This window comes from Petromyzon marinus, chromosome 40, assembly GCF_048934315.1.
Source record: "Petromyzon marinus isolate PM22_M1 ecotype Great Lakes invasive population chromosome 40, UKy_Petmar_22M1.pri1.0, whole genome shotgun sequence".
NCBI classification, from domain to species: Eukaryota; Metazoa; Chordata; class Hyperoartia; order Petromyzontiformes; family Petromyzontidae; genus Petromyzon; species Petromyzon marinus.
In genome coordinates, this window is record NC_133706.1 from 7,802,084 (window position 1) to 8,090,441 (window position 288,358).

A 288,358-nucleotide genomic window follows, 5' to 3' on the forward strand; every position below is an offset into this window, starting at 1 on the left:
CTGAAAATTAATATTGATACCCAAGTGAGGCATTCCTGGAAAAAGATAACGTATTATTCAGCATCTTGAGAGTTCAATCAAGAGACCATATTTGTTTCATGGACATTTTGGTTTGTAAGGGTATGTAACAATGGGTTTAATTTGAAATGGTTGGTTAGATCGTGTAAATGTATGAATGTAAATGTGTCGTTAAACTCGCTACCACCCGACAAAGCCAATTAGTAAGGTTTGTCACGTAAACAGAACATGCCAATTCGTTACTAGTACATAATGCCTTTTGTTTATCCAGGACAGCCTCACTGAATCCCAACAATCTTTTTCAAGAGGGCACTTCTGCATTTCAAGATCCGGACAGTTCCAAAATATATTTGGTTAATTCATCCAGGCATGCGCTGAAAAAATTATGTAATCAATGTTAGGACATTGGACCGATTGGTTAAAACGAGTCGTTGGCCACACTCCACCACCACCCCTCCTGTGAAGGTTTCCTGGCTTATTTGGGAATTTGGGAATGTGGTCTGGGATGTGAAGTAGACCTCGTAGACTCATTTCGCTGTTGTAAAAACGTGTTTGTTGTTTGTGCTTTAAGTTTTAATGGAATTTATTTGTTTGATTATTAATTTGCATTTGTTGTTTTACTTGGTAGTGGTTGCATTTGGGATTTGGTCATTATATAGATGATTCATTTACAGCGTTGTGGGATGCGTTATGGGATGCATTATGTTATTCACCTCCGATTAGCATGGTTGGCTACATACTCTACAGTGCGAAGTTCAACATGTATACATGCTATTGGCATGAATGATGCTATATAAAATGAAAGTATCATTCTTGCGCATTTAGCATATTGGATGAACCAAGAGACCACTAACAAAACCCACCCGCACGAGAGGATACCGCTCAAGCCGCCTGCTCTAATTGCCATCTACCGACCAGGTCACAGTCCAGCTGGTCGGGGAGCGTTTTTTCTCACAAATTTGCGTGAACCACTGGACCCCTTTTGCCATCAAAGTCCAGCATCAGAGGCATTCACCTCTACCTCCTTGATCTTCGCTTGACCGACCAGCTCCATCACAGCTCCATCACAGCTCCATCACAGCTCCATCGTAGCTCCATCATATCTCCATCACAGCTCCATCACAGCTCCATCACATCTCCATCACATTTACATCACAGCTCCATCATAGCTCCATCACATCTCCATCACATCTCCATCACAGCTCCATCACAGCTCCTGCACAGCTCCATTACAGCTCCTTGATAAGTTCATCACTGCTCCATCACATCTCCATCACATTTACATCACAGCTCCATCACAGCACCATCACTGCTCCATCACAGCTCCATCACTGCTCCATCACATCTCCATCACATTTACATCACATCTCCATCACATTTACATCACAGCTCCATCACATTTACATCACAGCTCCATCACAGCACCATCACAGCTCCATCACAGCTCCATCACTGCTCCATCGTAGCTCCATCACATCTCCGTAGCAGCTCCATCACGGCTCCATCACAGCTCCATCACAGCTCCATCACAGCTCCATTACAGCTCCATCACAGCTCCATCACATTTACATCACAGCTCCATCACAGCTCCATCACTGCTCTATCACAGCTCCATCACAGCTCCATCGCAGCTCCATCACAGCTCCATCACTGCTCTATCACAGCTCCATCACAGCTCCATAACATCTCCATCACAGCTCCATCACAGCTCCTAGCAGCGGCGAAGGACCCTCCTCAAAAAGAGCCAGCCAACTCACCTTTTTGTAAAAAAAAAAATAACTTGGAGAACACTGCATTTTTATTATAAAAATCTGGGAATGCCGTTGCTTACATGCCGCCTTTGAAATACTAACATACTTTCTGAAGCACATTTCTGGCTAAAAGGATTTTTTTTGGTTGAAAGCATAAAATTTGTTAAACGCTTTGTTTAAAACAGCTTAGAGCTCTCTGTACCGTGTTAACACTCGTTGCCATTGTAAACATGCAACTCAATCCCACGAAAACACTCTTTGGAATATCATATTTAAGAGCCAGCTTATGCACCGGTGGCCACCGCAAAATTCAACATTCGCAACGTCACTTTGAAGGAAACAAATAAATACACCTTTCCACACTGCATTTGCTTCGTTGATGAGTGCTTTTTGGTGCACACCGCAGGTGTACGCGTACGTGTTGGGCTCACAATGACAGTCTTGGATTGTCCATTTTTGCCCCCTTTTAAGTCAAAAGCTTTTCGTGCGCTCCACTACAGAGAGAGACGGCGCTAATTGCGTTGCGATGGGTCTGTTTAAAGTCTGCGGGATTCGCTGGATTTCTCTGCAAGCCGCCTTCCTATTCAGCCTCGTGCCATTGTTTATCTGCAGTTCTATTGGCCGCTTTGAAGAGAAACTCTACCAAAAATAAGTAGCACATTTATATAGTTGTATTTATTTTGTCAGAGGTGAAAAAAAAACAATGGTGAAACGCAAATAGCAAGTTCACAGCATTTTCTTTTTAAACGATGACGACGTCAACGACGAGGAAGACCACCATCATGGTCTCGGGGGGGGGGGGGGGGGGGACCAGAAAAACGCATGAGTGGCGGTCGTCTGACACCACAGCAGTGTGAACTATTCACCCCACTGAGAGCATAACTCACGCACGCTGTACAGAAATCTCGAATGAACGAGCACGGCATTTGGGAAGTGGAGCAAATGAACCTCATGGCGGAACCCCGGGGTCCCGAATAAACGAAAGTCAAAATCGTAATTAATAAAAAAATATATTTTTTTTTTGGCGACTCCGTCCCACCGCGCACATTAACGCCGCGACCCACCGGGCGCGGATCGTTCTGTTGTCGTGTCGTCCCAAGCGCAGCAGCGAGGACGAATGTGCAGCAGAAACAAAACGTTGATTAGCGCATCGCGTAGAGCTCGTCGAGAGGAATCGATTGCCGTATCGTCCGCCTTCGGCAGACATTAAATGACGTCGTAACGCAGTTCATGAGAGAACGGGGGGCTTATGTGACCTCGGGGTCCCGCCATAAGGTCCATTAATGCAAAATGATCCATCTCTCACCTGACGTTTTTTTTTTATCGCCCTCCCGCATTTTTTGCGACGTTCATCTTCAATCATTGCATTTCACGAGGAAATGAATGCGCCACAATTGGCCGTGATTTAAATTGGTTAATAATTAATTAGCGTGCATTCACTAGCGCCTCCATTGGCAGTGCGCTCGCAGCTTTCCGTGTAGTCGCGATGTGTGAATGTCACCGATTGAGGAGTCAAATGCAGGAACAGCTCTTTGGAGAGCTAGCCGCATACCTCCCACGTAGAATATCGGGATGTTGAGAGGTGTGAGCCGCTCAGCACCGTGCCTCGATCTCAAAGTTGTCTCATCATTATTATTATTGAGTGTTTCTGCTGCTTGAGTGCGGCTTGCAAGATCGGTCCTTAATATAACTGAGGTCAGCAGGTAGCAGGTGACCGGGTAGCTCAAAGATCAAGAGTGCTGAGCTCACCGCTGGGAATCCTACATTATTAACGGGGTTCCCAAGTGTATTGAGTTTCACCAAGTTCCTCAACTCAGACACCGGTGCAATTTGGTTCTGCATATAATTAGTAAAAAATTCCAACGATGAGAATTAAGAAAACAGCTTGATTTAACAAGTTGGGGGAAAACTGCTCCACCTTACTCCGAGGACCAGAAGGCCATTTAAAGGGATCTCAGAAAAAGTTATGTGATATCTGATTCTGTGGGCAATTTCATAACATAAAGGGTTTGCATTGGATTATTTGGAATCGTGACCATGGCACCGATGAAGCAATAAGTTGAACATTTGGTGAAAAAAATATATATATGACTGAGAATCTTTGAGGCCAGATGAAACTAGAAAAATTAAGATGCCCTTCCCATGAAAAAATAGAAACCATGTTTTAGATGCCTCCATAGTTTGACTTGGCTTTGATACGAGCTAAAAATCAAAGCCAGGCTTTGAAGCAAGCACTGCCAAACAGTACGAGTTTTAAAGGCAGCCCATCTGATGTCGATGAAAGGAAATTAAGAGTTATCCAATGTTTGTTGAAATGTTTCATATCACGCAAAGTACAAAGATGAGAATGGGACTCTATAATAAAATAAAAATATGCCGTGGGTGGCTTAAGATGTTTAAAGTTCTTCACGACACCATACATTTCATATGCTGGATGTTGTAATGTTGAGCTCATAGCTTGCAACGCAGAGGTCACTGATTTCGACCTCCTGGCAGGCCAGTTGAAACAGCGAAGAGCTTCTTAAAATCCCCTCGCCTCTGTCCACCCAGCAGTGTAGATGAGGACACCATAGTAAGTCAACCGATGATAGGTCGCACGTGGAGAGGTAAAGCGTCATTACTTTCATTTCTTTCCAACACATCTGGCCAGTATGGACGACTCGGCTAAAATACGCTGTACAGGGATTGAGAGCTCCTTCTCGTGGAGGCCCTTCCACCAGCAGTGGCATGAGCAATGCAATTCAGCGCTGCGCCTTTATCTTTGCACTGAATAGTAAATCAACATTTCTCATTCTCGCCATGTGAAGTGACAAGAATTACATCCAGGGGGTCTACAATGATGTGACCAGAGCACACACGTGCCACGTTATTGGTGTGTGATACAATGGGCAGGAAAAGGTGCACGCGTGTGTGTGTGTAAGTAATGCACACGCTTCCATTTCAAGGTTTCGTATTCGTCATCGGTGCAGCAGGGCAGCCTCACCTGGTATGGGTCTTCAACAGGTGAACTCTGTCTGAAATAGACCCCCATATTGGTGTGTCTGACTGGAATCGACTAGGACTCTGAGTTGTGGCTTTGGCAATCCAAGCAGTTGAACAAGTGTCACAAGAAAACCAACTGAAAGTCCAGTATTTGAAAAGTATTTTCAATAGAGAGGGGGGGGGGGTGGGGGGTGGGGGAGGGGGTGCTGGTGCGGTGGCTTGCATACCCCGCTATTAACCCTGTGACCAGAGTTAAATGTGCAGCCACATCACGATCGTCCGTGGCAAGTGATATCTGAACCGATCCGGGGTCATCCCCATTCACGCACACACACTGACCAGGAGAGCGAAGCATGATGATCAAACACCGCCCCCCCAACCCCCCGCCGCCTCTAGAAACCAATATGGCGTGGGACTTGCCTTCATCCAGCAAAAATAAAAGAGGCCTGTAAATTATTATTTTCCAAAACAACGAAAATTTGTAGATAGAAGCCATTGCTGCAACTAAAAGGGTCGGTAATTGCGGTGCGAATTATCGCACCTTCGGCAATCATCTTTTCATTTCAACAACATTTTCTAATCCAAAGAGTTTCAGCAATCTTTGGCGGCTACTTTCCCAAAGCGGCCGCCGTTACTCGGATTGTGAATTATTCACGGCGGCATCTGCCGTATCTTTCCGCGGTTACATTATTCAAATTGTGAGTCCACCTAATCGTTCAACGCTACAGCAGGCCACCACACATCATCGCGGTGTGTAATACGCACCGCACTCTTGCCCGGCGTAAATTCTGCTGAACAACCGAAAGCCTGGGTAGATGGTAAATATTTGAAGAGAGAAATAATGAGCCGATGTACGGGATTATATTTTACATTCTCATTTAGGAACAGCTTACGGGCACGGAACGGTGAACAGGGTCTCATTTATCAGTCACCGTGATTTAAATCTCTCCACAAAGAACGGTATTTGTTAAAGACTCAAAAACAATATTGCGCAGAATTGAACTATACATCACCAGGGCAGTCTCGGCCCAGATACGGCACGGTTGAGATATCCGCACCGTTCGCCTGGGAATCTAAAAAAAAAAATTGCCTTCCTAATCCGCACAATAAAACGCCACAAAAACACTCATAAATCTACTTTGACCTTGCCATGTCCTCTAATCTTGGAGCCTTGCACAAACGTAATGAGTTCACTCACCGGTATTATTTTCCATGCTATTATTTAAAAAAATAAGTTTAATGCCACAAAATCCGTTCACTTGTGCGCGCGCGTGAGAATCGAGCAAGAGCGGTAGATCACGATTAGTGGTGATGAAGGCTCACCGATCATTGTTTTCATTATCACCGCCGTGACAGCCGCCATGTAAATACGATCGATAATTTATCATCAACCCCTTTGCCAAAAATAACGGGCACGCACTTGAACAACATCATAATCGCGCCGCCGCTGTCGTCGCAATTATCGTGAATTATAATGAGGATTAAAACCATACTTCACAGAACCTTTGTCGATCCACAGCTATACGAAGGCCTTTGCAGGATGTGCCGGTCGTGGATTTTGTCCGAAGATACCGCACCAAGTTGTTCAGCGTGGGCTGGTGAATTGACAGAGACCAGGACCGGGTTCGGGTGTTACTTGCCTGCGATGTTAGAAGTGTCCGGGAATCGAACTACGGTCCATGCGGGTTCGTAGTGCAGTGTGTAAACCGCTGAGCCACCATTCGATTGCAACAATCACAATTATTTGCATGCAACATAATTGCCTGTATCATCATCATCTTCAAAGTGATAATAATGTTCATAATTACATTTTTGAAGCAATGGAAATAGCTTTAATGTTATATCCTGTCCACTCCAATCAACGTGATTGTGACTTCATCATTACCATCGTAGTCATCGTAGACGGCTGATAGAATTAACAATGGAGCAGCGGCTTCATTGTTGACAAGGAAAGAGAACCAAAACAATAATATTCTGTAGTCACTAATTATATGTCGGCAATGTATGCAGACAAATGCCGCAATTATTCAAAGGAAAGGCCTAGATAATGGGGAACACGGTTAAGACACGTTATATTGGACTACAAAGTATTTTATCCAACTTCAAAGCGTACAAATATTTTTGTATTTTTTTTCCGAGCTCTTATCACCATAAATCATCATCAACATGGTCATCATTCATCCTCATCTGAAACATCAACATCATCAGTTCTCATCAGTGTTATTATTAACCTAAATTAGCATCAATCGGTAATGATTTCACGAGCACTGAAGCAAAGAATGATCCAATATCCTCGCCATATTAAGAGTGGCAATTGCCTTCGGTTTAATTAATGTTCGAAATTAATTAAGCGGGAGTGGGGGGGGGTGAATTCAATTGGGCAGACATACAACGAGGCAAGCGATCGCTGATTTTCAAACTTTATTTTGACGACAACTCTTATAACACTTTTCGAATTAACGTGTGCTTTACAAGTGCGGGCAGTCGTAATATATTCAAAACTTCTGTTATTGTAGGAAAGTACTGCATACGGGACTGTATACAGAAGATTTGTTTTAAATACACAAAAGAGTCAATCATTTAATATTCTCTCATATATATACCGTATAATCTCGCACTACAAAGAGTCCAACAATCCGGATTTTTTTCCACAAAAAAACAGATGTCATCCGCATCCAGGGGGGGGAAAAAAAATCGTCGTTGGCCAGTCCAGCGGCATCCATCCTGCACCTACCCAGCCACCCATCCAGCCAACCACCCACCTCACCCCCTCCACCCCCTCGGCATCTCTTCTAAAACATTTTCATAAAAATCCGCTGGTGCGGCTGTGCCCCGGCCTGCGGCGTCGCGCTGCCCGCCTGCCTCTTGGGCACGTACGTGATGTGGACGCTCTGTCTGTGCTTGCCCTTCCCGCGGCTCCACGTGAACACGACGAGGAGGCAGAGCAGCACCACGCCGAGGAAGGTGAGGCAGCCGATCGCGATCGCCACCAGCACCGTCTTGATGTCGCCGTGCGACATCCCGAGGCCCCACACGTCTTCCTCCTCGCCCGCCGACCCGTTGTTGTTGTTGTTGTTGCCGCTGGCGGCGGCGGCGGCCGCGGCCGCGGCGGCGGCGCCGGCGCCGCCTCCCCCCGCGCCCGCCGCCGTCTCGTTGATGTAGAGGGGCTGCGGCGAGAAGCCGCGCACCGACAGCAGCGTGCGTGCGCTATCGTTGCCGCCCGCGTTGCTCGCCACGCACACGTAGGGGCCCCCGTCCGACACCTGCGCGCGGCGGATCAGCAGCGTGCCGTCGTGCAGCACCGCCAGGCGGCCCGTCGACCGCCGCGGCGTCACCCGCTGCTTCCACGGCGCCAGCCACGCCACGTCGGGCGCCGGGTCGCCGTCGGCTCGGCACATCAGGTGCACCGCCTGGCCCTCGACGGCCGTCAGCTGCTGGGTCCGGCGAGGGGAGATGCGCGGCCGCCGGCAAGCCAGGTAGCCCTTGGGCAGCGGCTCGGGGAGGTCGGCGAACTCGGCGCCGCTCACGGACTCGGGGGCGTCGCACGACGGCTCCCTGCCGTCGAAGCTCAGCCCACCCCGCCGGTTGAGCGCCACCACCCAGAGCAGGCGGCAGTCGCACGCCAGCGGGTTGCCGTCCAGCCGCAGCACCTCGAGGAGGCCGGGCGAGTCGAGCGCGCCCTCCTCCAGCGTGCGCAGGCCGTTGCCGGACAGGTTGAGCAGGCCCAGCTGCTCGACGCCCTGCAGCGCGCGCGGCTCGACGACCAGCAGACCCGTGCGCTCCATGCGCAGCTCGCGCAGCCGCGTCAGGGTCGCGAAGGCGCCCGCCTCGACGCTGGCGATGGCGTTGAACGACAGGTCGAGCGTGCGCAGGTGCACGAGCGTCTGCAGCGCGAGGCGCGGCACGCGCGTGATGTTCGTGTTGGTGACCGAGAGCGAGGTGAGGTTGAGCGACGAGAAGCTGCCGGCGCCGAGCGTCTCCAGCAGGGGCCAGTGGTCGATCTCGAGCGAGCGGAGGCGCGGCAGGCGCTGGAAGGCGTGCGGCTTGACGGCGGCGATGCCCAGGTGGCGCAGCCGCAGCGAGGAAAGCCCGTGCAGCTGCGCGAGCGCCTCGGTCGGCACCGCCGTCAGGTTGCAGCGCTCGAGCGCCAGCTCGCGGAGGGCCGCGAGGCCGGCGAAGGCGTGCCGCGTCACGTACACCAGCTCGTTGTCGCCGACGCGCAGCTCGAGCAGCCGCCGGAGGTCGCGGAAGGCGAAGTCCAGCAGCACCACGATTTTGTTCTCGCTCACGTCGAGACGCGTCAGGTTTCCGAGCCCCGCGAACACGCCGGGCGGGATGAGCTTGATGCGGTTGCCGCGCATGCCGAGGGCGCGCAGGTGCGGCAACCCGCCGAAGGCGCCCGGCTCGACGCCGGCGATGACGTTCTCGTTGAGCTGCAGCTCCTCCAGCTGGCCGTGGCTCGCGAAGTCGCCGGCCGAGAGGGCGCGCAGGCGGTTCTTGCTCAGGTCGAGCAGGCGCGTCTCGGTGGGGATGCCCTCGGGGATGGACACCAGTTTGCGCCGGTGGCACACGACGGAGCGCAGCGGCGCGGAGCAGTCGCAACGCGCGGGGCAGCCCATGGCGCTGCTCTCCAGCACGGGCAGCACAACCGTGATGAGCGCCAGCAGCACCTGCGAGCATACCGGCAGCATGGCCGCCCGCATCGCCATAGCTCGCCCTCGTCGCCTGCGGGAGCAAGCAGAGCGATGGCGTCAATCCCCTTTCACGTTTCCGAGACGTCCGCAGGTTTTGCAGGGCGCGGGTCCCGTTCACCGCCGAACCCGGGAACGCGCAAGCGACTCGGCAATAATTGTGTTCAGAGAGGTGCAGCGCCGTTGTAGCGGAAAAACGAGCGCAAGCTATGATGGCTGACGCAAAACTCGGCCGCAACGTCCATCCCCGCGTGGCCCTGCGGGAGACTCGGTACCGATAAAGTTACTTTATTTTTAAGCCCGGTGTCGTTTTGTTGACGCACACATACGTCATCGGAATGGGAAAAGGTTGAAGGGGCGTTCTCCAGATAGTTTTGTTACACATAAATACGCGTGTGTGTGTATATATATCAATGTTGGTCTTTACACCAGCAGTGCACAACGCACAACTTGCAGGCCTTATCTGGCCTGTCACGTACTCCCACGTGGCCACATGAGGCCCCGTCTTCTTCTGAGTCCACGGGGGATTGCTACTGAGAATTCTTTGTCTCCACGCACTCCTAGTCTGTGCCCATTCTCTGGTGACACCCACTGCCCTGACGAGAGATATCCACAGACTTACACAAAGACGCACGGACTCGCATACGATTAGATTATATGCAGCATTGCATGGGTATCCACGTACTTGTGCAGAGATCCATAGACTTTCATTGACTTGCGTGACGACCCATACACATGTTCCGAGCCCAAAGTTCCCATCATTGCATGATGTCAGCTGTGTTGATTTTCTTGTTCCACGAACTTCTTTCTCCTCTGTGCCTTTTCTATCCGGCCCTCAGGAAGCAGAGGGTTCTCCGGCTCTGCTTTAAAATCTAAATGCAGCATGAGGCAGCGCTTGCAAGATTAGCACCTGCTGCTTCTGCAGGGCTGGTTTACTATGCGCGACAAACATGAACGCTTTTGGTTTCCCACTTCATCTCACACCAGCGCTTGTCCACGCGTGTGAGTTTTAGAGCAGCCGAAAGGGCGATCTGGAAAACGCCCTATTAACGGTCGGTGTTGATAAAACATCAAAGAGCCGTGGCAAACAGCATAAGCTCAGCCCCCCAGCTGCTCATCCCAGTTGATTTCAGAATCCGAATCTTAATTTATTCTGGACGAATCCGATGAGCTATAAAGCTCATTTTCACAGATGTCCAGTAGGGGCAGGTCAAAAAGTTACAACAAATAATACGAAAATGTATGTGTGTTGAACTGTGTTCACACCGTACGTAGCCAACCATGCTAATTGGAAGCGGGGAAAATACAACAGGAGTGCAAAGTATAGGAAAGGTCAGCAAATCACGATTTTTTTTGTACTGAGCTATTTTCTTATTTTTCCAAAGCGACCTGGCCACAAGTGATAGCTCAACGAAGTGGCTTATCACGTGGAATTTCCTAGCAGCCCAGCAATGGAAATAACCTGGCCCACCTCCCAGTCCAGCAATATTAAACCGATGCCGTGTATTTTAATCGCCATCGGTTTAAGTAAGCCGGTCCTTAATTGCTTAGTACAATTCGATAGGACCTCCGATGTGTTTTCTCGCGGCGCTGCGTGTTGTCCCGTCCTATGCTTCGCCGCACACTCTGAGAGCTGCTACGTCAGGGAAGGGAATTCGTTTCAGAGAGCTATGCCAACCTACGCGGCATCACGGCGTGATCGAATTCGATTTTTTTTGTTTCTTCAAATTGTGGAAAAATCTAAAGACTGGTGGGAAATCTAAAGAGGTTGAAGAGATGTCTACGGAATGGAGGTGGTGGATAGAATTCTACAAAAGTGAGTGGATATTGAAAAGGCATTAAGACAACAGTTACGTTTTAAGAGTTTGATTGGTACTCGGTATCTGCTCCATGGAAAGCTCGTGTGTCACGACAAAACTGCAGACGTGTCAAATTTTTCTTGTCTCATCAACGGCCCCGCACTATCACCTCTTTTGCCATCTGTCGAATCTGAAGATGTGCCGCCACCAAAAAAAAAAGCAGATTCGTCAACATCATCGTCGTCGTCTTTCCACTGATGGATGAAGATCTTCCGCACGCCATCACCATCCCTCGTGGTCCTATGACGCCGCCACAATCCATCTCGCTCGTGCACAACGAGCGGCTCCCGTCACGCTGCCATCTCCGACACAGGTCCTGTGAAGCCCACTCACTTTCCCGAATGCGCGCGCACGTATGCTGAACTTCTTTCACACCGCACGTGGCCAACCGTGCCTATCGGAGGTGCGGGGGAAGGACAACAAATAGGTGACGTTTTGGGTAATGGTCCTTCTTCATAGGATATGTCCTTTTAATGGCAGTGTTATTGACGAATGTGTCCGAGTTTTCTTCTTGGCAATTGTGCTTATACAGCAATTGCCAATGCAGCGCAACCAAATAATTAGTTTCAATATATTTTCCACCGCGGGGCAGGGTTTGAAGCAGTGACAAATGTACCGTGTTATTTTATATCAATAATAACCTCGCTTGGCTGATGAGATCTCACTGTTTAAGGGAACTATGGGGAGGAGGAGATGGGGCGAGGCGATTTAAATCTCAAAATAGAGGTGATGATCTGGCGATGTGTCATCGCAAGTCACAACGTGCAAACGTGAGCGGCAACATATGGGGACAGTCTGGAAAATGAATAAGTCGATATGGGAGGTAGGCAATGGCCAGCCGAGCGACAGGAATCAGCTGTGACGTGTTTCCCTCCCAGGCCCTGCTGCTGATGATGATAGTTGCACTTCAGGAGACCTAAATGATTGCATAAAATGTTGTGTATACAGGTACAAATAAAAGTGCAGCCCTTCAATTGCCGTACTATTTGCAGTCCCTCCCCGCATCTGCAACAAGCACGGTTGGCTACGTACGGTGCGAAAGAAGTTCAACATGCATACTTCACGCGACTTCTGACAGGGCTTCCACTTGGGGGCCGTCCATAAATGACGTCACGCGGCGTCACAAAAAGTTAGACTCCCCCTCAAACATGACGTCACAAAGCTCTGCCCCCCCCCAAAAAAAATAACATGCTTCAAATCGATTTAAACTATTGTAATAAATAATGGAAACTCAGATGAATCGTTCCACAACCCAAAAATACTGTATTCATATAAAAATGATGAATAGAAAATACCTTTTTATATTTTTATTATTTCAATTTAATATAAAGTAATAAAATTTATTAATTACATTTAATCGTGGCTGGTGTGAGGGAGACGAGAGAGAGGAAGACGGTTATTGTGTAGGGCGACTTTCACTTGCAGTACAGTTACTAAAGAAGTCTCTACACTTGGACACAAAATACACACACACGTGGCCACAACACTATAGTACTATAGTAAACAGTATACACGTGGTCACAACACTATAGTACTGTAGTAAACAGTATACACGTGGTCACAACACTATAGTACTATAGTAAACAGTATACACGTGGTCACAACACTATAGTACTGTAGTAAACAGTATACACGTGGTCACACTATACTGTAGTAAACAGTACACACGTGGTCACAACACTACACTGTAGTAGACAGTATACACGTGGTCACAACACTATACTGTAGTAAACAGTATACACGTGGTCACAACACTACACTGTAGTAAACAGTATACACGTGGTCACAACACTATAGTACTATAATAAACAGTATACACGTGGTCACAACACTATACTGTAGTAAACAGTATACACGTGGTCACAACACTGTAGTAAACAGTATACACGTGGTCACAACACTATTGTAGTAAACGGTATACACGTGGTCACAACACTATACTACTATAGTAAGCAGTATACACGTGGTCACAACACTATAGTACTATAGTAAACAGTATACGCTCGCACGGATGTTGACTATACGAGTGAGGCACGCCGACTGAGACCGAGCATGGGAGACGATTACCCACAATCCCACAGCGATAGAGATTGAAGAACCATTGGCTCAGTTGTGATCACGTGACGCTCGGCAGACAAAGCGTGTCCTGTACGTACTGCTCGTATTGCAAGACATCCCTCGTTTATCAAAATTATTATTCATTTAAATTTTTGCTCGTCTTGCAAAACACTCGCGGACCAAGTTACTCGCAATCCAAGGTTTCACTGGACAACGTGTTGTCTATATTTATTTAAAGTTGCGCATTTTTATGTGACGTCACATTTCTCAAACCCCCTCCCCGCCCCTCGTCACACATCGTCACAAATGTCTGACCACCCCCCCCCCCTTAGGTACGTGACGTCATTTATGACCGACCCCTTGCAGCACTTAAGGGCCTGGCCAAACCCTACCCTTCCACGTCTTTGAAGAGGAGGGAGTACGCACACCTTGCCACGCGACACGCAATCTCGTTATAATATTACTGGCCAAGACTAGTGAGAGAATCAATCTACATTGAGAAGAATTCAAATAATTTCAACCGCTGTGATAGCTACAGACTTAGTGCAGCCTTGAAGCGTATTATTAAGTAATACACAACACATTGTTATTACTTATAGAGGAGTCACATGCAAAGTGGCTGATGACTGATCTATTTTATAATTGCAATACCCCCCGCCTCTGATCTCGAATCCTGATGGGGTTCAACGATGATGACGTCATCCTGCACTATTAAACACCGGAAGCACGTGGATGGCTTCACTATTTTGGCAAATCGCCCGTGGATGCTGGATGTAATTACCAGCGAAACGTCGTACTCAACTTGTAAATGTTGTGGATTCACTCTTCAACGCACCGGTGGGCTGAAGTAGTAAACTATTTGTCTTTTTGTCAACGTGACACATTTTTTTTTACTGATTGACCGTGTCGGGTGGTGGAGGGTTGCTGAGACACATTTATAAATAACGCGATCTAACCCAAAAAACATTTATTATGAATAATATTGGTCGCGAAAGCCTACGTGTTAAACTACACACAATCTGCTGATCGACTAACCGTGAACAGAGGCAGGTGGGATTTTCTTCTCGGACTTCCTGCCTATGCCTTCAACTCCTCTCCAACAGATACAACATTCCTCAGCCCATATTTTTCACCTTCCTCACAATTCCCGCACTTCTGCTCCACCTTCCCAACTCCACTGGCTCCATGTCTACTATCACTGCCTTTTTAAAATTCTCACTACTAGCCTACAGATCCCTCCATGGTCTTGCCCCACCATATTTTGTTTCTCTCACCTCTTACTGCTCTGTACCACCCCATCCATCCACCTACGCTCCCAGTCTCTGCTGCCCCTCTCTGCGCCTCCATCGCTCCTGCGCCGAGTCTCGCTTCCATGCCCTTGTTGCTCCCCTTCACTGGAACCAACTCCCACTGCACTTAAAATAATCATCTTCACTATAACCTGCTTCCATTCTTCCCTTATAACAACCCCCATCTCTTCTCCCTAGCCCATCCTGCTGCTGCTACTCCCTGTCCCAGCCCCCCCAGCTAGGACCAGGCCTAACCCAACCTCTATCACTACCCCAACCCCTATCACTACCCCAACCCCTATCATTACCCCAACCCCCTATCTCTATCCCTATCCCAACCCCTCCTTAACCACTACAACCTATTATCCTCACCGTCACCATAGCTACATAACCATCCTCAAGAACCCCACTCTTTATTTTAACCACTAACATCTAATGCACAATATCATTGTACATTGTGCCTTGGACCCGGGCGCCGTATACATCGATGCAAGATAAGAGTCACGACTCTTGTCCCGTTGTTTCGACTTGCCGCGACGGGAGATCAAACTGACGACCTCTGGATTGCAGACCATTACACCACGACAGCATCTTTTATGGGGGCGCCATTGCGGCGAGATGTCAACTCCCTCGCCTGGTGTGCAGGATGTCGTGTGGGTTATAGTCCCACCCGTGACACCTGCTGTATGCTTGGAGGTTCTTCCGGTGGTTGCGTGGATTTTTTTCCCTAGTCCCCCAGTTATTCCCTACACATTTAAAAACATGTGTTTAAGAGTATTTTGCTGCTATATCTGTCCACGTGATAATAAGACAATTCGTTGAGCTATCATTTGTGGTCAAGTGGCTTCACAGTGGGCATTACCTGATAAAATAAAATATTTTTTTACATCTCGAAACAGGTATTGAGATGTATCGATTTGCTTACTGGCATGCCTTCCCTATATATTCAAAGGGCTATGGAAAATAATATATAATCTATATCGACACTGAACAAAAAACTAAATGTTTCCTTGTAAAAAAAAATCTAACATGACAGCGTTACAATGATAGAGTGCACGATAATGTAGACCTGCCAAAATAAAGAAACCGTTTAACAAAAAAAACAAAGACTGACAGGCAGTATTTATTTAACTGCTGATGACAAAGTGATTTAAAAAAAAAAATCAAAACGTCTTTAAACAGCCATGCTGAGACGTTACACGTTGTTGAATTATGAAGGCTGTTCAGAAAAAGAAAAAAAAAAGACGGCGTACATATCGGGAGGTCCCGGTTCAAGATTCACCTCGGCAACAGCCCGTGAGAGTGCAGCCTGATGATGTGATCCATTCACGGCCACGCGGGGCCTTTCCCATTGCATCCCACGACGCAGCACAGACGCAGGCTGAGCCCTCTGGCCTCTCGCGCCCTCTGCGGCCTCGCCCGCTCTGCCCTCCTCTCGAGGAGTGGGAAGCCTCTTCACAATTACTCTACTTTACGCCGTGATTAAAGCCAACATCGATAATAATCATCTTAATAATCGCGTAATTACCGCAACACGTACATTTCCACGGAACCGTGAAATTATTGTTGCAGAGGCGGCGGAGCAAAAAAAAATGCACAAATACGTAAATAACCATAATCAGATTATTGCCATAGCTTTATTAATAGTAATGGGTTATAGATTACCGTGCGCAATCTGATTTGCAGCAATGCGTCAGCGCAAAACGACGAGACCCCCCCCCCCCCAAGTGTGACGACCACCCCCCCCCTCCCCGCTGCCCAGAATTTCCCAGCGCGTTGGCCGATTCCTCGCGAGCCGAGCGTGGCAGCTGCGCGGGGTGATGAAGACGTTCGATGCGGACTGCACAACTGCAAAAAAAAATTCGAATTCATTTTCGCGCGTGCGCCGATGTGTGTATAGGGGGGGGGGGGGCGGGGGAGATACTACGGTGAGGATGTTCAATGCGCCGTGCGGTTACAGCAGAGCCCGCTCGTGTGTGCGAATTAAATGCAGCACGTGCCTTTTGGGGATGTCCTGAACAGTATTGTTCATCGACATTGCTTAAGCAAGCAAACTCTGGACCGGGTTTCAGCTGACTGGATCTCGCCAGCAGCCACCAGGTTTGTTCAAGAAATGCTGCCAGGCTATCTCAGATTCCATTGGCAAGAGTAGTCCATCTAACCTATGGGGCGCTGTTTAACAAATTAAAGCGGCATTTCCTGCACAAAGCCATTATGCGTTTGCCGGTGAAGCATCGTGGGCAAACGCCTATATATATACATAGAAGATGCAGTGGCGAGCTCACTGTGCTATGGACCCGGTGGCCTACGTTCAATTCACTGCCTTGGCGAACACCGATTTTGATATTTTGACCGGTTCCGCTTCCCACCATTCACCAACCAATGCGGACAATTCCCATGGCTGCCGACAACAGCATAAAGAAGCCCTTCATCCAGCAGTGGATTGACAAATGGGATGACTATGAGTGTGCAGGACCGTAAGCAATATTGAAAGCCAAGTTAATTTACGCGAAAACATATCTGCAAATGCATTCCTCTGTAAAATAAAACAATTGTAAGAATAATGCGCAGATCCAACAATCATGCTAAAGCAAAGTGCCAACAATGGCTGCTATGAAATCCAAAAGCAGTCCCAATAATGGGCTTAGCATAGCAATATCCAACCTGATTGGCTGGCAAAATGACTGAAAAGCCTTAAAAATTGACAAAACGATAATGGCATGCCATTACCAACATCCATTCCTATCCCTAAATATGCCAGTGACTTTCATTACCTCTCCAATAGCCCCCAGTGACCCTTGCTTTGACAACGACTCGCCATTTCTTGAGTGTAATCACAATTGGTGCTTCAAGAGCCTTTAGGGTAATAAAAGATAAAATAAGGCAAAGGTGCAGCCCTGCAATTGCCTGCCCACGTCACCCCTGGTGGACGGAAGGGCATCCACTAGATGGGAGCTCCAGAGAGTCCCATCCTAGAGTATGTTTTGGTCTACTCTTCCACCACCGTTGTTTCAACTGTCGCCGCTGGCAGATTGAACCGGTGACCTCTGGATTACGAGTCCAGTGTGTGCTAAGACACTGGACCACGGCGGCATCCACCTGCCTTTCGAGGACATCGCGAGGATTTACGTCGCTCGAGTCACTCACAATATGTGAATCGTTGGCTGGGAGAGATGCCGTGGTGTTACGGAACAGCTCGTTAAATTCCATCTTCTTACGCAGCTGGTGAAACAACGGCGCACGTTTATTTTAATCTCCGCTACCACCTCTGCTCACCCAGCAGTATAAATGGGTACCGCCACAGTTAGTCGATCGGCAGGTCAGGTGCGGTGGGTTTAAGTGTGGGGAGCTCGCCACCTCTTCCAACGCGTCTGGTCAACGTGGAAGAGGAGACCAAATACACTGTAGAGCTCGCTCTAGTGGAGGCCCTTTCATCAGCAGGTGGGCGTGGGGATGTAACCACAGGGCTGAACCACATTACTGGGATGCCACGGTGGCTAGGAGATGTTAACTACCTCGCCTGGTATACAGGAGGTTGTAGGTTCGATGCCGAGCCTGACGCCTGCTATATTTGGAATTTGTATGTTCTCCCCGTGGTCGCGTGGATATTTCTTCGGATCCTCCGCTTTTTCCCTTCACATTTAGAAACATGCGTTTAGAGTATCTTTCTTCTATAAATTTACACGCGATTAGCCACTTCGGTGAGCTATCATTTGTGATGAGGTTGCTTCTGAAAAAGAGCTATATAGCCCAGATGGGCCTTACCTGGTAAAATAAAAAAAATAGCTCAACAGTGCTGGGAAATCAGAATTGGTCGTAGAAAGGACAAGACTGGCTCCAGCGCCAGCATCAAGACACACAAGCCGAATGAGCACCGCTGAGCACTCATTAGCGTAATGGGAGCACCGTGACCTTCATCAAAACTGTCTAATTACGTGTCTGCCCTGTCGGAATGCTAAAACTAAATCTCCGCCATCGCAACAATTTATTCTAAAGCAAACCCTGTACCGGTTGAATGAATACAAAAAAAATAGATAACACCTAACTCAAGTTGATGGTCGTTTAGTATTTAGGCTGTGATGCGCAACCCAATCCCATTTTGGATGAACACTTCAGATGCCGAGTGCCAGTCCTCCGCACGTCAATCGCTGTGAGCAATGCAGACAATGACACTTAAGGTGCCTCGTGGCCGACTACCAGCGGTGACGCTACCAACGTGTGTGTAGTGAACCCGGCGCTCCGGTAGTGGCACGGCCAACACGGAAAAGTGGCTCCGCGGGCTCTCACCCCAATGCGTGCGACCAAGCCATCGCGAATGCAGCAGATTTCGTGGGACCTTGACAAGCCAAGCAGGTGTGAATCTGCTTAGCTTCTAAAGCAGGTGTGAACCTGCTGGTGTGAACTTGCTTAGCTTCTAAAGCAGGTGTGAACCTGCTTAGCTTCTAAAGCAGGTGTGAACCTGCAGGTGTGAACCTGCTTAGCTTCTAAAACAGGTGTGAACCTGCTGGTGCGAACTTGCTTAGCTTCTAAAGCAGGTGTGAACCTGCTTAGCTTCTAAAGCAGGTGTGAACCTGCTGGTGTGAACTTGCTTAGCTTCTAAAGCAGGTGTGAACCTGCTTAGCTTCTAAAGCAGGTGTGAACCTGCAGGTGTGAACCTGCTTAGCTTCTAAAGCAGGTGTGAACCTGCAGGTGTGAACATGCTTAGCTTCTAATGCAGGTGTGAAGCTGCTTAGCTTCTAAAGCAGGTGTGAATCCGCTTAGCTTCCAAAGCAGGTGTGAACCTGCTTAGCTTCTAAAGCAGGTGTCACCCTGCAGGTGTGAACCTGCTTAGCTTCCAAAGCAGGTGTGAACCTGCTTAGCTTCTAAAGCATGTGTCACCCTGCAGGTGTGAACCTGCTTAGCTTCTAAAGCAGGTGTGAACCTGCAGGTGTGAACCTGCTTAGCGCTCGGACACGAAACTGCTTGGCATTACCTGGTGTTGATTAGGCTTGGGCTCTGCGAGGTGGCCAGGAGATGGCCGTGCAGCATTGTATTCCTGAGTCAATCTCCCTGTGGAGATTACAGTATTATTGCTCCCTCACGTGCGTGGATGCCAAACGCTCATAAATGGAATTGGCCAAACATCCAAATGCGGGCGTCATTTGGGCTTGGGCTGCAACGTGACCAGGCGATGAAAGTACATCGGGTGCATTATAGCGGATGCGTGTTGAACTTATTTCGCACCGTACGTAGCCGATCCCGTGCTAATCGGAGGTGCTGGGGAAGGACGACAAACTAAACACAGCCTGTGTATGCAGAGCTCTGAGTTGTTTCCCGAGGTGCTCTGGTTTTCGCCCCAACCGCGGCTAAAATACTGCCGGAATAGAACGAGCCTAACATTACCCCCCTGAAAGTGGAGTCTCGAGACTCGGTGAGGGCACTGTAACGCGTTCCGCGAGTTTGTGGCGTTCTCTCGCAATTCGTTTTGAGGAGGGCCTTACGGATGCGCAATTTCGCGATTTCCAACGCGCCGGGTCATCACTAAACTGAACAGAATTCGTCAAAAGCACAACTTGGATAAGCGTCCCACCACAATGAGGCGATGCGCAGGAACTCTAACATTTGATCCGCACAAATGCAAAAACACAAAATCGGCAATTTTTGGGGGTTTCTTTCTTTAATTTCTTCCACTGCCGCTGCTGATTTCGTAACTGCCTCAAGGAAGCGCAATGATTGCGTTCGCTATTTTACATCAATCCTTTGAAAATGCCGGCATTTAGGCTGAAGGGAAAGACACAACCTCGCGCCATGCGAAGGCTCCTTTGAACGCGGTATTTGAAAAAAATGTAAGTAGAGCTCTGGGAAAAGTCTCGCCCATGGAGTTTTTAATCCAACGGCGTTCCACCGTGCTCAGCTCACTTCATCGTTTCAGTTGCAATATCGTGAACACAGACCTGAAATGATTACATTACGCCCAATGTAATATAGGTTTAGCACCACGGCAGCTTTGAATCCTGGAGCTCTAAGACAGCACACTGCGCTCTGTGTTTGGTGCGAAGACAATTACGATTCCAACATCGGCTTTCAGTAATTTCAGTCGCGCGATGGATTCTTGACTGCAGGGTTGGGTGGGGAGAGTGGGGAGGGTGGGGAGAGTGGGGAGGGTGGGGAGGGGCTTGGTGGGAAGGGTGGGGAGGGGCTGGGTGGGGAGGGTGGGGAGGGGCTGGGTGGGGAGGGGCTGGGTGGGGAGGGTGGGGAGGGGCTGGGTGGGGAGGGGAGGGTGGAGAGGGGCTGAGTGGGGGGTGGGAGGGATGTGGCTGGGTGGGGAGGGGCTGGTCACCCCGTGGTGCCCTGAAAAAACTCAACGTTTCACCTACTCACGCCGGCTTGTGCCCGCACTCACAGTCGGGCATATTTGCGGAATACACCATTGACCGAGCAACCCAACGTTCCTACCAGCTCCCTCCGCAGGAATGTGTTCCACAGCTAACATCAGTTGCAAGTGATATCAAAACCAGTCCGGGGCCTTCCCCCAATGCCTTCACTAACCAGCACTGGCCAGTGTGGTGGGGCGCCGCGGTGGTGAGATGTTAACTACCTTGCCTGGTACACAGGAGGTCATGGGTTCAATCCCGACCCTGAAGCCTGCTGCATATTTGGAGTTTGCATGCCTCTCTCCCCGTGGTAGTGTTGATTTTTTTCTTCGGGTCCTCCATGTCTTTTCCTCTACATTCAGAAACATGAAATTCGACTATTTGGCTGCTATACATTTCCACATGATAAGCCACTTCATTGGGCTATTACTTGTGGCCAGGTCACTTCTTGTGGCTAGCTTACTTCTGGACCCTCCCTGGTAAAATACAAATTGCTGAATAGTTTAATATGTTTTTTTTACTAACGCAACGACTGAAGCCCCTCATTGGGCGTTCGATTGACAGAGAGCTGTAAATTATTGTTGTTGTGACATAATACACGGAGCCTAGCTGGACCGAGTAACAGACGCAAGCTCCAATTACATTCAAGATGGGGTGGAAAGCTGATGGAAAGTCGAATGGCGGTCAAGCTGAAATGATCTGGCACAAATATAGCAGCATCTTGCTTCTAAACGATAACAATCGAAAAAACAACATTTACATTTTTTTGCCCCTACAGAAATGACAGCAAAAACTTGAGTTTGTTTAACTCACGCGGAGGGACGACCTCAATGCTTCGAGTCTCGTGCATGATTCCCATCATCAGCACACCAAGTAATTTCACCTCTGGGGGAATGTGAGAGTGCGGCTGTAAATTGGGCAAAGCCTGCTTCCAGTTACCGGTAAACTATTGCAATTCATGGGGGGGGAGGGCGGGATGGGCTTTGTTGAGAATTGAGTTTTGTCATCTACACAGTGGAACTGCTTCCACTTATCTGAGTCCCCCCCCCGCCTCCTCCTCCTCCCCCCAGAGGCTCTGACAGCACCGCTTCGAGGAGGGAGTGAAAGCAGGTGGCAGACTCAGCACCGCATCTGCCCCGTGTGATCAACCAAGCCGGTTTCATCACCACCGCCCACCACCCCTCGCGACCACCGTCTCTCGGTTGTACGCACTGGACGCATCCGAAGAAAATCCCGCCGCAGTGATGATACAATCTACATTGACGGTGAATTATTCTGCGCGGAGAGGTGTAGCAGCTCACTCATAATCACAATATCCGAGCACTGAGCCAGCACTGCTGAGATTCCGTGTTGAAATCTGAGTTGCAGCCAGCCGTGCTTAAAACAGGTTCTTGCGGATGGCCATTTCATTTGGAATGGACCAGATCTCATCAGACACCGTGAACTACGTAGTGCTGAGCCTGGTTAGGACTATAATGGAAGGCTACCGACGCATGCTGTACCATTCGTTGAAGGCATAGGCTGTGAGGTGGCCAGCAGAGAGCAGTACGACAATGGATTATTAACTCAATCTGTGTGGGAATTTGAAGTGTTTTTTTTGTATGGATTTTCTCGGCATACTCCGGTTTTCTCACACATGCCAAAAAGGTATTAATTAAATTGGCCAAACATCCATATACAAGATTGTCATTTTTTTTTTCAAACGAGTCTTAAGTTTCACTGAATCTGTCCAGGTATAATACAAATAAAAATTATTATTCGTGCCCATTTGTCTGAAATGTTATCCATTTATATGACTAACTTCTGACACATTACTATACACAAACGAGCATCGTTTAATGAGAGAAGCCAACTTGAAAGAAGTGACCCCAGAAGTAGTTCTGTAGTGTCACCTTCGTGGGCTGTTATCGGACACAGAGTCACGTGAGGTGAGCCTCTGCTGATTGGAGGAACACGTCTTGGACATTTCACACTGAAAGACGACACGAGCGGGTCATTGTTGGTGTTCCCATGTTGCCTTGCGGCCTACATCTTTAGCTTTCATAATCTCTGAGGCAAGACTTAATCTCAACCATCGCAATTTTGTTATTGTGACGTTCCGAGTTGTTGTAACGTTCTGACCCCCTGCCCCTGTTGGACATCTTTGAAAAAGAGCTTTATAGCTCATCGGATTTCTCTAATATAAATACGTATTATTACATTTTAAAGCTATTGAGAACTCTCAATATATGGACAATACTCATAACTTGTGGAGGGTTTTGCCTGCTTTGAATTGGATTCAGTGTCAGTCTTTCTAAGAGCACCTCAAATTTTGACTGAATTCATATTCTTTGGTTCTTTCGGTAAAGTCACGTAGATAGAAAAATAATAATACAAATAAGGTTAATACAAATAATAATAATAAAAACACTAATGTAGACTGTAGCCTGGTTCTAAATCGGAGTGAGTGTACTGGCATTCTATAATGTGTACTGTAGCCTGGTGATTAAGTTTGGTGAGTGTACTGGCAGTCTATAATGTAGACTGTAGCAATGGTTATTAAACTGAGTGAGCGTACTGGCAGTCTATAATGTAGACTGTAGCCTGGTTCTTAACCTCGATGAGTGTACTGGTAGTCTATAATGTAGACTGTAGCGTAGTTTTTAAGCTGGTGAGCGTATTGGAAGTCTATGATGAAAACTGTAGCAATGGTTATTAAACTAAGTGAGCGTACTGGCAGTCTATAATGTAGACGATGGTACTTTGCAAGCCTACTGTCTATTAACAAAGATTAATTCATGAAGCCATCCATATATACAGACACAATTTCAACTGAGAGGATGGTTATAAACTCAGAAATCATTGGAAAGATGTCATCAGCCACTTTGAGTCATGACTTGATTTGTGTTTTCTTGTCAACCTCCACCGTCAGCAGGTTGGGTGTGTGGAGCAAGGTGCAATGATTGCGTGGAGGCCCTTTTGGTGGAGAACCACGAACTGCTTAGTTGTTTCCTACATTAACATTAGCTGCCCAGCCCATGCTGCTGACACACTTGGGCTACGCCCATCTCTAAACCTTTATAAACAGTTTGCCTTTAGAGGCAAACCCCCCCCCGTTTTCCTGATGACAACCGCTTGTGTTGCGATCAAAACGTCGTGGTTTTTGGTTTTTATTTTATTCAAGTTAGAACCAGGATACAGTCTACATTATAGACTGCCAGTACACTCACCGAGGTTAAGAACCAGGATACAGTCTACATTATAGACTGCCAGTACACTCACCGAGGTTAAGAACCAGGATAGAGTCTACATTATAGACTGCCAGTATACTCACCCAGCTTAATAACCATTGCTACAGTCTACATTATAGACTGCCAGTACACTCACTCCGATTTAGAACCAGGCTACAGTCTACATTTGTGTTTTTTTAATTTTATTATTGTATTATTCACTTTATTATCATTAGTTTTCTATCTACGTGATTTTACCAAAAGAACCAAAGCATAAGAGTACCTCAAATTTGTTGTTATTAAATATGATATTTGGACTCAACACCACTGAAATCCTCCAGATTAAAACCATTATAGGCTTAGGTTTAATATTTTTTAAGTTCAACATATGCATTGCAAAATCAAACATTTTGGGGTTTTTGGATTTGAAATTGTAAGCGGAGACCCGGCTACATTTGTGCCAAATTTCTGCTTTCTCGCCCTTCTGGTTGAGCAGCCTAAGCGAAACACATCTCCATAAATGCAGTACTTTGCAGTCGCTGGAGAATCCTGCTTAGCACGATGTGCAATTTTAATGACTGCTTTTCAAAGCCACCAGTAAGCAGCCCATCCCATATGGGCACGGGGGGAGCCGGCGAGAAAGACCCACGACGGCCGTTGCCTCGCGACTACAGTTCAACAGAAGTATTGGGCGTTTGACCGAAATGGAATCGGACTTGTCAACAGTTCACAATACGAGGCACGGAGATGTCCGGGAAGCCATCTAGAAATGCAAAGCGGCGTCGTGCGCCGTGGGCATGCGGGTCCTCCCGAGAGATGAATAGCAATGCATCGCAAATCCACGCGAGCGCATCCACGGGTGCTTTGAGCCCCAGCGCACGAGAAAGGAGAAATAAGGGGCATCGCAAATCCACGGCGACGGCGATGGCGGAGACTGCAGCACCATCATCATCATCGCAAACACGCGGCGCTTTGCATTCAAATTCGTCACCCGCTCTCCGGCTGCCAATCACCCGACGATTTAAGCAGAGCATGGTCTGTGATGAAAGCAAAAAAAAATTCCAAGGCTTAGCAAAAAAAAAACAGCCAAGAACTGCAATTATCCAGCCATTTCAAATAATGGTTTCAGATAAATTGTACACCGCTGGATTATTTGTAACTAGGGCATTTGTATTGTCATTCCATCAACCTTTTGTTACTGTAAGAGCCCAAGCCACCGTAGGTTCATCCCTACTCCACTACACACCGAAATTAGGGTGTAAATTGAATGTAATTCAGCATAATGAAACGTCCAGCTATGCTGCAGAAACACAATGGCTTTAAAGCATTTGAAAGCCTTATCTTTGGGAACGTCTTTTTTGTCGGCAATCGCCGGAGTGAGCCAACATAAATTCTCAAAGAAAATGTAACAAACAGTTGTGATGGAAAAATAGTGGCAACTGAATTATGCTATTGGTTTAATTTTACCGGTCTTTTTACATACAAAGGAGAGAGAGCACTGTGTATTTAAGAGCAGAAAAACGACTTTTAACACCACATCCCAGTAAGTGAAAATTTTCCAAGTGAACGCTACTTAGCAAAGTGAGTCAGATTACGAAGACAGGCAAATTATCAAGAAAGCTTTCTTAACACTGGTGGTAAATACTGTGTGTGTGTGTGTGAAATGCTAATGCTTTATCCTGCAGTTAAGCTGTTTAGCGAGCTTAGCAGTTTAGAAGCAGCGTCATCTCTTAAATTAAGGTTCTCTCGGCTCAAAACCACAGCATCTGCAGCCCTAAGAGAGGTTGAGGTCACACCGTGGAGAGAATCTTTCAGAGAAAATAATTACACAATGGACCTCGTGTGGAGAACTTATCAGCGCGTGGCAGCGATTACGCGAAGTACCTGCTTTGTCAAATCCGCGTCCTAAAAATATCCCCTTTTAAGAAATTACATTTGAACCCTTCACAAGGGGTGCTTACGGTTCAAAAGCAGGGTCATTAACAACAACGACGACGACGAAGACGACGACGGAAACTGAAAAAGTGCACAAGGAAGCATGGAGAGATGCACACTCGAACCCGCATTGCGAGAAAGACAGAGGGGCACGTGGATTGGAAAACATGTTTTAGGTTACTTGACATCATTAAACCTTTGAAGGCAAACTTGAGAGGGCTTGGCCCGGACATATCGCTGAAAGGGATGACGGTCAAGAATGTATGTTAGAGCGGCGGACGAGGAACGGCAAGCCGGTGGAGAGAGCTCGTCCATCGAAGGAGATGGAGCGATTAAATCAGCTCGTGCCGCAGGCACTGTGGATAATAACATCGCCGGATCACGAGAGAGGTGGCAGCAGATTTCGGGAGGCTGTCATCCAGCAGTGGATTGACCGTTGCCGATTTAACGGAGCGCAGTGATGTTATGGTGTCAGTGTGAAAAAGGATTTGAGGATATTTACAACAGATTTGGACTCGTGGTATTGGTTGATCATGCCGAGAACCAAGGGGATGGTGGTGAATGCCGGCGATCCAGAACTTTGGAGGCAAGGGCTGGTGGATCGCAACAACATATTCGTGCAAATATAAAACCGGGCTGCACTGTGAGATGGACAGATGATGGCAGTACCGCAAATTGCTTGAATTATTTTGTTCTGCTGCGCTATCCTCTGGCATGCGTGGGTTTTTTTTTTACTTCTCTCCGGGCACTCCGGTTTCCTCCGACATGCCAAATACGTATTGTTGGAATTGATAAGACCTCCCAATGCAGGGCCCTCCGACAAAAGGAATCTTGGAACTTATAGAGAAACGAAGGGCATTATCGTTTATTAGAGTGCGTGACAAACTACCGGCAGGGACAGTCATGTGCCTGTAAGAGGCTGGACAGCAACTCGTATCTTTACCTACACATCGGATTTAAGTGTTCTCCTTGCGTATGCATAATATCAAAAGTAGCACATTAAATCAACTTTTAGATGCCCTTTGGCTATTTATATTATGCAACGACATTTAAAAACGAGCCACTTCACGGAGAAGAAAAAAGGGCTTAGGAGTAAACCCGAAGAAGCGAACCAATAGCGACAACCTTCATGGAGGAGCTGCTTCACTGAGTCTTGGGGCTCACTTTCAGGAGGTTTCTGCAATAGGAAGTTCCGCCAATTCCATATTAATGTGCGTTTGTCATCTGGGAGGAACCGAAACCAACAAAAACCTCAGCTCTTAGCCACATCGCAGCCAAAGCCTAGAACACGTGATATTTTCAAGCAATCCAATCGCGAACCGGGCATGATCCCGCTTAGCATCTGAGGTCTGGTGAGATCGGGCACATTCAGGGTGATCTAGCCATAGAGAATGCAATACGTCGCCTGCTGTGAATGTGCATGCGTGTAATAAGTCATAACATGGCGAAAATAACTTTAAATCACAGTCGTGAGGCAGTGTCAATTATATAAGCAATCTTTTGCATTGCATAAGCAATATTTTGCATTATATAAGCGTCATCTCTTGCATTTCTCCCAAATTGTATAATACTTCTTCCGTGATTGCCAATAACACCTCTGTAACCCTCGCTTAGCAGTGCCTCGCTCCCCGTGTGGTGGAGAGCGGCCTGCGTAAGGTACGAGGGGGTATCACAGAATTGCTTCCAAGACAACGTGGCGACAAGTTAACTACCTCGCCCGGTATGCAGGAGGTCGCGGTGGGTTCGATCCCGGCCCTGACGCCTGCTGTATATTGGGAATTTGAATGTCTCACTTTATGCACGTGTTTGCGTAAAATTTTTCTCCGGGTCCTCCGGTTTTTCCCTCTGCGTTTAGTACCAACGTGCGTTTTGGAGTCATTTGGCTCCTATATACATTTTCGCGTGATGAGTCACTTCGTTGAGCTATCATTTGTGGCAAGGTCGCTTCTGAAAAAGAGCCGTACAGCTCGGTGGGTCCTACGCAACACAAAACAAAGTTTTGTGTTTCAAGTCGGGTCAGTGACGTGGCCCAGTGGCAGGTAGCGTGCGTTGCCGAGGTTTAATAACCGTAAATAAATGCACACCTTCGACTGCACGGTGGACGTTAAAAGATACCCTGACGTCATTCCAAACGAGTAGGCCACAGCGCGCCGGTGTTAGGCTCTCAACCGGGATTGAATTGCTAAAAATTGGGGTTACACAAAAAAAGCATCGCCCCACCCCTACTGGTACCACTCATGCCCGCTTGCAGGCCAGGTGCCGAGACACCTTGTGACCACGGGGACAGCTGGCTCACTGGGTGCACACTTGCAGGGGGTGTCGTACAGTCATTGGCGCTCTTCTCGAGAACCTCCTTTCATTCCTGGTGGCTGATACCTGGATTTGGACCCACGTTCTCAGGCGCCCTGCTCACCTCGATATGAGCACGTGGCGAGATGAAGTCCCGAATGCTCGCATCTCTTCCGAGACTTCTCTGGCCGGCGGTGAACAGAAGGCCAATACCCTGTAGAGGGGTATTTACCCTCTCAATGCCCAGGTAATTGTCCTTCGCCACACCTCCGACTAGCACAGTTGGCTACGTACGCTGTGAAAGAAGTCCAGCATACATAAATACAGAGGGGTTCTCCAGAGCTGTCCTGCCAACAATGGCGTGAGCAGGCAATTGCAGGGCTGCTCCTTTACAATTTTAACTATTTTTTTACGGTACGGTGGTTTGTGAAAGCAATAATTTTACGTGTTTTTATTTGGCACAGGCTGTCGTGACGATGGATATACATTAATACACCAAATTAATGTTTAAACACGAGAGGAGTGGGAGCACGATCTGCGATGCAACTCAGTTATATATATATATTTTTGTGGTTTCCCACTTCATACGAACACCTACGCACAAAGCGGAGGCGTCACAAAAGCACTGGACGACGTGCAAGAGACGAGGCCGTGTTTGGCCCACGAGGGAGTTTCGTTCTCGTCCACCAGCAGCTCGCACAACTTTTGAAGTCAAACGCACAAAGCGCCTTGGTCGTGGGGAACTACAGCGAAGTGGCTTGCGAACGGGGTGAATAATGGGGAAACAAATTGTGGAGGGACCTGCCTCCCCTCCCCTTCTCGGCTTGTATCGCTGAAGCTTGATGGGCTTGACGACAAATCAAGAATGAGCGGGCCGCAGCGCAGTTGTGTTTCGTGAGCAACACGTGGTGCTCGGGCCCTGGGGGGCTGGGGGGGGGTTGCGTGACCACTACGCCGCGGGAATTCAGCTACCGAAGTCCACCGCCGTAATGGGCGAACATTAAAGAGGGCGAAGGGCAAATGAACGAATCAAGGTACGGGGCAAAAGGCAAAAGGATGACGTTTAAGGAAATTTACTGCGCTTGCGGCTTCGCGTGCTGCTATGGCGTGGCGCTGCCGCAAAGTGTGGAAGAGCGATGCGTTATTGCCAACGCGTTGCCTGCGCGTGCCGGGAGATGCACGTGCGACCCACGACGAGCACGTGAAGATTTAAAGGGAGGAAGCAATTAGGGCTTCCTAATAGCGTCGTCAAGAAGTTAAAGAAACATTAATTTGGCATAGAGGAAATGCCATTTGTCCTTATTCGATGGTAATAATAGGTGTTGGATTTCGTTTAAACTCTAAATTATAGGCTTGTTCACACTATTAGCCAATTACACATTCAGTTCACTTTTAACCTAAGCATATGTATGCAAGCGTATTGAACTTATTTTGCACCGTACGTAGGCAACCGTGCTGATGTTCAATAGGCGAAGGGGGACTTGTGATGAAATCACACTTCCGACATTAGAGCACTTGGCTCCTACTCCAAAGGGTTAGGATTGCCATCTTTTCCACAGAGCAATCCTAGATATACAGTCCTGTATTTGTCAGCCAAAAAAAATGGCCTATTATTATCAAAAACCGCTGCAGTTCACTGCCATTAAGTTCAGCACAACGCCGGTACAAGATCTTGGTACCAATCGATTCCCACCACCCGAGTAAACATGCCAATTCCTGGACTCAACCGGGTCAATCGTAGACAGGTGGCAAACAAAACAAACAAACTAATAACCCAAGGGGTGAACTTACAACCAGCTACTCGCGTATCACGTATGGGTTTTTCCCTCCACGATTTTTCCCACTCATTTGACGCGGTGATGTTTTGTATATTCTGGTTTCGCGTAATGCAAGAGACCCATCCTTGTATTTCTCAGAAACCTTTCACAGAGAACTAAATACAGGGAGAGAAAAAAAAAACATCTAAAACCGAACACCGCCGCTACTTTCTTCCACAATGTAACGTGAAATCTTCACCAATTCGTAATTTCTGACAGTTAGTAATCTCTGATTACAGTTCCGTAGTGAATTTGATGCATCGCATCGCATCGCAGGCCTCCGCACATTTAATTTCGCCGACGAGACATATACAATGGTAATGTGACCTTTTACTTCACAGCCTATAGGCTCCGTAAGTAGATACGATCATCTCCCGAAGATCATATTTCTATACGCTTGAAAGAAAGTCATCACATTAAAAATGTGGTCCGTTAGCCTAATAGAAGTTGATGTAGTAATGAAACCCACAAACCCATGTACGGGGGTGCGCAGTGTTGATCCGAGGTGAATGAGGTCATGACAGTCAATGCCGTTGATGCCACCACACCTCGATATCGCTTCCTTCATTCTGCTAGATCCATCAGCTGTTGTGGACGATTGACACCCGACTTCCGATGTCTGCCCTCACAGTCTCATTATCACCGCCGTCTGTCTGGCTTGTGGTCAACAACTTCTGTGTGCCAACCCAATGCCCGTCGTTTTGGCAACCTTCCCTTCCTTCATCCTGCAACACGTGTGTCCCACCCATCACAACTTCCTCTTCCAGAGTACATCTACAGAATCAACATCTTTATTTATACTGGACGAATCCGATGAGCTATGAAGCTCTTTTTCAGAGATGGCAAGCACAATCTACAACACATTCTTGCCATGTGCTATTCCGAATTGCCAAATTGCATAACGTATCATGCCATTAATTTTGTGTGCTCATCCACCATACACTTGTAATCGTGCACCTTCTATGCTTTTAGTTTCACAAAGCAGTGTCGGATAAACACAGAATTTGTTCAATGTATTCATGCAATTTCACGTTTAAATAGTGTTTTTTTATATATGTGAGAGTAGAGAATAATAATAATTATAATAATAATAATTATGCGTTGGAAGGCTGCCAGGCAGTGACTGGCACCAACAACTCCGCAATCTCTGCAGTCCTCTCTTCTATATATTACTATGTTCTCAGCTCAATCAATGTCCCAATAAGAGCAGAAGTCTCTTTCAAAGGAGATGTGGTTGAAAATAAATATCATACATATCGGGATAGCACAGCAAAGGCTGTAATGCAACACAATTAAAAGGCAAGAGTTAAACATAATAGCAGGGACCCCCCCACCCCCAGCACCTCCCCCCCCCCCCACACCCATGTTTCCCTTTAATCACGTGTCCTTTTTCCTCGCCTTTCCTTCCCCATATTAAATTACACAAAAAAAATGAAAAACTGGCCGAAACTCGCTCGCAAGCCCCTACGTGAAGTGGGGCAGTGAGCCCCCAACCTCTTCTCCGTTGCAGAACCCAGGACTTCTGACTTCGGTCGTCTACGGAATTTCTGTACCCCCCCCCCCCCATTCCCTTATTACAGTTCGCGCCTTTTACAATGAAACAACCAAAGTAATAAATAAATAAATACAACCATCACAGCGGGAATCGTAAGCTTGGAAAACAAAATTGTGGACAGCTACAAATGAAAATTAATAATTGAACATCACAAACAATAACATCATGACAGAAAGCAGAAAAGCGCAACACGAATCTTTGAAAACAACACGCATTGAAATAATTAATCACCCCGTACATGATGAAACCGCCATTACTTTTGATAACTTTTCTGTCGTATTTGTATAAACTAATAACAAGAAGCATAAATCAGCTCAGACATCAAATCAAGCAAGGTTGTGCGTGAGTATATATGTGCAGTATTTATAAGAATAATAAAAAAAACTGCTTCTACATTAGCACAATCGTAAATTAGGCTTACTCCACGAGTATTACACTCCCAGGGGAAAAAAAATGTACGTGGCAATATCGAGAGCTTGCGAAGAGATGAAACAGATTGGTGCTCACAATGCTTCGACTGGCAGCGAACACGAAGTCGAATGGAGGTTCGTAGCCAGCACCGCGCCACACTACGCCTTCCTCCGAAATAGCTCACCAATTCGTTTGACGGCGAGCACGACCCTGGATATGCCCTCCCGAGGGGAGGCTCATTTGAGTCCGAGTTGACCCTGGCGTGTCCCGCAGGCGATGCTGGTAGCCGGTGCTCGCAACGCTTCGACTGGCAGCGAACATTCAGTCGAATGGAAGTTGCTAGCCAGGCACCGCGCCACGCTCCGCCTTCCTCCGCAATTGCTCAGCCATGCGTTTGACGGCGAGCACGACCCTGGATATGCCCCCGCGAGGGGAGCTCATTCCAGGACCGAGTTGACCCCGACGCAGCCCGTGGGCGATGCTGGTATCGCGGCGGGCAGGGTCGCGACAATCGCGCGACCGTCACCCGCGTGGCGCCCATCGTTCTTCGCACGGACGCAATCTTCTCGCCGCTGGGTTACGAGATGGGATGCGAGAGATAAGCGAGGGACGGATTGCGCCGGGCGGTAGCTTGAGACAATGGGGCCAGAGTGGGAGGGGAGGAGATGTTGTCTCGCCACGAGAGACAAGCGCTCCGCGGTGGAGATAGCGTCAGCTCCAATGCCAAGCTCGACCACGACCACAGCGTGAACCGTCGCGCAAACTCCGGCGGGCCTTTTGGCGAAGCAATGAATCAAAGACGGCGGTCACCGCATGGCGCGGCGCTTTCGGACGCGCTTCTGCGGCCGTGCTGGAATGCTCTTCCTTCCGAAGTTAGGAAGCCACGGAAGCTATGTGCTTTTAAATAATCTCGATTGGAAACTCACTTATTTGGAACTGCTTTTTTGTGTTCGGTGCGTTGTCTTTCCCCCGAAAGTCCGATTAGCACGGTAGGCTACGTACGGTGCGAAAGAAGTTCAACGTACATTCATACATTGCTCTGCTTAACAGACAACACAGGCGCTTATGAATACGCGTATAAAACAAGAAAATAAAGGAGCGGTCCTGCAATTGCCCGCTGACCCCACTGATGACGGAAGGACCTCGACAAGAGGAAGCTCAAGAGAGCCCCTCTAGAGAGTGTTTGGTCTGCTCCTCCACGGTGGCCAGACATCTTGCAAGAAATGGGTGTTGCCCACACTTTACCCCACCGAAAGCTACCTGCGGTGTACCCATCCATACTGCCGTGTGGACAGAGAGGGAGGGATTTAAGAAACGACCACCTTGCCTGTGGAACAGCCTGCCACGGTATCTGAGGGCTTCACAATCATTAAGCAGTTTTAAGTAAAATCTAAAAACTTACTTTTTTTTTACTTGCTTTTACTTAAGATTATTTTATAGTGTTATTTAATTTTTAATATGCCTTTGCTAGCAATTTATTATAATGCGATTTTGTTTTGTCTGGGAATTGCTTTTATTGTTCTTGCGATTAAGTCTTTTTACAAATGTTTTTATTTTACCTGTACAGCACTTTGAATTTAATCGTTTGCATGAAACAGATCTATAGAAATAAAGTCTTGATTTATTGATTGACCTCTGAATTGCAAGGCCTGACCATTGCCACCAAAAGGGGCCGTAACATTTAATTATATTATCATGCACCGTTGCAGTGGTACGTTCTCGGAGGACATTCTAACCACGTTAATAATTAAAATAAATCATATTAAATTCACATTTGTTAAGTATAGCAGATACCCATTAGTCGAATACATTTTAGGTAATGTCCTGCATTACAAGGTAACATATGGTCTAAAAATGGTGCACATTTCCAAAAATGTGCAAAATGCAAAATTTGCATTCTAGCGCAGCCAAACATATCCCAAACGTTGCTCTTACAAAGGCATGCCATTAGTAAGGCAAATTAGTGAGACAAATCACCTGGAATGTGACCGATCGTGCCGGAGCTTGGAAGCTAAGCTGGGTTGACCTTTGTTAATGCTACGACACGTAGGTTTCCATAGCCAAAAACAATAATCCACGTTTTTTTCGGGAGTTAGGCCACGTGGTAGTAGTTGTATGCCCAATTGTGGTCATTAACCCTTCACCGGCCGACAAGACTGTCACGTTTACAAATATATCATTATTATTATTATTTATACTTGGCCAATGTATCGGTCAAATTGTGATCGATGAAGCTCCTTCTCACCAGCGGCTTGAGACTTTGCACTACTGAGTTCAAAGTCAACGCACAGCAATGACGTTTGGCTCAGACCCGCTCTGAGCTTCAGCGGGTGGCGATACCCCGGGAATTGAGTTGGAAGACCGTCTGGAAAAGGGGTCAGGAGGTAGCAGTACGCCATCGGATTCTTGATAATCATCTGCGCGGAGCTATCAGTGTCGGACCCCTCGCGTGCGCCGGATTCACAGTGGATGCCGCCCCTGGTTTCCTCCTCCCACGTGAAGCAAAAGAAAAATGAATTGGCCAAACGTTGTAGTGCAGCATCCTCCTCGAAAGGAGTCTTGAGGCTCAGCGAAGCAGTGATAAATACATGAAGGGCATTATGTTTTTTTTTATGGAGATTGTTTACTACACAGCTAGAATTCTAATACCTGTACTGCACATTAAATTCCTAAAATGATTCACTATGCATGGCAATTAAAAGGATTTCAGGCCATATCATCAGTGCTCAGAATGCCAAACTACACTCGTCCATATTACGTCATCATTTGTTACAATGTTATGGGTTTGCTTTTTTACTTTCGTAATAAACGTTTTTGGGTTAGATCGCGTTATTTATAAATGTGTCGTAACCCTCCACCACCCGACACGGCCAATCAGCAAAAAAGTGTCACGTTGACAAAGACAAATAGTTAACTATATTCTTAGTTTTTTCGGTAAAGTCACGTTGAAGAGAAACAACAAAATAACAAAATATATATAAAACAATAAAAAAAATTCTCACGACGTTTCGACCATAACTCAAACGGTCATCATCAGGTGTGTCGGTTTGCATAAATTTATGCAACGTTGAAGAGAAACAACAAAATAACAAAATATATATAAAACAATAAAAAAAATTCTCACGACGTTTCGACCATAACTCAAACGGTCATCATCAGGTGTGTCGGTTTGCATAAATTTATGCAAACCGACACACCTGATGATGACCGTTTGAGTTATGGTCGAAACGTCGTGAGAATTTTTTTATTGTTTTATATATATTTTGTTATTTTGTTGTTTCTCTTCAACGTGACTTTACCGAAAAAACTAAGAATATGAATTACTGCAGTCACGAAAGCTTTAAATCAAAATTTAAATAGTTAACTACTTTAGCCCTCCGGCGTGTTGAAGAGTGAATCCACAACATTTACAGTTTTTGAGTAAATAACGCGATCTAACCCAAAAACGTTATTATGAATTCTATTGGTCGCGAAAGCCTACTACGTGTTAAACTGTTTTACTTTCCTCAACTTTTCAGGCGTTCAGCTCGTAAATGAATAGGATACGCACCCGTGACTAAACATTCGGTAAACCATGCTTCTAGATTCAAGTGATTAATCTCCAAAATCAATACCGTGTGCGCAAAAAAAAATGTCTGGTAACAAAAAGCATGCGTTTCTGATTACAAATCAGTTGCCAAATCTCACTTCCTGGGCCCAACTTTAGTTTTTGATTCGATTCCTAAAAAAAAAGACGAGCTTTTTCGGAAACAATTTTGATGGAGTTGTTCATCGGGTACATTGGCCACATCAACAGCATTGACGACAACGCCAATTATTTATCCAGGGAAGCGTCACTGAGTCTCAAGAGTGGTTGGCATTTGGATGTAGATGATAAATATCGTTAATGAGCGTTCGGCGCGTGGAAGAAAGCCAGAGAACCTGGAAAAACGTCATACTTTTGAGGGAGGTAACTTCCAAAACATATGAATATGCTGTTTGCTAGAAATTCCCACGTGATAAGCCACTTCGTTGAGCTCTCATTTGTGGCCAGTTTGCTTCTGAAAAATAACTAATAGCTCAATGGGCTTTACTTGGTAAAGTAAAATATGAAAGTTTTCGCTTTATTTATTTATTTACTTTAGTGATCTGCATACCTTTCCTATGCGTTGTTTTTGTATTGTTTGTTGTTGTAACTTTCTGACCCCCCCCCCCCCACCTTCCGGACATCTGTGAAAAAGAGCTTCATAGCCCATCAGATTTATCCAGGATGAATAAAGACTGATTCTGACACCGGCCACTGCGAATTAGGGAGCTTCATGAATCTGCATGACGCACCAACCCTAGCCTTCAAAGTGTTTAAATCGTACGTGTGCACCACCACAAAAGGAATTCTCACCGTACGAGGCGTCCATCTATATACCTCTGGGGACTTTCTCCCAACTGTATTCCCGTTGCGCTACGGAAATCATGCCACGAGACGAAAGAATCCGTGTGGAAATCTCAAAGCGTGGTCTGACCACCGTCCCACCTGTGTCCAAGCGTAGTTTTGCAAGAGGTTGTCATCGGACATCTTTTGAAAATCCCTCCAAGCAGCCATGTTGCGCCTACAATAACAACAGTGGACGCATCTTTCCCGCACACTCCGTCACGTGACGGTCGAACTGATATGAAATTCGCCGAGCTGATGTTTCTACAAATTAACGGGGGTAGGTTGGGGGGGGGGGGGTGAAAGCCGGCACAAGTTTATGCAATTGGGGTTTTTGTGCAGTCGTTGGTGACTGGGTTGAAACACAACCAACTCACTGCACTTGAGAGACCAGTTCGATCACAGGCGGTGAAACCCAGCTTTAAACTCAGGAGCTCCTCAGCATTGGCGGCTCGGGGCTGTGAACCCAGCCACCTCCGTGGTTTCAGTATGGATTTGATCGTGACGGCTGGGTCTTCCCTCCCACTCTGGCTCCGTGTCTCAATCTTCTTCATCTCGGCCAGAAGTGCCACTATTACTTGAGGTCGGTTCCTCAGATTTCCTTTTTGTTTTTGTTGCATGCACTTCTAATTCTGTACCTCTGTGCTCGTCACATTCACCACGAAAGATGAAACAACAACAACAACAACAAAACGTGATAAATCGCGGGTTAAATATGCTGATTTAAAGATTGACAAAAGGGTTTTGACGGAAAGAAATACATCAGCGGGATAAGCGTGAGCTGTAACACTGAAGGCTGCACGCAAGTTTTCTGCGAAGGCACGCTGCACACAAAAGACACCCATGAGCCGGCATTTAGCAAAGACGATCTCCTGTTGTGCACTATTAGGGTCCCGCCATTCAGCCTCCCCCAGAAATCCTGAATTTGCACTGAATTTTCTAAAGAACTGCAAGAGAAAGAATCCCGTGGAGTTTTTTTTTGAGTGAAAAAACATCACTGGATGACACTTCTGAAGGTATAATTCACCAGCATCACCCCATTGCAATACAGCAAAAGTTATTTCTGGCTTTCGGCGCTTTAGTACATTCAGTGCACAAGTGAAATACATCTTCGACAAAAACTAAAATCATAATAATAGTCCACTGCACCCGAGAACAATTGACTTTTTGGCCAAACACATGTATATAAAAAAAAAACATCTATATTTCTCCCAAAAGATCGTACGGGTCAACTGCTCGCGAGCGCATATTTGGCTGCAACATTGCACAGGGGGATTGAAGGTGGTGTAGGTAGTATAGCTTCTGTCTGGTGTTACTGGGTTTATTTTTGGGTAGATATAGCTCAAACTCTCATGCACAGTGCATCTGCTCTTGTGCTTGACCAGGAATTAAACCTAGATTAGTGAGATTGTGTGACAAAGCACTGATCGCCATGCCACCAATTTCCAATTTCAACACGCAAAGACAAAGATCCCCTTTATAGCCTCAACAGGCTGCCGGGGCAAGTGCTGTTAGCGAGCACCTATGAACGCCGGCATGGGGCACGAGGGTGGTGGGTGGCCAGCACCACGCCCGGCCGCCTTTGTATTCCTCTTGGCGATGTTTACACCTCACAAGGTACTTATTTGAGGCTGAGTCGACCTCGGAGAGGCCCAGGACCAGCTCAGATAATCATCACTGTTGTTCACTGCGAGTGGAAATCAAATTCGGGTTGTCGGATTCGTATCACAGGGACACTAAGCGTTGTGCCACCGCTCCTTACGTTTAAACGCACACCCACACACGCGCAGACACAGGTCCACTTTTTAACTACACAGACTTGAGTGCACAAATGCTCCTATTACTCGCGGTATAACGATGCATATTAAACATACTCTATATTTTGTATGTGGGAATGAGGTATAATGCCTGAATATGTATTGGGCACATTTTCGGAGTCGTGTATATATGTGCTAGCAAGTGTGTATTATATATATATCATGATAATAAGTGCTTGCGAACAAATACATTTAAAGGAGAACAACTGAAAAAGTCATCGTCGCACCACACTTGGAACCGCGGCAACCAAAGTTAAACTTCTGGTCACGGCTAACATCAGCGGCGAGCGTTATCCGAACAAGTCCTGGCTTCCTAATTCCCTCGAGGCCGGCTCGGCCTTCGACGAGTGCCTGGCACTCGGCGGTGTGAAGTCACCAGCTCTGGGGAGACAAATGCGTTGGTGTGTCTTTCTCCTGGCCTTAATAGGAGCTTGCTAACATCGCCCACACCACCCCCAAGGCAGCAGTAGGTGAGCGAGGCAGGGGCGATCTTTGCATACAACGGGGGTATCCAATTGTGCGCATGACAACAGCGCCAAGTCATTGATTAATTGTACAACCTGTGCGCTGGCATGAGAAATGTTCTGCAGCTGCATTTAAATGGATTGCACGAGTCAAGCATTATATTCTCATTCGACTATAACCGTCATAATGGGTCCAGTGTACACGCTGTTCTCCTTCATCAAACCAATTTGATCAAACCTTTCATTGGAAAATCCTTTAATGAAATCCGTCATGCTTAGACCGGGAGTTGGCATTCATTCGTGGCTTCCCAGCAGCCAACGTTTTCATTCCACCCCCCCCCCCCGTCACGTGACTGTGGTGGGAAGTGTACACATGCTCATTTCTCGTAGTTTCATTGTGAGGTAAATTTCACAAATATATATCACACGTAGCTTCATGCATTGCACGATTCCCACCAATCTCTCCCCATCGCTGCCCGATGATTCCAAGCGTGGACCGCCGCACCAAGCGAGCATTCTGATCCAAACTGAAATGCCTACGAGCAAATCACCCGCTGGACGAAATGGAAACCCTCTGGGTTGAAAAGACGCGGCGATGGTCGGAGACAAACGAGTTGAGAGACCACGGCAAGGAGATGTCGCCCGTGAATGACCTAAATGGGCAAGGCCCAACAGCTCAACAGGCCACGACGGAAGAAGAATCCGGTGACAGGACCTCCCTTGCCGGTATCAGAATACAGGGTGCTTCAAGGAAAAAAAGTTTAACACTTCTGAGAATTTGCAACAACACCACAAGAAATGTGCTGTCTCCGGGCTCTTCAGACCACCTGGAAAATATTCCAGGCCACGTGTTGACAATGACGGCGAACAAGTGGAGACTCTTTGACCTGTTGAAGCTATTAACATCACATTTTGATTTTAAGCTTTCGTGACTGCAGGAACCCATACTCTTTGGCTCTTTCGGTAAAGTCACGTAGGTAGAAGAAAATAATAGACCACGACGTTTCGATCGCCGCAAAAAACTATCGTCTTCAGGTGGGAAAGAGAAACAGGCTGCTGAAACAAGTCCTCATATATATAGAGCCCCCTGTCGGCCAAAAGGCGAACAGCCTCTCGTCTAACACTGTTTGAGGCTCGGCTCGAAAGAAAGCTGTCTCTGGTGTGAACCAATCAGTTTCAAAGACAATGCGTATTTTATCAGAGCATGTGTTGTTTGCATGTTCACCACAAGTACTGTGTGTGGTTAATGCAGACATGATTCCTTGCAAAAGGTTTCAGTTTAGTGTTTCAACATCTTAACACAAACTGTTTTATTGCCAGCATGGGTAAAACCTATTCTTACAAGAAGCCAGCGTTGCTACAAAGCAACTTCTGTTGAGCTTACCAACCCAAGATGCATGATATAAGTCAAGTTACAATGCAACATTTGAACTTAACGACATTCCAATGACAAGCCAGGCTCTCTATCTATCTATCTATCCGTTGCGTAACCGTAACCAGAAGGTAAAGAGTCTACGGGCAAAATTTAAATTGTCTGGCAATCAGCAAAACGTATGTTGGACCAAATCACCCTGAATGTGCCTGAACCTGTGGGGGGTTATTGGACGCGAAACAGGAGTTGAATCTGGTTAGTGGTTGGATGGGTGACCCCTGGTACTTTGCAGGTGTTGTTAGCGGGGCGAATGTGGGTGCCGGGTGTTATCCCTCTGGGACGCACGGTGTCGGGATAATTTGCTGTAATTGCGCAACACTCACAGGTTCACTACGTTCGTAAACAACGATGCCGTGTCTTGTTTTTGGACGTCAATGGTGCGTTATAATTACACTTTTAATTGTTTCCCTTTAAAACTATTCATGGCTCGGGCGAGTCAATCAGTTTATCATTTCATTATCGGCTGCTAATTTATGCAAATTGCACATGTACGCACAAACGGAATGGACAATTTTAGAATCGTAAATTTAATTTGCTCTGGCCCCATGTCAGGTTGCATTGCCCGGCCGTTGACAATAAAACAAAACCCAGACTGCTTTGAACAAATATCAACACAGGTCCTGCAAAGGTATTGTAGATCTATTTGTTTAAAATCCTTAGCTTATTCATTCCCACGCTGACATGCTCTTTTATGAACAATTCACAGCCCCTTTTTTGCAAATCCACTACTGCTAATCAGATACATTGAAATGCATGCAGCCCAAAACAACACACGTGGTTACACAAACCATGAAGAGCCAATGAAGACGTGACTCCGATGTAGCAGCCTATGACTAAATCACCTTGAATTTTCATGATATCACGAGTTGGCAGAATCCTCGTTTGTACTTGCATGGGATGATCGCCAGAAGAATAGAAAAAAACATATTTCAGACTTGGTCTACGGAGGAGGCCAGGTGATGCATAGATGCATTCTTGAATTCATCTGTATGGGGCGTGTAGTGTTATCTCATTGTACGTGTGGGTTTTCTCTGGATATTCCAGTTTCTTCCCATCCAATTTTATTGGAAAAGTCTGAAAACTCAACGAGGGCTGCTTCCCCGTATAAATGATGGAGGAAAAGCCTTAAAACACCTCACAGCCGAGGTCAAGTAATCTGCTTCGAGTAAAATTAAATGTGATACTCTGAAACAAAAAATAATTACTCCAATATAAATTAATAAACGCGCTAATAAATAAAAAAAATCCATGTAAAAATAGAAAGACATGGTGCTCAGCTCTTGTTTACAGGCCTTAGCTGGTGGTGGAAATTCCACATTCCCATAGCATGGGTCAGTCTACAGTACAACCACTCTTAAGTTACCATAAGCTGGAAATAATGTGTTTATTTCCCAGGGGCGATGATAACAGAATGTCAACCCACAACCGGAGTTTTAACTTGCAAACATCACGTTGCAAGCCGCTTGCTGTAGCTAAAATCAGCATGAATATAAATCAGGCAGACTTTAAAGATACGTTTTCTCTTTTTAAAGTAACAGAGAATAAAATCGACAGCTGTGATGGTCATAGGAAGTTCATTGAAAAATTGTCACACAGAGCCAATAATGACCCTCAATAGAAAATGTTTTAGACAGATTCTTGGCACCGCTAGCCTGACCAGCTGTTTCATACACATTATTTCCGCAATCGCTATTCTTCTACCAACCTCGTAACCCTTCTGTAGGGAGACAATATAATCAATAAATAAAGTGTACAGAAAAAGAGTGAGCGATACAACCGGTGCTGTTCCAATTGTACACAGGCGTGGGTACTGTTCTCAGGAAGAAATGAGAGAGTGCATGAAAGGACAGGGCTAATAATGCTGACATCGCTGTTGGGGACATCTCTAAGGGAAAGGAGGTGGAGTGAAGAAGAAGAAGTTGAAGCCTTAGCTGGGGTTCGTAATATTCTTGAGTTCAGCGATGGGTTGGGCTTATGGTGAGACAAAGAAGATACCATTAGAGCGGCTTGGAGATGTCAGAGCAGGGCAGGAGGAGTAGAGGGAGACCGTGGGTGAGAGAGATCGCATGAATATAAATGTGTCGTTAAACCCGCCACCACCCGGCACGTACACAAAACACGCCAATTAGTTACCAGCTCAGCACACCGGTGTGTTGGAGAGTCAACCCACGGCCTTGACAAGTCGAGTACCGTGAGTTTCGCGTTCTAATTATAAATGAGAAGAAGTACAGTATACAGGAGAAGTTGATGGGGGAGGAGAGAGAAAATAGAAGCAGCCGACTTCATGCAACAATGTGACTTCTCCCTTTGAAGAAGTTGAAGGTATAATGACTGGGCGACTTCCCAGACACACGCTATCACAACCTTGGCTCGCTCTGGCTGTCGATGTCACAGGATGTTTGAATGCTTCAAAGTGACAGTGGGGGTGGTCTGGTGGGGGTGGGGGGCACTTAGCCCCAAGGCACGGGCTACCTCTTCGGTCACGTTGAAGGAAAATCGCGCTCGAGAAATGCCCTAATAACCAAGACACTCTTTTTTTGTTAACAAAAATTTGTGCCGTAGTTTGATTTAATTTTCTCAGCAGAGCTAAATCTACTCCCCTGAAGGCTCGCTCATATAATCAGGGGTTAAATTGCAGTGCGGGGAACTGCTTTTGAGAAATACCCAAGTCTACAGTGAGGGAAAAAAGTATTTGATCCCCTGCTGATTTTGTACGTTTGCCCACTGACAAAGAAATGATCAGTCTATCATTTTAATGGTAGGTTTATTTGAACAGTGAGAGACAGAATAACAACAACATCCAGAAAAACACGTCAAAAATGTTATGAATTGATTTCCATTTTAATGAGGGAAATAAGTATTTGACCCCTCTGCAAAACATGACTTAGTACCTGGTGGCAAAACCTTTGTTGGCAATCACAGAGGTCAGACGTTTCTTGTAGTTGGCCACCAGGTTTGCACACATCTCAGGAGGGATTTTGTCCCACTCCTCTTTGCAGATCTTCTCCAAGTCATTAAGGTTTCGAGGCTGACGTTTGGAAACTGGAACCTTCAGCTCGCTCCACAGATTTTCTATGGGATTAAGGTCTGGAGACTGGCTAGGCCACTCCAGGACCTTCATGTGCTTCTTCTTGAGCCACTCCTTTGTTGCCTTGGCCGTGTGTTTTTGGTCATTGTCATGCTGGAATACCCATCCACGACCCATTTTCAATGCCCTGGCTGAGGGAAGGAGGTTCTCACCCAAGATTTGACGGTACATGGCCCGGCCCATCATCCCTCTGATGCGGTGAAGTTGGCCTGTCAGCTTAGCAGAAAAACACCCCCAAAGCATAATGTTTCCACCTCCATGTTTGACGGTGGGGATGGTGTTCTTGGGGTCATAGGCAGCATTCCTCCTCCTCCAAACACGGCGAGTTGAGTTGATGCCAAAGAGCTCCATTTTGGTCTCATCTGACCACAACACTTTCACCCAGTTGTCCTCTGAATCATTCAGATGTTCATTGGCAAACTTCAGACGGGCATGTATATGTGCTTTCTTGAGCAGGGGGACCTTGCGGGCGCTGCAGTATTTCAGTCTTTCACGGCGTAGTGTGTTACCAATTGTTTTCTTGGTGACTATGGTCCCAGCTGCCTTGAGATAATTGACAAGATCCTCCCGTGTAGTTCTGGGCTGATTCCTCATCTTTCTCATGATCATTGCAACTCCACGAGGTGAGATCTTGCATGGAGCCCCAGGCCGAGGGAGATTGACAGTTCTTTTGTGTTTCTTCCATTTGCGAATAATCGTACCAACTGTTGTCACCTTCTCACCAAGCTGCTTGGCAATGGTCTTGTAGCCCATTCCAGCCTTGTGTAGGTCTACAAATCTTGTACCTGACATCCTTGGAGAGCTCTTTGGTCTTGGCCATGGTGGAAAGTTTGGAATCTGATTGATTGCTTCTATACAGGTAACAAGCTGAGATTAGGAGCACTCCCTTTAAGAGTGTGCTCCTAATCTCAGCTCGTTACCTATATAAAAGACACCTGGGATCCAGAAATCTTTCTGATTGAGAGGGGGTCAAATACTTATTTCCCTCATTAAAATGCAAATCAATTTATAAAAATTTTGACATGCGTTTTTCCGGATTTTGTTGTTGTTATTCTGTCTCTCACTGTTCAAATAAACCTACCATTAAAATTATAGACTGATCATTTCTTTGTCAGTGGGCAAACGTACAAAATCAGCAGGGGATAAAATACTTTTTACCCTCACTGTATTTTGAATAACCCAATCCGAACGCATTAAAACAGGAGGCGGCCCAAGCATACTTCTTGGGCACGATTCACCGCGCTTCAGGTCTGATGAATCCCAAAATGTGCCTCGATGGGACTAAACTGGCAACGTCCGGGTATCGTGGGAGGCAGCAGGTTTGAAAAAAACACGCCGTGTGCACATTATTGCATGGCGAGGACGTTCACAGAATAATAGTTTTACCAGGGTTGTGTAATGTTGCGTCTGTGTGTGTATGTGTGTTCAGTCGTAGTGTAGCGGTTAGCCCGCTAGGAGCCTGCGATCCGAGTTCGATTCCCCCTCACGGCAAAGGTCGGTGACGATTATTTGAACCGGCCCTGGGCCTCCCCTAGGTCGACTCACCCTCAGTTGAGTAACTGGTGCCATATGTAAAAACATTGTCACGAGGGAGACAAAGGCGGCCGGGCGTGGTGCTGGCCACCAACCCCCTCATCTGCCGTGCCGGCCTTCATAGTTGCTCGCTATCAGCACTTGCCCCAACAGTTTGTCAAGGCTACACTGGGGGGGGGGGATCTTTTTTATATACACACTGTATACATCACTATTTTACTTTCAATTCAATGCAAAGTACTTCCATTTTCTAATTAGGTGTAGGTTCACTATGGCTCGACAGGTCTTTTGGGAAGAAAAAAGCACCCAGGTAAATAAAGATAAATCAGCGTTGTGATTTTAATAATAATACATTAATAAATAGCAATACAGTCGTCCATCGGTTAACGTGTTTTATCCGTTCCACGAAATTTACTGTTACCCGAAATAGCTGTTAATCGAACATAGGAATTACATGTTAAAAGCATTACTCCGTTCCATGCTCAGCCGGCTTATGAGCACTCGGATTGGCCAAAATTGGCGCCCGAGTGCATAACGTAAACTTACCGCCAATCAAAATGTTAACGTCATTCGAAACCATGGGGTCCTATGGGAGGCGAAACGTTAACCGAAAAAACCATTAACCGATGTCACTGTTAACCGAGGGAGTACTGCGCAGTAATGAATGTTACAGCCCTAGGTCAATCCACTGCTGGATGAGGCCCTTCGCCGCGCCATGCCCAGTCACGGGGTCCATTTGAACATTGTTCACCGCTCTGGCAGTCTTAGTTGTCAGGGCCCGAGGCACCCGAGGCCAAGCCGAGTGACGGCTGGGAGCTGGCCAGGCTGAGAAGAGTGTCAAACACCAGCCCACGGCATGCGGTGGGGGAGCCACTTGCAAGGCGTCCAATGTCATCGCATTGGTCGGTAAAGTCGAAATCCTTGAGGCATCCGGATTTAATCGTCAAGTTAAGGGGCAAACCCTTCGATGAACGTGGCCTGTGTTTTTTGTTGTTGTTGTTGTTGTGTTTGTCTTGCGGTATTTCACAGAGGGCAACGCAATTTTACACGGAAGCTCCGTGCGTACCGCATCACCTTCACGACAGCTACCGTGGTCCACTCCCCCTTACATTAACGCTTCCAGCCCCTAGTTGCGCGTGAGAATTTTGAAAACCCACCGAGCACTTGAAGTCCCCGGAGACGACGAACGCCCGGGGCTAGGGATCCCCCGAGGGCGAGGTCAAGGGAGAATGTTCTCAAGAGGGCCGTGAGGCAGATGCGTCGAGAGGACCCAACACTGCACGCTGGCCAGGCAAGAGCCGTTGCCAGGCATCTTGATGCCCGGGTCAAGGTGCCATCCCCACGTGCCCCCCTCCCCCCAATCCCAATCCCACCACCCCTGCCCCACTCACCCACGAAATATGTGACATAGCACCCGCCGCTGCACCTCCGATTAGCACGGTTGGTTACGTACGGTACGGAAAAAGTTCAACGTGCATGCGTACTGCACGCTTCGCTTCCATGAATCCTCGAATTGGGCTACACATTTGGGTGCCTGCCCCCCAACCCTACCCAGCCCCCCCCCCCCCCCCGGGAGGGACGCCCGCAATGGCCTTGCTGGCCAGCGTGAGCCGGTGGAGCGGGCGAGTTGGATACGATCGCTGCTTCGACTCACCGCCGCCCCAACCCCACGGCACTCACAGCTTAGTCCCTCGGTGTGGGAAGGATGGAAATGAAGTGCCATCGTTGTTTTCACACCACTACATTTGATGTCTAATCACAATGTGATGCCATTACGATGGGTCCCCGGAGCCTAACTTGCCTCTGAAGAGAGAGGTTTTTTTTTTACGAATGTTTGGAAAATTACTTTCCTGAATACCGCAAAGTCGTTTTGCAAGTTGGCAAGCACCCATTTTTTTTTTTTGCGGAGCCAGCCGTTACTGTTGGTCTGGGTGTCCGTGATATTTTCCAGTGCATTGCAATTTATAATTATTATAAAAACTAGCAGCTTGCAAGTCGTTTGGAGGCGACCGTCTGTCCATCTCTCCTGCCCAGGCAGCCAGCCAGTGAGCAAAACTTTTTTTAGAAAATAATACGATTATAATCACACAGCAGTTTGAGCTCGATCAGCATATCTACACACACACACACCTACACATTTGGTAGGACCATTTCCCACAAACAAAGCCAAGACAAAGATCCCCGTATAGTCGTTAACAGACTGTAGGGGCCAGTGCTGTATGCGAGCCCATGTGAAGGCAGCACGACACACGAGGGGGTGGGTAGCCAATATTACTGTGTAGACATCGCACCAAGTAGTCATTTGAGGCTGAGTCGACCTACGGGAGGCCCAGGACCGGTTCAGATAATCGTCATTGGTGTTGGCCGTGAGCGGCAATCGAACTCGGGTCGCCGGGTTTCTAGCGCAGCGGCGCTAACCACTACACTACCGCTCCCCACCATTTCCCACATCCACACTCACGCACACAATTCACTGCAAAGCCCTTTTTCCATCAATCTGCCCTTCCAAACCCTAAAACCCATCGCTCATAACACTAAAAAAATAACCGTAAAAAACTGAAATTAATTTTTATAGCTCACGTTAGACTGACAATTCGGCCGCATAAAGTACTTAATATATATATTTTTTTTAACTTAGACAGCCGAAGGCATGCTGCGGCGGTGTCATGGTCAGCACAACTGGACTTGGAATCAAAAAGCCACCGGTTCGATCTTCCGACGAGGCAGCGTGAGCTTCTCGGTGGATGTTTCACTTCCACGTGAAAACGAGGATGTCGCTATTGATTGATGTATTTCCCGTTGCTCATTGTCACGAAGGTTATCATCAAACCAGAGGGACGGCCCAGGTCGCAAAAAACGCAGATTGTTTAAATGCATTACATTTACAACACTTTGTCAATCCATTGATTCATGTAGTCCTCTCTGTGCCTTATCGGTCATCGGGATTGTTTGACCATACTTCACCACACTAGTCCGATGCAGTATGGTAGAGGTGTGTGGGGGAAGGGCGGGTGGGTGGTGGAGGGGGGGGGGGGCAGGACCGGTTCAGATATGACTCACCACTGATGTTAGTCGCGACTGGGAATCGAACTTCAACGGCCGGGTTCGGAGCCTCGTGCGCTCACCACCGCGCCATCGTTGCTAATTTGATGTGCTTCCATGAAAATAGCTCATACATGGGGATGTCTTAAACCCATTCTGCTAGGTTAACTTAGGCTCTGTGGGGACGTTTAAAATAAAGAAAGAAAAAAACATGTTTGGCTGTGTCCTCGTGCAATCGCCATCACAGGCTTCGATACAACCTCCAAGTCAGCAGATGGGACATTCCCTCCGAAGAATAGTGCGTTCAGTTGATGGGGTCTCCTGCCGTGCATTGGCATTGGCTGAGACTGGTTGCTGTAAATGTGATTTCAACCTCCCCGTATCCCTGCGGGAGACATTCGCCACGGTGACAAAAATCCTTTCAGGACAAGATGCACTCTGGGAGTGGTGCCCGACCTTCCGTTCGTCATGTAACCTCCTACCAGTCGTGTCCACTGTCGGCGTACATCGACCAACTTGCTCAGAGGTGGCCGGGTGGCTCAGAGGTCGGACTTTGAGCAAGCGACCGCTGAGATCCTGGGTTTAAGTCACGGGATGCCACCCGTGATTAAACTGAGTGCTCAAGCGCAGTGAGTTGATGGTCACCAATCACTCTCCAAAACAAAAAAACCATCACGATGAATGTGGTCTTTTTCCGAATAGGGATATGTTCAGTGATGACATTTAAACAATGTTGGTGCAATGTAACGCGATAAAAGCTGAATTAAATAAAAACGGCGCTTTGTCAATCAAAAAATGGGAAAAGGATGGCTTCCATCCCGAACCTGATGCCTGTATATTTGGGGTTTGCATGTTCTCGCCGTGGTCGCGTGGATTTTTCTCCGGGTCCTCCGGTTTTTCCCTCCACGTTTAGTAACATGCATTTAAGAATGTTTGGCTGCGATAAATCTCCATGTGATAAGCCACTTCGTCGAGCGATAAGTTGTGGCCTAGGTGGCCTCTGAAAAAGAGCCAAATTGTTCATTGGGCCTAAAAGTAAAACAATAGTGTTATTTTAATATATATAAAAAAGCTTTCCTTAGTTTAAAGACATGTTTGGGATGACTGTATGAAAAGTAGTTGTACGCTTAGGGTGTGAAGATTAATATCCTCTGCAACAGCGACATTGGTGCCCTTTTGATCGCTACGTCCTAGAATCACAACTGGCGCTGTCCCGTACTCATAAGACAAAGGTGCAGTCCTGCAATCACTCTACTTGCTCGCAACCACTCCTAGCCAAAGGGCCTCCACGAGAGAGCTCCTCTCGAGATGGTATCTGGCATACTCCTTCACACCGGCCAGTCTCGGAACAGGTAGGAGTACTCTTACTTTACCCCACCGCGTATGACCTCTCGTTCCACCGAGTGTAATCTAATCCACTTGTACAGCCGCACAGACAGAGTTAAGTTGGAATCGAACCGGCTACCTCTGAATCGTATGTCCGGTGTGCGGAGCATTATGTTGCGGCGGTGGCTGTGGCACCGGCCTGCGTTTAGAGCGGACGATGAACCGCCGCTAATAAAAAAAAAAGAAATAGCATTAGCCAGGGGTCACAGGGTCCGGTGCTACCTGCCCTGGTTGCTCGCCTCGGCGTGATTGCGTGAACAGTACCGCGCAGCGGTGGAATGTACGTGTACGTGTGTACGTTCTTTCGCACCGTACGTAGCCAACCGCGCTAATCGGAGGTGCAAGGGGGGGGGGAAGGACAACAAACGAAACACAACAAGGAGTTCTAAATAAACGAGTGTTCAATTGGGATTTAAAAGTGCATGGCTCCCAGGCGGCTTCCTAACATCGGAAGGAAGAGCGTTCCAGACGGCCGCGGAAGCGCATCTGAAAGCGCGCGACGCGGTGACCGCCGTCTTTGTCCGATGGCTGAGCCGGAAGCCGCTGCTGCGAGGATGAACCGGAGTTCGCTTGATGGTGGTTTATGCTCGCGCCTAAGCCCCACCGTGCGTGCGTGCCCCCCTTGCCGACTCGCCTGTGACAGTGATTGCCCCGGCGGTTGAGATGCCAAAATTGCGACGGCATTCGCATCGCGAGCAAAACCCGGGCGGCAGCGATCACACACACGTGCGCGCGATGTTACATTGCGCCGCGCTTGCCGTGGGGCTGTTGTTTAAAAAATCAGCGGGCTTGAATTCGGAGTGATTGACTGAATGCGCTCCGTTTTAAAATCACGCGAAATATTCTTCCCCGCGATTCCGTTCGAAGGGCGCTGCTGTTATGCACAGCTGTAGCATTCTTTAGAACCCCATGTCGTGCCCGTGACCGTATCACCCTAAATGCACCCGGTTGAGTCGGATCATGGATGCTGAGAGTCAGTTGAGGTTGGTTAGCATTTGGATTGGTGACCACTACCAATGATGGCTTGCCCGCTGTTGTTCATTTTGATTTGCGAGGTGGCCAGGGGATGGCAGTGCAGTGTGCCGCCCACTCGTATGCGTGGCTCTTTCTCTGGACGCTCCGCTTCTGTCCCACAAAACAAACGCTCATTTGTGGAATTGGCCAAGCGTCCAAGCAGCAAGACCTCTCAGAAAAAAAAAATTGGCTTAAAGAGGCTTTTCTGTTGTTTTTTTTTTATAAAATATGTGTTATTCCACATCCTCTCTCATATCATACATTGCGACAACCTGAAGTTATGGACGGTATTACCAGAGGCATCAACGGTATCAGGCAAATTGGGCTCATCAAAGCAGACAGGGCGGGGCGTGTGGGGGCGGTTGGCCAGGTCATTGCCGTTCTGGGCTCAGGTGCCTAAGATTGTTCTCAGGTTTAAGAATGGACCCCATGTACGTGTGTATTCTTCTTCCGATAGAGGCTTTTTTTAATAACACATTTTCGTTATAATTCAATATTGTGTTATCACATTCGAGCCACTGCCATTAACTAAATTGCAATAGGAATCAAGTTTCACCATTTGCATTGCAAGGGAGACCTGAGAATGGAAATTGCAATTGAATAGCCATTATTATTGTGTTGTTAGCATCATCATAATCGTAAATAAATTACTTAAATTAGTCCAATTTTACATGTTTTAATCTTGGAATGTGTGTCCTTCGTAGTATTATACTTCTGCACGATTTCCCAGCGATGTATATGGAGCATCTAATAGAGTAAGACTTTGGCCAGGTGACTCAGAGGGTATGGCACTGAACTTGCACGACTAAGATCATGGTTTTTAATCTGGGTTTGAGCCACCCGTGATTAAACTGAGTCCTCAAGTGTGGTGAGCTGATGATCTCAGCCTGGTAGCCAATCACTATAGAAACCAAACCATCATGTTAAATTTCGTTTGTTGTTTCACTTAATTTGCCTAAATTCTGGCTCTGAGAATCAAAATATGAGTCTGCCTTCTGTGCAACAAACATTTCTCTTTGTAGCAGGGCATGTGAGAAAAACGATACACTTCCATTGCACAGATAAACATGTTCAAAGGGACCTCAGACTCAGAAGAGGTCTTGTGAAATCTACTTCCGCAGGCTATTTCTCGAACACATGGGCCAACGCACTGCTGGGCAAGAGATCTGAAATGACGCCGATGGCACAGTTGGAATAGTATTGATAAAAGAAAACATATATATAAAGGAGCGTATTCATCTCAGCGAAGGGTAACTTCACTCCATGGTTTGACCCGTATCTACCTGCAACACCGCATCTCCCTCCACTCCTCAGGCGCATACAACACACTCCGTTCCACGAGGGCTACGAGAGACTTTGCCCAGGCCACGATTGTTCACCCGACGCTAAGGAGGGGGGGGGGGGGGGGACGGAGCCTTCTCGAGAGCGGCCACGAACATCTGGAACACCCTCACCCTGCCTGCCTGCCTGCGACCGGACGCCCAAAACACGCCGGGCGTCTCTCAATCCCGTGGTGTGTGCCAGACTCGCCTCTCCGCAAACTTGCCTTCCCGTAGCATCAGCGAAGAAAAAATAAGAAAAAAAAAACCGGTCTCTTTATACTTTTGATTTATTTGTATTTGCTAGTCACCATTCTCACGCCAATTCCTTTGCGCAAGCGTTGCAGTTTATCTTTTCGCGCGCTGTTTGCAATTTACTCTGCTCGGTTGGTGTTAGCCACCGAGGTCGTGACGTGTTTATTTTTTCGTCATTCCTGTTGACCACGATGCCCGCTTGTACCGCTGCCCGTTCTGCCACACTGTGCGCACTGATGCCCACTTTATTTGAGGGCGATATTGGCACGAAAAATAAAGATCGCTTTGACGATGCCTGCAACGGAACGCAATCGTACACTGTGGACGTATTCTTTGCTACATGCTGCCAGGAGACACAGGTGAGAGAGAGGGAGAGAGACAAAGAGAGAACGTTACCACGGGGGACGCGCGCTTGTGGTCGCGTGTACCGACGAGTCTCTGCCGTATTGTCAATACCTGCACTATATTTAGAAGGCATTTGTCTTTCAGACACGGTTAATCTATCAGCTGATCGGATGGGGGGGGGGGAAGGGGAACAACCCTGTTAACACGATGTTTACAGCAAGAGTAACATTGTAAGGGCAGGTCGTTAAAACATTTTACGTGATTAAACAGTTAATTATGGGTGGAGTAGCGGTTGCTGATGGTTCATGCACTGCTCGATGAACCGTCTATTAGTATTATTCTGCTCGTTTATCCAAAAAAGCCTCCATGAGCCTCAAGACTCTTTTCAGGAGGGTCCTGCCAATGGGGGGGATGTTAGTCTATGTGATTCCAACTGGGGAATTGGCAGGGATGTTTAGTCAAATACCAGTTACATTGTACGCGTTGTTGTTGTTGTTGCTATGGGAGGAATCCGGAGAATCTGGAGGAAACGCATGCAGAGCAAGGGCAGAACACACACAAACGCCACGTGGAACGGTACCCATGTTGGGAATGGAACCCACGTCCTTCTTGCTGTGAGGTACACCTCCGATTAGAACGGTTGGCTCCGTACGGCGCGAAAGAAGTTCAACAGACATGCATGCACGTGTTACCACTGCACCACTCTGGTTCCCTTTGAGACAATTGTGGCATCTCAAAGGGCATGATATAACAAGACCACGAACCCCTGCAAACCTGAGTTTGATCCCCGCCACGAATAGCACAAGTGGCGTATCATATCTGATCCAGTCTGGCTGCCCGCCCCACTTGCTCAGCCCCACTTACTCACCAGATCGTGTCTGGAAATATTAGCATCATAACCCTTGAGCTACACCCATTTAAAACCTTTTAAAACAGTCTGCCTCAGCAGCAGACCATGCTTTCCCACCTGATGATGGACGCTTGTGTTGCGCCCGAAACGTCGTGATTTATTTTATTTTATACCTACGTGACTTTACCGAAAGAAACAAAGAGTATGGATTCCTGCAGTCACGAAAGCATCAAATCAAGATTCAGTGTATATGCCAAGGGCTCCAGCAGCCAAGGTAAAGAGACTATCTTATCGAAGATCCTGCGAGTAACGGGAGAAACGTCCCAAGCCATCTGCGGCATGGCAACGGTGGAGTGAATATCTTGATGGGGCACGAGCGGAATTGGAAAAATATGTTGGCTAAGCAAATGCCACTGCTTCGCTTAGAGTGAACGCCTTTCATTTTGCCCTTGCAATTTATTTAATTTCAAGATGAGACTGATCGTATTACATTGTTGGCGTTTTGAGCGGCACTTTTTGTTAATGCTCTGAAAACGTTAAATAATTTCATTTGACCATTATTGCCATCATCACGAGCTCGAAAGGACTGCGCAAAAATTAGCATGGTTATTGAGCACATGTCCATTTGCCAGCATGAGAGGGTGGTGGAAATTCCTCATTCCTATGGAGGGGGGGGGGAGTGCCTCAGTAGGAATGTTTATTCAAAGAACAACAAACACAGCCATTGTCTGTGCTTGCGACAATTTGATTTAGCTGGAACAATGGGCAAACGAAATCACCCACTATCACTCATTTTTCGCAGCGCGAAATAATACAAAAAAAAACATTTCGGAATGTCCCCGCAGCTGCCACCTCACAATAACGTATAGGCCTGACCTCTGAGCCCATTCGAAAAAAATGAAATGATCGCTATCGTGATATTCTTTTGAGTGACAAAGAGGCCTGTCCATGGCTTTGGCAATGAATGAGTTGCTGCGCCCGTGCGCGGCTCTCCCCCGCCCATCGAGAGCAGGACGCAGCGTTCAGTTGTGCTTTTATCTGTCATTTACTGACGTTCACAATCTTCAAGGATGCTGCCGCCCCAGTGGCTGCGGGTGGTCGGCGCGCTGCACTTTGCGACCCACCGATTGCCGGGTTCGATTCGTTTTAAAGGGGGCGCGGCAGTCGGAACAACGGTGCAAGTTTATTAAACCCTCCGCCTCTGTCGCCCCTGTGAGTGCAAGTGATGGGCGCATCACGGTTGGTTGACCAGCAGCTCGCGCGTCGTTGGGTTAGCATCGGCCTGGGTGATCTCGCCGCTACCACGACGTCCGGCCAGCGTGGAGGAGTAGGCCAATCATCCTGTAGATGGAGTCCAATTAATACATTTCGACATTTCTGACTCCTGACTCTATCGAGGCTCGCTCTGTTGGAGGTCCTTCCATCAGCGGTGGCGTGAACAAGTAATTGCAGGCCTGCGCCTTTACCTTTTTACACGGATGTCCCTGGTAAAACCGGAGCGGGCCAGAGCATTCAGCATGGCTGTATTTCTCATCATGCAGGGTTCGATCCCGACCCCCGACGCCTGCGCGTTTGAAAGTGTGCACGTCCTCTCGGTGGCCGCGTGGATTTTTCTCCTGGAAAAAAACAAAGCCGCTTCGTCGAGCTCCCGTTTGTGATCGCCAAGGTCGCTACTGAGAAAGAGCTGCATAGCTCAGTTGGGCCCTTGCCTGGTTAAAAAAAAAAAAAACCTGTTTTACTTTAATGGTAGATGGCAGCCGTACAACTGGGGATGGAGAGCGGCTCAGGGCAGCCGCTCTCCGTGGCCGTAATTGCGGTCATGCGCTTAACCGCAGCGGCCGCCCCTCGAACGGAACGCAGCATCGGACGCGGCACAGAGGGGGACCGGGCGGGCGGGCGGGTAGCAGCCACGCGGCAGCCACCGAGGTGAATGCCACGGGCAAAAAAAACGAAGAGCGCAGCCGTAAACCCCGCGGCGGTTGACAAAAACCCCGATCCTGTCCCCGATTCATGAGCCACTGCTGGACGATGATTATCTCCGCCTTCCCTCCCTCCACCCCCCATGCCGTTGGAGATTGTGGAGATCGCTTGACCATACTTCACTGCGCTGGTGCAAAGGTATAGAGCCTTTGCGGGGTACCCAATCGATATGATTTAATTATTCATTCTGTTATCGGAGAATATCTGCCAACAATACGCGACCACTGCCACAATGCATTGCCCAATACTTTACAGCCCTTTGTCAATCCACTGCTGGATAAGGCTCCCTGCCCATGTCATATCAGTCAAGGGGGCTGAATGTCCATACTGCACCATGCTGGTCAATGCGGGTTGGTGAACTGGGGGGGGGGGAGGGTGGAGGGGAATCAGGACCGGTTCAAAAATCTCCTGCTGGTCACGATAAAGACGGCCAATATTAATGAGCAAAGGGAGACGCCACAGTAAAACAAAAAAATATGCGTGTGTATATTGCAAAAGCTGCTAATTTTTTTATGATTTCAACTCTCCGCTCGCGCGCACTGTGGCCAGGAATCGAACCCCACATCGCCAAGTGTTTTAAATCACAGCGACGCTAACCCACCGTACAACTGCTCCACCCACCCAAACAAAAAAAGAACCATGATAAATTACACGTATTAAAATTGCATACTCTGCAGCTAATAAATACGCATATCTCCGAATGAGCTACACGAGAAAATCACGCATGTCTAATTGTGCTTTTTGAACCCCGGCAACTTCACGTTATGTTGCCGAACATTAATTAAGGCCAGTCATTTTGCCAGCACAAGTCCAACGTCCAGGTCCGTGGCATCCTCGTGATTATAAATGGCCCGTGCTGCTGTAAACAATAATAACGTTAATTAATCAACTCCGATGCACACACACAGAGAGAGAGAGAGAGACGTGGTGAACAGTGCTGCACACCACCGCTCGCATTCCACAACAATTAATTGGATTTTTCATTGTTCTATGACAAGTCTACGATCTAAAACTATCAATGTTTTGTGTACATACACACAAAGACAAAGATCCCCCCCGAATAGCCTTAACAGACTGTTTGGGCAAGTGCTGTTAGCGAGCACCCACGAAGGCCAGCACGGCACACGATGGGGTGGGAGGCCAGCACCACGCCCGGCCGCCTTTGTCTCCCCCAGTGGCGATGATTACACACCGCACCAGGTACTAAATTGAGGCTGAGTCGACCTAGCGGGAGGCCAAGGACTGGTTCAGATAATTATCGTCGCTGGTGGTGTCTTGTCAGCGGAAATCCAACTCGGGTCGCCGAGTTCATAGCGCAGCACGCTAACCCGCTGCACTACTGATCCCTACGTATATACACACATAAAAATAAACACACACATATGTGTGTTTATATGTACAGTACATATATGCGTGTATATATATCACTATCTACAACATAAAACATTGAAAAAATGACATGCTGGTATGTCTGTCCTTTGGAAGTTTCACCTTCCAGTGGTGATTTGCAAAGCTCCTAAACCAGTCACATTTGAATTGTATTTGAGCGATTTGAAATTGCTGAATCCTGAGCGAACCCGATTATTTAAGTGCCTTCCCTCTGCGATTTTGTGACACGTATTAATAGGTGTCCCTGGTTTATTTGGGCGGGGGCAGAACATCTCATGAATTACCAATCATGTGGTGATAATAATTGAGCTTCAATCAGGTGACACCAACACATTCAAATGACAGAGTTGAATATCATTCTGTTTTTTCATATATGTAATGGATAAACGTGTCCCTGCCATAGGAACGTGGAATTTCCCAAACTGGCTGAGAGCCACCCAGCAGAGATGGACATCAGTGCTCATCTGTGCAAAGAGAAGCTGCGACTTTGCTTTGACTACTTTGTCTCACGGTAATAGTGTGAATCAATTCAAATCAGCATAAATCCATAAATATACAGGCGACATGATCCAAAAGCCAATTACACTATGTAACACGATTTTTGTTCCTGGGTAGTAAGTGTTATTTTGTATTGCTTATGCCTAAAAAGTATAGAAAATGGCTATTATTCCCCACAAACTTTGCTTTTGTGACCAGGTCTTTACGTGAAGGAATGACACAAATGCACACCACGTTTTCTCATTGAAAATTTTGAAATGGGTACATTTAAAAATATCACTGTCCCGGTCACAAAAGCAAAGTTTGTGGGATAATAATAGCCATTTTCTGTACTTTTGAGGCATGAGCAATTAGGAAATAACACTTACTACTCTTGCTGGCTAGTGACACTTTTGGACTCGAGAGATGAGTCGCAGATCGTCAAAGTGTTAAATAAATCACAAAGCAATACAATTAATGCGGACACCCTATTATCCCTTGGTGCGCGTACAAGTGCTCCACGTAAGTTAAAGTGCGCACGAAAATAAACCGTCAAATCATTTAAATTCCTTCATCGCCAAGGCTCATCAAGCCCCGCACTGCGATAGCGGTGGCTCGTTATAAGTAGGGCGCTCTAGCTGTTCCATTGGGGTCTTACTTTTGCCATTCCTACGTTGTTAACATCTGCGCTACGGTGGCCCTATATTTGCTGATGCGGCGGTACAGGGAGCCGATGGCGAGGCGATGGCTCAGCTCCGCAATTTGCTCGTTCGCGTCACACTGCCGGCGCGAAGAGCCTCCCGTGGAAAGTGAACTCCAGCGAAAGGGCACGTGGGAATGCGTGGGCGTACTCACGGCTTAGCCCCCCCCCCCACCTACACACCACACGTGACCTGACGCATGACCACACCACACATGACCTGACACATGACCATACCGCAGGTGACCTGATAAATAACCACATCACACGTGAACTGACACATGACCACACCACACGTGACCTGACAAATGACCACACCACACGTGACCTGACACATGACCACACCACACGTGACCTGACACATGACCACACCACACGTGACCTGACAAATGACCACACCACACGTGATCTGACACATGACCACACCACACGTGAACTGACACATGACCACACCACACGTGACCTGACAAATGACCACACCACACGTGACCTGACACATGACCACACCACACGTGACCTGACAAATGGCCACACCACACGTGACCTGACAAATGGCCACACCACACGTGACCTGACACATGACCACACCGCAGGTGACCTGACACATGACGACACCACACATGCCCTGACACATGACCACACCACACGTGACCTGACACATGACCACACCACACGTGACCTGACACATGACCACAACACACATGACCTGATACATGACCATCTCATCCCATTGGCATCGAGGTGCCATGCCCTGCCCTGCCAGGAGAAAGCGCAACAGCAGCGAGTGTCGAGTCCAGGGGCTTCTCCGGGTGCTCCAATTTAATCCCAAATATTAATGCTCATTAACTTACCAATACCACCTCGCTATGTAGAGGACCACAGAGCTTACCTGTAGTTCCACCTCCATCGTGCTTCCGAGTCGTTCTCTCTCGGTCTTCGAGAGTGAACGAACAAAATCAGCAGGGGATCAAATACTTTTTTCCCTCACTGTTTATGATTCTCTCTCGGTCTTCGAGAGTGAACGAACACCGAGCGGCGCATCGCGAGTCGAAATCATTCATATGGGCAGATTTTTTGCAATATATACACACACACACACGCATATTCATTACTGCAGCGTCTCCCTTCAGCTAATGCACATTTGGCTGCCTTTATCGTGACCAGCAGGAAGTGTGCCGTTAATGAAAGGGGCCTGAGTGACAAAACAAAGGGGGGAGAGACGCAGCTGTTGTACGCGGCGCATTTTCCATTCTCCACGAAAGCGAATGTCTACAAAAAAGGATTTTTTTTTATTTTTTTTAAACGCCAATAACAGAGGCGGCGCGATCAAAGAACAGCGCCACGGGGATGAGAGTTGACAAAATGATGAAACATTTTTTTTTACATTGGCGATCTTCGCGAGATTCATTACTATGCGGCCCCTAAAAAAAAGAGCTTCATGCAGCGCCACACTGAACACAAAAGCACGTCGAGACACAGCGTGAGTAGAAACCAATGTTGTAATAATAATTTCATCTTGTATAGCGTCGTTCATGCGAAAAGCATCCCATAACGCTGCAAATTAATCATAAAGAGTGAGGGAAAAAAGTATTTGATCCCCTGCTGATTTTGTACGTTTGCCCACTGACGAAGAAATGATCAGTCTATAATTTTAATGGTAGGTTTATTTGAACAGTGAGAGACAGAATAACAACAAACAAATCCAGAAAAACGCATGTCAAAATCCTATAAATTGATTTGCATTTTAATGAGGGAAATAAGTATTTGACCCCCTCTCAATCAAAAAGATTTCTGACTCCCAGGTGTCTTTTATACAGGTAACGAGCTGAGATTAGGAGCACACTCTTTGAGGGCGTGATCCTAATCTCAGCTTGTTACCTGTATAAAAGGCACCTGTCCACAGAAGCAATCAATCAATCAGATTCCAAACTCTCCACCATGGCCAAGACCAAAAAGCCCTCCAAGGATGTCAGGGACAAGATTGTAGACCTACACAAGGCTGGAATGGGCTACAAGACCATTGCCAAGCAGCTTGGTGAGAAGGTGACAACAGTTGGTGCAATTATTCGCAAATGGAAGAAACACAAAAGAACTGTCAATCTCCCTCAGCCTGGGGCTCCATGCAAGATCTCACCTCGTGGAGTTGCAATGATCATGAGAAAGATGAGGAATCAGCCCAGAACTACACGGGAGGATCTTGTCAATTATCTCAAGGCAGCTGGGACCATAGTCACCAAGAAAACAATTGGTAACACACTACGCCGTGAAGGACTGAACTATTGCAGTGCCCGCAAGGTCCCCCTGCTCAAGAAAGCACATATACATGCCCGTCTGAAGTTTGCCAATGAACATCTGAATGATTCAGAGGACAACTGGGTGAAAGTGTTGTGGTCAGATGAGACCAAAATGGAGCTCTTTGGCATCAACTCAACTCGCCGTGTTTGGAGGAGGAATGCTGCCTATGACCCCAAGAACACCATCCCCACCGTCAAACATGGAGGTGGAAACATTATGCTTTGGGGGTGTTTTTTTGCAAAGGGGACAGGACAACTTCACCGCATCAAAGGGACGATGGACAGGGCCATGTACCGTCAAATCTTGGGTGAGAACCTCCTTCCCTCAGCCTGGGCATTGAAATGGGTCGTGGATGGGTATTCCAGCATGACAATGACCCAAAACACACGGCCAAGGCAACAAAGGAGTGGCTCAAGAAGAAGCACATGATGGTCCTGGAGTGGCCTAACCAGTCTCCAGACCTTAATCCCATAGAAAATCTGTGGAGGGAGCTGAAGGTTCAACTTGCCAAACGTCAGCCTCGAAACCTTAATGACTTGGAGAAGATCTGCAAAGAGGAGTAGGACAAAATCCCTCCTGAGATGTGTGCAAACCTGGTGGCCAACTACAAGAAACGTCTGACCTCTGTGATTGCCAACAAGGGTTTTGCCACCAAGTACTAAGTCATGTTTTGCAGAGGGGTCAAATACTTATTTCCTTCGTTAAAATGCAAATCAATTTATAACATTTTTGACATGCGTTTTTCTGGATTTTGTTGTTGTTATTGTCTCTCACTGTTGAAATAAACCTACCATTAAAATTATAGACTGATCATTTCTTTGTCAGTGGGCAAACGTACAAAATCAGTAGGGGATCAAATACTTTATTTCCTCACTGTATATGAGGGCCAAATTCCATATAAAGCCACCACCAATAAAATGAAAGCCCTACGACTATCAAGAAAAATCTAAAATGAATGAACAAATGAAGAAATGGCACCAAAACAAAGAGCACAAACAACAACAGTCATCGCAACTCTATTGCCCCCCCCCCCCCCTTGAGCGGACATAGAGTAAATGGTATTCAATATTTTCCATATCGCATGAACACGACACAAACGGCCTCTTAACTCGTTCATAAAAGCCAGACCATGTGTCCTTCAAAGGGGCAAGGGACAGCCTTTGAGAGTGCAGTGTAATCAATGAGTCACCAGGATGCCATATCTTGGGCTGCAGCAGTTTGGCGAAGATATTTAAACTGTTCAAGGTCATAAAGTCCCAAAAAAGTGTTAACTAGGATGACTCCCGCAAGATAGTGAAGAGTACAACATCGCATAATCCGTCACATATCCTCCCTCAATAATGAACCACCCACACGCAATGCAGTATTTGTGCATGCCATAACTGCCATGTTCACAAATTTAAACTTTTCAAACATCATAATCAAAATGTTTATTTATACCGGAATAAATCCGATGAACTATGAAGCTCTTTTCCACAGATGTCTAGATAAGTGAATCCTCAACACCTCGGATGTGCTATATTGTTTTTTTCAAATAAAAAATCCCAGACAATATTTGTTTCAGTCTACTGCCTATGTATTGGCCTTACAAACGCATGATAACCAACAGCATGTGTTTAAACATACAAACACTGCATCGGTTTCACCACTTCTGGGCTAATTAACGGGAATCAGGCAACTGTCACAAAAAAAACTTCCGGTTTAACCGCTCAATCAATTCAGTCACGTCTCATCTGTGATCTTCCACAGGACAGCACCACTGACATCCTCTGTCTCACAGAGGCTGGACCTACCTACTGACTTTTAACACTACAGACCACTCCGTCTTCCTTGAGCATATCTCACACTCGTCTTCCTGGTTCCACTCTTACCTCTCAAACGGCTCCTCCAATATGTTCCTTCATGGAGACGCCTGTGCTATCGTTAGCCTCCACCCCTCTTAATGTGTCTCCTCTTGCTTGGCACACCCATCCAGTTTTCACGTCGATCACTACTTCTACCCTAATGACGCCCATCTCCGGCATCGCCACGAAGCCCCGTGAAGCCAACCACCCCGTGTCAACTCTCATACCCTGCCTGCCTTCACACCGTCTCGTCTTGGATTGGTTCTAACTCCCTCGAGATAAATGTTGCCAAGACCTAAGCACTCCTCAGCGGCAAAAAAAGTCCACCCTCATTAAAGCCTCCAGTCTGAGCATGCACCTCCTAAACTGGACCATTTCGCTGTTAAAGTGTGTTAAACACCTCGGAGCTGCCATTGATCATGAGCTCTCACTTGTTTCCCCACATATCTCGACTCTGCAGGACCTAATTTCTCCATCCCTGCACGATCCTCCACATCTGCAATTCCCTTTGCCCAGCCGACGCTGAGACTCTCATTGACGCCATCATCAAATCCTAAGTCGACTATTGTTACTTTCTCCCCTACAGCCTTCCAACATCCCTCACCTAACAATTCCAGATGATCAAACATCCCGCTGTCAGACATCTCACGCGCACGTGCAAATGAGACCACCACACCCCAACGCTCTCAAATGCCTCCACCAGTTCCCAATCCAATCCCAGACCAATTTCAAGAACCTCTGCGGACTCGCCCCCGCCTACCTCTCCCTTCACATCTCATTCTACTCCCCTCCATTCACACTCTTCGCTCCGGCAACCAAGGCTTTCTGTCAATGCCCCCAATGAAACTTTTGCTCAGTGGGAGGTCACTCATTCTGCTCTGCTGTCTCCATTGCCTGGAAGTCCCTTCCCCCAGCCATCCGGGCTTTCAACTCCCTGTCCCTGGTCAAGTCCAGGATCAATACCTTTACTTAGTTTTTGCTCTGCCTATGAATGACTTCTGCTTTGAGTTTTTCCCTCTCAGTAAAATACATGTTCACTGTTTCTTGAGATGCAGTTTGCATGACGTAACAAAAAAAATGTAAATAACCTTTATGCATGAACCGTCAGCGAAAAACAAACAACATTCTAGAAAGTAACTCACGACGCACTATGGTGGAACATTTCTGGATCATACATTTATAGTCTTCTCTCGTTTATAACATGTACAGTAGTTAAAAATTACAGACTTGTTCGACCATACTTTCCCATACTGGTTAGCAGAGGTTGGTATAGGAAGACCCAAGACTGGTTCAGATATAACTCACCCCTGATTTTGGCCATGGCCAGAAATCAAATTAAGGTGTCCGAGTTCATAATTCAGTGCGGCCATCACTGCGCTACCGCTCAACTCGAACAGAACGTTTTAATATGTCGCCTCAATGTGTTCTCTGTACAATGTCTGTATTGAAGTGCACACTCGTGTAAAATGTGCATCATTGTCATCACCAGTCTTGGCCAATCCACTGCTGGATGAAGGTTACCCCAAGCTGCATCCATCTCCCATGATACCACGATGTAATAATCCGCCCTGCACCTATGCACAAAATGCTTTTTAACGCTCCAACTCCTCGGAGAAAAAACAAAAAACTTTTGAAGAAATACCAAATGTTTTATGCATGCACAGATGCCAGCGGGAAAAAAAACCCCAAAACCATTCCATTAATTAATCTTTAAGTGGAACATTTTTTTTTTACTTGGGAAGCATGTCGCATTATGTATGTCCAATGGCAGCTTCCCACTCAATCTGGACAAGATTTGCTTTTTCGTGCGCTCTGATTTTTATGAGCCTGCACCTATTTAATGTTTAAGCACATCTAAGAAAACGTTGGGCAGCTTAGGGCTGGAATGGTCTCCTACATTTCCATTCGTTTTCATCTAAAAAAAGAGCCTTACATATTCCCTTCAGCAGCAAACGAAGGCGTCTCGCGCGTTTGGCGAGACGATTCGGTTCGACAAAGGTCCCAGCTCTTGCACGATGGCAGCCGCCCCCTAAGTAGGGTCGGTCGCCTTCCACAGACGGCGAATGTAAACGCGGCTCAACTTCCATCGCCGAGGCATCCGGGCCAATCCTGTCACCGGGAACCCATGGGTCGGAAGCACCGCCCAGGGCCGACATGTGGCGAGACAGGAAAGCAGCATAAGCACACATTGCCTGCAGGACACGGCGGAATATGTCTGTCCATCTCTATCTCAAGTCTGCGCCATTTCCCTGGTATGCAGGAGGTCGTGGGTTTGATCCCGACCCTGACGCCTGTGTGTATGAAGTGTGCATGCTCTCTCTCTCTCTCTCCCTGTCATCGTGTGGGTTTTTCTCCGGTTCCTCCGGTTGTTTTTTTTATTTCTCTACATTTAGAATCAACGTGCGTGTCGAGTGTGTTTGGCTGCTATACATTTCCATGCAATAAGCCACTTCCTTGAGCTATTATTTGTGGCCAGGTCACTTGTTGAAACATAACTACATAGCTCAGTGGGCCTTACCTGGCAAAGTAAAATAGTAATAGTGGAAGATTTATTCAAGGGTCCATCTCTTTAAATATAAAAACTCACGACCAGTGGTGCACGGCAGTCAACGTTAAATTACATTTAAATAAACAATGCGAGTAATCAAGATGCTCTCCATTTGCTTATCATGCATTCTGCTCTCACCCCTCTCTGGGTACGTGGAAAGGCCGGCAGAAAAAAATCCACTGGTGTTAAACATCGGACCAACATTTTTTTTTTAACTTGACTGTAAAGAAATTATAAACTACCTGAATATGTAAGTCTCCAAGATGTTCAATGACAACGCAGCACCTTGGCGAACCGTACGGAATATGCCGCTCGCCACGGCGTTAATACGCTGCGGGAATCATCCACGGCAAGCTGTGAAATGAGCTCTGGGTTTAGGGAAAGATTGCGAATGTGGCTCGGTGGCTTACAGGGTTAATGACCATATCGTGGTGCACAGCCAGCATCTTTGAGATACTCCACGAGGTGGCAAATTGATAGGACGAGCTGCCGATTGGTGGTGAAAGGGCTCGCAAATGAAATGGGCTCGATGATCTCGACCGATGCGAATCAAGACGATGCATCTAGCCGTCTGATTGGGCTATGAAACAGCAGCCCTCAGTCTGCCCCCCCCCCCCCCCAATCCCCGCTATGGGGGGTGGTGTCAGACTGAAAAAATGCAGTTGGCCAAACCGGGACCAGATGTGAACTCTGCTCCTCGCAGTGGGGACAAAGGATGGCGGCATCCAATCGAATTGCCGGCAGAGGTCACATGGCCCACCCGAGGTTGTGTGATCTGTAGACCCAATGGCTGGGCAGAACTCTGTCACTCGACACCATTGATGGTGCAAGTTGCCATCGTTCATCATCATCATCAGCTATGATCAATTCACTGCTGGACGAAGACATCCCCATATCACCCGTTCCTCGGTCTGCCTCTCAGTGTAATTCCGAACGTGCATCTCTCCACGCTTATTGGCTCACTTTTCATACTTTTGTTCCATTAATTGTCACGAAGACTCCACAACGGCTCATTGGCCAATAACTTCCCGGCATTAACAATCGCCCTCGATTTGCCACAGGGTTGTGCCACTTCCTTTAAAAACGTCAGCGAATGTAGTGTTTCACGACAGAGATTGTGAGCTGTGGGGGAGGGGGGGGGGTAGACTGGTGCGTTGGGGGTGGGCTGACTGAACGGCAAATCGATTGAATTTTTTTATGGAGCTCTTTGAGAAAACTGGAATTTGAGCTCCATCTGATTGCGCTGACCAATGTGCCATTCTACATCATTTCTGATATAGAATGGGCGGGGTGGGGAGGGTGTCAACGGTCCATCCTCCCGGTGGCAACCTCTCGGGATCCATACATGAAACTGAGGCGCTGTCATGAAAATACCTTTAGATAGCTGTGATATTATTGCACACACGTGGAAACTTGCAGTCCGTCAACACTTGCACATTCACTTGAAAGAGTCTGCATGCGCTACTCTGGGAATTTCTACAAAAGGTTGATTCATTTCTCCTCTATTTTTTTTACATCTTTGTCTTGTCTCCAGAGGCTCTCAGAATGTTTAAAGGCTTGTTACATGTACAGAATTAAATAGGCTGGTGAGATGAACAGTGGACGCTAACATCATTAATTTGTCGAGCCAAGAAAGGCGAATCGTGTCTCGCTGCCAAAGTTGGGTGGTTCTCTCTTCCCTGTTTGCGTTGCTGAGCCAAGGGTGGAAATTCCACATTTCTATGGTGGAATGTGATACATTTGATTTCCATAGCACAAACACTGTTGTCTTCCCGCAAAGCGATGCTCATTTACTTCCGTGAGTAATAATAACACTACAACTGTCTAGTGCCCTACGAGCCAAGCAACCTGAGTTCGATTTCTGGTTACAGTTAACGTCAATGATAATATCTGAACCAGTCTTGGGCACCAAACCAAAATCCATTAACCGGCAATGACCAGTGTGGTGAAGTATGGCCAAGCAATCCCCATGCCTGACATAGCGCTCAGGAGGCCTTCATTCAGCAGTGGGTTGAAAAATGGATATATATATTTTTACGACAAAGACAAAGATCCCCCGTATAAACAAAGCAGACTGTTGGGGCAAGTGCTATTAGCGAGCACCTATGTAGGCCCGCACGGTACACGAGGGAGTGAGTGGCCAACACCACGCCCGGCCGCCTTTGTCTCCCCAGAGGTGATGTATTTTATTTACACACCGCACGAGGCACGTATTTGAGGCTGAGTGGACCTAGGGGAAGCCCAGGACCGATTCGTAGCACAGCGCGCTAACCGCCACGCTCGCCACACTACACTACCGCTCCGCAAAGGCAACCACACAAACTCATGCACACACGTACATTTGTTAAACTCACAAACCTGCTGGGGTCGTGGCGTGGTGGCCAGGAAGATGGCAGTACAGCAAACGGGATGGGATCATGAACTCTTCTGTAAATTTTGACCTTTGAGGGTTATGCTCCCATAGGCCAGGTGGGTTTTCTCCAAGTATGTTTGCTTCATCCCCACACGAAATAAACGAATATATATAACAGCATCAAATATTGCAACGCAGCAACCTCCTGAAAACGAGTCTTGAGACTCGGCGAGATTTGCCTGCATAAAAAGCGTCAGTATGATTAATAGAAAGTTGTTTTAATAACGTTAAAATGAAGATTGCTAAGGTTACAGTGATTTGCGAACACGATTAGACTTGCCCAAAAATTTAATATAAATTAAATGTATTCAAGTACGGTCGTTTAAAATTACTTCAGAATTAAACAATTCAATTCTAAACGATTAAATGCAGGATTAGAAAGTAATACACTTCTTAACGATTGAATAAAAAGGGTTGAAAATAAAATATTAAACTTGTATGATTTGGATGTCCAACGACTAAAGTGACAAATTTGTAAAATGAATAAATTGGTAACATTTCATAATACATTCTTACGTTTCAAATTAGTATAATGTCATCATTCAGATTATTGAGACTAGGTAAAGATTGTTTTTTTCTGGATAAACAAATGGCATTAAAGTATTACCGTGCTTTGATCATTTAAATTCATATGGTTTCACTGGTGCACATTATTTTTCCAAACTCACACTGAGGGAAATCATATAATTTAAGGAAGCTCATGTCAATGAACATCCTATATCTGCCAGATGTAACTGTTCACTCAAGGAAGAAGTCTGTTAGTGTACAGGTGCTGTGTGGATTGTTGCATCACAGAATCGTGAGAGGTCGCAGCGGCTTTGGAGAAGACTTCATTCAGCAGTGGATTGACCAAGTCCGATGAAAATGATGATGATGATGATTGAAGGAAACTGAAATAAAACCCAGATGGCTATGATGATGATGGCGTAGGTGGCGCGTAATCAAGATGCATCGCATGAAGTGTGACAGCGCCGAACGCGAAACATAATTTTAAGATAAATGATCCATTACTAGGCGAGGAATACTTTCAGGTCACTTAGGAAACATTATTAAAAATGTGGAAACGACATGTCTTCTAATTAAGGCGTGTTTTTTTTTTTTAAACCATGACTCATATGATTCCTGAGACTAAACGAAAATGCCCGAGGCACTGAAAAGGCGAGGCGTGTGCCTAATGAGACAGAACAACATGCGCGCGATACAAGACGCATTTGTCACGGCATGGAAATGAGACATGTGCCTGCTTTCTGTTCCAGCTCACCTTCAAGTTCGCCGGACCCGCTACGTGGCAGTTGGCAACGTTTGCTCAAACTCAGCCACTGTCTATGTGGGAGTAGCAAATACCAAAGACGAAGATCCCCCATACAGCTTTAACATACTGTCGGGGCAAGTGCTGTTACCAAGCACCTACTTTTATGCCGGGACGGTACGCGAGGTGGGTGTTTGGTGAGCACCACGCCCGGCCGTCTTTGTCTACCCCAGTGATGTTTGTTTACATACAGCACCAGCTACTCATGTAAGGCTGAGTCGACTTCGGGGAAGCCCAGAACTGGTTCAAATATTCCCCACTGTTATTGGCCGAGAGTGGGAATCGAACTCGGCTCAATGGGTTCGGAGCACGGTGCGCTAACCTCTGAGCCACCACGCCTCAAAAATAAGAAAGACGAAGACAAACAAATATCCGTACAGCCTTAACGGACTGTAGGGGCAAGTGCTGTTAGCGAGCACCTATGAAGGCCGCCAGGGCACACGAAGGGGTGGGTGGGCAGCACCACGCCCGGCCGCCTTACAAAGGGCACCAACCGTCTGTCGTGTATCGACAAAAATGCAACGTTTTCAGGCACGTGATAGCAAAATTAAGAGTGCATCCCGAGCCGTGAAGCGCTGCATCCGTGCTCGCATGCTCGCAATAAATAAACCCGCGTCTTGGGGGTGGGGGGGGGGGGCGAGAAACAATTATTTTTTTTATTTCGCACCCAAGAAAATAAATAAGCTAAGGTGCATGGGGCGAACGGATGTGTTCACGTTTTGATCGTTTATTTGCTTTATCTGTGGCTGTATCACAATGGAAAAAAAAACACATTCATTCTTTGGTAATCCGTATTGTAGCTCGCCTATCCATCCGTCAATCCATCTGTTCGTACGTCTTCATGTTGTAATCCACTGAAGAGCGGCCGCATTGAGCAAACCGGCGTATTTTATTTCTTCCTTAGCATGAATACAGAGAGACACCGTTCGATCCGACGCCGCGGAATGCGGTCACTGATGGGAGAGCTTGTGACATTTATTGCTCGGGATTTGTGGCATTCACAGAGCCGTTGGCCATCGACAACGCAGCCCGGGACAATGCCTCTCTGTGTTAACCTGCCGACTCGGCGAGCCGATGAACGCCCCGAGGAAACGCATTGGACGCAGGCACAAGCAGGAACGCGAGCTCCAAGGACTTTGCCGCAAGAAAGCGGCTGCTGACACTGGCGATTGCGTCTCCCGGCCAGCTTGGGTGACTTCTTGGGAGCAGTGCCCCGAGACTGCGGCGGACATTCCGCGCTGCTCTAAAAGGGCACCAGCGACCACACCGCTGTGTTCACACAAATGCATTATTTTAAATTCGCACGCGTTCTACGGAACCTGCCGCGGTGTCATGTGCATTGCAAGCCGGACTTGCAATACGGAGGTCAGCCGGTTCGATTCATTCACCCCGATGCGGCAGTTGACACAATGGTCAGGACCGGATTAAGATTGTGTATGCCCCTGGGCTACAGCTTCTGTGAGGCCCCCAATAATATTTTCAAAATGAAAACCAAGTTAAAGAGAAATACAAATTTATTTTTACAAGGCTAACAACAAATACAATTCAGCATTCACAAATGAAATAACTTTTCACTTCATCTCTAGAGGCCCTCCAGCTGGTGGAGGCCCCTGGGCTGCAGCCACTAAAGCCCCCGTGTCCTTAATCCGGCCCGCACAACGGTGCACGTTTCTTAAATCCCTCAAGCCTGTGGCCACCCAAGCAGTATGAATGGGTGCACCCAGAGTTAGTCGTTTCAGCAAGTCGAGTGTGGTGGGATAAAAGTGTGGGCACTTCCACCCGTTCCAAAAACATCTGGGCAAATACCCTCAGGAGTCCGCTCTAGTGGAGTCCCGTCCGCCAGCAGTAGCGTAGGCAAGCGATTGCAGTGCTGCACCTTTACCATATTCTGCGCCATGGGTCATTTCACTTCTGCGGCTAGGTAGAGACGCTGCCATTCACTGCCTTGTTACAAAAATTTAAAGAATCTTGAATCAGAAAATAAGTCATCGATGTTGCTGATGGGGAGTGAATCATGCCCTACAATCCACTCGATCTCGCAAGGCAACCGACAAATGACCTTCATTAACCAGTGGAGAGATGCTTCCCATGCTTGGAGCGTCTTCAGGAGATAAATTAAATTCCTGCAGAAGCTGTCAGAGCTATGAGTTTTGCGGGCATAATGTTACACATCACTGCCAGGAACTGAAAAAAAAACATTATTTATTCATCAGGAATACCTCATTGAGTCTCGAGACTCATTTTCAACATGGTGGTAACAAATGCTGTGTATTTCGCAAGTAAGTTGTTTTTCATGTTCATTATATTTTGAAAATTTGGCCAATGATGCCGGCACAGAAGGGGCGACTCTTCTTCGAGTGACATCACGGGATATCGAAAGTCACCCGTGAAGCAGACGTCCCGTAGTCTTTTGCGGTTAATACACCCAGGAAGTGTAAGAAAATGATGCCCTGCTCGATTCGACACCGCAAACCTCTACGGAGAGCGGGAAACGCGCTCCCGCTGGGCCACGTGGCCGCTTTGCGGTGGGTAATCTAGGTGGCACTCACTTATTTGTATGTTTTTATTATAGCTCTTTTTCAGAAGCGACCTGGCCACAAATGGTAGCTCAATGAAGTTGCTTATCACGTGGAAATGTAGAGCAGCCAAATACCCTAAGTGCATGTTTCTAAACGTGGAGGGAAAACCATTAGGACCCGGAGAAAAAAATCCACGCGACCACGGCGAGAGAGAAACGCAAACTCCAAATATACAGCAGACGTGAGGTGGTGATCGAATCCACGACCTCCTGTATACCAGGCGAGAGAGTTAACATATCGCCATCGTTGCGCTTCCGGGGACGATACTCCGCCATTCAAGAGGGCACTGCAGCATTACTCCAGAAGCGTTGCGACGGGCGCAACTGTGAATAAGTGCCACGGCGCAGCGCAAGACTGCAAAGGAGCGCATGCGCTTACAAGGGGAGCAAACATGATCCCGCGGCCCTGAACGTCAACCCGCTCAGCCAGCCTCCCCACAGTCTCGTTACAAAACGACGTGCGACACCAGACGTGGATTTCAGCGGCCGCGAGATAACACGGCCACTTGTGTGCCGAGATCACACAAAGCGCGATCGGGAAGCGAATCTATTTGCGTACGTATGGAAGCCCCAAACGCACACATGTTTTTATATAGACGCGCTGCACAGTGGAGTGAAAATGGATCCGCATTGGTGTGTGTGGGGGGGTCATATTTATCTACACCTGCCCAGAGAAATAATTTCCAAATATCCGTGCAGTTGTCCACGGATAAATGCGGATAATTATATTAATTTACTGCCACTCCTTTTAACTGTCCCCCCCCCCCTCCGAGTAGGTAGGACTCTTTTGCCAGTCTTCATCCTGTTTGGCTAACGAGATCTCATTAGTTTGGTTCCGTCGTGGGAGATTTGGTCATAGGCGTAGACACGGATAATGGGATGAAGTTGGGACCTTCGGAAGCCCATTTCTGCGTGAGTCTTATTCATGGAAAACATGCGTATACATTTGCCACTCGATTCATCTAAAGCATGCCTCTTAGGAGTGGTATAATGACAGGAACACTGGACTTGAATTCCGGGTGTTGACTGGTTTGATTCCATATTCCAGCACAGCAAATTGAAACAATCGTGGTACTTTATACTCTTTGGTTCTTTCGGTAAAGTCATGTAGTCACCTACGGTGACTTTACATAAAAAACCAAAGAGTATGGATTCCTGCAGCAGTCACGAAAGCTTCAAATCAAAATCGTGGTACTTTAATACATCCTACCTCAGTTAGTCAATCGGCTGGTCGTGTATGGCGAAGTAAAGTGTGGGTACTGGAACGAGTTTGGAGTTTATAAACAGTCGGGTAAATGCCCTCTCTAGATCGCTCCTCATAGTAAAGGCCCTGTCCACCAGATGTCGCTTGAACAAACCATAATAGAGGCTGAACCTTTAGCTTTATTCTTATTGTAGAGAAGGAAGCATGGATAAGAGTGAGATTGTAGCTTTTCTAGGAGGCCACTTTTGGCTGAATTCTCTCATCCGTGTATACAAATGTACCACAAAAATTCAATCAAAGATAACAGAAGTTCCTGTAGATCGACTAGGGGTGTGGATAACATGTATATAGCACATAATAGGGTCACCAAAAAGAATAGTTTCACTCGGGATACATGCAAATGGTCCCGTGGTATTAGAGAGCTTCAAATTGTGTTATTGCTTGTAAAATTAGACAGCAGCTGACAACATGACGTTCCACCAAAGATATCTTAATCATTGAAACACAGGCCTTAATGTGACTCTGTGGACTTGGCGTCGCGTCTGTCACGCAGCGGTAAATGAGAACAGAGTGAGGCCGTGTTCGCACTTCGTGACGTCGAAAATGTGATGCCTGTTTTTTTTTCGAACGAAATCCCAGATTTATTTCGAGACCCACATAAACTCTGCGCTGAGATGTGGCTTGAGCTGATAATAATAATAAAACGGCGCTGAGCAGTTACTTGGGCTTCAGTTGGGGAAATTAAACAAAAATGACACTCGAAAAAAAAAGAGCGATAAAAAATGAAAAGCTCACGCGAAGATTCCATTTGTCTCGAGAAACCCAACATCGTTTATCAATCAATTCGTTTTGAACTATCACAACTATTGCCTTTATTAATTTGCAACTGCCTTAGGGCGATCTACTATCAGTCTCGGCTCAATTACCGAATCTAAATTCAGCAAGGCAAAATGCTGGGTCGTTTAATTTTTAGTATCACGTTCATAATAGGCGTTTAGGCTCTCGGAAGCAGAAACCCGCGCTAGTGGCAATGCGTCCGCCATTCCAGAATCGCATTTGTGCCACACACATATTTGTTGTTACAAACGCTCAGCAAGTGTATAAATAAAATCGGCATTGAGGCATGAGGCATTGCTGATGTTTGTTCCCCTGAGCCAGTGGTGGAGAATGTCGCTATTCTCTGATGGGAACGGGGAAAACCACTTGAACCACGTAGACTTTCGCGACCAATATTATCCATAACAGAGGGTTTTTTTTTGTTTTTGTTTTTAGGTCGCGTGAATATAATTGTGGCCGTCGCACTGATGATGCTAGTTGTATTTACGGGCGAAATGTCGTACTCAAATTTTAAATGGTGTGGCTTCTCCAACACACCGGTGTGCTGAACTAATATCTTATTGGCATGTTTCATATCTGGTTCTTTCGGTAAAGTCACGTGGGTATAAAATATAAAATAAAACAAATATAAATATATATTTTATACCTTTGTGACTTTCCCGAAAGAACCAGAGAGTATGGATTCCTGCAGTCACGAAAGCTTCAAATCTAGATTGGCATGTTTAGTTTATGTAACAAACCTTGGCTGTATTAGGTGGTGGCGGGTTTAACGACACATTTATATTCATGCGATTTAGCCCCCCCCCCCCAAAAAAAAAAACCCCTCTATTTGTGATAACCACTGTTGACTTTCCCACAAAGCGATACTCATTTCATTAACCCAGAAGGGATAAATGGCACTATCCTAAATAGGAAACAATCGACATTTTGTGAATGGCTCTTCTTCTTCATAGCATCTATCTGCTATCGGGCAATGGCTTATTTTCACAAAATCTCTCTGCTGTGAAAAAGAGTCATGGCCAGAAACGTCGTCTGTAATATATATTTTTCCTCTTCAGGAAAGTGTTATCGATACAAAAAAAAGTGTTCAGCGTAAGCTGTAAGGCTATACGCACAATCTTGAAACACAATGTAAAAAGAAAACCTTCACAGATAAGCGCCGCATGTTCTGTAATCCTATATAGTGCTCCAATTCAGCTAAAAGCCTCGTTGTCACTCATAAGTGAAGGCTGGGCATGGTTTCATTCGTAACAATGAGCGTGATATGTGAAACTGTTATTTTGTTCAATGACCATCTGTCCGTGCACACTGCCAACATCCGGATGCCAGGCCACACTCACATTTCATGAGTCTGGCAAAACACAATAACTTAATTACTCCCTGGCAACAACCAATTGATGCCCGCGCTACACTTCGATGGTTGTTTGCGACAATTACTGGAAACCTTTGTACGGCAACGCATTTCTATTTTATTTTCTCGATTCCCTTTCCTTCCGGGGAGTCGGGTGGTGGTTAGCGCACCATGCTTCGAACCCTTGGTCAGCTCCCTTTGGTTTCACCGGCCACGGCTAACATCGCTGGGGAATGAACGACAAGCGCAGCGGCGAGCTTGTAGCAACGCAACTGAAGCTACAGACCGCAGAGCAAACCCACGGTGGTCCGCAACACTTCAACGGAGGCAGAGCAGCATAACCACGCGAAATCTCTCCAGTGAAGCCCTCTCGTCGTGGCAAAACAGAAATAAACATTGGCATTCAGCTCCGGCACAAACTGCCACCATATGCAAGAACAGAATAGTGGCGAGTGATATCTGAATCAGTCCTTAACAAACCTGCATTAACCAGCGTGGTGAAGTATGGATAGACAACACCTTCGACCAACGCGTCATGTGAAAGCCTGATAAAGCGATGTGAAGCATAATTATTTAAATTATTTAATATTTCTAATAATTTTCTATTTATTGTTTTTTTTTCACTGCAGGTTTATTTTTTTATCGTCTCATTCAGAGATACAAATCGGAGCTGCTCTTCCCACTTGACAGGTAGAAAACAAGTGGCAATTATATAACCGTATTTAGTTATGTAGAGTATTATGCAAAGGGATCTCTAACCAATACGGCAGTCTGGCGAACTCTATTTCATGATGGAGGAAATATATGTATTTAGTTGAACTTAAATGTGCAGGGAATAGCAAAGAGCCATTCTACAAGTTAAAATCAATAGCTACGTATCTCTCATCCACATTTCAAAAATAATCAAGATCGTATCAGAGAAGTGACCTGAAATGTGATATATAATGAAATAAAATACAAACTGCTATATATGTATGGAATAAACAAGGGCTTCCATTGTACATTTCATTTCAGATTTCTTGAGGAATTTTATTGGAGTCATTTTTTGGAGTGCACAGGCCAAATAGCTGTGTATACAAAATTAATGAATGCGCATTATACTGCATTTTTTTGGCGTAATTCAGAATTCACTTTAGTCTCCGAAGAAGCTGTAATCTTATAGAAGCACATTATTGCACAGCTAACAATGTATTGGGGGAAAAATACGCCTTTGAAACAGAAACACTTTTCTGATTACCATACTTTGATTTGGATAAGGTGTCATGGATCCTGTTCCTGTAAATAATTATAAACGACATCATTGCTACAATCTAACCCAGCAAAAAATATAATAGCATGCACGTAACTATCCCGTGCCTAAATACAGTATAAACCATTGTTTGTCAGCCTATTGGCTTTCCAGACCATTCATATCGAGCAGCATTAGTTTAAGCAAGCAACATCTGGGCTGGTATTGCCATTTCTCTGCCTCATCCGCGCAAAATTAGGCTTTGTGAACGAAAGGCTGCTAGATGTTCAGGTGTTATTGGCAAGAGCACTCCATATATAATCTATGGGAACTCCATCAAATGCAAAAAATGCAGTTCAATACACCAACTTTTTATGTCATTGCCCTGGAGCATTGCGGATAACTGCAAATAAAACCAGAGCTCCCTTCTGCGCCTCCAGAAAGAAAATGGGTATGTGTTATACATTTTTCAGTACTTGGCCAAAAGTTAATGTGTTTAAAATTAAATAACTTACCTCTAAATCATCAGCAGACACAGTGCCAAACCCATCTACTGCACTCTCAAGGGGTGAGTTTTCCTTCGTTTGCTCACAGCATTGCTATGTTATGGACGCTTTTTATGACTTAAATATTGATATTCTTTCTGTTATTTACGTATTTAAATTGGAAACGAGGCTATTAAAGGGTGCTGACGAAGAGGCACGCTTTTTTATATTTTCTTCCGCAACGCCCTTGACAAAAATACATTCTCGGAATAGATGTCCGTACACTTCTGTCTGTACGTTAAAAAGCCAAAGATCCCCCATATATAGCCTTAACAAGGTTTTGGGGCAAGGGCTGTTAGCGAGCACCTTTGAAGGCCGGGATGGTACAGGAGGGGGTGGAATGGCCAGCACCACGCCCCACCGCTTTTGTCTCCCCAGTGGCGATGTTTAAACAAAGCACCAGGTACTCATTTGAGGTTGCATAGACCTAAGGGAGGCCCAGAAGTTGGATTCGATAATTTTCTTCACTGATGTTGGCCGTGAGCGGGGAATCAAACTCGGGTCATTGGGTTCGTAACGCAGCACGCCAACCACTGCGCCACCACTCCCCCATGTCCGGTGCATCTAGCACACACACGCACAACTATTACTTTGCAATGAATAATGCATTGTACATTTTTCATTAAATAAATATGTACTTCTACGAAAGCTGCCAATGTAAATATGCATCTCTACATGTTACACATTCCACATTTACACTATTAGATTGCACACTAAATACATACTGCGTTGCACCATTTTGAATGTTTGTGCAGGTGTGGACATACAGTGAGGGGAAAAAGTATTTGATCCCCTGGACGTTTGCCCACTGATAAGGAAATGATCAGTCTATAATTTTAATGGTAGGTTTATTTGAACAGTGAGAGACAGAATAACAACAACAAAAATATCCGGAAAAACGCATGTCAAAAATGTTATAAATTGATTTGCATTTTAATGAGGGAAATAAGTATTTGACCCCCTCTCAATCAGAAAGATTTCTGGCTCCCAGATGTCTTTTATACAGGTAACGAGCTGAAATTAGGAGCACACTCTTAAAGGGAGTGCTCCTAATCTCAGCTTGTTACCTGTATAAAAGACACCTGTCCACAGAAGCAATCAATCAAATAGATTCCAAACTCTCCACCATGGCCAAGACCAAAGAGCTCTCCAAGGATGTCAGGGACAAGATTGTAGACCTACACAAGGCTGGAATGGGCTACAAGACCATTGCCAAGCAACTTAGTGAGAAGGTGACAACAGTTGGTGCGATTATTCGCAAATGGAAGAAACACAACAGAACTGTCAATCTCCCTCGGCCTGGGGCTCCATGCAAGATCTCACCTCGTGGAGTTGCAATGATCATGAGAACGGTGAGGAATCAGCCCAGAACTACACGGGAGGATCTTGTCAATGATCTCAAGGCAGCTGGGACCATAGTCACCAAGAAAACAATTGGTAACACACTACACCGTGAAGGACTGAAATCCTGCAGCGCCCGCAAGGTCCCCCTGCTCAAGAAAGCACATATACATGCCCGTCTGAAGTTTGTCAATGAACATCTGAATGATTCAGAGGACAACTGGGTGAAAGTGTTGTGGTCAGATGAGACCAAAATGGAGCTCTTTGGCATCAACTCAACTCGCCGTGTTTGGAGGAGGAGGAATGCTGCCTATGACCCCAAGAACACCATCCCACCGTCAAACATGGAGGTGGAAACATTATGCTTTGGGGGTGTTTTTCTGCTAAGGGGATAGGACAATTTTACCGCATCAAAGGGACGATGGACTGGGCCATGTACATACAAATATTGGGTGAGAACCTCCTTCCCTCAGCTAGGGCATTGATAATGGGTCGTGGATGGGTATGCCAGCATGACAATGACCCAAAACACACGGCCAAGGCAACAAAGGAGTGGCTCAAGAAGAAGCACATTAAGGTCCTGGAGTGGCCTAGCCAGTCTCCAGACCTTAATCCCATAGAAAGTCTGTGGAGGGAGCTGAAGGTTCGAGTTGCCAAACGTCAGCCTCGAAACCTTAATTACTTGGAGAAGATCTGCAAAGAGGAGTGGGACAAAATCCCCCCTGAGATGTGTGCAAACGTGATGTCCAACTACAAGAAACGTCTGACCTCTGTGATTGCCAACAATGGTTTTGCCACCAAGTACTAAGTCATGTTTTGCAGAGGGGTCAAGTACTTAATTCCCTCATTAAAATGCAAATCAATTTCTAACATTTTTGACATGCGTTTTTCTGGATTTTGTTGTTGTTATTCTGTCTCTCACTGTTCAAATAAACCTACCATTAAAATTATAGACTGATCATTTCTTTGTCAGTGGGCAAACTTACAAAATCAGCAGGGGATCAAATACTTTTTTCCCTCACTGCACTGTAGAGCGTGGGGAGCGGTGGTGCAGCGGTTAGCGCCACGCTGCGCTAGGTGACCCACGTTCTATTCCCACTCACAACCAACACCAGTGAAGATTATCTGAACCGGTCCTGGGCCTCCTCGAAGTCGACTTAGCCTCAAATGAGAACCTGGTGCGGTGTGTAAATATCGCCACGAGGGAGACAAAGGCGGTCGGGCGTGGTGCTGGCCACTCACCTCCTAATGTACCGTCCCGGCCGTCATAGGTGTTTGCAAACAGCACTTGCCCCAACAGTCTGTTAAGGTTATATTGGGGGACCTTTGTCTTTGTTTTCCTTTATAGCGGTAACACGTATTCCTTTGTTCCCGGATTGACTAACGAGGCAATGTATATTTGCAAGCGTCTAATAAGGCCGGCCCTGTACACGAAAGATAGCCATGCTCTGGCAGGTAAATGTCTCCACAGCCCCTACCGTGAACACAAATAATCATCATAGTTTACAGCCCTCTGTAAGTACACGCACTTCCGATTTAAGACATCCTGACCCCGTGGCGGTCAAGGGATTTACGCGTCAATACTCTTCAACCACACTCGCCAGCGTGGGTTGGTAAAGCGGTGGTGGGCAGGCCAGGATAAGTTCAGATATCACTCGCCACCGATATTAGCAGCGGCCGGGAATCAATCCGAGGTTGGACGGGCTCGTAGCGCAGTGCGCGAGAACTCCCGCTGAACCCCCCCCCCCCCACTTCCGCCCAAATGAAATTAAAACCGAGAAGAATATCGTTGACGTTGTTCTACAATGAGACTCTCAACGCTGTTGTTTAGATCTTCCGAAACCCGACACCTCTCTCAAATGACACCAACCTGCCGCGCAGTGTCAAGAAGAGTCACCAAATTGGCAGTTTCCATCATCATCATCATTATTATTATTCCGTAATCATCGATGGGTGAGGAGAGCCACTCCCAAGACGCTTGCATCGGTATCCTCCTCCCCCCTTGAACGGACGAGCCACGGGACCATAATCAACGGCGGTGGCGCGGTGTGACTAAAATGTGAATATAATTAACGAACGGCGACAAAGTCCCGTGGCTGCCCACCCTGGAGGAGTACAATTCCACCGGCAGGTTGGCATTGCCAAGTGTGGCCAGGCACAAGGCCCGGTGGAGCCATGGGGTCAATCCGCCAGGCTACCAATGTTGTCGAGCGCGCGAACCGGGGGAAACAATGAACCACACGGCCGAGATGGCTTTGCCCATTATTTTATTGTACCCCCCCCCCACCTAACCCCCCCACCTACCCCCCCCCCCCCGGGGACAGCTGCCCAACTGTTTCGGTAAAAAATAAATAGGTGGAAATGCGAGCTGGCGAACCCCAATTCTCTGCGAGTTTAACTAAACTGTACTCGAGATGTTACGTGTCCGATAAATTATTAATTCTGCCATTCCTGTTGCAACGCAACCCAGCAAAGCAAATGATGTGTTTGCTGTACCGTGGGCATGTTTTATAAATTTTGCAGGACTTGGTCAAACGTTAATGCCTCGCAAGTTAAGCAACGAAACTCGACATCATACGCCAGATACCGTTGCAACCACAACTGTCTGCTAAGGGTGAGTCGCGTATTTGTGTACAATGTTGCCACTTTCTGTTAAATCATCGCGGGTTGTACTTTGCTATTTAGTTATATTGGATATCCGATTACTCAACAGGTTGATGTCATTTGAGAGAGGTGTCGGGTTTCGGAAGATCTAAACAACAGCGGGAGAGTCTCATTGTAGAACAACGTCAACAATATTCTTCTCGATTTTAATTTCATTTGGGCGGAAGGGGGGGGGGGGTCTCGCGCACTGCGCTACGAGCCCGTCCAACCTCGGTTTGATTCCCGGCCGCTGCTAATATCGGTGGCGAGTAATATCTGAACTTATCCTGGCCTGCCCACCACCGCTTTACCAACCCACGGTGGCGAGTTTGGTTGAAGAGGATTGACGCGTAAATCCAACATGAAAATCGGGTGTCTCAAAAAAAAGCCACATTTCTGTTCCCCATGTGTGCTACTGAACGGCACGTGACGGGCAGAACTTGGTGATATCATCAGACGCGTCACGCTGGGTGTGACTCATCGGGGGTTTCCTGCCTTCGGGAGAATTTCCAGGCACCTACCCATACCCACTTCCCCACCCCCAAATTTCATATAGTCGACCTCCCCCAACAAAATAGATTACATCATTAGACCTCCTTTGCCAGTACCAAAATGTAATAATAGGGTTTTTCCCCTTTTTTCTGCCAACAAAACTGAAACCTTTTTTTTGGCGTCATGTGGTCGAGCACCAATCGGGTCGAGGCTCAAAAGAAAGCCGTCCCTTGGTGTGGACCAATCAGTTTCAAGGACAATGCATTATATATTATCATAGTACGCTTTTTGTTTGCATTTTGACTGCAGGTATTGTGGTTAATGCAGTAACATGAATCCTCGTAAAAAAAGTTTCAGTTTTGTTGCCAGAGGAAAAAAAAAGGGGAAAAATCCTATTATTAAAATAGATTACACTTTAGTCGACTGAATGGACTTATCGCCCCAGCGAGTGATATTTGAATGAGTCCCAAGCCACACTGGCAAACCAATGCTGCCCAATGGGGAGAACCCACGCAGTGTGGCCTCTGTATGGCTCTACCATTTTGGACATCGCAATTCAAACGCTCGTTGAGACGCGGTTCCGGGGTGGGGCTGAGTGACCGTGCGATCATAACGGCCTCAACATCTCAGGGCCAGGAGAGCAGGGGGAAAATGACAAATTGCAGAAGTTAACGCAGCGGCGCCATAATGCATTAGAAAGTTTGGAATGTCATGGGCTGGCAAGTCGGAAATTTACAAAGCACGCAAGAAGGTGCTCGCTTGCTCAGTAGTGACGAGCTGCTGTGTTATTCATAATTTAAATACGTACACTGCCAAAGGCCGAGGAAATATTACATTTTTTATAGAATGTCTAGGACAATATGAGGGACCTGTGATCTAGTTTGATCCCATTAATGCATAATGCGCTCCTGTCGTAGATCACAAAGCGGGGGTTTCCAGTATCACCCACCTTTATTCTGTTGTGCTGCTCCCTGTCACTACGTGTGCGGAGGTCGTGAGGCGTGCCAAGTCACGCTGCGCACCCCAACGGTGGTAGCGCAGCGCTTAGCACGCTGCGCTACGAAACCCGTGACCATTATCTGTACTGGTCCTGGGCCTCCCCTAGGTCGACTCGGCCTCAAATGAGCACCTGGTGCAGTGTGTAAACATCGCCACTTGGGTGACAGGCGGTCGGGCGTGGTGCTGGCCATCCACCCCCTCGTCGTGTACCGTGCCGGTCTTCATAAGTGCTCGCGAACAGCACTTGCCCAAAAAGTATGTTAAGGCTGTATGCGGGATCTATGTCTTCGTGTGCCAAGTCAAGTGTGCATCATTACCTTTTGTTCAAAATTCCAAATATTAACATTGATCTTCAATAAATCTTTCTTTACCTGTGTAAATTTCCCAAGATTTTAAACTATTTCCTAATTCACAGTGGCTATAACCACTCATTGAACAGTGTATTAGGATTTTCATCACTGGCAAGTGATATTTGAGCCAGTCCTAAGCCACACTTGCAAATATTTTCAATACAGTAAAGCCTCAATGTATGTATCTATATAAATTATATAGCAATGCTGAGGTAAGGGTGTGCTTGTGTTCAGTTTTATGGGGAGCAGCAGTGTATAGATTAGTGCACTACAAACCCGGACACCCGAGTTCGATTCCCATCCACAACCAACACCAGTGACCAAATATTTGAAACAGTCCAAAGCCTCTTCTAGTTCAACTCAGCGATGCATAAATATCTCCACGAGGAAGACAAAGGCGGCCACGCGTGGCGTTGGCTACCAACCCCCTCGTGCGCCATGCCTACCTTCATAGGTGCTCGCTAACAGCATTTGCCCCAACAGTCTGTAGATACTACACAGGTTGATCATTGTCTTTGTTGCGTCTTCATCTCATCACTGCTAGATTCCATTGTAATGTCGTGCGCTTAGGCAGCACTGAACTGTCACATTTTAATGAGTGTAAGGTTACAGAGGGTGAGAGAGACAAAAGGGGCGGAGGGAATGGCAAAATATATATTATTTTACATATTAACTGTTTTCAAATCCATGCTGATGTATGCAATGCTTACATTGACGCGACTGTGCGCCTCCGATAAAATATGCAGCGACGCGATATTAAACAAAACCTGCCACTGGATTGACGTCATGCGCATTGGACTGCCGCGCAAAACGAACAAAGAATCTCCCACAATAGGGGAGGGGGGGTGGGTAAGATCGCATAAATATAAATGCGTCGTTAAACAAGCTGCCAATTCGTAAAGGTTCGTCACGTAAACAAAATGTGCCAATTCGTTACTCATTGCGCACACCGGTTGTGCCTTTGGAAAGTAAAACCCACAACATTTACATTTCGAGTACCGTGATGCTTCGCCAGCAATTGCAACCAGCATCGTCAGGTGGACATGCAGAGTTGTGGAGAGATCCTCCTGTTTCGGTCTTAAAGAGAGGGATGAACGTGACGTTGTCACTTGTGAGCCAATCACGTGCGGAGGCCCGAGGGGGCGGGGGCACTGCCGGATTATCCTAGGAGTAAAAGTAGCTACGTGTGTAGTAGCTACTTGTGTAGCTACTACACATGTAGCTACATAAGTAGCTACACAAGTAGCTACGTGTGTAGCTACGGGCCCCGCACTTTCAAGGGCCCCGCTCTAAACGCTTTCAAGCTATCAATTCCGGTTCAGTGATTCTGCACTTGCTCTATTACTATAGTACTGTACTGCCCTGAACTTTGATGAACGACTGGGTGTTTAAGGTTAGCGATTTGTCGTATTACCTGGTTGTATAGCAAATGAAAAAATACAATCACTTTACTATGCAAGTCAAAAAATTGTTCTTTAATGTTTATGTGTTGTGTTTTTTAAATTATTATTTAGATCCCCTTTAAACATATGCTACAGGCCCCGCACTAGCTTAATCCGGCACTGGGCGGGGGGGGGGGGCATATAAATATAAATCATCTCCCATGTAGCTTTTACAGACTGTTGGGGCGAAGGCCTGCTTGCGAGCACCTATTAAGGCCAACGTGATGAGCACAGCAAGTGTGGCACATTAGGAATGGTGCAACACTTGTATGTGTCGTCCACACACGCGCACACACGCACACAGTTGGCAATTGTCGGTGAATATCCTGACAACACGTGGAGCTTTATAATGAACAACAATGCTGCTGCTGTTGCAGCTGCTACTAGTTGTCATATCACTGTTGTTGCTGAATTCCCAGTGAACACAAGTTGGTGTGGCCATTTCAAAGCCGATTGCTGTAATCAAGCTCTTCGTTTTCATGAGATGAGGACAATGTTTATTTGTTTACATCTTGTTTATATCTGTCATTTGCGAGTGTTTCAGCTTCATGCAGAAAGAAACTGAGAACCTAAGAGACATCCCGTGCATATGAATAACTCGTGCATCGACTCATTACAGCTACGTTTGAAACCTACTCGTGATGCTATTTCATACAGGCAGCCAGTTATACATAGATATTTTATTTAAGCTGGAAGAAACCCGATCAGCTGTGAAGCTCGTTTTCACAGGTGTTCAGCCAAAGATGGGGTGAGCAATAACAGAGGACATTACATGGGTTCATAAATTTAACTGTCGTGCATAAACGCGAACAACATGCCTACTGGGTTAATCATACATACACCCTGTCGGTGCGTGTGTTATGTATGTTCCCTCTTTATATGATCCATCAATCCATAATTCAAGTCATCGGGCCTGGTCACCAATAACTGCACAAAATAAAAGAAACCCCATCGTATAACATGTGTGCCACAGTGGCGAGATGTCAACTCCCTCACCTGATATACAGGAGGTCGTGGATTCGATCCTGACCCTGACGCCTGTACATTCGGAGTTTGCACGTTCTCACCGTGGTCGCGTGGATTTTTCTCTGGGTCCTCCGGTTTTTCCCTCCACACTTAGAATCAACGTACACTTAAGAGTATGTGGCTGTTTAAAATTCCCACGTGATGATCCACTTCGTTGAGCTGTCATTCGTGGCCACGTTGCTCCTGACAAAGAGCTGTATATCAGCTCAGTGGGCCTTACCTGGTAAAATAAAAAAATAGTTTTATAGCGTTTGGTACATTGTGTTTGTTAATGAATTTGTCGAAATGCCGCCTTCTAGACTCACAAGTGTTGGTTTTATTGAGCAATCTGTTCTGGGCAAACTTTAAGAGGACGAGTCTCTAATGTGGATAAAGTGGATCAGAAGTCACTTTTAAGACACGGCAAAGAAAACGTGATAAAAAAAACAACAACAACAACACTGCAAGGCGCCTCGTGCAGTGGGAAACGCCGTCCCGGACGTGAGAAAACATGGTCACAGTGGATCTGGCCATCTTTTCTCACCTCTGGCCCACGTTTCCCACTGCACGAGGCGTCTTGCGGTGCTAGTTTCGTCGTGAAAAAAAAAATGGTCACAGATCAACCGTGACCGCGTTTTCTCACGACCCGCCTGCGTTTCCCACTGCACGAGGCGTTATGCAGTGCTATTTTCATCATGAAAAGATCAACGGAAGCGACTCGGGAAGTAGTAACGTGCAACATCATCGTCTGGGCAATACTCCAACACAGGGTGATGCACTGCTCGCCGTAATAAAAAAAAGTTTCCAAAAGGGAATGTTCCCCATCTCATAACACAATGCCAATGATGCAATTTGAATAAAGTTGTGGGGAGGAAACATTTTAAAACATAAAATATATATTTTAAAATTCCAAACGTAATATGAATGCCATTTGAAAATGCCATCTGTTAAAATACTGTTATAAAATAAGCCATTACATTTCCACTTCAAGTGTTAATATAAAAGCTGCAGCTGTTAAACGTTCAATCTTATTAAACGCTTTTGGAATGAAATGATAATCAACTTAATCGCAGGGTTTTAATTAGTTTTTTTTCTTTATTAAAATTAATGGTTATTAAAGATTACCCAATGATATGTATCTATGGCCATGTTCTGTTTTCATTACTGTGATTGTCATATTCAAAATAAATAAAATACTTTTTTTTAATATTCAAAGCTACATGTCACGTAAACCCACATGTAGTTTGCGTCAAATGGACTTTGCTAATTAAAGAACGCAAGTAGTCATAATCAGACATTTGGCATTCCACTGCTTGATGAACACCTCCCCATGTCATGATTGCTCGTGTGCAAGGCTTGGCACTTGTCCTGCGGGCAGGGGCGGAGCCAGGATTTTCAGCCCGGGGTGACATTCAACAAATTTTAATATCAAGAATGATTAGAGAGTCAGGCTGTTGAACTAGAAGCCATCGGTTGGCGACACACTCTGACAATGCAGCTGCACGGAGTCCGCCAGACCGAGTGTCGTACACTTATACGCAGAATGTTTCAGATTTTCGATTTTTTTTCGGGGGTGACAATTGTCTACCCTGTCACCCCCCTGGCTCCGCCCCTGCCTGCGGTTCTCAGAATCTTCCTCTTTTTGAAGAAGCAGCTGTCCTGGGGAATCTGGAGTCTTCCCAGGATATTAAAATGTCCATACATAAAAGTTCCGCTCTTAGTCACGTGTGTGTGTGATCATTCACCGCTGAAGACAATGCATTGACATTAAGTTCACTCTTCGACTGCTTACAATCGCATGCATACAAATATACTGGGTTTTGGATTGTGTATTGTATGCTGTGCTATTTAATAAATACACATTAATTCATTTAAAGGCCACTGTGCCCCAAGGCAATAATGGAAAAGTGAGGATGATGAAATTACTTATAAGTATACACACTATTACATGTATAAATATAAACACTATAACATTTACCCAAGAGGAGACAAACAACAAAATACAAACATGTTATTGACACTTCATAATCGGAAGTTTTCTGACCTGTGGATATTAAAAAAATTCATCTGTTTTCAGAGAACCCGGGAGGTAAAATATCGCAGAACAAACCACCGACTGTGCAGTTATGTTCTGCAATAATTATTTGCTGTTGAACAAAGTGAAAATGTTCAATGAAAGGGTTCAATTACTTGTGAGTTCACAAGAAGTCGTGCGCACTGTTTGTGTGCACGCGTGCTGCGGCAGTACGGCAAAAGAAAAACAACCGCCCACCTCCTCGTTGGTGCCGTACGCTAATGCTGCCGTGGCTGTGAGCAATGCCATTTGGGGAAGGCTAATTTATAATCTGCGTTTCCCCTTCATTAGCACTCGTTGCTACCACAGCCGCAAATGGGGCTCTGGATGGGTGCGAGGGGCTGATGACCCCTCCACCTTCAATTAAATTCCCACAAGACTATGTAAATATAAAATTAAACTTGTGCCGGAGGCCGCGGGGGAACAACCATCTATGACGTCTTCTGGCCAAACCCCATATGGCAGAGCCTGGGAGACTCAACCCGCACCCTTGGGGTTCCTCCAGAAATAGTAAAAAAAAAAACACTGTGAGTGACCATGTGGAATGTTCGAATGCTCACCGCGGAAGAGAGGCTGCCACTCCTCTTGTCGGGAACTGGACTAGTACCGCCTAGATCTCTGTAGTGTTCAAAAGGTCCAGATACAACTGGGAGGCTGATCGATGCCCGAGTGCAGTCGAGGAATGGCTCCCAATTGGTCAAGAATATTATGTCATGTTGATGATCTGGTGATTGCTGGTCGCTCAGAGAAGGGGTTGGAGGCGCTGCTGATAAACCTGGAGTGTGCTACTAAGAAGTGGGGCCTTACCATTAGCGCCACCAAAACTAAGCACATGCCTGGGTATTTTTTGTCATCAAACACTGCCCCCTCTGAACTCTCCATTGGTGATGGGTCAGTTGTGGACATAGTGGAGAGGTTACCATCCTGGGCAGCGTACTTATGACCAGCTCCAGTTTTCTACAGCAGCGGTCTCACTCGAAATCAGTCGAGCGGCATTATCTTTTCATCGGCTGCATAACACTTTGTGGAAGCTACCTGGTCTGTCGCTCCACACGAAGCTTCGGATCTTCTCGGCCACAGTCATGCCCTCAATTATCTATGCTTACAAAACGTGACCCCCCCCCCCTAATTGAACATCTGCACTGGTTAGAAACATTGAGGCTGGTCTGCCTACAATACATCCCAAGTTTAAACATTATGGATTGCTCACAAATCCTTGAACGTTCTGGACACAGTCCCATCAGAAAGCTCCTCCGGCAAGCAATTCTGAATTGGCTGGTGCATGTAGCGGCCATGCCCAGCCACCGCATGCCCAAACAGCTTCTGTTTCGCTGCATAGAGAGGGCTAAATAGCTACAGCTCGGGCTAGAGAAGAGATGGACTGATGGTGGTACAGGAGGATATGGAGCTGAGTGGACTTGCCAATGACTGGTACCAGCTGTGTCAACATCGGCCTCTGTGGAGGAGGTTCATGAAGGACGCTACTGGACAGTTGGAGGCAATCGCCCTCCAACAACAGAGGGCAAAGGAGCGATACTCACAACAATCGGTGTGGTGACAAGCAGCTAAAACACAGCAAGTTGGTACAGTAGGGGGCACAGGTGGTACATCTGCCAGTCATCTCAGTCAGTCAGCCCATATCAACTGGGTCTGTTTCGTGACCTCCTGCGAGAGAACCGTCGACACTTCACGTGGCCTTAAAGTGCACATAGCCTTGCACAAACGCCGTGGTGAAGTCATCGCTACTTGGTGAAGAATGGCGGCTGTTGTTGTTGTTGTGCTGCGGCGTCGTGGTTAGGGCGCTGCGCTGCAAAGTCAGTGGCCCGAGTTCAATTCCCGTCCATGGCAAAACAACAGTGACGATTATCTGAACCGGTCCTGGGCTTTCCCTAGGTCAACTCGGCCTCAAATGAGTACCTGGTGCGATGTGTAGTCATTGCCATTAGGGAGAGAAAGGCGGCCGGGCGTGGTGCTGGCCACTCACCCCCTTCTTGGCCGTGCCGGTCTTCATAGATGCTCACTAACAGCACTTTCCACAAATTTATGTTCAGGCTTTGTATGAAAAAGAATTGATTTTACCCTTTCTGGCAATAAAACAGGTGTTAAGATGTATCTTTGTCTGTGCGTGCATGTGGCAGAAAGGAGTCTCGCAAAGCACACGAAGATTACTCAGATGATTAAAACAAAAGACAACAACAATGGTAAATTGATACATGTGCGCGTACGTCTGCGTATCTGGGAAAAACGTCGTTCACGCACTTCCAACAGTCTCACCAAGCATGGGTTTCAATTACTGACTACGCACATCAAAGCCGAAGGGCCCGGATGACAGCTCTATCATTCTGCCCAAAAAGTGATGGATTTACAGGTATCTCCGGAAAAGATTGATATGACCAATTTTATATATATAATAATAAACAATTTATATCAGGCGCATATTTCGAGAAACGGGCACAATTTTCGATTGAGAAGCGTTTGAAAGAGAAATGGGGGCACTCAAAGCTCATCTTTATTAACTTGAACTCAAAGCTCATCTTTATTAGCTTAAACCGGTCTGTGATGGCTGTGCAAATGACTGCCTGTAATCCGGCACCGTGGAGGCGGCGGCGACGGTTGGTGTATCACCGCACAAACTTCGTGAAAGTCCCTTCCCGCGGGCATCGAGGAGGTGCCACACCTTGGTTTTGCATGGAGAATGCTGTGCAGCAAGTGGACTAATTGCCCTGTTGTTTCCATCGGTATGGGGATGGAGTGTTTCCCCCCCCCCCTCTCCCCCGCCAACATGAGTGGATTTTCCTTGGGTGATCCGGTTACCACCCACGTGTACAAACACTCATCATCGATTGTCTGTAACCGTCTTAAAATCAACAGCCAGTGCAGGACCCTCCTGAAAAAGACCGATGACTCGGTGTGACTCTCCGGGACAAATGAGTATCGCAGATGATCTTACTGTGGTATTTAAGCAACAAAATAAATAAACAGATGATAACTCGCCTCCTTCACACATCTGTCCCTCCACGCATAACAAAACATAACAATACACTTTTTACACATCCCTGATTTATTTTATACATCAGTGGCATGGCCTTCTGCGAGTGCATAATTTCCACATCACTGGTGTAATACAAGCAAACTCTGGGACCGTTTCAAAATTCAGTGTCTCATCACTCATCAGCAGAGTCAGGCTTGCTTGAACCAATACTAGCAGCTGCCAAATGTTTATAGGAAAGGACCCCCCTCTGTTAGATATGAGCTGTGTGGCTGATGTGGGATGTGTAAAACACCTTTAATATTCACGCGGCGGGACAGATATGTGAAGGAGGAGTATTGTGAAGGATGAAAATTGCAACGCTCTGATCCGCCCCGACCGTACATCTGTGAAGAAGAGCTTTGTAGGTCATCCGATTCCTCCCTGCGGTATGAATAAACATTCTCATTGTGACTGTGCCCTTATTTTGTTCCTCATTCTCCGCAACGACGCCCAGCGATGTTTTGTCGTGCTGCTGTGGCATTTCAGCTTGACGCGCAGACGCAGCCGCGTATTTTCCCAGTTAGCGGATGCACGCCGCCCGCAGCATTAACGGAGGGAGGAGCGATTCATAATTTACTTGCCGCAGTGTCGCGCAAAAAGCTTTCATCGGGAAGCCCCGAGTTCCTAGCGAATGACCACTATCTCCGCTCGCCCCGGTAATCCGCACCTCGGAAAGAAGCCTCGTGTTTATTTATTGACTTTTTTTCAAAGTGGAAACTGTACCGAGCTGATGTTTAATTTTTGCCGCTCCCTGCTTTTGGTCATGCTGTACGGATGCGCTTTATCCCTTCATAATGTACTGGCAAAGCCCTGAAAATATGTATGCGCGGAGCGCCGTCGCCTCTGTGAAAACATATTCTCACTCGCAGAGCTTATTTAATCAATGGTACGGGCATCCAAGTTTTCTAAATTGCTTTTTAAGCACCACTGGATTCTCCGGTTGAGAATTATCAATGCACGGCCTTTGGCTCCACGTGGTGTACTTTGACTGACAGTCACGGCTCGATCGAAAAGAGCTTTCCTCGCTGCCTTGACTCAGCCATGTGGCCTAACGGTACGACATGTCAAGGCTTTAAGAATCGCTCCTGCTATGCACAGGCAAGCCCATTCAAAAGGCATTGGCCGCTCATAAATGTAATGACAATTATTCACTCATTACCATATTTAAAGCATTAATTCTGCATATTTCCAAGGAGATTCATGCCTCGCATTTGCACATTCTCCTCCATAGGCAATGAGTTTGTTTTCCATATCAATTGCCCTTGACCATATAATTTCCCACTCCCAATGTGAACATGTCCAATGTCATTGGAAGTCTAGAAAAGGCTGAGCCTGGTAAGTAACTAGATGGGAAGACGGATTTGAGAACGCCACGTGTCGTGGACTTGGGCTGTGACGTAGCCAGTAAATGGACCAGGGCAGTGGATTCTTGAGTCTGTGTGGAGCTTTCTTTGTTACCAACTCGTTTATGAGGCTGTTTCTCTAGCTACTCTGATTTCCTTCCACGTGTCAATCAATCAGAAAAAAATATTGGCCGAACACCTCAATGCAGGACCTTCCTGACTTATTTGTTTTATTGAGACTCAATAAGGCTGTCCTGGGTAAATAGAGGGCATTTATTATATATATTTTATAAAGCTATGAAAATAAAATTTAGCCATCACAGAAACCTTCATTCCAGGGTCAACTCAGGATTTTAGCCACGGGCACTTGGGTTAATGCACACTGCTCTTATCAGAGATGAAAACAGGCTGCATCCCGTTAACGGCCACAGGCAAGACAGCAGCTCAGTTTCATCTCATATGAAATGCAGCACCGCTTATAGCACAATACCCCTCATAACCGCAATGGGACATCAGCTCATATCTCTGGGATGAAAGTGAGACGCCCCCCCGCCCCCTGCTGAGCATGCATCTTCATCATCTTACCGAGGCATTGCCCGCTGTGGTAAAGCCAGCTTTAAATGATGCAACTGAACAGACAGGCAGCTGAACGGCCTATTGGTTAATATTATTGCTACTGGGCTAATAGTTTGAGTGACAAAGCGTCCAGGTCATGTGTGCTGATTTACCAAAGCCCATCCTTCTGCTGTGCAGTCGACATGAAGGATCGCGGTGGAATTATATCTCATGATTTTCAGCAAGCGCCTTTGTTGCCAACTCACAGCTGTGTGCATGAGGGCTCAAGCTTGTGCTACTTTTAGCTCTTCGGTTGAAAGGGCAAAAGAAATTCCAAACAAACTTCAAACATCGAGTGAACATAGATACCGCATTACCATCTACATCGGTGTGATGACGGCTTTTGAGAACCACCCATGAGGTCCCTTCATTTGGGGCAGCACTTTTGCACCCGCTCTGCATATGAGAGCAATCTTCTTTGGTTCTCTCGGTAAAGTCACGTAGAATGAGAATAAAATAATAAAATAACACGATAAAATTCTCACGACGTTTCGGCCACAACGCAAGCGGCCGAAACGTCGTGAGAATTTTATTGTGTTATTTTATTATTTTATTCTCATTCTACGTGGTGACTTTAACGAAAGAACCAAAGAAGATGAATCCTTGCAGTCACGAAAGCTTTATGAGATCAATGTTCGTCGCATGGCAGTCTAAGCGATGCTTTTTTTACGTCTCAGAGATGGAATTTAAGTGCATTAAGTACTGAAACACATTCATTGTCATATTAATTGTAGCCTAATATGTATTATACTTAAATTATCATAAATAAATAAATAGACATTTGAAAGCAAAGCAAAGTCACTTAACAACCAAAAAAACTCGTGGGAAGGCAGATCACGTCTCTGTACATGACCATGGGTCAATGTGTGTATATTCCACAATTCAATGACAGTGGTCAGCCTACCGAAAAACAGTCTAACGAAGGCATGGTCAATTAAGTGAACAAACGGGTAACTTCACAGGCAGTGGAACAATAGTTATGCTCGTGTATTAAAACAGGTACGGTTTTGATTCTGCTTTTAATGAAGCAACAGATGTGATTGGAACATCGCATATCGGACCCCCACAAAGCCGGCCTGGACATTTAACCGCGCAAACGTCCAGTGTAAGTATTGCGCGTGGTTCAACTGCATTTTTTTTGCTAGGGACGTTTACATATCCCATTTCTTCACGAGCAGTAACGTGTTCTTAATCTCGCACACGACGAAGCAATCCTCCACCCCCCCCCCCCCCCCCCCATACACGTTTAAAGCAGCTTGCGTCTTGATTATTAGTCCGGTGACCTCTTTGTGCGCGATGCTGTGACAGCTCGAGTTGTCGAGAGACGGTCACGCTTCTCATATTTCCCCATATAGCGTCCGTACCTCGGCAGAGTGGGATGTGTAAGGCGCTCTGGGGTTCCACAGGCACCCACGAGTGGTGGGGTTTGCACGACCTCTGGCCCCGCTTGATGGCCACATTTTGAGTTTCAGCCAGTGGTGCTGAACTCCTCAAAGAACTTTGAAAAACATAAGACATGTCCAACCTCCCTCCCCAGCACATGATGAAAGCACAAATTGTGAATCTGTCGGGGCCTGCAAGCTTGAGAATAAAAGTCAGGCAACATTTTCGAGTTATTTTTGGTGGTATCCAGCTCATCTGTTGGCGTGATTGTGGCACCGTTTGAAGTGAGTCTTTGCTCAAATCAAAAGAGCCATCTCACGTGCGTTTCACATGAACTCCTGAACAACAAAGAAAGGCTGTTAATTAAGTTGATTGTATATTCTTGGTTCTTTCGGTAAAGTCACGTTGAAGGGAAACAATAAAATAAAAACATATATAAAAAAACAATAAAAATTCTCACGACGTTTCGACTGTAACGCAAACAGTCATCATCAGGTGTGAAAAACTAACGGCAATTTGTTTGTATTTGAGAACCCCGGGATCAACAGAATAAATGATTTTTATTTTATTTCACACAGCACTGTAATCTTTCTTTCGATCGGTGTTAGAACATTTGAAAAGCAACTGTATTTGTTTCATTCGTTTTTGTTGTCCTTCCCCCCCGCACCTTAAATTAGCACGGCTGGCTACGCACGGTGCCAAAAGAAGTTCACCAAATAGAAAAAAAAAAACCAGTGCGTTGGGTCCAGTAATGAATTCGACGGCATGGGCTCGATGCTTAGCCGCTCGTACGTCCACTGCAAGCGTATAACTTGCCGGTGGTAAGCGATGTGATGAGCAGCTTGCACCGCGCCACATTCGCAGCACGGCAAACCTTTTCGCACCGCAACGGGAAACAGCAAACACACCACGTGTGCTGTGCGACAAATGCCTGCGCGCACTGCACTGGGACTTCCCAAAATGTTTAGGTTTGAATGCGAGCAATTCTATAATCACGCAAACACGATGGTGCGAGAGAATGGTGACAGACCGGCAGCCAAAGGAAAGGCATCACTTTCCGAGGTGACGACCAGCACGGATGATGGAACGATGAGATCGTCTCGCGCGCAGCTGCGGCGTGCACTGCACCATCGCACTACTACCCACCCCCGCGAGTTATGCACGTAAGCTGAACTTCTTTCGCACCATACGTACCCAGCCGTGCCAGTCGTAGGCGCGGGGGAAGGACAACACGTGGGTGACGATGACACAACGGGAAGAGACTTCGTCCAGCGGTGGATTGATCGCGGCTGCCGATGATCACGATGCACTGCTACATTTAGGCTAACGGAGCGGATGAAACTGCAAACAATACATAGAGACATGAAAACTATTACTGCTAGAATGACGGCAAGGAAGCGGGGGGGGGGGGGGCACTGAATTGTTACACCCCTGCTCAGTATTCATAATATTCATAAGTATCCCTGAAAATAAATGTTTCGTTACGTAAAATGCTTTGCGCAAAGTTGCATAACGGCTGCACATTAAGGTGTCAGAATTGACGGCGAAAATCTCGAACAAGCAATGCGGATTGAATTGTCCTCACCATCGCCAGCTGATATCTTTTGCTTCAATCATTTTTTCGCATTTTTTTGTTGCAGACTTTGCTAAAACTCTTCCACGGCCCGTGACTGCCAATGGCAAGCAGCAGCAGCAGCAGCAGCGATTTATCTGAAATCGGGGGGGGAGACTGCAATAACGGAAGGCAGATTGCACAAGGAGCGATGATAACAACCGTGCGTGCTCCTCTGTTTATAAATGCCCGGGGAATCTTCGCCAATGCGAGTTTCATGCATGTAATTTCACGAGCGCGCAACGGGGGGAGACGAAACACTGGCGCTGCGAATGAACGCGCCACTCGCAAAAACGTTGCTCTCGCTTCTCCGTTCAAATCCGCGCGCAGACGCAAGGCAAGGTTATCTAGCCATCATCGTTCATCATCATGAGACATCCTCATCATCGGCTCGCCATAAATCAGCGTCCCCAATAGCTGCTGCTCATTGCCATTTACGACGGTGGCGCTAAACTGCGCCGTCTCTCTCTTTTTTATTTAACGCGCGCGTGCGGGCGTTCGCTTCGTCGACGCATTCTGCTGTGTGACCCGGCACAACACGTGTGTGTGTGTGTGTTTCCCCACATCCCTCCCTCCCCCCCATCCCTCGCTGCCAGCCCGGAGAACACAATATCTGCATTATTCCGAGTAAATACATCTGGAAAAGCACAAAGAGTAGCGTACATTTACGGGGATAAAAAGCGAAAAATGTACAATTAAATGTAAACTAACGTGGCAGACTTGACAGGGTCGTGCGATTGTAGGGATGCCCAATGCACATGTTTGAGCTCATGAAATGTAATTTAAGCAAGCAAACGAACTACGGCACGTCGTCGCAATTCCGACCATCACACACGTCCGCAGGCTTCCTGAAAAATCCACGGCCCATGTATGTCAATGGCAGGCACCAGCGATTAATCTGAAACGATTGCATGACGAACGGAAGAAAGCATGCGAGACTGTTGCAGGAGCCGCGTGCGCTCTTGCGTGAACGCAGGACGAGAGTTTCCGAGGAAGCTGCCGGGGCCGGCACGTGGGGCGAAACGTCGGACGTTGTGCCGAACAACGCAAGGCACAAACGCGCCGCTCCCCCCCCCCCAAAAAAAAACGCATCGGAGAAAACCTCTGCGCGTCGACGGTAAAATCCTGCAAAAGCGAACGGCGCGGTCCTGAAGATCCGTCTGAAGGTTCCCGCGTCCGCTGCTACCAAGCCTACAATGAAATAGATCCCCAATATGGAAAACAAGCGGGAGGAAAGAGCCGAAACAATCACGCGCACATATACAGCCGCGCTGTAAAGAGGGGCTGCATTAAGCACACGGCACCTGGGCTAAAAGTCTTTGGGGGCTCGTTAGGGACATTTGCCAGATCCCTCGGTGCATCAGTGCTAGCTTAGTACTTTGTTGTTAAATGTACAAATGGGGCTGAATGCTTTCAGCAGCCGGGCCCAAAAGGCACACACTCATGCAAACAGCGATCTCCCCCTCCCATTATGTCAACTAAACTACCCTGTCCTTTGTACATTAGTACGAGCGCGTGGCTTGCCACACGCGTATGTTGCATGGTTTTAGTTTTCATCATCAATCGTAATTTTCGTACGAGGAATGTGTAATTTTACGAGAGTGTTCTCGATGCACAACCTGCTAAATAGTATTGCATTTCAAAGCAATATTTAATGGTGTAAATACGTGACATACATCGTCAATAAAATATGCATGCATATTTCTTAGCGCTTATATAACTATACATTCATAGATAAGGTATTCGGGGATTTAGATTCTAATCGTTGACATTTTGAAAGTGTGTATATCCTTCACAGAATACGTTTATAGAGTACAGGCTTTCATTTCTAACTTTATATTTTCCGGAAAGTTGATAGGCTCGGGAATAGGGGTTATCAGCATGAGGCACTACCACTTGATCACAAGGTAAACCTCTCTGTAAGAATCCTATATTACTGTACCCGATATTCCGATAACCCTATAAACAGGTTGATGAAGGAAATAAGAGGACACTCTCCTGGCTCGGCAGCTGAAACAATGCTCCAAGTTTCTTAAATATTGGCCGTCCATAAATGACGTCACGCACCTAGGGGGGGCGGGGTCAGACATTTGTGACGATGTGTGACAAGGGGGGGGGGGGTTTGAGAAATGTGACGTCACAGCAAAATGCGCTACTTTAAATGAATATAGACAACACGTTTTACTTAAATAAATAGACTTTTCAATAAATGTTTTCTCCTACAACATCAGAGTGCAGCGCCACATTAAATACGCACTGCAATGACAATAGTTTAAAGCGATTTGAATGATGTTTTATTTTTTTGGGAGGGGGGGGCAGAGCTTTGTGACGTCATATTTGAGGGGGGTCTGACTTTTTGTGACGCCGTGTGACGAAGGGGGGGGGGTCAAAAATCGCCCAAAATCGCGTGACGTCATACCCTCCGCCAATTGCCCACGCAGCAGTACAATCGGGTACACGCACAGTCACCTCTTCAAAGAACGTCTGGTCAACTCGAAAGAGCAGGCCTAAATACCTTCCAGATGGGGGGGGGAGCCCCTATAGAGCTGCCTCTGGTGGAGGCCCTTCTAACCAGCAGTGCCATGAACAAGCGTGCGCAGCCCTGCACCTTGACACAATCGTTGCAGTCTAATTAAGGGCCTCAGGTGGAAGAGTCCATTATACACGCGCGTGGCCAGGGGAGACCCGCTGCTCTGAAGGATGATACCCATGTTGAGGTGGAACAAGCCGGCAACCTCAGCTCAAAGAATCAACGCCGTCTTCCTGCAGCGGCGAGGATTTTTGGAAGAGCAGTGCGGAATGGCGACGCGTGTGATATTCCCAACAACAACAACAAAAAGAAAACCGTGCCCTCTTACCCACTTCGGCCGCAGCCAGCCGTGAGAATGCGTACGGCAGGCATGAGATGAGAATGAAAGGAAGGAAGCGAGGGAAGGAACCTCGTTAACTGCGTGGGGTTTTCACGCTCTGACAGATCAGCGGACGGGGCGGCTCCGTTAATGCGATGCGCTCAATTGATGGCCCTGCCTGGTATCGAAGACTGTGAGAGTGAAAATGCCCTCTTGATAGCTGTGGCTGATTGATTGGCACTAATCAGCAAAAAATTAAGTACCCGGGGGGAGGGGGGGGGTGAAGAGTTAACGCTCGCATCCACGATTTCCTCCCTCCCCGTAACGCGGAGTAAGAGGAGCGGCAGGGAGGGGAAAGAGCCAAAGTTCCTTTGTTTTTCAAGCCAGGGGTTGGTTGCCTCCATTGGGGTTACTGCCCATCGATCCGAAGCAGCAAGATTTTGTGATGCGCATTCACGAATCTCTCCTCCCCAAAAAATTTGGTGTGCTACTGCGTTTGGGCAACGGGTGCGCGAGCACAAATAAAATACAATTGATGAATGAAGCCGCCCTCAATAACAATACTTATGTAACAGGCATCGTTTATGGCCGAAACCCTTCTCTTCTCTGCCGTGAAGAATGGCCATTGCTCGAAATGTCGCCTATCCTATATATTTGTTGTTGTTGTGTTGTTGTTCATTGTCTCGAATTTTCACAAATCCACATATTCATCTGAGCATTTCTGTGGACGCACGCAACTTGCTCGAAGCTCAAGCTTCGTCGGTTGGTACAATTCTCAACGGGGCTGCCTGGTTGATTCAATTTATGTTTTGTGATCAATACACGCACCGACGCACGCAGTGCATCCACCTAGACATCGTCAATGTATTAAGGAATTATAATTGAGACGGCAGTTTGGGCTCGGACAGTAAAACCACGCACGCGCGCACACACCTGGCAGGGTGCGAATTTGATGGTGCAGGTCTCATCCATATAAACCTCACTGTTCACACACCACCTCGCTTGATGTCCAATCACAATGTGATTTCGTTATGGTGGCGGGCCCCTGAACATTACCAAGCTGCAGGCGTGTACACGATTCCGTGGCACGTGTCCTGACGGGTACTGCAAGATCCGACCGTGTCCGTCCAGTGTTCACCGAGCCGCATTGGCTTCCGGTTGCCGAATTAATGCATTATGAAGTTGCACTGATTACACACAAAGTGCTTGCCACGGATGAACTACAATACCTTGTTGATCTCGTCAGGTAGCATAAACCATCACGTGCACTCCGGTCGTCCTCGCAGCGCAAGTAGAAATGGAATGCGTTGCTAGCATTTCAGATGCACAGTGAAAACAGCGATCTGATTAGAATTCCATTTAAAACAATTATGCTCCCTTCATGGACGGCCTGTTTATCAAGAACAAGGGCAGAAGAACCTCCAATGCGAGATATTTCGTGTAATCTATGCTCATTAATAACTAATCAAGTCCCATGCCTAACACTAACGCAGTATGAAGTGCGTCCGCGCAGTAACAGTGGGAACATCCTGTTGCAAGTCGGAGGAGATGATTTAAAATAACAAGCTCTGGCTGCCGGTTGGCTGAGCCGGCTCAACCTTGCATCAGAGACGCCACGCTGGCAATCCTCTGAGGTTCAACATCCAAATTGAGCCCAGCGAGGTTTTGATTGAAACTGGCAATGCCCTCGATCGTAGGCGTCGGGAAGTTCCGGTGGACTGCTCTTATGACTCAACGAGAACCGCGTGTGTTGAGCTTACACAGCACAAAACAGAGCACGCACATCTATTATTATTTTAATATATTTTTTATGTTAGCAGGTAAGGCCCACTGAGCTGTGTAGCTCTTTTTCAGAAGGGGCCTGGACACAAATTATAGCTCAATGCGGACATTTATAGCAGCCAAATACTCTAAACGCATGTTTCTAAAATGTGGAGGGGAAAACCAGAGAACCCGGAGAAAAATCCATCTGACCACGACGAGAACATGCAAACTCAAAATATAAGGTGCCAGGGTCGGGATCGAAGCCAAGGCGAGATAGTTAATATATCATCACCGTGGCACCCCATCCGCGCAGCCACACATCCATGAACTCTACTTGTATGTATATCAACCCATTTTGATGAAATTGTAGGTGCCATTGTGTGTGAACCACCCTGCTACTTACTCGCATCGATATACACGATGCTTCCATGGTGTAATGGTTATTGCACCGGACTTGCAAACCAGAGGCCACCGGTTCAACTCCATCTCCTGGTGCAGCAGTTGAAATAACGGTGCAAGTTTTATCAACCCCCCCCCCCTCCCACATACCCCTATGTGCCCACCCCGATGTATAAATGGGTACACTGGAGGTGGCGTACGGTGGGGTGAAGTGTGGGTACTCTGCCATGATGTCTGGCCTACGTGGAAGAGTAGGCCATGAATACCCTTTTAGAGGTCCCGCCTAGAGCTCCCTCTAGTGCAGACCCTTCCGCCGGCAGTGGCGCGGACAGGTAATTGAAGGCCTGCACCCTTACCTCAACGTCCACGTGTTTATTCTCACGCCACTTCACAGCCTAATGCAGTCGGACACCGGAAACTTTGCACGGCTGGATTGCACGAGGAACCTCCAAGGAAATGAACAATGGCGTCTGCAGATAGCAGCATCAAGTGCAGTAAAGTTTGAATTCTGGGAGGGGAAGAAAAAAAAATGACCCCAGACCCTTTCCCGTGGCCTTTTTTGCTGCTTCGGAGTTTAAAACTAAACGCGGCAGGTTAAAATTAACAAGGCAATTACCAAAAAAATGGGGTGGAGGGGAAGGTTGCTGCGAGACATTAATTTTGAAGCCGACATCTCTGCTAACGAAGCTGTCGTTAATTTCCTGACCTTGCGCAACAAGTTCTCAGCTGTGACTCAAAAAGGAAGATGTAAACCCTCGGCGTGTCTAGGGGGACGCAACACAGAAAAAGGCTGCCGTGTTTTTTCATTCCATTCGGCCACCTCGAGGCTGCCACTACAGCAAGAGGAGTTTAGAGTCTTTGAAAAAAATCCCTACAGGAATATCTTAATTCTGGTACGGCGGTATTGCCTGTCAACCCCCCCCCCCCCCACCCCGTCGTAAACACCTTGTCATCAAATCCCGCGATAATCTTCACAATTTTGGAAATGGAAATGGTTGCCCTTGTGTGGTGGGGCCCATTGCCTCAAACCTATTTATTAAGCCACTGAAAACGTGCCCTTTTAAAAGCGAGATTGAAAACTCATTTTGTTTTTTAGAACTGCTTTTTGTGTTTAGTTTTGCTGTCCTTCCCCCGCACGTCCAATAAGCAGGGTTGGCTACGTATGGTGCGAACGAAGTAAGTTGAACATACATGGAGACCCTTAGACTCACACAGAAACCCATGGCCTCACACGCTGCATCGCGCACTTTCAGATGTGCTTCTGCGGCCGTCTGAAACAGTCTTCCTTCCAATATTAGGAAGCCACTGGAGCTATGCACTTCAAAACGTCGTTTGAAAACTAATTTCTTTACAGATGATTTTTACGCTTAGTTTGTTGTCCTTCCGCCACACCTCCGATTAGCACAGTTGCCTACGTACGGTTCAACATACAGCTCATACGTACCTGTGACCCCTGTGACCCCTGTGACCCGCCGATGTGAAGGTTAGGGTTTGCTGGTCGTGATGGGGTGAGAGCGCAGTGCTGGGCTTGCGAGCAACGTGACCAGGAGACGGCGGCACTGAAAGTAGGCTGATGGACTTCCCTGTGAGTACTTGTGAGTATTTGCCATGCGAGTAAATAACAACAACATTGGTGCCCAATATCTTGCTGGATTGGTGGGTGCTAAGCTATTATCATGAGTACAAGTCTTTTTCACGACTCCAAAATAACCAATTACAATACAACATCGCACATCTGCCCGTCACGTATCCGCAGGACCCACTTAACCATCCCGGCAATGTCAAGCGTTTTCACGTGTTTAAAGCAGTTTGCTCGATGGGCACGGTTAAGACCTACCCACACGCCTTCTGTAATGTGCCCCGATGTGGCAAAATTCTACCGTGACATCGTGGATTATTTCGACTGGATCGTCGGCACTGAGCTAAGCCTCTCAATTGACTCAACTCTGTGGGGCCTGAAGGCCAAGCGGGGCGTCAAAACATCAGCACGATCGACTGCAAACCTTCCAACATCGTATCAAAGAAAACCATCCTAGCCAATTGGAAAAATAAAAAATAACACAAACCCCCTTCCTGGAGACTATGGCACAATCCTCTCCATACCCTGGCGGGAACGGGGCACCTCGATAATACACTTAAAGGGAAGGAACTGGAGGAGTATGAGGCTGGATGGTCCCGGTTTCTACTAAACCCAGCGTGAGAAGACAGGTAAATGGGGGGGGGGGGGGGGGGGCGGGTGGAGGGGATGAACTCTTGACACGACACTTTCTCGGTAATCATGTGGTGGCCGTTGCTCCAGGGGATCTGTTACGAATTTACTAACTCGAGTTGGCGTGTGTGTGTGTGTTGTTTTGTTTGTTTGGTTCTGTTTGGTTACATTCTCTCTACCTCTCTCCTCCGTGTCTCCCCCTTCCAGTGAGCTCCCAGCCACCTTTGGCCGGTCATTATTCCGAGGGCACCTGGCCCCGGGCTTTTTATTATTTCCTCCCGCGATGTGCACGCTCTGTATTTGACTCTTGAATAATGAAAAAAAAAAAGCCGTCTGCACTCTACTTTTGATCGGTAGCATATTTGCAAGGGACGGTGTAACTGTCAACAATGCATGCCCGTACAACGTCGGACATGCAACATTTTAATGTATCTCATTTGCTACGATTAAATATGGGGTCCATAGAAATGTAGGTTTAGAGGAGGACTTAAAACAAATGATGAGCTCAAGCCTCCCACCCACAGCCCATCGCTCCATGCCCACCCATCTAATCTTTGTAGAGATGTTCACACATTCGACCTTTTCACATATCCGGAGCGAGTCAGATATGTGACATTGTCAACTGAGCTCTTGACTCCATTGTTTTCCAATAATGTTTTTTTCTTTCAGGCAAGCTAACCCTTGACTGGTTGAAACTTTCTGAGTCTCATCAGTATGGCTGTGGTTAGTCATTAAAAAACGATGATTGATGATGCGTTGCCTGACCAAAGACATCCATCGACATCACGAGGCCACCCCAGTACGCAAAAATGGTACAACATCGCGTATCCGACTCGCTGGCGACCGAGGTTTAGAGGTGGATATATGACAATGTCAGATATGCGAACGTCTATAGAAGATGACGGTTACACAATGCACAAACACTCCACTGGGTGTGGGAAGTGAATTGGCCAGGACGGATATGTGAAGGTCGGATATGTGAAGATCAGATAAGCAAAGCTGTACTTCATTATTCATCATCTCAGTGGGTTGCGGGTTCGTGGCCTCAGGGGTTCCATAATAACGACAAATTCACTCAGCGCATCTACGTTATTTTACTTTGTGGTTCTGTTTGAGTGTATTCTCCCTGCCCCCTCCCCCCCTCTTTCCCTCTGCTTCCCCTCCCCTAAAATTACCACATTCCCGACCACTACCCTTACGTGAGTAGGGGACAGTGAGCCCAATTACTCTTTCCTCCCCTTCAGAATCAGAATATGTATTTGTAGTGGAGGAATCAGATGAGCTGTAAAGCTTTTTGTCACGGATGTGCTTAGCCTGTAGGCACCTGGCCTCGGGCTTATAGTCCGCGAAATAATTGTACCTCTTTCCCCTATTGCTTATGCGTTGCAATGGGCTCTTGTTCAATAAAAAAACTAACAAAAATATACGAATTTGCTAAACACCCCAGTTTAGAACCCTCCTGACAAAAGGCAGTATTTCAACCCAGTGAAGCTGTTCTGGATAACTAATTGGCACCATCATCACAACTGTATTAGAACTAATTTCAAGGATGGAGCTGACACTTGCGAAGGAGGCGCCGAAATTGGACACTTTAAATTATTCACGGTTGACAATAAGTCGCCCTTAATGGCAAACATTGGGGCAAATGAAACGGTTGACATGCTGGAAATTATTAAGTGATAGCACAATTATATAATTGACTGTGTCACAATATTACTTGGTTGGGAGATTGGAATAATTCGCAGGCAAATGCATACCTCTCTCCCCACTGTAAAGCGCGATTGTGATCACGCGGAAATTACATTTTGAGCTTTACTCTGAATTCCCGACTGTAATTCTCAAAGCCACTTAAGGGATGACACGTTCTGTATTTCTAAACACGCAATTCTTATTTACAAAGTGCCATTGCAAAATAATTGAATTCCAGGTTTAAATTAAAGCAGGAAATTCGTTACTCTTAAGTGTTAGGAGTCTTTATCAAATCAATAATTGATGAAAATGGGAGAAAATGCTCGAAACAAATTGTGAACAAGCTGATGTAATAAATTACATATTTTAATTACAGCAAATAAATACATTATAGGGGAGTGGTGGCGCAATGGTTAGCACATTGCACGATGAACCCACTGAAATGCATTTAATTCCTGGCCACGGCTATGATATCAGTGGCGCATAATATCTCAATCAGTCCTGGGTGCCAGCCTCCCTTCACCAAACCCCACACTGATATCTGGTATCCATGACCGACGCGATGTTGGCAAGCCTTCATCCAGCAGTGGATTGATGGACTGCAAAATTCTAATTTATTTACGGTTAACATAAATGTCTAACAAAGCGAAAGTGGCTGCTATCTGTCGTCTATAGGCAAGTAATTATTTTGAGTAATTGTGCAAGTGTAATGTCTCGTCACTTTTACAGTCGTGCATGTGCAATCATAGGCAACATCAGTTTAACGTCCTTCCAATTAAGCTCCAATTAATTGGAAACAACATTTAATAAAGTGATTTGATGCTGTAAGTGCTTTCAACGAATGACCACAACATGCGCACTTTTGTAAAGAAATATTTATTTCGCTATATTCCAAGGAGCGCAATATAATATCGCTTTGCTATGAGCTCAGTAACCAGAGTTTCATTCCCGGTCACATCTAACATCAGTGGCAGGTGACATCTAAAGCACTGGTCCTCATCCTCCCCCCCTCCAAACTTTGACCCCTTACCAATGACCAACGTTGTGAGGTATGGCGAATCAACTTCCACGACATATATGACTTTGGGGGGTCTGAAATGTGGGCATTGCGGCGGTGAGATGTTAACTACCTCGCCTGGTATACAGGAGGTCGTGGGTTCGATCCCGACCCGGACGCCTGCTGTATATTTGGAGTTTGCATTTATCTCTCCCCGTGGCCGCGTGGGTTTTTCCCTCCACGTTTAGAATCAACGTATGTTTACAGTATATGGATGGTATATAGTCACATGATAAGCCACTTCGTTGAGCTATTGTGGCCAGATCACTTCTGAAATGGAGCTACATAGCTGAAGTGGGCCTTAACTGGTAACAAAAAAATTGCGTTTATATATTCATGGTTATTATTCGATTTCATACAATTAAACTATATTGCATTAAACTTTTTCAACCCTGATTTCGCTATCTCAAGCTGATCTAGCGTTTAATTAACAGCCACAATTTGATCAGCCGCCTTAGAGAGCAAGGAAATGGGCCTACCTCCTGCACGGAATGAGGCCTGAATGTATCGATATATGCCGAAGTTACCATATAACGGAGTGTGATACCCTTGGAACGTGACGTGTCATTTACGTGGGGGTGAAAAATTAGCATCTCATGTAAATGTTATGAAAGGTACACTCTACACGGTTCTAACCTGTGCAATTACGGCACCAGGCCTTGTTCAACCGCGCTATCAAAGTGGTCGGCATTGCACGTGAGATGTTTCATCTCGTGTCCACCAATTTCTCAAAGCACTCGCTTAGGCACAGATGCCCTACATGCTTAAGTGCTCCGTGAACACATCGCTGGAGCATCGCTGCCATTGACTTAACATTAGAAAGATAATATTTATTAAATATTCATACAAGCAGCAACATAATTCACATTTAAGTCACTCTGAAACTGAAGCACATTAAGATTTGCCAACTAGGCTATAACTGACGTGTTCCCCGAGGCAGTCTTCTTTCCTTATGTTACACTTTTTTAAGTGGATCAAGTCAGGCCTGCTTATCTTAAAAGAGACACATCTATTTGTTAAGCTGGAGCAAGCCAAGTGACGTCACTGGCTGCATCCGATTGGCCCTTCCCACAAGCACATGACCGCAGGGTCTGTGATTGACCACCAATGTCTCAGTGCATTGAGCAGGAAACCTAAGACCCCCCCCCCCATCAACACTTGCATAGGCTGATGTGTCAGGTAAAAAATGTCAAGCTTATATTTGTTTCATTGCTTCACTACGTGTGAGACTTGAAGAGACCCAGAGAGAGTGTCTCATTTTCATGAGCGACCTGGGTCGCCAAAAACGACAAAAGCATCACAGATAAAGCACAGCCAATGAAGCAAATGGAAGTCCTGTGTACCACGGTCGCGGCAGTCACAACGTGTTAAGACAAAAAACGTCGTGAGCAGTTGAGGCCGTCTGTGTATGCTCAGTATTGCAAAACAAACGCAACAAAGTTGCAGCGCTTTAGCGCATCGTTTTTTAGTCCGCCATTCAAGTTAACGGGCAGCCAAGATTGCACCATTTAACTTGGGCTTCACGCGTCGGGCTCGCGTGAAGCAGCGATGCCACCTCCGAGGTAAATAACACCGGGACATATCATGGGAAGAAGAAGAAGAATAACATCTCAGAAGGGAACACTACATGGAAATGCCTTGTCTCCAGTGCTGTAAAATGTCCTGGGATGACTTGCAAATTTCCCAGCGCAGCTACCTCCCTAAGAGAAGAGGTCAGTCCTGGGAAAAAAAAAAATCCAGGACCGGGGGCAACCCCGGTGAAGTAACGAGCCCGGCAGCTTCCGGGCACACATCATGAATCCCCTTGCAATTCAGGCAGGCACCTCGGCATCTATCCAAGAGCCCAGCCATGAGTACACAGGCCACGTACATAAATCCCTCCGACCCCACTTCCACCGCACATCGAACAAACAAAGACGGAGACACACACGCGCGCGCACGAGTGGTCCTTAATCCAAAAAAAATTATCCCAGTTTAACGGAGAAGCGGTGTTTACAAACAAGCCTCGGGCCAAAGTGGGAGGAGGACAGTAAATAGCGGGACTGATAATGATGACCTTTTGGAGCGGAGGCCGTGAAGGTCAAACGCAATTAACGCAGACGAAGCGTGTTTATAAACCGCTTGCAGAAAGCCAAGCAGGTGCATTACATTCTGAGGGGCCAGCATTATCCACTATTGGCCGTTGCATATGCTTGAAAAATAACACACTACATATTTACTTATTGAAAGTATAGTCACATATAAGAAACTGATGTTTTTTGCCATCCCACCGCTGAAGGCTGGACCTCCCCACTCCATACTTCACCACGCTGGTCAACGTCAATTCGGAATAAAAAGTTAAGTCGTCTCTCCCAAGTAAATGTATAATAATATACTGTGTATTGGCCGCAGAAGTGGTGTAGTGGCTAGCGCACTGTGCTATGAACCCAGAGACTTGCGTTTCCATTCTCTCGCAGGGCCAACTTCAGTGTAGAGTGATATCTTAACTTGTCCTGTGGGCCTCAAGTATCTGCTGTGTTGTGTGAACACCAGCACTTAGGAGATAAAGCCAGATGGTGCTGGCCACACCACTCCGTTCAGCATGCCAGCCTTAAACTGTGACTGCCAACAGCAGTAGCACCAACAGTCTGTCCAGGATACACGGGGGAGCTTTGTCTATTGTGCTTGTGCATGAGCAGTGGTGGTATAATTTGTAGCACGCTACGCTACGATTCCAGTGACCTAGATTATAATCCAAGCTGTAAATGGTATCTGAACCTGTCCTGGTCCTTTCATAGGTCTACTCAGCCTCAAATGTGGTGTGTGAACATCAGCACTTAGGAATTATAAGGCGGCACAGTGTTTGTTGTTTAACCTTCCATTGAATAACAATACAGTCGATCTAATGGATGCTTTCACATATTCCTATGCTGCAGAAACCGTATGCAGCTCCTGCATTTGTGTTAACATTAAGTTATTAAAACTGGCACGGAAAACAACATTAAACAACCAATAAAAAGGGGTTTACTATTGCCATCTTGGGAGCTGATGAATTTTAAAATAATGTATTCGCTCTTGTTTCAGGCTACCAAAACGTTTCCACAGCCAGTGACTGACAAGAAGCGATTTATCTGAAATCAGTAAGGTGCATAATGGAAGGAAGATAGCGCAGGGGCGACGATAAGAACCGCGTGCGCTTTTGTGTAAGTAAAGAAGTTCCCATATCAGTGTGAATACCGTTCATGAAGAAGCTCCCAGTATGCGGAGCGAAACGTTGGGCATCGTTATAAACATCGCGCGGTGCGACCCCAAGACACGTTGGAGACCCATACAGCAAGAACGAAAAAATCCTTCGCAGTCGAACGAAACTTAACATCACGGGATATGTGTACAGTTGTTGTTCAGTAACATGCAACGTTGGGCCAACGTTGACACGCGGTTGGAAACGTTGGGCCAACAATGGCCCATATGTTCCGTGTTTGATGGGTTGTTATCCAGTTCTTGAGAATCCTGTTTAACCCTTTCCCATTCCGATGGGAAGGAACCGGAAGACAAACTAAAATAAAATAATTGTATCGGTATCGAGGCTCCCACAAGGCCATGCGGGAGGGCGTCTGGCACAGTTTGATGCCAGCTATCATAGAGCGTGGTCGTGTCGCTACGGTTCTGTGCGGTGAGTACAATGTCTTTGAAAACAACGGCGCTACGCCTCTTTAAATAAAATAAAAGCGAACGGGACCCAACCATGCAACTTGCAGTCGTCTTGAAATAGGAACAAGGTTTAATCGCGTTTGGCAGAAACCCAGGTTCAAACCCAGTACCGGATCGGTGCCATGACCCTGCATACTGCTCCGGCCGTAACATCTCCACTACCCCTGTTCAAAAAGAAATCTGGATGCATCTCACGGTCGCAATCTGCCTCGGAGGGCGCCGCTGGTCGTCCGCCCGCTCAGCGACCGCCGAGGTCAGAAGCGACGCACGGGGAGAGGGCGCGGAAAGTTTCGTGATGGAGTGTCCTCTTTTGTTCAGGCAGAGGGTGCCCTTGGTTCCCCCGAAGCAACGGAGCCGTGAAAGGAGGCCTCGTTTGTTTTTTGACAACCCATTCCCATTCCCTCGCTGCTTGCCAGACCGGCTCGCCCCCAAGTGATTTAATTTTTATTTCCCCCCCCCCCTACCCCCAGATGAACGATCACCTCAGTGAGATTTCACCTTGCCTCTGATATCGCTGCTGCTGCTGCTGCTCAGGAGGAGTGGCTTGGATCCCAATTAGGTGCCTCCTTTCTAGAGGGCATGACAACAACTTTGCATGCGAGGAGAGTTAGGAAGGGTGTGGAGAATTGGACGCATGCCTACACGGGCCGCTCGCGACTCCGACGTGGATATTAACGACGTGCCTTGTTTGCATCAGAAACTTGTTTTGTTGACCACCGTATAACAAATCGTCACGCGCATCTGCGATTGACAATTTACTTTCCCTTTATTCCACTCCCATTACTGTATGAGCGTCATTGTTGCAATTTTGTGAACACGTTCAACTGCTGTAGAAAGCGAACTATACATGCTTTTGTTATTTTTCTTTTGTCAGCAATAATTCCCACACTCGCATTTTCATTGTAGGTGAGCACAACGGCTCATTTGAGGCATTTAACTCGCCGTGTTTCACATAATTTATATTTTGATTTAAAGCTTTCGTGACTGCAGTAATTCATATTCTTAGCTCTTTCGGTAAAGTCACGTTGAAGGGAAACTATAAAATTATATATATTTTATTGTTTCCCTTCAACGTGATTTTACCGAAAGAGCTAAGAATATAATCTATATTTTTGGGGGATAAATCCCGTGAACATAAATGTGTCGTTAAACCCGCCACCACCCGACACAGCCAACTATTAAGGGTTGTCACGTAAACAGAACATGCCAATTCGTTACTAGTACAGCGCACCGGTGTGTTGGAGAGCAAATCCACAGCATTTACAATCTGAGTACATTTCGCCAGTAATAACAACTAGCTTCATCAGGTGACAGCCAGATTTGTGGAAAAATCATCCGGTTTCGTTCCTTAAATAGAGGGATAGATGTGATGATGTCACTTGTGTTTATCACACAGATAAACTGCAAACGTACGCATTACATAGTCTGCGCAAAAAAAAAATTGGTCCTATATCAACACCAGATTCCCTCAAAAAAAGGTTAGCATAGAGATTATTAAGATACCCTGAGTTGACGATTGTAGAATTAAGCAAATAGGCCATCATATACAGCAAGCCCTCGCCAACCACGGACTCGCCAACCGTGGAATTCGTGTATACACAGTTTATTGACATGCTTTTGTTCTAATTTAATTTTTTACGCTTGTTTAACCCAGGAAAGTGTTTCTGCAGTCAGGGGCTTGGGGTGCGTTGTGGGGGGGGAGGGGGCGATGTAACGTTTGTGTAATCCCACTTGAGTGATATGCACAAAAAACATTGTGATGTTTGGCCAGTACATTTCGCGTAGGTGTTTTAGTTGATTTTAAAGCTCATGGGAGAAAACCGAAGAACCCAGAGGAAACCCATGCGGAAGGGGGAGGAGAGAGAGAGAGAGAACACAAACTCCACACAGAGAGGAACCAAAGTCGTGAATCAAACCCAGACCCTTCTGGCTGTGGGTCACAAATGTTACCACTGCGCCACCCTGACACCCATCATGTATATATATGTGTCTACTCCATTGGTGCACAATGTCAGCAGGTAATGGGAATAAGCAATGGATTTCTACAACACAAACCACCACCACAGAGAGTTATCCTCCTCTACGGGAGACTAAGATTGAGATGAGATTCAAGGGTGTGCGGGAATGAATGTGAAGACTTCAACCACTGCGGGGTCAACCACACTCTCATCCCGGTCCTCCGAAGAATGACCTCCACTAAATTATGCATCGGCTGTATAGCATCCCCATCGCTCTTTGTAGAGCAACACCGTCGAATTACCTGGAATGAGCGTACGGGCAGAGTTCTTTCACTCAGAAGCCAGGAAGACGTCTGTGAATGTAAATAGCATCCCTCGAAGTCGACCAACCTGGAATTATACATTATAGAAGCACAATAATGTATATTAAAGAAGTTATGTGTCTGTAGTCAATAAATACATTAGTTGTGTGCACAGATTTTTCAGCCATCGATCGTTTTATCTTTTGGGGTTCCCCCCCCTCCTCTTTTAACAACCCTCCATTTGAAAGGCCAAAAATCAATCCACAACAGATGAAGGCAGCAGTAGTCTCCATAGAAGTGAATCTGTCTCTTTCACACATTTAATCTGGCTGTTGATCGTGCGCAGTGGAGCTACACACATCTATGGACGTGGTTCTCCCACCTCTTCCAAGACTTCTGACTAACTCGGAAGAGTAGGCCAAATACCCTTTAGAGCTCCCTCGCGTGGAGGCCCTTCTGGCAACAGTGTCCTGAGCAAGCAACTTCAGGGCTGTACCCAGTGGTGGAAATGGGCCGGAAGATCCCGGAACGCAGTAGTGGGAGTGAACATTTGAATCTGACTGCGCTCCAAAAAGGAATCAAGCATTCATCTTCTTTTTTTTTGCATTCGTTTGACTCACAGATAGATCCATAGACGAGCAAAAAAGACCCGCAGACACATTCAGTAGACCCACAGACACACACATAGACCCGCAGAGAGACACACAGTGCCACAGCCACATACAGACCCACAGACACGCTCACAGACCCACAAACAAGCACAGAGAGCCACAGACACGCACAGAGACTCACAGACACACAGAGACCCACAGACACACACACAGACACCCACAAACACACACAGAGACCCACAGACACACACAGAGACTCACAGAGACACAGAGACCCACAGACACACACACAGACACCCACAAACACACACAGAGACCCACAGACACACACACAGAGACTCACAGACACACAGAGACCCACAGACACACACACAGACACCCACAAACACCCACAAACACACACAGAGACACACACAGAGACCCACACACGGAGTGAAGCTCCTCCCCCGCCTTAGATCTACTGGGCGGTCCAGACCCATTACCTGCCCTGACTGCACCCGCATCTGTTATCCGCTAAATAGCTGCACGTAAGAGGAGTTGGCAGCAATTTAATGAGCCGTGGATAAATGCGGGTAATCAGAAAACAAACTGCGTGCCACGACTCCTCTCATCTGCCATATGGCTGCTGATGATGAGAGCGATCTGCATTGCGGATAACAGGAATTTCTGTGGATGCAGCCAGGCCGAGGCCATCAGGGAATGCGGGGATAACAGAGTTGGAGGACAAGACAATCTTCTCGCGACGACCAAGGTGCCGTGGGTCCCTTTCTCAGCGTATTGCGGGACCTCTCCTATACTGCCCGTCCGCCACGTTTCACTCCTACACCCAAAGGTACAGCATCGGCAGCACACAAGACAACGAAGACACAGTCCCCCCCCCCCCCTCTTATAGCCTCAATGGATTGTAGAGGCAAGTGCTGTTAGCGAGCACCTATGAAGGCCCGGATGGCACACGAGGGGGTGGGTGGCCAGCAACCACGCCCGGGCACCTTTGTCTCCCAAGTGGCGATGTTTACACACCGCACCAGGAACTAATTTGAGGCTGAGTCGACCTCAGGGAGGCCCATGACCGGTTCAGATAATCGCCACTGGTGTTGGCCGTGAGCGGGAATCGAACTCGGGACGCTGGGTTCACTTGCGCAGCGCGCCAAGAGCTGCACTACCGCATCGGCAGCACAACACACAGACACACACACCTCCTTCTCTCTCACAAACGTCACCTGTGGCATGGCTTAGAGTTAATTCACAGTTCAAACTCATCGCACATGAGAAGCTTCCGAAACCTGAATAACATTTATTTATTTCGGCTTTTCTTTTCACTTCTCCACCCACGGGGCTTGTACTGTGAATGTCAAATGCCGTGCCTTTTAGAATCACGAGCGCGCTGACCCGTTTGTCCACCTCTGTGATAGAATCGGGATTAAGATTTGGCCGAAGAGTTGCTGTTGAATGCTATCGTTGTTTGTTCAAGCCAGGGCCGGCGGACGAGGCCAGAATATATTGCCGACTCATATAGACTCTAAGCCTTAAACGTTGAAGGTGGGTCAAGGATTTTAAATAGACCCCCGTGCCCTTCATGATCGGCTCATGCAAAGTAATTCCGGTGCCAATCCGATTTAAAATGCCTCTTGAAGTCACAGGTGGATCAGGTGTGCACCCACGCGCATACACACGCGCGCACACACACACGCGCACCCACGCGCGCACAAACGTACGGACCTTTAAGGGCGACCCCCGTCACCTTTGCCTGTTCACATCCAAACCTAGAAATAATTCAGATCTGTTGCAATTCCTTAACCGTGCAGCGCAGATCAGTGAGGCCAACCTGTCAGCAGCAGGATCCTCCCGTGGCCGGCGAAAACAGAGTGCTCCATTCCGTGTGCTAAGCGGTCGAGCGAGCGACTCGCAATCGGGAAATACGCGAGTTCACATTCCGGTTGGGGAACGGGGGGCGGGGGAGGGGGGGGAGCGGATGACTCAACCCATCATCTCGCCAGGGGGGGAGGGGGGTCGATAAAGTAGGTACCACTTTGTGGGAAATCCGACAGTGGTTGTCCTATGGATATACTCAGATGAGCACCGCCTCAATGCTCATTTGAGAAATAAATCCCTTTGACTCTTCTTTGTTTTTTTTTAAAGGACCCACTTTCCATTTCAGACTCAAACCTGGAAAGCGTTAGTAATGCAACCAAAAGGCATTAAAACGAGCCTAAAACTGAACGCCCTTCCCATAGCCCCCTCGACTTATTTGTGTTCTCCTTTGCCTGCTTGTTAAATAAGAAACCTCTACTTTTTTGCGCGGCTGCTTTCAGCATCAAATAGACGTCGTATGAAGCTCTGGGAGTCTTTTATGTGAGGCACACTGACGTACAAGGCCACATCGTATGCGCACCCACACGCTCGCAGTCACCCAAGCACTGCAATCATTAGAGTCAATACGAATCTACGAGAGCCCAAATTAGATTGACCGTGAACTAATTCATTCCCTCCAACAATTGGCGCAAAAAAAAAATGCGTTGCCTAGAGTGTAAACAACACAGCTATCCGCCCCGTCCGATGTATCGTGTCGATGCCCGACGTTTCACACCACGAGCCGGAATTTTTCTTCGGGAACTCAAGCCCAGGGCCGCGGGAGCGACAAACGACCGGGGGATTGTGCCGAAGCGACACGTGGCAAGGGCGAGGCAACGAATCGGAGAGCTGAACGACACGGACCGTTTTAAAAAGATTCACGCGTCCGCGAACGTGCCGTGTTAAGCGAGAACAAAAAAAGTTCCGGCCGTTGCCTTTTTTTTGCGAGCAACATGCAAGAGACATCATTTGACGACCTTTTCACCTGTTCAAAAACATCGGAAGCGTGCAGCCTTCGCGCAATGTAATTAACCACGTGAACAGAGTGTGCCGTGCGAGCACCATGCCATATTTTTTTTTTAATTCATCATCTCAAAACGCCGCGGTTGCTCACGTGCCATTATCTCCCTGCCGCTGAATTATTCATCGACGCGACAAATTAGATTGTAAAGCCCGACTCGTCGGATGCATCGCTAACTCCGAGGAGGAAATCCTGACACGAAATGTCCATAAACTATACGAGGTCGACGGAGAGAACGGACTTAGATTTATAGCGATCAATGAGGAACCCGCACTCGCACATCACAATGTGGCCCATTAATTATATTAATTTACTAATTTACGCGTCAATCTATCGCCGAGAGTCAATGCTCTAGATTTTTCAATAAAGCCTCGCTTTGTATGTATATGTTTTGTATTCTCGTTCACGTACAGCCCTTTTATCAATCCACTGCTCGATGACAGCCTATCCACGCCACGTGCCTCATGGCTGATATTTAACCATTGTGACCACGCTCGATCAGTGCAATTTGGTTAAGGCGCGCAATATCGGTCAAGAATTGTAGAACTCTGGTATGAGCATGGACTTTGCTGCGAGGCCTCTTATGCCCAACCCGCGTAGCTTCACAGCCTACAACACCTGCCATGCATAATATCGGGTCATCCAAGCGCTATCCAGGCTGGACCCCGCTTAGCTCCCATGTATCTGACGAGATTGATCGCATTCCAGGTGATTTGGTCGGAGGCAATTCTTTGCTTAATTTTACATAATATGTTGCCGCTTCTGTGTTATCGACGCCACGCCGTGAGATGCAAACATTTCGATTTGGAACCATTTCGCATCACCCCTGTGCCAGAGGAAAGCTGCAGGATATACAGTATATGAATGTATGTATGTATGTTGAACTTCTTTCGCACCATAGGTAACCGGCCGTTCTAATCGGAGGTGTTTCAGTATACCTATTTATCAGCCTTTGTGCCCTAAGAATGGCACAAATACCACTATTCTGTTCATATTTATTTTTATGGGGGGAAATCAGAATGCCTCGAGAAACACCCACTTATACGAGGGAATAGCACTCAAAATATCACACAGATAGGGCAGCAGACCCAGTAGACCGCTTCAATTCCATCCGGTACCTTTATATTGGCGACGCCCGCCATTCCCATGTATAATTCAGCATTGTGAAGCACAGCAGGGCCAGAAAATGACGAACATCGGCAGACAGGGCTGAAGAGAAGTGTTCCGCTTTGTTAATCGTGATCAAAAACCCGGGGCCAGGACACCTTTGAGAAGATGATGGGGGTAGAAAATAAAAGTGGGGCTTTACAAAAAACAGCATTTATTTTGGGATTACGGAATAAAAAAAATAGTCTATACGGTCACGGCGGCGTGTTTTGTTGACCCATTTTATTTTTCACCTCGGAAAGTCAACAAAGATAAATTGGCGCTTTTTTTTTAGAGGGGTGGATTGTATCAACTGGGCCCTGTCCGTCTGCCCATTGCATACATTAAGTACAAAGAATGGAAGATCTTTATCGATGTGTCGTTGTCATTGTTGCCGTGTGTGTGTGTGCAGCACATGGGGCTTGCAGCTTGGAAATGGTAATGGGATGAGGTGAATTTGACTGACCTGTGCAAAAAGTGCATTCATGTTTAAACGAGATCTATTTGCGTGCATAGATGCATATGAAAATGGGAGTGGTGAGACAGTGGTTCATACATTATGCTACGAACGCGGCAACCTGTCCATGATTCCTGGCCACAACTATAGCATCAATGTGAGCTGCATCGTGAAACTGCCCTGGGTCTCCCCTGGGTCGACTCAGCCTTAAATCAGCACCTCGTGCAGTGTGCAAAACAGCATTCGGGAGATAAAGGTGGCTGGGGGTGGTGCTCGCCATACCACCACCTCATGTGCTGTCCTGACGTTAATGGGTGCTCGTTAACAGAATTTGCATCAAGAGGTGCAATGGGTTTACAGTGGTGGAGGGGGATCTTTGTTATTGTGCATACATACATACATAAGCGGTGGAATAATGATTTAGCACATTGTATTATGAACCTGGCAAGCTAAGTTATTTCCCCGGCCTTCGCTAACATCTGCAGCAAGTGGTATCGGAACATTTCCTGGGCGTCTTCAAGGCAGAGCCATCCCTCGGGTAGGGAAAATCGGGGCGACCGCCCCGGGCCCCGTGCTTTGGGGGGTCCAGCGCTTCGACGTCACGGTGTCAGATTTAACACTTCCGGTTTAGCGTCGGGGGGTGCCCAAAGACGGCCCTGCAGCTCGGTCAACTCGGACTTAACCAAATACCTGGCGCATAAGCGTTGACAAAGTCAGTCACGTGTGGTGCTGGGCTCACCCCCCCCCCCCCCCCAGCACTTACTACAACAGTCTGTAGGGCTAAATTATGTTTGTTTGTCTTTTTGTTTGGTCTCGTAATGTTTAAAGTGGGCAGATTTATCTATGGGTTGAGCGGTGACTCGGTGGTCAGCGCGCTACGCTATGAACTCAGCAACCTGAGTTCGATTCGCAGCTTTGGCTAACAGCAGTGGCGAGCGATATCTAAACCCGTCCGGGGTCCCCCTGCTACACCAACCCACACTCACCAGCTTGGTGAAGTAAGGTCAAACAACTCCACAAGTGACAAGACATGGAGGGGGCCCGTTTTCCAGCAGTTGAATGCCAAAAGGATGGACATTATTATTCTCATTAAAATTATTACTAATCTGTCAGCTCGGAGTGGGAGAGTAATCCGACTGTCCTTCATATGAAAAAGCCATATGCTTGGCCAGTGGGTTCAGAGGTCAGAGCAATGAGCCGGCACCGCTGAGATGCTGGCTCCAAATTTGGGCAGCAGCCGCCCGTAATTAACCTGAGTCCTCAAGTGTGGAGAGTTGATAGTCTCGACCTAGTCACTAATGACTGCGTGTACGAAAAAAAATCATTACATTTGATTCGTCACTTAATTCGGCTTCTTCTAGTCACGAGAATGAATAAAATATCGGCTTGGCTGACGTGCGACTGACAATCGTCGCCGGACATATAATTCACTTGGGTCGCCCCAGATGTGAATAAAAAAAAGGTCGATTGATGTGACTTGAGGATGAATTCTGTGACTTCATTTTCCGGAGCTGTCATTTGACACAGGGTGGGGATCGAAGCCGCGAATTGTGAGAACAACTCCATTATAAGATAGAAATACAGCATTCCCTCGTTCTACACGAACTTGCTTTATGCGATTTTGGCCATCCGCGAATCGCATCTGAGACTCTACACGACTGCATCGAGAGAGAGAGATGAGATAACGTGATGAGAGATAAAGTGATGAGATCAAGGTACGTTCATTCATAAACTTTCATTGAATATTTTGATTTAAAGCTTTCGTGACTGCAGTGATTCATATTATTGGTTCTTTCGGTAAAGTCACGTTGAAGGGAAACAATAGAATAATAAAAATATATAAAACAATAAAATTCTCACGACGTTTCGACTGCAACACAAGCAGTCATCATCAGGTGTGAAAACCAACGGCAAGAACAAACCGCCACTTCTTTCAAATGTTCTTGCCGTTGGTTTTCACACCTGATGATGACTGCTTGTGTTGCAGTCGAAACGTCGTGAGAATTTTATTTTTATATATATTTTATTATTGTTTCCCTTCAACGTGACTTTACCGAAAGAACCAATAAATCATTGAATACTTTAATATTATGTATTATGTACAATGTTATTATAACCAATGTTTCGTTGTTATTATCATATATTTGACAGCTTATTTACGTATTTACGTATGTAAATGCATAAAAAAGACAGGTTTTCGTAGGCCAAAATCATTATCCGCGAAATGTTCCTTTCACGAGCATCTCCGGAACGCATTCCCTTGCGAATAATGAGAGAATACTGCTAGAGCAGGGCTGGGAAACAGCACGCTTTTAAAGCACACGTAAATAGTTGCACAACACAAGAGGTCGTGCACGGGTACCTGTGTAGTTCCCGGTGGAAATGTGCTCACCTCATGGCACGGCATCAAAAGTACAATTGCAGCATAATAAAACAAGCGTAACAACGTAAAGTAAATATTTATTTTTAATCCATACGCTTGATGCTCTTTGTCATGGAAGTCCTTTGAAATGCATATGTTTCGTTACTGTGTTGCTCCTGCTATTCCCATACTGAATAATGCGTAGTATTATCGTCACATGTGAAGTCAGCAACTGCGTCGTCTGCTAACCTTTAAATCAAAGTTAGAAACATTAGCGTTTGAACTGCATTAGTCATTGCGAAGTGTGAAATGAATCGTGCGCGTGCGGTATTTTTGTGTGTACGTGTCACGACACTTTGAGTCACAATGTTGCGACAGTACACATGATTATTATAATAATAAAATAATGATGGTGATGATTAGAATGATGGTGCTGAATGGTTATAGTGTAGTAAATGGCGATAAATGATAATTACAAAGGATGATGATGATGATGAATTATAATCCCAATAATAATGAATAACAATCATTTGATGGTGGTGATTCTGGTGTACAAAATGATGATTATAATGATTATAGCGTCAATTATACAAAATTATGGCAAAATTATGATAATGACTAAAATATGATTATGATGGAAGACGATGATGAAGATTGTGTTGCATGTCATTTAAATTATGGTAGTAGTAGTAATAGTAATAATAATAACAATACTAGGGTTCTTTCCCCTTTTTTCTGGCAACAAAACTGAAACCTTTTAACAAGGATTCATGTCTGCATTAACCACAATACCTGCAGTCAAATGCAAACAAAAACATACTCTGAAAATATATGCATTGTCCTTGAAACTGATTGGTCCACACCAGAGACAGCTTTCTTTAGAGCCTAGTCTCAATTGGTGCTCGACCAGATGACGCCAAAAGGCGTCACACAGCTCAAAGACAATGCCACTATCAAAGTAATGAGGGCTCGGGGTAAGCATCTACATCATTGGACCTCCTTTGCCAGTACCAAAAATATTATACTAGGGTTTTTTCCCCTTTTTTCTGGCAACAAAACTGAAACCTTTATTATATTTTGGTACTGGCAAAGGAGGTCCAATGATGAATAATAACAATGATTGACGTCAATGATGATTATACTTAATAACAAATGTGATGATAGTGGTGCCAAGATTATCAACGGTTCCGTGACTGGCATTGCATGGGCAGCGTGTACAGACCTTTTTCTACACACGGTATGTACGTACAGGGCACGCGTGCGTACGTACGCGCGTGTCAGCCAGACCGCTGCTTGGCCACACACAGCAGCAGCAGCAGCACGCTTCACAATGCCGTGCAATGGAAAGCGCTCGCGGACGCACATGGGAAGCGAGCGTGCCACGCCGTGTGAATGCACGGCCTACGGAGTGAGGCCAAGGGAGCGACACAAATAGTGCCGTGGCTTGCTTGAAGGACAACGAGCCTTCCCAAATTCCGTAATTAGCGTCGCGGAACAAATACAGAATACGTTGACAGTGATTCCCCCATTGCATTTCGCGCTATGAGATCAACCTTATGAGTATTTGCGTGTGTCTCTTGCTTACACGTGCATACACATGTACGCAGCGTGTGTGTGCAGACTGTCCATCATAAGTGACATGACCACAACCGTCTGGAGCACGGGACAGGTTCTGCAGATTTCGAATGATGTCCTGGCGGTCCCCAATTAAAAAAAAGAAAATTTGGGACTGTACTGATTGCAACGACGACAGGGGCATCTCCCGCCTCAGTGTGCTGGGAAAGGTTCTGGCAAGGTTTATTCAACATCGCCTTAGCAGGCACGCTGAGGAGAGGCTTGCGGAGCTCCAATGTGAGTTTCAGGCCAGGGATTGTCCTGCAAAGATAGCATATTCTCTGTCCGTCTGCAACAGCACCGGCGCAGAGAAATTTCGACAGGACCTAACATCTCTGCTTTACTGAACCTGGTCAAGACCTATGATATCATGAATAGGCCAGGGCCCCACTTGTCCCAACAGTCTGTCAGCATTAATGTGGAAAATGCAACGAAAAGAATGACCATTGTAGGCTTTTTATGAACCCTGTGGGTAACAAATAAATGACCTTACGTCGCTATGCTGGTGAGCGCGAGTTGGCGAAGGGGTGTGGGAGGGAGGGGGCGAGATTCGGATGCGACACTCACTCACCACTGACAGGAATCGAATCAAGATATTCCCACTTTATCTCACAGCGCACTAACCGCTGCCAATACCCAGCGCCATTCCCCACGAAGTGACGGTGACGTCACCACGACGCCTGTGCCAGGCCAGGTGCACATCGAGGCCACGTGAAGCGTGGAAGGCTCGCTGACAGGAGTGTCTTGGGACAGACTCAGGTGCCATGGGTTGGCTGACTGAGATGGCTGAGGCCGATGTCCCAGCTGTAACCCCTTCTGTGACAACTTGCTGCACTTGACCCGCCCGGCGCAGAGCTCGTTGTTGTGATCGTCGCTCCTCCGCCCCCCGTTGTTGCTGGAGGGCGACAGCCTCCAACTGCCAAGTAGCAGCAGCGTCCTTCACGAGCCTCCTCCATACCCCCCACCTAGCCCCCCTCCCCCTCTGAGGCCTCCCTTCCCTAAAAAAAAAATAACCCTCTCGATTATTTGGCAAAAACAATGATCTATTGGAGCGGCTCTACGCTGCTAATGACACGACCGCTGCCCGCGCGACGGACTGCTTGCGGGCCTGACGTAAAATGACAGCGGCCAGACGCATCGCTAATCGATGAGTGGCGAGCATCAGGGGCATTTACATGCCCTGCGCACGCCGGGGCATCCACGTGCCCCGGAGGGGATGACCTTGAGGAGGTGAGGTTGGCGAGAAAGAAAAGAGACTGCAAGGATTCATCAATGCGCCAGCGGCCACAACAAACAACAAAAAACACGGAGCAGCGTGGCCGCACTTTTCCGACTTTTCCGTCGTAAGTCAGCCAATGAAGCCGACAGCATAGGGCGTGCGATACATCATCCCTGTTGCTTCTGGGTTATACATCATCACCGCTTAGCATGTATACCAACAACGACGGTGACGTCGCCACGGCGCTCGTGCCATGCTAGGTGCACATTGATGCCGCACCTCCCGTGAGGTAGCATCTCGATGCGCCCCGTGGCAGGGGACCCCCCCCGGTGGCAGCTGTCCCTGTGCGGCACAAGGTGAACGCAGCATCGGCCAGCACGTGGATGCGAGCGACATGGTCGACGAGTCGTGGACAGCTGTGTCTGCTCGACACAGTCACGGGCTGGGCTTCATTTGTCAGTCGTTATCTTCCTGGTTGCTGCTAGACTGGAACAAATAAAAAGAAACTAAATTCTTTAGAAGTGATTTTTGTCTTTGGTTTGTTGTCCTCCCCTCCGGCACCTCCAATTAGCACGATTGGCTACGTACAGTGCGAATGAAGTTCAGCACGCGTACAGGTGGCACCTTACTAGCCACACCCATAGCGAGAGGCATACTCGATGTGGTGTGCCAGGTGCATATCTTTGGGGTCGCCGTCTCAGGCGGCTGAACTTGAGCCTTAGGCATTGGTACATTTCAACTAACAAGCGCAAGTCACCATGTGTACTTTACTTGTGAGTTGACCTCGCCAGGAGGGAGCTTCCCGCACCTTCGGGCAGGTAATGCGCAGGCAAGCTTGGAAGGTGCGCACGGAAAACGTGGCTTCAATTAAATCTTGCCCTATTGGGCTTGAAATGTACTCCACGGAGCGGCGTCGCTGGGAAATGGGACATAAGCAAGACTCGCTTTGCTTGCATGTACCGCTTGGTAAATATTGGCTCAATGGCTCAGGAAAACATTGGCAGGGCCCCACATCTACCCGTCAAGATGTTTACACAAAGTCAAGCCTTAGTCGAGCGAATGTTAATTGGTACTCAGGGCTTAAAGCTATATCCTGATTTGTGGCATGTGTACACTGCAGTGCTAATGGTGGCGGTGGGATGAGTGAGGTGGGAGCTTGCACGGAAACTTTTAATCTGCCACTGCAAATAGACTTTCTTTCTGCTTCCCTGGTGGTGAGCTAATACAGAGCTATCACACATCACGGACATGAGAAAGGTACGATTCTAAAGAATAACGCAAGGGAGTCACGAACGGATGCTGCTCGATGCAAATTGAAATTCTGGGGCGCTCAGCTTTTAAAACTGAATGCTGAATCACAATAGAATTATGCGAAAAGTTGTTCATCCACTGTTGGATGCAAGGCTTTCTGCAGCATTATTGGTCACAAGGGGTTGTTTGAGCCATACTGGTCATACTTTCCTAAGTGCAACAATTAGAGGTGATTAAACAGGGTTGTGGTACTCCCCAGACAAATATGAATTTCCGTGCAACAAATTAGTCATTGTCTCCCGCTGCTGAATATGAATATGTTGGCTATTATTGCATAGGGGTTTTTCAATTTAGGACTGGGAGAAAATATTATAATTTTAGTTGCAAAAAAAAAATCTCAATTCTTTTTTTTGCAGTAGTTCCACAGATAACGTGACCTTCTTTTATGTAATAAACGCGCTATTAAAAATCATCCCCATTACAGTCACAACCTCAATTCACAACTTAACCTGCGAAAAGAACAACACTCAGGCACACAAAAAAACTATTTTAAGACTAAACCATTTCGGTGAGAAGCCATGTTATACGATGAAGATGAAAGCAATCTAACACTAATTATAATTATCGTGGGGCGGTGCTCATCTCATGCGTGGAGTTCTGAACCATTCGTGCAAATTCCACGTTACGATGACACGCTCAAGATGCACAGGGCAGCCATTGTCAATATCCCCAGAATGGTATTCATTCCACCTCTGACAAAAGCGCCCTAAATCGCATACGTTCTCAGAATGTGAAAGGAGAATATAGCCTGGATGGGAGAATGCCTGGGACCACCTAGTGCTGTAAGTTTTGGCTGCAATGTGAGCAGATGTAGAGTTATTGCGTATTATTTCCTCATATGTTCTGGGTTTCTCTGGGCACACTGGTTGCCTTCCATAACGCAAATGAAGATAAAGATCCCCCGTATAGCCTCAACAGACTGTTGGGACAAGGGCTGTAAGCGAGCTGCACCTATGAAGGCCGGCAAGGCACACGAGGGGGTGGGTGGCCAACACCACGCCCGGACGCCTTTGTCTCCCCAGTGGCGATGTTTACACATCACACCAGGAACTCATTTGAGGCTGAGTCAATCTAGGAGAGGCCAGGGAACGGTTCAGATAATCGCCACTGGTGTTGGCCCTGAGCGGGAATCGAACCCGAGTCGCCAGGTAGCGCTAACCGCTACACTACCGCTCCCCGCAAACACACACACTAATTGAATGGCCAAACATGCAGGATCCTCCTGAGAAACAGATAAATAAATAGTGAGACTCCATGAGGCTTTCCTTGGATAAACAAAGATAATTACGATATATTTATTTATTGGCACCAAAGGGATGAAGGAATATAGGGCTCAGTTGATCCCATACACCAAGTGGTGAACCTGCTACCTTCCCATTGTGAGATACGTGCTCTAGCCACCGCAACACTTGGCCAGAGTATGATCTTAAAGAGCACATTTCCATAGGTATATTTTTAAAAAATATATATGTAAAATAAGGCAATATTAAACAAAACAGAGGGATGCGGTGGCGCAGTGTTTAGCGCACAACGCTGTGAAACCAGTGGCTTGAATTAAAATCTCGGCCAAGGCTGATTTATCAGCAGTGAGTGAAATCTGCACAGGACCGAGGGCCCCGCTTCGTCAACCTCCACTGCCCAGAATGGTGACGCGTGGTCACGCAGCCCCAGCACCCAACATAGTGTGGAGGGGGGAGGCCTTCGTCCAGCAGTGGATTGACAATGTGCTGTGAATGATTACCATTATTATTTACATACAGTACATTAAACAACTAAAAAATACCCAACCCGTTTGTGTGACTTGTGGCTGTGCACCACTGCCCACGCAGTATTAACCATATAATGCATCATTATTATTCTTATTATTTATACACAACAGTTCATAACAACGAAGAGCGCCAACATACTGAACCGGGCAGCTCGTATCGTCTAACATTGCATCCACGCCACGTGATTCTCTCTCTCTGTATTCCCATTACGTCCCGCGACGTGCGTTAAGCCACAATAATGGCAATTTGCAGAGGTATGATGCATGGACGCGTGCAGGGGTCCAAGCATTGATTTTTAAGTGAGCCCCAGCGAAGAGGCCATGCAATTTAGGAGAGCGTGCGCGTATGCGTCCGTGTGTGTGTGTGGATGCGCGTGTGTGCGGTTTAGCGATCTGCGCTACGAACCTGGCGACCCGGGTTCGATTCCCGCTCACGGCCAACACCCAGTGACGATTTTATGAACCGGTCCTGGGCCTCCCCTAGGTCGACTCAGCCTCAAATGAGTACCTGGTGCGATGTGTAAACATCGCCGCTAGGGAGACAAAGGCGGGCAGGCGTGGTGTTGACCACCCACCCCCTCGTGTGCCGTGCCGACCTTCATAGGTGCTCGCTAACAGCACTTGCCCCTACAGTCTGTTACAGGCTATACGGGGGATCTTTGTCTTCGTGTGCGTATCCGCATAGTATAGCGGTGAGAGCGCTGCGCTAAGAACCCGGCCATCCGAATTCGATTCCTGCTCACGGCCAACACCGGTGACAATTATCTAAGCAGCTCCTGGGCCTCCCCTAGGTCAACTCAGCCTCAAATGACTACCTGGGCATACGAAGGCGATCGGCCTTGATGTTGGCCACCCACCCCCTCGCGTGCCGTGCCGACAACATCATAGGTGCTCGCTAACAGCCCTTGGCCCTACAGTCTGTTAAGGCTACACGGGGGACCTTTGTCTGTTTCGTATGTCTGCAGATAAAACCGCCATCGCACACACGCAATTAACACACGTCCTATTCCCGAGACACGCACGTCACCACCACACATGACCCGAGTGCATAGTAAAACGCGTTACAGTTGGTTTACATAAATTCACAGCCAGTCAAGAGTTTGCTTGCTTGAAGAGGAAGAAGAAGAAAAAAACAATGTGTATACTGGAAAACATTAGAATCACGGGCCATTTCGCCGATGGCTTTGTTGACGGACCGAGTGAAGTGTTTTTTTCCTTACAATAAACGACGTCACGTATCCGACTCTCGAACAGCTGAGGTGCAGGCGGATATGTGAAAGGGATTGGATGCGTGAACATTCCGCGGTGCACACACACTGCGTTGGGTGTGCGCGGTTCATGAGTCAGGGGGCGTCCATAAATGACGTCACGCGATTTTGGACAATTTTTGACCCCTCCCCCCCCTCGTCACACATCGTCACAAATGTCTGACCCCACCCCCCCTCCAGGTGCGTGACGTCATTTATGGAAGGTCCTTCAGCGTGGAGATGCAAGGGTCGGACACGCAACAATATAGTGTAAGAATAAAGTACAGTAATTATATTCACGGACAAGAGTCTGTTTCTACACACAATTAACACATTCCTGCGGATGGAGCTGGTAGGAACGTTGGGTTACTCGGTCAATGGCCAGGGTCAACGGCGGCACCACCACGTGGTGTATTCCGCAAATATGCCCGACTGTGAGGGCGGGCACAAGCCGGCGTGAGTAGGTTAAACGTTGAGTTTTATAAGGGCACCACGGGGTGACCAGCCCCTCCCCACCCAGCCCCACCCCTCCCACCCACCACCCAGCCCCACCCTGCCCACCCCCACCCAGCCCCACCCTCCCCACCCAGCCTCTCCCCACCCTCCTCTCCCCACCCTCCCCAGCCCCTCCCCACCCTCCCCTCTCCACCCAGCCCCACCCCTCCCATTTTATCCGAGCGTCCGGATACACGTGGACAGACATCCACAGACATACACAATTAATCCCCTGCCTCCTGTGATAATTCCGGTTGGGCTTCCAGTCCACTACGTTTCCTATCAGTAATGCCCACTAGGAGCGCATTTGTTATATATCCGGGTGTCTGGATACACGTGGACAGACATCCACAGACATATACAATGAATCTCCTGCCTCCTGTGAATTAATCCCGGTTGGGCTTCCAGTCCACTACGTTTTCTACCAGTAAAATCACGTTTTTAAGCCCATTAACCCATCGGCCACTTTGAAGCAATCGTTCATCCAGCAGCATTTATTTGAGCGGGTTAACTGTCAACTGGTTTTGACTTCTCCGCATCTCAACAGCAGAACGTGTGGCCTGTGCTGCGAAAAGCTGACGGGATTATCATATTTTACAGACAAGAGCACTCCACGAACACCACCCGAGGCATTTTCAGCCGCGGCACGGTAAAAGATAGATGCTGCGAGGTCACTTCCCACTGCTTTACGTACAGCTCATCTCACATTCTGACGCAGGTGTACCCGCTCTGATATTCCAAAAAATATATAGATTTTTTTTTTAATTCGGCGAAGCACTAATTTTGACGAAACACGACATTGCGATAGGGGTCCACTGATGCAAATATCTTCCGATATTCCGAAGCCGCTGGAGCTGTGTACTTTAAAATCTCGATTGAAAACACATTTATATAAAACTGCTCTTTGTGTCCAGTTTCTTTGTCCTCCCCCCGCGCCTCCGATTTAGCGCGGTTGGCTACGTACGGTGCGAAAGAAAGAGGCTCGTACGAAGACAGTTAACAAGGGCAGGGGCATCATTTGCTTTCATCGAAGGGCACCGCGCGCGTCACGGCGAGTGAACACAGCGATCAGAGCGCGTGGCAACTTCCGTGTCCCTGGATGCTGCGGGATCAGCCACAGGAGCAGTCGCAGGAAACCTGGCGGCCGCCTTTTGCGACTCACAAGGAAAGGTCCGCCCCCCCCCCCCCCCCCATTAGCATGCACATCGATGCGGGCATTCATTACGTGTTTGTGCTTCACAAGATATTTAAAGAGCGACCTCAACTAATCCCAAGATTGTTCAATATCGATTAACATAAAATGCACCGTGGCGCCTTAATTGCCGTTTTTTTTGTGTGTGTGTGTGAGTGTGTGTGGCCACGCAGCGCATGCGAATTCCTCTCCTCCGCATTAACGAGACGTCACCCTTTTCCTGATGACGACCGCCTGTGTTACGATCGAAACGTCGTAGTTTTTTTTGTTATTTTCTTTGAATCTATCTACGTGACTTTACCGAAAGACCCAAAGAATGCGCCAGCGATTGTGCGCCTGGAATGACGTTGACAATTCAAATCGCTGCCGCAATGATGATCGAGCGCGATTCATATTTCAGCTGCGAGTTGATAAATAATCCAACGCTGCATTTCCACGAACACAAAAAAAAACCGGGCTGGTCAAGTCCGCGAACTGGGCAACACGCAAGTAGCGGGCTCCTTGTTTAAAAAAAAGGGGGGGGGGGGAGGGACAAACACGCCACGCTGAGCCGTTCCGCAGATGACCAATTGCATCTCCGATTAGCTACGTACGGTGCGAGAGAAGTTCACCATACGAAACACGGCTCGGGCCTCGTTGCGAATTTTCATGGGATCAAGGTGGCGAGTGGCTAACTACCTCGTCTGGTATACAAGAGGGTGTGGGTTCGATCCTGACCCTAACACCTATATCTTTGAATTTAGCATCTTCTCCTCGTGGTCGCGTGGATTTGTCTCCTGTGTCCTCCGGTTTTTCCCCTCCACATTTAGAAACGTGCATTTGGAATAGTTGGCAGCTATAAATTTCCCCATCATGATGTGCCACTTCGTTGAGCTATCTTTTGTGGCCAGGTCACTTCTGAAAAAGAGCTACATGGCTCAGTGGGCCTTACCTGGTAAAATGAAGTAGCTTAGTTTGTAGTAGCTGTTTGTGGCATTGTTGCTATGAGTGCCAGGAAGGGTCATGCTCACCTGCGCAGGTGCGTCAGTGCTGGGTGGTGCTTCCCAAACCGTGCTCCGATGTCCTTGCACGTGCGTCGCCGATCACCTGGAGCCAAAGGATGAGACAGACCAATGCAAATGGTCACACGGGCAACTGAATGGTTGGGTGGACGTGAACAATGGAGGTGAACTGCCACGTGTAATCCACGACTCAGCCATCGTCACATGCGCCAATGTTGAGTTAACTGCCGAAAGAAGCCCACTCTGCTTCGTGGAGCATTCCTGATGGACTAATATCTTTACTTTGCTAACTCTTTTGCTGTTTGTGCTTTTTATTTTGGTGCCATTTCTTAATTTGTTTGCCGATTTTCGATTTTGCATTCGTAGTAGGGGTTTTCATTTGCTTGGTGCTGGACTTCATTCTTGCCACGCGTAGCCAACCGCGTATATGGGATTTGCTCCTTATATATAATTAATGTACAGCGTTGTGGGATGCTATTGGCATGAATGATGCCGCTAAATAAAATTCAAGCATTATTATCATTCCGCATTCATACGGTGGGAGTTTGTCTATCGGTAGGGTCGGCTCATTAGTAGAAATGATGAGCTGACCCCTAACCAGGATTTAAACTCGCAACCTTCCAATTGCAAACCATTCGTTCTCTCGCTGAGCCACCCGGCCATGCATCAAAACAGCGCTCTGCTGCTGGATGAGGGCTCCCCCACCCTCATCATTGACCATCAAGTGTGGATCACGTGGGTCATCTGACCATACGTCACCATGTGGCCTGATGCGGGTTTGTGAAAGTGAACTGGATAGATGGGGAAGCATAGAAGTACAATACAACAATGGATGTTGCTGCACTCACCACTACGTAGTTTTATAGTCCATAACAACGTGGTGTGCATGGTGACCCACCATCCCAAGACTATCCAGGCTCGAACCTGCTTGGCTTCTAAGGTAGGGCATTTTATTTTTTCCTGGAGAAATGTGCAACCACCACTCAAGCAGCTTTTGTAGGCTGCTACCGGGGCTACGTTGTCGGCAGAGGGCAATGCGTCCAACATATTGTACCCTACTGTGCTCCAACCTCTATGCTCCCCACGTGGTGGAGCACGGTGAAATAACTGCAACACAAGAGCTGTTCACGTACAAAAAAAATACGTGCGGCTTTTTAATCGTTTGCCTGCGTGCGATTTGCTTTTTTTTATTTCCTCGTCGTTTTTTTTTTCTTCTCGGCGTTTCCATTATCAGTGCGGTGAGTGGCAGGCGCGCCCCGCAGAGAATTGCTATCATGGGCTCCGACCTCGCTTTCGCATCCTGTATTAAACCGTTAAACAGGCTAAGAATTCGGTGTTGTGGGACTTCTTCCAGTGGCGCCATTCATGCCGGTCCAATGGCGTTCACCTTGCGTTCAAGAAGCGCTACCCTGAAATTTCCCCCGCTCTCGGCGGTGAATAACAACGTCCAGTTCACCGGTGTTATTTTTATATTTTTTGTAATTTCCAATTATATACCGATGGCATTATTTGGCGTCAGCCGGAGAGGCAAAGCCGCACTCTATTTGTGAGTCCCTGCAGACAGCGGGGGGAGAGTTCATTGAGAGCGAACAGCTGCCGAACGAGACATCGCGTAGTTTCTCCCTCAATTAGCTTCGAACGCAGCAGAAACTTTGCAAAAGTGCACGGCAGTAAAAATGCTCAAGCGCAGGATTCTCTCTGGTGCAGGTTCAGTGTTGGAGTGAAACTGATTACCCCCCCACGCCACCGTCCCCAAACCCCCTTATTCCTTTCGGTTATTCAGTGAATTGCCACAATTCAGGGCCATGAGCGGTAGCGCATTTTACCACTTCTTGCAGACGTTCGCGGTTCGAGCACAGCGGCTGCCCTGGCTAATACGACGGATGTATGAACCAGTGAATACGTGAACCCCGTTTCACGTGAGACGCTAGGGGACAGATTCCAGGATGGTATCCATAAGAGTAGACAATGTAGCGCACTTAACCAAATAAGTTGAACGGTCAAAATGACTAAACTTTAAAGTGTTCTCAACCTGTGAAATTGTTTGCGTCTCGGTTCTCAGAGTTTGAGTTTTAGCAAATAATAAGTCAGCTATGACATGAAAGTCACAATGTGTGCGTGTGAGGGCAGAGGCGATGCAGTGGTCAGCGTATTGCACTTCGAACCTCACCACTCATTACGAATGCCGGCACGGCATACAAGGGGGGTGGGGGGGGAGTGTGGTCAGCAGCACTTTGCCCGGCCACCTTTTCCTCCCCAGCACTGCACCAGGTACGAGGGGGCGGGGAGCAAGACAAGCTGTCGTGGCTTTAGTTGTGGCCAGGAATCGAACTCAGGTCACTGGGTTTGCAACGCGGTACCCTAACTAACTACACCGGGATATTTGTCGTCGTCTATTTGTGTGTGTGTGTGCATGCACATGCAGTCGTCACTGACTAGGCTGAGACCATCAAATCCGTGCTCCATGAGATCCTCTTCCAGAGTGAGGAGGCAATGTTCATTTTTCAACTGTCGCACCCCACTGCTTAAACCCGGGATATCAGAGGCACTGGGCTGGCTCCGGCGACACGTCGCATTAGCCCCCCGAGACGACAAGCCCTGCAATCTATCACTTTTGTGATTTATTCCGCTGTTTCTCTCGGATATTACAGCAACTGGGATACAACAACTAATTTCCTGAGGGGTGGGGGTTGGGGGGGTGGGTGGGGGGGTTCTCTTGAGAACTGGGAGTAATTTTCTAAAGAGTTACTCTTCCTCACGAACAACAATTCTCGATAACAAAACAATTCACTCCTGAAAATGCATAAGCTAATATTGCTTGAACGGAGTCTAGAATCCCAGTTGTTGTCCCTTTGCTCAAAGTTCGTCACTGCCCACATGTATCCCGCGCCATGATGAATCGACATAGCTTGGTGTGGGGGTGACTTTTGCCAAGGTTGGAGACTTCCGTAGAAAGGCTAGGGATTGTGTATTTGCAGTGAAGATCATTGCGATGTATTGTTTGAGAGCAATACACGATACCCTGGCCCTTACTTGCTTCGATCGGCTCCTATTTAGTTGACGTTGGAACCCTCCCTGCGTTGTGACTCATGCCATTTTGCCAAGGGTTCCAGTTAATGATCACGTTACCCGCCAGTGTTATAATCATATGTGCCTATGTGAACATTTGTGTAATACATTTTGATTTAAAGCTTTCGTGACTGCAGTAATTCATATTCTTGGTTCTTTCGGTAAAGTCACGTTGAAGGGAAACAATAAAATAATAATATGCATAAAACAATAAAATTATCACGACGTTTCGACTGTAACGCAAACAGTCATCATCAGGTGTGAAAAACCAACGGCAAGAAACACTTCACACCTGATGATGACTGTTTGCGTTACAGTCGAAACGTCGTGAGAATTTTATTGTTTTATATATTATTATTTTATTGTTTCCCTTCAAAGTGACTTTACGGAAAGAACCAAGAATATGTGTGTAATACATTTTAAAAATGTTGTGTGAGACACACCTAGAACACACACATATATGGCTTTATAGTAAATATTTATTTCCGATTTTTCAGACTAATCTTAAAATAGGGCCTAGGTATAAAATGTCAGATAATCCATAAAGAAATATTGTTCCAGAGTCATCCGGGGTCACTTACATTACCGTTGGTAGGGCTATTTTAATAAACACAATAGACAGGAAGGACAAGTTCAAAGGGCTCGCATAATGCACATGCATAATGTACGTTGCCTCAGTAATCCCCCCCCCCACACACACATTGTGCAAGAGACGCAGAAGAGTGGTCAACACATCTACAGCTCTATATAAAGAATGAAACAGTAGGACTTCTCCGCAAATCTGGCTGGCGCCTGATGAAGCTAGTTGTAATTACTGGCGAAGCGTCGTACTCAGATTTTTTAATGCTGTGGCTTGGCTCTCCAACACACCGGTGTAGTGCTGTACTAGTGACGACTGGCCACGTTCTGTTTACATGACAACCTTCACTAGTTGGCTGTGTCGGGTGGTGGCGGGTTTTAACGACACATTTCTATATTTACGCGTTCTAACCCCAAAAAAACCTCTATTATGTACGTAAACAACTAATTGAACTAGTAACTAATTGCCATGTTTTGACCACAGAACTCCGGTCGTCCTCGCATAGGCTTTTGACCAACCGTCGAACAAAGACGGTCACTGTATCGCGCTTTTTCAGATGCACATCTGTGGCTGTCTGGAACGCTCTTCTTTCCGAGATGAGGAAGCCACTGGAGCGATGCTCTTTTAAATATAGACTGAAAAATCCCTCCTTTAGAAATGCTTTTAGTGTTTAGTTTGTTGTCTTTCCCCCGCACCTCCGATTAGCACGGTTGGCTACGTACAGTGTAAAAGAAGTACAACATATATCAATACATCTCAATTGTCATTGTTTCAAATGCTTCCTTTTTATTTGCTTTTGAAGATCACTAACGCTTTTTGTCGTGAAACAAAAAATAACCTTGACCAACTACGTCAAGGTTAAGTTGCCAGCATTTCAAAGCAGGAGTTCAAACCACCGTCTTATGGCGATGATGATGATGATGATGATCATTAAATGACGGAGGATACATTCATGAACACCATTAGTTTTTATTTATTTTCGGTTAGCACACTCGACTTGTAATCCATGGGTCGCCGGTTTGATTTGATCTGTCGCCGGTTTGATTTGATCTGTCGGCGTGGCAGATGAATCAATTCGGCAAACTTCTTAAATTTCACCGCCTCTGTCCAATGGGCAGTATATATGAGCACACCGCAATCGATTGGTAGGTCACCTGCGGTGGGGCAAAGTGTGAGTACTCTCTTCCAAGACATCTGGCCAGCATGCAAGAGTGGGCACAACGTATGTCCTTTGAAATTATTTCGCACCGTACGTAGCCAACATGTGCTAATCGGAGTGTTCTCTTGAGCTCCCTCTATTGAAGGCCCTCCTAGCAGCAGTGGTGCAAGCGGGCAATTGCAGGGATGCACCTTTACCTTTTAAACCTTGAAAAGTAATTATGACATCACCTCCAGCGGAACTTTGCATGCTTTTTCATTCACTGTAATTTATACAACTACTTTTTTTCGCCCAATTATCCAAAAGAGGTTTGGTACAAGATTGTCTTTTCAGAGTTCCATAAATTACTTGAAAGCAAACTACTTAAACTAAATTAACATGAAGAGTGGCCAAGACTTCACCAAATCATTTATCTCCAGAGGAATTTCAAATAAATGGTTTCTGGTCTCACCGATTTGCATGGATGGTTTATAATGAGTGCAAAGGAAAGTGAAAGAAATGGCTAAAGGGGCATGATCCATAACAAGGCATTGGGGAAAATGAAATTATTATTTTCTGTGCAGCAAAGAGCCCCTGAAGAGAATGCAATGGAGGATTTCTAAATGACCAAAACATAGTAAATGGAATTGATGAAGTAAAGTTATTCTAATTTAATTCACCTGATTAAAGAATGGCAACGTGCACAAAATTAAAGAATAAAAAAAATGTCAAAAGTCGGTGCCGATGTTTTATCGTGCACAAATAATGGTAGGTTAATGGGAATTGGTTTTATTTTGCAAATGGTGATCCTGTATTCCATCGGCTTGTTTGAATATTTAAACAGAATATTAATGTGCTTACGTGTCAAAGCGAATCGAGGCATGTAGCTATATGTGAATGAAGGTCACACATCGATCTTCGACGATTCATCAATTACGTCGATCAATCGACTGTCAATTATAATCAACTACATTTTGTGGTGCTTGATTATTAGGGCCCCATATGAAAAGGTGTCGGCCCTTAGAAACCACGCGATGCAGCTTGTGATGCATAGAGTTGAAAACTTGTTTTCTTTAGAGCTGATTTTAGAGCTTCGTTTGTTTTCCTTCCCCGCACTTCCAATTAGACACGGTTGGCTATGTACGGTGCGAAAGAAGTGCAGCATACATAGTATACATGACATCACTGAGTCCCACCTATCACTTCCCGTTCAAATGCATATTTCGTGTTATCCGATTAGTAGAGCAATTGAACCGATATAAATGCTGGACTTAAATAATTAATCGCGATAACCCAGGTTCTATTACCATGTTTTGTTTTTTTTTAACCGCAGAGAACAGACCAGTTGCATAATACAATGAGGCAGGATGAGCCGTGAGGATTTACGCGTACATCACAATATTGCTGACGCTGGTAAAACCAAGGCAGCAACGGAAGTTTTTGCATCCGCCCAAACGCGTTCTATGACACACCTGAGTAGGGGCGTAACGCTGCCCCAATGCTGCAACGGTCACCACACTGCACATGCAATCCAGAGAGCTTCCGGTTCGATTCCCAAACAATGAGCAAGTTTATATTCTTAGTTTTTTCGGTAAAGTCACGTTGAAGGGAAACAACAAAATAATAAAATATATTTAAAATATATAAAATATATTTTATTATTTTATAAAATATATTTTATTATTTTGTTGTTTCCCTCACGTTGAAGGGAAACAACAAAATAATACAATATATTTTATAAAATAATAAAATATATTTAATAATAAAATATATTTTATTATTTTGTTGTTTCCCTCACGTTGAAGGGAAACTACAAAATAATAAAATATATTTTATAAAAATAATGAAATTTATTTTATTATTTTGTTGTTTCCCTTCAACGTGACTTTACCGAAAAAACTAAGAATAAGAACCACTGCAGTCACGAAAGCTTTAAATCTAAATTTAATGAGCAAGTTTATTATGCCCTCGTCTCTAATATCAGCAGGGCCTAACTACCTCCACTTGAACGACACGCCCCCACCACCCCCCCCCCCCCGAGCCTCATGCGTCGTCGAGACCCTAACCCATTGTTGTTCACTCATTTTCAGGGGGGAGCGGGGGGGGGGGTAAGAAGGGGGCACTTTCTCCGATAAGGCATCATCAGTGTGAGGGCCACCAAACCATTTGGTAACCATTGGGGGTTTGACAGCAGCACGATGATGATGGGGAGTGGTTTCACCATTTCTGTATGGTCGGCGACCACTAGGAGCAGCCAGGGACCCGCGGGGCCTTGAAATAGAGAGCGCTGCCCCAACCCATGCCTTCATCGCGTCCCCCTACAACCACTGCACCGCTCCCGTCTATGGCATACACACATTGCTCATCTCCAAACTGGGGATGGTGCGAAATCACGCTGCCATACTTCTCACCCTCAACCACGTATGAGACCACATCGCCCCAATCGTCAGATCCCTGTACCCGGCTTTCAAAACAACACCGAGTCAACTCAAAGAATGCCCTCGCACATCTTCAAGGTCCTCCGTGAACTCACATCGTATCTCACTGCTAACCCTCACTCACACAGTCCTCCGATAAGCGTGGTGCGCACCTCCGATTAGCACGGTTGGCTACGTGCGGTGCGAAACAAGTTCAACACGCGTACAAAATACAGCAAATGAGGTAGATTCTTGAAACTCTCAGTCAAAGCTCTGCTTAATTGGCAGGTCACTCCTTGTCTGCTGCTTCCCCCACAGTCATGAAATCTATCTCTGTCTGGCCATCCGTGCCTCTGCCTGCCAGTTACATTCCAGGTGCATTCCAGGTGCAAGACTTTCAACTTCTCCTCTGCCCGTGACCGTCTCTTCTCCATTGCAGCTTACATTTAAAATATTTTTCCCTCTTTATTTTCGGGCGGTCGCATCATGCACACGCCCCACTATTTTGTACAGCGCCTCGACATGTAGTTGCGTTTAAAAAAAATGTATGCTGTGAGACACAGCTGATGGGTGCTGTCCACGATTTTAACAGAACGACGGAAGGAAATTCTGCGATGTCTCAATCCGCGGGCAAAGCATAACTCACTTCTGAAAGCAGCCATAAGCCAGTGGAAGGGGTTCCGCATGCCTATGGCGGGTGCCAATCTCTCCGTAGCATGACCAACGTTGAATTTCCACTAAGTGGTACTTCATGGCAAATCCCTATTACAAGGGGATTTCCATGCAGCTTCCTTTTATTCTTCAACTGTTTGGTCACCTATGACCACGTACACCTGCGCGTGCCGTTGTCTCGTCAGATCTCGGAAGTTAAGAAAAATGTGAGCCTGCTAAATGAGTGCGTGGTTGGGAGAACGCCTGAGAAATACCACGTGCTCTAGGATTTGGGGCTACAAGATGGCCAGGATATGAAAGTACAGAATTGCATCAATTGCATCTGTGCAGAGCTTTGAGTATTACCCCCTTAAACGTATGGATTCTCTCCAGGCACCCCCCCCCCCCCACCTCACCACCACTTGCCCAACTCCAATTAATGGAACTGGCCACAAAGACTCCATAAAGGACCGTCCTGGAAAAGGTTGACGAACAGTTAGTGAGGCTTTCTTGCATAAACAAAGTACATTGCTATATGCTTAGTTTTTTCGGTAAAGTCACGTTGAAGAGAAACAACAAAATAATAAAATATATATAAAACAATAAAAAAAATTCTCACGACGTTTCGACCATAACTCAAACGGTCATCTTCAGGTGTGTTGGTTTGCATAAATTTATTTTTAAACGGCGCATTTATTTATTTATAAAAAAACGTTAGCGCCATGCGCAGCGATTTGGCAGTTTACCCAGGACTAGTCCATCTATATTCTGAAAAGAGGAGGGGGGAGACGAATTTTTTTTATAATGTATGCTGTCTGAAAGCCACTGTAAGCGTGAACAATCAATTAAGAACTGAAATGGTTTATCAAATCTTTCCAATGATTGCTAAGATAGAATCCATCTTCTCGGTTGAAATTGTCTCTGTGCTTGTATATGTGGAAAGCCTCATGAACGAATCTCTCATGGAAGCCAGATGGCTTACAAAGAACCTCTGTCTTGGAAAAGTCAATGGCATGTGAGCCTACTGAATTAGAACAATGATCTGCTACGGCCGAGGTGTTGGTCCTACCGTGTTTAAGGTCTGCTTTGTGTTCACGAATGCGGTCTGAGACATGGCGTTTGGTTTCTCCAATGTAACTACTACCACAGAGGCAACTTAGTTTGTAGACACCAGGGTATTGTATGTCCGGAATCACATCTTTTACAGACGGAACCAGATCACGGATTTTATGTAATGTGTTGAAACGGACCTGGATCTTGTGTTTATTCAAGATTTTGGAGATCTTTTTTGTGATCCCAGCAATGTAGGGTAAAGTGATGGTTTTGAAGATGACCGTTTGAGTTATGGTCGAAACGTCGTGAGAATTGTTTATTGTTTTATATATATTTTATTATTTTGTTGTTTCTCTTCAACGTGACTTTACCGAAAAAACTAAGAATATGAATTACTGCAGTCACGAAAGCTTTAAATCAAAATTTAAAGTACATTGCTCTTAAGAAGTTGCTGATTTAAGTGGTACAACTGACGCTGCTACCACAATTGCAGGAGCAAATTACGTTTCAAATGGTTTAATAACACGTTCTGAACTGCATTGCTCTCCTGCCACTGTCTGAACAATTTCTCTGGTAGGATGGGGATGATTTCGTTTTATTTGTATGTTTTGCTCCTGGACATCCGTGAAAAAATTACTTTATAGCTCATCCGATTCCTCCAGTATAAATAAATATTCTGACTCTCATTCTTAAACGTGACAGTATTTCATTGAGCGCACTTGACGGTTAAACATTTCTGCAGAGCGAGACGTCTCTGGTTTGTGTCAATTAAAGCGTGTCCCCTGCCGTACGGTCACGAACGAGTGTCGGTGGAAGTCTTTGTTTTTTGTTTCTTTCTCCCGTTGATAAATATGAAATTGCAACATAGCACATGTGCAATGAGTCATAGGTGCAAAGCACAATTATTCATCCATTATCGCGCTTTTTTTCTCTTACCAACAGAAAAGCCAACCAACGCTGCACATAATTGCATTCGTCATAATACAATCCGCATTAGCGAGCGTGCAGAGGCTTTGAGCATGTGTAAATGTATGCAGTGTTTTCATTTTTTGTTAAGTGAAGGGATTGTGACCTTTGAGAGAAAAAAGAACCAAAGGCCATTTTTATATATATTATTTTATTTCTGGACACATCTGCCAATGGGCAGAATTCAGGTTCTGCGCATGAATAATCTACTCAAAGAAATTCGCACTAATATATATACATGCATATATTCCAGCAGGGATTTGATTTATCAATTCAGGGCAAATCTCTTGACTCGAGAAAAAAATGTTCATTTTTTGGCACATTCTCAAACCCGCTTTATTTACATTCACATGTCGGTCGCTTTCGCTCTCAAATGAGGCGGCCGCTTCGTTCCGTGCGACTGAACAGGGGGTGGCAAAGTGTAGCACAGCGCAAAAATATTTGTCCACGCTGCGTCAAGCCAATTTCTGAGCATAGGCCGGACCAATTGATTATTTAGCTGAATTAAACGGTGGTAGCTGTCATCTGTCGATAGCAGACGACTCCCCGGACGTTCACGTGAAATCAAGGCGTTCTTGTCGACGCAGGTTTATGCCCATGCAGCTATTTTTTAATTGATAGCGATGCACCGGCAGCTGCATTTGTATAGCGAAGGCAAAATATATTGCCGATCATTGCGAACTAAAAATGCACATTGCAGTCGTGTCTCCCAAAAAGACCAACCCCACTTGAATTTATTTGTCGTGCGAAATCTCTCACGGTGTTCCCACGTTTGTTGGCAACGTGCTCTCCGCGATTGTGTCTATGCGCGAATCGCATCTGGAACTCTGCACGACTGTATCAAAAGAGAGATCGAGAGAGAGAGAGAGAGAAGGAAAGTGATGAGAGAGAATGTGATTGGAGAAAGTGATAAGATAAAGTGGTGAGAGATAAAGCGATGAGACGTAAAGTGATGAGAGATTAAGTGGCGAGAGATTAAGTGAGAGAGAAAGAGAAGAGATAAAGTAATGGGATACTTTGCATGTAATTAACAGCTAATGTAAGTATTTATTTAAGGTAACTCATTCAACAGATAGGTGTTCGTAATGCCAATATGATTATCCGCGAAATTTTCTAATCGCTAGCATCTCCACAACGTATCCCTCGCAAAGAACGAGGGAATCCTGAATCCTGTTCTGCACACCATGGTGGTCTCGTACGAGCATGTGCTGTTAACCCTTTCCCGTTCCGAGACATCTGCAAGTTGCAGGGTGGGTGTCCAATTCACCTCTGAATCTCGGAACGCAGAAACGGCTCGGCGTTAATTTTAGTGAAGAAGGCGTCGCGCCGTTGTTTTTAAGACATTGTACTCACCGCAGAGAACTGTAGCAACACGACCACACTCTATGATACCTGGCGCCAAACTATGCCACACGCCCTCCCGCATGGTTTTGTGGGAGCCTCGGTACTGATAAAGCTACGTTATTTTAGAATGTCTTCCGGTACGTCATCGGAACGAGAAGGGTTAATAGTGCGCTAAGGTACCTCACTACAACAGTCTCATTCCTATTCAGATTATCTTCCAATGAGAATATCTTCCAATGAGAATATCTTCCACTTGAGTTAGCCGAACGGCTCCTCGCTCTGCACCCACGGTGTGCTTCAGAACTGTCAGAGAACTAGTACTTGAGTATCATTCATTTTATTTGGTTCTTTCGGTAAAGTCACGTAGAATGAGAATAAAATAATAAAATTAAAAATAAAATTCTCACGACGTTTCGGCCACAACACAAGTGGTCTTCTTCAGGTGAAAGGGACAGATCTGTTGGGACGACAGAGCTTCATTTTTTTTTATTGAAGCCCTGTCGTCCCAAAAGGTCTGTCCCTTTCACCTGAAGAAGGCCACTTGTGTTGTGGCCGAAACGTCGTGAGAATTTTTATTATTTTATTATTAGTTTATTCCCATTCTACGTGACTTTACCGAAAGAACCAAAGAAGATGAATCCTTGCAGTCACGAAAGCTTTAAATCGAAATATCATTCTTTGTTTGCTCACTAAGTCTCCGTTCATTTTCAGGAGTGCCCTGCTAAGCTTTTGGGGGAGGGGGCAACGATTTTCATGTGTCCCAATGAATTAATGAATCCATTCGCAAGTAATTTTTTTCTAATTTGGACCATAACGCAGGAATAAAATATACGTCTATGTATACATGTATGTTGAACTTATTTCACACCGTACAAAGCCAACCATGCTTATCGTAGGCGCAGGGAGAGGACAACGGATTAAAAACAATGGCCCACTCTTCTTGACCCACTGTGGAGCAAGACGGCATATTAACCGGGGCATCCTGTTGGATCGAACCACGGTCCAATACAACATGTGGCGGCTGCACTACAGCTGAGCCAGGTCACTGCCCACATTACTGATAGATAAACTGAATATCAGTAAACACACGTAGCCAAATAAAGTCTTCACACTTAAATGCACTGAACAACAGTTGAAAAACACCACATTCATCGTAAAAAAAATGTCCTGGGAACAGAAACATATATAACTGGCAGACGTTCTGAGCAATGGCCCTTTTCAAAGCACAGAGAGAAGTTGAACATTGTTCCCACTTAATGCCATTTATTGACTCAGGAAAGCCTCACTGTGTTTTCGCGATTATTTTCCCATTATCAGCAGGGCCTTGCATTGAAAGGTTTGGCCATTGTCATTAATGAATGGGAAAGAACCATTAAAAAACCCCACCCTTGCGAGGGCTGCTATAGCACGGTACTGTCATCTCCTGACCACCTCATGTTCCAAACACCAAGATAGCCCAAGCATTTACTCAACTCTGACGAGCCTTCAAACATGCGGTGATATCTGACGCATTCTGGGAAAGTAACAACTATTTTAAACTAGCAAGTGGTCTACGGATGCAAACATTATCTTTTTTTGGAAAGTGAGAATTCGAATAAATGTCACGGTTTTCCCAGAGCACCCAAAGGGTGAGGTGCGACCTACAACCCTGAGTGAGGCAATCTCTCTGCACTCTCTCTCTCTCTCTACTGTTAAGAAGGGCAATTGCCAACCATAAAGTTGCAACGGAAATTATGAATTTTGATTTAAAGCTTCCGTGACTGCAGTAATTCATATTCTTAGCTCTTTTGGTAAAGTCACGTTGAAGGGAAACAATAAAATAATAAAATATATGTTTGATATATTTTAGAAAGAGCTAAGAAAGAGCTAAGAATAGGAGAAGGAAAGAGCTAAGAATAGGAAATTATGAAGCCAAAGGCAGCGCGAATGATAAACAAGATGTGTTTGATTTGTGCGTGTGTTCCAATGCCTTAATTTAGCTTTTTTGCAAACGTACATAAAGAGATGTTTTAACCAATTTCAACAGCAAACTATAAATTGTGCAAATTATTTGTGGCTGATGACCATTTATGTGGGCAGTCCTTCAATACTTAATTTCAGCAATTATTCGCCAAAATGAATGCAATTTTCACAGAATCAACTTCGCGGAAGCGTGGACTGCCCACCGCCTACTGAAGTCGTTAATGGCAAATTGTCAGCACTGCGTTGAGAATGAGATTACCCGCGACCGATTTTTCCCAGAGAATTCATCAGCATTCAGCTGCCACCTTCCTCTCCCCTTGACATTCACGTACAATTGAAATAATATTTCAGCTGCCGCTTGTGTTAACACAGCACGGCAAAGGACTTTCAGGTTATGTGCTTGAGTTGGTCTGTGCAGTGTCATGCTTGCTGTTATTGACTCGTAGGGTGCTTAAAAATATATTCTTGCCTTTTCATTTCCCATTACTGGGAAAGCAGCAACTAATGGCAAACTGTGCAACTGACGAGAGGCATAGCAGCATGGGCGGCACGGGCCTCTGGTGCATGATATAAAATGCCCCCCCCCCCGCCTTGAATTCCACTCATTGTCCCCCCACCTTGCCTTTCCAGGAAAGCTCCCGCCGATGTAGTTTTTTGCTCATTGGTTTTTTTCGGTAAATGAGTACTTTATGCAGTCACGAAAGCTTTAATTCTTGATTTAGTTTTTTGTTGAAATTGACGAGGCTTTTTTCTCCAATTGATGAGATTTTCCTGGATAAAGTGCATGATTCGTAGATAACTAAAGTTTAAAATAGTTCTAACTCTCACGTCGTTCATATACGTATAATTAAATTGCTAAATGATTTCCGGCCTTTAGTCAATCCGCTGCCTGCGTGAAGAAGACGCACCTACACCATGTTGGTCCTGGGGATACATTTTTTCTTACCATACTTCACCACGATGGTCAGTGCGGGCTGATGAAGGAGGGGCACCAGGACCGGTTTGGATATCACTCGCAACTCACCATGGCCAGGAATTGAACCCAGGGAGGCGCATATTCATAGCGCAACTCGCTAACCCGCTGCACCACCGCATTCAGAGGGATATTAATCTTCAAGGGAGTGTGCTAAAATTAGAGAATTCAAATGGAACTTCTATGGCCCATAAATAAATGAGCACTGGCCAATAATTGGCAGCGCGAGTATGCGTGCTGCACAGGGCTGCTCTTGATTTGGCGTCACAGCCGTGAAACGCATGTGAACAGACCACTATGCATCTGCCCCCCCATTATACAATCCTCGCCCGTGTTGTCTCCTACTTATTTAACTCGTCTCACGGCTAAGGCTCTGCAACCACCCACTGCAATCTCCAGACGCGAATTTTCCGTTTGCGCGTGTTCACTCGGGAGATAATGTCTTACGTGCCTTTAAAAAAAAACCAAATAGAATACACAACAATAGCGACAACAACATCAATGGGAAGTATGTAAAACATTAAGCCCCCCCCTTTGCCATAGTCGACGCTTAACAAATTAAAGAAATAATCTGCTGCACGAAATCAAACAAATAATTTGCACTGTCTTCAGTTGGGATGCATTACTTTGCGGCAGCGTGTCATACATTGCAACGTAATTTAATATTCGAAAAAAAAATTAGAACAGACAATCTAAGAGCTGTAAACATGGAATTACCGAAGACATATCGAGCAGATGTTTCAGCTAATTTGGGCTGTTAGGCCCGGCAGTCCCTTCAAATGGGACAAAAAACACAATTACCAAAGTGGTGCAGTGCATTAACTGTTTGTGACCCCCAATACACTCAGCACAATGCTAAAATCAATTACTGTACCGCCACTCAATGAGCAGGCATTTCACCACCATTACTGCATATTCCGTCCAGTGCAGATCCCGCGATAGTTCCGTTGCGAACGAACTGCAGCGGGGAGCCGACGAGTGACAGCGTTCAGTTCGCCCCGCGCACGACGCTGATGCAACTCAAAACGGCGATTCGCGCATTTTTGTTTTTTCACTCAGAGCAATGAGCGCGTGATTGCGTAAATGGCTAATTATGCGGGGGGGAGCAAGGAAAATTGTGGGTGGGGGGGGGGGGAAACACAGGCGGATTCAATCAGTCGATCGACAGACTCGAAATACAAATGCACGCTTTAGCAGGCCGTACCTGTTAAAAAACATCAACGCTGCAGCCTAATGCACGGTGAAATTACGGCGTTGCACTCTCCGCAAAATGTGCTCTCCTTATCATCTTCGCACGGCCGATGTTAAACGGAGAACAACAGCTTTAGCTTCGCATTGAGCTGGTGGAGCCAGATAATTGTTTCCTATTATATAAATATATAATGTTGAATACAGTCCTGAGGGTGTCCAGTTGGCTCAGAGAGGTCAAAGCATGCAGCCAGCACCAATGAGAGCCTACATTCGAATCGGGATTTCAGTTGCACGTGATAAAATTGGGTTTCGGAAGTGTTGAGAGTGGACTGGTCGCAATGACTGCACACACACAAGACACTGTTGCATTATTTTCGTTTGACTTAGTATGGATAAATTATAGTCGTGAGAATTAAAATATATATATCAGTTTGACTTCCACGTGATACATATTTTTGTTTCTGTAGGAGGGCATGACGGGCAGCGCAGCGCCCCCTAGCGTGGGTCAGAGGTCACTTGAAGGGATCTCAGTCCCGTAGTGCGACATCTCCTTCCTACGGTAACACAGAGAATCGGGGCGATCGCCCCAGGCCCCGCGCTTCGGGGGTCGGGAATCCCAGACGGCGGGGTTTGCCCCGGGTCCCGCACCCCCCCCCCCCCCATCTCCTTCCGTAGGCATTTCTCTAACATGGCGATTCTGAGCTGCTCTGCAACAGTGTCGAAGTGACACTTTAGCTCGAGGCATGACGCTCGTAGTACAATTGTTATGAATTTTTTTTTAAAGTTGCATTATTACCGACTGCCCATGAGGTGATCAGCTTTGAGGTATAAACAACCAAAAAAAACTAATTGGGATATATCATATCGTTGAAAGATTAATACTATCTCACAATAGCGGAACAGAGGGGGCGACTGCTCATAATTGCGTTATCTTGAGTGGTGCAACATTATTACGAAACTTTAAAAAAAAAGAAAGGAACTCTCAATGTCCCCGGGAAGATTTGCAGATTTACCAGGATAACAGCTGCCCCAAAATGAGGACGGCTCCTGGGAAAACGAGGACAGATGGTAACCCCCACGTGCATCTCACCTGCACGAGACTCGGGGTTTCTGCAGATGTCACTGTGTGGAGGCCACGCGACGTGAAACGAGCCGGACTTGAAATCAATATTGATACATTCATACGATACCATTACTTCAGGTTTTAGCGATAACAATATAAATACCTCGTTATCTTTTTTTTTGTTATCGATTTCGTGACTTGATTTTTTGTTTGTATTATTATTGTGGTTATTCGGCTTCTATTTTTTTTTGCGCACATTAGCGGGATGTCACCTGAGTGATAGCTCTGGGGCGTCATCAGTCTTAAGTTGCACATCACACGTGGTCAGCTGATCCGCACGTGGTCAGCTGATCCGCACGTGGTCAGCTGATCCGCACGTGGTCAGCTGATCCGCACGTGGTCAGCTGATCCGCACGTGGTCAGCTGATCCACACGTGGTCAGCTGTTCCACACGTGGTCAGCTGATCCACACGTGGACAGCTGATCCACACGTGGTCAGCTGATCCACACGTGGACAGCTGATCCACACGTGGTCAGCTGATCCACACGTGGTCAGCTGATCCACACGTGGACAGCTGATCCACACGTGGTCAGCTGATCCACACGTGGACAGCTGATCCACACGTGGTCAGCTGATCCACACGTGGACAGCTGATCCACACGTGGTCAGCTGATCACACCGAGGGTAACTCACGCAAGCGATGTGGAACTACATACAGGAAAACCTTGCCCGAACGCGGCTTTTGTCGAACGCGTGTTTCGGCTCTGCACGGTTTACCTGACGAGTTCTGTTTTATGGAACACGGGGGGGGGAGGGGAGGGTGATGTCTCGACTGTTACGCTGCTTAAGGTGCTCACCTCGGCGTGTGGAGTACCGTGAGTGCGCTTCGTCCGTTGGACGGTGTCGTGAATGGATCGACTGTCAGAACGATTCATTCAGCCACGGACGTTTATGCGCACGCGGTTTTTATTTTATTTCCGCGTGATAATTGAGCACACTCAACACCGCACATCGGCGCGACGGAAATGTTCACGCATTCTTGTTGACTTACAAAAGCAGTGAACCGTCTTGCCCCAGCCTACACCGTTTGCATGCTGCACCCACAAGTTCTCTCAAGGTCCCTCAGATCTGGGGGTGCAGATCTTCTCTCTGAATTCCCAGGTCGAGGCTTCGGCCTCCAGGTGACCGTGCTTTGTCCCGTGTCGCCCCCAGGCTATGGATTCGCTCTTCCACGGGACATCAGCGAACTCTGCGTGCTGAAACCTTATTACATTTTTAGTTAATTTAGTAAATGGATTTTCTTAAAATGGATTTATAACATGATCATGTTATTTTTTTTTATGCTGAGCTTCTAATTCTGCTGCTGTGTCCTGTGCAGCCCTTTGAGATCCTCCGTGTAAAGCGCTATTTTAATAGTATTAATATTATTTAATATTGTTATCACATCACCGCACGCCTCTAGCGGTCCACGCGTCGAGTAAGTCAGTCAGACGGACCGTCTCGGTGGCGAATCATCAACTTGGACAAAGGCACAACGCAAATGTTGACAATGCAACAAGCCGTGAACTCGGTGAGGATGTGAGACTGGGGCGCACGCTGAGATGGCGAATCATGAACACACCGTGGATATAAGCACACATGTCCTGGCTCCCAAGTGCTGTGCTCACACACGTGTACATTAAACTAATATCGAGTGTATTTAACCCAGTCGTGAATCTATTTAAGTTAAATCTTGACTTGAAGCTTTCGTGACTGCGGGAATCCATACTCTCTGGTTCTTTCGGTAAAGTCACGTAGGTAGATATGTTTAAGGTGTTTAATAACAAGAGAAACCTCGTGGGTAAATATAAGCTGGAAAGATCACTGATGTAGCGTACATTGTAAAGCGTGAACTGTAGTATATAGTTAGCACGTAATGATTTATAGATAATAATTAATTCTTATACTCACCATGCATTTATCTGATGTCATATGATGTATGATTTATGAATGTAATATGCTAAGTGTATGCTAATGTCGCATTCAGGCGAAAAGGAGTGAATGAGAGAGTACAAATGAGACGGAACGCGACAGTGAACGATGGCAAGGAAGACAGCAAAGCAAAACACATTGTTCGAGTGACATTTCATCAAATCATGATGGGTGGAGGAAAGGAATTAATCTCTAAACTACAAATTAATGTACATTGTTTTTAAACCAGATTGTACATTACATTGCGAAGTAAGAACTATGCTGGTGTTGTTTTACTTCGGTATCACATGTAATACTTTATATTCTTGGTTCTTTCGTTAAAGTCACGTTGAATGGAAACAATAAAAGAATAAAATATATTTTATTATTTTGCTGTGATGATTTTATTATTTTGTGATATTTTATTATTTTATTGTTTCCCTTCAACGTGACTTTACCGAAAGAACCAAGAATATGAATCACTGCAGTCACGAAAGCTTTAAATCAAAATGTAATACTTTATAACTACGAGCTCCTTAAAATAATAACCTTACGACAATAAATCGTAGTTTGAAGATAATGTATTAACATAATTTTACACATATTCCAAAGTGTTTGCATCAGACAAAGAAAATTACAGTCCTTTGTCAATATGCTGATGGGTGTTTTTTTCTGGGGGTGTTGGACCATGCTTTACCACCCTGACCACACAGGTTGGTGAAGTGGGGGGGGGGGCAGTGTTGATGTACCGATTGTTTAAAGTTCACGTTCATGTCAGTTGGTGCATGGGGAATGGTTCGTGTACTCAATTTGTACATCGCTAACTGTGAATAGCTTATGTGCTGGGATTTTTTACTTAAAAAAGGTGAAAAGTATGGTAATTTGCATAAACTATTTTCTAAATTTAAAACGAATTTATTTAGAATTACTTTTCAGTTTGTTGTCCTTCCCCTACACTTCCGAGTAGCACCGTTGGCTACGTACGGTGCGAAAGAAGTTAAACATACATACATACATAATTGGAATGAAATTTAAATACATCAAAAAGCAACACATACATGAGAGGATATACGCAAATAAAATATAAGTTGGCTTAGGAAGGTCACGTCTCATGGAAGAGATGATGGCTGATGATGAAGAAGTCGCAACCAAGAATGGGAACGCATCTGATAAGAAGAAATCGGCTCATGTGCAGGTGCGAGTCGAATTGTTGCATCGCAGAACCGCGAGGATCGGTGATGACTTTGAGAAGCCTTCGTCCACCAGTGAACTGATCACAGCTTATGATGATGATGATGACGACTATTATGGTGAAGAGTCACGTACTTATGATATCTACATTTGCTTTGGCTGCCATCTGTATCTGCTTATGCGTTTTTATACATGTGTAGTGACATCGCCATATGCCACTGTGTAGTGCTGGCCCTAGAGAGACACGGCGTGCGGTGTAACGACATCGCGGATACCACTATGGTGTGGGTGTGGTGTGGGTGTAGTACCGACCCTAGAGGGGCTCGGTCATCGCTGATTGATAGCGCTGGGTGGCACCACGCTTCGCGTGCAGTGCCAGCCCTACAGGATAGGGTGAGGGAGTGCCGGCCGTAGGAATGAGGTTACTAAAGGCCATGGCACTCTGGTTGACACGTGACCAGTTAAGCCTACAAAGGAGCCCCAAGTGGGGGCTCGGGGTGGTCACGTGGTCGGGGTCCAGATCCTGCTCGAGGATTCTGGAAGGTGGGCGTGGCCAAGGGCTGAGCCAGCGACGCCGCAGTCGATATAAGCCGGGACCCCCAGAGGGACCGGCATTGTTGTTCATCCTGAAGAAACCTTCGCCTACATTCTACGTTCTCCGAGTCTCCAACACGTGGACCTGGACCCGAGTTGTGGTCCCGGTCCGTAGTAGCTAGTTACGTTGTAATTAGTGTAGTTAGCCTGGTGGTCACCACCACAGGTTGTTATTCTTTTTGATTTAAAGCTTTCGTGACTGCAGTAATTCATATTCTTAGTTCTTTCGGTAAAGTCACGTTGAAGGGAAACAATAAAATAATAAAATATATATAAAACAATAAAAATTCTCACGACGTTTCAACCATAACACAAACGGTCGTCATCAGGTGTGTCGGTTTGCATAAATTTATTTATCTTTGAACGATGGTAGTTATACAAAAATAAAAAGAGATCCCACCAATGGGCTCTCCCCTATCTCCGGTTATAGCTAACATTTTCATGGAGAAATTTGAGACTGACGCCATCCAGACTGCCACTCTGCGCCCAACCTTATGGAAGAGGTACGTGTATGACACTTTTGTAATCTGGCCACATGGCCGGCTTGCTCTAGACCAATTCTTCGACCACATCAATTCCATACACCCAGCCATCAGATTTACCATGGAAGTCGAAAAAGATGGCAAGCTACCTTTTTTGGATGTCCTAATTAAAAAGAGACCTGATGGTTCAATGAGCCACTCTGTCTACAGGAAAGCTACCCATACGGATGCTTATCTGAAACCGGATTCCCACCACCATCCATCACAGAAGAATTCTCTCATCAAGACTCTGTATCATAGAGCCCAATGCATATCCGACCAGGAACACATAGGCAGTGAACTCAAGCACGTACACCAAGCTCTTAAGGCTAATGGTTACTCCGACTATACAATCCACAAAGCTATCACTAAAACCATGAAGAAGGACCCTCTTGAGGAGCCTTTCAAAACCATCACTTTACCCTACATTGCGGGGATCACAAAAAAAGATCTCCAAAATCTTGAATAAACACAAGATCCAGGTCCGTTTCAACACATTACATAAAATCCGTGATCTGGTTCCGTCTGTAAAAGATGTGATTCCGGACATACAATACCCTGGTGTCTACAAACTAAGTTGCCTCTGTGGTAGTAGTTACATTGGAGAAACCAAACGCCATGTCTCGGACCACATTCGTGAACACAAAGCAAACCTTAAACACGGTAGGACCAACACCTCGGCCGTGGCAGATCACTGTTATAATTCAGTAGGCTCACATGACATTGACTTTTCCAAGACAGAGGTTCTTTGTAAGCCATCTGGCTACAATGAGAGATTCGTTCCTGAGGCTATCCACATATACAAGCACAGAGACAATTTCAACCAAGAAGATGGATTCTGGCTTGGCAATCATTGGAAAGATTTGATGAACCATTTCAGGTCTTAATTGATTGTTCACACTTACAGTGGCTTTCAGACAGCATACATTAATTTTTCGTCTCCCCCCTCCTCTTTTCAGAACATAGATGGACTAGTCCTTCTAAATAAACTGCCAAATCGCTGCGCGTGGCGCTAATGTTTTTTTATAAATAAATACACCGTTTAAAAATAAATAAATTTATGCAAACCGACACACCTGATGACGACCGTTTGTGTTATGGTCGAAACGTCGTGAGAATTTTTATTGTTTTATATATATATTATTATTATTTTATTGTTTCCCTTCAATGTGACTTTACCGAAAGAACTAAGAATAGGTTGTTATTCTGTTAAGGGGCAGTTACCCCATGTGTTGGTGTTAAATAAATGTGTTGCCTTCAAGTGTACGTCTGCGACTCAGTTGAACCCACTACATGTGTACTGAGGCTCCTAAGTATTTCATCCTCGGAAAATCAATGGAAATTGTATTGCAATGATCTCGGCAGATGTAAGTTTGGCATGATTAACTTTCAACCATTGGCACTCGGTAATGCATTCCGTACTTGCAGAAACCTAAGGGAATATTCAAGGTTAGTATTATAATAATAAATATGTACAGTGCTACGGGCTGAAATTACTGATCCACGTGCCAGATAATGCATGCTCTGGCCCATAAATGATTGAAAATACATTCAACGTAATTACGTTATGATCTCAATAATTCATTACACATTGTCTTATGAAGAGAACGTACCCTTATAAATTGAGAAACACAAATTCTTCCACACGTTTGATTACCGAATCCCTTTTGAGTTTGGGAGTTACCTTTATTTTTCCACATTCACAGCATTCCCGCGTACTTTAAAACGGCCGGCGCCGAGATTAAAAATGCATTGGAAAGCCCTCCATTGTGACCCTTCGAGGAGCTGGTGAAAGGTGCTCTCAGTGTTTTTTGTTGTTGAGCGAGTCTATACGTGCAAATTCTTCTTAGGTTTCCGTATCAGAAAGGGACTGCGAGAATGTCACCTTAAGAAGAGCGAATGATATTCAGAATATAGCTTAATACAAAGCCACGGCCATGAAATTGCACGAAAAAAAAAACAAAGATCCCCCGTGTAGCCTTAGCAGACTGTAGGGGCAAGTGCTGTTAGCGAGCACCTATGAAAGCCGGCACGGCACACGAGAGGGTGGACGGCCAGCACAACGCCTTTGTCTCCCGAGTGGCGACGCTTACAGATCGCACCGGGTACTCATTTGAGGCTGAGTCTACCTAGGAGAGGCCCAGGACCGGTTCAGATCATCGTCACTGGTGTCGGCCGTGAGCGGGAATCGACCCCGGGTCACCAGGTTCGTAGTGCAACGTAGCGCTAACCCGCTACACCACCGCTCCCCACGTGAAATTGCACACACGCCGACACCCACACGCCGACAAACGCGACACGACACGCACGCCCACACGCCGCGAGAGCCCCATGTGCAGACTGCAAGTATGCGTAAAATATGAAAAAAAAAACTCATCCAATATTAATAATAAAAAATATATATATATCAACAGACCTATTTTTTTTCCGTGACGCGTAAGCACACACTAGACCACTGAAGTGTGCGCGAGGCGCCAAAGGGACCCGTATCTCCCCACCACCCTCGCGAAATGTGACGGTCCGCGCCTCCTAAGGGACGCGCGTGTCTTTCAATCTCTGCAGCAGATACGCTTCCGCCCCATCAGCACCCATTAGCAGCCACCGCCCTACCGAAACCCCCCCCCACACCCACCCACCCAATCTAATTTTCTGCATTGCACATTAGGCCAGTCAGCACATATTTATCTAGCCACAGTGGATGTTGGGCCGAATTAATTCCGGAATGGTGTCGCTTTAAGGTGTTTCTCTGTTCATATTTTGTTTGTTGCTGTTGCACCCGACTCAAGAGCCGCGTGGCTCACGGGGCTATACCTAATAGATGAAACTTGAAAACTTGAAACTGCCGCCAAAACGACTCCGCGAACGGAACGCCACCACTTAAGTTGGACGTTGACATCAGGGGGGGGGGAAGCCCCAAGCGACGTCCCCCCCCACCCCCCCCCCCCCCGACGTGCACCTGCCGCCGAGCCATATTCTTCTATCACCGCGAACAGCGAGGGCGACGCGGAGTGACGTCACTATCGCGGCATCGCGATCGCATTCCGCGGTGGCGTTAACGATGTCGCTAAATAAACGAGATTCCATTTTTTCCAGGCATTCCTAAGCTTCTCGGAGCGTCCATACACAATCCCTGCTACCGCCACCCCCCCCCCCACCCCACTATTCTGGAGAGGCATTATCGCGACCGCAGCAGTGTGGCACCGCTTGGCACGCCGTTGTTTGTTGCCTGTCACGTTCACTGTGTGTGCTTTACAAGGCAAGGAAAACCCAAGCGATCGATGCCCAAGCACGCGCGTCGCTTGGCTTTCCGTGCTGGCATCGTCTAGCTTCGGGGGTAGCCGGCCACATAGGGTGGTTGCACATTTATAACCTGAGCGCTGAGTGACTGGGGGTTGGTAGATTGCCCGAGGAAGGGAGGGCGTTACAGCTCAGCGGTTGTGCAAAGCCAAGCCTTGTGCGTCTGTGAACTATGTAGATTCGCTGTGGCCTTTGATGCTATTGGGTGTTTGAAGTGTAGCTCCAATCAAAGTCAAAGTCAATATATCCTTGCTCGTATGAGCAATGAGGTGGCACTCATCTCGCTTTCCAGCCCTCAGCCAGTGGCAGACATGTAAAATTTAGTTTTCACATGAAGATGGATTTTGTAAGCCTTGGTAGCACCCGCAGTCACCACTGATAGCTATATTCTCTGGGAATTCACCAGGATGTGTAGACACAGCCTTCTTTTCTGCCCCACCGATACACGTAACCATAATACAGGGTGGGGGGGGGATATACCTTTTCAAATGTCAGACATACATACAAGTACACGCTCACGTGCGCATGAAACGGTGCAACGCACCCTACACTCTCGACTAGATAGACAAGAGTTTGATCAACTAGTCAGCGAGAGAGGGCAAGTGGCTATATGGATGCCCCCATAGAAGGTCCCTGCATGACAAGCCACGCCTCCCCCAGGTTCTAGAACTTGCTCCCTAGACAGAAGGTCCCTTTACTCTGCTCTCCGGAAATGGCTCTTCCTCCCTGAGCAAATTGTTGACGAGATCACTGATTCCGGTCTTCAGGCCTTCAAATGCCGAGCACATGGGACATTTTCTAACTTCACTACACGACTTGTGCGACTGAGTCTTTGAGCTGCAGTGAACCAATGATTACGCCGATTAGCTGTATTAAAGTCTAATATGGCTATAGTTCACAATTGAACAAAATAGAAATAAAACGCGCGGGCAACTAAAGACGGATCCACAATCGAGGCCAAGTCCTGGGCATAACTGAGAGATGGAGGACACGCACAACATTTAAGATTAAGGTTCCCAGGTTGAATAAGCCTCCATAGATGCCTAGTAGCTTAACAAAACATTTCCAGAGCTCTGGTGTTTTTTTCGGGTTGAACTGTGTGTTATTAGTCTCCACATGCCGGGAGCTTCTTCAGTTCCTGAAGAAGCACTCAACATGTGGAGTGAAACGTTGGACATGTTTTTTTTCAAGTTCAAGCTAATTTGACTTGTCACATGGACGATCCCATTTAGCCAGTTTCCTGGCTATTGCACGAAGGCGGTCTGTGCTGCGTGAGCACAGTAGCAGCAACAAAGACAAAAACACATCAATATTGCAGAGGACGAGTACAGGGTCCAACCGTGCCAAACAGCACGCAGTCACAACACGATAGGCATTCGAAAGCCACGCGGCACGACTGCGGATGCCTGTGCGGTCATAATTTCTCGAGCTCCCACGGAGAAAAGCTCCGAGCGGGAGAAGATAAGAACGGTGATTCAGAGGAACTCTGGCGGTGATGGAGGGACTCTCAATCAACCCCCACGTGCTCTGCAGGGCTCTGTCTAGAAGGCTTTGACCACATGTTAGGTAGCCAACCGTTTGCCCTGCGGTGGTGGTAACTAATGCTTTTTGTGTTAAGTTTGTTGTCCTTCCCCCCCACCTCCAATTAGCATGGTTGGCTTCGTATGGTGCGGAAGAAGTTCAACATACATTCATATAGCAGGTCTACGCGAGTCTGTACTCGTGGCAATTGAAGATGATTTGTTTGCTACACAGACTTGAGATTGATCAAATTACACCATCGTCAATTTGTGCAACTGCGCAAATGTAATGTGCAATAGCGCATAAAGCAGCGCTAAAGTCCTGCCACGCATTGGCCCGCAGGTACAATTTGCATTAATTTACCTAAACTGTTTTCAAAAATTTAATAAACGGGATGAGAGCCATGTTGGCTTAGTTTGTTGGTCCCAAAACGATCAAAGATCCCCGCCCAGCCCCTCTCAGCTGCTAGTGACCACCTGCTAAGGACGTTACAATTCTCGAAACTGTGGTGCTCCAGCCCCTCTCAGATGGGTGGACGAGTTGGCACAACGGTGGTGAGATGTTAACTCCCTCGCCTGGTATGCAGGAGGTCGTGGGTTCGATCCTGACCTTGACTCCTGTATATTTGGAGTTGAGCACCTTCTCCCCGTGGTCGTGTGGATTTTTTCTCCGGTTTTTCCCTCCACATTTAAGAAACGTGCACTTTGAGCATTTGGCTGCGATAAATATCGACGTAAAAAGCCACTTCATTGATCATTTGTGGCCATGTCGCTTCTGATAAAGAGCTATATAGCTCAGTGGGCTTTGCCTGCTAAAATAAAAAAATATAGTTTTAAAAAAATATATATTTGTTGTTGGGGTCATGAGGCCACCTTTTTTTCCCCATCCAGAGTTGATGTTGTCCACACCGCCATTGTGACTACCAGGCATGTAACGATGCATCATTTATTTGATTCAAATCGATTCTTGCGTTCACGATGCGTGCACATTGAATCGAGCATGTAAGATTGATCGTTGACACTTTCTATGAATCCTTTGCAAGTGACGTGCTCGTGTAACATTTAGGCTCATGGCTTGAGCCAGCCAAACTGTGCAAATGGCACGGAAAAAAAAACTAATACAAACGGGCTATAAAAATTAGACAAAAAATAACAACACTTTCCTGAATCGAATCATGATCCCAAAACGGTGACGATCCCTCAACCCGCTGCGGAGCTGAACTTATGCAATTGCAACTTGAGTACCCATTTTAGTTTAATTTGACCTCGGGGAAGCCCAGCTTCAAGTTCGGATACCACCCGTGCCCCTGCTGTTCATCAGAGCCAGGAATGGCAATGCGTGCATACGTTGCAGGGGACAAATTGCGCGCCAGCGTTCATCATTAGGCGACTGTTTCCCCACGTATACTTACTCGCACACAAAACCCATCCGCACATACACGCACACATTCTCCCGCAATATTTGCACAGCTGGAAACATACGAAAGGGCCTCAAGGTAGAGGTTTGCAATAAAGAGGATGAGCAGCACATAACCCCCTATTATTTTACAGCGATATTCCCACCGGTTGCACCCATCCCACTCGCAAAAATTGATCGCACAACCATCGCAAGAGCAAAGGCTGTGAATTGATAGTCGTCCAAAATGTAATAATCCCCACACACACACAAATAGAGCAAAGTCAGCCTCTGTGGCAGTAGCAAGTCGTGTAATATTTTGTTGAGGCTTATATATTTTGTATTCGAATTATTTTGTTTTAATTCCCGACTCTCAAAACTGTCATTATACGTGGCCGCGAAATGAGCAGTGACTCGAGGCTGAGCAGTCGATAGCAGCCTTCGACTGATTTACCGCATCATCTGTGAGCAAGAAGACAGCAGAGGGGTGGGCACGCTGAATTTAGACCATTGCCGTACGCTGTCATTGACTGACGATGGCTATATGACTCAGGCCACGTTAATGATATCACCAAATTTGTCTCGTTAATACCCTCCACCACCCGACACAAATGATGAATCCCTTGCACAAGCGTCTGAATCATTGTTGTTTCAGCTCGCCGCTAAGTTGAAAAACTATTCTCCCAACCAAAATATAGCAATTGACGACACAACTTTGATCAGATCATTTCGCGGCCCAAAAACCAAAGAGTACATTCTGAGAGGTCTTATTAGCTGCGAACGAATGGGGTCTGTTCAGCCCTGGTGCAATAATGGGGCTGCTTTAAACTCAGAACAAGATGTAAGTCTATGGGTCAACTATGTCTCTATTTAAATCTGTGGGTCGCAATATCATTTAATGTATATAGGGGTCTCCATTTAAGTCTGTGGTTCACTATGTTTAAACCGCGAGTACTGATGTGTGGCTGGGACCCCGATCATCAACGCAACCACATTCTTAATAGGTTTATTCTGACGTCCATGGGGCAGGCAAGACCCATGTCTAATGGCCCTGCGATAGAACAGCACAACCCCCTACAGCGCTCTGCCTTCTTTGAAAAATTCCAGCAGCACTCGCAGTACTTTTGCCCACAGGGGGGGAGGGGGCGACAAAAGGGTAATTTGTTCTTTACGATAGCCCAGTGAAATCGGGGCCAAATAAAAATAAAAAGTTACCCTTCTGTTATTTTATTAGCCAGAACATTCCATAACACTGCATAATGAGTTTATATATATTGTAGACAATATCAGTCATATATACTATTATCGAGGGATTACACTATTTTTCATGATATGATACAACGTCAAAATTCTAAGATATGGTCATTATCGCAATGTCAATTTCCCTTAATGTCTTGGTAATTGTTCTTCACATTTTTACTGCAATTGCTTTTGTGCGTCGCTGTACTTCCAGGAAGTTTTCAAATGCAGTTCACCCAGCATCAGCCTGCAATACGCCTTGTAATCATTACAACATTAAAATCTGAAAATCACATGCTGTCAGTTACGTGATAAATAATTTCATAATACAATTAACTATGAAAATGGCAATGTCATATCATTGTCATGCCCTCCATAACAAATCATAACTTAGAATATTTTAATAAAAAAATAAAAATGGAGCAACAGTAATCACGATCTAACAATATGTATGACCAGGGATTTTGAGTATTGTGGACCTTGCAGCATATATAATATATTGTAGTTTTATCATATTGCAGCAATACCTACTTCTGTAAAAGCCAAATTGTCTCCCTGCTCAAGATGAGCAAAGGTGTGGTACACATCTCCATAGGTGGCACTTAGCCAGTCATGGATTCCTATGACTGGCCAATTTATGCATAGGTCTGACACTGAAATTAATTATCATGAATTTATTTTAAAATAAAAACTGAAATACAGTTGTCTTATGAAACGTTAATACATCAATACCATCGGGTATATGCTGCATCATCTAAATAACAAGAAATAAAATAGTAAAATAAACATCGGCAAGAAAGCTCAAGTGAGAAGGGCTGTTGAGATGTCACCGGTGCAGGCCAGAAGGACGAGCAGAGGGGTGAGACGGGAGAATGCGGTGGAGCGAGACATGAGGGCGGTGGACGTGACGAGAGAAGAGGTTGCAGAGTCGGCCTTCACGAAACGAGAAGATTCTAGACCACGACCCCCCCGTGCAAAAGTGAATCGAATAATTTCATGACACCGCCACGGCAGCAGTGCAAACGCAGAAATAACACCAACAACAACATCAACACGTTCGTCAATAATCCTGCCATTTGTAAAAGGCAACAGCCCTTCTTCATAGCACGCAAATAGAGAGGTCGGAGAGATAGAGTGGATGATAAGAGTAGGGGAGGCTGTACTTTACACCAAAGGGCCCTGATCACGATGGTATCTTTCGCTTGAGCGGTTGCATAGATTCTTCACGGTCGATCGAGGAGGCGCAAATGGTAGACACTGTCGACCACTTCTTCGGGGTACTTTGCGAGCGGGTGTGGAACCTCTTCGTTCCGTTGGCTTCGTTATTGAAATCTCCACGTTGCTGGACAACCGGAAGACTGTGTGAAGGGTATTGCCCTCTCTCTCTCTCTCTCTTTGTGCGGGCAGGGGTGCGATGATGTGTAAGAGCGGCGGGGAGTGCGACTCTCTCGGTTGGTATGACGCAGATGTGTGGCGAGTGGACGGATGGCCGTCTCCTGTTTGTGACCAAGTGATTTTAGTTCTGGATGGAAAAATGTGAACCAATCACACGAAGGCGTTCAGTTACTCCCTTTGGGGTGAGAGGCAATGTCCCACGTTAGTCATCGATGTAATTTTCCACGCAAAAAAAGACGAAGTTTTTGTGCCTGTGTACAACAGGGAGATGTCTTGTTCCGGATGCCCATGGCCACAGCGCTGGTCTCAATGTAGTGGCGTCCACGTATGTGGGATTGAGGGTGAGCTCAAATGTTGTAGCTATGGGGTCTGTTCAGCCCTGGTGCAATAATGTGGCTTGTTAGCTCAGAACAAGATGTAAGTCTGTGGCTCAACTAAGTCTCTATGTAAGTCTGTGGGTCGCAAGATAATTGAATGGATATAGGGGTCTCTATGTGGTTCGCTATGTAAAACTATGGATTATGTAAGTCTATGCATCTGTATGCGGGGCGGTAGTGTAGCGAGGTGAGCGCGCTGCACTGCAAACCTGATGACTCGTGTTCGATACCCTCTCACAGCCAACACCAGTGATGATTATTTGAACCGGTCCTGGGCCTCCCCTAGGTCAACTCAGCCTCAAATGAGTACCCAGTGCGGTGTGTAAATCATCACCACTTGGAGACAAAGGCGGTCGGGCGTGGTGCTGACCACCGACTCCCCCGTGTGCCGTTGCAGCCATCATAGGTGCTCGCTAACAGCACTTGGCCCAACAGTGTGTTAAGGCAATACGGGGGATCTTTGTCGATATGTAAGGACATCGGATGAAACTACAGAAGACGCACAGAATAGAATCTGGGCAACCAACCCCATGCAATAATGGGACCTGTGGCTTAGGAGATAAGAGCCTGGTCATCACCAAAATCTAATAAATTACCACAAACCTATGTCTTCCAGCAGCATTTATTTGATTAATTTCAACCTTGAGCAGTGTCGACTGCTCCGATTCTGCTCAGCAGTAGGCCGTCAGCCCATTGATTGTGCACAAACCGCCTTGCTGCCTTGCTGCTTTGACATTTAAAAAAGGCCACGCTTGCGGCCAGTTGAGGCTGTTGGCTGGAGAGAGACAGGCTTCTGTGTGCACACACACACACATCTTCTTCTTCGGATGTCCATCGCGAACGATGATGACCGTGTGGAGGACAGCTCACAGCAGCAGTAGCAGCGTTTTACCTGCGCGCTGGTGGGATAAGAGACGCAGACCTTGAGCGGAAGCTATCGGCCGCACTGTGGGCAAAAGTTGCTGCTCGTCTGCGGAATGGGATTCGTGTTGTTGTGCCGTTGTCGCTGCTGGTGTTGATGCTGATGGGTTTTTTTGTTGTTTTTTTTTTCCCCTTCAACCGCCTTGACCGAGTCGGCTACAGAAACTTCCCAACTGCTTACGGTTGACTGACATTTCCACCCATGTGTCCACATCGATATTGGCTAGACGGGGCGGGTCTTTCAAAACAATCCTTCACATCACCGTGAATTATTGTACATGAAGAGCATCTGCTCAGCGGCAATGCCTCCACTTCAGAGCCGCTGCAAAATAAAATGCAACGCGTGAAGCCAACTTGCGTGGTCGTCAGATGTTAATGTCCTTGCCGTTTGCGATGGATGAAGTCCCAAGTGGGATTTAATTCGTCTCCTCCGGCTTCAGCTTCAAAAGAAGATGCTTGGTTTTGTTTTTCAACGAGGAACCTGAGGAATGAAACGGACATGCCAGCGCAAAAAAAGTAAATTGGCAGGGCTCGTACGGTGCGGAAGTGTGACACCGTCGCACTCCACGTGACATTCCATGTGACGGTGTCACGTGGAATACGCAAAGCAATTCTAGGTCGGGGATCGGTACACAATCGGTACACAAGTCTCCTTGTCCTTTGCAATGGATTATTTTTGTTTCTTAATTTAGTTTAGCCAAGTAAGAACTCAAGAGACCAGCATAGTCTCAATTTCCTTTCAACAGTTAACCTGGGGCTTTAGTCTTGCCAGTAGCGGGGCGATGATTGATATTTGGAGCCTGATGCTGAGATCAGGGGATGTTTAACATCCACGGTGAAGCGGACGGCAGGTAGTCATATTATTATGGTCATATTACCCACAGCACTGTATGTATGTTGAACTTCTTTTGCACCGTACATAGCCAACCACGCTAGTCGGAGGTGCAAGGCAAAGAAAACGAAATAATAAGGGTGACCGGCTGGATTCGAACCGTGAACCTCTGGAACAAGTGGCGAAAGCGCTACCGCTGGGCCCTGTGTCACTGCCCCAGTGATCAATGCCATGGATAGTTCGTTTTTATATATATTGAGCCTTTGGAAACCATTGTACAACTGTCAGGTCTTGCACAACAATGTCAAGTGTACCTTCCCTCTACAGGTGTGTCATAAGCAGCTGCTGACAATGTATTTGACAGCCTGGCATTCACTGCAGTCTCAATTTGGTGAATCCCTTATTGGTAAAAGCAAAATGTACAGCCCTGAAAATACCTGCTAATGCCCACTGCTAGAAGATTGGCATCCACGAGAGGGACCTGCTATAAATAAGCCCGACTCGACCACACTTTCTAGACATTTTTAGAAGTGGTGAACGTACAGGACCCACCCTATACCCCGCCATATGCGACCTGCCAATCGATTAGGGGCCGTCCATAAATGACGTCACGCGATTTTGGACGATTTTTTACCGCCCCCCCCCCCCAGTCACACGGCGTCACAAAAAGTCAGACCCCCCCCTCAAATATGACGTCACAAAGCTCTGCCCCCCCCCCTCCAAAAAAAAGAAAACATGCTTCAAATGGCTATAAACTATTGTCATTGTAGTGCGTATTTAATATGGCGCTGCACTCTGATGTTGTAGGAGAAAACATTTATTTAAAAGTCAATTTAATTAAGTAGAACGTTTTGATTTAAAGCTTTCGTGACTGCAGGGCTTCATATTCTTGGTGCGTTCGGTAAAGTCGCGTAGAAGGGAAACAATAAAATAAAAAAAATATAAAACAACAAAATTCTCACAACTTTTCGACTGGAACACAAGCAATCATCATCAGGTGTGAAAACCACAGCAAGAAAATTTGAAAAAGTGGCGGTTTTTTTAACGTAAAAAAACCGCCACTTTTTTAACATTTTCTTAACGTAAAAAAAAACCGCCACTTTTATCAAATTTTCTTGCTGTGGTTTTCACACCTGATGATGATTGCTTGTGTTGCAGTCGAAACGTCGTGAGAATTTTATTGATTTATATTTTTACTATTTTATTGTTTCCTTTCTACGTGACTTTACCGAAAGAACCAAGAATATAAGTAGAACGTGTTGTCTATTTTTATTTAAAGTGGCGCATTTTGATGTGACGTCACATTTCTCAACCCCCCCTTCCCCCCCCTAGTCACACATCGTTACAAATGTCTGACCACCACCCCCCTCCCCCCCCCAGGTGCGTGACTTCATTTATGGACGGCCCCTTAGCTCATGGTGGGGGATTTCGGAATCCTGCGCCATTGTTTCAGCTGCCACGCCGGGAGATGAAACGGAACCGGCGACTTCTGGATTGCAAGTCCAGCGCGCTGAAACCATCGACGCCGCGGCAGTGTCCCTTCCTTCGCTAGTACGAAACATGAGTACCAAACAGGTTTATTTAGGCTGCACATTACTACATGGTTGGGAAAAAAAATATCAGCGCAATACACTAAAGAGCTACATTTCTTCCGTTAAACACGAGTGTCAATGAATGCGTGTATCGTTTTTTTGTTTTATTTTTTTGCGCTTATGCACCCACTGCGAAAGCAGCATCAGCAGATAATTTGTATAACCGACACCATTAGTAGCCTTGCCACAGCTCACGTGTCTGACACTGCAGAACCCAACCCAAAACGTCTTGGGATTACATTCAGCCCTCTGAGCTTCCCATACCGATAAAATTTATAGGATTGAATTTGAATTATTTACGCCAATAAACGTCTATTTAGGAGGGCTGCGCGGGGACATTAATAACCTGGAGCACAATGGCAATCGTGTACGACCAAATTACCGTAAATCATACACTTCTCACCCTATATTGACACCCAAGCAGGGATACGCATGGTTAGTACATGGATGGGAGATTCCATGAAAGTACAACACACGTTCTACAGTGAGGGCAGCGAGCAAACCAGGAACGAATTATTGCATCTACAGTGAGGGAAACAAGTATTTGACCCCCTGCTGATTTTGTACGTTTGCCCACTGACAAAGAAATGTAAAGTCCATAATTTTAATGGTAGGTTTATTTGAACAGTGAGAGACAACAAAAAATTCAGAAAAACGCATGTCAAAAATATTATAAATTGATTGGCATTTGACTGAGGGACATAAGTATTTGACCCCTCTCAATCAGAAAGATTTCTGGCTCCCAGGTGTCTTTTATACAGGTAACGAGCTGAGATTAGGAGCACACTCTTAAAGGGAGTACTCCTAATCTCAGCTTGCTACCTGTATAAAAGACACCTGTCCACAGAAGCAATCAATCAATCAGATTCCAAACTCTCCACCATGGCCAAGACCAAAGAGCTCTTCAAGGATGTCAGGGACAGATTGTAGACCTACACAATGCTGGAATGGGCTACAAGACCATTGCCAAGCAGCTTGGTGAGAAGGTGAGAATATTATTGTGTTATTTTATTTCATCAATTTATTATTTTATTCTCATTCTACGTGACTTTACCGAAAGAACCAAAGAAGAAGGTGACAACAGTTAGTGCGATTATTCGCGAATGGAAGAAACACAAAAGAACTGTCAATCTCCCTCGGCCTGGGGCTCCATGCAAGATCTCACCTCGTGGAGTTGCAATGATCATGAGAACGGTGAGGAATCAGCCCAGAACTACACGGGAGAATCTTGTCAATGATCTCAAGGCAGCTGGGACCATAGTCACCAAGAAAACAATTGGTAACACACTATGCCGTGAAGGACTGAAATCCTGCAGCGTCCGCAAGGTCCCCCTGCTCAAGAAAGCACATATACATGCCCATCTGAAGTTTGGCAATGAACATATGAATGATTCAGAGGACAACTGGGTGAAAGTGTTGTGGTCAGATGAGACCAAAATGGAGCTCTTTGGTATCAACTAAACTCGCCGTGTTTGGAGGAGGAGGAATGCTGCCTATGACCCCAAGAACACCATCCCCACCGTCAAACATGGAGGTGGAAACATTATGCTTTGGGGGTGTTTTTGTACTAAGGGGACAGGACAACTTCACCGCATCTAAGGGACGATGGACGGGGCCATGTACCGTCAAATCTTGGGTGAGAACCTCCTTCCCTCAGCCAGGGCATTGAAAATTGGTCGTGGATTGGTATTCCAGCATGACAATGACCCAAAACACACGGCCAAGGCAACAAAGGAGTGGCTCAAGAAGAAGCACATTAAGGTCCTGGAGTGGCCTAGCCAGTCTCCAGACCTTAATCCGATGTAAAATCTGTGGAGGGAGCTGAAGGTTCGAGTTGCCAAACGTCAGCCTCGAAACCTTAATGACGTGGAGAAGATCTGCAAAGAGGAGTGGGACAACATCCCTCCTGAGATGTGTGCAAACCTGGTGGCCAACTACAAGAAACGTCTGACCTCTGTGATTGCCAACAAGGGTTTTGCCACCAAGTACTAAGTCATGTTTTGCAGAGGGGTCAAATACTTATTTCCCTCATTGTATCTGTGTGTATGTACGTATGTGCGTTACCCCCATCGTCTGTATGGGTCAAGTAGAGACACGTGGAACTGGAAGGAAAAAAAACATTCCAATGCAGTTCCCTAACTGAAAAAAGATTATTGAGACTCCGTGAGGCTGTTAAATAAAATACGTAAACATTATCAAACTTTTGTGTTCAGCTTGCAAAGGAAAGACACCACGATGAAAACATGAACACATCATGAGTTATGTTGCAACATTATGGGTAATGGTCTACGTAAATAAACCTCCGTTTTATGTATACAGTAGACACAACATCTGGCAACTCAGCAGTGGTTTTAACAAGTCTGACTTTGCTGATGGGACCCTGAAGGGCAAAACTGCCCGAGGCTTTGCTTGTTTAAAAATGAATGCCGCTGTAGAATGTCGATCTGGGCAGCCCAAAAGATGATGGACGAAACATTTTGTGCCAGTTAAAAGGGTAAAACCTATTACTTTACAATATTTCTAGATTTGTTTTGCTTTTAACGGAGAGATCAACAATGTTCTATTTACTGGTGTAAATGACTCGTCGTGCTACACAAGGGCACAAAGTGTTTCCCTTGACGTTGTGTCACCACAAACGGCAAAGGTAGCGGTGGCTGTATTTGCTTTCACAAGCCAGACTGCTGATGAGACCCAGAAGGTTGAAACCGGTCCAGGGTTTGCTTATTTCCACAAATGCCCCTGGAAAACATCATATTTGTTTATCTATACTGGAGTAATCCGATTAGCTATAGAGCTCTTTCACACAGATGTGCAGTATATCAGTATGGCTGAAGAACAGAAACGTGTTATTGTCACATGTACAGACAGACCGACTCCTATACACTGTATTCATGTTATTGTTGAACCTGAATGGACTGCTACCTAGGTGTAATGGCCAGCACCCTAGACTTTAATTCAATGTCCCGGCCTGTGTCCACGCAGCAGTGTAAATGGGTTCACCACAGTGGGCACATCACTGATCAGCAGGTCACGTGTGGTGGGGTCACGTGTGGTGGGGTCATGTGTGGTTACTCCCACATCTTCAACGGCGTCTGGAGAGCGAGGAAGAGTAGGTGAAAATACGCTCCATCATCACGATCAACGGGAAGATAGCCCGTGGGTGTCCACTGCAATGTGTTATTTGTTTGCACTTTCCTCTGTTTTGTGCCAATATGCTCAGGTAGTGCCACATCTTTTTTGCACCAACCTCTAGTATCATCAAGCCTATAGGGGCTCCATAAGTGCTCCCTCTAGTGGATATATTTTATCCAGCAGCGGCCCGAGCAAAGGATTGTAGGGCTGCACCTTGAAATTTGTTTAACTTAATCCGAGTGGCTTTGGGTTGAAGTTGTCATGAACGGTAGGCAATGTATCCACCGTGAGATGCACTTGTTAGAGGTTAAACACGCAACGCTTCATCGATATTGAACAGGTGCCAATCCCATATCCGCTGCACGCGAATTAAATGGAGGATCCGAATATGCATGTGTAAACTATCGTTCCTTTTTTTGAGGAAGAAATTCTGTTATTTTACGTTATCAGCAGCGGGCAGTTTGAGGCCACAGGCCGGTGGTTGGAAATTCCACATTTCCATGGTGGAGACAAATTCACGTATTGGTCAACTACTGTTTAGGCTTGGTGGAATTTAGCCCTGTGGTTCTGCGTTTCATCATGTGGGCAAATATACGAGTCACGAAAACATACATGTCATGGTACCAAGATCAACATCGCATCAAAATCGGGATTGTTTTTTTTATGGCTTGGATTATACATGTGAAAAAAAGAACTAGAAGCAGAATTTTATGGAAATATGAATAACATTTCATCACGAAGTGTCAGTGCTTCTGCAGATTTCTATGAGCTTCCTACGTGAGCCAACTTAGTGGCAAAAAAAATATTGCAGTATTTTCTCGAAGGAGAGCTATGCTAAACTCTCATGATGCTCATAATTGCATTTATATCTTGAGAATAAAGGATGTTTGCGACGTTAAAATAAATAAATGCTAAACCAAGTCCAAAAATGACTACACCTGCAAAGGCTACATAATAAACGTTATCACAAATCACTGTCTATCCGCTGCTGGATGATGTCCTCGCCAAGCCATCACCACCGCTCATGCCACAATCCATCTCAGCAGTGCATTGATTTGATCTCATCGCCCTGACCCTTTCCCACTGGCTGTCCTTTTGGTTGCTTTCCCACCCTTTGGCTGCTATTCCACATCCACCGGTCTTGTCCCGTGACAACCATCCTTCCTCGCAATGAGCCCTGCCCCAAGCCCACTCGCTATTCCCGAGAGAATTTGGATCTCCCACGATTCGTTTTTGATACCCTCCAGATCGACGCGTTTCCTTTTTGTCCCTCGGTGCATCGTAGTGGAATAATATCGCCCCGGTTGAGAAGGTTCTTCTTCAGGCACATTGGTGTGTTCGGTTTATAAATTATATTATCAAAGTCACTTCCCCCGAAGCACTCTCCCCTGCTCCTGTTTGCCACTTTTTAATGATTTCGGTCCATGTTATATAATTTTCCTGGGTTATATATTGCAATATAATTCAGCTGAGTTTTCCAGTTTCGGTCCTACATACATACATGCATACCTGCGGGTCATTGTAAGAATTGCTTGTGCATGCATATATATGTTCCACTTTTTTCGCACCGTACGTAGCCAACCGTCCTGATCGTCTATGATATAGAATGTTTTTACGTATAAAAATGGGGTAGAGGAGGAAAGCGGGGTGGAGCAGTGGCACACTGGGTAGCATTGCTGCACTATGAAGCCGACAACCTGAGTTCGAATTCCAGACACAGCTACCATCAGTGGCGAAAATTATCTCAACCGGTTGTGGAACATTCCTCGACAGCCCCACAGCGGTTCACCATGGCCAGGTATGGCCAAACATAATGCAACGACTGCCACAGCATTGGGAGACATTCAACTGAAGGTTCACAAACGGCTGAACATTTTTATTATATTATTGTCATGATGCTATAAAGCCTCCAGCCGAGTCGAGCAATGGATAGAGCGTGCAGCCCACAATCGTAACTTCGCGAGTTAATATCCTGGTCAGGGTGGACTCGGCCCACCATCCCTCCGTGATCGGTAAAATTAGTACCACGTCATGGGAAGACAACATTGGTTATCCTTTTGGATAAAAACCTCAACCTTGTCATAGATATGTAGAATACCCGCCGCTGGCTTGGTGTTGCAACTACACTCGGTTGAGAAGGCGATCACTTCGCCTTTGAGAAAAGTGCCAACACAGTTAATCGTCAGTCATTGTCTTAATTGCCTTCTTGAAGGTGAATGATCCACGATTAGCATCACCGTATGTGTTTTGCCCTCATTAGCCATTAATTTGCGTCTACTTACGCAATATCTTGTTCAAGCCACTGCTGGCCAAGGGGCCTCCACTAAAGGGGGCTCTAGAGAGCCTCTCCAAGGGGTGTTTGATGTACTCATACACACTGGCGAGACTTCTTGGGAAAGGGTACAAGTGCCCACACTTTATCCCACTACATGGAACCTGCCAGTAGACTGACAGCGATTAACCCAGTTAGATATAAAAAATACTACTTTTTAAAAAATCTTGATTTGAAGCTTTCGTGACTGCAGGAATCCATACTCTTTGGTTCTTTCGGTAATGTCACGTAGGTGGAAATAGAATGAAATCAAACAAATCACGACGTTTCGATCGCAACACAAGCGGTCGTTACCGAAAGAACCAAACAGTACTTAAAAAAAAAAACTAACCAATGTTTTTTTTCTTTCACCAGGTAAGCCCCACTGAGCTATGTCGCTCTTTTCTCAGAAGTGACCTGGCCACAAATGAGAGCTCAACGAAGTGGCTTATCACGTGGAAATGTATAGCAGCACAAATACTCTAAACGCGTGACGTTGATTCTAAATATGAAGGGGAAACCCCGGAGGACCCAGAGAAAAATCCACGCAACCACGGGGAGAACATGCAAACTCCAAATACACAACAGGCGTCAGGGTCGGGATCGAACCCACGACCTCCTGTATACCAGGCGAGGTAGTTAACATCTCACCACCGTGTCACCAAACTGAGTGGAACAGAGGTTGGAAGGATACAACAACAACAACAAAGAAAACTTGCAAGACTGTTTTAACCGCCGCAACTGGGAGATCGAAATCGATGCGGCGATCTCTGGTCCAGCGTGTGAACCGTTAAACCAGGGCGGCAGCAGCAGCAGCATCATCCCTCTTCTGCTTACGCGACACTAAATTGCCGGGCCTTGTTGCGCGAACAGTGGTCACGGTGTGCAGCCGAACACTCATCTTTGAGGAGCATATTTTATTCAAGGGGAGATGTGCACTGTACGTGATTCATGGAGGTGGGCTCAATGAGCCGGGGTGCAGGCACACAGCGGCAGGCTCTTGCAAACCGCGCCGTGGAATCATTAACATTGACACGGGGGGGGGGGGGGGTGGGGGTGTAGCGTTATCATGGCCCTGAAGTGGAGATCAATGGGACCTTTGCTGACACCATGGCCAGAAAATGGCTTTGCGGAACAAGGATCAGCAATTTTTATTTCCCTCCCACACCGCCGGTACTATCCAAGCTTTCAGTTGCTCACATCCATGTGTCACAACATTTCTGGCCTTTTCATGTTCGCATTGCAGTCTGTACGTATACGACACTTCTGGTGAAACTTAAATACAAAATACAGACGAATGTCAGGGACATGGTCACATTACAAAAAAAAAAACCCTGTGCGATGATAAAGAAATATCTATAGATAAAAATATATATAAAACTAGTCCCCTCTGAAAGGTCATCCGTGTTGGTCACGGGGTTTGTTTCACCGTACTGGTTGAAGGCGATAAGCTGACCAGAACTGACTTAGATACGGCTCGCCAACCGATGTTAGCCGTGGCCGGGAATCGAACTCGGGTAAACTCGGCTCCACAGCCCCGGCATCCTTCCACGTTCCAAGAAAAGGCGAAATTTAACAACGAAGCATCACCTCGGCGCTCTCAGCGAACTCCGTAATGCACAGGCGACATGGCAGCCTAGGCAGTCCACTCCAATTACAGGCTCCTCCACGCAAGGTATATGTGCTAGCTCTTCATTGTTTTCATCGCATTACTGCCTGGATCACGTTTGCTCGTGATAATCTCTCTAAAGTAATCTATATTGTTATCATCCTCCTTTACCCGACCACACATTTCACACCGGTAACTAAGAACAATGACCTCCGCAACAAATGTGAGCCGCCAAATATGCATCCGTTGCTTTTGAGGAAGAAAAAAAAACGATTATCATTAGAGAGTAAGAATGAGATTGTGCAAAAAAATGTTAAGTCCGATCTTACTCTCGTCCTTCACATGTTAAACTCTTTCTTGTCCCTACATTTACAAGATACTGGTTCAGATCATTCTCTCTCATGCAGGAGGAGCCTTTACAGAAAAAAAAAATCATCACTGCTGCAGTGAGGCCATCTGCATTAGATAAAGGCACAGGCTTGCAATTGCTTGCTCATTCCACTGCTTGCGGAAGGAACTCCGCAAGAATGTGCTCCAGGGAACTCCTTTGGAAGCGTCCTTTGGCCTACTCTTCCACGATGGCCAAACGTCTTGCAGTACCCACACTTTACCCCACCACACGCGACCTACTGATAGACTGACTCATTTTCTTTATTCAGCTGCAGAATGCATTTAATCCCATTCAAGGGCAGTCGCTACTTTTATATAAAGCACACAACCAGTCAAGTTTGGAATCCCTCTGTCATATCTGGGGAGGAGCACCCAAATCATACTTCACTGCATCGGACGGAATTCCGAGCAGAGCAGTCGGGTTGACTGATGATCATCCAACACACACCGACTCACTCGCTCACCAAGCGGTTCGTCGCCTCCTTACCGCTCTTCTACCGCTGCTGCTACTACCACGGCGGCTACAGCACACGATGGACTTCCACTCATTGATCGCTCTCTCCGTGTGTAGGACTACTCGGTCCAGCAGCCAATTTCGTCTCGTCCACACCGCGCTCAACCACCGTACCGCAGGTCACAAACACTTCTCTTCAGCTTCCCTTGCACTCCTGCACTTAATAATAACTCTCTACTTAATTCAAGGCGTACTCTTTAACACCTGTATATTTTTTTTTACGCTATTTGACTCTTGTCCCTTTTTTTGTTCATTTGGGGGAGTCTGTGCTCGGCGACCGCGGAGGAAAGAAATAAAAAAAAAAATGCCTCGATTTGCCAACTCTGTCGCAAAGTAAGGGCCGGGAAGCGCTTCTCAGGGCTCGCATCGAGCCGGCGGACCCAGAGCGAAGCGCTCGCTACCGCTCGCTTTCTCCGAGTGAAATTTTGACAACGATAAATGGTGACAACGCCGCCAACGACAAATTGTACGTTAATATTGGCTGATGTGGGAAACGGGACGGGGTTTGAGTGTTGCGGAGGGGAAGGGATGGCAAGGAAGGGTTGATGGTAGCGAAAGAGAGGGCTGGCGAGGTATGGAAGGGGAAGGGGGAGGATGGTCATGGTTTTACGGATGCGGACAAGAAGAAGTGGAGGGATATGATGGGTCTTAATAATTAAACTGCACAAGCAACAACGGGTCAGTGGGTACCTCGAGGCAACACATTGGAATAATTATCTGTGCGCTTGCACCCATCAGCACACACACACACACACCACCACACCGCACCTCCGATGAGAACGGTCGGCCACGTATGGTGCGAAAAAAAGTTCAACATACGTGCGTGCATACATACACACAGTGGCTGTGCGAGCGTGACGCGTGGAGGAGTGGTTACAGTACCTCCTCCGTCGAGTGCGAACACGTTGAGAGGTGGTGATAGGCACAGCTCAAATATTGCCACAAGGATCTGGGATGCAGCGTGTGTTGACATATCAAGATTTAGAAATGTGGCTCGAGGATTAGAGAAGGACTTTGAAACCATTATGCATGCCTTTAACCTTCAGGATATATCGAGAGGGTCGTAATAAAACATTAACGCATTTTAACCCCTCACCCATGCTAAATCCGAAAAGGATTTCTTTATTTTGTATTGATATTCATTCTGAAAAGAATCAGGTGATAAGAAACAAATGACGTGTTGGTTTTTTTGTTTGTTTAAAGAGGAAGAAAGCAAGAAGGCGCACTTTACCCATTCCTGACAATCACCTTTGAAAAGACCATAAATAAGCCAAGAACAGTGAACGCTACTCACGTGCCAGAATTCGCGAACGCCTCCGCGGGAGACGGCTTTCGGACGCAAAACTTCACTCGTCCCAAACATGCACGCGCACCGTTAAACATCCAAACCCACACGTACGTACGTGAACCAATTTATTCCGAGGACGCGGTTGGAGAGACGCCGGTCGCGAAGTCACAGAGCGGGTGCCGCCACCGGCGCGGATAAACTCGGCGAGGAGGAGGAGGAGGAGAGGAGAAGGGGATCTCTCCGCTTGCTCCGTGCCGCAGCTGCAACACGAGAAGCAGCCCCGCCGACGCGCGACTGCTCCCTAGCAGATGAGGAGGAGAGTCGCACCGTGGGCACGACGAACAGAGCGTAGGTAAAAAAAAATTATGGTGGGGGGTGGTGGTGCAAGTAAGCCGTGGGGATGGGGGCGATCGCATGGGACGGGGGGGGGGGGAGAAGTCGGCGAGTGGGCTGGGCTGAATCCTGTGACGGGGTGGTGCAGGAGGAGGAGGCGGTGGTGGTGGTGGTGGTGGAGAGGTGGTGGGGGTTTGAAGGTCCTGTTAAGCCGTGCGCTCGCAGCTTCGCCGTGATCGCTCGCTCGCTCGTTCGCTCGCGTGCTTTTTTGCCGGCTTCCTTGCCTCTCTGCTCGCCCGCCCGATTGTTTCTTTTTTTGCTGCTGCTGCTGCTGCTGCTTACTTGCTCATTCGGTCCAGCGCACATTTCTCTGCATAATTCGTTCGGCTGTCAGAAAGAAGAAAAAAAAGACGAAGAAAAAACTACGCGCGACCACTGCCACGTGGAATAAAGATTGAGATCCAGATCACGGGTTACGGAGCCATAAAATTACATTTCGGATCGCTGGATACAAAAAAATAACTGAAACGACTGCTCTGAAGTGGCGGAGGGCCTTCTGAAGCTGCCCAAATGTTACCGCGCTGTCAATCTGATGTGAAACATCATCGGTGGAGCTGTCAACTTTGGATGAGGACAACAATGGATTTTAACGTGAGCCATGAACAATGACCCTTGCTGCGATATTAAACAAACCAGCCAGATGGCACTGCGACGAGAGCATTCATCTCACAATCAAAAGGTTAAACGGGAGATAAAAAAAAAATGTGCAGCCCTGCAATTTCTCGCTCACATCACAGCTGGGCGGAAGGAGCCTCCACGAGAGAGCCCCTCGAGGTGGTAATTTGGGCTATTTTTTCCACACTGGCCAGAGATCTTGCGAGAGGTGGGAGTGCCCACACTTTGCCCCACCACACATGACCTACCGATCGACGAACAGGCGGGTGAAGAGAGGCTGGTGGGGGGGGGGGGTAAAGAAACTGCTCAAATCATGGACGGGGCTTGGCTCGTATCATGCAGCGAGGACCACACTGCGGGAGGCCAACAACAGTTGGACCGTACGGACTGGGCCCCGGCTAAAGGTTCATGGAATTTCCACCAGGGGCCGTCCATAAATGACGTCACGCGATTTTAGACGATTTTTTACCCCCCCCCCTCCTCGTCACACGGCGTCACAAAAAGTCAGACCCCCCCCCTCAAATATGACGTCACAAAGCTCTGCTCCCCCCCCCCCAAAAAAAACAATATTGCCATTTTTTAAATAAAACATGCTTCAAATCGCTTTAAACTATTGCCATTGTAGTGCGTATTTAATGTGGCGCTGCACTCTAATGTTGTAGGAGTGTTGTTATAACAATTCTATATTTATTTAAAGTTGCGCATTTTGATGTGACGTCACATTTCTCACCCCCCCCCCCTCGTCACACATCGTCACACATCGTCACAAATGTCTGACCCTCCCCCCCCCCCCTAGGTGCGTGACGTCATTTATGGACGGCCCCTCAATGGCTAAGGGCCACTGATGGAGACAATTGACATGCAATGTATTTTCTTAGCGCAAGAGGAAATGGCATTTAGATTTGACTATCGCACGTATGAAAATATTGTAGAAGCGTAAAATACGCGTGACCAAATGAGGACTATTACGGGAGATTTGTTTTTATTCACGGTGAGCGACATGCGTTCATATAATTGGGGGCAATTTGTGCGCCTTGATGTGGAATTCGAAGCTGCGAGGACAGCCCTGAGCCAATGAAAAGCAATTCAAATAAAGCGGGAGGGGATGGGGGGGGGAAGAGACGTGGAATTGTTTGCACTTCACATTTCAGTAAAATGTAATAAACTAGAAGACACACGCTTATTTAGTTGCTTATTTGGCATTCAACGTCTGTGCAGGATCTCTGTCCCCCTTCAATGCTCTCTCTCTCTCTCTCCCACCCTCCCTCTCCCACCATCTCCCTTCCTCTTCCCCCACCCCCCCGCGCCATCACCTCCGCGCACCTCCCCCCACGCGGACGAGCGAAGGCGACGGCGGCGTCTGCGCTTTGAGGTGTCGCCTCGCCTCGGCGTCGCTCTCCTGGCTCGCCCGGCCGCTGACCTCTCTCGCCGATCGCCCGCCGGGGGAGCGTGGGTGGGGAGGGGGGTTATGATCGTGGCGGCGGCGCGCGTCTACAACAATGCCGCTCTCGGCTCTTGTGCACGAAGGCAACGATCCCGCAAACCAAACCGACGGCCACCACCAGTCACCTCCAACCCCGCTCGCCGCTTCTGCCCGCACCCATCTCTCGCCCATCTCTCACAATCTTAAACAAACCCCCCACCCACCCCCCGGAGAGGGTGGGTAGGTGGGCGGTGGGTTTTGCATTCGCTTGAGACGCACCCCCAAATGACCCACGTTTTATTTCGATGACCTTTACACAAGGAAGCCAAAAAAATAAATGCGCCGACGCGATTCAAAATAGAAAGAACGGCATTGCAAAGGCGTGCTGCTTCGCAGACCGGGGCATTTTACGCGTCACTCCCATCGTGCCTTGCATGCGTGTCACGTGATCGCCACGTGGCATGGTGCGGTGCTCTCTCAGCCTTGTCTAAACCACCAGCTCCAAAGAGCAATGATGTGGCGCTTAATGTATCCAACTTTTGTCAAACTTCTTTCGCACCGTGCGTAGCCAACCGTGGCAATCCGGAGGCGCTTCAGCCGAAATCTCCTACCGAGCGGGCAAAATATGTCAGCATCCTCCCGGTGCTCTCCTATTGGAGATATTGCTGTCAGGGTGGCAACAGCGATAGACAGGACGCTTCAAAAATAATGTTAACACTTCGGAGAATTTACAACAACACCACGGGGAATGTGCCTCCGGGCTCTGAGAGACCAGCACAATGATGGCGAACAAATGGGGACTCTTTGACTTTGTGAAGCTATTAACATACATTTGTTATCATGTTACAGTGTGTTATCCGTTCTTTTTCCATTAAAAACGATAGTCCCTTGTGAGTGTTAACATGTTTTTGAAGCACCCTGCACATGTATCGGCGTCGTTTAATGCTCTGCCTCACAGCATCACTGAGTTGGAAATGAAATCGATGGTTACAAGATTGTGCACGGTAAATAAAAAAATGTGTTAACATTGGTTGCATGCTCCTAACGCAGAGGCAAAGGAAGTATTCGATCTTGGATGAGGTTACGTGATGTGCATGCTAAATGCTACTTTTGTTAAGAAGTAACTCCCTCCCGTTCGGACAATATAAATGACTAACAATTGTATGAAACGATAATTAGTTTCGACATTGATTTGAGCAGAGTACGCACCGGATGGGATGTTTAACTGGAACAAAAGGCGAAATCGACGTCCAAAAAAAGCAGGCTGAGCAATGCAATCCCAATATGTGATCTCGCCCGCTCGTTCATTTACACAAACGAATCACGGTAGGACAGATATATCTTACAAAGTGCGGTGTCAACGACCACAATTATGTGTGTGCTCGTGCTCTGACAAGACGTGGCCGCACGTGCTTCTGTTATTTTCGCACTTCCAATTTTAATCCTTTTTGACAAGACCAAGGGTTAAGTCGGGCGGTCTCGCGTACGCCGCGTGTTCGAGAATGACTCGCAGAAGCTGACATCGCAGAGCCAGCTTTCGAGATTCCTTCCCCGTGAGGCCCCTGAGCCCCAGCATCAGGCGGTGCACTTTCCACGCAAATTTTCTGCCGCGCAGAAACGTCCGTCACGTGACAGCCACACAATCGGTGTAAATGTAATACCGAGCAAGAATGCAAATTTTATACCAAATTGTTCCAAAACCAGGGGCAATCAACTCGCAAAACGTGAGATCCTAGTTTAGTCACGCCCCCCCCCCCCAAATAATCAATGTAATAATGCTACTACGCACCTGAAACATGGATTCGAACCCAGGGTCTCAGCGCTACCGGCCTCCGCACTCAGACATCCATGGGCCATTGGGTCACCTCTTGAACCTGCCAGAATTTGATGCAGTGGAGAGCAGTGCGTATTATTTGTTTATAAATGACCCCGAAAGGTGCACGTGACACGCGCAATGCATGGATAAGTCCGAAAACAATCGTGTGACTGAATTGCAAGTGCCGGTGTAGAGCCGCCCTTCCTGTTATGACTCATGAACGGCCGTGCTGCGTGTATACGTCTGAGTAGACACCGCTGGCTAAAGGTCACTGGGTTTGTGGTGAATGCTGTCACTAATGTTTGGGTGCCTGTCTCCTACCACATCTATTCCCCGGTCCCCGGGAGATTATGTTACCTGGGGCGGGGAGGGGAGCTCGCTTTTATCACAATGCAGCAGGAAAAATAAGAAAACCCACACACAAAGCAAAATAGAATGTGTGCAATTCACATCCGAATATAACACCGCACGCACACATGTATACTCACGCACTGACGATACACTCATTTATATACATTAATGCACAAAAATATAGTCCCCGTATAGCCTTTACAAACTGTTGGGCAAGTGCTGTTTGCAAGCACCTACGAAGGTCGAAACGGCACACGAGGGTGTGGGTGGCCAGCACCATTCCCGTCCGCCTTTGTCTCCAAAGTGGCGATGCTTACAAACAACACCAGGTACTCATTTGAGGCTGAGTCGAGCTAAGAGAGGCTCAGGACCGGTTCAAATAATAGTCACTGGTGTTGGCCGTTAGCGGGAATTGAACTCGGGTCAGCAGGTTCATAGCCTAGCGGGCTAACCGCTACACTACCGCTCCCCACAGTGCACACACACACCAAACCCCACGTGTTAACATTGATATATTTCTTCTGCAGCCCATGTGTGCGATCATATGTTTTTATTTTTTGCGGGCCGGACAGCTCACGAGGACAATGCTCGTGGCAGAGTATCGGACGCGACTGCAGCACATTTTTAAATAACGGTACGTCGTCAAGATCCCTGAACTGTCATTTGTTTATTTTGTTCTTGCTCAGCTCAGAGCCCTAAATACCGGCCACGAGGACCTATTTTTCGAATCACTCTCCCGGATGCTGCAAATGCATTAGCACACTGCACGCGTCGAAATGCGGTCATCATTTCTGAGCCACTCCAACAGAGGGAGCTGTGTGCATCCTCAGGTTCAACGTTGGCGCGTGACCATGTCGCAGCGAGATAGTCATATCTCACGGTATCTCTTGTCCTGCATGACGATCATCACTAAATATATATATCGGTTTTCCGTACACATGGTAAATTGTATTTCACATTTGTATTGTATCCTTAATGTGCTTTAGCTGTTCTTCCAGCACGGATAGATGACGCGCTTTAAAATTAGCCTTCCGTGAGGCTTCTAAAACCAACGGAACTTGGCAATATGCAACGCTTATAACGCACATGCTGTCACCTCGCGAGAGGTAAAATATTAAAATTGACTTCTACATGAGCCCAGGCTCACCTTCAATTGTGCTGCAGAAGAAGAAAGAAAAAAATACGAGAATATGCAGTGGGTACTCGTGGAACTATTTTATTCAGAATTCGAATTATTGTTTGTTATTTCCCAAATACTTCGTCAGGAATCAAGATGTTTAAATCATGCATTGGGAAAAATATATATACAATGGAATTCTGCAAAAAGGGGGATGTGATTAGTGTGGCTTTAGTAGTGACCGACACATCGTAGTACCGCAGCAATCCTCGCGAGTGTGAGATGGTCTTGAGCTGCCAATTTACTGTTTGCACAACCGCGGCTGCCTCGTCCACAGAATTAATCCACACGGCAATTCCAGCGATCACGAATCTTTTGTGAAACGGTAAAACTGCGCTTCAGTTTGAGAAACATCTTCCTGCGAGAGCCAGGTTGAATTCCCGTAATTGGGTTTCGTCCACTGCATGAGTGGCGGTGACAGTGGTTAGCACGCTGCGCTAGGAATCCGGAGACCTGGGTTCGTTTCCTGACCACGGCTAACATCGGTGGCGATTGATATCTTAACAGATGCTGGGCTAACTCATTCACCAATGCACTTTGACCGATGTGGTGAAGAGCCTCAACAACATTCATGCTATGCAGAGGCCTTGATCCAAAGGCGGGTTAACAAAGAGCTGCACATTATTTGTTGTGAATATTCATTGCGCGTGTAAGGCATGTAGTTCATTTATCCAGGAATGCATCATTGAGCCTTGCATCGGCCTGCATTTGCCTGCATTGGGATGTTTGCCCAATTACTTTTTTATATGTATGTAGTGTACTAATTCAAATACACTAGTAGGAGTCACTCTCTCTCTCTTATTTATTCCGGCCCTCACAGCCATAGGAGATAACTCCATACCGGGTCAGGATAGCCAACATGCTGCCAGACCCACAGCTCGAAGAGGCGAAGACCACGACCACGGCAGCACGACGAGTTCCACTCCAGATGGCGGCAGCCCCGACTGTGAGTCGGAGCGTGGCCAGGCTCCGCCCTCGGCCCCGCACCGCTCTGGATCCTCCAGAAGGCTCCGTGCTTCGCCCACAGGTCCAACTGGTAGAACGGGCTGCTACCCCCAATCCCATTGTCGACCAATCTCCCAGCGCCACGCGCTGCAGTGACTCATTCAATGTCACTACACATATGAAACATTACTTTACATGCATGTGGAAGAAAACTAGAATACGCGCAGAAAACCCAGCACATTAATGAGATCACAATGTTGAACTTCAGTTCACATTTTAAAAAAAGCCAAACGATGTTTAAAAAAAAACTGGGTCAAACGCTGTGATTGCGTTGTGACTTATTGCTGCTACAGGCTTTGGGAAAATACAAAAAAGTGTGCAAATAGTTTTGTTCATTTATTTGCTTCAGTGGAGTGGTGCTACTGCTGATATGACAAACGCCACGGGTTTCATTTTACAGTCAACTCAGGGCAGGCCGGCTCCAGATTCTCTCGGATGGTGGAGGGGGGGGGGGGCAATTGGTGCCACGGTGGTGAGATGTTAACTCCCTCGCCTGGTATACAGGGCTTCTGGTTTCGATCCCGGGCGACGTGGCTTACGTCTGGCGGTTAATTCGCAGGCATCACGGACACAATGGTTTGAGATACGGTTCCCATTCTTCCCGCTTAGTTTTGTACCGAGTAAATGTGCAGAGCGATTGGGGCTGTGTTATTGCACGGCATCCACATTGGCATTATTTTAAACAGGGCTCGGCAAAGCCAGCCATCGAAGCAATCGTATAAAGCAGCGAAAAATGCTGGCCTTTTCTCCCTGTCAATAACTGTGGGCTTATACGGTTATATATTGTTGGGGCTCACACTCCAATAGCCGCAGCTTTTTTTTTAAATGGACATTTTTTTCTATTGCAGCGTGATTTAGAATATGCCATTCTGTCAATTATGTACACTGTATGCGCTCCCACAGAGTAACAAATTGTCATAAACATATACTGTCATAAATATATACTGTCAGCTGCAGCCCAGTATTTTTCTGGCAACCGTTTTCATTTCTCAAAATATTATTTCTTCAGTTATGCTCTTGGCATCGTGCCCTGAGATGACGTGTCCATTCATAACTGTCGCAGAACAGTGCATAGCGCCGTGGGTCAGACAACGGCCTGCGGAAGGTGATAACGCTGAACTACTTCAGAGATCCCATCAGGTTACATTCGTCATGTCCGCACTCGAGGTGTTGCACTCTCCTGCACAATTTGTGTTGTTGTTGCAGTGAAATGTTCATCTCGTGGCAGTCAAACCTACATTTTCCTTTTCTTAAATTAATTATATAAGCTAGAATTGAGCCAAACCAAGTGTTAACTTACTACACTTTCAGAACCCAGTTTAACCACTGACAGCTGAGATCCAAATTCAAAGCTCAGGGTCTCAGTGGTGGCAGTTCACTGCTCTCACCCCTGAACTACCCGGTCACCTTTATTTTTGTCTGGTCAGACTTAAAGCAGCAATAGAGTTAAGTACAAATGTGTTTAACACACAACAGTGAGCAATGTGCCTGCATTAACTCGCACAAAGAGCCAGGGATTGCCATTGTCTGGGCAGAGATTTGCTAGTGCTTTGAACACCGGGACTGTCAGGTACAATAATACGATTTAAATTGAAGATTTGGAGAGTGTACACCATGACCACAGAAGTCATCTGGCGCAGACTCTTAAGCTCGGGTGACATTCATTTTCACGCGGGCCAAACTTGTAATTTTAAACGGCAAACCACTGCGTTCTCTTCTCGCGGGAAGTGATGAGAGGTGGCTGCGCCATTGTTGTATTCTCTGTCCCCCCCCCCCCCCCATGAAGTCTGCTTTATCCAAAGTACTTGTGCGCCAATTTCGACGCGATGCACCGAGAATATCAATGGCTCAGAAAGAGGAATATTTACTTCGACTGCTGCAGGAGGAATCCGATGAGCTTTGAAGCTCTTTTTCACAGATGTCCAGTATGGGGCGGGTCAGTAAGTTACGACACAGACAACAATTGATAGGAGTACAAAATAAAGATAATGGAAAGCAAGTTGCAAGATATATAATATTTATTAATTAATTAAAAGTCCCGTTCATTAAGATCGGCAGCAAAAACAGCAACAAAACAGTCCCAGGCCACACCAACGTTAACAACCACGCACCAGCAGTCCCTCAACAAAATGCCACATTGACGTTGAACTATCGACACTGCACAGGTAACGATCACAGGTTACAAATCACAATTTGCACATGTGACCGCTGTATCCAGCGCTAATCCGGGAGGAGGTTGTTCCGAAATGTTGGGGCCGCAACGGCAGTAGCTCAGCCAGCGTCCGCCGTGTCGGTAGTCGGTCTCCGTGGCCCACGCTCTGCCTTCGTTTTGCACAGCGAGTCCATCTCGGCCCGACTCTCTTGCGGGTCACTGTGCCATTTTGACAGTTTCTCGGGGATATCTGATAATCGCATTTAAATTACATCCCGAATGTTACCGGTGTCTCGAGATAAACGCGGGACTTCTAAAAAAAAACGTCATCGCAGCTGAACACGACGCCCCCTTGTAGGACATCTCGAACATTTTTTGTTTACGACGATTTTCATAGACGTCGGGGCACCTTTACGTGGCACTTTTTTGCTTCACAATTTGGCGTTGCTGGATTTAGAATTTTCCCAAATGAAGCGATTTAGAAAACATGTACCTGCCATCCGGTATTTCTGTTGGCGCTCCACGGTGCAAACGGAGACAGCTGCCCGCTCTTGGCTCAGAGTCAGGGACGGCGAAAAGGGGGGCTGCTTACGTGGGCCCTGCACCACGACATCTCCATTTGGCCAAAACCCAAGTTCACGCTGTCCTTAGCGGTGAATCACCGTTATTATTCACCGGTAAAAACCCACACAGCAGCTCAACTAAACTAAACTACTAAAACAGTTTTTATTTATTTCACCAGGTAAGGCCCACTGAGCTGCATATCTCTTTTTCAGAAACGATCTGACCAGAAATGATAGCCCAACGAAGTGGCTTATCGTGTGGAAATTTAGCAGCCAAATACTCTCATCGCACAGTTGATTCTGAATTGTGGAGGGACCAAAAAACGGAGCACCCAAAGAAAAAAATCCACGCGATCACAGGGAGAACATGAAAACTCCGAATGTCCAGGCGTCCGGGTCTGGATCGAACCCATGGCCTCGTGTATACCATGCAACGCTCACTTACAATGCGCGGAGCACGCAATAACAGTGCTCTTATACTGCTCGGGGAACGCTCTAAGGCTTGTACTTGCATTTCTATATCATAGTTCTTTATATATTATCTCCTGTTTGCTTGTGAAAAGGAGACCACAACGAGTTGTCGTTGAAAGGGAACTTCATTCATCCAAACAACATCAACACGAACACTTGCTACGTGGTTTTATCCAAATAAATAAGTGATTTGTGATTTAATTTGTTTTTGGCAATCTGAATATTGACGCTGGGCACACGTGGCCTATTCTATTTGTGACAAAACATCACGGCATCAATAATGTTAAGTGTTAACCAGGACAGCAGTGGAGCTGGAACGACAAACATTACTGTAAGTGGCTGCAGAGGTCCGTTGCATGAAAATGCATAACACCAAAATATACAATTTTACAATATCATTCATTCGGATGTATCGAGCATCTAAATGCAACAGCATTAGTATAAAACAGCATTTTATGCAATTTTAAAAATGAATTGAAAGCTCATTTATTTAGATCTGATTTTTGTTTTCGTTTGTTGGGCTTCCCCCGCACCTTCAATCAGCACGGTTGGCTACGTACGGTGCGAAAGAAGTCCAACATACGTACAAAACAGCAGGGGCATTAGTATCCTTGGGAAATCAGGGATATTTTTTCAAGAGAAAAAGAGAATCAATCAAAGGCAAACACAATAAGACTGCTGCGTGTACAAAAGAAGGCAATGAATACACATCACCTCTCATCAGTTTAATGGGCATTCAGTAAAGAGAACAACATTTTTATAACCACAGGTGCTATTGCTACCATAGATGTGTTGATGGACTATTTAGGGCAGGCAATATATACACATATCTTTCTCTAAGAAGAGAGATTATGGAAAAATAAAATAATAAGTTACTGGTGCAATGCGCATTGTATATTTTCAATTAACTGTCTCCAGGGTGAATTCATCTTAGTTGCAGATCATTAACATTCGACCAAGTGCAGTTTAAGTTTCATAATTTTAATTCAAACCGAATTTTAAATGTATATTTACTAAATACATTATTTTGGCTGGCCAATGGCAGCTCAGTGGTGAGTGAACCCTGAAAACTGAGTTAGAATTTTAGCCATGGCTAACATCAAGCGTAAGATGATATCTGAACAGATCCTGGTGATTTACATTATGAGACCTTTGCCAGTAACAAGATATAGGAATAGGTTTTACCCTTTTAACTGGCACAATAACTGACACCTTTATTCAAGGTTATTGCAAACATGATGCCTTGAATAAAGGCGTCAGTTTTTGTGCCAGTTAAAAGGGTAAAACCTATTCCTAGATCCTGGTGACTTCACCCTTTCACCACCCTGTACTGACCATCATGGTGAAGTGTGGTCAATTAAACCCGATGATGATGATGATGAAGCGTCTGAGTGTCAACCGCATGTTTGTGCGGAGGGCTTAAGTTTCCTCCTAAATGTCCAAACGTCTCAATACAGGCAGGAGCATCGTGGAAATAAAAAAAGCCTTGAGACTCGGTGAGATTTTCCCGGGTAACTAATAATTGCCGGTATTGTCACCGTAGATTTTTACCATGTGAATGACCAAGGCGGTGTTTTTTTGTCTTGTTATTATTAGTTGTGCCTGCTCACAACTGCCAGAGCCCAGTCCCTTAATAGTGTTGCTGTCAAAGCGAGTGTGCTAAGCATGCCAGACATGTCCACCCGTTCGTTATATTTTACTTTGGGGCCTGTGTGTCCGGTTTTATTTTCATGAGGAGCACGGTCAGATTATATTGAATTATGTATGTCTCAAATTCCGGTAGGGGCAAAACTGAAATAACTTTCGGTGAAATGTTTCTGCACGCACATGCAAGTGCACAGTGACAAAACTAAACTTACAAATGTCACTAATGGACTGCAAAGTCGGATAGCTCGAAAGGGAAAACGTGCATGAACAGCGCAGACAAGTGTTTTTTTTTTCCTGAAGGCACCAGCAGAATGAGAACGAACGTTTGAAGCAACGCGTGACTTGGGAGTTGTTTGTACTTTGTGCACCACTGCCAACGCGGTTCCTGTTCTCTTAGCTCGATTGTGATTGGATGGTCCTGCCACGGCACCACCCAGCCAGCGTACGTAGTAGACCTTTGCGTAAAATAAATAACCGGAAAAAATAATAAGAGTAAACTTGGTTTACTATCGTGCAATTCACACAAAGACTCAAATGCAAGACGCCTTCTTCCCGTGTCTCTCCACGTATTTTTTTTTATTTTTACACATCCTACCAACCACACAGCCTTCTGGGAGTGCACATTTGGTCAGCAGCATTATTTGAATGCAAGAAAAGCTGTGGACCGGTTTCATCGATACGATATATGCATACGGGAAGGCGTGTTCTATTAGTTATGTTTCCCTGCATTGCCCGCAACGACGCTAAACAATTATTTTCGTGTTATACATCTTCAAAGACAGAGATGGAGAACGCCGCTCATCTGCGCAGATGAAGGAGTAGTGTCACGCCATTATGAAGGCTGAGGAGCAATGAAGGGAATCCGTAGGCGGTGTCTCTCCAAAGGTCAGCGCTCAGCGTGATACAATGTTGTGCCGCATGTCAGGGATGCTGAGACGGGTAAGCACAACCCTCCGTCCCTTGATGCCGATGCGGTACAATGAAAGAATAAAATATATAGACCCAAGAAAACTAGATTTGTCTTGAAGTCACCTTGTTAGAGGAGCCCTCAAGTGACTGCCAGAGGTTTGTTTCCGATTAGACATGGCCCCAAGCCAGCAGGAAGGCGGTGAGATCATTGTGATACCGATGCGGTACTCAGGATTTTATTTTTTCTAATAAATATTGCTGAATAAAATCGCGAGCACACAAAAGCGAGGCGGCGCGGATGAAAAATGAATGACGTTGCATGCAGTGATGGGGGGGGGGGCATGCCACAGTTCGCGGTGCCGGCAGCTCGTGACGGAATGGGACGTTCAACGCCGGTGCTCTGCAAGCCCAGGTGCTGGACCATCGTCGGTGGTGGCGCCGTTTTTTGTTTGTTTGTTGTTGTTGTTGTGTTTAGTTTGTTGTCATTCCCCCGCACCACCGATTAGCACGGTTGGCTACGTACGATGTAAACGAATCTCAGCATGCATACTACACTATAAACTACACTTTATACTACATTACACACAGTACGCAAGTCACTGCAATATACACAACACCACTAGACTAAATGGAAAACGCATTTCTTTAATACTGCTTTTTGTGTTTAGTTTCTTGTCCTTCCACCGCACTTGTGATTAGTACGGATGGCTACGTACGGTGCGAAAGAAGCTTAACATGCATACTACACTATACACTACACTAATACACTACATTACACACAGTACGCTATACACTACGCTATACACTACACTATACACAACACCACCATATTAAATTGAGAAATAATTTCTTGAAAACCGATTTTCGTGTTTAGTTTGTTGTCCTTCCAGCGAACACCTCCAATTAGCACGGGTGTCTACGTATGGCGCGAAAGAAGTGCAAATACACATGCACGTGCATGCATGTCGTTCGACAAGGCACCACTTGCTGTAAAAAATAAAAAAATTCCCAAGAAAGAGAAGCGGCCTGACATCACAGACACCACCACCCCCATCCCCAGAACCTCCTCCTGCCGTGTGTGTGTGTGTGTACACGCGACGGAGCGTGCACATCTCAGAGGTCGGTCCACGCAGAGCCCTCTCCGGACGCACCGATGATTCCGTCATCTACGGAAGACATCCACGTACCGGAGAGATCGCCTAGCTGAAGCGAGTGTCCCCCCACCCCCACTCCCACCAACTCTGGAGGGTAGCTTCACTTGCTCTTCCACGTCGCTGGCTAGACATCTTGGGATAGGTTTCGATGGACCCACAACACTTCACCCCCCCCCCCCGCCCCCCACACGTGACCTGCCCATTGGTACTGCCACATCGGAGCGGATTTTGGAAACCTGCACCGACGTTTAAACTGCCGCGCCGAGGACGACCGAATGGGAATCCGCGACCCCTTGGGTCGCAAGTCGAGCGCGAGCTAACCACACCACAGCTCCTCGGAAAGGGGCGGAGCAAACCCGAACGCCTTGGAAATCCGTGCGAGAGCTTCATTTTTCGTGTCGTGTCCATCCCTGGGAGATGTATCGCAGGATCACCGCGAGCGGGGGACATTTGCTGCTGGAAAACGGAGTTCATTGATTGAATATTGCGGCTTGCAACGCTTTGGTTTGGGGGGGGGGGGGGAGCTGACCCTGGTTAGGCGGGCGTGATTGGCTCCCTGTGAGGTGAGGCTTCGAGTGATAAAGTTTGGGTTCCGCTTATTTAACCGTCTCAAGAACTGTGTGCGTCGTCTGCAATGGGGTACAACAACAACAACAAAAAAACCCCGGCGCAAAGGCGACATGCCGACACGTAAATCTAAAAAGACGACGGACATAGGACGGGCCAAAATAAAAACGTAAATAAAATCTCCACGAAATATTTTTCTTCAAATGTACATTTTTTTTCCCCCCCCTCAGGCAGGCATGGCGTTTGAGATTACGTCCGGTGTGTAAAATAACATTTCCCGGGGTCGGTTCCATTCCTGAAATTGCACCGACACACACATTCGTGCCGGAGCGGTATTCTGAAACCGCATCTTGTGCCGCTGGGCGATAAATGGCAAAAAATCAGGGGGGCAAGGTGCCGCACAAGGACTGCACATGCTATATTCGATGGGTTACAGCGTGCGTAATGCGCCGTCGTGCTTTGCGTTCCTTGATCATGAAATTGATTGAGACCATTCATCAAGCAGCTCTGACCGGCGTTGTGAAGCGTGGTCAAAGCACCCCCCCCCTACATGACCACCCCTTCCCCTACATGACCACCCCTTCCCCTACATGACCACCCCTTCCCCTACATGACCACCCCTTCCCCTACATGACCACCCCTTCCCCTACATGACCACCCCTTCCCCTACATGACCACCCCTTCCCCTACATGACCACCCCTTCCCCTACATGACCACCCCTTCCCCTACATGACCACCCCTTCCCCTACATGACCACCCCTTCCCCTACACGACCACCCCTTCCCCTACATGACCACCACAGCATGGGAAGGCTGTCATTCAGCAGTGGATTGTGAACTACTTTGTAACAAAACAAAATTGTTCCTGGGTACTAAGTGTTATTTTCTAATTGCATATGCTTCAAAAGTACAGAAAGTGGCTATTATTGCCCACAAACTTTGCTTTTGTGACCAGGACAAAAAAGCAAAGTTAATAATGCACTCCATTAATAACACTCTGAAACAAATGTATTCATTTTTTTGTTCCTGAGTATTAAGTGTTATTTCCTAATTGCTTACGCCTAAAAAAGAAAAAAAGCAAAGTTTATGGGGCATAATAGCCATTTTCTATACTTTTGAGGCATAAGCAATTAGAAAATAACACTCACTTACTACCCAGGAACAAAAATCGTGTTACATAGTGAATTATTTGCCTTGGCTATGTTATTCAGTGACCGGCACACAAGGACAAAAATCCGCCGTATAACTTTGACAGACTGTTGGGGCAAGTGCTGTTAGCGAACATCTACGAAGGCCGGCACGGTACACGAGGGGTCGGGTGGCCAACACCACGCCCGGCCGCCTTTGTCTCCCACGTGGCGATGTTTACACACCTGGTACTCATTTGAAGCTGAGTTGACCCAGGGGAGGGCCCAGGACCGGTTCAAGACAATCGTCACTGGGTGTTGGCCATGAGCGGGAATCGAACTCGGGTCGCCGGGGTTCGTAGCGCAGCGCCAACCACACATGTGCGTGCGTCACGCTGTGCGTCGTTCTACTTCCTCGCCGCCCTCAGCTGTAACCTGCTGACCCCCGTGCTCGTATTGGACATCTGTGAAAAAAAGAGCTTCACAGCTCATCGGATTCCTCCCCCTGCAGTCGACACGACAAAACTAAAATCTGATTCTGAGTTCAGTGACTACACGGACCACACTGGCCAGTCGAAACAATGCGGTGAGTTTCTGAAATACCCCCCCCCCCACCACGTAGGAATTACTTTGCCTGGGCATCTACCAGAAGCAGTAGGAATGGGTGCAGGACGGTTAGTCGATCGGCAGGTTGCGTGCGGGTTGGGACAAAGTGTGCGTACTCCCATCTCTTGACCAGCCCCTATCGGACATCTGGAGGGAGAAAAAAATGGAGCCTCATAGCTCGTCGGATTTCTCCAGGATGATGAATCAAAATTTCCCTTCTCTTATCTTTCACCGCACACCTCCGATTAGCACGGTTGGCTCACGTACGGCGGGGAAGAGGTTCAGAGTACGCGAACACATCTTCTTCTCTCTGGCCAGCGAGGGAGAGCAAAGGCCAACTATCATACGGAGGGGACTCTCCAGAGTTCCTTCTCGTGAAGAACCCTTTCTGGGGGAAGTGGTGTAAGCAAGCAATCGCAGGGGTGAACCTTTACCGTTTGGCGGGGAATGCATGCACATCGATGGCGTGATGCACAGCCCTGCCAAGCTGCCAGTGTTGCATTCATCGCTGGTCGCAGCCCAAGGGCATAGCACTCGAGCATGTACACATTTTGTCATTAAACTCCAGCCATCGACTTCACATTCCCAAGCAGTGCATCTCTGTATAATTAAGGGCGCTCTTACACAAACAGATGCTCGGTGTGCATCAGTAACAAGTTCGGGGCCAGTTGTATGCCCCAGGTGACATGAACACGGCCATGCCGCTTAAAGCCCCCCCCCCCCCCCGGATATTCAAGCAATACGAGGACGAGGACGAGGAAGAGGAAGAAGAAGATGATGATGATGATGCAAGCCACGTTTCACGACTATGTACAACCGCCTCCAAAAATGTAAGAATAGTTTATGTAATGATTTCGTTGCAATAAGGTATTATTGAAGGCACTTTATAGATAAGTGGGAATAATTCATATTCAAGCGGCCTTCATCAGGTGAAGGGACGAGACTGTCTAGTAGGACAGCGATGATGAAGGCCGCTTGTGTTGTGGCCGAAACGTCGTGAGAATATTATTGTAATTTTATTTTATCAATTTATTATTTTATTCTCATTCTACGTGACTTTACCGAAAGAACCAAAGAATAAGAGGAATGTGGCGAGATGTTAACTACCTCGCCTGGTATGCAGGAAGTCGTGAGTTCCATCCCGACCCTGACTACTTCCTGTATATTTGGAGTTTGTGCGTCTCTCTCCTTATGGTCCTGTGGTTCTTTTCTCCGGGTCCTCTGGTTTTTCCCTCCATATTTAGGATCAACGTGCGTTTAAGAGCATTTGGCTGCAATACATGTCCACGTGGTAAGCCACTTCGTTGAGCTATCATTTACGGCCAAGTCGCTTTTGAAAACTAACTATATATAGCTCAGTGGGCCTTCCCTGGTAAAGTAAAAAATAGTTTAGTTTTAGTTCATGTGGTGTGGGGCTATTGATGAGTATTCCACAACCGGCTCAGATATAATAGTTTTAATAGGTCATTGAGGCTCGACTGAACAGAGGCTGTGGGCTAGTGGCATGGAGTGCTGGGGCAGAATAATTTAGCAAACAGAAACGACGTGTTCTTTGGGCCTTTCGGTAAAGTCACGTAGATAGGTTCAAAGAAAATAACAAAAACCTATGACGTTTCGATCGCAACACAAGCGGTCGTCATCAGGAAAAGGGGGTTGGTTTCTAAAGGTAGACTGTTTATAAAGGTTTAAAAATGGGCGTAGCCCAAGTGTCAGCAGCATGGGCGGGGCAGCTAATGTTGATGTAAGGTATTAAAAACGGTGTGCCCCAGCATGTAGGGGGGTGCTTGAAGGTGATGTAGGGCGGTGTAAGAGGTGATGGCAGTAGTGGGCTGGTTGTGGGTTTCCACCAATTAAAGGGCTGCCAGGTAATCATTGCACCTCGCTTTACACACTCACACTGTGGACGGTGGAGGTTGCTGCTAGTGGTGATAGTAGTAGTGGGCAGTGATGGTCCTCGTGGTGGGCTTCCACCAATTAAAGGGCTGCCAGGTCTAAAATGGAAACATTACAGCCAGTTATGACTTAAACTGGTTGATAACGTCCTTCCATTGATTGCTGAGTTTGTACCCATCTTCTCGGTTGAAATCGTGTCTATGTCTATATATATGGATGGCTTCATGAACGAATCTTTGTGTTGATAGCCAGTGGGTTTGCAAAGTAAATCAATTTCGTGAGTCCACTGCATTAAAACAATTATCAGCCACGGCCAAGGTATTGGTCCTACTGTGTTTCAGATCTGCCTTATTTTCACGAACAGGGTCCGAGACATGTCGCTTAGTTTCCCCAATGTAATTACTGCCACAGACACAGCTTAGTTTGTAGACGCCGGGGTATTGCATGTCAGGGATCACATCCTTCACAGATGGGATGAGATCACGAATTGTATGTACTGTGTTAAATCGAACCTGGATCTTGTGTTTGCTCATGATTTTGGCAATCTTTTTGGTGACCCCTGCTATGTATGGCAAGGTGATGGTTTTCATTGGGTTCTCAGATGGTTCTTTCCCAACGGTTGGGGTGATAGCTTTACGGATTGTGTAGTCTGAATATCCATTCGTCTTGGGAGCTTGGTGTACGTGTTCCAGTTCAATGGCTAGGTGATGATGGTCGGAAATACATTGAGTTAGATGGTATAGAGTTTTGATGAGGCAATTATTCTGGGATGGATGGTAGTGGGAGTCAGGTTTAGGTAGGCATCCGTATGGGTTGCTTTCCTGTAGACAGAGTGGCCCATTGAGCCATCTGGTCTCTTTTCAAATAGAACATCCAAGAATGGTAGCTTGCCATCATTTTCCACCTCCATGGTGAAATTGATAGCTCGGTGTATAGAATTGATGTGGTTGAGGAATTGGTTCAGAGCTGGTCGGCCATGTCGCCAGATGACGAACGTGTCATCTACGTACCTTTTCCACAAGGACGGACGTAGAATGGATGCCTGGATGGCGTCTGTCTCAAAATTTTCCATGAAAACATTGGCTACAACTGGAGATAAGGGAGAACCCATTGGGGTACCTTCAACTTGTTTGTAGAATGTCCCATTCCAGGTTAAAGTAAGTGTTGGTGAGGCAGTGTCTCACCAGGGCCGGTACATCAGCATTCAGTCAATGTTGGACAAAATCTTTTAAATGATTGCAATGGTGTCAGGCACAATAACTTTGGTAAACAAGAGCCTGCATCGAAACTAACGAGCAAATAACCTGGAGATAGTGAGATGTCACGTAAACGATACCAAGTGAGCTGAGTTAAGTACAGCTGAGGCGGTCTTACCATTGAATGTTTGTAAGGTTATTTTTTTTTTACCTATCTACGTGACTTTACCAAAAGACCCAAAGAATATTAATTCCTGCAGTCACGAAAGCTTTAAGTCAAGAAGAAACGACGTGACCTCCCACGCCGTCTCCTTGCCTACACGGCAGTCTTGACTCAAGGTCGTGACGGAAGGTCTTGATTTGCCTGAGTGGGAGGCAGGCGAAGGAGGCTGTCCAGTTCCTTATTTGATGGGAGGAAACCAGTGTGCCTGGAGATAACCCACACACACACACGGAGGGGAAAGAGGGTTGCATTGACGATGATTGGTCAGACACGTACTCTCTGTATCGCAGTGATGTATCGCACCCTGCAGGTGAGTATCTACTATCATTTTTTTTAAATGTTTTGTTGTTGTAACGTTCTGACCCCGTGCCGCTACTGGCCATCCATGAAAAAGAGCTTTATAGCTCATTGGATTCCTCCAGTATAATACATATTCTGATTCTGATCTCACACATGAAACCAAAATATAATCCTCCAACCCTGCCCCCAAGTGCCTTGGAGGATAGGATTACAAATAAATAATTCGAGGATGAAGGTGGAGCCCTGGAATTGCATGGTCACGCGACTGCTGGCGGAAGAGCCTCTAATTATAGGTGAGAGGTCTCCAGAGGCCCCCTCCCCCCCTTCTAGAGGCGAATTTGGCGCCGTCACAGCCAGCTGGCCAGGCACTTCACCCCACCGCATGCAACCTGCTGAATGACTAACTGCGCTGTATTCATTTGTACTGCTGGATGGACGGAGTTTCAACATTTTAAATCGGCTTACACAGTTGTCTCAACGGTCGCACGGGGTAAGGGGGGAGTAATCGACACCACGGTCTATGCACGGCAAAGTCTACCGTGCGCTAACCAATAACAACAACCACTGTAGTATTCCCTACCGACCCCTATATTTGGATTCCACAAACGCATCAACGGCACCTCCAAACTATTATTCTTCATTAAAGTCCAATTCACATGTGTGGCTATGTACATCCCAACACTGAAGCAACTGAATCAAGTCAGTCGCACAAAGAAACATCCCAAGATAAAGCAACTAAATCAAGTCAATCGCGTCAGAAAATAAATGCGCAGGGCTCCGAACTCGCAGCTCAGGATGTGGGCCCATGAAAGCACCTACCACATCCCCCTCCCCTCCCCCCGGCTCCATCTTTTTCCCTTGCATCCACGGGAAAAGAGAGCTAAGCCACGTACGCACGTGCGTGCCAGTCGGAGGTGAGCGGTGCGGGGTGGGGGGAGGGAAGGACACCAAACTGCATGCAAAAAGCGGTTCCAAAGAAACGAGGCAGGAGCCTCGGCTGAGACAGCGTGGGTGAAATAGCCGGTGACGTCATCTCGCGCGTAGGCGACGTCCGCCGCATCAAGCGCGGGGCCACCGCACGAGCAAGTTAACACTGCCACGCCGCTCCACGGAGTAAGCGGGCGGCGGGGTGGGTGGGGAGGGCGAGATGCACGATTGAAATGTTAACAGTGGGGAGAGAGACGGGATATCGCGGGGATAAGGAATACCGTGACGCAAAGAACGTCAACGGCACGTGTCGCGTCGGGGTACCGCGAGATCCGACCGCGTTCGTCCAGCGTATTCGTTCGGTTGCCGAACGTATGCTTGCCACAAATGAACCACAATACCTCGCTGATCCCGTCAAGGAGCATAAACCATCACGTAAACTCCGGTCATCCGGCGACGGCTTTTGGGCTGACCATCTAACAAAGATGATCACCGCATAACACGCGCTCTCATTTGCACTTCTGCGACCGTCTGGAATGTTCTTCCTTCTGATACCATGAAGCGACTGGGAGCTATGCACTTTTAAATCGAGATTGAAAACTCGTTTTCTTGAGAAATCCTTTTTGGGTTTGGTTTCTTGTCCTTCCCCAGCGCGTCCGATTAGCACGGTTGGCTACGTATGGTGCGAAAGAAGATGAACGTACGTACATACAAACATCATTCAAACTCTGAAGAAGAGTGAGGGTGCAGGACTTTGTCACGGCCTAGAAGGGGTGATGGCGATCACAGAGACTTGCGAGGGAGCGGCAGCCAAGGGATGGAACGCATCCCCGTGAGGACGTCACGACGAGGAGATGGAATGATTAAATTAGCTCGTGCGCAGGCGTGAGGTGGACTGTTATGTCGCACGATTGTGAGATGTGGTGCGCGGCTTGGGGGAGCGGAGGCCTTCATTCAGCAGTGGATTAACCAAGGCAGATGATGATTAGGATGACGGTGCTGCAATTATCTGCACTGTCCATGTAAACAAATTTTGTAAGATATAATATAGGTATGTGCGCTGGTTTTGTTATTTTCCCTTTGGGAATTTCCACAATTATTGTGTAAGTTTGTCTATATATATACAGATACAGATTCCGACTTAACCTGCTCGCCACATTTTTAAATATCAAAATGAATTGGGGGATGGGGTGAGGGAAGGAGCTGAATGTGAAATTATTTTCTAAAATTGTAAAAAATTGCTTCGGTGCATTCAGCAGTTAAAATACACTATAGTTACCCTGCAGTGAAATAGCTCGCCACTAAACTTTTTGTTTGAAAAATCATGCAAGATTAAAGAGTCCAGAAAGATTGCATTAAAAAGTCAAAATAAGTTTGTATTTTTGATCTCAAACCCAGCCACTCTTTGTGCAGACTTAAAACAAAATAATAAGCGAAACTACCCTATCTTACACCACTCGCATACTGTTTCATAGCCATACACAATAACAGAAATGCAAACTTTAAATTGATAATAAAAGCCAAAAACATAAAAAACAGTCCTAAATTGTTAATTAAACACGAATTAGCCAAGTATTTTTTTTCCATAATAGAGGTTTTTTGGGTTAGATCGCCTAAATATATAAATGTGTTGTTAAACCCGCCATCATCCGATACAGCCAATTAGTAAGGTTTGTCACGTAAACACAAGATGCCAATTCGGGTGGTGGTGGGTTTAACGACACATTTATATATTTAGGCGATCTAACCCCAAAAATCTGTATTATGTATGATATTGGTCGTGATAGCTTACGTGTTAAAATTATTTTTTACAGCCCTTTTATAAATATTCTGCTTTGCCACTGGTGACACCCTAGATCGACTCAGCCTCAAAATGAGTACCTGGTGTGTAAACATCGCCACTGGGGAGACAAAGGCGGTCGGGCAAGGTGCTAGCAACCTACCCCCTCGTGTGCCGTGTTGGCCTTCATAGGTGCTACTCAATAACAGCAATTGCCCCAACAGTCTGTTAAAGTTATACGGGGGATCTTGGTCTTTGAATGCGTTGTGAAGAACTTTCCAGACGGCCGCAGAAGTGCATCTGAAAGTATGCGATACAGTCACCGTCTTTGTTCGATGGCTTGCCAAAAAGCCGCTGCTGCGAGGTTGACTGGAGTTGGCAGTTTGGTTTATGCTCCTTAAACGAGATCAGCAAGGCATTGTAGTTCATTTGTGGCAAGCACTTTGTGTGCAATGAGTGCAACCTTAACATGTATTCATTCGGCCACCGGAAGCCAATGCAGCTTGGCGAGCACTGGACGGACACGGTCAGAGCTTGCAGCGTTCACCTTTGAGCATCGGTGACGTTCCTGACGAGTCCTAATTTCGGACAAAATCACCGTTTCACTGCTACCTGTTCGTCGGTCACACTTGCAAAATGCAAAAAAGGCAAATGCGAATGCCTTTTTTTGCATTTTGTTTGAAACGGTTGGGCTTTGTGAGCCAGAGGCATGGCAGGCAGCTGCAGTCAAGATCAAGATGTCATCGTGGCCAAAGCCGTTAAAGCCACCAAACCCCACCGATGCTTTCAACCCTCCGCCAGACACGGCAGCTGCTGCGCTGTAGACATGCAAACTACAAGTTGGTGCCGTGGTGACGAGATATTAACTACCTCGCCTGGTATGCAGGAGGTCGTGGATTCGATCCCGACTCTGACGCCTGTATAATTTGAGTTTGCGTGGTCTCCCCATGATCGTGTGGATATTTCTCCCGGTCCTCTGGTTTTTCCCTCCACATTTATAATTAACATCACGTGTTTAGTGTTTGGCCGCCATAAATTCCCAGGTGACAAGCTACTTCGTTGAGCTATCATTTGTGGCCAGGTTGCTTCTCAAAATGAGCAAATATAGCGCAGTTGGCCTTACCTCGTAAAATATTCAATGATTTAATTTAGTTTTAGAATGTGCCGTGGGAGGCTGTTGAGGAGTGTTCCACAACCGGTTCAGATATAATAGTTTTAATAGGTCTTGAGGCTCGACTGAATAGAGGCAGATGGCCAGAGGCATGGACGGCTGGAGCAGGAGAATTTAAGGCCGTTGGGTTTCAGCAAACAGAAATGACGTGACCTCCCGTGCCGTCTCCTAGCCTACATGGCAGTCTTGACTCAGGGTCTTGACAGAAGGTCTTATTTGCCCGAGTGAAAGGCACGTGAAGGAAATCGGCCAGTTCCTTATTTGATTGGAGGAAACCAGTTCTTCCCTGACAATCTCCCCAAAATCTGCTCTTAGGTCTTTCCCCCGCCCCGCCACACCCCCCTGTTCATCGGACTTGTGGAGAGTGATCAACGCCCGCCTTTGGAACTGGTTCTCCTTTGTCCTGCACGCGTCCAGCACAGTTAACCCTAATTTGCCTAATACATGTGTAGTGACATCGCTGGATATCAACATGCTCGGTGCAGTGCCGGCCCTAGAGGGGCACGCTGTAGCGGTGTAGTGGCATCGCGGATACCACAGTGGTGTGGGTGTAGTACTGGCCCTAGAGGGGCCCGGTGAGCGCTGAATGATAGCGCTTGATGGCACCACGCTTTGCATGCAGTACCAACCTTACAGGATAGGGTGTGTGGGTGCCGGCCGAAGGATGAGGTTATTTAAGGCCATGGCACTCTGGTTGACCCGGGAGGACACATGACCAGTTAAGTCTACAAAGGGGCCCCAAGTGGGGGCTAGGGGTCGTCACGTGATTGGGACCCAGATCCTTCCCGAGGATTCTGGAAGGTGGGCGTGGCCAAGGGTGGAACCAGCAATGCCACAGAGAATATAAGCCGGGTACCGAGAGGGACCGGCGTTGTTGTTCATCCTGGAAGAAACCCTTCGTCTACGTTCTCTGTTCAACGAGCCTCCAACACGTGGACCCGGGCCGAAGCTGTTGGTCCCGGTCCGTAGTAGCAGTTACACTGTAACTAGTGTAGTTAGCCTGTTGGTCACCACCATAGGTTGTTATTCTGTTAAGGGGAAAGTTACCCCGTGTGTTGGAACTGAATAAATGTGTTGCCTCCAAGTCTACATCTGCGACTCAGTTGAACCCATTACACATGTTTTAAAATTGGTACCTGCCATATTCCCTTCCGACAATACATTTTCGAGCTGCTGATATGTAGAGTCGAGCTCTCTGATTCATGCTGATGTAATGACAATAAAGCCTGCATGCGGTGTGAGGGGACTAGTGGCTACGGGATGTAATGACAGGGGAGTTAGCCTGCAGTGCGAATGCAGTAGTGGCCAGGGGAGGTAATAACAGGGGTATCAGTTGTGAGTGCGAAGGGACTGGTGGCTACGGGAATATTCGAGAAGGGAGTGTGGTCAGGTGACGGAGAAAGACGGAAAAGTCTGACGGTGGAGCGAGCATCCAGAGTCAGCGAGAATGGTCGAGAAGGGGGGCGTGGCCTCGTGTTGATATGCAAGGGAGATGCGCGGGAGATTCGGGGCTGTTGCAGTGGGGTCTCCGCCTGATGTCAAGTAAACGTGTCTTCAATAAAGTTTCATCTCAAGTCGTCATTACACTGGGATGAAGAGAGCCACTGGTGCCTTCAAATACCTTCTTTCTCACACTGAGAGCCAGCGTAAGGCGTGCAAAAGATCCATTGTGCAGAAGGAATCAAAGGTGACAGCGTCTTCGGAAAAATATTCATTCATCTGGTGGGAAAGCTGGGAGAGGTAGTCCCACTCCGTCAACGTTCAAGAGATATTCAATAATTGTACAAAAAGTTCTCGACGAGGTTTCTGCAAGTGGTAAAATAAATCGGGCACCTGAGCTGAACAGGGCTGCCTTTGCACAGCCCTGGCGCGGTTCGGTTGCGCAGCGGAAAATTGGTATAAAGTGACTCGAGGCTGGCAAGTGGAGGAGGTTCCAAGCTGATCAAAAGTTATTTCGTTGTTGAATAATGTAAAACCATGTTTATGCAATTAAATAAGTAACTAATTATGGTTCAATTAACAATCATAATGGACGTTTTAAAATGTTTGTTGTGTAAATATACTTCCGCTTTTGTTGGTAATTAAAAGGGTGTTTATTGCCTCTGTGCTGTGGGATGGGAAACTGCATCTGTGTGATGATGATAATGGTTTTTGTAAGTGATATAGGATAACATCCCCGAAGGACGATAGTCAAAAAAATTTTTATTTCGGGGCCTTTTGCATGTTCAAAACACTCACCGATTGTCTCCAAAAAGGAACTTTAAATATATACATACATATTCAGATAACGGCTCGCGCTGTGAAATGAATGCTGAGAAATGAGGCTGGTAATTGCACGCTTATTGTCAGAGATTCGGGTGGCGGTTGCACGGCAAATGGTGTTTTCGTTCGGGGGAGGGAGCAATTATTTCGTGAAAAATGCTCCCAAAATTGGCCCGTGGCTCTATCTCTGAGGAGCTCATTTTATTGTTGGGGCTGGTATGAATATTTCGCCACCGCTATCTCATGAATCAGCATATAAGACGCGTAAATGAAAGAGGATGCACGTTTATTTTATACACTCGTGTGCGCGCGCACACACGCACACACGCACCCAGTCGATTGTTTATTCGGAGACTGACATGTTCTATTAAATATATTATTATCTGTGTATATTTGTGGGGTGGGGTGGAGTGGAGTGGAGTGGGTGGTGGTCTGTCATTGGGGAAATAAAAAAAAACCCGTTGTAGTTTGCTTTGGGCAATTATTATTAAACAATAGCGTTTTTTTACTCTTTGTTTTTTTTCGGTAAAGTCACATAGGTAACATAAAATGAAAACAACTAAATTAAATCACGACGTTTCAGAGGCAACACAAGCTTCCGTCTTCAGGTGGAACAGTCACAGCAAAATATCTGTATCAAGTGAAGAGCTCTGAGACACCCGAGATTATATACAGGTTAAGGGGGGGGGCCAGGAAGGGACGTGGGTGGGGGGGAGGGGCTAAGTTAAGCCGCCTTTTGTTATGCTGCAGGGGGTTCGGGGGAAGTGATGGCGCGCTGAACGAAAACGAGTACAAGCCACTGGGAGAAATGGAAATGGCTGTACAATTATAAGGCAGCTAAAGTTTGACTTGGTTGATAACATCTTTCCAATGGTTGCTCAATTTAAAACCATCCTCTCGGTTGAAATTGTGTCTATGTTTGTATATCTGGATGGCTTCATGGACAAATCTTTGGTAATAACCGGGAGGTTTGGAGAGTACTTTGGTATCGAAGAAAACAATGTCATGAAAACCCACTGTTTTGAAACAATGATCAGCTACGGTCGAATAATTCGTTCTGCCGTGTTTCAAATCTGATTTGTGCTCGCGAATTCGGTCAGAAATATGTCGTTTCGTCTCCCCTATATAGCAGTCACCGCAGGTACAACTTAATTTGTAAACACCGGGGTACTGTAAGTCAGGAATGACATCCTTTACGGATGGGATCAGATCACGGATTTTGTGTACTGTATTGAACCGGACCTGGATCTTGTGTTTGTTTAGAATTGTAGAAATATTTTTGGTAACGCCTGCTATGTATGGTAACGTGATGATTTTGATCGGAGTATCAGGTGGTTGTTTCTGCATGGTGGGAGAAACAGCTTGGCGGATAGTACGGTCAGAGTATTTGTTCATCTTGAGAGCCAGATGTACATGTTTTAATTCACTGGCCAGGTGGTGTTGGTCAGAAATGCAATGAGCCCTACGGTATAATGTTTTGATGAGATAATTATTTTGAGCTGGGTGGTGGTGGGAATCAGGCTTCAAGTAGGAATCTGTGTGGGTGGACTTCCTGTAAACAGAATGTCCAAAAGAGCCATCAGTCCTCTTCTCAAACAGAACATCCAAGAATGGCAGCTTGCCATATTTCTCCACTTCCATGGTGAATTTGATGGATGGGTGTCTGGAATTGATGTGATCTAGGAAATGGTTCAATGCTGGGAGGCCATGTGGCCAAATGACGAAAGTGTCATCCACATATCTCTTCCACAGGGAAGGACAAAGGGTGGATGTCTGGATGGCGTCTAGTTCAAATTTCTCCATGAAAACATTGGCCATCACTGGTGACAAGGGGGGACCCAAAGGGGTACCGTCATTTTGTTTGTAGAAGGTGCCATTCCAGGTAAAGTAGGTGTTGGTGAGGCAGTGCCTACCTAGCGCAGGTACATCAGGGTTCAGTCCATGTTGAACCAAATCTTAAATTATTGTTATGGTGTCAGGCACTGGGACCTTGGTAAACAGAGAGACCACATCAAAGCTGACGAGGATATCGTCAGATGACAGTACAATGTCCTTGACAATAGTAACCAATTGGGTTGAGTTAAGTACTGCTGAGGTGGTGTTACCAGTGAAGGGAAGCAGAGTATCTGGCTATTTGTAGGTAGGAGAGTTGATCGTGGACACGATGGGTCGTAGTGGGGTACCTTCTTTATGGATCTTGGGAAGACCATAGAATCTGGGAGGTCTTGCAGCCGAGGGTTTTAGGGAGGGACGTTTGGTTGGTTCGATTAGGGAAGTCGAACTAGTGATGATCTTGTTGGTTTTCATCGTTAGGCTGTTAGTAGGATCACTTTTATTTTTTCAGTAAATCCCATCATTAAGTAGGTCCTGTTTTTTGTTGTTGCATGAGTTTTTTATCCATAATGGCAGTAGCATTGCCCCTGTCGGCCAAGAGGATGACTATATCATCCCTCTTTTTTTAATTCGCGATTTCAGAGCGTTCATTTTTGCTAATGTTGCTAATGGGTTTCTTAGCATTCTTGAGAATAGTGGCTATTTCAGCTCTCGCAACGTCCGCTTGGATATGTCCTATGCCTTTGAGGGCTACATCGACCTGAAAGATGCAATCCTCTACTGGTATATGTTTAGGGATGACAGCGAAATTTAGCCCTTTAGCCAGTACCGTTTTCAGATTATCCGAAATCGGGATGTTACTCTGATCGATAACGATTTTGTTAACTTTTGATTTGAAGCTTTCGTGACTGCAGGGATTCATATTCTTGGTTCTTTCGGTAAAGTCACGTAGAAGGGAAACAATAAAATAATAAAAACATATATAAAACAATTAAATTCTCACGATGTTTCGACTGCAACACAAGCAATCATCATCAGGTGTGAAAACCACAGCAAGAAAATTGGAAAAAAGTGGCGTTTTTTTTAACGTTAGCACCACAGAGAGCGATTTGCCAGTTAAGGACGAGTCCATCTATATTCGGAAAAGAGGAGGGGGGAGACGAAAATAATATATGCGGTCTGAAAGCCACCGTCAGCGTGAACAATCAATTAAGAGCCTAAATGGTTTATCAAATCCTTCCAATGATTGATAAGCCAGAATCCATCTTCTCGGTTGAAATTGTCTCTGTGTTTGTATATGTGGATAGCCTCATGAACGAATCTCCAAGACAGAGGTTCTCTGCCAGCCATCCGGCTACCATGAGAGATTCGTTCATGGGGCTATCCACATATACAAACACAGAGACAATTTCAACCGAGAATATGGATTCTGGCTTAGCAATCATTTTTCACTGAATAATTAAACGATTAACTCGGGGCAACAACAAACAAACAAAATATATGAATCTTCAACGTTTATCCCAGATTGCACAGCGTTAAATCTTAATTGCGAATGAAAAATGGTTCTCCCGAGTGTGTGAGTACACACGATTCCAGAGGTATTGCTCACTCCCTTGCCCCACGTGGGCTCAGCCAGTGCCGCCCCCCCCCCCCCCAGACCCCCAACAGACTCGCCTCCTCCTCCAAACCTTCAGTGTCCCCCTTGCCAAATAAACACTCACACCCTCGTGATTTTAACATGGAGGCTTTCGCGACCAATATCATTCATAAGAGGGTTTGTTTGTTTTTTTTGGGTGGGGGGGAGGGGTTAGATCGCGTAAATATATAAATGTGTCTCTAAACCCACCACCATCCGAATTGGGATGTTCTGTTTACGTGACAAATCTAACTAAATTGGGTGGTGGCGGGTTTAACGACACATATATTTACGCGATCTAACCCAAACAAAAAAAACCCCTCCATTATGGACCCTCGTTGTTGTAACTTTTCACCACAGCCCCCCCCCCCTCCCCCACCACCCACAACCCCCAACCTTTCCAAAAGCCTCCAAAAGAACCCCCGTCCCTCTCAGCGTTGGGTTGCCACGAGACTTTCGATGGCCAAACATCGGGGGGAGCTCATTTGGACGCGCAAGCAAGGCGTTCGCCACCGAATGTGGTTGGAAAATAAAAGGTGTTTCGGGGGCTAGATCTCGTCAGTATAATTCTGGCAAATCGCCTGATAAAGCTGGGTGCAATCACCAACGAAACGTCGTACTCAATTGGAAATGTCGTTGTGCCGAGGTAATAGCCATTTGGCACGTTTTGTTCACGCGACAAAACTTACTAATTGGCTGTGCCTGGTGGTGGTGGGTTAACAACACATTTACATTTTACACGATCTAACCCAAAAACACCTTGATTATGAATTCGGGGGAGCTCATTCAACGATTACAATACAAACTAATTAGCTTTCTCAATTGATATCTTCACCAAACAGTGCATGCGGAGCTTGCCAGGGACGCTCTCAGGGCTGAAGACGTTGTCACAACATCGTTACAATATCGTAAGGGGCCGTCCATAAATGACGTCACGCGATTTTGGACGATTTTTAACCCCCGCCCCCTCGTCACACGGCGTCTCAAAAAGTCAGACCCCCCCCCCCCTCAAATATGACGTCACAAAGCTCTGCCATACCCCCCCTCCCCCCCAAAAAAAATATATAAAACATGCTTCAAATCGCTTTAAACTATTGTCATTGTAGTGCGTATTTAATGTAGCGCTGCACTCTTATGTTGGAGGAGAAAACATTTATTAAAAAGTCTACTTAATTAAGCAGAACGTGTTGTCATTGGCCACACTCATCCCCGACTCGACTCGCTTGCCTGTCTCCTTGCCCTCAACTGGCTACCCATCGCCAGCAGGGTCACATACAAGATCGCCTGCCTCTGCCACCGTGCCTTCACATCTGCCTGCCCGCCGTGCCTTTCATCATTATTGACGACTTGCAGCTCGGCACACGGCAGATGCCCGCGCAGCGCGACTCACGACCTCCTCTTGATACCAAGATCCAGGATGGTCATTGTCTATGCGCCGCTTCTCGGTGGCAGCCCCAACAGTCTGGAACGCCGTCCCCTCTGCACATTCGCAGCATCACCTCAATCGCCTCCTTCAAGGGACACTTTAAAAGCTCACCTCTCTAACCACGCTTTAGAGTGACTCTGAGCTTGGCTCCGCGCCTCTTAGTTGCGGCCGTTACGTCCGCAAATTTGCGCGCGTTATGAATTGCATTATTATTTTAAGTTGCACAGATGCATGTGACGTCACATTTCTCAAACACCCACTCGTCACACATCGTTACAAATGTCTGACCCCCCCCCCACCCCGCCAGGTGCGTGACGTCATTTATGGACGGCCCCGAAGTTCGGTTCGTGATAGGATTTCTCGTAGCTTCGAGTAAGCAAGGGAGTTACATGATATTGGGCGCTCGTACAATGCTAAGAGAAATATATAATGAGAATTGTCTGCACTTTTACCACTGGGCATTGCCTTAATCCACAGTGGTTGAGGGAAATCTACTTAATTTGGGCCCTTCACAGAGCGAATGCATTTAAATGTATTCTCTCGATCGCGTGCCTTGTACACATGCAGAGGCACATAAAATATGTATAATTATCTAGAACACGTTATGCACATCTAAATGCTCAAGTAACAAATACTTGTATATGACCCATTCAAATCCAATGCAAATAGTATCTTTCAGATAAAGAGTATCGGCACTCCTGCCCCTGCTAACACCTATCTTAGAGGGCCGCTTTTGAGCTCCCTCTAGCGGAGACCGATCCGTGACGATTCACAGAACGACAAGAGGCGGACGGAGGAGAAGGATCAAATCCACGCCAGCACGAACGACTTGACAAGGCAATGGGTTGGCCTCGGATAAGCAAATTGGTTTTCTTCTTAACTCATTACACCACGATTGGCCGCATTATGAATGCTGATTGACTCTCTCCGCGCCCGAGTCCGATTGGCAGCTCCCCTGTTCTGTTACCATGTGGTTGAGTTGGCCATTGCCTCGGGTGCATAACCTCAATATGCCGGGTCTTGCCAGCTCGATTCTGCCCTATAGAGTTTTTTTTTTTGCCGTACGACTACAGAGTTCCATTAATCATTTCATACGTCTCGTGAAAAAGCGTTTGGTAACTTTTAAAAACTCATAACACTAAGGCGCTGCGATTACAGAGCAGTTTATAATGCAGTGCTGGACCTCAGCAATGGCGTGTCAACATCATTCAAAGTGAAAAATGAATAATACAGCACAATGGTTTATGAACAAATTTACGTGGCCGTGTAGCCTCGTGTGATTCATGAGATTCCGCCTCTACCCCCCAACATCCACCCGCCTTCTACATCAGAGCAGAGTAGAACAGCACAAGAGGGAGGAGGCCTGTTGCATTGTGGGACAAACTGCACTCCACTTGCCATTGTTTATGTGACTGCAGCAATGGCTGCGTATATTCTCATGACTACAGCCCCAATTGTTAACATGAATAATTGATAAAACATGTCGAGTGGCCTCAGAGTATTCATTTTCACTGCGAAGGATTATGCCAGGCTCACTTAAGCACGCCTTGAATGTAATGTGCCTGGGCGCAGGAGTGTCATCTACAGATGCGACGAACATTTGGAGTGCCATGATGGGACAGGGGGATATAATAGGCTTAGACAAAACGACGATCATCATCATCAGCAATAGCCGTGATCATTCCACCGCTGGAAGAAGGTCTTCCCCAAGCCGTCGCCATCTCCTGTTAAATCACAAATGCAAAGTAACGTACCATGCTCCCAACATGCTGGACACACCGTGTGACACACACACAAAAAACGTTGTTGAAACGGCCCCTCGACAATCCATTTCGTGAAACATCAGCCGTATATAGTCGAGTGAAAACTGTCACTGCAGAGTTTACACTGACCTCTCAACTAAAACACACGTTCAAAATTGTCTCACCATTATATATATGTACACAGTCACTGAGCACAGGCCCAAAAGCCCAAAACATCAATGCGGCCAGGAACAAACAGCACTAAGTTGTAATAGATAATTGTGCATCACATGTTTCTTTAATTGAGCAAGTTTATTTTAAGAGCGTGGGAAAAGTGACGATGGGAGTGAACTGATTGTGAGGGGCGCAGCGCTTACCTCCTGCATACAGCCCTGAGCCAATGGTGGACATTCCACATTCCTATGACAGGGTCCAAGTTTATCCACGTGCCAACCACTTCCCCTACAAAGTGGCTCGACTACTATGGGCAAAAAAGTTACACATTTTTGCAAATGTACGACAACTGTTCAATCATAATAATTCATAATAAAGGTTTTGGGGTTTAATGTTTCTAAATTCTGAGGAATGAATTTACATTTTTTCATGAGCATGCCCAGAATTAAACCACATGGGGCATAACGTATCCAGCCTTTGCCCCAGAAAGCTAAGAATAGCCCCGCGGTTTAAACAAAGTCTAGGCGAGTTGCACATTAAAGCGGACAGATGAAAAGAAGACAAAAATCCATAATGTATTTTTGTTAACAACAAGTTGGTGAAACTCATAACAGCCTAATCTGTGGACGTGTCGAAGCACGGGGGGAAATTAATTTTCTCCGTATCACAAGAAGTAGGCCCCCGAACTTAGACAGGTCTTTATTATTTAAAGAAAAGTTTGCTCAACTACTTTCAAAGAGCTACAAAATAAAAATCTTGATTTAAGCTCATTATATTTTCACAAAGGAATTGACGATACCGCGACAAGTTTCTGCTGCTCAGTCTTTTCCCCATCGCCCCCCCCCCCCCTCCTCGCAACTTCTCCCGTCCCTCCCGAAAAAGAAAAAAAATAACAAATCCGCGAACAGTAAAAGACTAACCGTGCATATTACACGGCCCAGACTTACGCAGCCAGGCAACGTCTAATTTAGTTACCATAATGAAACAGCTGTTTCTCACGCGCGCTGCGTTTCGGTCCGTGCGGAGTCGCCGAAGGACCGACGGCGTTCTGCGAGCGTCCGTGCCGTGCCTCGGCGGTTGCCTTGACCGTGCGCGGGCGAGCCTTCTTGAACGTGTTCGCTTTGTCGCCTTGTGATTCACGAAGTGCCCATTGACGAAAAAGCTCGGCTTAATCGGAATGAAGCCGCCGCGAGGGCGCTCTCGTTTGGTGCCCGATTCTAATCGACGCCGAGAGAGCATTAATATTGAACACCTTACATGTTTTAATTCGCCCCGAGTCCATTAACTTGTTTAATTGTGGTGGTTTGGGGTTATCTCGGTGGGAAGTCGCCCCTCAATCATGTGAAGGAAGCGACCTTTTAACCTATAGTGTGGGAGGCATAGTAACCCAAAGGCATGTACCCATCACAGCCAAACTCTTGCCAAATTGGCCAGTGGCCTTGATGTGGTATTGGTAAACGGTACGCGTGCAGCACTACAATTTCTTGCTCTCGCCACTGCTGGCGGAAGAGCCTCCACTAAAGGGTGCTGTAATGAGCCGCTCGAGAGGGTATTTCGCATACACTTCCACGCTGGCCACACGTCTTGGAAGATGTGAGAGCACCCACGATTTACCCCACTACCCACGACCTATGGTGTATACTTCACAGCCGATTAGCACGGTTGGCTACGGACGGCGCCAAAGAAGTACAACATACAATGCTGAGTGAATTTAGGTGGAGTGATGTAAGAAACGTGCCCCCCCATCATTTCAACTGTCACACCGGTTGATTAAATCGAACCGACAATCCTCTGCATTTTAAGCCCAGTGCGCGAGCCGTTATACCACGGCAGAATCCCATTGATGTGGAGTTAATGCATTTTTTATTGCAAGGGCGCTACTTAAAAAAATACATTTCTCTAAGCAACTTTACATTTCAATACTGTATGATATAAAGCATGGCAGCCTGTTGGCATTCACCTTCCAAGTTCAAATCCCTGGTCGGGAGTCAAATCAGCCTATCGTTCCTCCAGTTTCAATCAAATGAGTACCGCTTTATTGGTGGCTAACAGTAATCTTCCTGTGGATAAACTGGCTTCACCATGTGAATATGGAATTTTTGTACAGCCTAGAAGCACCCACCGTCGTTAAAAAAAAGTGTGAGATCAAAATCTCTAGCTCAACATTGGAATATGTACTTAGAGGAGACGTCATAAAATGAGTGCTACTTTAGGGGTAGTCAAACGCGGTGATCCTATAAATATGTATAGGCCCTGCCATGGGAATGTGTAATTTCCACCACAGGCCGAGGACCCTTGGGGAGATAGCTCATGAGCAGAGCTATCAGCAGAATTTTTTTTTGTTACATACCAATGGCTACATGCTAGTGTGATGCTTTAGAGATTATGAGTTTATGACTATGGACTATAGGCTAGGAATACTGGGTTAGAGGTCAAAAGATAGACATAGAGCAAAGTGTTATGATTTAGTGTGTAATGGTAATGACCTAAGGTGGAGGTTAAGGGTTACTGTAACAGCTATTAAGGGTATCTGTTGAAAGGTTAGACGCAAAGGGTTAGGGCCGTTATACAGGTCACCCAATTAGCATTTTCCAGTGCAAACAGCCTCTCGAAAATTGCCATTCTGCACCAAACTTTATAAGCAGCATCTCCAATTCTAAACGGCACGCTGAGCATTAAGTAAGGCGTGTAACGTGTAAATTGTCTGGTCATTAAACTTGACTGGGGTTTTAAAGGCGAGTGTAGAGGACATTTGTAGGTGTGTAGAGAAGGAAGCTGAAATGCCTTTGTTCCATTTGAATTTATTATTTGAGGTGGATTATTTTTTTGCCCAATTTTCTTTCATTCTCAGGTGAGCAAAAAACCCCATCCCATATGATATGCACGGTGACCCCGTTACGTCCCAGAAGGGATTACAAGAGAGACGTCCTTCCGCTGGCCTTTACACGGTATGTTATGTTGACCTTCTGTGCTAATCGGGGGGGGTGGGGGGGGGTGAATCACACTTTTCCACACATTATGCTACTGACATTTGTATTGATTGCAAGGGTCCACAGAATTTAGCCAAAACTAATCGGGAAAAAACAAAATGCCTCCGTGATTTCAACGTCTTTTTTTCCCTCTCGTACAGTTATTGGTGATCGGTCTGAGATCGTCAACTCGCCGCACTTTGTAAAAGCGGGTTTTTCATCGCCGTTGGCTGCCCTGGCTTCGGAACCCAGCGATCTCATCGTCACTGGCTCCGCGCCCTGACCTCTGAGCCATTCGGCGATCTCCTATTTTATCTTCTGAAAAGCAAAACCTTGCACTGAGATGTTCAGCTTCTGAAAGAATGCCCTAATCCACTTCATGCTCTGTGATTGCCAAAGTGCTTAGAACGTACGAGGGAGGTGGTTGTTATTTTAGAAGTTTGAACTTAAACGAGAATAGCTACAATTCTGTATTCTGCACCGCACTGTAAAAGTCCACGTGCAACATCCTGCAAAAGTTGAATTCAACTTTACCATAGGTTGGTGAAAAAACATTATCTGATAGCGTGGGCTCTATTTACATAACGTAAGTGGTCAGCAGTTTTAAAGTCGACGGGATTTTATTTTTAAACACTGCGTTTGTATTGGTCATTATGGGGTGGCGATGTATGCTTGCATGCACATGGCTTGTACACATAAATGTAAGTATTTATGTAAATGCATTGCAACAAGCAATTAAATTGTTGCTGCATCAGCCATGTGAATAATGGCTCAAATGAAAAAGCATCAGCAGAATTTTATTTGGTTGCAGAGAAAAGAAAACACTGCGATTGTTTTAATGACCAACTGGCCTCAGTTCTATGCAGTAGTCCCCCTACTCATTTGGGGAGTGTTGGAGCATCACATTGTTTGAAGAGGCTGCGTAAAAAAAAAACACCTCAATGTTAAAATAACTTTTAAACAAATGTTCGACTCATAAGCAGAAACAAAAACGTAAATATTGCAGAGAATGAGCACCTGGTCCCTAATAATATTGCACAATTGGCTGATAGTCGTAATAGAAATACACACAGACAAACACACGAGTCAATATGAAAGTTTGGGTACAGGTGCAGTAAGCTCTATATTTCAGTCAAACAGTTACAGCGAGATACATTCCGCAAAATTTGCTCGGTAGACGAACACTCGTTAAACGATCATCGTTTTCCCACTGACTCCCCCCATGTTGAAAGCTGAACTAACGTTTCAGCCCCCAAACAAACATGAAGAACCACACTGCTTGCAGGTGCCTGGCACATCAGCACTTGGGCTATCGAGGCGGCTGGGTGTAGTTCTACCCTACAATGCCTCCTCATTGCTCCAATCATTAATAAAGTGCTCTAACCACCGTGCCACACAGCCACGTGTGCAGCATGTGTGCGTGTTTATGGGGAACAAAAAAACGTGCAATTGAGGCAGCAGGGATGATGTAATCACACTGCAGTGTGTACAGGCTGAGGCACAGCGTGCATTGTACCCACCATGTTCATCCCGTATACCCAGGGGAAATCATGAACAGGACTCCTGGATTGACTCCCTGCCGCGCAAACCCACCTGCCAGCCCGCCTGTCGCTTACACAACGCTCTACGAAAAATATCCGATGTGCGCCTTCATTAATGGGTTGATGCGTTTGTCAATTGGCCTTTCTCCATTTCCAGTTGTCCATCAGCTTTGTGGGACGAAAATGTCCATTCGAGACTCCCATCGAGCAGTACATCGGCCCACGTTCATGCACGGTTCCACAGAAGGCAAATTTCATAGAACCACTTCTGAGATCCCACCGAGTGAACTTTTACCCACGCGCTCGGAGACGACTACCTTCCCACATGTCCTGCCACGGTGGAAAGTTCACAACATGACGAGAAAACACGTATTTGTTTGTGCTCACGTGACTGGGCTGAGGTCATGGATTCGCTGTCATGTCATGCGCTATCGGTGTCACGAGTTGACGGGTTTTCACGTTTCACTCTCGCAGGGAGCGGTGGATCACCCTGTGGCACAGAATGTCCCCAGACAAGTAATGTCATGGAACTATTTCTGAAGTCACTTCAATTGAGTTAATTGTCCACACTTAGAGCAGCACATCTTCATATTCCATACAAGTATAATTCCTCTCATGTCGATCCGATCCAAAAAAAATAGTGTAAGCCTCTCAGAAAGAATAACTCAAACTCAGTGAAAACCCAACTTTTCACATATTGGCTTTTTTTTTCTTTGTGTGTGCAGTCTTTGGTGACTGTGCTGAGACCATCAATTCGCTACGTGAAAGCCCGGATTAATCACACTTGGCTGAACCCCAGATTCAAACTCAGCATCGCAGCAGTGCCGGCCCAGCGTGTCTGACCCCCAGAGCCACCGGGCCACCTCCCGTTGAAAAAAAAAAATATTCCCACTTTTGTACTCTCGGCTGCAGGTACGAAGACAGCAGTGCAACTCAAACCATGAATCATTAATCAGGTAAGCGCCTGTCCCATTTAAGGGTTCCTCCAGATGGTATTATTTACAGCGAGGCATGGTGAACTGGCACGTGTTGAAAGCACAGGTTTCTGTGCCCCAGGTCGGTGTTCGGCGACGTCCCAGTTGGCTGGCGCGTGGCGCTAATTGGCACGGCGGGGGAGGGGGGGCGTTGAGGTGGCGTTAAGTGACACAAAGTGACACTTTGCGCCACCGCTCACACGGCACGATCTGCTGCGATTGCCTGCGCGCCTTCTGAAATGCGACGGAGGCACCGGTTGACGCGAGAGACTGACTGCCGTGGCAGCTGCGGTGAAGGCGTTAAGTCGAATTCATCGCGCGCGTTTTGCATGTTTTGTGTGCATCGGTTAACTGCGAACTGGGATGGTGTGTATCTATATGGTGTGATGCATTGTGTCTCAATCAATAAACAAGTCAAATGATGATTTTTAAAAATCGTGCATTTTGTATGGATTCTCTCGCATGTTCCAACATGCGTTCGTTTAACTAACGACAATAACATTACCTTCCGCACGACAGAAAAAGATGACATCACTGTTATCATGGAGAGGTGATGCTGGTGTATGGTGTAAGATGTCATCGCCTTGGCCAAAAAGGCTTGTGATTTGAGTGCGCGTGTTTTTTTTAATGCCAAGTTTTGCTCAACCCCTATGGATAAATTTTTGCCGGTTTTCTACAAGATCCCTGATAGCAATGCAACATATCACTAAAACCTCGTGAATATCGTATACTCTTTTACGGGAGTTATCACGACGCACACGTTGCATACCGACAGATGCACGGAGAAATGCACTGACACTTTCAACCTTAGTTGAAAAGCGTTCAAATTAAAACGTCAAAAATAGTTTCCCGTTCAGTCGAGCATGGGGCAACAATCGTCTCCTTCAAGTCCCGAGCCAGCTGTGAACATTTCACATTCCCATGACAGGGTTAAGGGTGTCCACTGTTGACTTCCCTCGAAAACAGTACGTATTTTATTGACCTCAGAGGGCTGAAGGACTGGAATCTCAACTCACAAAATTCCCATTTGCGAGCCATGTGCTCTACCACTGCAAACTCCCAGCTATAGAAGTTAGAAGTGGTAGTAGGGGAAGGTTAATAACCAGGGAGGCACCTAGAAACATGTTTGCCTGTTTGACAAAATAAACCTAGGCTTAAATATCCACCGTATCACTAAAAGCAACGGATTAAAACAGAATAGGTTACGCTGGAAAATATAATTGGAAAAAATTATATCAGCACACATTTTCTATTCCTTTTTCAACCCCAAGAATTGTCCACCCAAACTTTTAAGTACAAATTTTCGTCAGATGTTTTCGACACAATTTCCAACCAAATTGTTTTCACGAAGTCTACTTCCAGTAGTTTTACGGCCAAGTTTATTTCGTGAAAGGAAGCGTGGGCACTCATCATTATTATCAGCCATGTTCAATCCACTGCTGGATAAAGGCCTCCCTTAAACCCGATTCACCTCTCAAGGTTCTGCGCTGTAATAATCCACCTAACGCTTACGCACAAAGCCTCATCTCGTTTAAATAACCTTTCCCTACCCACATCGGACCAATTATATGGCTGCGGCAGTTACCACTTTCTGTCACGGTTTACGGACACAAGTCCAATGGCACATAACTGGCAAGTGGACAGCAACGGACAGCACTATTGAAGGTATCATACAGTCGGTAAACGAATAAATAAATCGACAATGAAGGACAGCGTGATGTGTAAAGTGAGAATGGATCCCGAGCCATGGGACACGTAACGAACCACTGCCACCCATGATCCTCCTACTGTGGAACAGGCGAGCTTTTAGATACTTCAATATGAAAGGAGCTTTATAAATTACCCAAAGCCGTCAAATTGATGACAAATACGGGCGTGAATCGCGTTGCTTTTCAAGTTTCCACATGTATCAAAAGTGTGCTATTTGGAATACACCAAAACCTTTGGCCATCGCGGGATTTTCCATCGATAATTTGACCATTGAAGTCAAGTATATTGAGGCACAGTTCACCAATCGCATACTTGTGGCTCGACCTTCCATGATTGACATGTACGCATCATAACGCGCACCTTCGATTAGCACAGTTGGCTACGTACGGTGCTAAATAAGTTCGACGTACATATGCACGACTAAGATTCCTGTACGCATCGTAACTGCACTACTCGCGATGATGATGATGCTGCCGCGGAAGAACACACGCGCCATCTTATCTCCATCTAATTGACTAAGGCCGTAGATGTGCGTTACCATAAAGCACTGACGGCGAATATGGGTTAAAACTGACATTACGGGTCGATGATCTGTTCGTCACCATATTGGAGGTTAGGCCCGAGAGTGAGTGGGACTAAGTGATGCCTCATCGCTGTCACGTGATCCAGATGGGTATAGCCCCCCACCCTCTCTCTAGTAGGGATGGCTGCACAAATTACGTGGGAATCAATAGACATGAATAGAGCTAATTAACTCTCTAAACGCACCTCGAGTTTTTTTTTACGTGATTTGTCTTGAAATTTATACTCAAATCATCGTGTGAAAATGTCATAGATCTTTCCTCAGGTGAATATGTTATCACTTACGATCCCCTGTGTAAGGGAATCCAGATTGCTGTGAAGTTTTAATAGGTTGCAACAACCTCTTACGTGTTGCAGGGAAATGCTCACAACACATATGTGACCGTGCACGCCACAGCGGTGGCATCAATTTTAGACCACGAGGCCTGAGGACAACGTTGTCAAAAGATGAATCGAGTCTGTTAGCTCGATGCAGGAGGGACTGGGCCACATATGCAAAATAATACTTGTGCTACGTCAGACTCTGAACACAGAAGCCCCACCGCTGTGGTAGCTTAGTGGTTTAGAGCTCTGAGATAGGAACCAAATGACCTGAGTTCAACAGGTAACACCATTGTGAGATCAGTGAATATCTGATTTGCCCTCTGTTCTGGCGTATTACAAAACGCACTGACCAATAAAAAAAAGTCAATAAAAAAACCACATTAAAAACACGGCATGGGGAGGCATTCTTCCAGCAGTGGATTAATAAAGGGGCTATGCTTTTATTATTGTAATAAAATGAAGCTTAACTTTATATGATCGAGTGATCAAATAAATGTTCATTGGCTGTACAATTATGTTCTTCTAAAGTCATGCGTTTAACATTTCAAAGCGAAATTGTATTCGTGTGCATTGCCAATTACTCTGTTTTAAAATGTAAAATTGTGATAGTTATAGGATAAATGAAACGACAAGGGCTCATAGACCCAAGTATTGGCAACGTTAAACAAATACAAAATTATGTATTCCGTAATAATTTTGGTTGGTCAAATTTAATTAAATATCTTGGGACAATTCCTCGGCATTGGGTGGCTATAGACTGACACATTTCAGGGCCCTGCAATCAGAGCCAAAGTCCAATCTCCAACGCTGAACATTCTTTGACCCTGTTTATAAGAGTTGGGGGTGAATGTGCTCGGAAACAACGGGACAAAATCGCATCCCACCACAACAAGGCACGCATTCGCTCATTGAGAAAGACTGCACACTAACCACGTATTGTAACTTCAGCTTATAAATCAAGCACTGTAATTCCCTTATGTCATTGATCTTGTGTTCCGTTCTTTAATTACCGCATTTTTAGACTGTTTATTTTGACGCAGGTCTTCATTTAAAATATATATTCACATACACTGCGTTGTGACGAGCTCTCCTCACTCTTGACTTTGAGTGTATTTGATTTGTTAAGCGGATGATCCCGTTTAGCCAGTCGTCAGGCTATTTCACAAGCGATATCCGTGGCACGTCAGCACAGCAGCAGCAACACAAACAAAAGACAAAAAGAAACGTCAACAGTGCAGATAACGACTAACATAGTCCGAAGGAACATTGCGCAACTAAACCAAATGGGATGCTGTTTACAACCGTGACCTGCTTCTAAAGATGTTTGTATGTCCACCGATGCGGCTCTCCGCATTCAAACACACACACGAAAGTAAAAAAAAAATAGAAACTTATGATTGTGTTGTGAGTGAGCACCTATTCAGGCTGGATCAGCACTAACAGGAGTGGTGTGACCAGCTCCACACGCAACCTCGTTAGTTTCCCCGGTGCTAACGTTTGCACAACGCACCGGGTATTCCAGTTTGAGGGCTGAGCCAACCTAGCGGAGGCCCAGGAGCAATTCAGACATTACACCAGACCGAGTTTGACTCCCGGCGCACAGGAAGCACAATGTAGTGAGGAGTGACATGAGCGGTTTTCATATGGCAGTGTTCTAACCACTGCAGTACGGCTATTGCGCGGTCTCAAACGTACCCGCAAATATGAACACTGGTTTACACACGCGCGCATGCGCCAAATGGAAACAAGCTAAGCACGTAATAGATGAATGTAGGAGTATCGTCCTAAATAAATTAAGGCCGTAATAAACAAACACCTAAGGTGCGCCTAATAGAGTGGGACACGTGGCGAGGCAGCCAGACGTGGGACACTTGTAAATGAATAAATAAAGCAACGCGGCGCATTGCAATCACTACGGAATTGGATTGGGAACACGGAATGCGGTTGTCCGCTGAAAGCTGCATACATTTGCATGGCATTCTGGAGCACCCGCGTGTGTGTATCTCCCCCTGCACCGCCTCTATGTGTATAAAAAAAAAAGGATCCGCAGTGAATGCCGTTACCGGTGAGTGATAGTGACAGCGGGCGAAGCGCATTGCTGGCGCGACCTCGCATCCGCAACCCACGAAGCATCTCTAACCCCCCCACCCACCCCAGCCTCTCTGCCACCACCCCCGTCTGAAAATAAGGGCGCAGGAGCAAAACAATTTCCCTAATGCAGGATTTCGCGCCTGGCTTTAATGCCTGCGAAACGGTTTGCGACCAAGTCAGCAGTTCGTTTTATTAAATGTAGGAAAACCAACAAAGCTGGTTGTTCGGGGTTTTATGTTGCTGTTAGTTGCAATGTTTAATTTGAAGAAAAAAATGATCAAGATGTCAACCTGGCCAAAGCCATCGATGCGAGCAACATTCCACCCACGTTGTCTTTCCCTTCTTGCCAGGTCCCGCAGCTGGATGCATCGAAGGCACGTGGCCTCCAAGATCTGCCCTGGCAAAAAGCTTAAGGCCGTCTTCACCTTGGTCGTAGGTTTCATTGAAACACATGCCAATGCCGATGTTGATAACAGGCCATCTGACATCCTCCGATGAAGCACGGTTGGTTACGTACGGCGCGAAAGAAGTCCAATGTTCGCACATCCTACACGCTGTCCGACCGATACACAGAAACAAGATGCATAGAATCACTACAGAAAATCGATCCGAGTCGCACGAGTAATACAGCTTGTAACTATCTCCAAAATAAAAAAATATATAGAATTGTTTGTAGAATTGTTTGTTGAATCGTATCTCAACCGAGAATCATGAGAAATCTTCAAATCACCATATATGCCCTGGGGAGTAAATCATTATAACTAAAATATATATACGGGGTACTTACATCCACAACTAAGACTCTAAATGAAGTCAAGAATAATTAACCACTTCGTACCTCTCCCATTAAAAAGTGGCTTTTCAATGGCAAATATATTGGCAGCTTGTCTACCCCATGTCCACCACCCTCCCCCCAAAACTTCCGTGTGATGTCAACATTTTTCGCCGACCGCATGAATATTCATCGGTAAAGTAATTCGAACCTCGTGAAACTTTTCGTGCAATCAAAGAGCTGAGCGGCGATAGAACACGACCGGTCAATGCGGCTGTAATTCGCCCACGTGGGTGGTAACGCGTTCGACACAAAAAAAAAATCCTGCCGTTCTTTGGGTCACGAGCACGCCCAGGCCACGTGCAGTTCATAATTATCAGAGAGCCTTTTACAAGGGAGCCAAGGGCTTCAATCAGACGCGAATGGGAATTAACAATGGCTCGGAATGCGTAAGTGTCACGTAATCGCGTTTGAACGCAGATTGAAAACCAGATCAAGAGTACCTCCTGCTGACATTTGAGGCTTTTGTGGGGCAGGATGTGAAAATGAACAATGTCACCGGATAGCCACATTATTATTAGTATTATTTTTTTCTACAAATGTAACTCCAACAATGAAGAGGTATGTGCAGAGAGTATAAATTGTCAGTTTAATACGTAGGCTTTCGCGACCAATATCATCCATAATACAGGTTTTGTTGGGTTAGATCGCATAAATAATGATCAGAAATGCTATCGGGCGTATAGTGGCCTAATGAATGTTTGAAATAAGATTCTCTAAAACTTAATATTTTTAAGTTAGGTTTTTTTTGAGAAAAAATGAATATGCAATAAAATGTGCGGGGGAAAATAATTTTGGAGTCACAAGACATCTGTACCACCCTGTGATAGAGCTTCAAGCAGAGCATTGCAGGCAGGGCCGGATCAAGGCGTGGGACTTTCGGGGTTGCAGCCCAGGGGCCTCTGCCAGCTGGAGGGCCTCCAGAGATGAAGTGAAAAGTGATTTCATTTGTGAATGCTGAATTGTATTTGTCATTAGCCTTGTAAAAAAAATAAAAAATAACTTTTTTTCCTTTTGAAAATATTACTGGGGGCCTCACAGTAGCTGGAGCTCAGGGGCCCACAAAATCTTAATCCGGTTCCTGATTGCAGGGCAGCCTCTGCCGTGGGTGTTGTCGCTCTGGAGACCGGGACATCGATGATCGGATGTTCGGTAGCCGCGTTGATAACATTCGTCGCGATTTATCACTTAACCAATACACACGCATAACGACGCAATGCCCCGATCCACATATACTAAAGGAGCCATCGCAGGGATGGTACACTCCGCTGTTTTCGACGCGGTTATCTGGCTTGACCACCCGAATGTGAAACTGCATTCGTTATTGCACTGCGTCTCGCCTCGACCACGCGAAACAAGACCTCTGCCGCATTTGCACGAGCATCGCTGCGATCAAAGTAGCAACCAACAACACTCATTGGACGGCTCGCTGAATTATTGGCTCAATTATTGAACGGTTCGAGAACTTAAATGGAGCAACCACTGTCCCCCCCCCCCCCCGCCGGAAGCTCATAACGGGTGAGATAATTTCTCAGCGAATACGTCAGCCCCATCAGATCGCGTTAAGGGCGTTAAGCAGGCACATGAGTTAATTGGACCACGTGTGTGCTTCGATCTTTCACGCCGGCGATGTCCTGCAGCCAATAAGGGGCCTGCCTTGCTCAATTAGAGGAATGCAGAATCACTTGCAATTCCAGTCAATCGTAGCGTACCAGCTTACAGTACAGGGTGGACTCAATGTCTTGTGACCGCCAAATTAATTGACCCCTAACATTTTATTTCCCTTTGTATATTCAGTTCTGTTTTCAGCAAACCTTACTTAAAATAGCCTGTTTAACACGTAGGCTTTCGCGACCAATATTATTCATAATAAAGGTTTTTGGGTTAGATCGCGTTATTTCTAAATGTGTCGTAACCCTCCACCACCCGACACGGCCAATCAGCAAAAAAAGTGGCACGTTGACAAAAGACAAATAATTCACTACTTTAGCCCGCCGGTGTGTTGAAGAGTGAATCCACAACATTTACAGTTTGAGTACGACGTTTCGCTGGTATATACATCCAGCATCATCGGGCAATTCGCCAGAATGTACGTCATCAAACACTTCACTGCATTTCACTGTAGCACTGTATATAACTGACCTTCAATTTGTGTCAAATTCACTGCTCTGATACTTTTTTCTCTTCTGCTTTCGGTCGCTGGGGTTGAAATTAATTGTAAATCGATGCAATATCTGAAAAATCGCCGAGAAATGTCTATTTTACCATAATGTTGAAGCATAAATTTGACTTGCCTTTTGTCTCAAAATGCTGATAAAATAAATAAAGACACCAAATCCACTTTGTTGCTGCGTATAATTATTAATTAGATTAACTTTCAATAAAGAATCGTCAAACTCGAATTTGCGAAAAAAAATGTCTTTTTCCGCTCGACCTTCTGCGTGAGTGTAAAAACCCACCTGCTCATGAATATTCATGATGTGGGGGGTGCGGCATGTGGAGTGACGTCACGCGCGTTACACACAAACAGACATTCTTGGCTTATTACAGTAGTGATATATACACATTAAGTTTTATAGCATTAAATGGGGGTCACGAAACATCTTGACCACATTCTCAAACCAGAGGGCACGACAGGTTTGTTGTTGGGTTCCATCTCCACGGGCACACACACACACACACACGTGAACAATAGATTATATCGAGACTGATCTGCAAAGCATGCCAACTAGGCGTGTATTGATGCATCCATCCATAAACGTCTATTAAGCTCGTGAAGCGTGCATTGAATTGCGTGTGTGCAACATTGATGTTGCATCAATGATTTACCAGTTGTATAAGTCGTATGTAATGGGTTCATGTAATTACAATGTAACACACAATAATAAATCACAGTATTGAACCGACATAATTACGACCCACCCAATAGGAACAATTAATCGAATCGCAGGGGGTGTGACATTGCGTGGTAAGATAACAGTGGGGAGCGGTGGTGCATCGGTTAGGGCGCTGCGCAACGAACCCAGCGACCCGAGTTCGATTCTCGCTCACGACCAACACCAATTGACGATTATCTGAACCGGTCCTGGGCCTCCTCTAGATCGCCTCGGCCTCAAATAAGGGGCCGTCCATAAATGACGTCACGCACCAAGGAGGGGAGGGGGGGGGGGTCAGACATTTGTGACGATGTGTGACGATGTGTGACGAGAAGGGGGGGGGGGGTGTTTGAGAAATGTGACGTCACATCAAAATGCGAAACTTTATGTAAATATAGACAACACGTTCTACTTAATTAAATAGACTTTTTAATAAATGTTTTCTCCTACAACATCAGAGTACAGCGGCACATTAAATACGCACTACAATGACAATAGTTTAAAGCAAATTGAAGCAAGTTTTTTTTTGTTGGGGGGAGCGGGGGGCAGAGCTTTGTGACGTCATATTTGAGGGGGGGTCTGACTTTTTGTGACGCCGTGTGACGAAGGAGGGGGGGGGGTTAAAAATCGTCTAAAATCGCGTGACGTCATTTATGGACGGCCCCTAAGTACTTGGTGCGTCAAAAAATCCCCACTCGGGAGAAAGAAGGCGACCGGGCGTGGTGTGGGCCACCTTGTGTGACGTGCCGGCCTTCAAAGATCGGTGCCCCTTGCAAACAGCACTTGCCCCAACGGTCTTGTGAGGCTATACGGGGGATCTTTGTCTCTGTTTGGTAAGACAATATTGCAGGCCCCCTCGAGAGAACATTCGTCCCACTCTTCCACGCCGGACCAGACGTCGTGGAAGAGGTGGGCGGATAACTACATTTCATTCCGCCGAAACACGACCTACCCAGCCATCGACTGTGCTGCACCCATTTATACTGCTGGGTGGACAGAGGCAGAGAGAGAGAGAGAGATGGAGGGAGGGGGGTGGAAGGGAGAGGGGGGGAGGAAGGGAGAGGGGGGGAGGATGAGGGGAGGGGGAGAGGGGGGGGAGAAGGGAGAGGGCGGGTGGAAGGGAGATGGGGGAGGAGGAGGGGAGGGGAGAGGGGGGGATGGGAGAGGGGGGGGATGGAAGAGGGGGGGATGGGAGAGGGGGGGGATGGGAGAGGGGGGGATGGAAGAGGGGGGGATGGGAGAGGGGGGGATGGAAGAGGGGGGGATGGGAGAGGGGGGTGGGAGAGGGGGGGGATGGGAGAGGGGGGGTGGGAGAGAGGGGGGATGGGAGAGGGGGGATGGAAGAGGGGGGGATGGGAGAGGGGGGGATGGGAGAGGGGGGGGATGGGAGAGAGGGGGGGATGGGAGAGGGGGGGGGATGGAAGAGGGGGAGATGGGAGAGGGGGGGTAGGAGGGGAGGGGATGGGAGATAATTGAATAATGTTCGTTTCAAATGCCGCACCGTGAGATCAAATCGAACCAAATTGGAGGCATCCACTGCACTCGCCATTCAAGCGACGTTTCGAGAAGAAGAAGAACAAAAAATAAACCGGTGAGTATCCAGGCCCCTCGTTTGCGAGAGATTTTATTTAATCAAGGGGGGTCACGGCCACACTTGCCCGCCTGTACTAAATAGCGGGCGGGCGAACGAATTAAATTGTAAGAAGGAGGGGTCATTAGTTTGGTTTCATCCGCTGCGATTGGCAACGCCGATTGCAGTGGACATTGAGCGCCAATGAATTCCACTGTGAAGCGGTCACCCAGTGCAGATCAATTAGACGCCTTCCTACTAAAAAAAAAGTCTATTTTCTCTCTCTCTCTTCAGCGCTTTGAAGGACCGCAATCTCGTAATTGGCACGTCACGCTACTTCATATATAGCCACCAAGGTGCACGGCCCAGATTAAATTGCGTAATACATTTTATAAAGAAAAATGTTAACCTAACGCTGCACTTCTCTGAGCGGAGATGTGTGGAGGCAGGCTTAATGGCATATTAACTGGTGGCCGTAATCTATTTTCCACGGATATAAAGCGCTGGGAAGAAATTAAAGATAAAATGGCATGGGGGAGAAAAAAAACACTGGAGAGACACAATAAACATTCATTTGACTACCGAACAGCTTGAGTGCCTTTGAGGAATTAAGTCAAACAGTAAAAAAAAAGTTCTAAATGTTAATGTTTTTTTTTGTTTGTGCAAGCATTCGCAACTCAACTGGGATTTATAAAGATCGGCAAAACAGCCTCCAATTAGAATGTTTGTTTTATATAATTGTGTGAGCTGTCGTGGTGTGATAGTTGGCATCACACTCGATGTTCACACACGACAAGAGGGGGGGGCTTTCTTGAGATTCCTTTAGTGGAGGCTCTTCCGCCAACAGTGGCGTCAACAAGATCTGACCGTGTCCGTCCAGTGCTCGCTGAGCTGCATTTGTTTCCGCTTGCCAAACGAATACATTATGAGGTCGCACCTATTACACACATGACGTGCTTGCCACAAATGAACCACAATTACCTTGCTGATCGAGTCGAGCAGCATAAGCCATCACGCAAACTCCGGTCATCCTCGCAGCGGCTTTTGGCGAGCGATCCAACAAAGACGGTCACTGCATCGCGCACTTTCAGATGCGCTTCTGTGGCCGTCTGGAACCCACTGTGCACTTTTAAATAATCCAGATGGAAAACTCGTTTCTTTAGAACTGTTTATTGTGCTTAGTTTGTTGTCCTTCCCCCACACCTCCGATTAGCACGGTTGGCTACATACGGTGCGAAATAAGTTAAATATACGTACATGCGGCAAAGTAAATTGTAGGGCTGCAATTTAAAAAAAAAGATCCTTTAAGAAAGAATCGAGGGAATAGGGAAAGTGTGACGATCGGGGTTTTGCATCACATTGGTGAAAACTTTGGTTCGCAACAATGTTCCAGTGCTGCGGGGTTGACATTTCACGCAACGCCGTTGTCAATGCGGACTTGACATCACTAGCCTCAAGCTTAATTCCGTGTGAAATTCATTTTTTTTGCGTGACCGTAAACATTCAATGATCTGAGAAATTACCCCGACCTTCACCATCACACCAGACAACAATGCTACACTCTATTGCTATTGCTCACACGCCGATGAGCGAGCACAATGAATGGCATTAACAAAAAAAATGCACTCTTACATTTTAAAGAGAGCATGGAATTGACAGGTAAATTATATTTTAAGTAACAGCCAATGCAGAATTAAATATATATTCCGTGAAAGCACGACAAACTTTTTTCTAAAGTTAGTCAATGCATATGCATAAAAGTAACATAATAAACAAGAAGGTACACTACCTCCTTCACAACATAACGTTGCGTAACGTAGCACCATTTGTATTCACGTAAATATATTTTACACATCCCATCAGCTATACGGCCTTCTGGAAGTGCATCTTTTCAGCTGCATTGGTTTAATACAAGCAAACTGTGGACTGATGTCGAGATTAAATGTCTCATCAGCAAGTTTCAGGTTTGCTTAAATTAATGCTGGTCAACTACGCAATGTAAAAAAGGTTACATTTTCATTGAGAAAATGCGTCACCGTTTCGGCGCAAGACCATAAAACACCTTCCTTAGTAAATTCCGCCGGAAGGATGCTTCGATGACGATGATTATGATGTGTTCCGTAAAGAAAGTGGCTCGCGGGAATCCAAGGAGATGCTACAGAGCGTGAGACACGCAAAGCGACCAGCACTCGTAATCTGGGCGCACCCAACAAGATAAGTGGCTCTATTATTCATTAGCGGGTGTGTAAAGCATGTTTTATAGGCAGTCTCACTAAAACTACCTTTCATTCCAGATAGTACTGTTTTTTTTTTACAACAACAAAAATACTACTTAGTAAGAATGTCACGTCCAGCTAAGCGTTTGATTTAATCCGGCCGAATATTAAAGTGGATTAAAATGTACTTTAAAGCAGTATAATTCATCACAAGGCAAAACAATTGCACGTCACGAGAACAATGCTATGCAACACGGAACATATTTTACGTGAGGTGATGTACGCAAGTTTCGACAGGTTAATATGAAATACCGTACAACAGTTTGCATAACTCTTCCTGCTAATGGCAATTCTAATGTTGTTGTACCGTCGTATTCCATTCGCAATAGGCACTTAAAAATACAGCGTGTTTGTGTATTCCACTCAATCCTATCCAACAGCAGTGTTTCTCATAACATTCCATTGCAGTTGCGATCAGCATTGAACCCCAATCTCCATGTTCACCTAACAGGTGACTGCGATAGGAATTCCCAGAGTCGCCATTTTACTGTAACCGCGTGCAAAGGCATTGTGACAGGCGTCATGGTTGCGGCGCTATTGAAGCGACCACCGCGGACGGAGTTTAAACGACGACATCAGCTCGTGCGCTACAAAATGCGCATCACTGTGCCGTACAATATATATCTCCAATATAAGGTCAAAAGCATCGAGGCACATATTTTATTTTAATCTTGATTTGAAGCTTTCGTGACTGCAGGCATCCATAGTCTTTTGTTTCTTTCGGTAAAGTCACGTAGGTATAAGATAATAAAAAAAAATCACGACGTTTTCGGGCGCGACACAAGCGTCCATCATCAGGTGGGAAAGCATGACGGTGGACGCTTGTGTTGCGCCCGAAACGTCGTGATTTATTTTATTTTATACCTACGTGCCTTTACCGACAGAACCAAAGAGTATATTTTATTTTAGCTTTGCTATTAAGAGCAACACATTGCCATTGACATGTTTTTTGGGGGTCTTTCGGTAAAGTCACGTAGATAGGTTCAGAAAAAATAACACAAAAACAACAAAAACTACTATTTTCTTTGCACCTATCTACGTGACTTTACCGAAAGACCCAACGAATATGAATTCCTGCAGTCACGAAAGCTTCAAGTCAAGATTGACATGTTTTCCAACTGTAATCAGTCCACAACCGGTTTATGCGGCATAGGATTAACGCGGTCTGAGCAGAAAAATACAGCTACTTTTTTTTTCATTAAGCTCTTCCCCTTGGAGGCTAAAACATTATAAAATAACGAGCAAATTACTTGGCAATATACATCAATGATCGGATGCGGTGGCGCAGTGGTTAGCCCACTGCATGATTAAGCTGCCAGTGAGGGGTTTGATTCCTGGCCACGGCTAACATCAGTGGCGAGTGTTATCTGAACGGGCCCTCTATGGGGTAAAGTGATTGTGCAGTGGTGAGCCCGCTGCGCTATGAGCACAGTTACCCGATGTAAGAATAGATTTTACCCTTTCTGGCAATGAAACAGGTGCTAAGATGTCATTAAAACACCAAACTGAAACCTTTTTGGAAGGAATCACGCCTGCATTAACCACGTATACTTGTGCTGAACATGCAAGCAACAAAAACATGCCCTGGTGTGTAGTATATGTTTTATTTGCCAGAATGGGTGGAACCTATTCTTATATTTTGACACTGGCAAGGGAGATCCCATGACGGTTTACCTGAGTTTGATTCCCAACCATGGCTTAAAATAATAATGACAGGTGACTTCTCAACCAGCCTTGGGGAGCCCCGCGTCTCACCAGCACTCACTCACCAACATGGTGAAGTATGGACGAACATTCCCCCATGACCGACAACGGTAAGGGGAGGCCTTCGTTATAAGGCCGCACTCATTACACACAAAGTGCTTGCCACAAATGAACCACAGTACCTCGCTGATCTCGTCAGTGAGCATGAACCATCACGCGACTCTCCGCTCATCCTAGCAGCGGCGACGGCTTTTGGCTGCTAGCCGCAGAAGCGCGCTTTCAGATGCGCTTCTGCGGCCGTATGGAATGCTCTTCCTTCCGATATTAGGAAGTCATTGGAGCTGTGCGCTTTTACATCTAGATTGGAAACATGTTTTTTTTAAAAAAAACATTCACTTTGGATTAATCCAGCATCTACAGTGAGGGAAACAAGTATTTGATCCCCTGCTGATTTTGTACGTTTGCCCACTGATAAAGAAATGATCAGTCTATAATTTTAATGGTAGGTTTATTTGAACAGTGAGAGACAGAATAACAACAAAACAATCCAGAAAAACGCATGTCAAAAATGTAAAAAATTGATTTGCATTTTAATGAGGGAAATAAGTATTTGACCCCCTCTCAATCAGAAAGATTTCTGGCTCCCACGTGTCTTTTATACAGGTAACGAGCTGAGATTAGGAGCACACTCTTAAAGGGAGTGCTCCTAATCTCAGCTTGTTACTTGTATAAAAGACACCTGTCCACAGAAGCAATCAATCAATTAAATTCCAAACTCTCCACCATGGCCAAGACCAAAGAGCTCTCCAGGGGCGTCAGGGACAGATTGTAGACCTACACAAGGCTGGAATGGGCTACACGACCATTGCCAAGCAGCTTGGTGAGAAGGTGACAACAGTTGGTGCGATTATTCGCAAATGGAAGAAACACAAAAGAACTGTCAATGTCCCTCGGCCTGGGGCTCCATGCAAGATCTCACCTCGTGGAGTTGCAATGATCATGAGAACGGTGAGGAATCAGCCCAGAACTACACGGGAGGATCTTGTCAATGATCTCAAGTCAGCTGGGACCATAGTCACCAAGAAAACAATTGGTAACACACTACGCGGTGAAGGACTGAAATCCTGCAGCGCCCGCAAGGTCCCCCTGCTCAAGAAAGCACATATACATGCCCGTCTGAAGTTTGCCAATGAACATCTGAATGATTCAGAGGACAACTGGGTGACAGTGTTGTGGTCAGATGAGACCAAAATGGAGCTCTTTGGCATCAACTCAACTCGCCGTGTTTGGAGGAGGAGGAATGCTGCCTATTACCCCAAGAACACCATCCCCACCGTCAAACATGGAGATGGAAACATTATGCATTAAGGTCTCCAGACCTTAATCCCAAAGAAAATCTGTGGAGGGAGCTGAAGGTTCGAGTTGCCAAACGTCAGCCTCGAAACCTTAATGACTTGGAGAAGATCTGCAAAGAGGAGTGGGACAAAATACCTCCTGAGATGTGTACAAACCTGGTGGCCAACTACAAGAAACGTCTGACCTCTGTGATTGCCAACAAGGGTTTTCCCACCAAGTACTAAGTCATGTTTTGCAGAGGGGTCAAATACTTATTTCCCTCATTAAAATGCCAATCAATTTAAACATTTTTGACATGTGTTTTTCTGGATTTTTTTGTTGTTATTCTGTCTCTCACTGTTCAAATAAACCTACCATTAAAATTATAGACTGATCATTTCTTTGTCAGTGGGCAAACGTACAAAATCAGCAGGGGATCAAATACTTTTTTCCCTCACTGTAAATGTAACAGCATTTGTATAAAAAAAGCATTTAATGCACTTTTAAATCAAAATTTAAAACTCATTTCTTTAGAACTGCTTTTTTTGTTTAGTTTTGTTGTCCTTCCCCCCGCATCTCCGATTTGCACGGTTGTCTACGTACGGTGCGAAAGAAGTTCAACGTTTTTACAGTACATCCACCAATAGATTTATAAAGGGCCGTAACTTGTTCTTTATATTATTACATCAGCGGGTTTATTTTATCCCCCCATCGCCACCATGGAATGTCAACGCTTTCTGTTAAATTAATATTTATTAAGACATCTGTTATTCAGCTTCCAACTTATTTCCCCAAGGCGACCAAACAAGCATGCCTCGGCGGGGGGGTCCGGGGGGGGGGTGGGTGGGTGGGTGCCCCCTAAACGACAGAGCTACAATTAGCGGCGGCGGCGGCGGCACCGAAGAAACGAGGGCGGTTCGTACAATTCCTGGCATCGCGGCGGGTTTCCCCCTAAAATCGCCCTTCGGAGGGCGTGCCAATAACGGGCTGATGCATCCGCCGCCGCCGCCACCACCACCACCGCGATGTTCCGGCGTGCATCAGTCAGAGGAGCGCGACACCCGGCGGGGGGGGCTTCACCATTCGTGACGGAGACGGCAAAGGCGCGGACCCCATCACGGTGGGCTCGAAGCAGTTGGATCGTTTCACTGTTCTGGCTTCTCGCCCGATGATGCTGCATGCTAATTGCCAGCGATACGTCGTACTGCTCAAATGGTAAATGTTGTGGATTCACCCTCCAACACACCGGTGGGCTGAAGCGGTAGCTAATTGGCGTTTTGTTTACGTGACTAATCCCTTGCTAATTGGCTGTGTCGGCTGGTGGAGGGTTGCGACACCTTACGCGATCTTAACCCAAAAACCTTTATTATGAACTAGCCTTTTGCCCGTCCAAGGATGGGTGTAATTCAGTAAATCTGAAACTTGCAAGTGAAAATCAGACCGCGACATGATATTCATTGCATCAATTCGTGTGCAATTTGTAAGGGCGCGGTGACACAGACTTATTTCATTTGAAGGTTATAATCCCTTGTTCATCATGACGTCCTTTTTACTTTGATGTCTCAACAGCGTTACAGAGATTGCGTGACGTGAGGGTTCTGTCTTTGTAGTGAGGGTTGTAAGTTGACGCCGAGGAGGGGGGAGGAGGTGCCTCACCCCCCCCCCCACCATGTGGAGTGACGTCACCCGCTAATTATTAATAATGGGGGGGGCGGTGTCCATTTGGAAGACGTCCCCTCTTTATGACTATTAATGAGGGGGGCTGTTCGATGTGGAGTGACGTCACGCGCGGGACACACAGACATTCCTTGGCTCGTTATATTATGAACAATATTGGCTGCGAAAGCCTGCTACGTGTTCAACTAAATTTGAACGGGCCCCTCCAATCGTGCCAGTCGGCCAATTGATGCGCGCCCATTGCGCTCCATGCCAGCCACTCGATTTGTTGTCATTCGCCGCGACCGCTTTCGCCGCGCCTTCAACGATCCGACAATTGAGGTTGAATGCCGACCATTAGGAAAGAAAAAAAAGGGCCCACGATGATTACAACAAGTCTACATTACAGGCCTGCATGTTAGCTGCCTCGTGATGTAACACATTCAATAGCCTCCAGTGTAACGACGAAGCAGGCATCAATAAGGCACGTGACTTGAGTTCGAAGGCAATTTACTTACTAAAGGGGCACCACAGTGGTCTGATGTTATCTTCCTTGCCTGGTGTGCAGGAAGTTGGGGGTACGATCCCGACCCTGACGCCTGTATATTTGGAGTTTGCGTGCCTCTCTCCCCGTGGTCACGTGGAATTTTTTTTTCCTCCGGGTCCTCCGGTTTTTCCCTCCGCATTCAGAAGCATGCATTGAGATTTTTTAAGATTATTTTGTTGCTATAAAGGTCCAAATGATGAGCCACTTTTCTGAGCTATCATTTGTGGCCTCGTCGCTTCTGAAAAATAAGTTAATACTTCAGCGGGCTTTGCCTGGTAGGATGGGGACAGTTTCGTTTAATTTTTAAGTGTTTGTGTGATTTGTTTACATTTCTTGTACTTTGCGCTCCTATTTTATGTTTGTATTGTTTGTTGTTGTGACGTTCTTACCCACCCCGACTGGACATCTGTAAAAAAAAAAAGAGTTTAGTTGTAATTACTAGCGAAACGTCGTACTCAGATTGTAAATGTTGTGGCTTGGCTCTCCAACACACCGGTCTAGTGCTGTATTAGTGACGAATTGGCCACGTTCTGTATGCGTGACAACCTTTACTAGTTGGCTGTGTCGGGTGGTGGTGGGTTTAACGACACACATATATATTTACGCGATCTAACCCAAAAAAACTCTATTATGGAAAAAAAGAGCTTTGCGGCTCATCGGATTCCTCCGGTATAAATAAATATTCTGATTCTGGAAACTTGCGGCGGTGCAGAGGGCCGCGCACCGCGCTATGGGACACTGAGTTCCGGCTCACAGACGCAAAGTGATTTCTTGAACCCATTTGCGGGCGCCCCTTCACCAACCCACACTGGCGAGCGTGGTGAAGTATGGTCAAGCAATCTCCGTGACCGACACGGCGCGATGAGAGACCACCATCGAGCAGTGGATTGTGGAAGGGCTGTGAATTGTTTTTTCACGCAGGAAAAAAATATTGCCCGCTATCGGGCTTTCTTGGTGCCGATTTCATTAAGGTTCAATTCACCACACCCGCACATTCAAGACGTGGATATTCAGATGGATTTTCGATGCAATGTTAGTGTTCTCGTAGCCTGACGAATGCTTCCGAGAACGTGCAGGGATGATGAGGCGGATGGTAGCAACACTGGGCTCGTCGTGAAGGAAGGCGATGGCACCGGGGTGCCTTCATCAAGCAGTGGGTAGACAATGGCTGATGACGACGATTATATTATTATTATACAGGCTGCTTCATAAAAATGTTAACACTTCGGAGAATTTGCAACGACACCACGTGATATGTGCTGCTGCCTCCGGAGCTCTAGAGACCACCTGGAGAAGCTCCCAGGCCACGTGTTGACAACGATGGCGAACAAGTGGAAAGTCTTTAACTTTTTGAAGCTATTAACATACATTTGTTTTCATGTGTATGATCCGTTCAGTTTCCATTGAAAACGATAGTCCCATGTAAGCGTTAACATTTTTTTGAAGCACGCCGTAGATCGCGCTACGTTTTCACTGGCACACTTGTCATGGTGTGCACGCACGATTTGATGGCTGGCCCAGGCCATTCAAATAGTTGAATCAGTTTCACCGCAAGACACTGCCTCCGTCAAACGCATCACAATGAGACGCGTGCGTTGCAAGTCAGCGTGTGCCTTCACCCGTCGCCGAGGGGAAAATTGCGGGTCTCCTGGGAATCTTCCAGCCCACCTGTTCCAGAAGGGTTAGAAGTGAAGCATCCTCTTGGAAGGCAAAGGGGGTCATCTCGTGCTGTGGAGTTATGGCTGCGTATCCATAATCTTCAGCGATGGAGCGAGTGACCCTCCCGCCCCCCCCCCAACTTGGTGTGGCTAATAATTGGCGTGATTCAAAGGTCACGATTTCATTCAAGGTGTAGCTTTACAGTGTGGTGAATGGAGGTGCCTCTGGATGCTGCAGGGGTTTATTTTGCTTTTGGGTGGCGGTAGCGGAGGGCGGAAACTCGTTGCTTACAACGGACACGCATGGAAATGTACTGATTCTCAAACGGGCGTTTCCATCCGCGTTTTGTGATCGCAGAGAATCGGTGCGAATCAATGGATCGCATACGCCGTTGAAACCGGAATAACTATTGAAATCTCGATTGGAAAGATCATTTCTCAAACAACAACAAAAATGTTGCGTTCAGCTTGTTGTCCTCCCCCCGCGCACCTCCGATTTGCACGGTTGGCTACGTCTGGTGCGAAAGGCGTTCAACATACGTGCACACACACAAGACGCTTTCAGCAAATTAATGATGAGTGTTAATACACGTTGGAGGAAACCGGAGCATCCGGACCAAAATAAACCCACGCATGCGAAGGGGACACAACACTCCGCCCCCGTACAGATGAAACCAGATGGAGATTAGTCCACTTGCTGTACCAACTTCTACTGGCGAGCCAGGGTATATGGCGCCTCCTCGACGCGCAGATGGAGTTTGTGTGTATGTATTGTTGAACTTATTTCGCACCGTTAGTAGCGAACCGTGCTAATTGTAGGCGCAGGGGGAGGACAGCAAGCTAAACACTAAAAAGCATTTTCAAAGAAATTCGTTTTCAATAGTGATTATTTCAAAGTGCATAACATTTGTGTGTCATCCACCAACCCTCGCTGCTGCCACCACAGTGCTAGTTTACAGGCCACGTGCATAGCCACCACTGCCGCTCGGCTACTGGCATTGACTGCGGAGTGAACGCAGCGCTGCATTAACATTCTATGAAAAGGCGCCTTATGAAGTGCAAATTATTCTTATTGTACGTATGTTACGCTGACTTACTAAATACCTTTAAATTTTTACCAGTGAGGCCCACTTAGCTTCATAGGTCTTTTCCAGAAGCGACCTGGTCATAAATGATTGCTCAACGAAGTGGCTTATCACATGGAAATGTATAGCAGCCAATTACACTAAACGCGTGTTTCTAAATATGGAGGGGAAAACGGAGGGCCCGGAGAAAAATCCATGCAACCATAGGAAGAACATGCAAACTCCAAATATACAGCAGCAGGCGTCAGGGTCGAGATCGAACTCACAATCTCCTGTATGCCAGGCGAGGTAGTTGACATCTCCTAGCCACAGTGGTGGTGATGATGAGAGAGAGACACGCAAACTCCAAATATACAGCAGCAGGCGTCAGGGTCGAGATCGAACTCACGATCTCCTGTATGCCAGGTGAGGTAGTTGACATCTCCTAGCCACAGTGGTGGTGATGATGAGAGAGAGACACGCAAACTCCAAATATACAGCAGCAGGCGTCAGGGTCGAGATCGAACTCACGATCTCCTGTATGCCAGGCGAGGTAGTTCACATCTCCTAGCCACAGTGGTGGTGATGATGAGAGAGAGACACGCAAACTCCAAATATACAGCAGCAGGCGTCAGGGTCGAGATCGAACTCACGATCTCCTGTATGCCAGGCGAGGTAGTTGACATCTCCTAGCCACAGTGGTGGTGATGATGAGAGAGAGACACGCAAACTCCAAATATACAGCAGCAGGCGTCAGGGTCGAGATCGAACTCACGATCTCCTGTATGCCAGGCGAGGTAGTTGACATCTCCTAGCCACAGTGGTGGTGATGATGAGAGAGAGACACGCAAACTCCAAATATACAGCAGCAGGCGTCAGGGTCGAGATCGAACTCACGATCTCCTGTATGCCAGGCGAGGTAGTTGACATCTCCTAGCCACAGTGGTGGTGATGATGAGAGAGAGACACGCAAACTCCAAATATACAGCAGCAGGCGTCAGGGTCGAGATCGAACTCACGATCTCCTGTATGCCAGGCGAGGTAGTTGACATCTCCTAGCCACAGTGGTGGTGATGATGAGAGAGAGACACGCAAACTCCAAATATACAGCAGCAGGCGTCAGGGTCGAGATCGAACTCACGATCTCCTGTATGCCAGGCAAGGTAGTTGACATCTCCTAGCCACCGTGGTGGTGATGATGAGAGGGAGACACGCAAACTCCAAATATACAGCAGCAGGCGTCAGGGTCGATATCGAACTCACGACCTCCTGTATGCCAGGCGAGGTAGTTAACATCTCCTAGCCACCGTGGTGGTGATGATGAGAGAGAGACACGCAAACTCCAAATATACAGCAGGCGTCAGGGTCGAGATCGAACTCACGACCTCCTGTATGCCAGGCGAGGTAGTTAACATCTCCTAGCCACCGTGGTGGTGATGATGAGAGAGAGACACGCAAACTCCAAATATACAGCAGGCGTCAGGGTCGAGATCGAACTCACGACCTCCTGTATGCCAGGCGAGGTAGTTAACATCTCCTAGCCACCGTGGTGGTGATGATGAGAGAGAGACACGCAAACTCAAAATATACAGCAGGCGTCAGGGTCGAGATCGAACTCACGACCTCCTGTATACCAGGCGAGGTAGTTAACATCTCGCCACGGTGCTGCCCAGTGCTTAGATACGGGTGCCGTCCTTACAGTTTCCAAAAAAACTCTGAGTGGATGGTGTTACTGTGAAAGGATGTGACGTAAATCCACCGGCATACAGACCGTGTCTTTCATCCAGCAGTGGTTTGAGCCGTAAATGAGCATTCCTCTTTGTTAGGCACGTTAGTATGTTGCTTTTGACGACTAAGTTCAGTTCAGCAAAAGCACTCCATCCTGCATAAAGTCTTTTGTTCCGTGCACAGCAATATTATACACGGCCACATTTGTTATAAAATATCGGCGTTTTAATAGACCCATTACCCACGTATGTATTATGTTATAAAACCCACGGAAGTGTAAAAAAATATGGCTTTATTTTGCGCGATTTATTTCCTGAGCGCTGAAAACTTGAGGATCATAACAAATATTTAGAAATGTACAACAGCGCTATTACATTTGAACTGTAACACACATCTATCAACGGATAACATGTTCAATATATCAGGTGTTATATTTTTACAAGATGCCTATAGCACCGGGAAAAAAAAACGCTGGTCGACATATTTATGCAGCACATAACAATTCCAGGCCTGGATTTAAAACAGGAATAATAAAATATCAGAATAAGCTATAATAAATGCTTAATTTCCTCAACGGTGTGGATTTCATGCCACATTGCTCTACAAAAATATATGTTTTACAAGGTAAGGCCCAGAGAGCTATTAAGCTCTTTGTCAGAAGCGACTTTACCACAAATGATAGCTCAAAGAGGTGGCTTATCGTCATGCGGGAATTTATAGCAGTTGAATGAATGTACGCACGTTTCTAATTATATGGAGGGGAAAACTGCAGGACCCGGAGAAGAATTCACATGACCACGGGGAGAACATGCAAACGCCAAAGATACAACAGTCGTAAGGGTCGGGATCGAACACCACGACTTTCTGTATACCAGACGAGGTAGTTGGCGTCTCACCACTGTGATGCATATACACAAATGTGCATAGATGTCTGTATATATCCATACCTCTGTGTTTTGATGGAATATTAGATGTAGTTTATCAGAATGAATAAATAAACTTATTTTCTGTAATTCCTTACATATACAAAACACAAATGATTGAATGATTGAAGATAAAAAATAATTTATGGTGGGGGGAGGAGGGAGCAGTGGTGGCGTCTGTGAACAGTGGTGGTGTCTGTGAACAGTGGTGGCGTCTGTGAACAGTGGTAGTGTCTGTGAACAGTGGTGGCCTCTGTGAACAGTGGTAGTGTCTGTGAACAGTGGTAGCGTCTGTGAACAGTGGTAGCGTCTGTGAACAGTGGTGGCGTCTGTGAACAGTGATGGCGTCTATGAATAGTGGTGGCGTCTATGAACAGTGGTGGCGTCTATGAAGAGTGGTGGCGTCTGTGAACAGTGGTGGCGTCTATGAACAGTGGTGGCGTCTGTGAACAGTGGTGGCGTCTGTGAACAGTGGTGGTGTCTGTGAACAGTGGTGGTGTCTGTGAACAGTGGTGGTGTCTGTGAACAGTGGTGGTGTCTGTTAACAGTGGTGGTGTCTGTGAACAGTGGTGGTGTCTGTGAACAGTGGTGGTGTCTGTTAACAGTGGTGGTGTCTGTGAACAGTGGTGGCGTCTGTGAACAGTGGTGGTGTCTGTTAACAGTGGTGGCATCTGTGAACAGTGGTAGTGTCTGTGAACAGTGGTGGCGTCTGTGAACAGTGGTAGTGTCTGTGAACAGTGGTGGCCTCTGTGAACAGTGGTAGTGTCTGTGAACAGTGGTGGTGTCTGTGAACAGTGGTGGTGTCTGTGAACAGTGGTGGCATCTGTGAACAGTGATGGCGTCTATGAATAGTGGTGGCGTCTGTGAACAGTGATGGCGTCTATGAACAGTGGTGGCGTCTGTGAACAGTGGTGGCGTCTGTGAACAGTGGTGGCATCTGTGAACAGTGGTGGTGTCTGTTAACAGTGGTGGTGTCTGTGAACAGTGGTGGCGTCTGTGAACAGTGGTGGCATCTGTGAACAGTGGTGGTGTCTGTTAACAGTGGTGGCGTCTGTGAACAGTGGTGGCGTCTGTGAACAGTGGTGGCGTCTGTGAACAGTGGTGGTGTCTATGAACAGTGGTGGCGTCTGTGAACAGTGGTGGTGTCTGTGAACAGTGGTGGCGTCTGTGAACAGTGGTGGTGTCTATGAACAGTGGTGGCGTCTGGGAACAGTGGTGGCGTCTGTGAACAGTGGTGGTGTCTATGAACGGCTAACATCAGTGGTGCGATCTAAACAGGGTGCTGGAGCCTTCACCAACCCGTACTAACCGGCGTGGTGAAGTATGGTCAAATAGCCTTCGTGATTGACACAGTTGTTGGGAGACCTTCCTGCAGCAATTGATCGACAAAGGAGCTGTAAATCACAGTCAACTTCTATAAAATACAAAAAAAATCACAAAACATTCGTCAATAACAAGACTGAGGCCTTCAAATAAAAACATAATAGACGACGTTTCAGGTAATGGTCCATCTTCATAACATTTGTGGGTGGAACACCTCCACATCCCCCCACTCTCTCCAGTGATTCAACGAAGAGCCACCAACGAAGCTCTCCAATGCCATCGATACAAGTGTAGTGTGCCACTTCGGAGGCACTATTTAGGAGGCAACAATGTTTATTCTACACTATATAACACTGTTACACACGGGACTACCGTGCACCTAACTCTTACACTCGTTACACACGGGACTATAACACGCCTATCTCTTGCGCACACGGGGTAACTATAACCGGGTCAGAACAGCCAACGTGCTGTCTGACCCACGACGTCGGAGACGGAGACGTAGCACTTGGGTTCCACACCACCTGCAGACAGCCCCGATATTCGTTCGGGGCTTCCCTTTTATCTCTCTCGGTGCGGCCTTGCTCCACCTCGGCCCCGCCTCCCTCTGGAACATTCCCAAAAGTTACAGACTACCTTGCACCTCCCACCTGCCCGGCTCCGCCCTTAACCACGCCCCCTTCGGGAACTCTTTAGACCAGGGGTCACCAACCCCCGGGCCAAAGACCAGTACCGGTCCGTGGCCTGTTAGTAACTGGGCCGCGCAGCAGGAAGTGAGCGGTGAGTCCGCTCGTGGCCCACCCATTATTTTACGTATCACTTCCGTCTGCGCCTCTTTCCCGCAATGCGCACTTGTCTCAGTCACAGTGTTGATAAGCCCACAAGCTCACCCGAGCCAAAATGAGTAAAAAACAAACGTCGCTGGAGAGCTCCTTTGAAAAGGGGGAAAGACCCAATGATGAACCCCCCCCCCTCCCCCCCTCGTGAAAAAATTGTCTTCCACTAAACCGGTCCCTGGTGCCAAAATGGTTGGGGACCACTGACTTGACGATTCCTGTGTACTCTTCCCGTGTCCCCTCGGTCACCCTTCCCCCACATTCCTCACCCCGGGCCATCACGTGCTTCTTCCAATGCCGGGGTAACTCGTCCTCATATGCTGCCCGCACCACGCTCCCCAGTTACCAATTACGTGGCAATTACACGCTGCGCTAGCGGAATGGCTGCAATCCCCTACTCTGTCGGTAGGGCTCATTTGCCTCTCTCTGCTCGCACCCGGTACCACGCCCCTAGTGACCCACTGCATGGTACTGCACGGTGTGCTAACCTCTGCACCCATAATTTTCTTGTTCTACAGCACTTAGCGCTACGCGCCGTCGTGGTCCATTGAACATCACTAACACGCGGCAAACGCCGTGTTTACGTTGCATCTAAAATACCACAAGGGTTCTCGAGGACGCCGTGAGAGGGTAAACGACGTGGGATAATAAACGTCACGTTTATACAAAATAAAAACTCGATTTAAAAAAAAAACACACACGTGGGTTGGGCACAGGGGGTGCGACGACCAATTTCGATGGTGGGGGGGGGGGGGCATACAAGATGCCACTGTGGCCACCCCCTCTCCTTTCTCCCGATGACTCACTTGTACTGAAATAGATACGGATGTTTTTAACCACGTAGGCTATAACTTTATATATATAGCTCATGGGACCTCACCTTGAGAGTATCAAAATATAAGAATAGATTTTACCCTTTCTGATAATAAAACAGTTGTGTTAAGATGGCAAAACACCAAACTGAAACCTTTTTGCAAGGAATCATGTCTGCATTAACCACATGTGCTTGTGGTGAACATGCAAACAACAACAAATATGCTCTGGTAGTATATTATTCATTGTCTTTATAACTGATTGGTCCATACTAGAGACAGCTTTCTTTAGAGCCGAGTCTCAAACAGTGTTAGACCAGAGGACGCCAAAAGGCGAACAGCACAAACACTTTACTCTGTTTTTTTTCTGAAATCTATATTTTTTTCATTTTTAACAATGCTTGTTTGTCATTCATGCTTAATTGTTGTATAATTTATATATATATATCATTTTACTATTCTTTTTCTTAAAATTTTGCTGATTTGTCTGTCTGTTGATTCGGGGCCTCCTTGTTGCCGACTGGGCCCCACTTGTCGGGCAGATTGAACTGTGACGTGCAGGCGTCTCAACCGCCGCATTGCAAGAGTCATCATCACTCGACCAATCAACGCCTTTCGTGTGTTTTTGTTTGCTCGTTCACTGCCCTTACCGATTGGACGACTCGCAATCGTCACGCCAAAGTGCACAGATTTGATTGCAACAATCTCTGACGAATGCATTTCTAATTTATCGGGGGCAGGTGATGGTATCAGCCACGGTAACGGCTTACACCGTGAAAAAAACAGCTTTAGCACCTCTATAGAGAAAAAGTGTTACAAACACGAGCCTCTATACGATGCTAAGACTAGAAACCGTTTTCTTATCAGAGCTTTTTTGTTCACAACATGCAGCTAAACTCTAAAATAAATATATAGCACGACACACAAAGTAATGTAATACTCGCGAATGTACCTTTTCCTCCTGTTTCCAGGCCGCTAATATATTTTTCTATTTTTTTCCCAGTATGAGATATAAAAACCCCACGGGGGGGGGGGGCAAAAAAAGGCGTCTTAGCGCACTTTAAAATGCGATTAAAAAATTCAAGTCGTTTTTTCTTTCACGCAATGTGCAGCAGGAAAGCTGAAAATTTAAACAAAATTTAAAACCAAATGTCGTTATCGATTAGCATAAAGTCACGCGACTTGCGAACTCCCAACGTTCAAAGAACCTATCTACGTGACTTTACCGAAATACCCAAGAATATGAATTCCTGCAGTCACCATCCCTTCCTGCCATCTGTCGTGGGCCAACCAACGTCGATCATAACGCGATCCGCAACTTTTAAACGCACGGTTCAACGCAACTGATGTGCAGGAGAATTCCATCGCCTTCATTCATAAAGTCTCCTGCATTGGGATGTTTGGGCCATTTCTATTGACGAGCATCGCGCTTTCGATGCGCGGGGAAACCAGAGGACACGGAGAAAACCCCCGCATATCGATTCAATGCGCTGCTGTACCACCACCTCCTGATCACCCCGCCTCCCAAACCTACACCAGTCTTCTACACAAGTAGCAATCAGGGGTGGTTTTGTCAATTCGGAGCGGGTTATTTCTGAGGTGTTGTGTGGCTTCTCTCCGCCTCGTGTTAGATTCACGATCCACCGAACAGCGTCTGAGCGAACGTGTTCTTTTCCTCCAGCTCCACCGGTCCCATTTCAGGTTTTCGCACTTCCATTCTCCAAAACAGCCGTTAATTTCGCTCCTTTCAGAGCCGTGCCACCGGTAGCTTTGAAGTGCTGTGGGCTGCTCAGTCAAGTGACGCCGCCACAATCTCTGGTCCATTCTGATAGCACGGCTGAAAGCGCAATCCCGGCTTGGGTTTTCGTTTTTAAAAAAAAACCTTCGCTGCACGTGGGAAAATTAGAGGCTTCGGCATCGTGGCTAATGCACCGGGGTACGCCGCCTCCGGTGAACTCTGTTTGCGCCCAGTGTCCGGCGAAAGCCCTCGTCTCGTGAAGTGACGGCCCGGTCTTATCCGACGTGACAGGCGTGCGCAATGTGCCCCGGATGAACGGGCTCTGCCTGTCCGTCGCGTGACCAACGGGCAAGAAGGGAATTTGGGGGTGTCCGCAGGGCTTTTGTTCTCGAATGCTGCCGACACAGGGGGGGCCTTTTTTTTTGTTGCGCGGACGTAAATAAGTTATGAATATTCACTCGTCCGCATGGCAACATTTCATCTCAGCCTCACGCGGAGGTTAAACTGGCCCAGCCGCAACAGTGATTGTGGTTCGAGGAAAACTTCAGAATCAACATCCGAAAATGTATTCATACTGGAGGAATCCGATGAGGTATTAAGCTCTTTTTCACTGGTGTCCAGTAGGGGCGGGTCAGAACGTTACCAAAAAAACAATTAAAAAACACGATAGGATGGCAAAGCATAGGAAAGGTAAGCAAATCACTAAACAATTACGAAGAAAACTCAATTATGTTTTATTTTAGTAAGTGAAGCCCACCGAGCTATTAGCTTCTTCTTCAGAAGCAACCTGGCCACAAATGATAGCTCAACAAAGTGGCTCACCATGTGGACATTTAAAGCAGCCAATGAAAAGAGGTGCTCCCATTTGTTGCGATGTGGCGACAGTACAGTACATTGTAGGGTAGAAGGTTCGTGATAATCGTTTCGTCCGTTTTGAAAAACATCATCATATCATGATTACCCTGGCTGATATATTTATATATATATATGCATGAATAATGTATGAAACAGAAACGCACAATACTGTAATTAAAGTTTTAAATAAAATGCTATTACCCATTAAATAAGTGCTTTGCAAAATGTTTCCCGGAGTAATTGCCAGTGTGGTGATTATATGACCCCGTGATTTTTGCAGTCAATGCGATTATTTAATTATTTCCTGCGCTCGTGACAGCATGTCCATTATAACAATTATAGGTTGCAAAGTTTCAATGATCAAAATGCATATGGCAAACGTATTTTAAGTAAATTGCAGTTGAGGAAACGTATAAGTCATGTTTAGCAAAGCACAAAAACTATTCAATAAAAATGTGAAAGGTTAAAGGTTTTATTCTAAATGTAATGTCACACCCCACTCAAGCAGGATGCCAACACATTGCACGAACAATTTCAATGATAAAATCGGAACGATAAAAATACACTTAAGGGGATGCACCAAGGAGGTAGTGAGTTCAGCGATCTCTTGCGAACACACAGGAGGACTTGAAGCGCATCGGACCACAGCATGAACTATAAACAAAACGATTTTTTTATTTTATTTTACCAGGTAAGGCTAAGCTATATAGCTTTTTTTTTTTCAGAAGCGACCTGACCACAAATGAAAGCTCAACGAAGCGGCTTATCCCGTGGAAATGTATCGCAGCCAAATACTCTGAACGCGTGACGTCGATTCTCAATGTGGAGGGACAAATGGGAGGATGCGGAGAAAAATCCACACGACCACGGGGAGAACATGCAAGCTCCAAATATACAGCAGGCGTCGGGATCGAACCCACAACCTCCTGTATCCAGAATAGATCGCGTAAATATATTAATGTGTCGATAAAACCCGCCACCACCCGACACAGCCAACTAGTGAGGGTTGTCACGTAAACAGAATTTGCCAATTCGTCACTAGTACAGCACACCGGTGTGTTGGAGAGCCAAGCCACAACATTTACAATCTGTCGCCTGATGAAGCTAGTTGTAATTACTGGCGAAACGTCGTACTCAGATTGTAAATGTTGTGGCTTGGCTCTCCAACACACCGATGTGCTGTACTAGAAACGAATTGGCCATGTTCTGTTTACGTGACAACCCTTACTAGTTGGCTGTGTCGGGTGGTGGCGGTTTTAACGACACATTTATACATTTACGCGATCTATCCCAAAAATCCTCTATTATGGATGATATTTGTTGCGAAAGCCTACGTGTTAAACTAACCTCCTGTATACCAGGCGAGGTAGGTAGCATCTCGCCACTGAGGCCACAGTGGGAAAGGCCTTGCAGGTCCTAGGAGCGGCGATCGAAAAGGCCCGGCCACCTCAGGTCGGGCACAGGATCCGTGTCTGGGAGCGTCAGGCTCGGCTCTGAAGATCGCAGGACATAACTAAAGCTAAACCATTTTTTTTTTGTTTTAGCTGGTCAGTCGCACTGAGCTATGTAGCTCTTTTTCAGAAGCGACCTGGCCGCAAATGATAGCTCAACGAAGCAGTGTATCACGTGGCAATGTATAGCAGCCAAATCCTCTTAACGCACGACGTTGAATTCTAAATGCGGAGGGAAAAACCTCCTAGGGCCCGGAGAAAAATCCACGCTACGCAAACTCCAAATATACAGGCGTCAGGGTTGGGATAGAACCAACGACCTCCTATATACCAAGCGAGGTAGTTAACATCTCGCCACCGTGGCGATATGTTAACGAGATGCGTATGAGGGACCAATCAGGCCCGCGGTTACGCAGGCCCAACACCGTGCAGACCTTTTCGGACAAAATGGTCAGCTTATACTGAATACGGGAGCTCTTTACTGGAAGGCAGTGGGGGTTGTGGAGAGTGGGAGTGATGCGCTCGATGCGGGCGAAGCACTTCAGCATTCGAGCCACCGCGTCCTGCACTCATCACACATGACGTCGTCGAAATCGTCATAATGGTCAAAATATCGTATTGTGTACAACAATACCGTGGTAGCCCCTACAATTTCCCCACCAATTCAGAGGCAGCTCCTTGAGGTGGCAGGGAAGGCACTCATGGTACGGATAGGGAGGACGTCATGGCCAATGCTATTGTCGACACCAAACCTCAATATTGCGTCTTTTCTTCTGTCAGATTTGGCAGCAGCTGCAAGGACAACAACCGACCTCGAAAGAGGTGGCTTAGGGATGCCTTTATCCAGCAGTGGACTGACCATTTCTAGATTATACTTACCACTGCTGAGTGATTGTTGTGTTGTGCACATTGTGTCAACATCTGTGGCCATCACCCTGCTCGTGGGAATAGCTGCCTGTGACCTAAATAAGGCCAGCCGATATAGACAAGCAAAACATGTACTGTACATGCTGGAGAGAAAAAAATGGCAATTTAGAAATCCAGTAACCAAAGTAGGTCAAACTGATCAAAAGTCACATTTGGAAAGAAAGTTTGTGGTTGCACATACGTGGAGGGAGATATTCGTCTATTAACGTCCCTCTGTGTCATGTTCTTGCTTGGGGGGGGGGGCAACGGGTGTGGGGGGAGGATGTGTTTGGCCTTCTCTCTTTACAAATAAAAAATTTCTTATGAAGAAGTTTCCACTGGGAAACCTCAGTAAGCGGTACACCTCTCTTTGTCAAAGCACGGCCCGGGATGATGATGATGATAACATAGGCCGCTTCAGGAATATAAATGTCCTAATTATGTATTAATGATAATACGTCATGCCAAAAATAGAGCCAGGAAATCTTCACTGATTCTAAGGATGCTGTCAGAAAGTTTCTCCTGCAGCGCACTCTGATAGTGCGCTGTTTTGGAGTTGTACGCCTTTTGGCGTCTTCTGGTCCAACACCAGTGGAGACTAGGCTCTAAGAAAAGCCGTCTCGGGTGTGGACCAATCAATTTCAAGGACAGTGCATATCATTATCAGAGTTGTCTCTTTTTGTTTGCATTTTTACTGCTTGTGTTGTGGTTATTGCAAACATGATCCCTTGTAGAAAGGTGTCAGTTTTGGTGCCAGATAAAAGGGTAAAAACCTATTACCATATCTTGCTACTGGCAAAGGAGGTCTCATAGTGAGTCCATCTATGTTCGGAAAAGAGGAGGGGGGAGACGAAAATAATGGATGCGGTCTGAAAGCCACCATAAGCATGAACAATCAATTAAGACCCGAAATGGTTTATCAAATCCTTCCAATGATTGCTCAGCCAGAATCCATCCTCTCGGTTGAAATTGTCTCTGTGTTTGTATATGTGGATAGCCTCATGAACGAATCTCTCATGGTAGCCAGATGGCTTGCAGAGAACCTCTGTCTTGGAGAAGTCAATGTCACGTGAGCCTACTGAATTATAACAGTGATCTGTGGTAGTAGTTACATTGGAGAAACCAAACGACATGTCTCGGACCGCATCCGTGAACACAAAGCAGACCTAAAACACGGTAGGACCAATACCTCGGCCGTGGCAGATCACTATTATAATTCAGTAGGCTCACATGACATTGACTTCTCCAAGACAGAGGTTCTCTGCAAGCCATCTGGCTACCATGAGAGATTCGTTCATGAGGCTATCCACATATACAAACAAAGAGACAATTTCAACCAAGAAGATGGATTCTGGCTTAACAATCATTGGAAGGATTTGATAAACCATTTCGGGTCTTAATTGATTGTTCACACTTACGGTGGCTTTCAGACCGCATCCATTATTTTCGTCTCCCCCCTTCTACGTGACTTTACCGAAAGAACCAAGAATAACAATACAAAATGTTGATTCTCATTTTCTTTACGACGCAGTCGCCGATCATCAAACTGACAATATCACATCCCTACATTCGAGAAGGTGGTTTCATCAGAGGCGGCTGAAATGCCGAATTCAAAGCCCAGTATTCTCGACAGTGCCAGCTCAGCGCTCTGACACGGCATGAGCCCTCTGTGCCACTGGGCCAGATCGGACCTCGCTGGGGTCCAAATGCGCGCTTAATTCCGAAGTGTGGCTGTGACATTTCCGCACGGAGGGGAGAGCTGTACCCGGTCAAGATCGAGGGGACTAAATTCCCACATGTTGTGCACGCGTGCACTCTCACCGTGACCCGAACCTGTCAGTGCTGACCGCATTGGGGCCTCGAACTCCCTGGTGGGGTGGGGGGGGAGGGGGTTGTTAGAGAGCATCCCTGCCATGGGCCAAGCGTGGAGACAGACTTCGGTTGTGCGCGCTCAGCGGTGAGCAGACACCTATTGACGCTCACTGCTGTGCACGCAGAAACGGCCAGTGAGTACAGCAGTATCGGTTGTCACGTCACGTATTGATAAAGCATCCGCGGGGGGGGGGGGGCAAATCGTGAGGCTGTGAAAAAGGCTGACTCGTGTACGCGCTTATTCCATCACGAACAGCCCGTGTCCACTCAGGACATCCGTGCACGGCGACCGAACAGTTTGTACGGGAGGTTTCCTACGGACTATTTGCCGTGTGAGGCCATGACGGTACTGTGCTATGCTGACCTCAGAAGACGTCTGAATCTGTCTTGGGGTCAGGTGGTGGTGCTCATGAGAAGTTCATTGCGTGTGAGGTCAGTCAGCACAACTCGCACGTTAACGTCATCTAGACTCAATCACGTGACATCACGATGCGGCTTCCCGCATCTCCGATGAGCGCGGTTGGCTACGTACGGCGCAAAAGAAGTTCAACATACGTACACACGCATTCTGCATTGGAAAAACAACGCGGCAGTCCCTGGCTGGTACAGCACATCCTCAGCGCAGCAGCTCAATTGTACAGCCCAAAAGAGTTATTATTATAATTATTGTCATGGTGCAGTGGTTGGAGCGTACGGTTCCCAATCATAAATTCCCAAGTCTCAAGCCACGGGTTGGCTCGGCCCTTCATCCCTCCAGAGTCGATCAAATTTATATTAGCTATGGGACCCTATTGCCATTTTTGAAACATTGAATGATAAATAAAAATACTTAATCCTTCTCGGCATGAAAACTGTACTGCTCGCTTTTTGGCGGCCTTTCGTCCAGCACTGATGAGACAAAGCCATAAAGGAGGTGCAGGCCAATCAGTTCAACTCTCGCTTACGTTATCAAAGAACAATTGTGGGGGGGTTTTTTCGCAAAATACATGCGTGATTAATGTGGACGTGATGCCTTGCAATTGGTGTGTATTTGGTGTTTGCACATCTTCACACCTCCCGTATTTACGTAGGAAAAGTGAAAGGGTTTTTTACCATTCAATAAAATGTAAGACCACTATTTGCCGTCTGGAACGCTCTTCTTTCCGATATTAGGACGCCACTGGAGCCATTCACTTTTAAATCTAGATTGAAAACTCTTCAGAACTGTATTTTGCGTTTAGCTCGTTGTCCTTCCCCCGCACCTCCGATCAGCGCGGTTGGCTATGTACGGTGTGAGAGAAGTTCAATAATACGTAAACGTCAACGATGGGTTTACTGTGGACTCACTCCGGGCCACAGGAATGTGGAATCTCCCCACTGGCTCAGGGCTGAAATCGGGAGATGAATGATTCCCCCATGCTCAATTGAGTGTGGAAACCACTCACTTGTTTGATTTCCACTTTTGAGAGAGCTCAATTCCTCCGGCGAGGCATTCGCCAGACCACCGCAGACAAAATTAACCAAAGGGCCGTCAGCTGGGCTCTCGTAGGTGTCCTGCCATCCCGCTGTGCGAGCACGTGCCTGCCACCCTCGCACCCGTCCTCCTTATCGTAACGGAATTTCTTACAGCGCCTCAATCAAGATCATTCAGGACGGTGCAACGTGCGGATACGATGGTGGAGACGAGGCGACTGAAAGAGGTGAGAGGAAGCAAAACGGACAAATCTGTGGCGATGATGCAGGAAATGGGTGAAAGAGAAATTGATTACGGTGAATGATGATGATGAATGGATTGAATGAATGGGGAAGGAGTGATAGCCGTGTCATGAGTGGTAAATGAGTGGAGAATGAATGGAGAATGAGTGATAGCCATATAATGAGAATATGAAGAGGGAGCAGTAACGGTGGTGATTATGAGGGGGAGATTAGGGGGGGGGGGGGTGGTCGTGGGGTGAGCTAGGAAACAAGACGTGGGTTTTGAATGAGGAGCAGCAACTTGTGAGTGAAGGTGACCGCTTCATGTGGATCGAAGTCTGTTCCAATTTTGGGGGAAAGTTTTTGATGCGCGTGACACTGATGTCACCGTTCCATCTCCCCAGTGAACGTGGCTCACTGATGAGCTCCGCTTCTTGGCACCGTTAAATGAGCTTACTAAACGAATTCATTCTGAACGTTTCATATGTTCACATGATCCTTCTTCAAATCGTTTTGAAATGGGTAATTTTGATGAGTTTGTTTGATATACACATTGATCTAATTCGCACGTCAATACTTTTGAAATACGTTTAAAATACGTTTAGTATTTTAAATATTATTAACAGCTCCAATGTAGTCATCGATTCAAATTGTTCTCATTCATACCATTTTAACAGCATTTTTAAAACTATTTTATATTCAACAGTTTTAATTGCAATAGTGTTACATTCATTTTACATTCATTAAAATAACGTTGGGGGTGGGGTGGGGGTGGGGGTGGGGTTTTTTAATCCAGGAAAGCCACACTGAACCCTCAAGACGTTTTTTTAGGAAGGACCTTCACTGGGGATCTTTGATCAATTCCCTTTTAACGCTTTCCAACTTAAGGTTGAAAGCATCCATGCCGAGGCTCTGTCCGTCTCTCCGCCAGTCTGTGTCTTAGTGGGGAGGTGGGGAGGGGGGTCGCGATAACGCTCGTAAAGTCGGTCCCAACGTGAACGAAAACGTGAGCATGAAGTTGTGTTGTCGCTGTTGCAGACTCGCCCTCGACAAAAGCGGCCTCGCTGATCGGAGCTTTGCCCAAAAGCTCCGCGATTCGAGGGGCAAGGCCACGTCGACCACAGCAACAGCATCACGCGCAGTACGCCACGCGATGTCACCTCGCGGCGTGGCTCGCAAGATACGGTTGTCATTGTTATTATTATGATTATCGCTTATTTTCGAGGACGTACGCACGCGGTCAAACACATGTTACGATGTGCATGTTATGCACATCGTTTATTGTTAAATTTGAATCACAGTTCCGATGATCACTGTTACATTGTTTTTATAGCTTAATTTTGGCGATTTCGAAAACGTTTTGGTTTAGCCATGTTTGTTTGTTGTAGTACAGAGTTAGCCTGATAATTTTAATCTACATTGTCTTATGGTTGTTATTTTTGTATTTGTATCCCACTGGGATTTTTGCACACAGCTTTGAAATACGGTGTTTTTTTCTTGAACTTTGCTGTTTTTTTCCAGGATTTTTTCTGTTGCAGTGTAGTCACTTTAAGATGTTTCTTGTTCGTGTTTTTGTTTTGTTGCGGTTGCACCCGTGTCAGGAGCCGCATGGCTCACAGGGTTATACCTAATACATGAAACTGAAAGCGTTACAGAACACCATGCACGTGCACGATTTTGGCTTCCTTGTTTTAACAAAAAAGAAAAGCCGTGCTTCACTTCCTGTGGGAAGAACTTGGAAGAACGTGGAGTACAACAACCCACCTTGCCTACGGTGGAATAACAACTCCAAGGGTCGGCAAAAAATGTGAGCTCATGGAACAGACACCCCACTTGTCTTCTTTGGTTCTTTCGGTAAAGTCACGTAGAATGAGAATAAAATAATAAATTGATAAAATAAAATAACACAATAATATTCTCACGACGTTTCGGCCACAACAAAAGCGGAACAAAGCGCCTTGGCGCTCCTCTCACACAGCTTAAAGGCCGTGATCTGAACGTGGCTCTTTCACTCCAGCGCTGTCCTACCAGACAGTCTCGTCCCTTCACCTGATGAAGGCCGCTTGTGTTGTGGCCGAAACGTCGTGAGAATATTATTGTGTTATTTTATTTTATCAATTTATTTTTTTATTCTCATTCTACGTGACTTTACCGAAAGAACCAAAGAAGATGAATCATTGCAGTCACGAAAGCTTTAAATCGAAAGACACCCCACTTGCTTGACCCCTATTTCCCGGCCAGCACTTCAAAGCCCAGCAGGTTTGTGAAACCTCTACGTGATCCACGAACCCTTGCCTCCAAAGCACTGGATCAGAGGTCAGCTGCTTGAGTGCCTTGCAGGTTGCAACATTAAGCTCTCATAGCCACATACGTACACACATACACACAAAGCAAATAGAAAGATCCCCCATGCAGTTTCTCAGAAAGACTTTTGAAAAGACTGCTGGGGGAAGTGATGTTTTAAAGTGCAGAGCATGAGAGGCTGGTGCGGGCAGCACTATGCTCCAACCGCCTTTGTGTCTCCAGTGATGACGTTTACGCACCGCATCAGGCTGAGTCGACTCCGGGTAAGACGCAGTACGAGTTCAAATATCACTCCCACCCTCGTAGACGCATCTGCCAAAATGATGCCGCACTTACATCATTCCCCTTGCATGTACAGTATGTGTGGACGTTTAGCTTATTTTGCACCGTCCGTAGCCAAACGTGCTAATTGGAAGCAATATCAAAATTCCCTTACATCACATTCAGAAAAAAAGATGTGTTTGGATGTTCTGAAATATAATATTAAAGTAAACTATGTTTTATTTTACCAGGTAAGGCCTACTTCGCTATTTTTGCTCTTTCAATATATTTTTGGGGTAATTTTCAGATTTTTACAATTAATCGAAAACTCGTGAACACATTATTATCATGCTTTGTTGAACACGTAGGCTTTCGCCACCAATATCGGTAATACAGGTTTTTTTTGGGTTAGATCGCGTAAATATAAAAATTTGTCGTTAAAACCGCCACCACCCGACACAGACAATTGGTAAGGTTTGTCACGTAAACAGAACATGCCAATTCGTTACCTGCCGGCCTGAAGGGTAATTACGGTCAAAGCAGCATTATTATGAAGGTGCATATCTGGGGTAAAGGTCAAGGGCGGAGTCAGTCGAGAAGCTCCGGGAACCAACCCGAAGGTTTTGGAAAGGGGGCGTGGCCAGAGGTGGAGCTTGGCCACGCCGGGCAGATATATAAGGGGGACGGAACCAGAGGTTCGGGGTTGTTAGAGTGGGGTCTGGGTCCTGGTTGCGTCGCTGCTCGTCGTCATCTCTTCATCTTCGACCACGTGGCTGTTCTTCTGCAAGACCAGCTCCATCGCCGCTACGCTCGTCGACCATCCAGCGTAGCGCAGGATGGAGATGGGCTGCGTCATTGGACAGCCTCTGTGTAGCCGCGTTACGAAGTGTATTGCCCTGTGTGCTCTTAATAAATAAGAAGCCTTCTACTAGGCGTGTGTCGGAAGTCGATCACTACACTAGTACAGCAACACTGGTGTGTTGGAGAGCAAAGCCGCAACATTTACAATCTTCACACGACGCTTCTCCAGTAATTACAACTAACTTAAAGAGTCTATATATTTACGTGATCTAAGCCAAAAAACAGTATTATGGATATTGGTCGCGACAGCCTACGTATTAAACTGAGTATATAACTGTTACCACTTAAAACAGGCGTCATTAACATCAACAGTAAAAAAAACATCAACACAATAGTTAACACTACTGCCTAAAAATACATGTTTATAAACGGCCACGTCTACGATAAAAAAATAAATAATTTGCGTTTCGGGCAATGACCCTTCATCATAGCATATGAAGAATTGTGTTTTATAATAGAGCAGGCTCTATGTAATGTATAAGCCAATGAAACTCGAGATTATACTTACGCTGCTTTTAATTAGCATGCTGCTTTTAATGATCATGTTCTGTATACACATAAGAGTCTTGCGGCCTCGTTACAGTATATTTTCAGCACTACTATCATGGAATTGTGGACTATCAATGTGTGCATTGCCCCTTGTATGAGTAACGTTAATTCATCGATGACTGGTACCAGCGGTGTCAAGGTCGGCCTCTGTGGAGGAGCCTCGTGAAGGACGCTGCTACTGGGCAGTTGGAGGCAGTCGCCCTCCAACAACAATGGAGGGCGGAGGAGCGACGCTCAGAACAACGAGCGGAGCACCGGGTGGCTAAAGCACAGCAAGTTAGCACAGTAGGGGGCACAGGTGGTGCATGAGCCAGTCATCTCAGCATGTGGGTCTGCCCCGTGACCTCCTGCCAGCGGGCGTTCGACACTGCATGTGGCCTCAAGGTGCACATGGCCTGCCACAAGGGTTGTGGTGACGTCAACGCCACTTAGTGGCGAATGGCGGTTGTTGATGTTCAGTCTATGTATGTGTGAGTGCATATGTGTGTGTAACTCTATGTGTGCGTGAGTCGATTTGTGTGTGTAACTACATGTGTCTGCCTTTTTCGCCTGGGCAACGCCGGGTAATTACCGCTAGTTATTTATAAAGATGTAATTGCCTCAACAATCGCCGTAGTTTCATCGAAGGTTTAACAACTCTTCCTTCGCTACTGTGCATAGAAATCACGAGTAGAAACCCCATCGTAACAGAATAACAAACAGTGCAAGCTGTAAAACAGCAAACAATACAAAAGTGAGTGCTTTCTACCACATATTTGCGTGTAGTTTGAAATTTTACTAAACTGGTTGTCTTGTTTAAAATATTTTGTAGTGGTTGCTGCTGGCAGATAAAATCTTCTTCACTCAGCAAGGCCCCAGGCCCAGATGGGCTCCCCCAAGAATTTAAATAACCCCTCTTATTCCACAATATTGCCAACACACCGTTACCATCCAACTTTGGCGCTAAATGCCGAATGCAAATTATCTGCCAAGGCCCTGGCTCTGCATCCTGAAAATAAGCCACCGCAGCTATTTAATTATAATCAAACTGCTTCCATTAAACTTACGAAACCTGGCCTGTATTACGAGACCTATTAATTCAATTAGAATTGATCGACATCCAAACATCAAAGCGCATGCATATTTCTTTGGATGGTGACAGGGCCTTTGAATGGATGGAATAAAAATATCATCCTCGCTACCCGTCTGCATCACACGCGGTTAGGGGTTACAGATTTTCAACAGCTGCCAAAGCTTGCAATGACAAGTCAACCGCGATGGCATTCGCCCATGCTTTCACCTTCCCTCGTCTGCATCTATCTAGGGGCACGCTGCCGCGGCTACTCATCGCCCCCGCTCCTCTCTGTTACCGCCACGTTAACCTCCCCGGGACGTTTCTGCTTTGCCACCATTTTATCTACAGATCAATCCCAGGCGCCATTTTTCGTTGGCCTAGGCCAGGGGTCGGCAAACCTGCGGCGTTTGAGCTGCAGGTTTGCGGCAGCTAAACTCTGGAACTCCGTGCCCTTGGGGGTCAGGACTTCCAAGACACTAACAATCTCGACTCAAAACGTATCTGCTGAAAATGGCTTTTCTCTCTCGTTATTTTCAAACGTCTTTCTCTCACTTCTCCTTTCCTTCGTTGATGTTAAACTATTTATGACTTTTTTAACGCATGGTGCCCTGAGAACGAATGTTTAAGGGCGCTTTATGAATTTTTATAATAATTATTTGTCTACCCCCTTGCGGCTCTCTAGCTGCCCCCTTTGCGGGCATCGGTTTTTTTTTTTTAAGGGAAAAACCCTTAAATCTTAAGCATGATTTTGCCCAAAGAAAATTAGCAATTTGTTAAATACCACAGGGAATGGGTCATTATGGAATGTCTTAGAAGCGACAAAATGTAGAGTATTGTTAAAAAATAACAAAGGGGAACAAATATGAAATCGAAGCAGTTTATTCCATCACCTATTTGTTTTATTTAAGTCAGAATGTGTTCGTCATCTGCTGCATGCCCGCCGCTGTGTTTGTGTACAAGTAGCTCTGCGTGTGATACGGCTCTCGAACTATTTTGGCCAAACACAAAAATAAATGGCTCTTCTTCTTTGAAAGATTGCCGATCCCTGGCCTAGGGCCTGTCAAAAACTGTACAGTGTACAGTCATAACATCGGTACCAGATCTCGGTATGAATACATTCTTGCCACCCTAACACTGATGCCAACTCCCGGATTACCCTCGTCAAAGGCAGACAGTAGGCAACCCCAGAGCACATGCTGCAATCTGGGACGTTGGGAACGTCCAGGGGGTCAAATTTAATGCGATGCATTACAATATAAGCCCGATGTGGAGGACATCCTGGTAAACCATTAGGGATCAAGCTAAAGAAACCCATGTCCCTGTGACCTTCATTGACCAATACAGTGTAACCCTACTGTTTAAAGTGAATTCATGTTAATATGAAATCCTGCTTTTTTCTCCAACCTTTTAATATATTCTACCTTTTGAGTGTAAATGGATAATGACCTGAATCACGTATTTATGCGTAACTCTGTTCAGACTCTCCATGCCACCAGGACCACTGTGAATCCACGTTATTAATTCAATAAACCTTATTTGTCTAATAAATCTCATGTAGATGATGATTCTGCCAAGAAAATATAGCACGTTATGCTGCTCCCCATTAGAGTTATGGACTCTTTTATCAAGCAGCTACATTAAAATCATCTTTCACTTGGCAAGACAAACCAGTGCAAATTAAGCTCCACTTTCTTGACTGATCTCAAAAGCCAAGAGGGATCGGTTACTCTCGGACTGTGTTGAAGTATTTCCTCGCAGCTCTTGCGTGGGATGATTACTCGTGACATGATAAGTCCAACAACCATATGGGAGACGGAATGAGAAAAGCGCTGATCCTTCCATGGCCTCACATCTTCCCCTTTGTTTCCCCCCCAAGATAAATACTCGGGATGTGCAGATTATATTGTAATTGTTGTTGGTTAAATAAAGTTTACGTCAAACAACATTTAGATATTTTTTTGTGTCCATTTAATTTAGCTAAATACCAGCTTGAAGAATTCATAAATCGGTTTGATAATTAATATTATCAATGTAATATCGAGTTGAGATGTAATGATGAATCCTACCAATTTTAACGATTTCGGGCTGTGATTCAATTTTTCAATTTGCTATTTATTTCATTGGTACCATCACAGTTGCATTCCTTTATCCCATTTGTAAAATGGGTGCTCCAATTCACCTTAGTGGCACATTTACGCATTATTTGCACGTAATTTGTAATCCGTCGGGAAAATATTTATACATTGTTAGACATGTAAATGTAACGCATGTGCTGTGAAGGAAGCTCCTTGCACGTGGATCAAAATGTTATCACGGAGGAAATCCGATGAACTATAAAGCTTTTTCACAGGTGTCCAGTAGGGGCGGGTCAGCAAGTTACAACAACAAACTTTGCACAAACACGACAGGAGTGCAAAGTACAGGAAAGCTAAACAAATTACTAAACATGTACAAGTAAAACTGAACAATGTTTTCAGTTATCAGGTAAAGTGAAAGAGGTGTATATATACAGTGAGGGAAAAAAGTATTTGATCCCCTGCTGATTTTGTACGTTTGCCCACTGACAAAGAAATGATCAGTCTATAATTTTAATGGTAGGTTTATTTGAACAGTGAGAGACAGAATAACAACAAAAAAATCCAGAAAAAGCATATCAAAAATGTTATAAATTGATTTGCATTTTGATGAGGGAAATAAGTATTTGACCTCCTCTCAATCCGAAAGATTTCTGGCTCCCAGGTGTCTTTTATACAGGTAACACGCTGAGATTAGGAGCATACTCTTAAAGGGAGTGCTCCTAATCTCAGCTTGTTACCTGTATAAAAAACACCTGTACAGAGAAGCTATCAATCAATCCAAAGAGCTCTCCAAGGATGTCAGGGACAAGATTGTATACTTACACAAGGCTGGAATGGGCTACAAGACCACTGCCAAGCAGCTTGGTGAGAAGGTGACAACAGTTGGTGCGATTATTCGCAAATGGAAGAAACACAAAATAACTGTAAATCTCCCTCGGCCTGGCGCTCCATGCAAGATCTCACCTCGTGGAGTTGCAATGATCATGAGAACGGTGAGGAATCAGCCCAGAACTACACGGGAGGATCTTGTCAATGATCTCAAGGCAGCTGGGACCATAGTCACCAAGAAAACAATTGGTAACACACTACGCCGTGAAGGACTGAAATCCTACAGCGCCCGCAAGGTCCCCCTGCTCAAGAAAGCACATATACATGCCCGTCTGAAGTTTGCCAATGAACATCTGCATGATTCAGAGGACAACTGGGTGAAAGTGTTGTGGTCAGATGAGACCAAAATGGAGCTCTTTGGCATCAACTCAACTCGCCGTGTTTTGAGGAGGAATGCTGCCTATGACCCCAAGATCACCATCCCCACCGTCAAACATGGAGGTGGAAACATTATGCTTTGGGGGTGTTTTTTCTGCTAAGGGAAGCTGACAACTTCACCGCATCAAAGGAACAATGGACGGGGCCATGTACCGTCAAATCTTGGGTGAGAACCTCCTCCCCTCAGCCAGGGCATTGAAAATGGGTCGTGGATGGGTATTCCAGCATGACAATGACCCAAAACACACGGCCAAGGCAACAAAGGAGTGGCTCAAGAAGAAGCACATTAAGGTCCTGGAGTGGCCTAGCCAGTCTTCAGACCTTAATCCCATAGAAAATCTGTGGAGGGAGCTGAAGGTTCGAGTTGCCAAACGTCAGCCTCGAAACATTAATGGCTTGGAGAAGATCTGCAAAGAGGAGTGGGATAAAATACCTCCTGAGATGTGTGAAAACCTGGTGGCCAACTACAAGAAACATCTGACCTCTGTGATTGCCAACAAGGGTTTTGCCACCAAGTACTAAGTCATGTTTTGCAGAGAGGGTCAAATACTTATTTCCCTCATTAAAATGCAAATCAATTCATAACATTTTTGACATGCGTTTTTCTGGATTTTGTTGTTGTTATTCTGTCTCTCACTGTTCAAATAAACCTACCATTAAAATTATAGACTGATCATTTCTTTGTCAGTGGGCAAACGTACAAAATCAGCAGGGGATCAAATACTTTTTTCCCTCACTGTATGTCAAGTATATAAGTACGTTAAATGCAAGCTTGGGGCAAGGCAGCAAAACAACAACAACGGCCACAGGACAGCAACACGCAGTAGCACGTCAATGAAATTGCACCTTCAAATATAACTATCCATACACGGGTAACTATCGACACACGGGCGAATGTGGAACATTGTGGCAGACAAACTGCGGTACGACTAGAAAACACAAATGGGAGCCGTGCGTACACAGCGCCACCGCGAAAACGTAACGCAATCGGTTTAAAAGGCCGCCAAAATCCAAGGTTGACTCCTCACTTGTCGGGAACTTGACAATCAGGGGAGTGATGCATTGGCCTATCTAGAAGAGATAACATCTTGCATTCTGCTCAGGTTTTTTTTAATCTACATACAAAATAAATTATTGCTGCCAAAAGTAATCAATGTGGTTTTGGAATAGTAAGCGATGATTCCAAAGATGATTCAAAATACGTTTTGGCCAGCCAATGCATTTATTCAAAACAATATTTCACAACTTTCTCTTTCAGTCAGTCTTGAGATAAATGTTAATGACATAATGGGTGGGAAAGAACACGTCACGTGCCTTAGTCTGTCACTTTGTTTCGAACAGGGAATGCCATTGCGAATATCTTCGCCTCATGCAGCCTCAAACATCTTGCAAGCGCTTATCCACTTAATCCCGTCAGTATTTAAGAGGCCCGATTTCTGCTGATGAGCTCCACAAGGGCAAAACCAGTCTGAACAATTGTCACTGTGTGCTCAAACAATTGTTACTGTAAAACATAAATATGGAATGTCAACAGAATAGCAACCGAAATTTTAAAATATGCGGAAATATAGAATGGCAGGTGATGTTTTTTTTCTACCTTTCTATATTATATTGCTGAGATTAGAGGAAGCAGAAAGGACCGAAGCCTTCCTAAACCCTTCTAATTAATCTGCGCCGCATGGCATTCTGCGACACCTGAACCCAGTGTCAAGCTCCGAGAAAGGGAGATCTAGAGAGCCCCTCCACATCATATTTTGGCCTCCTATTTTGACACTGGCCAGATGTTCGAGAAGAGGTGGGAGTATCCACATATAAGAGGATGTTTGTTTGCATGTTCACCACAAGTAAGTCTGGTCAATTCAGACTTGATTCCTTGCAAAGGGTATCGATTTGGTGTTTGAACATTTTAAGACATGTTTTATTGCCAGAAAGGGTAAAAGCTTTTCTTATTTTTTTATACTTTAATATTGGAGGTGAAAGGTGGCATGAAAGTACCCACACGCTAGCTCACGAAATGCAACCTGCGCATCAATTAACATTGGTTTACACCGGTATACTGGGTGGGAGATTCCCACTCACAAAGTACTCCTCATGCCTGGGTCACAGGCACGAGAAGGAAGGGTCCACATCCCCTAAGAGGCCCTCTCAGACATGAAGCACGAGGAGCCGGAGGCCCAAGCTGGAAAAACCAAGTGGCCTGGCAGGGCGATGTGGCTGTCTGTTTACTGAAGGGGTCACACCTTAAGTGCCCGCCAGCAGAAAAAGACTTCCACGTGCCACGATTATTATTATTTTTTTTGCCACGGCGGTGCCATGCGATGATTGGTTTAGCGACTGTGGCCCCTGTGATCATGGGGGACTTGTCAGCAGATATAGTAGTGGCATCGGTGGCTGAGAGACTCTGGGATCCATTGGTAGATTGGCTCACCTACCTAACACATACATAAATAAATAAACGAACAGACAATACGCATCCTTTCCATATCTGTCCCTCTAAATGAAAACAAATACTTTTGGGTTTTTTTTGCATCCCATCGCCCGGCCGTCTGGAAGTGATGTTACTCAGCAGCAGTAGCCTAATACAAGAAAACGCTGGATCAGTTTAAACATTGCCAATTGTAAGGCAAGAAGAGTCGCGTAATGAAAGTCCATGGAGAAATAATATCTTGTGTTGCTATTCATTCAGTTGTGATGTAATGGTTATCCAACTGGACGTACGGTCCAGAGTTCGCCAGTTTGATGTCCCGGCTGGAAGTTTAAACCATTGCCGACTTTCTTAAATCCCACCACGTCTGTCCACCCAGCATTATATAGATAGGTACACCGTAGTTAGTCAATTGGCGGTCCTCGTGCGGTGGGGAAAAGTGTTGGTACTCCCCTCTCTTCCAAGACATCTGTCCGGCGTGGAAAAGTAAACCACGGCACCGCCTGGAGGGGCTCTCTAGATATATCTCTCTGGTGGAGGCCTTTCCGCCAGCAGTGGTGTCCACCTGCTATTGCAGGGATGCGCTTTTATCCTTTAATTCATCAAGCCACACACAGAAGCCGCACAGAGGCGGAATTGACAGCAGGGCTCGTTTGGGAAGAAGACGTCCCAGGCGGAGTGGAGACCGACTCGTGTTTTAAGCGCCTAATGCGACATTGATCAGTGACTCATCTCCAAAGTTAGCCACCCCCCCGCGTGGTACGGAATGATAATGCCCGTGTTTTCATGCCCAATAATTATATCACAGCCCACTGTTATTATTCCAATATTATGATTCCAAAATATAATTTAGAGTAAAATGCATTAGATTCTCAGTGGAAGGAGGATTCTAGATTAATTCTGTAGTGCATTGCTATGCATTCTCTCTCGTTCCTAAATTATCCCAGTCCCAGGGAGTAAATCCATAATGTAAGACATAGGACAGTGCCAGCGCCCGCATCATACATTAGATTTTTTTCCCCCATGATTGTATGCAAATGTGCAATATAATACAATTAGAAGACGATGAAAGATGTATTATTCATATCCTGCAGACGTTAACTATATTAAAACGCATTATTTGATGCATAACTGTGGCTAACATGGTTTAAAGGGGCAAGGCCGTTTTTCAATGCAAATGTAAGGTCAATATGGCTCAAACAATACACCCCTACAAGAGAGATCCAGTCATCCTGAATTAATGATATCATACACTGTACGTGTGCTAAGCAATACACATATGCAGGCACACAATGGCATTCTAAACACGTTTCAGAAATAATCGCCTTCACAATCTACTCGTGAGGACTCTATGAACGTATTGAAGACGAGACAGTGTATATCCTAGCAAAGCGCAATATTGTTTCTATGTTTGAGAGCCGGGCTGCTGATACTCACTCTCCTGATGTTGCCATGGTTTAGTGGTCAGAAAAGTGGACTTGCAATCCAGAGGCAAACCGGTTCGTTTCTCCCAGTTGTTGAAAACAATGGCCACGTTTCTTAAATTCTGCCCCTTAACCCCCCACCGCCTCTGTTCACCCAGCAGTTGTAAATGGGTTCACCACAGCGAGTCGATCGGCGGCAGGTCAAGCGTGCCTGGGTGAAGTGTGGTAACCCAACCTCTTACAAAACCTCTGGGCCAGTGTGGAGAATTAGGCCAAAACACCCTACAGAAGGGGTCTCTCTCGGTCACCCTCTAGCGGAGGTGCATCCACCAACAGTGGCGTGAGCAATTACTGAAACTAATACCACTTGCAATACTATTATCCCCATAAGCTGAACCTGCTCGGGGATAAAATCTTGCAAGCAATGACAGTGGAGCCGCAGGCACACAACGACAAGTAAAATGCATGTTAAGCTTGGGGGATGAAACGAGTTGGTTAATCAATGTTTGAGCCAAGAGGGTTCATCAAGCGAGGTAATCACGACGTCGGTATATTGACCATGACTCTAGCATGCATGTTAACTTCCCAGCATGAGACTAATTCGCCCTTATTTTATTTTTGTTGCCGACCATCCAACAACAGCGATTGGTGGGGGGGGGGGAGCAATAGCTATGCGTTCTAATAGCACAATGCCAATGTGTTGGAATATAAAGGTCTGCTATCGTTGGGCTTCGCCAACCGTAACAAATGCATCAGTAACGCGGTCACTAATTAAAGTAAAATCGCGCAAGATTTTAAAATAAAGTCACAAGGGGACACGAGACGTATACTCCGATAAGTACAAAGCGACAAAGAAAGGGAACGTGGAAATGTCCAACCTAGTAACAGTCATGTACCACTGAAAAGGGTGATGTTGATGATGACCATTGGACAAGACTGAAGAGAGAGTGGCAGTCAAAGAGGGAAATCTGTCCGAGAGGATGATCGCTCAAGAGATGGAAGGATGAGATCCATTCGTGTGGAGGAGTGGTCGGGAATTTTCCATCGCAGGACCATGAGGGATGGTGACAGCATGTGGAGGCCTTCATCCAACAGTGGATAGACACTGAATTATGATGATGATGAAATGGCTTGGTGCAAGAAAAAAGGGATGACCAACGTGCGAAATGGTTTACAGCGAGGCAGAACAATGGGTGGCCAGGGTCAGCTTCAGGAAGCTGCTTCAGCCAGGTGGGGCGTTTTCATGCAGCCGTTCGAAATCTCACCGCTCACAGGGTGGACTGCATGCCCATTCACGCACGGTGCACTCGCGAAAGCAAAATATGCAGTTTCTTTAAAAGCCGCGGACCTCAATTCGCACGTGTATCACAAAGAGAATGTTGCAAAAATATACATAGATATATACTACGTATTTTTGAGTCGTGTTATCATTTTTCATTACCGAAATATATATAGAATAAAAAGTACATCATGAAAACTTTAACACTGCAGGGAAACTTCTGCACGTGTAAATAAGTTATTTGTTCGATAGAAATTAAGGTATAAGCGCATCTGAATCGGTCCGTCCCGCCCTGACCAAAGTGGTGAAGTATGGTCAAAAATCCTCTGTGACCGGACACAGCCATCGTTTAGCAGTGAATTGGCAAATTAAAATAATTATTAACATTGTTAAACAGGACACTTTGGAGTCGACGATTCTCAGGCTAACATCCGCGCTGCACCCATGATAATTTCTGGCAAGAACATTAACGCACAAGCTGTTTGCTAATTAGCTCGGATGCTAATTATCTAATTACATTGTAGTTTTGCAAGGTCATTGAGTCCCAGTGTCATGACAGAATTGAAGAAAATTATCAGAATTAACCAGAGTTGTTCATTCAATACCTCCTCAAGGAAAATTGCTCGTAATATGAAGTCACAGCACACTGCTCATTTGTTAACTTTTTGTGGTTATTGTTGTTATTAAATGTCCCAGATTTCCCCAGGACCCCAATGTCCGCGTAAAGTGTGATCTCAAACTATGAGCGACTCAACCTCTCTGCCCTGCGGAAAGGCCGGCGCCTAAAACATTTAGCCTACTGTAGTTAGGTAAATGTCCAGGATTGCTAATACTCGCGCATGCCACTGCCGGCAGAAGAGACTCCCGCTCGAGAGAGAGAGACAGATCAACAGAGAAGGCCTCGAGAAAGTCTACTCTGACACGCTGGCCAGACATCTTAGTCGAGATAGGAGTACCCACAACTTTACCGCACCACACATGACCTGCTGATTGACTGACTGCGGCTGTATCCATCTATACTGTTGGTTGGTCATAGGTGGGCGGATTTAAGAAATCTCCACCCGTTGTTTCAACTGCGGTGCCGGGAGATCGGACCCCGAGTTTGCAAGTCCGGTGGTGCTGCTGACCATTACAGCACGGCATTATCACCCAGCCTCGCGTAGCGCTAGCGGCGGATGCGGTGAGTTATTTTGGGAATTAATTCACGATACCTATATCAATTAATAACTTACTCTGATGATGGACGCTTGTGTTGCGACCGAAACGTCGTGTTCTTTTTTTTATTATTTTTTCTACCTACGTGACTTTACCGAAAGAACCAGAGAGCATGGATTCATGAAGTCACGAAAGCTTCAAATCAAGAATCAATAACTTGGCATGCGCAATATTACCGATGAGTGACTTTCATACGTGACTACCGCGTGTTGCTTTCTTAGTTGCAGCGCAACGGTTAAATATACCGTAGTTTTCTGTACGGAGACCGACTTGGAAAGATGTAACAAACAAAAAAAACGCGCGCAAGGTCCTTCGTAAGTTACTGAGAGAAGATTAAAAGCGACGTTATTTAATTAATTATTTCTGGGTACGTGGAGGGGGGCGTCCATGACATCAAGAACATTATGACTTTGCCGAAGTGCATTATGCGAAGCTCCCAAGCTCGGGGAGCTATCCTCAGCAGACGCACAGCCTACTCAACAATTCCCAGGCTCGGGGCCCATCCCCGTACAAGCTGTACTACGGCACCGTGCACAACATCCAGGCGCCGTTCGGCAATGGTTTACTCATTCATTAACAATGGCGCAAAAGTTAATGAAAGGCGCAGCAGCGTGTGGATGGAACGTTCGCTTATAGAACGCTAATTTAAAGAGTTCCTTTCCACGGCAAGGCACGGGCAGAAGTCAACTCACCGGCAGAGAAAGAGATTGCCAATGGGGGCAGAACAAAGTGACCTTCCCGGGGTCGCGTGCTGGTGGTGCGTAATTAAAATATACAGGATGGCACAAAAGTCTGAACACATCGAGTTATTATATTCAGTTTTTTTTGTTTTTACACTGACATTACAAATGTCCATGATTTATTTTAGAAGCGAATATTTTCTCTATTATTATCAGTAATGTCTACTTTTAGTGTTCCTTTTCAGATGACATTTAAAAATGGAAAGAACAGTGGCTGCATTGAGACAAATCATAATTGTTGATCGTTCAAATGTTACAATTGTAGTCTTAAAAACATTGTCTTAAATTAATTTCAAAACATAATTCATACGTGTATTAATGTTAATGGAAGTCAGTTTGAGCATTGTTAAGATAATAATAACCATATGTGATTTGTTAAAACAAATATAACCCTATGTGTCCTGACTTATGGGCCACCCTGCGCTGTATATGTATACATGTGTAGTGGGTTCCAAATAGGTGCACACCGAGTCTTGGAGGCAACACGTTTATTTACTAACACAACTCGAACCGGCTAACATAACAGACAACTACGACACGCTCCGAGCTTAACTATATACAGTACATCACAGGTTAACTATGTATATTACGGGTTAAGTGCATCGGATGGTGGCCACCGCTCATAACCACCTAACCACTTGAACGGGAAAGCTACATGGTTGGACCAGGACAGCTAACACGCTGCCTGGCCCTCGTGCGTGAAGACCGAAGAGCGAGGATTGAAGAAGACAGCTCAAATTTTGATTTAAAGCTTTCGTGACTGCAGTAATTCATATTCTTAGTTCTTTCGTTAAAGTCACGTTGAAGGGAAACAATAAAATAATAAAATATATATAAAAAATAAAAATTCTCACGACGTTTCGACCATAACACAAACGGTCGTCTTCAGGTGTGTCGGTTTGCATAAATTTATTTATTTTTAAACGGTGTATTTATTTATAAAAAAAACGTCAGCGCCACGCGCAGCGATTTGGCAATTTATTTAGAAGGACTAGTCCATCTATGTTCTGAAAAGAGGAGGGGGGAGACGAATTTTTTTTTAATGTATGCTTAATTCCCGGGTCGAACAGCCCAGCTCCCTCTCGGGACTGGGCTTCTATTCGCTGCGGCGTGACCGGGCTCCGCCCCTGGCCACGCCCCCTTCTAGATCATTCGTGGAGGATCTCAGTCCATACCACGTGGCCCCCTCACCCCCTCTGGGGGTCCCCGTGCCCCCTCGTCCGGTCACGTGCTCTCGCGGGTTCACACAGGCTGTCATGGCCTGACCCGACCTCCGTGACACCCGGACCCTGCCCTCTAGTGAGCCCTTAGTGCAGTACACACACTGGTGCCATAGAACAGCACCCCGCATACAGTACCACTGTTCCCTTGGTTCTGTCGCTACACATGTGTAGTGATGTAATGTGGATCATTACGGCGTGTAGCGCTGAGTGCAGTATAACAAGGAAATACGGGGACAGAGGTTAGCACACCGTGCAGTACCACAGTGGGTCACTGGGGGCGTGGTACCGGGTGCTAGCAGTAAGAGGCAAAGGAGCCCTACCGACAGAATAGGGAATAGCAGCCACTCCGCCAGCGCCGCGAGTAATTGCCGCATAATTGGTCACGAGGGAACGTGGTTCGGGCTGCCGGCGGAGGGGGGATGTGAGGACGAGTCACCCCGGCTCTGGGTAAAGCACGTGATGGGCCGGGGTGAGGGGTAGGGGGAACAGGTGACCGAGGGGACATGGGTAGTGTAGCCGAGAAGCTTCTGGAGAGTTCCTGAGGGGGGCGTGGTTAAGGGCGGAGCCGGGCAGGTAGCATGTGCGAGGTTGTCGGGAACCTTCGGGAACGTTCGAGAAGGGGGGCGAGGCCGTGGGTGGAGCCAGGTCATGCCGGGAGAGATAAAAGGGGAGCCCCGATCGCATATCGGGGCTGTCCGTGGGTGAAGTGGAACCGAGGTGCTACGTCTACGTCTTCGACATCCTGGGTCAGACAGCACGTAGCTGCTCTGACCCGATTGTAGTTATCCCATATAGGAAAGAGATAGGTGTATTGTAGTCCCATGGGTAACAAGAGTGAGAGACAGGCATATTAGGACCAAGTGTAACGGTGTTGTGTAAAGTATAGAATAAACGTTGTTGCCTCCTAATAGTGTCTCTGAAATGATTCACTACACATTTATATTGTGAGATATTGTCACCCGATTACTAAACTACACAAATAAAACTCAATTTGTATTTTACCAGGTAAGGCCCACTAAGCTATATATATTTATATCTTTTTCACAAGCGTCCTGGCTACAAATAATAGCTCAACGAGGTGTCTTTTTAATGTGGAAATGTAGAGCAAACAAATAATCTAAACGCATGTTTTTAAATATGGAGGAAAAAACCAGAGGACCCATAGAAAATCCACGCGACCACCGGGAGAAAACATGCAAACTCCAAGTATACAGGCAAACAGTAAAGCGTATTTATTTTAAATATAATATTACCACCACTCAAGAAGGTATCCAAACATTGTACAATAAATTGAATGCAGGCGTCAGTGTTGGGATCGAACCCACGACCTCCTACATACCGGAAGACTGCCAGAGCACTGTGCCACTCACCACCTCCCCTCTCATTCCCCCACCCTCATGTCAGACTTTCACGAATGCACTTAGTAAAATTACAGTTACTGTATAGCCCAGTGCATGCAAGTGTGTCACGGTGACATGCTACAATTGAGCAAAAGTGGACAGAGAACAGCTTGAAGATTATCGTTTTTTGGAGTTGACCACTCGTGATACGAAGACAAGCCCATGCTTCGGAAAGTCCATCCAATCAATTGGTCCATTGGCAACCTAAACAACTCCAATGCCCAATAAAAGTCGAAGGACAGGACAACGCAAGCATATACAGAATTTTATGAACTACCGACCCACTTGGCAGCTATGACCTCCGGATTGGAAGGGTGACAAACTCCAATCTGAACTATCCAAGCACAGCTGACACACGTACGGGTTTGTTTAGTTGACAATTGTAAATGTTGCAGGCAATGTTAAATGTCCCAGCATTGGGCTCTCCCCAGAGCATTGTTAACGTGGCAGCTGCGTGAAATTCACGGCACCATTCGGTAGAGAAAACATTGGTGCAGTCGCTCCCCTTCACGTTATAAATATATAAAGTTTATAAAGCTGCAAGTCCAAGACCCCAAAAAGCGGTGGTATGAGGCTGAAGAAAATTTTATTTTAAAAGTTTAGGATCCCAAGCAACTCAAGATTTGTGGGGTTTGGGGGAGGGAGAAATAGGGGTGCTGAAAATATCATCTTGAACTCAGGTCCTTATAGGGATTAAGAGATCATAATTCTGAATAAACTATTATAATAATTTGTATTCGTCTATTAATACTCTCTTTTTCTTTCGGTAAAGTCACGTAGACAGAAAACATATATATTATTAACTTACGTATTTCACACAATTGTGATACAAAAATTACGGTGCGTGTTCATCGCGTAATCTTTGTAATCACGCCATAATGTTTGCTTAGGGTCTTCAATGGGCTGGCAACCACGATTGTGGTGTCCGCCGTGCAGTGACCGACCGCAATATTCCGGGGGTGTTGGCGGGGAACGACGCGGGATTCCCAGGACGACCTCTTTAGAAGCGGGACAATCCGGGGTAAAAAAAAAGGAAAATAAAGCACGGACAGGTGGCTTCAGCGTGGAAACCTCCTCGAAGTGGCTCCAGGAGCTCCGAGGCTCTGGTGGTGTGGGCACGAGAGATTGAGTCTGCCTTCAATAGCTCTGGTGGTGTGGGCACGAGAGATTGAGTCTGCCTTCAATAGCTCTGGTGTTGTGGTCACAAGAGATTGAGTCTGCCTTCAATAGCTCTGGTGGTGTGGTCACGAGAGATTGAGTCTGCCTTCAATAGCTCTGGTGGTGTGGTCACGAGAGATTGAGTCTGCCTTCAATAGCTCTGGTGGTGTGGTCACGAGAGATTGAGTCTGCCTTCAATAGCTCTGGTGGTGTGGTCACGAGAGATTGAGTCTGCCTTCAATAGCTCTGGTGGTGTGGTCACAAGAGATTGAGTCTGCCTTCAATAGCTCTGGTGGTGTGGTCACAAGAGATTGAGTCTGCCTTCAATAGCTCTGGTGGTGTGATCACGAGAGATTGAGTCTGCCTTCAAAAGCATTCCCATTAAACCCGCTGCCCCTGGCTCAGGCAGGGCAGCTGCCAAGACCACGCAACTGTCATTATATTCACTCAGCAGGAGAGGTGGAGGCTAACAGATGCCCCCCCCCCCCCCAAAAAAAACTCTCCCCCGTTCCCCACCAAATGCAAGGCTTTCCGTAAACCATTGTCCGACAGCCATTCATTGCAAGAGGTGGGATTTCATAAGAAAAAGTTGAGATATATATGTCGCCCATTTAACTTATGCTGCGTAGGAAAATATGACCGCGCGGTGTTTTTGTTTTCTGGGCTGTGCCCTTCTTTGTTCAGCACGATGTGCAACGTTTCGCCCCGTGTGCTGGGGATCTTTGCAAATTGAAGAAACGTGGGAGGCGAAACGGCATCGTGTACAACCTTGAAAGCGCATCGGTAGAACATTTTAACTTATCTTGTCTTCCTCCCGCTGTCTATCTTTGTTCGTCTCTCCTTTTCACCTGCGCTCCCCATCGTGATACCCCTCTCTGTGCGACTCCTGGAGAGTAAGCGCAGTTTACCTCGGCCACTAACCATCCCATCGCATCCACCCTGGACCCCATGTCCCCAGAATGCAAAATGCCACCCCAACCACCGCCCCCTGCTGGGATTGCCATGGAAACTACAAGTGGATTTCCAGATCAAAGCGCAACCACGAATTGATAGAACATTCTCAGAACTGTTTTCTTGCAGGAAAAGAAAATCCACAGATTTAAAAAAAAAAGAAGTTGCAGTCCTAAAAATGTACTTGCTCGAACCATTTCTGGCGGAAGGGACTTCCCATGAAATGGAGCTGAAGAGCCCCCAACTCATGGGTATCTTGGTCTACTCTTCCTCGCTGGCCGGACATCTTGGTAGTGGTGGAAGTCGACACGCACCACACGTGACTTACCGATCGACTAGGTGTGGCGTGCCCATGTTTTTTTTTACTGCAAGACAGACAAAGGGCGGAGGGATTTGAGAAGCTCACCGTCATCTTTTCAACCGGGGGCGGTGACATGGCCCAGCGGGAGCTTGTTCGGCGCTTGCCGCAGACGTTGTTGGTTCAAATACGCCAGGCAGCCCCGGTTATTACTGCGGGTGTATTAACCACACAAATGCACGCTCTCTGCTTCGCAGTGGCTGTTCAAGACCACCCCGACGTCAATTAAAAAAACCAGGAGGGCCATTGTGTGTGCTTGTATTCGTCATGGCCCAAATTTAACAGACGAGGAAAAACGTGCTCGCAAAGCAATCGATTGGCATGCCACTAGACAAACATGCCTCCCTACTGGCGTATCGCACCCATCTGTGAAACGCGGCGCATGCCTCCTTGACAGCCCCTGCGCTACTTAGAATGGCGCGAATACCACAAGCGCATTCACGTCGTTAGCACTAATTATTATCACCGCCATGCAGGGGAGATTGAACCGGCGTCCTGCGCAGCAATCAAAAACAATCTACATCCCACGATGCCGTGTGTTAACAAACAAAACAAACAAAATCCTCGTTCACATCATATTCCCAACTATTTTTCTCACGCATGGCAGGGCGCCTGGGTGGCACGATGAAGAATGACAACGCCGTGGCCGCGTAGAAAGCGTGCAGATCGAAGCCAGGTGTGGCAGGCGGTTATTTTCGGTAAGCAGAAAATCAGCGGGAAACGGGCAAACGCGCGCATTTAATAAACACGGCTCCGACGGACGCCGGATGTGCCGCGCGCATGATGCGAATGCACGAACGCTAGTGAGGTGTCGGCCCCCGCGCGCGCAGAGAGATGGCACCGGTTCGCAGTGTGTGCAGTCGGGCTGCAGGGTCGCTGCGTGGCAGCATCGTGAGAGGTGGAGGTGGCTCGGCAAGAGACCTTCATCCGGCAGGGGATGAACCGTGGCTGATGACTATGAATAATAACTGGAAAATGCATTTATTTTTTGTTATTCTGACTGGACAGGAATTTCGATTTAAAGCTTTCGTGACTGCAGGGATTCATCTTCTTGGTTCTTTCGGTAGCTTAAGAGGCCGAGTTTGTTGTGGATCAAGCAGGGGATTGAGTCATTGTAGCAAGAACCATCACCTTTGTAAATATATAGCCCTTCTGTCAATGCTGAATGATGAAGGCCTGCCCACGCTTTAGATGCATTAGCTGGTGGATCGGACAGATTTGCAAAACTCATGAACCCGCCGGGAGCTGGACCGAAGATGGCAGGAAGGAAGAATGAGTTCATGAATCCATCTGTGTAGAGCTTTGTGTGTGATCGCCCCTGTGTGTGTGATGGGTTATCTCCTGGGAACTGCATTTTCCTTCCCCATGCAAAATAATCGATCATGAAATTTCCCAAACATCCCAATGCAGGCCCCTCCTGAAATAGAGTCATGGGACTCAATGAGGCTTTCCCAGATAAACTAAGGGGGGCATTATCATCTTTACATTAATTCATTCACAATGTATGCAACTATTTTTTTCGTCGTGAAATCTGGTGCATGCTTCTTTGGACACGATTCAGCATGTTGTATGCTCTTTGCCAATGTCTATGTTTGTGATCCACGTGTCATTGCAGAAAATAACTGTCTTCTTCGGGCACTCTGGTAGTATTACCTTTCATTATGATGGTTAGAATTCCAAAAGGCACGCAATTCCGTGAGATGGATGATTGCGTCGCAAGACCGTGAGGGGATGACGATGGCTTGGTGAGGCCTTATAGATCTGAAGAGCAGCCAAATACTACAAACACATGTTGATTCTAAATTTGGAGGGAAAAATCGGAGTACTCGGAGAAAAATCCACGCGACCAATGGGAGAGAGAGACAAGCAAACTGCAAATATACAGTGAGGGGAAAAAAAGTATTTGATCCCCTGTTGATTTTGTACGTTTGCCCACTGACAAAGAAATGATCAGTCTATAATTTTAATGGTAGGTTTATTTGAACAATGAGAGACAGAATAACAACAACAAAATCCAGAAAAACGCATGTCAAATATGTTATAAATTGATTTGCATTTTAATGAGGGAAATAAGTATTTGACCCCCTCTCAATTAGAAAGATTTCTGGCTCCCAGGTGTCTTTTATACAGGTAACGAACTGAGATTAGGAGCACACACTTAAAGGGAGTGCTCCTAATCTCAGCTTGTTACCTGTATAAAAGACACCTGTCCACAGAAGCAATCAATCAATCAGATTCCAAACTCTCCACCATGGCCAAGACCAAAGAGCTTTCCAAGGATGTCAGGGACAAGATTGTAGACCTACACAAGGCTGGAATGGGCTACAAGACCATTGTCAAGCAGCTTGGTGAAAAGGTGACAACAGTTGGTGCGATTATTCGCAAATTGAAGAAACACAAAAGAACTGTCAATCTCCCTCGGCCTGGGGCTCCATGCAAGATCTCACCGATTGAACACAGTACGTAAAATCCGTGATCTAGTTCCATCTGTAAAAGATGCTGTTCCAGACATACAGTACCCGGGCGTTTACAAACTAAAGTGCCTCTGTGGTAGTAGCTACATTGGAGAAACCAAACGACATATCTCGGACCGCATCCGCGAACATAAAGCAGACTTGAAACACGGTAGAACGAACTCCTCTGCCGTGGCAGATCACTGTTATAATTCAGTGGGCTCACATGACATTGACTTCTCCAAGACGGAGGTTCTTTGCAAACCAACCGGCTACCATGAGAGATTCGTTCATGAGGCCATTCACATATACAAGCATAGAGACAATTTCAACCGAGAAGATGGATTCTGGCTTAGTAACCATTGGAAAGATGTTTTAAACCATTTCCGTTCTTAATTAATTGTATTTTACGATGACCTTCAGACCGCAGCTGTTTCGCTGGCATTGACTTTTAATACCTCTCACACCACGGTTAATGGTATGGTTTACAACATGGAGTATAACAGCGCCTCGCAGCTGTCTCTCTCCCCCTCCTCTGTTTCGACCATGGATGAACTCGTCCGTCTGAACGGGGCCCATAGCTATCCGTGTTGCTAAAGTTGAGGGTAAGAATCCACCCATTTTTTCGCCATATAGCATTGTGATATATAACGACTTATTGTTGGTAGCTTAGCTGATTGGAGAATATATAGAGTTTATTGATAACATTGAGGTTATTTATATTTTAGTTTTTTTTATTGGTTCACTATATAGTATTCATTATATATTGTAGTGTATACCCAGTTACTGTGAATAGCTCAGATGTGTAGGCCTTGACTTCAACATAGCCATTTCTGTGACCAGTCACAAGCTAATCACTCAGTTATTTCAATGCTAAATTCGCCTAGTTATTTCAATGCTAAATTCTCCTGTTTGATTTGTACTAGGTGCCTCTGTGAATGTGTATGCTCTGACTTTAACATAGCTATTTCTGTGACCAGTTACAAGCTAATCACTCAGTTATTTTAATGCTACATTCTATGCTAATTCCTTTGTCAAGGGGTGCCTCTGCGGATGTGTATGCTTTAACTTAGCTATTTCAATGCTAAATTCTATGCTAATTCCTTTGTCAAGGGGTGCCTCTGCGGATGTGTATGCTTTAACTTTAACATAGCCATTTCTGTGACCAGTCACAAGCTAATCACTCAGCCATTTCAATGCTAAATTCTATGCTAATTCCTTTGTCAAGGCGCTTTGTTTCTTCTCACACAGCTTAAAGGTCGCGATCTGAGCGTGGCTTTTTCACTCCAGCGCTGTCCTCCAGACAGTCTCGTCCCTTCACCTGATGAAGGCCGCTTGTGTTGTGGCCGAAACGTCGTGAGAATTTTATTGTGTTATTTGATCAATTTATTACTTTATTCTCATTCTACGTGACTTTACCGAAAGAACCAAAGAAGATGAATCCTTGCAGTCACGAAAGCTTTAAATCGAAACATCTTTATCTTTTATTTTTTATTTTCTTTACCTCATGATATCCTGTATACCAAGCGAGGAAGTTAACATCTCGCCCCCCGCGGCGAGATGCTGGGCGACCAAAGGAGTCGATTTGAGGAACTTGCATCGTTGTTTTACCTCTGATTAGCAAGGTTGGCTACGTACGGTGCGAAAAAATGTTGACCTTGGGGGGGGCTGACTTCAATATTCTGAGATATCCAGTGTTTATGTTTTCCGATGGGCGCCACAAATGTATAATTCAAATTTTATTGGATTTGAACGCGGAGTTTATTAATAGGTCGGAGCCGCTGGTGTGGCTAATAAGTTTGATAAGTTCGAAAGGCTGCCGCTCAAACAGTTTCAGTTTTTTTTTCAGTTTATTTATTTTGGTATAGCCCTGTGAGCTATTCGGCTCTTGAATCGGGTGCAACCACAACAAACACAAACACAAAACACGAACAACAAAAACATCTTAAAGTGACTATGTGACTGTGCAAACAGAAAATACATGAAAAAAACAGCAAAATATTTCTGAAAAAAGCACCGTACACCAACGCTGTGTGCAAAAAAATCCCAGTGGAATGCAAGTCAAACAACAACAACCACAAGAAAACTTAGATTAAGGCCATCAGTCTAACTCCGTACTACAACAAAACAAACATGTCCAAACCAAAAAACTTTTCGAAATCACCAAAAAATAAAGCCATAATTGCAACGTAACAGTGATCACAGCGACTGTGACCGAATTTTAACAATAAACTACATAAATAACATGTAACACCAATTCCTAGAGCCATAGCTGGCTGCATGAGTTACTCCACAACAACAGAAGCATCAGTCGGAGTATCAAATTTTTCAATGCACCTTTAAGATCAGCACGCTAAATCAAAATACAGAAAATACTTTGCAGCGTCATTCGGAGGGAAACATTTTATTGTATTTGACGCCAATGAATAGCAGTGGCAGCTAGGGGTGTACAACTCCTCTCGAGCAGTTTTGAGAGAAGATCTCATAGGTAATGATTCAAGTTGCAGTTTATTGACAATAGCATTCCAGACCCGGGGGGCATCAATAGCAAAGGCCGTTCCTCCAGTTTTTGTATGGCAATATGGAATGTGAAGCTGGTAAATGAGCGAAGACCTGAGGTCAAATTTGTTCTTTGAAATAGAGAGGAGATCCAGCAGGTAATCTGCGGATTTTTTTGTAAGTACATCGTGAAAAAATAAGATCTGGTGCACAAGCCGTCGAACATTAAGAGATGTTAAGTTTGACCCAATGTAGAGATCACAGTGGTGAGTCATATATGGGCAGTTCAATGTAAATCTTAAGGCCGAGTGATAGATGGAATCAAGCTTCTTCAGTACAGTACTTGGGGCTGATTTATACACGATGTCACAGTAGTCAAGTAGAGGCAGTATGGTAGATTTTATCAATTCCAAACGGAACATTGGGGGGAAGCAGTGCTTGTTTCGATACAGAAAACCAATTTTTATTTTTGTCTTTTTACCAATATAATCAATGTGATCTTCAAAATTCAGTTTGAATTCAGGATGACACCAAGATACTTATAGATCTTGACTTGCTCTATTTGATAATTATTTAAGGAATGTAATTGGGGAAAAATAATTTTCTGCTTTAGTCCTGGTGAGAAGCATAGCACCTTGGTTTTGGAGGTATTCAGGACTAGTTTAAGAGCAACTAGCTGATGTTGTAGTTTGTTGAAATCACCCTGTAGCTTAGCAATCACGTCATCCGGAGAGCGGCCAGCAGTAATCAGTATTGTGTCATCTGCAAAAAGATTTACCCTGGAATGATCCAGGTCAGTGCCCAAGTCATTGACATAAAAGAGAGGACAAAAGGGGGCCGAGGATGGAACCCTGTGGAACCCCTTTTGTTATCTTAACACTGTTTGACCTCCAACCTTCTGTGAATCCAGTTTGGGTGCGAGAAGAGAGGTAATTTTGTAACCATTTTACTGCGTTTTCGGAAAAACCGAGGCAACTTAGTTTACTAAGCAGGGTGTTGTGGTCTACTGTATCAAAAGCTTTGGACAGGTCTAGAAAAAGACAGGCACAGTACTGCTTATTATCAAGGCTACTGTAAATGTGATTCAGAGAGTCTAATGCAGCAGATGTGGTGCTGTATTTTTTTTCGGAACCCAGATTGTTTTAGATGTAGTAGATTGTTGGTGGACAGGAAACTGCTAATTTGGTAGGTCAATAATTTTTCAAAAATTTTCATCAACGGGGACAAAATTGAGATAGGTCGGTAGTTATTTGGATCATCTTTAGGGCCCCCTTTGTGAAGTGGACGGACATAGGAATGTTTCCATTCTAGAGGAACTGATGCTTCTTCTTTGGTTCTTTCGGTAAAGTCACGTAGAATGAGAATAAAATAATAAATTGATAAAATAAAATAACACAATAATATTCTCACGACGTTTCGGCCACAACACAAGCGGCCTTCATCAGGTGAAAGGACGAGTCTCGTCCCTTCTACGTGACTTTACCGAAAGAACCAAAGAAGATGAATCATTGCAGTCACGAAAGCTTTAAATCGGAACTGATGCTTCTTTGATGGACAGGTTGAAAATATGGGCTATAGGTTTGTATATTAGGTGACCAACAGTTAGTAGAGCAAAGAAGGGAATACTATCTGCTCCGGAAGAGGAGGACCCTTTGAGGTAGGACAGTTGTTTCAGAACATTACTTTCGTGGATTGGCTGGAAACTAAATTCGTTTAATGTTTGGACAGGGGTGTAGGAATTTGCATGAGCATGGGTGACTCCCAGTACATTATCAAAATGATTACCAGCTTCAGAAATATTAAGGTTAAAATTGTCAACTATTTTTTTGGGATCTGAAAAATATTCCCCATTTCGGTTAAGCTCGACGGGCAGATTGTCTGTTTTGGATACCTTTTTCGATACATTTGATTGTTTTCCAGAAAATCCTGGCATTTCCATGTGATTCCAGGAGAGTGGAGGAAAAGTAGGCATTTTTTACATGCCGTATTTTTTTGACGCATCTATTCCTTAAAGTCCTGTATTCTAGCCAGTCATTGACCAAATTACTTTTCTGAGCACATGCCCAAGCCTTGTCCCTAGTTTTCATGAGCTTTGTAATCAAATGGTCAAACCATGGTGGGCGGTTGCCTTTAGTTTTAAATCTAACCAACGGAGCATGTTTGTTAAGAATTTGGAGAAACGTGTACCTGAAAGTCTCCCAAGCCGTAGTCAGGTTGGGGATATCACAGACCTTGTCAATATCCGAGTGAAGCACATCATTAGTAAATGCCTGAGTGCTGAAGTGTCTCATAGAGTGATTCTCAACCAATTTAAGGGGGGCTTTGGGTCTGGCTGATGATCTCACCCCAAAAATGAAGGAGTGATCGCTAAGGTTATTACCCAGAACACCAGTCAGTGTGAAATTGTGAGGGGCATTTGCCAATAGGACGTCAAGCAGAGATGACTGTCCCGGATTTTTTAGGTTGGGTCTTGTGGGGACATTTATTAATTGAAACAGATTAAATTCATCTGCAAAATTTGTGGCCACGGCCGGCAGGTTTAGACAATTCCAATTTAGATCACCCACTAAACTATTTCACCTTTAGGGAGGCCCCCAAAAAGCTCTCTCAGTGCAGATGCAGATTTGAACATCATAAAATGCAGGGCAGCACACGGTGGCAGCCAGCATTTTGCAGCAGCCGAATATCCGGTTATCCCGATTACCGACTTTCCCAAAATTTCAGGGGAGACTAAGCCCCCCCCCCCAGCCCCCCTGTGGCTCCGCCCATGGGTGGCAGTGAAGGCTGCAAAGAGTTAGTGCATGTTTATCTTATTTGAACGTCACTGACATAATTGTCCATAAATTGTTACCGTTCTAAGAGAAGTCTCAACAATGCGCTCTGCTCGTCATTGTCTTGCAATTGCCGGAGTCAAATAATGATTGTGAATAAAATGTACCCCCGTAATCACAACGCTTACTTTAAGCTCGCTTTGACTCAGGTGAGTTTGAAATTGACATTGACATTTACCGCTGTTTAAACGCTATCTGCTTCACGAACCACGTCGTGAACTTTAAAACAATGCACGCGATTTGGTTGGTGATATTTCTTACCCCTTTGTTGTCCTCACTATTCACTATTCAGTGTGCAATAAAATGTTTAAACTTTCCATAAATACCACTTGGTCTTTAATTGCCTCTTCTCCAACAAAAGTGTTGGCCGCAGTAATTTATTCAAATTAAATCTTTAATCACGGCACATACTTAAGGGCACGGACTGTATACGTGTTAACGTGCATTAAAGTATAACAATCGGTTAGTTTTACCCTTGATGGCAATGAAACAGGTGTTAAGATGTTAAAACACCATACAGAATCCTTATTCGAGAAATCCTATCTGCATTAACCACACGTACCTGTCGTGAACATGCAAACAAACAAAAAAAACATGCTATGATAATATATGCGTTGTTTTTGAAACTCATTGGTCCACACCAGAAAGAGCAGGAAAGGATCAAACCAAATTGTTATATTTTAATACTGGCAAGAAAGGTCCCATATTGTGCATTCAAGGACTTTATACAGTGCAGTACTATGTACAGCTCGCTTGGCGATACCACCGCTGGATGAGGGCCTCCCCACGCCATGCAGGCCGTGGGGAGGGAGGGGAGTTGTTTGACCATATTTCACCACGCTGGTCAGTGCGGGCTGGTGACGGTGAATTGAGAAGCGTCCAGAACGATGGATGTTGCTGCAGTGCACATAACGCCTGGAACACACCTGTGTGCTACCGCATGGTTTGTACTGTATGCAAGAACCCGGTTGACATTGGTATAATAGTGACAATTCACTTACTAGGAGAGACGGTTGATTGCCGTGAGAAGTGCTCACAATTGGATTTCATTAATCGAGTCTGGCTCTTTGCGTGTGAATGGAGTAAGTGCACTCTCCAGATATTATGCAGGGCTTACACAATCTAGTTGTGTATTGTGCGATTTCATGAGTGCTGTTGTCATGTCCACGCGGCGTAAAAGCTCACAATAACAGATATACAAGAACATCGTGAGCAATTCTTTACTGCCAAGCAAAAACATCGACATTATTACTCTCACAGATCCTGCCAAGGCCTCCTGGATGGTGCGATTTTAAATGATGGTGTAATTTTAAACGTTCATGTTATTTTAATAGATGATGCTATTTCAAACAATGATGTTATTTTAAACGATGATGTTATTTTAAACGATATTGTCATTTTAAACGATGATGTTATTTTAAACCATGACGTTATTTTAAACCACAATGTTATTTTAAATCATAATGTTATTTTAAACCATAATATTATTTTTAATCATAATGTTATTTTAAACCATTATGTTATGTTAAACCGTGATATTATTTCAAGCCATGATGTTAATTTAAACCGTGATGTTATTTTAAACCATAATGTTATTTTAAACGATGTTATTTTAAATCGTAATGTTATTTTAAACCATTATGTTATTTAAACCGTGATATTATTTTAAGCCATGATGTTATTTTAAACGATGGCCCAATTGTTGTCATATATAAAAAAAAACATTCCAGCGAAAAGATATCATCTGTGAGGACTAAAGCACAACCGTTTAACATTTCTGATTGAAATGTTGCCACCTCTTACTATACCGGCCGTTGCACGTGTTGAGTCTTAACAATGGGATCTCTCTAACATGGCACACTCTGCGATGCCACTTATAGTTGTACCAATGAGTGTGTCAGCGGTAGAGATTAATATGTTGCTACACTAAAACCCGATTCTCAGTTTGCACGCATTTTTGTTCAATTTTGCCGTCAAAACGCCTTTAACATGAACCCTACGACGCCTTTAACATGAACCCTACGACACGAGAGTTGGATTCCCGGCCATGGCTACGAGTGACATCTGAACTGGATCTCCTCCCCCCCCCCCACCTTCAGCAATCTGCACGACCAGCGTGGTGAAGTATGGTCAAACAACAGCGTGATATGTGCCATCATTCAGCAGTATATTAACAAAACTTACCATTTAAAATTAAGCATACTCTTCAATGTAAGTGGTGAACCTGACAATGCGCTAAACATGATATATTTTTGTTGTATTTCACAGTGAACAATTAACGTCTCACTTTGTTCAGATTAACACGAGCTGCACCTTGCGTGCGGAGAGGCGAATGGTTCAAGTTCCGCTTGACAGTTACCATAATCGTAGGTCCCCTCGCAGTGACAAGACGACGTATTTGAGAGGGGGGCATTTAAATTGAAACAAGCTTGCACGCACGACAATGTGGAGCGATGCTTGATTCAGCCACTTTTGCGATCGTGATGTCGATTACGCGGAGGAAAGGAGCAGGCGTTGTGTGGGGGGGGGAGGTGAGACAGACACAAATCTATATAAATAGAGACCCTAATCTGTGTGTGTGTCTCAAAAACATCTAGGGTGCTTCCCGGCAAGGTTGAAAGCTGAAATTTTGTACATAGGTAGCTTTTAGGATACCAACAACAGGAAAAATCAGAAAATCCGAGATTTTCATTTTAAGGCCCGCAAATCTCTATTTTAAGTGCCGCGTTAACAAGTTTGTGCGTGCCATTCAGAAAACGTTCAAAATATAAGATTGCGGGGGTTTTTCGTTTGATAGAGCCTTAATCAGCAAACGTTATTTAATCGAGAACCATTGGGGTTCTGTTTTTATTGTTTTTGAGCGAGTTTAGATTCAAGCGGGCTTTGAATGAAAAAAATACGCATTTCATGATGTTCAAATCTGAATAATTCGAAAACGGTAAAAGATAGGAACTCCCCCTCAGAGCGTATTAATTTTATAAATTTTATTCTTTATAATTAAACAGAATGGAATCTTTAAATTGAGCAGTTTCCGATGGGTACGTCTTTAAATATAAGAAGTTGAATCAAGCCGTGAACATTTTTTTTGTTTGCGGAAAAATACTAATTTGTGAAGGAGTTGTTAATATCTGATCGTAAATGAAAAGTAGAAACAAAAATATCAGGTTAATTATAATATTTAATGAAAACGTTTGCCTGGCGAAGACAGCCTTTATGAACTAATACATATATATATTAGATAAATAACTAACGGACAAACAATGGGAGTTAAGGACTGAAGAATTCTATTGGCTTCCGATAAGGGAGACCCGGATAGCCATCAGGAGCGGTGAGCGCTCTGCGAAATTTATGGCGCCTTGTGCCGCATCGCGCAGAGAATTAAATTGTGGCGGTGCTCAGACTCTGCCCGATGATTTGAATCTCCCCCCGGACTCGCGAGAGTATTCACCCTCACGTGACTGGGGGGGGGGGGGATAATGACGTTCAGGTCCTCCGCGATACATTTCAAAGGGCTCGACGGCACATTCGAGTCGTGGCATCGACGGCACGGTGGCGATGTAAGCGTGAGCATCGACAAGCCTCGATTGTTGCAACTCACTACTCTGCGGGTCGTCTGACAACGAACAAAATGCACATTGCCAAAGCCGCAGGCGTGTACAAAATTCTCTGCCACGTGTCGTGACGGGTACTGCAAGCTCTGACCGTGTCCTTCCGGTGCTCGCTGAGCTGCATTGGCTTCTGGTTGCCGAACGACTACGTTAGAAGGTGGCACTCATTACGCACACAGAGTGCTTGCCATAAACGAACCACAATCACCTTGTTGCTGATCTCGTCAAGGCGCATAAACCATCGCGCAACCTCCAGTCATCCTCGCAGCGGTATTTTGGCTGCTAGCCATCAAACAAAGACGGTCACCGCATCGCGCGCTGACGGATGCTCTTCTGTGGCCGTCTGGAACGCTCTTCCTTCTGATATAAGGAAGCCACCGGAGCTATGCACCTTTTACATAATCTAGGTTGATAACTAATTTATTTCCAACTGCCTTCCGTGTTCGGTTTGTTGTCCGTCTCCCGCACCTCCGATTCGCACGTTTGGCTACGTACGGTGTGAGAGAAGATCAACATGCACACATATACATACACTCGGATTCCAATGAGTCACCTCTTCCCCCACATCCCCCCCACCCCGCCTCCCACCTCGATTGCCCATGAATCGTTATTTGTCATTCGGGGTCACGATTCCATTCGAGGAGAGATGAGAGACGGTCCCTTTTACTCGTGTGTACATGGTGATCCATTTATAGATACCCTACCGATTTTTGAATCGCTTCCCTCCTCTTTCGTTCTCAATGGGCGATTGAATATTGCGAAAGCGATGGCTACGTTGGACAAAGTGTTATCGGGAGAACGTTCAAATAGTTAAAATTGTGAATTGAGCTTAGTGGGAGACATTTCGAGGCTTTTGAATTAAAATGCTCTTTTCACTCGAGTGGCGCCTCTCGTATTTTAGTGGGGTGTCTAAAAATGGATCGCCCTGTGTTGTCTCTCATTGTTGACTCATTTGTAATTTTGTTTGCTCCTTTGAGCCTAATCTGCATACAATGTGATCGTCCCATCGTGAAAGAGACGACGATCGTAAGGGGGCTGCAATTATTTTTACCGATAAACGCATGCATTGTTGTTACATTCCTAACGACCACAGCAATTGGCCACAAATTAACATTTCCCGTAATATTGCTTTTATCTGATTTGTTTTTGTCATATTGAGACGTGTACATTATTCTGAAATAGAGATGAGGCTCATCCATTATATTGTAGACCAGAGCTAGCCTTTTTTGTTCAAGGGCTGCCCAACACGAGCTAGAAATACCTTTAATGAGAAATGGAGACCTTTAACTTACGGTCAAGTGTATCATTATGGCACTCGAGTGATATCATTCTGAGGTTATTCCCAGAGGTATCTTTTATATTTGTGGGTCTCGTTTCCAATGTGCTCGAACGTCAAGACATGAGATTATGAATCCATTCAGATATCTCACAGAGCAGTGTGTCCTGTGCGTCTGAGAACGGCTGCGTAAGAGATGTTTCAGAGGATTCTCCCCACACAAAAAAACCCTTCAAGGGCCATTATTCTCCTTGTGTAGAGCAGGGATAGCACAAATCCCTTCATGGTCTTGCTTGCCCCACAATATCTTGCCACGCTTGTATCTTTGTACGTGCCTTCTCGCCCTCTACGCTCTCAATCTTTCCTGTTTCTCTCTGTTCCACCTCTCCCTTGTGCTCAATACACGCGTTTCGCTCTCGCTCTCTCTCTCTTCTCGCCCACCCCCTTCACTGGAACAATATCCCCCTCCACATTAAGCGGTCACCTTCGCTCGCTACCTTACGCTGGCTGCTCACTCACGAACTCACTTTATTTTTTCCTTAGCTCACCCCACCGCCCCTTACTCTCCCTCTCGTAACCACCACCGTTACAGCTCCCTCTTCATATTCTCATTACATGGCTATCACTCATTCCCCATTCCATTCGATCCATTCATCATCGTTTATTGTCATCAATTTCGCTTTCAGAGAATTCACGCATCACAGATTCGCCCCCATTGCTTCCTCTGATCTATTTCATTCACCTCATCTCGACCATTACATTATTATGTACCAATGTTAATTCATTGTAAAGCACCTTAGTTAAGGCGCTCTATAAGTTCCTTTAAGATAAGAAGATAAGATAGCACTTTCCCATACCCTCCGCTGTGACAGTGTCTGTTACGTGACAGCCAAACTGATAATATTAATTCCGTAGAGCTGACATTTATACAAATTAAGTGCGAAACCATATTTCGTATGATTGTTTGTGCCTGGCTCAGATAATCATCTCACAACATGGATTTGAACCCAGGTTCAGCGGTGTTTCGTTCAGAGTGCTTTGATATATGAGCAGTTACATCACCTAAACACTTTAACATATCATGATTTTTAAAAAAAATTCATTCCATATTTTCCAAAAAAAATGTATCGATAAACTACACCTGAGAACCCTGGCTTTGAAGTCAGTAGTAGTGGCTCAGAACTTTTTGAGACACCCAGCCACATCCAGATCATTATTTTAAATATGTTTTTCTCTCATTGACGATGCTTCAAACGAATTAAAGATAGCATGGGACACCCTGCTGAAGTAATGTTTAAACCATATTCTAGTAGGGGGCTTTGTAAATGCAGTGAAAAAAATAATTATTTTATTTGTATTTTTAAAAATTGCCAACTTTTGTCGTCTCAAGTTTGAAGTTCTGGTTACTGAAACAATTTCTACGGAGTGTGAAGTTCAATTCCCAATGTCTCTTGGTAATTTCTGTACTTAATTGCCAAAGTGTGGTGGAATGTTCGAAAGGATATGGTAAACATTGCTTCTGGTTTAATCTTTTTGTATTTAATTAGGGTTGCTGAGCACAGGACCAAAGGCCCAACACGTTATGCGGTCAGCAAGAAACGGCACTATCACATGTGTAAGAGATGATTCTTGAATAACTCTTGATTCTTGAATTGAGCGAAGTTATACGAACTTGGGGAATAAGACCGGGAGAAAGTTACAACGTTGTGCATTGTGAGGAAAGTGTTTTGACCCGCAGTGTGGTGGTTGAACCACATTGTGGGTGAGTGAGTGAGTTGATGTCACCCGCAGTGTGGTGGTTGAACCACGGTGTGGGTGAGTGGGTGAGTTGATGTCACCTGCAGTGCGGTGGTTGAACCACAACGTGGGTGAATGGGTGAGTTGATGTCACCCGCAGTGTGGTGATTGAACCACAGCGTGGGTGAGTGGGTGAGTTGATGTCACCCGCAGTGCGGTGGTTGAACCAGAGCGTGGGTGAGTGGGGGAGTTGATGTCACCCGCAGTGTGATGGTTGAACCAGAGTGTGGGTGAGTGGGTGAGTTGATGTCACCCGCAGTGTGGTGATTGAACCACAGCGTGGGTGAGTGGGGGAGTTGATGTCACCCGCAGTGTGGTGGTTGAACCACAACGTGGGTGAGTGGGTGAGTTGATGTCACCCGCAGTGCGGTGATTGAACCACAGTGTGGGTGAGTGAGTGAGTTGATGTCACCCGCAGTGCGGTGGTTGAACCACAGTGTGGGTGAGTGGGTGAGTTGATGTCACCCGCAGTGCGGTGATTGAACCACAGTGTGGGTGAGTGGGTGAGTTGATGTCACCCGCAGTATGATGGTTGAACCACTGTGTGGGTGAGTGGGTGAGTTGATGTCACCCGCAGTGTGGTGGTTGAACCACAACGTGGGTGAATGGGTGAGTTGATGTCACCCGCAGTGCGGTGGTTGAACCACTGTGTGGGTGAGTGGGTGATTTGATGTCACCCGCAGTGCGGTGGTTGAACCACTGTTTGGGTGAGTGGGTGAGTTGATGTCACCCGCGGTGTGGTGGTTGAACCACAACGTGGGTGAGTGGGTGAGTTGATGTCACCCGCAGTGTGATGGTTGAACCATAGTGTGGGTGAGTGGGTGAGTTGATGTCACCTGCGGTGTGGTGGTTGAACCACTGTGTGGGTGAGTGGGTGAGTTGATGTCACCTGTAGTGCGGTGATGGAACCACAGTGTGGGGGGTGAGACGGAACAGCCAGTGTCTGCTAGACGGAGTCCTCAACACGGGTGGAGGACTCAACGAGTGAAGTCCATGGGCACAGTAACCATGGTCGTAGTGAGAGAGGCGTGATGAGGACAGGGCTGAACACCGGTGAGCGAGAGAATGAACAGAATCAGTGAGTGTTTGATCGTCAATAAACCCGACAGCTTGACTTTAATATTCATCAAGTGAGTCAGTGAGGTAGGAACTGGCTGTTTCAACCCCAGATTTAAAAAAAAAACATGCCCAGCATGTGTTTGTGATACGGGCAAAGTTGGAAAACTAAGTAACAACAACATTGAGAAACAACATCGTCACATATTAATAAAAACATTTATAGATAAACACACTTGCTCACACTTCACTTGCAAGAAATGATGAATTTTTGTTGGTTCTTCCGCGGCGATATAATCATTATTTCTATATGTACAAAGAAAATGCAAATTCATTCTTGAACAGCTCCCCTTTTGAAAAATGGCATTTCAAACTCACCTCAACTTCCTCCTCCGCGCTCGTTCCAAACTAAAAACTTATTTTTTTTCGTCCAATGTCTTCCTTTTAATAAAACGCCAGGGGTCTGTTTTGGTCGAGCGACGTTATTAAACTGCAACGCTTCCGCGGTGCCACGTGACAGCACACTGACCTTCCGCAGGGCGCTGGGTTCCAACTCTCAACAGCGGGCAGTTGGAACAGCGGCGCAACAGCAACTCTCTGCAATAGCCGCACACCCACCACCACCACCTATGTCCACCCAGCAATATAGATGGGGAACACCACTGTTTATCTATCGCCATGTCACGTGTGGTTGGGGTAAAGTGTGGATGCTCACGCCTCTTCCAGGACATCCGTCCGCCGTGAAAGAGCCCCTCCGGCGGGGCTCTCCGTCGCTCCCTTTCGTGGAAGCTCTTCCGCTGGCAGCGCCACGGATATGTAATTGCAGGGCCGCATCTTTACCTTGAGCCATTCGGTAAAGAGCGCGCCGAGGGTACAGGACGCTGGCGATAAGCCACGGAGGGGCGCACCCGAATGCAAACCATCGTGAATGCGAACACTCGTCAACGATACCTCCCGTTGACATTTGAAATCCATTTGAAATCTCTCCCTCTCACCTGAAGACGATTGCTTGTGTTGCGATCCAAACGTCGTGATCTATTATTATTTTATTTACGTGACTTGACCGAAAGACCCATGATTATATATTTGAAATCCAGTCAGGGCCAAGCCTCCACTCCCATCAAAGTCATTCCCGCCCGTGGCGGCGTGCGCCCTAGCACAACATAACGCTTTTAGCCACTTTAAGCCGCGATTGAGCTAACTTCATGAAGGGCTTTAATGTAATAATGCCTCTGTCGCAAAAAAATATCAAAGGGATGAAAATAGCACAGGAGTGGTGAAACGATAACAGTGGCGGCAGCGCTGTGGGGGGGGGGGTTCTTAAGTTTTTGGCGATAAAAACCGCAAAACTCTGCCGTGACCGCGATAGAAGTTGGGGGGGGGGGGGTGTTTAACTAAAAAGGAAACCAACCTCCATATGTTGTATGAGTTATGCCCGTGCCTCGGTTGTATTAACGTGAGCGGGAACCGCAGGATTTCCGCGGTAGACTTTAGAATCGTAATACAGCAGAGCAGACGAGCCAGGCGTGATTTTACAGAAACAGGGGTGATAATAAGTGGCAATTATTATAATAATTATTATTATTATCGTACGCTCGTCGCCGAGCCACTTCATCAGCAGCGCGGAGTGCCCTGAGACCCGCAGCCAAGTCGAGTCAGGGGGCGCTCGGCAATTATAATGCGAAATAATAATGTCCTTGATTTGCGCAGGGTCTCTCAAGGCTTTTTCACGATCATTCTGCGTCGTGATGTTTAGCCAGTCGCGTTAATGAGTGTTCGGCACGTGGGAAGAAATCAAAGTATCTGGTGAATACCCATGCATATAAGGAAGTGACACTCAGAAAAGGTCCAAATAAATGCAATAATCTCTTGCGGCATTGCAGTTCAAGCCTACAACAACGATTACTCCCAAAGAGGTCTCCCATCCATTGCCTACCAGTCACGACCCGGATTAGCATCAGGTGTATGATGTTGCAGGACACACTCGGGGTGAAATCGGGCACGATGAATATGCTGCAATTAATGTGCAGAGAATCAAAGGGGGGGCAGGCATGTCAGTCATTCTCAGTCTCTGCGTTGTTCAAATTCCAGTACAAAGTCGCAATTGCTTTACGCATGTGGTGACGGCATACAAGAAGCGCGCACAGCATTGATATGCGGGGTTTTTTCTGGAACACTTTGCTGTTTTGTTTTCCTGTATTCTTCTGTTTGCGCGCAGTCACTTTAAGATGTTTTCTTGTTCATGTTTTTGTTTGTTGCGGTTGCACCCGATTCAAGAGCCGAATGGCTCACAGGGTTATACCAAATAAATGCAACTGAAACATAACATTGGTATGGCGCCAAAATTAAACGCGTTTCATTAGATATCCTTACGTGATTCACAGCTCTAATTCTTAGCCCCGGGGAGGGTGAGGATTATCTCGGACCAGTATACGTTGGAGGGGGAAAAGGCAATTTTTGTTATTTGCTAGGCTGCGGTTGTTTTTTTTTTATTACGTGAAAACCCAAATTGAGAGATGGAACTGTTGAGTGGAACAAAGGAAGGCCCCATTTTTGTCTCTATCCCGCACGCTGCTACCGCAGCTGTCCTCATAATGGGGAGGCCACGCACGGAAGCAGAGGTGGGGGGGGAGGTCTTCGTTCGCGCAGATGGGAGATCACAAAAAAATAAATGAATTTTCTGCAGATGGAGACTACATGCTTCACTATGCCTAAATGCCGGCCTTAACTCAAGCGGCATTTACCGCGCGCCCACAATGCAATTCGTTACACGAAGTTTATGAAGACGTTATTTCGTCAATGTGGAATAAGATTGTGATTGACGATTGTGCGACGCTGGGGACGGGGGGGTGTGTGGTGTGGTGTGGTTCTGTCTCCTCCACCCACCCGCCTTTCTTCAGCAACGTTCATTTTTTTAGCCCCGAGAACGGTATAATGGCATCCTTCGAGCGCCGCGATATGAGAATGCGTTGTGGCCATTCTGAAGGTGCGCGCGGCACTGGGATGGGAAAAGAGAAAACATATTAAGACGCGGCCTCAAGGATCAAGATTCTCGCCACCACCATCTCCCCATGCAAGCGCCGCGTTTGCGTGAAACGAGCGCGCACGCTGTCGCGTTACGCAGTGAAGAACCACTGAAAGATGTACGCCGCACTGTGACCGCCTGTGCTTTACTCTTTGGTTCTATTGGGTAAAGTCACGTAGGTGAAAATAAAATGACAAAAAAAATTCACGACGTTTCGGCCACAACACAAGCGGCCTTCATCAGGTGAAGGGACGAGACTGTCTGGAGGACAGCGCTAGAGTGGAAGAAGCGACGCTTGTGCTTTGTCCGTTTTTTGCCTGCACCTAACACACAGGCGGAGTTGGACATCTATATTGGGGGGTGGGTGGGTGGGGGGCAGTGGTTTGCTTCGTCCCTCACATTAAGAATCGCGAGTGCATGTAATACATGTCTTTCTTTTTTTTATCTTAAGAGTGGAGAGAATCCGGCTACGGTTGGTGGGGTCATCTGCTACGGATGCCGGGAGAAAGACTCCCACTCCCTCCCCGGGGGACGTTCAAAGGACCTCCTGCAGGTCAAAGGCCCGGAGCGCGCAATCGATCGAGCTGGTGGTGGTGGTGGTGGCGGCGCCCGGCCGACCGGCCGGCCGAGGAGAAACCGGGAGCCGCAAAGTCGATGCCCCTGGCGGAGGACAGGGGCAGGATGCCTTGGTGGAGTCGCTCAGAGAAGTGGGCCGATATTGATGGGTTTTTTTTTTATTAAAAACTACTGAAAATAATAAAAGTGTACAATTTGTGCGGGGGGGGGGGCACCGCCCCCTGTCCCCCCCCCAAACTCCACCCATGACCTAATATCGCATGTAATGAGCACGCACTGCCCGTTGTTTCGTACGGTCCAGAAGCATGGCCATTAACAACAACAACAACTAACGGAAACAAAACCTGAAAAGTTTGTGAAGAAGAAGAGGAAGGAGGAGGAGGGAGGAGGAGCGTGGGGAGGTGCGTTTCTGGGAAACGCGTTGAGGAACAGAACGAGGAGCACGTGATTTGGAGAGCGCACGTTGATTATATAATTCAAACCCCTTAAGAAAAATATAAGTGGGCTTTTAGGCAGGATACAAGTCTCCCCCCGCTGCCCCCCCCCCCTCCCCCAATATAGGATTGTGGAATGGCCAGCACCAGCTCAGGTAAGTAAACAGGAGATGAGCGCTGCCCTATGGTCAACTGAGTGAGAATCAACCTTAAATTCATTGTCCAAGGAGCCATTCTCCTAGTCGAGGGCTACTCGCGTACCCCACGGAAGGGGCCGTCCATAAATGACGTCAAGCACCTGGGGGGGGGGGGGGGTCAGACATGTGTGACGATGTGTGACGAGGGGGTGGGGTTGAGAAATGTGACGTCACATCACAATGCGCAACTTTAAATAAATATAGAATTGTTATAACAACACTAATCGTTATAACAACACTCCTATAACATAAGAGTGCAGCGCCACATTAAATACGCACTACAATCACAATAGTTTAAAGCGATTTGAAGCATGTTTTATTTCAAAATAGAAATATGTTTTTTTTTTGGGGGGGGGGGGGACAGAGCTTTGTGACGTCATATTTGAGGGGGGTCTGACTTTTTGTGACGCCGTGTGACGAGGGGGGGGGGTCAAAAATCGTCCAAAATCGCGTGACGTCATTTATGGACGGCCCCGAAGACGAGGAGACTCCGGCAGTGCGGTGTAATAATATATAATAACAATGGGTGCATTTGGTATTCATGCCATTTGTATAAGCGCAAGGCTATCACACGGCCGATATGTTTTGCGTGTGAGGGCAATGTTGCTGATCTGATTTTATTCAGCGAGGACTCTTTGCGGAATTAAATTGGGGGACATGGACCGCCTACGCCGGCACACGTGACCTACCCTTTTTAATGACATCTTTAACGTGCGCTTTGAAGCATCGGGCGCATATGCAATCTGCTAATAAACCCACGGCGTTAGCTAGGGCGGCCGTTAGGCCCGAACCGTGAATCTAAAAAAAAATGTTTACCATGTAAAGCCCACTGAGCTATATAGCTCTTTTTTTCAGACGCGACCTGGCTATCACAAATGATAGCTCAACGAAGTGGCTTATCGCGTGGAAATGTGTAGCCGCCAAATACTCCAGACGCGTGATGTTGATTTTAAATGTGGATGGAAAAACCGGAGCACCCGGAGAAAAATCAACGCGACCACGGGGAGAGGAGAGAACATGCAAACTCCAAATATAAAGGTTTTTTGGGTTCGAACGCGTAAATATTTAAGTGTCGTTAAACCCACCACCACCCGACACAGCTCTTTAGTAAGGTTTGTTTCGTAAACGGAACATGCTAATTTGTTACTAGTACAGCACACCAGTGTGTTAAAGAGCAAAGCCACAACATTTACAATCTGAGTACGACGTTTCGCCAGTAATTACAACTAGCTTCATCAGGCGACAGGCAGATTTGTGTTGGGTGGTGGCCGGGTTTTAACGACACATGTATATATTTACGGGATCTAACCCAAAACAACCTGCATTATGGATTATATTAGTCACGACAGCCGACGTGTCAAACTCCAAATATCCAGCAGGCGTCGGGGTTGAGATCGAACCCATGACCTCCTGCACACCAGGCGAGACAGTTAACATCTCTCCACCGCTACCGCTCGGCCACGTCACAGCCAAGCAATGTGCCTACTAAGAAGAGACACTCAGACACCGTCCCATAATCCATGTCGACTCCTGTCTGTCCTCAACACAGGCTCACTTGCGGCCGAGTGAACTATCGCTTCGTTCCAACAATCGCCCGGACGTGAGGAAAGCGGTCATATTTGAAGCTACAATTTCCAATTACAACCGTGGAAATTCAATTACGACTCCAGACTAATTCCGCCGTCGTTATTGTTTATATCGACCGCATGGATCGCTGGACATTCGCTAACCAGGAGCGGATATATTCTGCCCGAGGCACATGGGTAATTCTGGCGCCGTCTCCGAGTTCAAATGTACTTCGCCTCCTCGGGAACTCATAAATACTGGGATTCGGAACCCATAACACACCAATGCAGCCAGATCATAGGGTCCCCCTCTTGAACACAGCTTGCCGCGTTGGGTTGGTGGTCAAGTGATATGGCTTGGCACGCAGCTTTAAGCTGTTTTCTTCTCGACAATTCACACAGCCTGACATTTTACCGATAACAGGGAGAGACGGTAAATGATGGGTGACTCAGCCGTGAGATTACCGGCTTGGCACTTTTGGTCAAACTTTGTGGACAAAGTGCCGCTCTACGATATTCACGTGGAATGTTAGTTTAAGTTATTGTGGATTTCATCATGAGGGCTACATGGCAAGGTACCGTGAGCTGTCATAGTTATACAGTTCATCCTTTTTTTTTGCTGAAATAAATATAAACACTGCACACGTGCCGCATCAACGCATATTTTAGGCAACAGCATTCCAACATTCTGCGTAGTCTGTAAATCTGCATGCAAACGGGCTTTGCACTAAAACATTTGCGCTAAATGAACCGGGACGAGCCACTCACTAGAATTTAGCGCACACATAACACTGCCAAAATAAGTTACCCATGCGTGGGGAGGCGTGTGCACACGCGCACAAAGATCCCCCGTATAGCCTGTAACAGACTGTTGGGGCAAGTGCTGTTAGCGACTACCTATGAAGGCCGGTACGGCACACGAGGGGGTTGGGTGGCCCAGCACCACACCCGACCGTCTTTGTCTCCCCAGTGGCGATGTTTACACACCGCACCAAGTGCTCATTTGAGGCAGAGTCGACCTAGAGGAGGCCCATGACTGGTTCAGATAATCGTGAGTGGTGTTGGCCATGAGCGAGAATTGAACCCGGTTCGCCGGGTTTCGTAGTGCGGTGCGCTAACCACTACACTACCGCTCCCCACACGCACGGACACACGCACAAGCACACACGCACACATTGGCACTGGAGAAACACGCGCACTGACTGGCACACGTGGGCACAAGGGGGGGGGGGCATATAATTACGTCCTTTATTTCATTAAGCATTTACAAAATGAGCACAATTTGCACTTGTTCCAAAAAAAATCCCCGATGGCAATCAAATCCGTCAATAGCGTGTGGGATGTTGCCCGTTGCACTAATTCCTGGGCCAATTTTGCAAGGCTGTCGACGGCAGTCGAGAGGCAAAGACAGCGCGAACATGCCACCGTGATGGCTGGGCATGACCAACGCTTCCCCACCCCCCCCCCCATGTCATAACACAGCCCCTGTCGTGGGCAGACCCCCAAAAGGGCAGCCCGTCGCGGGGTGATTAATTCAGTAGCCTTCAGCGTTTGCTCGTTCCTGTTTCCCTTTTCGCCGCTCCCGCGATGAGACTCTTCGTGAACATTTCTCATCGGGATTAATTTCGGAGCTTCGAGTTTTCTGTTCAAGCTGGGCTCGCGGTGCAGGGGTGGTGTGCGGCAGAAGTCTGGGTGGTGGTGGTGGTGGGGGAGGGGAGGACTGACGAAGATTCACAACTTTTTCGAGAAGAAAATAAAAAGAGAAAAATTATATAGCGGATTTAAAATATATATTAGGGTCAATTATCTGTGTTACCTTAAGCGTGGCTAAAATATGAATTTAACGGTCTCACAGATTATGTATGGGAGTACAAAATGTAAATCTTTGCTTGAAGACATGCTAGCCAAGTCTTCATATCGCAGAGTGTAACCCAGCCTCTGTACTGTGACTGATGTGATTATGCCGAGTGATGAATTTGCTGATAGACTGATGTTAGACATTATCGTCACGGTAAAGCCTGCAGTAGATACGATGTGGCTGCTTAGCCCAAGTGTATCCTGTTCACCTGCATTGCTGCTCCTTCGTCGTCATGAATCATCACGAGCTATCTACTGCTGGGCGAAGGTCTCCCCATGCTGCGACTACCCATCATACCACAATCTATCTCCCACCTGCTCGCGAACTGAACTCATCAATCCGTCACTACAGCCGCTTGTCCGCTCGGACGGATTCTCTCCTTTGGCTGCAATTCCATCACCAGTCTCGTCCGTATGCAATTAAAATCCTCAACCTGTTTGGTATTTCGCAACGCTCGGGATCAACAATTCCCATTGCCATCCGATGAACACCTCTGTGAGAGGGCGTGTGAGAAGGCAGACAGCAGTGAAGCGTGGATTAGGGGGTGAATGAAGGGAGCCTAGAAGTAGTTACGTGATGCCATCTTCCAAAGGCCGTCCTTCTGACGTGCCCTGCGTTAAGAATTCCGAATGGAAATTTCGGCCGTCTCGTATCGCGTATCATGACGCGACACCGACCACGCGACCGCTAATATAATTACGGAACGATGACCTCTCACCGCCGCCATCAGAATCAATTGCGTTGGGTGGTATTGGCGAGCTTAGTGCACGTTTATCTGGAAGACAGCTCTAATCAGAGCAGCTTTGAGTATTCGTGTGATGCTCTTCAGTTACCCACTGAGCATATTCATAGTACAAACGCTGTTCCCAAAGCCAAATGAATAGATGCACAATGCTGACATAACCAATAAGAGCCGTAACCTCTCCCATGTATTTCTTCACACATTGAGTAGACGTCTGCTAATGGCAATGTTACGGGTTTAACCCAACTTCATTATCGCAAGGGAAGCGTGACGGACGGAAAGGCAACGGGGGAAGGACGTCGAAGAGATGGGAAGAGGATCAGACAGAGCATTGCGAGTGAATGCAGCAGAAGGACCACTCTCCGACACACACACACAACGACAAAGATCCCCCCCATATAGCCAACACGCAGACTGCTGGGGCAAGTGCTGTTAGTGAGCACCTATGAAGGCCGACACGGCACAAGAGGGGGTGGATGGCCAGCAACCACGCCTGGCCGCCTTTGTCTCCCCAGTGGCGATGTTCACACACCGCACCAGGTACCTATTTGAGGCTGAGTCAAGGGTGTTGGTCGTGAACGGGAATCAAACTCGGGCCGCCGGGGTTCGCAACACGGCGAACTAACCACTCCACGACTGCTCCACACCAAAACCATTAACCGCCATTCGCCACTAAGTGGCGGTGACGTCACCACGACGTTTGTGCCAGGCTAGGTGCACGTCGAGGCCACGCGAAGTGTCGAACGCACGCTGGCAGGAGGTCACGGGGCAGACCCAGGTGCCACGGGTCGACTGAGATGAGTGGCTGATGCACCACCTGTGCCCCCTACTGTTACAACTTGCTGTGCTTTAGCCACCCGGCGCTCCGCTCGTTGTTATGAGCGTCGCTCCTCCGCCCTCCGTTGTTGCTGGAGGGCGACTGCCTCCCACTGTCCAGCAGCGTTCTTCACGAGCCTCCTCCACAGAGGCTCCACGTCCTCCTGGACCACATCACTCCATCTCTTCTCACACGGACGCTCCAAGTCCTCCTGTACCACATCACTCCATTTCTTCTCACACGGACGCTGTGAGAGTCGGAGGGAGGATAACGAAAACACCTCGCCCATCACTGCCTCGTAGCGGCACTCCCTGCCATCACACGGATGCTGCGAGCGGCTCAAGAAGGCAGAACGGCCTCAGGCTCCCCTTTTATCCCCGTGACTTCAAAAGCCCGGAGTCGCGTTGTACCGCGCGGCCAATCGTGCGCCTACCTGTGATTACAGCCCGTTTATTTATTACTCACCCTTGTCAATTCGGAATGACGCCCGACTACCAAATACACACCCTGCGAGTGTGTATTCGGTGTGGGGTTCGGGGGAGGTCGTGGGGCTGCGATCCCCTGATCTCATGGTCTGCCCTTCTCGCTTAATATTCCACCCGAGCCACTCCCGATGTCGTGAATGACTCGTGGCGGCTGGCCCGGTAAACCTTTGTGCGCCCATCCAATGTGAAGCCAGCTCAGGGACACCGCAATGTGACGTGTCCTGCGAGGGTCGACCAATCTCCTGGCACCGGGAAACCGTGGGACTTTCCTCCTAGGGACCCTTCGGATGAAAACCCGTCGTGCCAGACGATCCCCCGCCAGGACACTACTACGTGTGTG

General features: G+C 46.4%; 1 protein-coding gene across 8 annotated transcripts; it reads right to left on the minus strand.

Moving 5' to 3' along the window:
* Positions 1–7,159: 7,159 nt before the first annotated feature.
* LOC116950711 (leucine-rich repeat and immunoglobulin-like domain-containing nogo receptor-interacting protein 3) lies at positions 7,160–171,420 on the minus strand. Of its 8 annotated transcripts, XM_076073074.1 has the most exons (5): positions 170,003–171,406; positions 127,420–127,495; positions 110,116–110,203; positions 93,781–93,927; positions 7,160–9,476 (listed from the first exon to the last, which is right to left on the minus strand). In XM_076073074.1, the coding sequence occupies exon 5, from the start codon at positions 9,458–9,460 to the stop codon at positions 7,544–7,546; it is 1,917 nt and encodes a 638-aa protein (XP_075929189.1). In that variant the 5' UTR covers positions 9,461–9,476; positions 93,781–93,927; positions 110,116–110,203; positions 127,420–127,495; positions 170,003–171,406; the 3' UTR covers positions 7,160–7,543. The 8 variants fall into 8 exon arrangements, 7 of the variants coding, with proteins under 7 accessions (XP_075929189.1, XP_075929190.1, XP_075929191.1 ...); XM_076073075.1 differs by lacking the exon at positions 110,116–110,203; XM_076073076.1 differs by lacking the exons at positions 110,116–110,203; positions 170,003–171,406 and adding an exon at positions 169,894–169,996.
* Positions 171,421–288,358: the final 116,938 nt, after the last annotated feature.

Bases quoted from the DNA above. Each gene is read 5' to 3' on its own strand.
- LOC116950711 (XM_032968694.2), bottom strand. From the start codon at position 32,538: ATGTTCGCTGCCAGTCGAAGCGTTGCGAGCACCGGCTACCAGCATCGC. The intron at 9,477-32,401 runs GTGAGCTATTTC...TTGCTCCCGCAG, and splicing joins GCTCGCCGTCAAACGAATTG to GCGACGAGGGCGAGCTATGG.